At 44.5% G+C, this 285752-nt stretch overlaps 4 protein-coding genes and 3 long non-coding RNA genes across 22 annotated transcripts; 4 read left to right on the plus strand and 3 right to left on the minus strand.

The window, feature by feature from the left end:
• The first annotated feature begins 1288 nt into the window (after positions 1-1288).
• Positions 1289-2834, plus strand: LOC140652417 (uncharacterized). The gene is made up of 3 exons (XR_012042774.1): positions 1289-1371; positions 2392-2421; positions 2555-2834. It is a non-coding gene; the product is annotated as an uncharacterized lncRNA (long non-coding RNA).
• Positions 2835-5144: 2310 nt separating this feature from the next.
• USO1 (USO1 vesicle transport factor) lies at positions 5145-43706 on the minus strand. 9 transcript variants are annotated; one of them, XM_072862018.1, is made up of 26 exons: positions 43530-43706; positions 42237-42323; positions 42052-42116; positions 35534-35613; positions 33277-33288; positions 29675-29775; positions 27555-27657; positions 27343-27398; positions 26582-26702; positions 24623-24801; positions 23663-23803; positions 22736-22824; positions 21823-21977; positions 21359-21564; positions 20475-20495; positions 16325-16435; positions 15547-15665; positions 14971-15152; positions 13872-13993; positions 12730-12868; positions 11297-11460; positions 10595-10684; positions 9720-9806; positions 8018-8116; positions 7326-7541; positions 5145-6145 (listed from the first exon to the last, which is right to left on the minus strand). In XM_072862018.1, exons 1-26 carry the CDS (start codon positions 43689-43691, stop codon positions 6068-6070), a joined length of 2985 nt encoding a protein of 994 aa, XP_072718119.1. In that variant the 5' UTR covers positions 43692-43706; the 3' UTR covers positions 5145-6067. The 9 variants fall into 9 exon arrangements, with proteins under 9 accessions (XP_072718119.1, XP_072718118.1, XP_072718122.1 ...); XM_072862017.1 differs by having other exon boundaries at positions 5146-6145; positions 21359-21570; XM_072862021.1 differs by lacking the exon at positions 43530-43706 and adding an exon at positions 42977-43143 and having other exon boundaries at positions 5146-6145; positions 21359-21570.
• Positions 43707-46590: 2884 nt separating this feature from the next.
• On the plus strand, positions 46591-76347 carry G3BP2 (G3BP stress granule assembly factor 2). Of its 2 annotated transcripts, XM_072862027.1 has the most exons (12): positions 46591-46820; positions 55954-56072; positions 61057-61138; positions 62178-62351; positions 63278-63368; positions 64336-64438; positions 65942-66122; positions 67102-67200; positions 71650-71752; positions 73796-73924; positions 74120-74238; positions 75013-76347. In XM_072862027.1, the coding sequence occupies exons 2-12, from the start codon at positions 55978-55980 to the stop codon at positions 75283-75285; spliced, it is 1449 nt and encodes a 482-aa protein (XP_072718128.1). In that variant the 5' UTR covers positions 46591-46820; positions 55954-55977; the 3' UTR covers positions 75286-76347. The 2 variants fall into 2 exon arrangements, with proteins under 2 accessions (XP_072718128.1, XP_072718129.1); XM_072862028.1 differs by lacking the exon at positions 67102-67200 and having other exon boundaries at positions 46594-46820.
• Positions 76348-80746: 4399 nt separating this feature from the next.
• Positions 80747-85326, plus strand: LOC140651912 (uncharacterized). The gene is made up of 4 exons (XR_012042591.1): positions 80747-82551; positions 83171-83255; positions 84481-84803; positions 85014-85326. It is a non-coding gene; the product is annotated as an uncharacterized lncRNA (long non-coding RNA).
• Positions 85327-87071: 1745 nt separating this feature from the next.
• On the minus strand, positions 87072-154465 carry LOC140651653 (uncharacterized). Its single transcript, XR_012042467.1, has 6 exons — positions 153512-154465; positions 123771-123892; positions 90517-90678; positions 89247-89398; positions 88868-89003; positions 87072-88581 (listed from the first exon to the last, which is right to left on the minus strand). It is a non-coding gene; the product is annotated as an uncharacterized lncRNA (long non-coding RNA).
• A 110-nt stretch (positions 154466-154575) lies between these two features.
• Positions 154576-222377, plus strand: BMP2K (BMP2 inducible kinase). Of its 3 annotated transcripts, none has more exons than XM_072861360.1 (16): positions 154576-155008; positions 181263-181381; positions 182711-182816; positions 184535-184677; positions 184976-185097; positions 186152-186233; positions 186892-187024; positions 189583-189686; positions 191893-191972; positions 193627-193769; positions 195149-195327; positions 196333-196428; positions 197183-197370; positions 199440-199597; positions 205764-205877; positions 216795-222377. In XM_072861360.1, exons 1-16 carry the CDS (start codon positions 154846-154848, stop codon positions 218231-218233), a joined length of 3369 nt encoding a protein of 1122 aa, XP_072717461.1. In that variant the 5' UTR covers positions 154576-154845; the 3' UTR covers positions 218234-222377. The 3 variants fall into 3 exon arrangements, with proteins under 3 accessions (XP_072717461.1, XP_072717460.1, XP_072717462.1); XM_072861359.1 differs by having other exon boundaries at positions 154577-155008; positions 193627-193787; XM_072861361.1 differs by lacking the exon at positions 205764-205877 and having other exon boundaries at positions 154577-155008; positions 193627-193787.
• Positions 222378-223935: 1558 nt separating this feature from the next.
• On the minus strand, positions 223936-231666 carry PAQR3 (progestin and adipoQ receptor family member 3). Of its 5 annotated transcripts, none has more exons than XR_012042656.1 (8): positions 231363-231666; positions 231113-231275; positions 229705-229860; positions 228751-228948; positions 227173-227263; positions 226703-226851; positions 226346-226402; positions 223936-225011 (listed from the first exon to the last, which is right to left on the minus strand). XR_012042656.1 is itself a non-coding variant. In XM_072862430.1 (7 exons), exons 1-6 carry the CDS (start codon positions 231545-231547, stop codon positions 226709-226711), a joined length of 873 nt encoding a protein of 290 aa, XP_072718531.1. In that variant the 5' UTR covers positions 231548-231666; the 3' UTR covers positions 223936-226402; positions 226703-226708. The 5 variants fall into 5 exon arrangements, 2 of the variants coding, with proteins under 2 accessions (XP_072718531.1, XP_072718530.1); XR_012042655.1 differs by having other exon boundaries at positions 226167-226402; positions 231363-231664; XR_012042654.1 differs by having other exon boundaries at positions 225895-226402; positions 231363-231664.
• Between the last annotated feature and the right edge of the window lie 54086 nt (positions 231667-285752).

A 285752-nucleotide genomic window follows, 5' to 3' on the forward strand; every position in this document is an offset into this window, starting at 1 on the left:
TCTCCCAGTAGGATGTCCTTTATCAAGAACAGTGTCATAAGGTTACTGGTTTCTTATATAAGCGGTAGGAAGTGATCACAGGCTTGTCCAGACCCATTTGTTGTTTCTGAAATATAATTTCAAATAAATGTCATGTTCTGCACCTGCTTCATGGAGCAAAGGAGTCGGATATGCACTGGAAAACCTACAGCCTTCACAACAGGACTATAAAGTTAGCAGAGAGCAGTTTTTAAGTGCCGCAACTACCTATCCAGTGACATAGATTCACCACTTGCCTCCACAGAGAGGGCCTGTGGTTTTTCAAAAATCAATTTAGTTGGATCAGCATGCCAGGTGAGCTACAACATCTTGCCTGGTGGGGACTCAAGCTGTAGGTGTCACTTCCCGACACCCCTTTCTGCAAAGGATCACTGTCGAGGCCGTTTCATACAGACTGCACATGCATGCGCACAACAGTGCCATGCAGGCAGGAGGTCTGATTTAGAAACGTGCCAAATGGTGTAGCGGTGAGAAATAAGTGACGGAGTCCCACCTTAAATAGCAATTGAGAGGGATAATGAGGAAATAAAAAATGTGTTTCACTTCTCTTTTCACAACGGAGTTGTACTACAGAAGAAAAGCGCACAACTCGGCCAACCACAGGGACTTTGCTGTCATTTGATGGCAATTGTCCTTTTGCCACTGCTGTCCTTTTGCTCACGAATGCACGAGGCTGGGGTAACCCAGTCAGCTATTTATTTAAAGTGGAGATGCTGTTTGGCGAACACTTGGGCACTCAGGAGGAACAGGAGAAAAGGTCCTGGTTCTCCTCCAGCTTCTCTTAGGGGCTGAGGGAGGAACCACCCTGTGAGACAACAGCAAACCTTGCTCATGGGACGGACTGGTTCAGAGAGCAAGGTGGCCGGGGGAGTGCAGAATGGTTAAAAATCCTCTTGACGGAAGGGAGAACGACACTGCAGGTGGTACAGGGCACCCGACCCATCCCGAGAGGTGTCAGGTTTGCCAGCATTAAGTCCCACTCACACCACCAAACACTGACCGCGCTGACAGCTGGCCAAAGGGCTTTAGTGAGCAGCTGTGTTTCATGGACACCCACACCTGCCAGCGATTAGCTCTGCAACCAGTTTCACCCCTCAATCAGTCTCCCATCTCTCCCCATTCCAACTTTCCCTTATTCCTAAAGTTTAAAGAAAGGGAGACATTGTTTCTAGTGAAGTATTTGGAAAAAAAAAAGATCTCTTAAGACTGTATGCACTGCTGAACACTTTGTTTTGATTTTATTTTCTAGGAAGAACTTCACACAACTGAAGAGGTTTTGGCAATTTTTGAGCTTGCAGAAGACCTGCGGCAGGCAGAGGCTGAGTAACACAGGTAAGGCTGCTTTTACTTCCCTGAAGTCTGTACTTTGCAAATAACTGGTCCAAAAAATGGTGTAGCAGCCATCTTAAAGAAATTACAAAGACTTCCCATGTTCAGACCAGGCAGCACTGGACCTTTCCTGAAAACCCTTGCACTGAAAGGGTGTATTATGAAGGGACCCACACTGCCTGGTCTGGACATGGCACAAAAGCACCAGCTCTGGACTCTAAATGGGTTACGGTGTTCTCCTGTTAGCATACAATAATCAGAATTACTTGCTTCTGCTCTTCACTCCTGGGACTCTCTGCAGCTCAGCACCTCTTGGCCTGTTTATCTGTATCGATGTCAGTATATGCATCAAGCAAGCTAGAAATCTGTGATGTGTTTACCTCCTCACTATCATCAGTTGCTTGCTTTGACAAAGAGACTACGTGGAAACGATCCAAACGCTGTGCAGAGTGAGGAAAACCACCCTGCATTCATAATGTCCCAATCGCAATGGGACTATAAAAGATTCCAAAGAATTAAGAACAAATCTAATTTTCATGACACAGCCAAGAATGCACAGTCAAGTGAATACCTTCTGGGCAAAGGCCTCCCTTTTGACAATAATACAGTTATTATCCAGACACGTCTACTACGAGCAGGAAGATATACCACTAGGATGGTGCAATAAAATAATCAACAAAACAGGTTTTCTAATTGGGAAAAGCACTTTGAACAGGCTTCTTTAAAACCTGTTTGTAACCAGTTTGTCTGTCTCCTGAACTTCCTACCCCACCTAGTTATCTCTTCCTTCATTTTTTGCAATTTCAAACATTTTGAAGTTGCATCCAAAAGGAAGAACTTCCCCAGCATAACACAGCAGAGAATAGCAACAAAAAAATGTTGCGGCATACCATCTTTCGGGAGTGGCACTGATGTCCAGGTAAGGTTGCCAGATTAATGGCTCCTGATCAAGATCTGGCCAGACCATCAATCACGTGCTTTGTGCTTTCACATACTGACTCTGTGTTTATGCTTATTTTTCAGGTGATTCAGTCTCATCAGTGTAAGGAAAAGGTTAGTTTATTTTCCCCTGTCTTCTTTTCTCTATTCCCCTTCTCTCTACTCTAGAGAGGCACGCTTGCCTCCTAGGGCACGATCGCACACTGAAGAACAACTTACAGAAGTATCCATTTATTTCTGCCTGCAGCATTTTGAGAGACCTCGCAGAAAGGCACCCAGAAGACAATGAAGCAGAAACATCTGGGGCAATGTAAAAGGTGCGTAGACTAGACAAAGAGCCTGCAAGGTCACAGATCACCTAGCAGGACACGGGGAGGGCAGAGCAGATTTCCCTGCTGATCCAGCTCTACAGGCCACATAACCTTTCCAGGCTCTCCAGACATGACAAAGCCATGAGGCTTCCTGACACCACTCCTTCTCTGTTGCCACCTTTTCTTTCTACTGAAGGATCCAACACTTGCAAAGAAAAGCACTGCTCCACAGGACAGCTGACGGTGATGGGGGAAGAGGTTCAAGCAGATACAAATAAGTAGGTCTGTCCTGTCTAAGTAGGGTAGGACAAACTGTCACCAGCTCCCTCGGGGTGGTACTGCTGGCAGCAGCAAACAGCAATGCCAGCACTCACAGGACACCTGGGTACGGAACCTGTCACCTCTACCAGGGTTCATAAAAAAAGGCATTTTTAAAACCGAGTTCCTAAGACATGCAGAAGGAGCTCCCCTTTCTTCAGGCGATAACACTGGTGACTGCATCACTCTGTGCAAACTTAAATTCCTTAAAAAGGGAGCATGCCCTTCCTTTCCACTCTTCTATTAAAGTACCATTCCTAACGGCACATGGGTACCATTACATGCCTAGCATGCCCAATTGTAGCCCTCGTTACATGAAAGCACCTCTCGCTGACCTCTAGGAACCCCCAAGTAAAAATCTCACTGCAATTCTTGTCAACACCATTTCTGTAAGAGACATTGAAACTAGCAGGACAGCTCCACCCCCTGATTATCAGCTACTCTAATTGTATGTTTGAACCACAGGAGAATAAAGGCTAGTGGGGTAGTAGTTAATAGGCCTTGCATCTGGTCAGGAGAGTCAGCACGTGGTGGCAAGCAAATACAGCAATAAACAAGACCAGAACTATCTAATGCTTAAATACACTGACAGGAGAAATTGAAAGGTACACATGGCTTCCAAGACTCAGAAATAGTTTAGTTCAAAGCTTGCAGAAGACACCGTGATGACAAAATTAAATTTAGGCAAGTCTAACATAATGTGAATGTTAGAGCACCTGACAACTAAAATGATCTAGATCATTATATAAGACCCATACTGTAAAGTCCAGATTTAAACTTATTTTTTTCTTAAACAGATTACAGGCACCATGCCTAAAGACTCCCATTGCATTGTGTCTGAAGGAGAACCCTAGTCACAAACAGAATTTTCAAGGGCTAAGAAATATCAGCCTATATCCATGCACACAGCAAGAGCCAGGTACTTAAACTCTTCAGCTATTTGTAATAATCCCATCTTGTGACCGTAGTATCTGTGAGCAAGGATGGTAGCATACCATTTCACCTACTTTGCACTAAGTCCCAACACACAAAGCTTGGGCATTAAGTTACACTACTTTTTATTATTATTCTCCCTGCTAGCTTTAAAAGCCATATATCACTCAATCCAGTTTGAGACACAAGCTCCAGAACACCCTTGGCAAGGCAAATACCCTTCACTTCTCCCCCTTTGCCCCGGGGGCGGGGGGAGCATCAAGACCTGCTAGCTGTCAGTGCCACTGTCCTACCACCTTCCGCCTAAACCGTGGCCATGAGGTATCTTCCTTCTTCTCTCACGTCAAGAAGAGCGTATAGTCGTACCAGGAAGAGAGACTTGTCTAAGTCACTACATTGGGCTGAACTCATGCAATGTGTTTGTGATGAGGGTTTGCAAGCAGCAAAGCTGTCAATTCTTTTAGAACTTGTTCATATCATTGAACAAGCAGCCAGAGCATTTCCGGCCTTCCGCACTGGGTTTGTGCATCTCCTGCTTTAAAAAAAAAAAAAAAAAAAAAAAAAGTACTGCCTCAGAATCAAGGTACTCTTATCAATAAATACCTGCGACTCTTGCTGCGTAAGTAAACATGGCAAAACCGTCTACAATAGCTTTCTGGGGCCTGCATGCTTCTGCCCTCATTCTTGGATTTTGCATAGAAAAAGAGAAGGTGGACAGGCACCCCCTGGAAGCTGCTTGCTCCCAGCTCCTGTTGATATGCAGTGTTCAGCAGAAAGCAAGTCAGACTGAAGACAAGAACCAGGCCTTGTTCTACGGAAGTGAGCTCCCCCCCCAGTCACGTAGTCTTTGTGCTCCTATTCTAGCACTGCTTCCCATCCTTGCTCTTTTCCCCCCAGTTTCTTAAAAATCTGCCCAAGGATGGAGTACAAGAGTGGAGATCATTGATACTACTCCTTCCAACGCTTTCACGTTAAACACACACTGAGTGTATGAGGTAACTTTGAAAAAGTCTTTCTTTCCTGGTCTTCCTCAAATTATCATTTGATTAAGCAATGATTTCATTTTAAAAAAAAAAAGTCTAAGGAAGTTATGCAGCTACTGAAGTCTACATTGTTGAAAAATGCAAAAGCTGAACCAGCCCCCCTATATACTCATGTTACAAGAGCCCCCGTACTTGGTATATTATTACTTTCATCTGCCACAGTAGCCTGGTTTTAGACCATTTTACATGTGTATTGAAATACATTTTATTAAAACAGGACAAGAGAATTAAGTAAGTATTAAGTGGACATACCTATTTTTATTACCAAAAAATGAAATCGATGCATTTACTGTATTCAGTTTTTTCTTTTAAAATTTTATCTTTTATTCACTCGTCAAGAGCCAATAAGTTATATAAATCATAGTAGTTTTCCTTTCCTTACTGAAGTAGTCAACAAGATTTTTTACTTATTTTTACTTGACTCGGTAGCATACTAGATATTTAGAAAGAGTGTATTGGTCTTTGTTTTTCCGTAGAGATTCTTCTTAAAAACGCTACCTTTCTCGCGCAGGTTTCCACGAAACCTCTTCCACGTTATTAGCGTAGCTTTGCGGTTCCCCCCGGGAGGTTCCGAATGCAGCCGTATCAGGTGTCAAGGCACTCGACGCCGTGCAGGTCCTTTCGCACCTAGAGAACCAGCCCACAAGGCCGGCAGAGCGGCCACCGCACACCGCAGCCGCCCCAACCCTTCCACCTCGCCACTGCTCTTTCAAGGAGGCCACGACTTACACTGAAGCTCCATGCTGAAGGCAGGGGCAATGATTCCATTTGACAGATGTTAAACCAAATACTTTTGCATTTAATTATGTTAAGAGTTCCAGAAAGTTAAAACCGTAGACAAATGCACAGAACTTCTGTCAATGACAATGAACTGAGGCAGCAACATTGTCATCGCCATGCTTTAAACAGTGTCTAAAGCAACTTCTAAACAAGTACAATTTGGGATACTCATGTAGAACTTAAACAGTGATTTTTGTTTGCTTTACCTAGTATGAAGGAGTTTTCAAACACTTCAGTAACTTGTAACTAGTCCCACGGTTGCCATTTTCCCATCTGCTTCTCATAAGCAGATGTTTTGCTTTGTATACCAATAACAGATTTTTTTTTTCCCAATAACAACCCAATCTAGTTTTCATGGTAACACACAAAAGCATTCTAGTCTTGCTCCTCTTCATCCCCATCCTCATCTTCATCCCCTTGATCTCCGGATTCAATATCATCTTCATCTTCAACCTGAAATTAAGAAAGATCTGTTGTAAGCAGTAACATCCCTTACTCCGATCCAACCTTTTGAAGGCAAGACAAATGCTGAGGGAGTGAAAGTAAGCTCAAAGATAACCTAAAATTATCATGCTGTATCAATCAGCGCTTAATAAAGGCAGCTGTCATCTTGTAACATCACACTTGGCCGCTAAGGATGGCTGACTACTGGGAACAACAGCCTCTGGTCAGCACCATCACTTCTGCCCCGTACATTCGAGCAAGCATCTTGATACGCGCTTCAGTGTCCCTGCGGTTGCGTGAACTAAAACCCGCATTCTCCACCAAATAGGCTGAGGAGGAAAACATGTCTGTCCAGTGCTTTGCAATGCCACAAGTGAAGCTGCTAATGTCTTCTAGGGTACTCTCTCACTATTTAAGTCATTCAAAAGTCAACAGGCTCAAAGATTCCTTGGCTCCACTTAGAGGATCTATGCTTGCTACAAATCCTTTTCAATGCAAGTAACACCTCCGCCCACCACAGACTCTTTGAAACCCTTTTCTTGCAGCTGAAGCTAAACCAGATGACTGTTAACGGCCAAAATGTAATCCGTCCTTTCAGAAGGACTGCATAAATGACAGAATGATTGTCTCCCAATAGGAAACCCAGGCTCTAGCCTGGTGCTCAGCCACAACAGGTGGAGCACAACAGCCAGTTATGTCTACCTTACAGTCACACGTCCAGCTGTGAGTCACAAGGATTCTTGAAAGAAACTGCCCTGACAGTTTGCAGCGCTGCTTATGCAGCAGACTAAAGCTTTCTAGTTATCACTTGTGTTATCCGTGGAACCATCCCTTAGGATGGCAACACGGCCATCGCCTGGTTTCTAGTTGGCAGCCAGGAAAAGCTGCAGCAAGGCCAGGCACATGGTCAGGTATCATTCCAGACACATACATGACAAGTAGTTTTCCTCACAATAGTTTGGCAGGTACCTCTCAACATCCCGAAGCTGAACACTTCTTTCAAGAGGCAGTTGTCATCTTTTATTGGTGGCTGCCAATAAAAGTTCAGAAAGCAACTCTGGTAGATTCAACAGCCCTCTATTTATTGAAAAGATACCTCACCAGACTTACTGGATCAAGTATTGCCGTACCCAGACTGATCAGACCTGCCTTTGACCCAAGAACTCACTTGACCCATTGTTTTGCTTACCGGTACACCAAGATCCTTCAATTTGATCTTCAGTGCAGATAGTTTCTGATCCTGGTCAGCCAAAAGCACCAGAAGATCATCCTGTTCTTTCTTTGATTCTGCAACTTCTTGCTGAAGTTTACTTTTCTCATCTTGCAAGATGGCCACTGTACTACTGGATGAATCCAGGTGCTGTTTTAGTGATTCTTTTTCCTCGGAAAGGGCTTTGACTTCACTCTGGCAACAGGAGAAATCCCACACCAAGTTACACCCTAAGCACAGGAACAGCTGAAGCCTTGTTTCCTACAAGCACATTCCATGCACTACCTGTACCAGCTCCAACCCTACTCAAGTGCCCTGTGGCCTTGCTCCCACACACTTCTTTACCCACACTCCCCTTATTACCAACCAGGAGTAAGGTAGGTCTAAGTCTTAACAGCGGCTACCTTCCTCCCAGCCAAACTGGATTGTCCATGCCAGAGTAAAGCTACTTCCTAGACTGTCCTTACCAACTCTTGCAAGGCAGACGTGGCCTACATTTCCCAAGTGAAAAATGAAGGAGGAGATGCATCCTGCTTCCCCTACGTAGCCTGAAACAGTTCAGATGCTGAGGAAACAAACCACTTCCACCCAAAGCCTTTCCTATTGTCTAAGTCCTCCTAACTGAACGCTGCGTACTAAGTGACTCGGTTTGGTGGTCACCCGCTACCAACCTTCAGTTGTTTTATTTCTTGCTCAAGTCGTCCCTCCAATTCAGAGTTGTTTGCTGCTGTTGCACCGCTGTCTCCTAACAGAGGATCTGCAGTTGTATTCTGTGGACGAGAAATTCAGTATCAGAGGGCTGAATGACTCGCATACAAAGACGGCAAGCTAAGACGTTATACAGTCAATTGTAGAATTTAAAAGCGTATTTTCTTCTTACAGCATAGCCAAGGTGTGGTAGTTACATACAGGCTGTGCTGCAAGGCACCAGGAAACAGACTTGTGCTTCCTGGGGTCTCAATAAACACGTATGCACGTGCACACTAAGAGGATAACACAAGGTGCAGCCCTTATTTCATAGAACTTGCACTCTTAAGAGACTGTTAGTTTTTTCTAGGCAGACCCTGTCTATTACAGGCCAGCAGCCTTCACTCAGATGCTTAAGTGCCAAAGATTTTTTTTTATTCAGCTAAATATCTAAATGTTTGTATGCAACTGCTAATAATAGCAATAGTTTAGTCTCAGCCAGCCCCACCCAAAGTTATTATTTCCCAAATGTGGCAGTTGTCTTTCAGCTAAAGCTGCACCATGGCATGAATTCAAAATAATTGCTTCTCCAGTTATACCGCGGTGAAGCCAAAGCTGTAGGAAAGGCAGGCTGTCTGTAGGACGGCACCGAGGTGGCCTGACAACTGCTGGCAGCACGGAGCACTTGAACGTGCCTCTGCCTCACGAGCACGCATGGCCAACACACGTGCATCTTCGAGCGGCTGAGACTTTTGACAGTGGAAGTATTAAAAGCCTTCCTCTCTCAGATGATCTGTACATTAAATTAAACACTTGATATTTTCCCGACACAGGTCCTCTTTCTTGCAATACCGAAATTAGAATTTGGTGCACAAGTCAGAACAAACCAGCCAGAAGCAAGAGTTTAAGTGAGTCCAGCTACCACAGACCAGCTACCCTGTTTTCATTATAGCAGAGTTGTCAAGCAGGGCACACCGGAGCTGCCCTCGTTCTGCTTGAGCACTGAACACCACATATTATCATCGTTTCAACTGTTCGTGTGGCCCATGCTCCTGCAGCTTTATCTGTTAGCTCTACTGTGATAATGTAACATTTTCATGCAATTCTTTTAAGTTCTCTAGCTCAACATTCACTTTCTAATGCCATTACCTAGTTTTGAGGACACAATCGCATTTATTTAGCTATGCTATAAGGCTTTATTGGCTAATCTTTTCAATACAGAGCTAAAAATAGCTCTGAAGCATTTGGAGGTCTGCACAAACAGATGCACCTACCATTTGCCATTCAACTGTACATCAACTTTCAAATTAGTATCCTCAAGTGTTTTTAAGAATAACGATCCCTCTAATGTACATGGATACCATGCATCTGTGTGTCACAAGAGACTCTTTCCTTTGATTAGGGTATAAGCTTAAAACACTGAATAGTTGGTATTCCTTTATTTAAAAATACCAAGGACCAGTGGCCTCACAGAGCACTAACTTGACCGCAAGTCCCCTCTTTCCTCATGAAGGATTTGTCTAGGTAACACATTACTTCATTTAAAACACTGCTGGAACCACTTGCTTATGTGTATTCTTAAACCAAGCTTGGTTTAGGACAGTAGCTACAGACAGGATAAGCAGGAAAGCGAAGTCTTCAAGATTTAGTGCCCAAAGAGAAAATAAGGAACTTTTTCACTGGTACCATTACTTGTAGCTTTTGATTCTCAATCTGAAGCTTAGAGATTTCTCCAGACTGTAGTTGTATCTGACTCCTGAGCATTTCTAATTCCTTTTGGAAACAAAGGCAAAAAATATACTGTTAAGTTAATTTGATAAAGCAAGGTAGTTATTCACATTAATTTTTTCTTAAGTTAAATGCTACCAGACTAACTGCTCCATACTAGAGTACGTGAGAGGAAAGCTGCATCTCTCCTCTCTATGAGAGCACAGCAACCGTTTCTCTAGAAGACAAAACTAGTCAGCAATACGCATCATTTTCCGCCCTGCTCTTACGAACTGTTTTCTGTGGAACGCCCAGCCAAGGCACCTGTCCGAGCCTCAGTCGTGTTCATAGAGGTGTTTCACACCACTAGCACTCCCATTAGCATCCTCTGCACATTACCATTCTTGGTGCAGAAACCCCTTATGACTTATCCAGGCATTCTGAGTTCTCTAATCGGAGACACTCTGCTCGGTATTTCTGAGCAACAGCTACCTTAAAGTACTGAATCTGCAGATATTTAAACTCTTCCTCTATGCTGTACATCTAATGCCTGGAAGCTTTCATATCAACATTTAAAAATATGTTTAGCAATGGGTGAACAGATAGATTTTGCAAGTCTGAAGAGTCAGTTGAAGTGTCTTCTGCTGGCTCAAACCTGCTTAGCAAAAACTGATTCATTTTTGGATGCATAATCTTGATGCTCCAAGATCAGTACCATCATCACATAAAGGTGCACCATTAAAAACATCAACGTGCTCAGGAACTGATGCTCCTCCCTGAATTTTGACAAAGCTCCCCTCCCATCCCGAGCTACCACTGTTCACTGCAGCTTTGCTGAAATACCACAAGTTCACCTTCTGTAGTTCATTATTGTGCTCCAAGCCACCAGATCTGCTGGTCTGTGAAGACTGCTCTGTTGTTCCCATTTCCAACTGTGAAGACTTCTGTAATAGCAACAGGAAAATCAGCCATAGAACTAGGCAGACTAAATATAGTCATGTTGTCAGAACACAAAGCAAAACTGTGTGCTTGCATGATCAAAGCTCCCAGCAGAGAAGGTGCAAACAGGCTAAGAAATGCACGTCATAAAGCGCTCTGATTACCCGAGAGCAGCTGGATGGTCTCCTCTAAGGTGGATGCAGAAGCATCTTTCACCAATTTGAATGCAGAAGACATGCACAAAACAGAAGCAGCATGTGTCGCCCTGCATTTTGACAAGCAGGCCACCAAACGCAGGCACCATAAATGTGTCTTAGGCGTTAGCCCCACTAAGCTCCTAGCAGACGCCTACCATTTTTTTCCCCACCCAAAACACACTAAAACCCACTGATTCTACAGTACAACAGGTCAGCTGCACAAATTACTCTTGGGAACAGCGTGAAGCAGAAAAGGCTCTGCTCAAGCCACCTCCCACCACATCTCCTGTTATCAGCACACAATCAGTCACGATAGCTTGACTGCCATCATAATGAGGACTTACACAGCTTAAGGCAAATTACATTTGAAAACAGGAATTGGAAGCTGCATCAAGTTCTGCTGAGACACTTGGCGCTTACCAGTTTTTCAATCACACAATCCTTTTCCCTTAACTGCCCTTGCAGCAGTTCATGCTTGTTTTTCCATTCTTCCAATTCCTCTTTCAATTTGCTGACTTCTTCCATCTGAATGCCATTCATCTGAAACGTATCACTGTGGGAATTATGATGTTGAGTGTCCTTTCCTAAAAGACAGAGTTTACAGCAAAGGTCACAAACACCAACATTATTTTGAAGTTAGCTTCAAACACACCAATTAAAGTATTGCCCCCTCAGGGCAGTACAAGCCATTCTAAGTCAAGAACCAAAGCAGAGGAGTTAAGAACTCTCTATCAACAGCTGAATAAAGAGCTCCAATTTCAAGTATGTATTTGTGGCTGCACCTGCATGCGCTGCAGTCATTCAGTCATCCAAAGTAAGTTCATCGACAAATCATTCTATAGAGGAAGGACAATTGTTTCCTTATGTGTTTTTAATCGTAAATAATCCTGAAGGCAGAATTACTTTTTGAAATCATGTCGTACCCAGCTTATCAGGCATCTTGACCTTGGAATAACTTGAATATAGTGTCCCGATTTAAGCATTCAGTTAGCGATCTCTCTAGCGACAGTAACAGGCCTCATCTTGCACATCTGCTATACCACAGTTCTTCCCTAATTCATGCTTTCGTTCACAGACCCAAACTTCAGCACACACCGTGGCCCATCTGTTCACCTTCTAAGTCTGAACAGGCAACGACCGTTTTGGACTAACTTAAGAAACGAAGGTGTAGAAAGCCTCTACCAGCAGCTCCCTAGTAGGCAACAGTTCCTACAGCAAGCTTCAGCTCTTATCCCTCACCAGGCACACCTGCAGGAAAGTAGCTAGGAGGGCAAGGAAGGGCTTTGCTTTTCATCGTGGGCAACCAAAGTGATACTGGGATCAGGTCAGAAGCTATTGCTAACCCCAGTATTTCCATGTGTCCATCTAAGTGAGCTGTCTGGTTTACAGCGGTCTTCTTCAGGTGCTCGTTTTCCCCATGAGCAGGCCTACGTGGCAGATAGGCCCTAGCTCCAGTGCTCAAACCGACCTTACAGAAAACAGTACTATTATTTCAAGAGACCCAAGACTTAAGCACAAAGCAAGAACAACTTATACCTCATTCACCTTCTCAGGCTGTCCTCCCACTTCTCACTGTGCTTTATTCTCTAAGTTTAAAAGCACTTAAAGCTAAACCTAGTATTTTTAGATAATGAAGCAAATCTGATGCTTAAACAAAATTGTTTGCAATGCTCAACATCAACTTGAAAAAAAGCGTATTTTATCTCTACGGCAAGTTTTCATATGCTGGAGAACATACAACAGCATGCCTGAAGTGATAGAAGGTTGTCTGCTGGAGCTGTTCTGTAGCTTGCCATAAATCACATAAGATCTTTGCACTAGCAAGACTATTTATTATTCTTTCTGAAGCCTACCTAGCTGTACTTTAAGGAGATTATATTGGTCCTTATGCTGTTGGATCTGCGACACTTGCTGTGTAACTGTTGCTTGGAGCTGTTCGTTTTGAGACGTTAAAGTGTTAATTCGTTGTTTTAATTCTTCCAGCTCCTGGTCCTGTGAAAGGAAAAAAAAAAAAAAAGGCTCTTAGAGTAATAACACTTTTGAATACAATACTATCAGGAAGACAAATAAAGACATAAAAACCTTAACTCCACCATTACACACTACTGGTTAGTGACACTGTCAGTGCTACCTGTGACAGATGAGCATAAAAGCCTCACGCAAACCTAGATAGCTATACCTAGGAAAAAAGCCTGTCACACCAGACCAATGCCTTCCAAATCTTTTGGAGGAGACGTCCAGCATCCCCACACCAGGGACAGCAGGAGAAAGAGAAAGGAAATGTACGACATCTGATGATTGTAATTCTTCCTCCGTCACACTAAAGGCTGCACACATTTGGCCCACTTCAAGCGTCTTTAAAGAGATCATGGTAATTACAGTCATCACATGTTCAATAAAGCCTTGCTGGCAGTTCAAAAGCGCCCCTTAATTCCACATGTACCACTGCGTTCTGTGTCTATTCCAGATCCCTGAACTAAAACCACCTGCTTCAGTTCCCCATTAGCTAGTTAAGTTAATTAGCTTAGCTCCTCTACTTCTCAATCTAAGCTGCAGCAACAAGCGAACTACCATTGGAAAAATAAATTTTGAGAGTCCAGCCACAGCAGGTATACTCAAACTTCACTGACAAACTTCATTTCTTCACTCAGCCACATTTCATCTGTCATCTCTTCAAAGGGAAGAGCACAGAACTAAGAATTACATCTCTTTGCGAAGGGCTGCAAGTTGTTCAGTTACTCATTTGAAAAGAAACACTTAAGCACAGGAAAGAGCAGACGTACCCCAGGAAAAGAATTAAACTTAACCAGTATTTTAAAACAGTGACATTTCAGTTGAACCAGAACTTGGCTTAAGTGTTTCTAGAAGTGCTTCTGCATTGCTAGATTCCTTGTTACTTGTTTTGGAACATCGGGTATCAAACTGCAGTGCGGTGCCTCCGAAAGCCAGAACAAACAACTTCTGGAAGCACATGTACAGTGTAACTCCCTCTTACCTGCTCTCTGATGACTTTTTTGTAGTGAGTCACTATGTTATCATGCTGTTCCAATGTCTTCTTGACCTCCTCCTCCTTTTTATCTTCCTCACTGGACTTGTAAATAGCTTTACTTATGACACCTATCAAAAACAGTTGCTGTCACCTAAAGCCCAGTTGACATATGTTTTTTTGTCCTCAAAACGGTCTCACAGCCTCACCCAGTTTAACTGAATTCATGGCATTAGAAACTCAACCTGCGCCTTAAAAAAAGCAATTGTCACAAACAGGTTTAAGAAAATAGGAAATGGCAATTTCTTTATAGCGGGGTTTGCACACTTACTGCTTTACACGGTTTCAGCTCAGCAAATGGGTGTTTTGAGTCCTTCCTATCAGAAAAAGTGTTTTACTGGCATTATGGCCCCGCTACAACTGTTGCCAAAGTGGTCGTGCAACTAAGTGATAGACTTGGGACTACAAGGGCAACACGCAGATGAAATGTGATGGGGGAAAACCATCTTTACTGTGGCTGCTTCAAGGTTTTTACCTTCTCTAGACTAATTTAATTTGGGCAATATTAACAAAGAGGACATGAGTTAGACGTTAAGGATGATGACAACCTGTCTCTTTTGTGAAGGACAGAAAACACTAAAAGTCCCTATCATTTTCTAACAAGCCAGGAAATTCAGCATTCGTAATTTTTCTTAATGAATCAGTTAGAAACAGCAAATATCTAGATTGCGTGCTTCCACGAGTCAAGCTTCCATGACCATCGTTATGTGCTCTATACTTCATAGTCTTTATGTGAGCACAGGTAAATACACCTCTCGGCCACAGTGTGGTAACTCGCCGCACGCATTAAGTAGTGTTCCACCTAAGAACACAAAGTTATCCAGTTAATACAAGCCCTAAGTATGGGCTTGTACTGGGAGTATTTTCACTAAACAGTTGAACTGCGAGCATGGGTATATGATTACTTACAGCTATTACTGTAACGTGCTTTTCAGAATACTCCATTTTGGTATCATCACACTACTTTTAAGAGGGTTACATTCATCACATTTGGCAGTTCAGTCATCAGTTCCTGACAAAAACTACAAAAATGAGCATAGCATCTCACCTTCCAATTCCTTTACAAGCTTGGTAAACTCATGATCAAACATCATGTGGTCTGGGCTAGAAAAACTAGGCTGTGGTTTCTGAGCAGCTCTGGAATAAAGTTCATGTTTGCTAATGAAGCCAAGCTTCTCAATGAAGTTCTCCCTGCCAATCCTTTTCTCAATCAGCTGTTTCAGCTTCTCTCTAAAAGGAAGAGACAAATCCGTCACAGTGCAACACTTCAAAGAAATTAACCCATCCTTCCTTCAAGGTGGTTTTTGCAGTTACAACTCTGATGATCTGTCTCAAGCGGTAACTGCACCAGATGCTTCGCATTCAAGGTGCAATTTTTCAGTTGCCACTGGAATCTGTTCTCAGCCCAGGAATACACAGGGTAGGAGAACCAATGCAAAACAGCTACATCTGCTTTGCCTAGCTAGAGGTGGGTCAGTTACTTTGCATCCCGTAAGGAACATGCATAGAAAACATTCAACCAAATATTCTCGACCGCACCGCCTCAGTTAAAAGCCTCTTGAACCACCATCTGCCATTCACAGAACCTTTCCCTACAGTCCTCTTATTTCTACATCATACTTACTTCCTGTAATTTTCAAGGGAATTGTCATTGTAGTAGATGGAAATGCCAAGCAAAAGCGCACACAGGCCTTGGACGAGCTGCTCCTCTTCTCCAAGGTTTTCAGCTATCTGCCCTGTGAGCTAGAGCTCTTGTTAAGGATATTTGAGATATTTCGTAAGCACAATACATGTAACATACTTCTCCCTGTATAAATTCCCAGTTAAAATTCTTCTCACATGTAAAACCAAGCTTTAGGAAGTGGGCAAAGTAGCTGATGAAATCCTCGCAAAACTAGCTCCTATTTTGGAGGACTTGGGTCATCAGTGGTTTCCCAGAAATTTTTTTTCTCAGTAACTGTCTGCTTAACCAAAGAGATTTAGTTGTTCCAAAACAGACTTTCAGTTTGGATAAGGTGACAGTTCAGCCTTATGTCCTTCAGTCAGATTTTTTCCTGAAAAGCAAGCACAGAAATAAGCTCCAACAGAAGTAGGAAGCATTCTCCCTACCTCTTGGGTATAAGCATAAGTCAGACTAAAAATGTCAATGGGCTTGTCCCAATAAAAAAATACACTTTGCGGACTTCCCGCTGTACTTCAGTTTACATGCGCATCTTACAGACAGGTCAGCATACACAGAGCACTGTCAACAAAAGGCTGGTTGTATCTCTTGCCCCAGTGCATTTTCTTTCATGTCATGCAGTGTCCCTGCAAACTGATCTAGATGAACATTTAACTTGAATGTGAATAATCCAAGTGATTTCTAGGCAAGCGATTCTCCTCTGCAAGCAGGTCAAGGATACAAAAGGTATATTGGCTGGATTGTGAAGGAAGTGGGTGACAGCAATCGAGCAGTTGCTTAGCCAAGTGCAAAGCAACATCAGTAGTCCAACCCTCGTCTGTACTTTGCTTCCCTGAAAAGAATAAAACCCCCCATCGTTATCCTTCCACAGTGGAGGACTAAAATACCAAAAAAAGCTGTACTGATTCCGAACTCACCCACTTTCACCTCATCATTTTAAAAATGACAAGTCACGTATTTCAAAATACCCATTCGTTAGTTATACTGAACACAGCTTTAGTGTTTTGATGAAACAAGTTTTAAACCATTCATATTTAACTGTTTTCAGAGCAAAACAACAAGCAACACAGATGTGAAATATGACTCAAAGCAAATTAGCACCAATATAAAATCATAACAAATTAGTTCTGCATTTATAATTAATACTAGGGTAACGTGAAGGAACACACACACAACCCCTGTAAAGAAGGAACAAGGTGTAAATGCAGTCAGGTAACGATTGCCTATAAGACGAGATGCATCACTAAGACTTCCCCTGCTGACTAAAGATTGCCATGTGTTGCTAACGTTATTTTCTAAGAAAAGCAAGATAATACTGGAGTGGCTTTTGGTTCGGACAATATCCACGTTAAGCCAGCAAGAGGAATGCTAACTGCAGTATTTGTTTTTGTTAACTAGGGAAAATTGGTTTTCACGTGCAGATTGACTGTCTTCTCAATTCTGTCCCCCTTGTCTTTGCTGCAGATACTGTGGGCACAGCAGCGTTAAGACAGGCATACGTCTCTTCCAACAGTCAACATTCAGAAGGCAATCAAGAAAAACGTTCCCTGCACAGAAGACTAAACTTCACACAAGCACCTAATAAATTGGGTAAAGTAACTGGAAGCTTAAGTCAAGTCTCGAAGGCAAGATGAAGCATATAGATCTGTTGGGATATCTTCCAAAGGGGGCAAGAAAATACACCGGAACAAGTGGTCACAGGGATCAAGGCAGCGGCAAAAGAGAGAAGTATTCATCAACAGCAAAGAAAGAGTCTGTGCTTGAGTTATATTCACTTGAGACACTGAACTGACATCCTTGCTTCTAATAACCCCTATGCTTTAGAGCTGAAGGCAGTGTTGTTTTTAACTTCAGCGAAGCTTTTTTTAAAAAAAAAAAAAAAAGGGAGCTCCAAGCTCTGAAGAGACCACCTTCAAGGACTTCCTTCTGAGGTGCTGTGATTTGCTGCAGTATATCACCATCACTAAGACGAAAAGATCTCCTTAAAGGAGAACACAGATTACAGATACCGAAACTGCGGCAGCCATCCCTAATACTGCACACGTAGGAAAGGGAGCATCTGGCCCTCTTTCATGGTCATCATCCTCATTACTTCCAGAGACCCAAGCGAACGATGTCGGAACAGCAGAGAACACAGCCATCACCACCGACTGCACAGCACCTGCCTGTTGTGTTTCACGGTGAGTACTACATGCCCTACGAGCAATCGTTATTTAGTCTTTGCTATAGGTTTGTTTGCAGCTTTGTTGTGACCCTGTCGTACTGTTGTATTAACACACAGTTGCTCTTCCTTGCTGCTACCCTTCTAGCTCAACGCCGCAACTGGTTTCCACTGACCTAGGCCTCACTGCAAGTTGCCTAGTCCCCGCCAAGCTCTATTCTCCTCTTGCCCTCTCCTTACCTCTGGACTGTCTCATTTAGCTTTCCTCATCACCACTGTGCATTTCCCTTACCCACCTTGCACTCAGTAATTAGTTCATGACTTGCATGCAACACAACGCTTCCAGATCGCTGCTCATGAGGTGACGTTTATTTCCAAGGCAGCCTAATAACAAGACATGTTTAAGAGATATTCACTAGCATATAGCGGGTTTACCCACAAAGGCAAGACAGGATGCCCAAAGAGCTGTCTCACCACTTTTTATTACCCACTAGGTAAGGCCAAGAACTGTGTTCACGCTCCAGTCTTCAGATGAAGCATGAATTAAGGCACGAGGTGACAAATCATAGGTCTTACAAGCTCACACAGAAAATCACCTGCCACACCACATTGGTGTAGCCAAGTACACTAGTATTGTCTTGTCAGGCAGCTTAGCCAAAGAACCTGCTGACCACACAGGCCCTTCTTGCTATACTGAAGCCTCTACACAGGCGATTTTTGCTTCCTCATTGCCATCTCGCACAACTACAGGGTCACTTAGGTTGAAAGGGACCCTGGAAATCCACATAGGCTGTACACTGCTTTAGCACAAGACTGCTGTAAAAGCACCAATTCTGCCCAAATTACTTCCAGATTAGGTGCACTAACAGCCTCATAACATTACCAGCTGTGTAACTTAACCTGCCCCAGAAACCCTCTTGGGGAAACACAACCCTAACGCAGCAGCGCTGAAGGAGGGAGTGTCCTTGCATCCGCTGGATGGATGGAGCGTCCACCCTCGACATCTGCAGCGTGCCCCCACCTGCAAGTACCATTATGCAACAGCCAGGGAAACTGCCCTTTTTTCCCCCACTCATTGCTCCTCACACCTCAGACTGCTTCAAAACTGCTGGGAATACCTTTCCCCAGTCTTTCCACTCTAGAGGGAGAGCTATGCCCCTCCCTATATTCGCCCTTAAAGTCTCTAGCAAACCTGAGAACAGGCCACTTGGCTTGACCAGCTCCACCAAGCTCCTATTTCTACAAATGCCAGACTTAGCTACACTGAGGCAGTTTAACTGCTGACAGTTCGCATTTAATCCCCAGTAACCACCATGCAACACTGCTTTCACCCTTCTGGGATAGACAAAAGCTACTTGGAGCAACCAGAATCAGTCCAAGGAAGTTAAAAGTTCAAACCGAATAATTACTGACAAAATGGCTATGACACCCATCATCTGCACAAAGACATCAGTCATGCCAACTTACTATTTGTCAGAAGATGAGTCACTTCTCCCCTAACTGAACAGAAAAATGGTTGCTTCAAACAGAACGAACAAGCAACACTAGAAACGCTTTTCCCCTCACTTACATTTACAAACGCTGGCTCTTACTGTCCCAACACTGTAAGCCAGTTCATACGCGCTGGGAATAACCACTGTAACCTACAGCACACTGGCACACCTCGTGCTTCTCAAGAGAACACTGGTGGAAGTGTCGCTTATCTTGTCAGAAATGCAAAGTTACTTTTGCTTGTGTGACCCGGCCTTTACAGCACCAGTTATCTGCTGGAAGCAGTCACAAACCACATTTATTCTGAAGCACTGCATGGTATTCTGAGGTCAAATTAACACGTTCTGCCTAAGGATTTCCACGCAGTCCGAAACACCTGCTCAAAAAAAAAAAAAAAGGAAAACAAAAAAACCCGAAACAAAACAGAACCCCAACAAAACACACAGCTATTTTCTAGACATACCATGGTAACACCTACTGTGATAGGTGACAGCTCTTCATGGCTGCTGTTCTACAATTCAGGGCTGGTAACAACACAACCCCACCCCTCGGGACAACTGTGATAAATGTGGCAAATAAAGCAGACAATTCCACAGCAGCAACATGTGAGAATTGTTTTTTCTGCCGCTGATAACCAACTTGGCAGTGCTTTAAGTAACACAGCTTGAAAGTCAGACAACTCACTTCAGGGGTCATTTGCTAGTGATGAGATGCCTGCTATTCACAACCAGTAGCTCCAAGGTTAAAACTTCTGCTAGTAAGTAGAAGGTACAAAGTGGCCAGAAGGCAGGTTACACACAGTTTTTCTTTTAGCAGTCAGGAAATCAGCAGCATGTTCCCACTTCAGATGGTACCAGCTGTTTGCTACAGGCCAGTGTGAGAAAAGAGCATTTCTAACAGTTTTAGTTTTTCTTACAAGAAAGCACAGCATCTGTTAGGTGAACAGATGGTGAACGACTCCGCCCCACTGGAAAGAAAGCACCCGTGCTACCCAAGATCTTTATCCCATAGTTTTGTGGAGCACCCCCAGAGGATCCCCTGGAGACACAGGAAGAGCTTGTTATGCTAGGAAAAAACCCAAACCCAACTGCAACACAAAGCTGTAAGTGGAAACACATCAAAAAGCAGTTAAAGAAAACCTCCCCAGCAAAACCCAAGACAAGAGGAAAAGGCCTGCTTTTGGCAAGAAAATGCCGAAGCTGTGCCAAAAAATACATACCCGTCTGTCGATCTTATCACCCTGCAAGTTACACACATATTACTTGAGAACCTTGAAGTGGAACACATTTCAGAAACAACCCCCCAAAGTTTGACTCCCTTGTATCATTTAAAGCTCAAGAGCCACGGGCAGTTTTACTGACTCAAGTTTACCTTAGACAAAAATACTGGGAAAAGGATAAAAAGGAGTACTGTCTATTTTCAGGTAAAGCAGATAAAACAAGTCACATGAACGAACTCAAAATTCCAGCATTCTGCCATTATTCTCAACTGCAGGAAAGTCTACTTGCTGCCAGTTAACTAGCTTCTCATTACTAACTAGCTTCTCATTACTACAACCGTTCGGGGGAAAAAGCATGCGTAACAGAAGTGAATGTCGCAAGGAAGCACGGGCTAGGAGGTGAAGTTCACTCCCTTGTCATTTGCAAAGCCAGGTGTTAACGTGTTGAACAAGTTCAAAAAAGCTTTTAGCTCTGAACAGCAAAACCAACAACAATCAATACGTAAGAGCCTGGCATTTGCAGATGTTTCAAGTTAGCAGTTGCAGGTTAAATAGTAACCAGGCACTTCTTGAGCAACAAAACACGACTGGGGATCCTGCCAGTTTGCCTTGTCTTTTAAACCAAGTTTAAGGTCTAGATGCTTTCGGAGCCTCTGCCTACTGAGAGTAGACAACATCAAGCAGCAATCACTGATAGAAAAGCAAGATTTGCTGCTTTTCTCCTCCCCCTGAAGCATAGAGTGCTTTAAGCAAAGCTTAAAAACATTCTGCAAAAGAGAGATAATCCTCCTTCTCATTAATGCTAGCACTCATGCTGCACAAGAGCAGCATTCTTCCTGGATACCAGAGTTTTAAGCCAAAGCGGGGGGCAGTCGGTGCCGTACCTGCGAGAGGATGTTGGTGCACTGCTGCAGCAGCGACACTGGCGGGTTGCCGATGCTCGTCGCTAGCTGAACTCTCAGGAGCTGTTCTTTCAGAGTGGCATTTTCCTGTAACGCGTGGGCCAGGGCCACAGCAGCACACCAGTTTGAGAGAGAGTCCGTGGAAAAGAGGCCCCCGCAGAGCAGCTGACCAGCTGAGACAGAGTTACCTGTAGCTACCAGAACGGCCAAGAGGTACAAGTGAGATTAAAACAAGCCACAAAACCGGCAAAATATTTAAGATATTAACACACAGTTAAAACCCAGAAAAATGAAACAAGTGAAGTTTTAGAGAAATTGTAAGCCAAATCATCTGGCTTGGATCAGACACTTAATGGCAGGTAAATAATTCTGCAAAAGACATCAGTTGATATATCAAACATTTGTGCTCGTTCACAACTCACTGCAGAGACATTAGCTTTGCGTACCGTCAATAGTAGATGGCAGAAGCGTTGAAACAATTTCTCCTTGTCCTTTTTGGTTTTTGTATAAAAAGCACTGGAAACAATAGAGAACAGCACAACGTAGCACAAAAGGCTGCCTTTCGTTTACCATGGACATCAGAAGTACTACAATTGCAGGCCTGTGTGGAAAGGAAAGAGAAAAATCGTTAGGACAAAGTTGTGAATCAAAGACAACCACAGATACACAATTTGGAGTGTATCCTCCAGGTAAGGAAAGAGATTTTTTCCTACTCCATCTATTACCATTTCACACATTTGAGTAAAACCTTTGATTTTAATACCAAAGCTTGTCAGTTAGTTAAAACACAAAACAGTAGATTCATTACACGACTGCAATGAGCTAGCGTTCCTCCGCAATATTTCCATTTCCCATTGAGTCCCCTGCTGCTCCCTGCTAGCTTCAACAATACTGTAGAAGAGGCCTCATAAGGTCACTAGCAGCTTGTAATACCGAATGCTCTTTTTCTACCCTCACCCTCATATTCAAATGTTGAGATTAAGATCTCATTAAGCTAACTCTTGCTGTTCCCCAGTCTGAGTAAATATCAATTACCTGCCTATTTTCCTAGCCTCTAAATCCTTTTGTAGGCTGTCCTCTGGCTGACAGTGGCAGCTTGTCCCGATCTAGGAATTTCTCAGCTATTGCTCGTTCACTTTTCAGGTACCACATAACAAATAAAATCCGTTCTAGGCCTCACCTCTGTGGAAACACACCTGACGCCTTCATGCTATATCTAATACACCCAACGTGAACTTGAAGCTGTTGCTCTGTATCATAATGCCAAACTGTGAATTTAAACAATCCTTTGGATTAGACTGCCATTGCCCATACCAATACATCATTACCTAACACAGTTAAACACTTTTCTTCCTCTACCTTGGTGGATTAGAAGGTGCGTTTACAGAGGCAAAGTAGTCTTGATTCATCTGGCATCCTCGAATGACCTCTGAGACAGTATTTATGGTCTACAGAAAGGGCAGAGATAAAAAATTACATGGTTAGCTAAATGCAAGCCATAATCTACTACCTAGATCACTCAAAACTATTCAAGATTACCCTGACAACTCGGTAGAGAAAAACACATACCAAGTTGCAGCATAGAGATTTATTCAATAAAACCATTTCAAATGCAATGCAACAACTAATAGCTGTGAAGCATGCCGAGCAAAGGTTAAGGGAGAGAAAGCTCAGACAGCTCTGTCGTGCCCAGTTACCTCCAACTTCATTTTCTGTGTCAGATCAGTCTTGCTATGACAGCCAGTTAAACTGGACATTTTAAAGAAATCGAAAGGTGAAACCTTTTAAGAGATAAAAAAATTGGAATGGAGGCCGCCTCAAAGGAACCAGTCAAAGGAACTCAATCTAAGCACATGATTTTATCAAGGGAAAAAAACACCTCATCCTACACTGCTGACAGGGCTTTCTAGAAGCTAGAAATCCCTCATCACTGGAAGCCTGCCGAGTCAGAACACTCCTAGACTCTCTCAAAAGAGAAAAACAACAACAAAACCACCCACCCCTAAAACAGGGAATAACATGAATCAGTTCAGACACTCTGGGATATGCTGAAATCCAACAGAAAAAATAAGCAAATCCAAATACTTTCTGGTTGCAGAATGTAATTTAAAGACTACCTTACATTTATGTTGCCCACAGAGGAAGCTGACATCTCTGGCATCTGAAATACTTTCTTAGCAAATACTACAAGTTCAGTTTGTCTCTGCAGCAACCAGTTATCCCTGTAGACTCCTGCTTTTACCCATTTAGTTGCCCCCATCCCTACACCTATTGGCTCCGTCTTACTTCTGTCAGGATATCAGCAGGGACTCCAGTTGCCATCAGGATTGTGCAGAGCTGCTGTAACAACCCACAGTGAAACATTGCCTTCTGACAACTGCTGGTAGCACCAGGAGGATTTGTGGGAGACACCAGTACCCGCACAAGCTAGAAAAAAAGAAACATTTCCATGGGAAGAGAACCCGAGACCTTCTGAAATGCAAAACAAAAATTTACCCATTTGAAGTTTAGCCACAAAAGAGAATTGCTCCTAAAAATGGAGATAGAACTGAGAACAACTAAACAGCACACTACTCATTACTATCGTAATGAGTAACTCATTATGCTATCTCGTTACTACATACGGCCATTTGATTTTGAGCTCGGTGAAACCCTCTAAAATCTTCAAATATCTGACTCCATCGCAACGTTGCAACAAAGCGATGAGAAGTCAAGCTGTAGCTATTCTGTTATTTGGCTCGCCATTTCTCAGAAGGGCATTACAGGAAGTGAGAAACTACCTTCATCATTAACATTCAGCTTCCACACAAAGTGCCACAGAACAGGAAAACCTTATTTCATTTTTCTGGAGGGGCGAGCAGAAGGGAAGATGCCCAACAAACAACTATTACGAACCCATAGTGAAGGCAGCTCCTGGAACTCGGTTAATGCACCATAGTGATACATTAATTCATATAGGATGATTCTTTATATAGAACACCCCTAATTATGTATTTAACTCAAATCACTGTTACATCATAAGTTATGTGAAACTAAGTGATGCAATATGCCAGCCATTACAAATTCACAATTTGGCGATAGTATTGTGCTGACAGCAGTACATCTCATGAATGTTGGTAGCTAATTCTGACCTAAAGACAACACGTGGATTTCGCAGTTAACTGTTACATTACACTTCTCCTTCATTGCAAGAGAGCTGAAAAAGTCTTGACATCGGTACTTAGGAGTTAGACAAAGTGTTTTTACCTGCAGCATTAGGTGAAGATTAGTTACTTTCTGTGCAGACCACCCACAGTTGTCATCTCCAACTTCAAACCAAGGCTTCATACGCTGAATGTATGAACCTTCTTTGAAGAAATTCTGATTGGAATTATTATTCTTCAACAAGTTTTGTAATAGGAGGAGACAGTCTTCCACTACTATTCCTGGTGAGACAAAAAACCAAAAGATTAATCAGAAGATGACACATGGAAAACTAACTAGCTTCTCCATGCACTAAGTATGTTCTCAATGGAACAGAGCACACACTTCTGAACTCTTCATTCTTAACAAACATGAGATCTGGATCAAGAACTGTGAACCTCATGCATGAAAAAACAATCAAAGGTCACTCTAAATTAAATACACCGACTTTGATCCAGCATATTTCCAACGAAATCATAATGGTGTTTATTCCACAAGTCTGAAGCAAAAGTGTTATTTCCAGAGAATATATGGTTTGTATGGGTCAGTTGGGTAGGAATGGGAAGAACTTCAAACAAAGGCTCTTTCAAACAACCACTCTGTGTCTTGAAGTATACCTACTTCAGGGTCAGGCTACACTACTGTCTCTCTATATTGTAAGCGCTAAAATTAAGTTTTTCTTGACCTGCATCATGATTCAAATGCAGCAGTTCTTCCTGGATTGCACATTCGTTCTCTTTAATCACTGGCTACACCTTCAACTCATTTCAAAGCTACTTTTTGGGTTATTTTGGCAGGGAAGCAATTCTTAGAAGTAGCCCTTACAGTAAGCCAGTTCAAACTCAACTCCTTGGAGTTGCAACACCTTTTGGTTTTTTTATGCTCAGGTTTTATCTGTATTGAAAAAGCACTATAGATGCTCATCAACTATGCACTCTGTGAAGAGAAAATACTCAGACGACTGTCCAGAAGACAACACGAATAAAGGCAGCCTGCTTCTGGTACTGCTGGGATGCCTCCAAATCTGGACTCGACAGAAAGGATAAAAACTTACTCCTTGCACTTCTGAAAACACACAGGCAGTGCCAGACGTGGGAGTGGGAGAATAAAGAGCAACCAGCTGTCACATTCCCCCCTTCCCACTGCAGAGCCACAGCTGGTAATCCCGCCCTCGGCAGGGCTGCAGACAGGAGAAATGGACATGTAGGAGAGGGCAAGCAGAGAACTCTTAGCACTTAGGAATTTACATACCAAGTCTCCTAAAATTATTAGCTGTCTAAAAATAGAAGCTTTGAATCAAAGGTTTGCTTAATCCTTCCATGCCATCATACCTGGAATAATTCAGCTGGGAGAGAAGCATTAACTGCTCCTGCAGCCCACAGAAAGGTCATGGAACAGAAACCTGTCTTGTTACTGAAATAGATCCTGTAGCAAACTACAATTGGTGATAAACTCATAATGTGTTGCTAATTAAAACTTAAAAAAAAGATCACCTAAGTGCTGCATCATTTTTGCTCATTTTTTTAATCCTTTTTCCCCCCCAACAGGTAAGTGATTTGGCAAGGGGCTGGCCAGAAAACTGCAGTTGTTAGCCAGGCTGAAGAAACTCAGCACGCTGTGACTTCCAGCCACTCCAAGCATCCAAGGATCTCGCAGGAGGAATGCAGATGCTTAACTCTGTAAGTGACAAATGCAGCATACACATATCTGACACCGCCATTCAAAGTATATATGTTCACAGACCTAAGCCAAACAGGAATACACAAACTCATGCGCACACACTCAGAGAAAGTAACTGATGTTTTAACTAAATATCTCAAGACTAGTTTTCAAAAGATGCTGAAACCCGGCCTACTTGCTCAATCTGGTTTTGCTCGTTTTGTTACGACCAGGCTGTATGTTGTGATCCTTCTACCCACTGACCCAGCTCCAATTACACACCACCGTCAGCCTGTAAACATTGTCACCTAATAGGTTGTGCAGAAGCATAAGACTATGAGTAAGTCCTAGACTTGTCTGTACCTCCATCACTGTTTCCTTCTTCTGTTATGATATCCAGAAGTCTCTCAAAGGCATTTTCAAAGGCAACAATCTTCTGTATGGCTGCATTACTTTTTGTCAATTGCTGTAACAACAAGACTCCCTTGACAGGTGGGGGAGAGAAAAAAATTAAACTTCGTTTTACTGGAACTACACTGGTTTTCACAAGTCACAGCTCTTAGAAGGATGCTACATCAGCAGCATAATCCTTGGCCAGAATCACCGGACAGAACCGCACGCCCTGCAGCTCGGCACATCTAACGAAACACACCAGGGACACCACGCAATAGTTCCCTCATGCCTCACCGCACTTCAAAATAGAAGCACAGTCCTGTTAAGAAGGATGCTAAGTGGCTATAAAGAAGAAAGAGGGAACTTGTAAAGCACCTCACCTCTTCTAAGTAATTAGAGCGTTTTGGCATCTGATGAGTAAAGAGGAAGAATTGAAGTGAGCCTGACGGAAGGCCAAGACAAAGATCAACTAACGTATTACGGAAACCCTGCACGAGGGTCAATGTTTGCATTCAATACACAGTAACAGTTTGCCTAGGTTATGTGAATTGTGGCAAGACATCCAGAAGCCACCCAGCTCAACTGAGGAATTAAATATTCCCAATTAGGAACCGCAATGATTTCTTCACATGCATTCGTTCAACTTAATCCAAATTCTGCACAAGTACTAAGCAATTCAACTGACAGTTACTATTTATTAAGAGGATAAACTGCCTTTGTTCTGTACTTACATCATTTCGTATAACCTCCCTAGAGTCTGCTAGTAAGTCCATGAGTCTGGAAACACCTGCAAGAAACACATTAAAAAAAGAGCATAGAAAACGTGCAGCTTTGTCATGCTGGAGGTCTGTAAAACACCTTGCTTGAGACTCCTCTGGCCCTCTGCTGTGATGTTTGCTAGGCTTCCAGCTTCAAGTTTACAGCAATAAACTTGCCCACTTACCCATAGGGCTGACAAGAATTATCTGCTGCACTTGAGGTCCTTGCTGCTTTAAGAGAGATGTAAGTAGTTTCACTCCAGGCCAACGAACATGGAAATCAAATTCCTGAAAAGATGGAGAGGAATACATTAAGTAATAAATTCCTCAGTATTCAACTTTCCCTTCTAGACACTAGTTATGAACAGACACCAAACAGATAAGGAATTTCATCTCCTGTCCATTTCTTGTTTCGTCCATTCTATTACAGCACATAGCCAGCAAGTCAAAACACTGTCCTGTCCCGTGGTTCTTTCTCTTTTATTATCAGCAACATGAACTCCCAGCAGTTCCTTTTCTCCCTCTCCTCTGGGGTAGCTTCCCTAGCTATTTCTTCTTTCTAGAAACCAGTCAGTCCGATCCTCCAGGGATCGGCCCATATTACCCAGAAATCCAAGAGGGAAAGAAAAGAAAGCCCTTTTGTATCTTCTTCCTATTCCCAAACAGTAACAGCAGCTTCTCTGTTAAAATAAAGTCTTGTCAGCAAGAGCGAGGTCAAGAACTAATGAGTCCACGGACAGACTTGACCAACCACAACAAACCTCTGGGCTTCCCAGGTCAGCTCAAACTCATTCGACAGCTGGTGACTGGACCCATATCTCAACTGAGTCACCTCACAGAGCTTTCTGTACTTCTAATCCTGCTGGGTTTCAAGCCTCAGCTTGAACAAAGCCAGTAGATCACCAATTTGGACAAGCAGTCTTATTTTAACCCTGTTCCTAGTTACAAGTGAAAAGTGAGCGTGTGTCGTCCTTTCCTCAGCACCCTACCTACCTCAGGCAGAGCCAAGATCGCATCTCCACTCACTGCAGAAGAGAGGCAGCAGCTAAACAGTTTTCTAACCGTCTCGCCAAACAGGCTAGACAGTTTATAAAGCTTTTTCTAAAACTGACTCTTGTACAGGACAAACCCCGAATGGCATGATATCGCTAGGAAAGCGGACACTGAACTAAGGCATCTGCAGAGAAAAAGAACGGATAACTTACAAAACACGTTGCAAGCTCCCAGCTCTGCACAACGCTATAGACATTTTTATTATATGACACTTCGGTGTGCAATTGCACACCAAGCTAGTTTCTGCAGTCACAGAGCTCCACCTATAGGTTTCACCTATCTTTAGGACAGATGCTTGCTGTTTTGAACTTGCAGGTCTCCGATTTGGATCGATAAAATCAACAGAACCCTGCTGCAGAGTAAGGCCCTAGTCTAACTTGTAACAGATACATCAATCAAGTATAGCCTGGATTTTCCTAAAATACGTATTGCATTTACGCATCTCAGGAGTTTATTTATAAGCCAGCCTTTCACACTCACGAAGCAGTTTTATAGGACTGTCAGCCACAAACAGAAGTTTCAGAAAGACAATTTTACTAACTTACTAACTGTAGTCTACAGAACTGTGCTACTGATTTGCATTTCCATCTACTGAGGCCGAAATTTGCCACTCTGGGATTAAGCCTCAGATATAATGACAAATGTTTAATAATGCTGAAAACATGACGTAAGTTCCCTATGGGAAGAGTAGAACACCATCTTTTTACTGAAGATGGACTACAAAGAAAATGGAGGGAAGAGAAGAGGTTTCCTGTTGCTCTTTCTCTCAAGCACAATTATATTCTTAATTTGGAAACAAAATTTTTAACAGTTGAGAATAAAGAGGCAGTCCTTGAGGATAAAACCATTGGAAAATGAGTTGAAAGCATCATGCTGATGGAAAGCAGTCACCCTTTCTACTTGAACTGCATCTCAACAGGCATTACTATCCCATTACCATTGATGGTCATCTGAAAAGCTATCCTTGCTTGAGTGACAACAGCTGCTGTTTGTGGAGCAATAATTTTTCCTGTTTCTAATCAAATATCTAAAACCCTCTCAATGTTACCCTGCTTTAAAAGCTGCACTAATGGCGTTCATCCAGATCATAGTCTTCACTCACCTCCAACCCCACGTTCACTATGTCTAAGAACACCTCACATCTGACATAGGCTTCACTAGAAAGACAAAAACATAGCTTTATCCATTACAATAACCTCCCTCTACAGCACTACATCTCTCTCGGTATTCCAAATATGATACTTTTACTCACCTCCACAAGAGTCAACAAGAGTGTGACATTTTCTTGCTGTTTAATGAAAATCTCTGTGAACTGACTTCCCAAATCATCAACTTGTTTTGGTAAGTTTTCTTCTGTAATAGTAAAAAACAATGTATTACAACACACGACTGGAAGAACTTCAGGTAGTTGTGATTTTTATTCTTACTAAAATAGGGCCGTGGGTGGCAAAAAGGTTTAGGGTCACTGCTATGATGTTAATTGAATTATTTTCCAAACAAACAATGACACAAGCTTTGCACAAAAGAGAAAAACTACATTATTCTAAACATAGCTTTTATTGAGAGGTATTTGGTTTTAAAAACAGGGGGGAACTAAGAATCTACTAAACAAACTCATTTCAGCATTAAAAAAATACTATTTCCATTGATCATACCCAACCAGATTCACTGTTCTCACCCCCGCAGTTGCCTGTTAGACATAACCAAGCACACTCTTAAGTGAGCAGACAATTCAGAGAGAAAGAGAGAACCCTCCCAGCAGAGGAGGGGCAGAAAGCCTCAAAGTGGCTGCGTTCACATGCAGCTGGACTGATCCAGCAGAGAAGTTCCTCATAAGGACCATTCACTAATCCGTAAAAGCAAAGTACATTTCATACCAAGAGACTCGAAGCGAGCAGTGGGGAATATAAACCATCTAAAGCTAAATGGCTCAAACACCTCACGTATTGATTTTGGTTTAGCAATGTAAAAGACCTAAAAATCAGGAAAGGAGAGTAAGTTTGAAACAGATGAGCATCAAAACCTCTATCTTGGAATCTGAATTAATTTCACAAGGGAAATGAAGTGCCATTCTGTTATTTACTCTTCTGTTGTGTGGCATTACAGTAGCACATCAATTTCGTCTTACACAATTATTTCATGCATCATTGTTGCACAAACAAAAAACAAATGCAAAAGTATCCCACAACAAATGCAAAAGCAATCATGCAAACGGCATCTGCACCGCTGCTGTTTTTCTAGGCTGAGTGACAATTTACAAAGCTATTTCACAAAGCAATCGTACATAGGTACTACTGGTTGGCATAGTTACGGAATTTCAGTTGAAAATTTGAGGAAGGGCAATTCTAATTTGAAGGGAGTTTTTTATTCTACTTTCATTTTGGACAGGAAGAGAAGACATTTCATTCAAGTCCCGTACAGTTTCTGAGCCTCCAGCTTTCCAACTGCTTAGCGCTAGTTCAAATCCAGTCCCACTCAACAGGAGCAGGAATTCAGTTGTTCATGACACCAAGGGCCACCCCATATGAAATGAGTCTCTCACTGAGTTTAAAAAATAGGTTGGTTCTTTGCTTGGATGTGTGTACGCAAGGCTCCTCACAACAGCACAGAAAGCCAGTGAACACTGATTAACTGCCAGGGGAGCACCCAGGGGACATCCGCTCCTCTCCACCTCCAGCCAAGCACCCTTCTCCCTGCAAAGCTTCCTCTCCCCACACATCCCCTAAACAACTTCCAGCTTTGCTGCCTTCTCTTTCCATAACCTCCAGACCCCTCCTGTCCCACAGAGCATGCTGCCATGCTCATGCTGCTGCTCATCTTCCAAATCAGGTCGCCCTACAAATCACACAGATGTACATTTAGCACTGCGGCACCGCCCCATGCCAGCTGATGAAACCACAGGCACAGGAACAGCTTGAAGCATAAAGCACAGAAAATATGTGGTAAAGCCACTGCATTTCTGACCAAATCCGAAGGTCTGATTTGGTTAAGTGAAGGCAAAACAAGGATTTTTCCTCCTTGTTTTCCTGCTGCAGGACTTACAGCCTTATCAAGGACTTACTAACCAACCATTAACAACTGAGCAGCTATAAAAAGGGTCAAAGACCACACATAATCTTCAAACTGCATACCTTGTTAGGGGTATAACAAAACAGAGAAATCCAAGGACTCCACCATAAAAATTTGGTGCCAAGAAACAATTTTAATTCAACCAACCCGACTCAAACTGTTGGCGAAGGTGATTCACTGCAAGGTATCAGTTTATAAGATCTACTTTTTAAGGATTTCCAATAGACGGAAGAGGTTTTTCTTTGGCCTTTCCAACATCGAGAGCAGCTGATCATTTCTCTAATGTAGTATAGCTATATTTCTCCTTTGAAGCAGACTTATCGGTAGGTAGCTTACAAGAGGGAGAGAGAAGCAGCACCAGTCTGCTGTAAATTTTTAGCTGCAGAAACTATGTAATACTAACAAAAAATGCCAAAAGGGAGGACAGACTGCATACAAAAATAACTCTAGCCCAGGCGTGTAGCATCTAGCAGAATACAAGTCCGATAGTGACCTCTCTGAAGCTGAGGGGCTTATCAAGTCTGGCTCACTCCTGGTTTACGTGAATAAACAACAGAAAAAAAACAGGTAAGCCAACTCCACAAAAGTTCAGTTGCTGGACTTGCTACTGTAGAATAAGAGGCAACTCAGCTGAGAGTCATACACAGATTGCACACGCTGTAGCTTGCTGCAAACCAAGGCAGGCCCATAGACCTAAACTTTTTTTCTTTTAAATAGACCCTTAATCAAAATATTTCACTCTGAATTTTCCATGAGCTGTGACCGAAAATCTTGTCCTCTACCCAAACTCAGCTACAAATAGCAAGTGTTTCAACTATGGATTCCTCCTAATCCCAGCTCTTGTCCTTGCACAAGTTTTGGGTGCTAAGGCAAAACCTGAGCAGTATACACAACTTAGCCTCTTACAAGTTTGCTGTAGTTGTTATTTATTCCAAAAGCTTGACTCTAGTTCAGGATGCTTAGGATTCTTCTATGAAAGGGCCAAATTAAAGTTGTCTCCCCGCCCACCCCAACGCTTGCTTTTTCCTATCAGTATTTCTTCTACTAAATTTAAAGAGAGAGAGGAGCCAGACCGAAAGAAACAGGCCAAGTGAAACTGCATCTTCTACTTATGTGGATACACCACAGATCTTGCAACCAGACTTCTACCCATAATCGCTCTTTAAATCTACACATTCACAGGGCTCAAATAAAGAGAACGACTTCCATCTATTAAGGTGAGCTCTCAGTGATTCACTAACAAGCAGCACTGCAAACTAGAATTTAATCTTAAAATAAACAGATGAAGTGCATTTTGATAAAACTAGTTTAAAAAAGGAGAGCATACAAAGTGTTAGCGGTAGCTTACGGTAGAAGTGAACACTGTATTTTAACATGCATTGCTTAAAAAGAGACACTGTGAAGGATGCTTACGTGCAGCGCATGCATTTGCGTCCAACTTCAGAGCTTCTTGAAAACAGAAGCTCTGTTCACAAACTTTTGTCCATTAAAATCCTACCAGTTCTGAAGCTGCACACTTTCATGACATCCTAAACAAGAATTTATCATTATTACAATCTCTGGAGATCTGCTGGCATTCAACATGCCCAACTCACATGAGAAATAAAATTGGGAAGACACTTCAGCTCCAAAGAAAATACGAGGAGCAGAACGCAAAAAGCTTGCACTAAGCTCCAGTGCAAGTCTTTACAGTGTCCTTTTTAAACGGCAGCGAGTGTTATGGGTGTGAGTAGCAACTAGGCCTAAAACAAAGTGCCATATTTATATAAGTAAAGGTTCTTTTACCTTCGGAATCATCTGTCAATGCAGATAAAAGAAAAAGAAACAAGAGAAAGGTTTACAAGTTGAATAGCTTTCCAAACAGCACAACCAATAGCAGCATAAGCTCAGATTTTCAAAGCAGCCATCCTAGCTTTCTACAGCAGCAACAACTCCTTCAGGTAGTTCTCGTGGAAGTGGCCAAACTCAGCAACCCCGTACTCTTACAGGACTGGTGATCGCATATACATAACTCAAGTTTGTCAATTCTTTGCTCCTCATAAGAGACTGATAATAACATTCCTGTCAAAAGTCCATAGTCAAGGCCACTACCATGAATATTGATTCACCAGCGCTGTAGAACTCTGATCTCATTCAAAACCTCTTTCATCAAGATCAGGCAACTGGATGAACAAGGAAAAGGACAAGTAAGCAAAGTGACAATTTGAGAGATGGATAAGAATAACGTATCACAGAAGGATTTCAGCTTGCAAGTCTCTTGCAGCTATGTAAGACAAGACAGTTCATTGTAGAAGGCACTATGAAAGGACACTTGATAACTTAATGCCAACATACTGGCAGAAATTCATTCATACTGGAGAACCCTCACCTACTTCCCATAAGGTTATTTATCAGTTAAGGAGCCTTCGAAGAAATATCTTGGGGTAAATACTGCAGACAAGAGACTTCAACTCGAACAGCAGTATCACCTCACATTCTGCCCATTCACAGGAACATTCGCACTCCACTACATGTAATGGAAACTGAAAAATGAGATTCAAGCGCTGTCAAGGACTAGAAAGACTCTTGAGGTCCATGGCAAACGTGGGATGTTATGAACCCACAGATATTCAGTCATCTTAAAGGTAGCCTTCTGCTCACACTGTATTCATGCTTGCCAAAGAAGTCTGATTTTTGTTTTGGACACGCTGGTATGATGGATTTTCACGTTCATTCACCCAAAAGCAGAATGGACATCCTATAGTCCTTTTTATTGGTTGTTGATGTTTTCCTCTTAAAACCTTGGAAAGCAAGTCTGCGGCCGTTTGGCTTAGGTTACTAGTTTAAACAGTGCTCAAGCCAAGACCTGATTTGCAAATACGAACAGAAGTGGTTTTCCAAATAACACCTGCAACAAGGCACAAGTGAAATGTCAGAAAGACCAACTGAATCCTGCAGTCGGCTCTACTACACAACCTGCTTCAGTTTAACAGCTAGCGACCTTTCTGGCAGTCACCGCTTGGCAGTTGCCTGCGTGACTGCAAGGAGCACCTGGTCTCCATTCTCCCCAGCCGCGGTAAGGAGAGCAAGGGACACAGGCTCAGCATCTGACAAGCATGGCGCTCTGACTGAGCCTCCTCCCAGGCTAGCACCTGCACAGCCCTCAGCCGGATCCCACCCCCGTTCTCTAAATACATCCTTGATGCTAAAAACAGGGAAACTTGGACTGTCCTGCCCTCCGCACCATTCACCCTTCCAGAGCCCGAAATGGTTATAAGCCACAGCTGGTTTACTTGTCAGAAGCATCTGGCTCTTCTTCAGCCTGGGCACTCACAGCTCCTATTCATGCATTTAGTTTTAAGAACATTCTTCCTCCCCAAGCCTAATTTGGGTTACTGCTGTCATTTTCTTCAGCATACTGATGTTTCTGTGAAATATGGGGTTATTTTTAAGAGCTGCAACCATTTCACTGGCCTCTGAGACCAGTGTCGATGGCCTATCAAGAAAGGCCTTCGAAAATAAAGGCAGGAGGAGCAGGGAGTTGGACAGCCTAGCTGTAGAGTGTCTACTTCTACATCCAACCATCTGGGGAAGGACAGGCAGAGTCTCTTTCTAAAATGCCACAGCAGGGCTGGAAAAGAAGGTTTTCACACTTACATATAGCCACCTTATCATAGGTACCTGTGACTTCATTTCTCGATATCCTTGTTAAATCATCAGATAGTAGTGTGCCATTTGACAGTAACAGCCAGAACTGTCCTCTCCCAATAGCAAAGAATGACTTGATTCTTTATTCACAAACTAGAAAAAACAATGAATTATCCCATTCCAACCTGGCTGCTGTTCACAGAACATAGTTTTTAAAACTAATAAGCAAGAGATCCAGTGTTACTTTAATGCAAACTGCATACAACAAGGTTTTTAGCATTGTCGTAACAGCTACACAATAACAAAGCAAGTCTCAGCGTTAGTAAATCACAGAGCATTAGGGTTTATAATTTGAACAAAACCACCAAGGAAAGCACCCCCACAGTTAATACAACTATTACTACCAAGCGCTTACCTTGCTCCTCCTCTTCTAGGTCATTCGATATTACATTGTAGAGAGTGTCCAAGGCATAGCCAATTATTTCAGAATCTGAACTGCAAATGAAAGAACCACTTTTCTTTAATGACTTATTTCCAACTACTCTTACAACATTGTTTTTCTGCACAGGCAGTTCCCTTTGCAGCATTAGATCAAGTGAGAAGGGCTGATGTTGACAGACATTTTGTAATACCGTGTAACCACGAGCTATCCCATCGCTGAATGGAGCCAAACTCCTTTTCCCAGTTCCATTCCCTCAGGTGGCCCCATCCAGAAAGTCTGGTGACACAAGATGACCACAGGAAGTTTCACTGTAAGCACGTCTTCCATTTCCTGAGTCACTCCTTCCAACCTGCTCCTCAAGTATACCAGGAGAAATCTCCAGGAGGGATTTGGACCCCTTCCCAGAAAGTCACTCCAAGGAAGCTGCAGACAAGCTTCAGCACCATCTCAGGAAAGACCCTCCCCGCTACCCCGTCAGCCAGAACCAGGGACCAAAAGCTTGCGCTCCACGTGAATGCAATGACAACAGCTGTGGATTTTCCCAAACAGGCCTGCCTCTGTGTCACCAACTCGGACTACACCCAGTTATTAAGGGTTTTTGAACTCCAAGCATCTCCAGGAAGCTGCTGGGCAGCCAATCTAACCTCAAAGCATTAGTTCACCTGCTTACACCAAGACTCTTCTCTTAATAAGCCCTGCTTTAAGAGGGACCTGTTCCTTCTGTGTTACAGACACCGAACAATCCGTAAACCCTACGCAACAACAAAGACACAGTGCAAGAGTTTGGAGGGGGAATGTAACCATTTTTGCTGCTTGCTTTGTTGCTCATAAACCAGAAAAGTATGAAAGCACAGCTGGTCAAAAAGCAAAGGAAAAAGAAAACCTAACATCACAAAGGAAGGCACCTCAGAGTGCAGAAGGACACACCTCACAGCTATTTTCATGTCTTGCCCAAGCATCAGAAGAGCACACTGTCAAAACAAGACCTCTCATTCAAACTTTTAAGCATTTGCTTTCACTGATCTCTAGGGCATACAAAGTAAGGCCTCCACACCAAAGATAAATTAGCATTTTAAGAAGCTACTAGGCCGGTTCAGAGCAGAGGCTTAAAAAACAACCTAACCAGCAATCTTAAAAGCCAAGCCTTAATGGAGGCCAGCTCTCTCTGTCAGACCGCTAATTAAAGATGACAGACCTATAGCAGTTGTTGCAACCAAGAAAACTAGAGATGCCTCAAGGTGATCCACCAGCTTTGAGAAGACAGAATAGAGCAATCCATACCTACATTTCTTGTATCGCTACAGCAAGGGCTTTAGCAAGCTCTCAACACGACACCTCACCTCCCTTTCTACAACACTCACACTAAATCAAAAGCTAGAAATAATGGGCTATCAGTGTAGTTTGTTTTTCACACTGGGTTTTCAATTGAATCCTTGTCCTGCTGATGTCCTCCCAGGACACATACGTTTTTGTTCAGTGTGTCACTCAGCTCCTACGACCTGCTTTAAGCTGGGCTGTAATGGAAACAAAAGGGGAAAAAATTATCTCGTCCCCTGCCAAACTGGTAGTCAACGCAAGTAAAGGAAGCTTTTAGTCCATGTAAACAGTCTGATCCAGCAGGTTCGCTCCGATTTCCAGCCTGCTTACATTTTCCCTTTATTGTAATTTTAGTTCTTCAACACAACACTACAAAGCCCATGGTTTCCTTTTCATGTAACTGAAACAATTCCATGTCTGAAAAACACATAGAAATTATTTCCTGGAGACTTAAAAAAAAAAAAACAAAAAAAAACCACCAACAAGCTGCAGCCTTGCTTTTCCTTTCCCTTGTTAGGGAAATCACAGCAGTTACAAAAGAATAAGCAAATTTTATGTAGGTGTGGTAAAAGCAGGCCTTGTTTCTCTTATCGAAAGAGGAAGACATCAGAAAATGAGGACAGCAGCATCCTATCTTGGCTGTTCACTGCCTTGCTACCATCTGCTATTCACCACATACAACATCTTACTGATTATTCTGTGCAGCTTTTGCTCTGTAGTGAAAATCAGTCAAGAAATAGACTTCCAGTCTCTCATGCATTCATAAAAGATGCAGCCTTTATGCAATGCAACAGTCCAGCACAAGCCACCTCAGGCATCTTCCCTCTGCTAGTTGTGCTTTTATGTGGCGCTCGACCAAGATGTCAGTGCAGCGCTTCCTGAGTTCACAAAGAATAGCAGAGAAGAATCGTATGGAAGTGAAGGCACCCATATATTGTCCTGTCCAGGCAGGGTGCCTCAAAAATGCTTTTACCTATCCTTCTAAAATGACGGCATTTCACTGTCAGAATAGAGACAAGCATCATCTATACTGTCAAGAAAAGCATGGAAAAGCAGAGTGTTTCTATCACGTCATCAATCACAGCATGCCCGGGAAGGAGGGCATTTGGTTACCCCTAAAAACGCAAGTCGTGGAAAAGCTATCAAAGGGGTAATGACATTTATATTACCTCTTACAGAAGTTTTAATGAGAAGCATAGTACAATTCAAAAATATGAAACTAATGGCACATAAGTAACTGAGGTTTGTGCCTTAAGAAGAAAAAAGCAGTCTTTCTCTTAGGTTCACGTTAGGTTTCAAACTATTAGAATTGCCACACTGACATTTAAAAACCTTGTTATGTAAGTAGAACCAAAGCAGTTAAAGATCTCGTTGACTTCTCGTTCTGGTGCCTTCTCCCACACAAACAGTTAAGTGGTACTGGCCTGTTCGACAGTCAACGCCAATTTTTTTTCAAAATAATCCCTGGTGGGACGTGGCAACATCTAGACAGCGAGTCAGAAAAAGTCCTCTAGCAGATCACAGTTCCTACTTCATACTACAAAATAAACGTATGGCATAAGAACGCTGGTGTGTATAAGAGTCTGGAGCACTTAAAGCCTGACTCAGGAGTGTTATCAGGCTCCAGGATGGCTGATGTGCACAGCTGAAAAACTAGTGAAAGAAGTCAGTTTTCTATAGAACAAGTTTTAAATACTCAGGCAGGAGATAGAGCTTAAGGCTGTCTACAAGTAAAACGTATAACAAGTGGAATGACATGTTCATTTAAGAGACAGAAGTGGTCTATTTCTGTTCCAAGATAAAGGCTGTAAATAATTTGAAGCAACAGTTTAAGATCCGAGGACAGAAATGAGGACAGGACACAAGAAGCACTCACCATGTCAGCACAGCCATGCAAACCATACTGAAGTTAGGAGATGAAGCTATAAATGCCTCTCACCTCGTACTGACAACTTCAGAATTAAGAAAGCATCGGCATGCCTTGTAACGCAAAGAGCTAAAGAAAAGTGCGATTCATTACAAGGGAAGTAAACGATCAGCACAGCAACGAGGTTGCAAATGGAAGGAAAGAACTACTACCATACTTGTGCTTATCACTTCAAATTCCAAGAGAAGGAACAATCGATTCACCAAAATCAGGAGATACTCCGGAGATGAAAGACAGCTACTTTTTTTTACTCAAGGGCTCAACGAATAATAGTTAACATCATTCTCAGAAAAGGTAAGAGCTGTGCTATCATACTTGGCTGAGAAGGTCTTAAAACCAAATGACGTTTCAATTAGATACTGGTCTCACAATGAGCTTATTTGCATTACGAAATAATCATCTCTTACCAGCAAAGTTGCTTCAATTTTTCATATTGCTATTACATATTCCAGCAAGACAAATGCTGCTGAAGATCAAACACTTGTGCATCTTGAACTATTCCATTAATTTTTGGTAAATACGTAATAGGAAAGCATGTTTGCACTTGTCACTGTTCTCACGTTACAGTACCCTGTACACCAGCTATCCATTCCACACACGCACTCATGCTCTGTGAATTCAGAGACCCATGCTTGCTGCTGGCTCCTCGCCCATAATTCTTTCCACCCGAACACCCCAGCCCTGCAAAAAAGGCTGGAGAGGAGATTAAACCTCACCTGATACATCCCAGCCAAGCCCTGCTTCTACTCCACTGGGAACTAAGAGGGGAATCCCATGGATTATGTTCGCATTCTGATGCACACAAAACACAGCAACTACAGGCGTACGTCCAAGACAACAAGCAGACAGGTGCGTAACTTGTCCAGTCAGTAAGATAACAACCATCAGCAGCTTCACGGCCAAAATGCTTCATCTCAGGAGCTCAGTCACCTGTCTTCAGGCCAACCTGATAATCACTGAAAAATCATACTTCCCTAAAGCTAAGCTACAGAGGAAAACAGAAGTCACTATTTTGACTTCAGCATGCTGTTTTCCTGGTCCTTTCATACTTCTAATCAAATTAGACCTTCTGTAATCTTAAACTTCACAGCACAGTCAATGTACAGGACCAGCGCATGTGAGTCACTCACATGAATACAGTGAGACATGTGAGAAGACAACTTGAGTCAATCATTGACTTCCTTTTTCTCTGCAGTTGCATTGCTGCTTAATTGCAGTTGCATTGCTTCTTAAAAATAATCTTAAGCAGCTGCAACTCAAAAAAATAGCAGAGGACAGGAGGAAGAAACGAGCCTTTTCCCCTTCTGCAGAAAGCTTCAGGGCACCTCAGGTAGACACTGGAAAGGTCCAAAGATCACACCTACGGGCACACTCTGAAACAGCAGTGACAGCACAACAGCACCTCGCCAGACCACCATCCTCTCCGTTCAGTATGCAGCCACACTGGGATCAGGGACAGCTGAGGCAGCCACTCATTTACCAACCACTTATTCAGATGAGCTGGCTTCGATTTGTATTCCTACAACTGCAGGAGTCCCCAAAACCTCACCCCTACCATCGCTGACACCCCATGGTGCACTCACACCACCTATAACACACACCTGAACTTACCAGACATGGGGGCCTACACCTAGACCTCTCTCAAATGTACGACAGCATACAACATTTAGGCCAGCTGATGTGCTGGTCCACCACACAACAAGCAATAGGAAATCAGTCTGTCAACACTTTGTGGAAAACAGCATTTTTTCAGCTGAAAACCCAAAAAACAGAAAGATGCACTTACTGTATTTTGAACTGCAGCCTGAGTCACACAAGACATCCGCACAGAGCCCCAGCAGACACAAATTACGAAGGGACAACCGTAGCCCAAAAAGCACAGAAAAGCTCTCAAGTTCCTGCCCTGAAGGGTTCAGGTCAGCATCTCAAAGGAAAGGCGATCAGTAGAGCCCCGCCTTCCTTCTCAAAGTTCAAATCTGGCCTGAAGAGCAGTTAAGTGGATGAAAGCAGGCTCCTTGACCTAATTTTTTGAAGGGCTTCCCCTTCACGTCAGTGACAGTTACTCCTATAAACCTGCCCTTTCACTGTTTGCAGCATACAAGTTGCATGCAGGCCAGACGTTCATTTTTAACTACCTGGCCAATGGAACGGAAGTAACATGGACTCATCTAGACACCAGTACCATACCTTCTTCCCAGCCGGCATAACTGGCCAGGCAAGGAACGCCACCAGCAGCCTTCGGCTGAGCACTGAAGGGTTTCTTGGCCTATATACGCAAGCGGAGCAAGATGCCTCCTCCTAGACACTGAACTGCTGCTTTCTGCATTCTCCTTTGTCTTGACATTAGAACACACACTCCTGCTTCCCATGCACACACATGCCAGTATTCCACATACACCCCTATGACTGTTTTTTTAATACATATTTACCAGCTTTATGTTCAAATCCAGACTGAAAGACTGGCACAATACACTCGCCTACCTAAGCACCAAGAACGTGCAGTATTTGAAGCTTACATCAGAGCACTGCAAACAGGTTCCAACTTACAACGTGAGGGTACTATCACGTACAGCAATGCAATCAATTGCAGGAGGAGATGGATAGCAAAGATACTTTAAATGCTGGATTGCGTAAGAATTACATTCTAGTCCACATCAACTATTTAGACTGGTGTCATCTGTCTTAACAGCAGCCATGGAGTCCAGCTCTCCTATTGACTTGAGCCCTTCCGTATACATGCCTGCACTACTCCCCACGACAGAATTACTCTACCAACTCATTTGATGACACACATGGGAGAAAACACGCATTTGCTGACTTCATTCATTTCCTCTTAATTCTGTCTAGTTCACCTTTTGCCCAATAACAGGTTGATTTGGGTTATTCCAAATCCTGGATTTAATGTGACCTTGTAATTTGGGATAGACCTTTCCCCAGCAGTGGAAACTAGCCACTGAGCAGCATTAAGACACGCTTTGGTACCACCTTTACTCTAGAACTGGTCTTTCTGTCCCTCTCATCCAGGTTCCTGGAACTCTCTTCTTTTCACCTGTGAATGTGCCCTGATTAAGTTTGTCCTCATAAAAAGCCACTGTGACAAAAGAGCTGTTAGAAACCCAGCTCCCCTCCAGCTCCCCTCCTAGCTCTATTAGTGCAGAGAACAAAGTCTGTATCTGTTGGTTTCGACAGCACAGAAAGGTCAGGTTATCCGCTGGAGGTGGCTGCCAGAAGGCAGCAACGTGCTTACCGGTCTGTCTGAAGAACATGGATGAGATGTTCCATGGCCTGTATGCCTACCTCCAATCGGTACTTCTGTTTGGAGAAAAATTGAATAGTTAAAGGTCCAGCCCAAAGTCCAGACAAAGCTTTTTAAGTAATAACCCACGAAACTATTAAAAACCCATGTGGCTCTTCAGGAAGTTCAGTACTTACCTTTGACAGTGATTTGAGAGCACGTACAGCATCCCTCCGGTCGTCCAGTAAAGTGGAAGAAGCTACTCGGTCACACAGCTTCTGAATCTGGAAACGCACAAGACCCGTGTGATACGAGACAACGTGCCACGACTACCGAACAGATCCCGAAGCGCTCCGCAAAGCGCAGCCTCCTTTCAGGACCGGCATGGGACAACGGTTAATTCCCCACCTTCCAACGATAACCTCGCTCCTCTGCGCAGCGCAGGAGGGGCCACGGTGCGTTCGGACTACCCGAACGGACCCCAGGCTGCCAGAGCAACCCGGCCACGCTCGGCAGAGCCGCGAGAAACCTACGGAGGCTTCCGGGCCCGCCGAGCAAGGAGCCGGCCGCGGGTTCAGCCCCGCACCGAGAGGAAAGGCCGCTCCCCGCCCCCGCGCAGGCACCAGGCCGGCCCGCCGCGGCTCCCGACCCCGCGGGACGAGCTGTCACCGCCCGCCGCGAGGGCCCGGCCGCCCGCCGCCGGGGCAGCGGCAGGACGCTCGCAGCCGCCGCTCGAGAGACGCCCCAGCGCAGCCCCCCACCCGCTGCCCGGCGCGGAGCGGGCCCCGGCCTGCCGAAGACAAGCCGCCGGCAGGGGCAGGGGCAGGGGCAGGGGCAGGGGCACGGGCGGCGCCCCGCCGCGCCCCGCTCCGCCCGCGCCCCAACGGCCACCCGGCAGCGGCTAGGCCCCGCCGAGCTCCGGCCCGGCCCCGCTCACCGTCTCGGCGCCGGAGGGCTGCGGCCCGGCGCTGGGGCCGCCCATGACGCCCCGCAAGAAGTTCATGGCGGCGCGGCTCGGCGCGGCCAGCGGAGCTCGCCCCGCGCCCCCCCACTCGCCGCCGCTCGCGGACCCGGACCCGGACCCGCCGCCGCCGCCCCCCCCCGCGGCGGAAGCGAGCGCCGCGCCTGCGCCGCGACGTGGCGCCGACGTGGCCGCCGGCGGGGGGGGGGGCGGTCAGGGGGCGGGGCCTGGCGGGAGTCCCGCCCCCCGCGGCGCCCGGGGCCGGTGCGGCGGGCGGAGGGGGTGCACGGGGTGCGCGGTCCCGGCCCGCCGCCGGTCCGTCCGCTGCTGCCCTCGTCGCCCCGGGAGCCTGCGGCGCCGGCAGGGCGCGCCCCGGCAGGGGACGCTGCTGCCGACTGCTCTGGCGGTTCGGTTCGCCCCGCGTCCCGCCGCAGCAGCGGCGTGCGCCCCGGCCAGCCCGTCCGGGCACTGCCGCACTTCATCCCACCCAGCATTAACGGAGCCAACCACCCCCCCTTGCCATGGTTACCGGCCTCATTAAGCTTTTCAAATACGGTACAACAGCAGGAGGAAGCTCAGCCTTGGCTCCCAGGTTAAGCCCGAGCTGGTAATGCCTTCTGCCGTTCTTGGTTGCTATCCCCGTCCCGCCGGCATTTTTCACTGGGGGGGGAAGAAAGAAACAGCTCATCATACCGTGTCAGTTAGCAGAAAGTCTTGTTACGCGTTTGCTCAGCGCGAACAAGAGATCTGCAGGGGCTGGGGGCATTAACCTGCCCGGCAACTAAACCCAGCACAGCCCCGGTAATCCAGTTCCCCCAGAGATCTCAGGGGTCTGCCTGTCCGGACCAGCCCCAGGACAAACCCTAAGGCTCGGAATTCAAAAATTGTGTTTGCTTGTAATGGAAGAGGAAAACGTGACACAAACGCCTAACCAGAAGAAGAAAATTACTGTATTACATTTTTGTGACAGAATCAACTCAGTGAGAAAGAGAAGCTTAGCCAGAGACCAATGATGGTTCAGGCTAAGAGCACTAAATAGTTAAATTTCTTTCAGGTGCTGAATTTCCCTCCTTGGATGCTGCTGCAGCACTTTCCTTATCCCTGCTGAAGAACAACAGCCAAGAACCAGTGCCCCAGAGGCTTCAGGCACTGCATCTGCACCTTAGCTCCCAGCCTGACGCAGCCCTCCTGATGATTACCAACGGGATTTTTGGTTTGGTAGTATTTTGGGGTTTCTGCGTATCAAATGACAGCAAATGTTACAGCAACAGTAGCAAATTAACACAGAAACGAACTGATCATCTTACTCGGGACTAAAACTAGTTCATTTCATTCCAGGGAGAAAACCCCTCTAACATCGCAATTTAAATTAAGACCTTTGGGGATTTTATTTTCCTCATCAACTAAAGAATGAAATCAACATTGTAAATTAAAACATGTAATTGAAACCAAACACTTACTCTTCCCATATTCTAAAGCTAACAGCTTCCTCCCCTATCTGAAGACACCAACAATTAATGCATTTGTCTAAAAAGATGAGATATCGCAGCAGTCATTACAACATAGGCTTTTGTCAAGCAGTTCTGTTCATTTCTAACTGCATTTCTTGTAACATCAAAAATGAAGCTCTGAGCACCTCCAGTCCTGAAGAAGCTACATAGGTTTTGGGATGCAGCAAACCCCCCAACCTAATGAAAAGGAGATGCAGAGCAAGCCCATCTCATCCCTGCAGTACTTCACACACACTCCTGCAATTCATCTCTCACCTGCCCTGCCTTCTCACTCTTGCAGGGAAACACCTTTGCTAAGCAACTGCCTTTTCCCCAGCATGATCTTTCATAACAGCCAAGAAAATCCAAACTCCCTCCGAAACGCAACTTGCCGAGCACTCTGCCGTGCCACTAGGAACCTACCGAAACCGCGTGGCTGGCCAGCATTTTCCTTTTTCCACCCACCCTGGTTTTTCCCTGCACAAACACCACCCGGCATGGGGAGCAGAGGATTTCTACCTTGCTGGGCAGCAAGGAAACCTTCAGTGACGTTTACTCGCCAAATATCCAGGTGCTTTACAGCAAACACGGTCATGTCAGCAGTGTCGTGAGCCACGGCAGGACAAAGCCAGCCTGCGGTCGCAGCGCACACCCACCGCTGGCTTCGCTCCATCCTCCCCCCGCGGCAGTACAGCAGGTTGTATCCGGGCGCGAGAGGCTGACCTGGAGGGGCTTGGCATCGCTGGCGCCCCACTTCTGCTTCCCAGCAGCAAGCTAGCTCAACAAAACGGAGCTGGAGCCAGCTCACTCACAACTGTCCTAGTCTGTACGTTCCTGGGATGCTCTCTTACACTTCATTGCCCAATAGCGGAGAAACAACGGGACGTTTTACGAAAAAAGAAGAAAGTCCTTCTCTTAAGTAAAAGGGCTTTGAATACCATAAAGGTTAAGAAAGGATCCCCCCCTTCCCCATGGGGATGGGTCAAGGTACTTACGTGCCAGGGCCAGTGGCAGACACGCACCAGAACTCAGCAGAAATGGGCATGAGGAGATACTGGCCCTCACCAAAAAAACCCCCCACAACTGAAAGCAGGGTCTCCTGCCAAACAGAGCTCTTTATTCCATAGTTTTCCATCCTTACATATGCAGCCTCAGGGAAAGAGAGTGATCTGGTTCCGAGAAAGATGTTCGATGTGCCCCGACTGCTCACGGCATCCACACCTCAACAGTCTGATTTTTGTAGAAGTCAATGGGACAAGCCAGAGCCCTCTCAAACAGGGAGTGCGGAGACATAACACACCCCAAGGACCAGCTTTTGTCACAGTGGGAAAGAATTATTTGGTATTTGACCCACAGTCATTGATTATTTTAGTTCTCGGCATAACTGAAAATACTTCTCCGCTTCAGCGAGGAGCCCTGAACTTTTAATTAATTTTGAACGGGGAGAAGCTCTGCACGGAGATACCCGTTTCGAACCGACGCTGACGACACCCCTTACGTTTCAGGTTGCCGCAGACCTCCCTCAGGAGCAGAGCCTTGATCCCGGTCAGACGCAGCCACCGAGAGGAGCCCGGAGGGAAGCCCCCCCGGCGGGGCCCAGGGTAACCCGCTCCCGGCGGGGCCAGCGCGGCAAGAACCGCGCACACAAGGGCACCTTTTGCCGTACTGAGAGCGGAACGGGGCCAGTTAAACAAGGAGCGCGGAGCGTCCGCGCTCCCCGTGTAAGCGGTGGGGCCGCGGGGAGCGGAAGGAGCGGCAGCGGGCACTCACGGGCACCGCCAGCCTCCCAGCCCCCGCCCGGCGCGGGGCACCCGTGGCTCCCTTCCGCGGCCACCTTCCCCGAGGCCCGGTGGGCAGGGGGATGGGGATGGGGACGGGGACCGGGACCGGGACCGGCCCGGCCTCACCCCGCCGCACGACGGCCGGGCGGGAAGCGGCGGGGCCGGCAGCGGGCACCGCGGCGGGGATTGGCGGAGAGCGCCCGGAGGAAGCCCCGCCCCTCCTCGCGCGGGGGAAGTGCGGACAATGCGGGCGGCGCAGGCGCGCCCGCCCGCCCCCTCGCCTTCCCGCCCCGCCCCGCCCCTCGCGGCCCCGCCCGCGCCCTCCCTCCGCGCAGGCGCGCACGCACGCACAGGCACGCGCGCACGGGCGCCCCGGCCGCCCCTCCCCCGCCCGGCCGTGACATCGCTGTCGCCGCCGCCGCCGCGCCCCGGTCGCCCCGTCCTGCCCCCGCTGCGGGACACGCCGAGGGACACGCTCGCCGCGCCCGACACCGAGCAGGCCCTGGGGGGGACGTGCCCCGGCCCCGCGCATCCAGACTTTTTCCCCAGGTGAGCGACGGGGGATCGGGGGTAGGCCCCGCCGCGGGGCGGGGGGTGGCCGTTTAACGGCCGCGGCGCGCGCGGGGCTGAGGGGAGCGGCGCGCGCCGGGCGGCAGCGCCCCGGGGCCCGGCTTTGCCCTTCGCCGCCCGCCCCGCCTCGGCGCGGCCGGGCCCGGCTGCTGGCTCCCGGCCCGGCTCCGCGCCCGGTGTTGCGCGGGGGCGGCGGGCTGGGGCGGGCTTTTGTTCGCCGTCACCTTGGCGGCGTGTCGCCTGCCGGCGATCGCTCTGCCGCCTCGCCCCGGGCGGCGGGGGGAGGCCGGGGAAAAGCGCCCCCTGGCCCGCCGCTTCCCGGCGTAACGCCCCGAGCCCCGCGTTGCTCGGTGCTTGCTGCGGCGTTCGGCCCTGCGCTCGCCTTTCCCCCGGCCCGCCTCATGCGTTGCCTTCCAGGGGCCTCTAGAGGTGTCTGGACTTGGGCATGTGCAGGATGCCGCTGCCTCAGCCGCGTTTGTCCTGCAGGAGCACCCTCAGCTTCCCATCCTCGGCTCAGCGGGGCCTCCTTTTCCCTCACGAATTGGTACTGCGATGGCATCACTGGCTGTACGCTCTCTCCCAGCTCTGCGGACCTCGCCTTTCTCCGCTTCCTCTTTCCCCAGTCGCAACCTGAGCTGCTCTGTTTTCACACGTAATATGGCTGAAGTTGTTGCGAGCACCTTTTATTCTGCAGATCTGGATGCCTTGAGTAGATCTTCTCTCAGCCTCTCTCATTTGTCTGCTGAGCGGAGCTCGGTGTGTTCTCCGGCTTTTGCTCCCCTTAACCTCGGAGGGCTAAAGTAGAGGACATTGCAGTGCCAGCGTGGGTGCACAGGAGCATCCCCACGACAAAGCTTTTAAATCCCTTGGTTAGTTGGGTGACCCTGGATCTTGAGCTTCGTGCCAGGGACCACTACATGAAAGAAGTAACGCAGTTCAGAATGAGAGAATATGAGATTATTGATTGATTTCAACCAGAAACACTTAGTCAGCCATGTAGGTTTTGTTATTCTGGCCTTCCGTGTGGGTTTGGCAATCCCCGAACCCTCTATGTGTTCTAGGCATTTAAAGTTCAGTGTGCAAGTGTTCTGCTTCGCTACAGAAAGAACCGTAAAGATACCCAAGGTATTTTTGAACTGTTGAGAAATAGGGTAAGTTATTTTGTGCCTTGCTCAGTTCTCGTGCAGGTAGACTACTTATAAGCAACCCATATGTTTAAAGCCAGCACAGTATTCTTTGGTCTGGAATGGGATGGAGGAGTACGAAGGGAAAGGTAGCCTCTCTTAGTAAGCATTTATTTTTTGTATAAAGCACTCTCTGCTGCCTCAGATATCTCAGGGGTTTTTTTCATTTCCCTTACGGACACTTTCAATCAGGGAGTAGTAGCAGAACGAAGACTGGTGACCAACCTGCAAGGAATGGTTACTCTGCAGCGTAGGCCCTGCTGTCCTACTCAGTGCTGTGTGGCAGACTTCACGTGAAGGAATATGGAGCAAGCACTGCTACGTATACCCAAGTTTCCTGAAGGTCGTATAGCTGTATTGTCATAGCTCTGGGAGTGGGCATAGGGTTTGTCAACTGGCATTCTGAGCCGAGAAGGTGTTGTTACTGACAAACCAGTATTGCTTTAGCTTCGGGAGTTAATTTATCATTAACGAGGCGTTCTGTGTTCATTGTGATTGTAAGTATGCCTCCAGGGCCATACCTGCCCTAGGAAAGCCTTTTCATTCTTAAGGATTCCTTCTCCTTGTGGACTGTAGTAGCTTGGGTGTGAGAGACGTAATCTTGGTTTACCATTTGAAATGTTCTTGTCATGTTCTAATTGGCAGATGTGGGCTCGCCGCATGGAATTATGATCTGTATCATGTGATTTTTTCGTTAGCAGAATAAAATCTTTTCTGTGATAGCTAGCTGAAACTGAAGAGAAAACAGAATGAGCTGACCATCCAGTCTGCTTATCCGCCGGTGTCCTTATGAATACAATGTTTTCCTGCATGGAACTGAGGTTTCAAATTATACATCTACTATCACACTTAAAGAATATTTTACAGTGCTGAAAAAAAGCTGAGGAAACACAGCATCTTAACGCATCGGTTCGAATTTGAGTCTTCCTTCTTACTGTAGCAGTTGTGACACTGGATGTCATATCTTTTGAGAGTATTTGACAAATGAAGAACTGCGTTGCAACTCAAGGAACATGTGAAAAGATTAATATGTCAGACTAATAGGTATATCTGATGAGGTACCAGAAGAAAGGCACTGAACCTGGCATTGGATGATGACAGACAGCAGTGGCTTCCCCAGAACGGGTGGTGCCGTTTGCTACAGTTGCTATTGTTATTGCTGTTCAGGTGGGCGTTAGCTCTTCTGGATGGTGCAGCTTAACTGCCCAGAAGATGGTCCCCTATAGTAGTCATGCGCCTAAAATACAGGGTGCTATTAAGCTCCTCTCAAAAGAAAAAAAAAAAACAACCCAACCCGGAAAAACCAACCCCGCAGGACACCTTGATTTGAAAGAACTGCGTGCTGTGCCTTGGGGCTCTGCCAGCTCAGATTGTAGCGGATTAGGTAAAGGAGATCATAAAGTAAAGGGATTCTGGTAGATTATACAGGTTTGCAGGCCCTTCCTGCAGATGGAGGATGATCTGAGTGCTTACCTCACAGGGCATGAAAGAGGGAAGGTGGTTTCAGTACCGAACTGGGTTGTTTGGGACTTCCGATTGCTCTTTCAGTGTTTTTTCATTTCGGTTGATGCTTATGTTGCTGTACTGTGGAGTACCCACAGGCCTTTGCAGGGCTGTGTTACAGATGCCCTGGCTTGTGCCAGCTGGGCTGTCAGTAGCCGTTTGGTTTCTCAGCTTTATTCAAGGTGTGGCTGCTCACACAGTGTGTTGCAGTAGTGGGATCTCAGTCACGCTTATGGATTGCGGTAGCAGGCACGCTCTTTAAGGCATGATTTGCTTCTCTACAGTAGGAAACGCAGTTCAAAAGCGATAATCTGGATTTAGGAGAAACCTGTCCAAGACTGTGAAAGCTGCTCTCCCCTTCCCTTCTGTTTTCCCTTGGCTCCTGTGGTGTGGGAAGCGGCACGGTGTCCCTCGTGGCTTTGCTTTGTGTGCTCGCTGTGTGGGGAGCATCTTTCTGATGTGCAAGAGCATTTTGCCCGATTTTTTTTTCCGTTTAAGTAGTATATTCGAATCTGATCAGCGACTTGGACGCGAGTTGCAGGCTTGTGGATTGAAGAACAAGCCACACTGTTGCAGATTTATGTAAAACTATAGCCCGATGTCTGTGTGCCTTTAGTCATGCGCGAATTGTTCTATGGAAGAAGCATTCAGAGGATGAAATTTGCTTGTCAATAAAAAACCAAAATATTTTACTTGCTCATAGTTTTTTAGCAAAACAAATGGTGAGGCCTGCATCTCCCTCCCAAAGCTTAAAAGTTTGTCTTGACGGAGGTTACCTTCGAGTTCAGATGACGCTTTCTTGAGCTCCTGTCAGAACTCGGTTCAGCTTTTTTATTATTTAAAGAAGAATTGGTGGAGTATCCAGGCAGCGTCACTGTTGTTAGTCTGTCTTGAAGCAGGATGGAGGTGGCTTTGAACTACCTCTTCTGGCACAATCGAAGACTTTGTGCAAAGTTTTTTCTCTGGATACCTACGTTTGAGCATGTACACCACTATTCAGTCATCCCCTCAGGTAACTTAATGCCTTGCCATGGATGACTAGTCACACTTATGTTTTCTGCAGGATAAGGGAAATATTAATGAGAAAGCTTACATATATTTTAGGAAAAAAAGGCTTCTCTAATGTGAGAGCTGCTTATCGAGCAAGATGCATGCCAGTGAACATTTTGACTGCTCGATGCATAGTGGCCTTCAGTACTTCTTCAGAAACGAATTGCTCCCTCCTGTGCAAACTGATGGGTGATAGTTTGGTTGGGTTGGTTTTTTTTTTATTTAGTTGAAGAAGTGACAAACACAGTTTAATGAATAAAGTTTTATGTGTAAAGATGATTACAGGCTGAATGAATTTGCATGCTATTAATTGAGCGTGGACTTGAGAAATTATTGTCGCAGTTGGTTCCCACGTACTTGACCACAATTCTCCTAACGTGAGCTATATCTCATCCTTTTAGCCCTTAACAGTTTTCATCGTGTTGCAAAGGCTAACTTCTTGCTTTATTTGTCATGGCTGGCATTTGTTCTCCCGGGCCATCAAAAGATGTTTTTTGCAGAGCTGAGGAAAGTCTGTGATAATCTTGTACCAGAACCGAACAGCATGTAGCTGGGATGTTGTCACAAAGTTAAGTGAATGTTACCATTTATTTCAGCGCTACCCTGCAGTTGCACTTGGTGTTGCTCTTTGGAGGAAAATATCCTTTCTGCTTTTGTTAATTTGCTTATCTTTGCATGCAAATAACAAGTAATTCCTTTCTGTGCTAACTCTCCCATTGTTTTTGTTTTCTTGAAAGACGTGACCATGGAAATAACTCAAGATAGGAACTTGGTTGTTTGAGGTAATGGTGACAAGCTTATGCAGTCCTGCCTGTAGGCTTAAGTTGTTGTTGTTGTTATGAACTTGAGTCATGCCAATTGAAGTTGCAAGAAGTATTGCACTGGTGCATGTTCCTTCAGTTTTGGACTCCGGTGCCTTGGGCGGGTGCCTCTGGGTCCCTTACCTCTGAGCCTTGTCTGGAGGAAAAAGAGGTTCCATCTTTCCATTTTGTCCTCCAGCTTGCAAGTCTATTACAAAATATATCGCGTGGCTGCTGGTTCTCCTTGGTTCAAGAATGCACTGCAAATCCAGTGTGCCTTCCTGGTAGCACAGGAATCGAAAGTACTGAAAAGGGTAGAAATTAAATCTTGTCGATTAATCGTTATGTCAGCTTGATGTAGGCAGGATTACCTGTGGACGAGCAGCAATTGCATGGGTGTTTGTGTTACCCTGTCTGTGTAACTTATGGCTTTTATCAGCATGCATGATGCAGGGGGGGTTCTTTAACAATACAGTTGCACCATAAAGAAACTAGCAGACAAATTTATTTGATTTCTGGTGTTTGCCATCTCAGTTTCGGTATTTTGTTTCTGGCTAGTATGTACGCGAGTGCCTCAAGCAAAAAGTTCTCATTAAGAGACTTTCCCAATGGCTGCTCAGGCTGAACTAAGAATGTGGCTGATTTTATTCAAGGAAGAAGAGCGCTCAGATCCTTCTTTCTTAGCTGTTATTCCTTGACTCTTGAGTATGTACCGATGAAAACTGGAAAAATAGCTTTTATAGAGTATGTGTATCTGCGGGGCTTCCATTAGCGCCTGGTAAAACACGGAGATACTGTTCTTTGTAAGTTTGTACTGTTTAAATTATTGATGCCAATGCCTTGGGTTGTGGCTTAAGTTTCACTGGTGCCTTTACCTCCGAACCCCTTGGGCCTGCTAAGACTCGGGTCCTTGACTTAAAGGAGGTGCTATGCTAATTGGGACACGTGGAGATTTTAATCTTTTTAAAACCTGGTTTAATGGCACCCATGTTGATAGCAAGGAGTACCTGCGTTTTTATTTTACTGCCTTCTAATGACTTGGAGACCTGAACAGGTCATTAAGCCTCTGCTACCCCTATTGAGATCTCTGAAGAGATGGTGAAAGGAAATAATACTGAGACAGGTGAAGAATTGTACTGAGGCGTCCTGTAAAATACTGTGATTCTCTGATGTGAATCAATAGTGCTGTCACTTGAAACATGGACAGCGGTGGACAGTACTCATCTCGTTCAGCACGTAAACCGACTTCTGTTTCAAGTCATTAGGGAAGAATTGGCTGTGTGTGATCATTGCGTACTTGCCTTTCTCAGATTTTCTGAAAGGTTTCGGCGGCCTTTCCTGAAATAGCACAGCTTCCAATGAAGAAAAGATCTAGTGTGATACAGATCTGATGTAGTGTAATGACTTGTCACAGATTATTATGTTTTGTACCCAGAGGCATTTTCAGTGTTCCTTGTGGTATGCCAGCAATTTGTTAACATATGTACTTTGCTTATTGCTATATTCATAAGAATGTGTGCTGGCTATGATCTGCTTTTTTATAGGTTCTTTAAAAAAAAAAATTGTGATGTATCTCTGTCCTTCACCACAAGCACTTGTATTCTCACAAGTGCTTGTGGTGAAGATCATACCACCAATTTTGTGTTCATCATCTGCTTGTGGGGCAGGGGAGCAAAAAGAAGAATAGTCTCGCCTGTAGAAACTGAGGTCCTTGTTCTTTTAAGGTTGGTGTCTAAGTAAAATTCCCACGTGTGTGCCGTTGCTGTAGTATGAGTCATGTTAGGAAGATCCCCAAATTGCTCAGATTTTGTTTCTTTGGAGGTTCCCACTTTGAACATGCACAGGGCTCAAGCTGTTGATGTCCCTTACTCTTCTTGACATTTGGTTTTGGGTCTGATTATCAAAATGACTTACCCTGGGGCTTCCCATGAGTCACAACTAATGCCGTGTTTCAGAGTCTTGGAAGGGTATAATAAAAAATTTTGGATAATCCTAAAATAAGTTTTCTGATTTCTTACTTGCAAGTTCAAAACTTGTATTTTGGGCTTTGCCTGCTGCCTTGCCTACAAGTTTTTGAGACCGTTTCTTCAAGTGTGATTCCTGGCTAACTGTATTCGGGAACAGTTCTTGGTGTTGTCTTATGGCTTGGATTGCTGGGTTGAGATTATTTTGACAGTCCGTTAAGTGTAAACTATTTGAGCTAAGTACTTGGGCTTTTTTCTTCAGGGTTCCTTTTTGATGCACGATCTGACACATTTGTGGCACCGTTCCTGTGTACGTTTTACCTTTATTACAGGCCCTTCTTGAGCTGAGGTTAATCTCTCAGTTTCACCTCACGTGCTTTACATCCTTGTCCAGCTGCAATTACGAACGGTCCTTTGTATTGGCCCTTGGCTTGGATTGACGGGTCGAGGTTATTTTGGTAAGGGAAAAAAAAAATCTTACTCTAGGATTATCTCCCAGGTTGGAAACTTGGGCTTTTGACTTGGTCTTCTTTGCCTGCTGACTTGCGTACACATTTGTTTTTTGACAGAGAAAGTAGATTAAGCTTTCTGTAGAGGACTAGAGGGAATCTCATGATTGCAGACGCTGGTATTCATGAGTGAGTTCAGCCTTCCTGACATGAGCTGGAAAAAGCAACATGTCGGGTGCTGGCAAGCCATCAAAAAGACTTCCAGAGTGCTGAAGATAATTTTATGACACGGACGATCTGCAAGACAGTATGGATGGGTAGGAGCATAGCAAGTAAAACTAAGAACCATTTGAGGCAAGGGGAATTGAGGGAATTATAGATTGGCCGGCTTCTCCTTGATTCCTGGGAAGGCTTGTAAAGCAAGCCCTCCTGGGCGTTGTGTTCGGATCCGTGAAGGACAAGAAGCTGTTTGAACAGCCAGCGTGGATTTAGGGCAAGTTATAACTGACCAACTGGCTTGCCTTCTGCGATGACACGAATGGCTCAGTGGATTACGAAAGTGCAGTAGATGTGGTTTACCTTGATTTCAGTAAGGCCTTGGTTTTCTGTACTATCCTGGGAGCCAAATTGGACAGATAGCCTATGAGGTGGGTGGGAAACTGTCCAGACAGCCAGCATCAAAAGGAGCGATACAAAGTCCAACTGGTAGCTGGCAGCTTGCGAAGTTTCTGTGGGATCAGTACTGGGGCTGATGCAGTTTAACACCTTTCTCCTGACCTGGATGATGGGCTGAAGTGGTCCACAGCAAGTTTCTGGAGGGATAGGCTGGAGAAATGGGCTGACAGGAACATCACAAAGTTCAACAAAGGCAAATTACGAAGTTCTGCGTGTGCACGGAAAAACTGCATGCAGAAGTAAAGGCCGGGAAACGGTCTGGATACGAAGCAGCTTTCTACAAATGGACCTTGGTGTCCTGGCAGAGAAGTTGAACTTGAGTCAGCGGTGTACCTTTGCAGTGATGACGGGCGGTTGCGTTCTGGGCTGCGTAAGCAGGAGTATAGTGAGCAGAAGTGATTCTTCCTTTCCATTTGGACTCTTGTGACACCCGGACCCAGAGTATTGCTCCTAGTTTTAACTCCTCAGTACAGGAAAGAAACCAACATGCTGGAATGGGTCTGGTGTAGGATCACCAGGATTCTTCGAGGATTGGAGCCATGCAGAGAGAGACTTTCAGAGGGCTGGGCTTGTTCAGCCTGAAGAGCAGAGGACCGGAGCGGGGTGATGATATGTTACTGCTTCCTTCAACTACCTGGTGGGAGGGTGTGGATCCATACTTCTCCAAGGTGCACCATGTTAAAATGACAGCTGACAGGCATAAATTGCAGATCGAAGTTCTGTTTACATGTTAGCAAATAACCTTATGCAGAACTTGTTTTAATGAGCAACATGTTAGAAACTGGTCATGCTTTGCAGCCGGGGTTGAACCAGGTGACCCCAGAAAGTCCTTTCCAACCTAAATTATTCTATGGCAAATGTGAAATGCAGTTAGCTTGGACAAGTAGTACCTAAGGCTTTGGTCATCTCTGAGGCGTAAAGGTTTCCCTTCCCAGTCTTCAGGGAATGCGAATCCAGCCCACATAATTACTTCAGAATATTGGTGCTACCATCTTCGTGTTACAGATGCGACAGTAGCCTTTTGAAGCAGATGTGCTTTGAGATAAAGGAATATTACCGGCTGACTTAAAGTGTATTCCTGTTTGTTTTGCAGTGCTGTTGAACTTGGATTTTGAATTGTTCATCAGTTTATTGCCAAAGGGTTAAATAAGTGGTGCTAGATGTTTTTAACAGGGTTTTTGCTTGTTGGTTTGGGGTGGTGTTGTGTTTTGTTTTGTTTTGTTTTGTTTTGTTTTTTTAAAGCACCTGTTCTGTAAGGGATTTTGTTTCCATTGTTCCCTCTTTGTCAAAGTAACACATGAATTGACTGAAATATTTTTATTTAATCAAAGGAGGTGGGGGAGGGTGTCCTGAATTGGTGGAGTTCCTGAATTGAGTTCCTGTTCACATAACTGTTTCAATTCTAATATCAGTATGCCCATCCTTTTATGGGGAAGTTGTGATACATAGGGCTGCCTTCAAACTAACATGAGTATTTTTAATTACAGCTTTTGACACTGTGTACCAAAGAAATGGTGATGGAGAAGCCAAGTCCCCTGCTCGTAGGGCGGGAGTTCGTGAGACAGTACTACACTCTGCTAAATAAAGCTCCTGACTTCTTGCACAGGTAACACTTTCACACACAAAGTGACTCATGTTTTTGAACAAAAGTGTGTACTGTTCGTTCTAAATCAGATAAACATTCATTTCTGAGTATGGGAAGAAATGGACCTGGCTAACTTTTGGGCTCTTGGAAAACTGTGTCGTCTTACTGAAAACTCCTTATGCTCTAGAACCAAGTCTGATCATATGGATGTATGGCATGCTATCAAGGTATTTCCTGTGTGGAAAAGTGAGCTGCTTCTCAGCTTATAAAATGGTAATGTGGACGTATTCCAGAAATACTTTGCTCAAAAGACAGAAAAGAAGAGGAAAGAAAATGGCAGAGGAAGCACTTGCATTTAGTACCTAAGACAAACACGCTAATTATTTCAGGATCCCATATTTTGCATTGCCTCTGAGAAGTTTTTATCCAGATTATGATTAGAGATTTAAGTATAACTGTCATGGCCTGGACAAGGTAGGTGGAAAATACAGTAGTTTTTTTTTTTTTACCTGTGTCCACTATTTAAATGGTACTCTGAAAGCGTTTCTTCCTTCTTTCCCCCCCCCCCCTCCCCCCCCCTTTTTTTTTTCTTCCTTCTTTTTCTGGTTTTGATTGGCTACATATAGCTTGTCACTTAAGATTTTGCATTTCCACGTTTGGACTTAGAGCAGCGTGGACTTGTAATAAATAAAGGTGAACGTAGCTTTGCCAGTGTATAAAAAGAAAAAAAGCAGTTACTGCTTGAGTTGATATCGTCTCAGAACTTGACATAAGGTTGATGGTGAAAAATTGGGCTTTTGATTGAGCACAAGTTAGAGCTCTCAGATGGCTTACTTAAGAATTCAGTCTTTTGAATAATGGCCCTTTTCATCTATAGCTTTGAGGTGGGGAAAATGAATGGTATCATTTTTACTTAAATCACTGAACTGCTGTGGAACCATGTTGTTTTCTGTGTTTAAAACTGTTTTTAAGGTGTCTGAGCAGTGTATTCCAGACTTTCCTAATATATGTTTAGTAATCTAACAGGAGTTAAAAGCAGGATTTTTAGCAATTGCAGAATTTTTCCTCGCCCTCAAAACTTCAACAAATGAGTCAGATCAGATCAACAACTGGACAAGCGCGTCCATGTAACTCATCGATACCTGATATACAAACTGACAGCTCGCTCTGACCCAAGAACTGCGTTCCTTAGGTCCGTATCGTGCCTGCATGTTTTCCCCAGGTGGCCTGGGAAAGGATGCCTTGGCTGGACTTGGCTTCGGCAGTAGCTGTTAGGCAGGTCTGTCAGCAGTTAGCATCTTGTTGATATCCATAACTATCCATTGCCTGCAAAGGTCAGGCATTTGAAATTCTTTTTAAGAGACTTAGGAAGGGCGTGACTATACCGGTTTTTCAAGGCAACAATTATGTTGCGAGCAAACGACGCAATGGAAATCCCAATATCAGAACAGCAGGGTCGTTTTTGAATGGTAGAAAAGCCCAAGTTAGTAAGACCAGCTTCTTGTGAAGTGTGCTGTCGTGTTGGTCTGAAACCCAGAAATTGTTTGCATAAAGAAAGAGACAGAGAAGAGTTTATAAGGGATGATTAGGCCATGCTTCACAGCTTAATACCAAAGGCAGAGGGAGAATTGTATCGGTTCTACAGGGAGATTGCCTTTTCCTTTTGTAATGTTTATTTTCAATGGCAATTAAACTGTATATGGGGTAAATCACCCATGCCTCAAACCCGGTGGTGAAAGTAGTCTTTGATTTTGCTTGTAAGAGCATTTACCTGTAATGATAGTGACTGTAACCTTGGCAGGATTTGGAGGGGGGGTGTGTGTCTTTTGATTTAAGAAGCGAAATACTGTCGGTATGTTTTTTTCTCCCTAACTGCTTCAGTCAAAGAAGAGCAGCCAGCTGTTCCAGATTTGCCTTCCCTCCTGCTTTCCCTTAGTATGACAGTATTACTTCCGTTGCATCAATATTAACACATGCTATGGGAGCATTATGGAGCTGGTGTTCCTGGTACATTTGCGATGTAGACTGATGTTTCCAGATTGGGGTGATATGAAATTGGCAGAAGTGTACATGTGAGGAAAAATGATGTCTGCAGAGACATTGAGCCTGTTGAAGACAACTTTGGTGCTTTATAGGAGGTACTAGATATTACTCCCACCCCTCTAAATCTCAAGCTTTACTTGAACATCTCTGAAATGCAGCTTTCCAAATTATGCTGTATGCATGGTACGCTGAGTGGGAACGGGGAATTGTCCGTAGAGTTTACCTTCTTGCAGGTATTGTGTTTTCATCAAGGGCTCTAGTCCAAAAACATTACTGAATTCTTCTTCTTTTATAAAGTGGAGGGGCTGTTGATGACCAGTCTGTTAACTGTCTCCTGGAATGGCCCTGCTGAGGTCGGGGGAGCTGGATAGACGCTCACAAGGCAAGCTCCCTGGTGCAGGTGATACACTGTGCTCACAAATATTCTCTGGCCACTTGAAGGGTGGCACAGGTGTCACTAACAGTAGCATCTGTGAAATTTCTCTTAAATACCTCTGCACAGAAGTGTCCTAGAGGTTTTGATCTGGTTTGGCTGAATCATAGCTGATTCTTGAGCTGCTTGTGTGAAATGTCTTCTAGCCAGTTTTAGTCTCTGCCACTGCTGTCCCTTTTTTTGGGCTGTGGAGGTGGCTACTTTTTTCTAGTCAGTCTGAGATACAGAGGACATTTACCTTTCTGTTCTTTGGCCCCACCTTGTTTATGAGTGATGTTCTTCTGAGAGGGCATCTTCCCTCTTTCTCTTGCTGTTAGCCTGAACAACAACTTGCTGACTGCCACAGAAAGATTTGGGTTTTCATGGCTGCCAGATGCTTGATGTGTTCCTTCTTGCAGCGGTAAGGGAGTTTGGACAGCAAGTGTTAAAGTTATGGTTTCTCCTACTAAAAGCTTGAGAAGAGCACCGAGTATCCTGTCGCTAGTCATTATCCAAAGCTTATCCACGGGTTACGAGTAAGCAGAGATCAGTTTGCCCTGTAAATGGCTGTTACTCGGTGTAGTTTGCATGCCTGTTGCACTTCAGGTGAATTTATATGGCTTTGCTGGCCCCTTAACTTAAAATTTAGAATTCCATATAACTGGGGACTTAATGTTTACTCCTTTCTTGATCTGCAGTCCCCACTTGTTAGGTTTTCTGCCTACCAAAGAGCTTGAACAGTTCCTTAAAAGCAGGTTAAAACTCTTGGTCCCACCATGAAAGCACTTAGTAAGATATACTGACTGTTAGAGGGCTTACTTTGGCATTTAGAGAGTGAAAAGATGTTTTCCTATCTGCTTGCGCGCTGCTTCAGCTCAGCTTCTGTTTTTCCTTGCTGTTAGGAAGTGCTGGACCATGCTCAAAAACATGGTTATGCAGTTGGTACCAAAGAAAACAATCTAATATTTCCCGGACTTTTTTTTTGGACATAGTCACGGGAGTTAAAATCTTGGGTTGGTATTTTCAGGAAAGTAGAACTGGGAAGGTTTAGTAGGATAAACCAAGAAATGGCAAATGTGGAAGTTCTAGTGTTTAATTCTGTATCTTGACACTGACCCTCTGCATTGGCTTGTTTAACTAGAGAGAAATGTTCTATATCCTTGCTAATATGTGTGACAGTAAGTTTAAAGAAGTACTTAATGAAAATTTTATTTCATATATACAGCACAAGGGTGGCTATTAATGGTATCTTGTAGAAGCAGGGCAAGTGTTAGCATTCAGACCTCGTGGCAATCACTCCCAAGGCAAAGCCTGCTTCTAAATAAAAAAAGGTGTGATGCAATGGTTTTGTCTGATCTGTTGATTTCAATGTACAGAAAATATTAAGCATTTGTCACATTCTTTATAAGCTGGCAGTAAAAATCCAAAACAAAACTTAGACTATTCTGGGCTCAAAATTTGGAAGTGGAATGAAAGTGCAAAATGATCTCTGAAATGTAGGAAAAATATTGGAAGCAAGCGTACATATATTGCATATACAAAATAGGAGCTGTTGAAATCCAATCCAGAAGCTGGGTCAAGAAAGGGTCTGAGGGTTTGTTTTTCTTGGAGAGGTCCAGAGGTTTGTGCTATTTACAAGACCAAAAGCACAACTGCTACTTGTTGGGCTGCGTAAATATGGAATATTAGTTTTGTGTCAAAAGTTATACGGTGGAGGCTGCTATAAGTGGTGATGCAATTTTTGTACACAATGATGCAGTTAATGCAAATGACATACTGGTCACGGCTTAACTGTAAGAAGCCTAGAGAGAACGCTGCTTTTGGGCTACATCTAGTCCTGAGTTTATCCCTTGGTGCAGCAGCAGTAAGATGCAGTTCTGTTTGGTCTTCTTTCGTTTGCTGTTTTTTTACGCTTGATTTCAGACAGAATTTCTTCTTGGGGGCTTTGTGTTCAGCTGTGGTGCCTAAGAGGAATCTGGTCTTTTCTAATACTTTGGAGGTTTTAAAAGTGCTCTTTGGCCATTGCTTCTGAGAAAGCTGAAGAGTGAAATAACAGCCATGTATAGCAGAGAGACGGGACAGATGGGGAGGTGGGTTGGTCAGACAGGTCGTCCGTACGGTCTGAATCCAAGGCAGAGTCCCGCACTGCTGCCCGAAGCTTTGAAGGGAACAGGGGTTCAGAGGAGAGGCAGGCGGGTTGTTCCGCCCTAGGCTAACACCTCAGCTGGGTAGCACAGCTTTAACAGGGGCAGATGATTTTGACGTTGGGGAACCTTCAAGCCATAACGGCCACCTTGTTTAAAGGAAGCAAGTGGAACACTGAGGTTGTTTTAGGAGCTTGCTACGTATCTTAGGCAAACTGGAATACTGAATATTAAGCTTGTTTGTTGTTCCTGTATTCTTGGAGCCTCGGAAGCAGAAAATATATCTTGAATTGCGCTTTGTGCTGAAATTCCTGATGCATTGAGCTGTACAACTTTCGGCTAAAATACTTGTTGGATTTGGTTCTATTTTTTCATTGCTATGACATTTACATCTCTTTACTTGCAGGTTTTATGGCAGGAATTCTTCTTACGTCCATGGAGGACTGGATGCCAGTGGGAAACCGCAAGAAGCAGTGTACGGTCAAGCTGTGCGTATCAAAACCAGTCCTGTAGTCCTCATTAATGTGCAGAACTTACTTGTATAAATCAGTCTTTTTCTTTACTAATTACTTTGACTTTCTTATCTGGTAAATAACGTATTGTGATACTGCCGCCTGTTCAGAGGGAGATAGGAAGTTGTTGGCTTGAATTTTTTTTTTGACTGTTGCTGCTTTTGCTGTGAGTTATGTTTGATTCATCAGCTTTGCATCTGGACTGCAGAAAATATGTTTAGGATGGAAAACAAAATTAAGAGGACCTGTTAGACTTGTGCTGTTGATGTGTCTTATTTCAGTTAGAAGTGGTTCCTTGGGAAGGGGACTTTGATCTTTGTGAGTTACGTGAAATTCTGTATGTTACCAAATTCTTCTATGAGTGGAATTTTCTTAAAGTGGAAGATAACTTTTGAAGACGTGAAGTAAGTCCAAGAAACACAACTTTTCGCTTTGGTTGTAGCTCTTCATAAGAATAATGTCTGTCGCCTAGGGGCGTCTGTTCATGTGGTAGCCACATCTTTGAGCAATGTGGCTTTTACCCCAGGGCAGGTTTGGTTTCTTCTTTCACTAGCAGAACCTGATTTGGCAGCACGAAAATCTTGGTAGTGCAGGTGTTACCCCCTCCTGTGATGTTTGGGTACTTTGTGGATACGTAGTGGGTTGAGGTTTTCTGTTTGGGGGGCGGTGGTTTCTTTTTTTAAACACAAGGTAAATCCTGTCCCTCTCACAGACCCTTTAAAAAATGAAAGCCTTAAAAGAGGTCATATGTTGTAATACAGCTGGAAAAACTGAATAGCAAGTTGTACGCTATTTGATTGCTCTGTGAAGTACTTGAATCCTGGTGGAAAACTTCAGAATAAAAGTCAGATGAGCTCAGGTAGACTGTTCTCAGTGAAAGACACTTCTTGGTTCCTGTATTTACCTTTTGAGTTTCAGTGGGGTGCTTTTTTGTGTCAGTTCAGACTCTGGTATTTAAAATGTGTAAAGCTCTGTACAAAACTCAATGTAGCTAAATGGAACTCTTTATTTCTAGGAGATACACAAGAAAGTGATGTCATTACAGTTCAGTGAATGCCACACCAAGATTCGTCATGTGGATGCTCATGCTACTCTGAGTGATGGGGTGGTTGTGCAAGTAATGGGAGAGCTGTCGAACAACGGGCAGCCGATGAGGAAGTTCATGCAGACTTTTGTGCTTGCTCCAGAAGTAAGTACATGTAAGATTGTGTTTAACCTAAAATAATGATGATGGAAACCTGACCTGTAGCTACCATTTGTCATATTGGGGCAAAAAGTATGATCTGGCTTTTAGAGCTTGGCCCAGAGGCTATCATTAAATATGTCACAGTATGTGAGTGCAGAGAAACAGGTGTGTTGGACCCATCCTGAGCTGTTTTATTTTCTTAGACTTGAAGTATTGGAGCAGTAATACAAAGCAAATTGGAGCTTGCATTTGGGAGCTGCCATTGGCACAAATAAATAAAAAAAAGTAATGTTCAGCTCTGCAGATCAGGTCTCTAGTGTAGTTCTGCACTTTCTTCAAGTCCTCTGGCAAATGTGAGTACGGGTTGATGCTGCGCAAGTTACTGCTCAAATTTAGCTCTTAGCGAGAGCAGAGCTGTGTAAGGGTAAAGGGTGTCTTGTGTTCCTTCTAATTCTTTCCCCCCACTTCATCACAAACTATTGTGTGGTTGGCGATTAACGTTTTAGAGTCTCGTTGATTTTCTTTGTTGTTTCCCTATGCACTGCTATAAGCATATAGTCACCCTGTGAAAGTTCCTTCTGTTTTTTTACTGTAAAGTGTTTGCAATAGGGAAAATTCAAATTCCTTGATGAAACTGAGGGACTTTATATTTAGTTAGAACCTATGATTGCCTTGACTTAACAAAATAGGGTTTTTTCTGCGTGAAACTTCCTTTTTCAGTTGGGTGGAAGTTACCGTTCACTTGTTTGCTTAGAGAAGAGGTACCACGTGGAAAATGGCTTTAGTGAAATAGTCCTCTTCCAAAATATTGGTGTGTACCCCAAAGCTTACATTTCTAATCCATCCTTGTTGTTGATATACCATATCAACATACCATATATATATCAATATACCATATATGTAAAAAAATGCATGTTGCTCTTTTACAGGGTTCTGTTCCAAACAAGTTCTATGTCCATAATGATATCTTCAGATATGAAGATGAAGTATTTGGGGATTCAGAAGGAGAACTTGATGAAGGTGAGAAGAACTGTACATGTAGAGTTTGTCTTGTGCTTGTTCCTCTAGCGTGTATGCAGAGCATTCAGAAGCATCTAGCAGAGATGGAAAGACGCAAACTGTATTGCATTCTCATGGAGCATAGTAATTTGGCAGGGGGCTGGGGCGCGGAGTATAGGTTATGTTGCTGGAACTATCTGCTGGTCCAGAACATTCTGTAAAATGAAGGGCGTATAGTAGTACCTTATTCCTTGAAGGGCTGAACTGGCTCAGGGTGGGTGAGGCTTGGTAGAGAATGGAAATAATGAGCAATAGTACTTTTGCTGCCACTAGTTTCATCAGGTAGACTTCATTTCTCTGACCAGACGAATTTTTAGGTGAAGTGATTTGAAGAAAAAATCTAATTGGCTTTTCAAATATGACATGTAGTTCACTTTCATATTGTCATCATGTTTGGTAATTCATTTCTATTCAGGGGCTGAACTTGACCTGGGTGGTTTTTTTCCCCTCTGTTCACTGAGGCAAAGCAAATCAGAGTACAGCCAGAATGTATGTACATGTGTTCACTGGATAATTTCTGGAACGTTTTCATCTCGGTTCTGTAGAACAAAGCATCTTAGGCAATCATCCTTGTACGTGAGGTTAATCTTCTTAGTTTCAGGTACTGAGATTTATGACCTAATAGTGCAATCTCTCTCTTTTACTGCCACCATATGAAAAGCATCTGCTGCTTTAAAAGACCCTCGAACCCTCCTCACAGAACTTCCTAGCAGCAATATGTCTCTAGTTTCTCCTTTTTGCGAAAATAGTAAGAAAGAAAGCCTCTTGAACGAGTGGAAGGGTCTTCTATCTTTTCTTGCAGCTAATATTGCCTTATTTTGTTGATGAAGCTTTATTTTGATTACTACTAGTTTAATACGCTTTTATTTTAAATGCGGCTTGTGTACGCTTGCAGAGGTGTTTAAGGAAGTTTTTCTTTTTGTGTCAGAGTCTGAGGAAGAGGTGGAAGAGGAACAGGAGGAAAGACAACCATCACCTGAACCCGTGCAAGAGAATGCAAGCAGTACTTACTATGAAAACCATCCTGTAACGTAAGAAGTCCATTTTACTATATGAAGTTGCTTTTTTAATAAAACGACAGTATTGCTTTGGCTTTGGATTCTGGATGTGATTTAACAGGCAGTTTAGGAACCTACACTTAACTCGATCAGTGTTATGTTAACATCATATTATTTTGAAACATTGCTTCTTGAATGGAGAGAGGAAGTGGGGGATGTTCTTATGTTTGTTAGGTATTTTCACTTCTGGTTTCAAATGTGAGGTGAAAAGGTAGCAACCGTGTTTATGTACACACTTAATGGAGTCTTTGTTATGTAAACTTGTAACAGTGAGTTGTTATGATGTAATTTATGTGAAGAGATGGGTTAACAAAGGAGTGGTTAATGATATGTTACTCCTCAAATTTGGGTAGCACTTGAACCTCAGAGGAAGGTCTGCTTTTTGAGAAGCTGCTGTACAGCTGTATTGGAAGAATAGATCTCTGTCCTGAGTGTCTTAAAAACTAAACAAGATTAAAGAAAAAAGTTTCATGATGTTATTATAAGAAAAATACATTTTATTAAAAAAACCAACGAACCAAACAAAAAAAACCCCACAAACCCAAACCAACAACACCGAAACCCTGTGCTTTTTTTGAAACATAGGAATGCCTTTTAAAGGGCCGGAACTGACTTCCTGGTTTCCTTGTTAAAAAAATAAAAAATTGCGACATCGCTAGATGATGTCAGTTAAGTGCATCAGTGATAATGCTAAATGCTGCTCACGTAATGCTTTTCATGAGAAATCTTATGGAAGAGGGGAGTCTGCTGGAATTCTGGCAGTGACTTGCTCAAGATAATGCAGGAAGTTTTTCATGCCTAAAAGCTTTAAGTCAGGTCTTGGTTTTGGGTTACTGTGCCAGTTGGAAAGAAGCTGTAAAGGCAGCATTCATCAGATAGTCACATAGGCATATGCTAACCTGTGGCAGGAGCTGCACAGGCAGAAGTAATTGGAATTTGGTCAGCTTTTGGGGTGACTGAAGACAGAAGTGAAGAACCTCAGATATCTTACATTTTGAACACACAGTAGAGAAGAAGTTGCATGTGATTTTCAGTAAACAAGACTCACAACTTCTTGGTAGGGAACCTGTATGGCATTTTTGTAAATAAGCTGCGGGTTTCATTCCAAAATGGCTTCATTTATGTGTATAGCTTAATCTTCCATTGGTCTCTCACTGTGCTTCTGCTCTTTTAGGAGCAGCGGTTCTTGAGTTTAGCACCTATTCCTTAAAGGGTTTATATGTCTGTGTGATTTTCAGATTCTCTGCAAAGAATTGTAAAACATGTCTTTGCTTGAGCAGGAGTAAAATCTGGCTTTGTATGCAACTGTGGGGGTACAGCTTAACTTCTCAGTATTGTATATGTAGGTACCATATGGTAGCAACTGGAAGCAGAATGATATTTTTAATACCGGCCGTTAACCATAGCAGGGCTTACAAAAAGTCTTAAAATACAAAGCAATTGATAAGCTGCATAAAATGCCTTTGATTATTGTAGCAATGGGATAGAGGAGGCGCTAGAAGAATCGTCTCATGAACCTGAGCCGGAATTGGAATCTGAAACAAAAACCGAGGAGCTGAAAGCTGAAGTAGAAGAAAAGACCCTTGAGGAGCTCGAAGAGAAGTCTCCGTCTCCACCTCCTGTAGAACCTGTTTCACTACCACAAGAACCACCAAAGGTTAGTTAAAAGTCATATCTGTGCTTCTAGGTGCAGATGGTAAACCAGAAGATGCGGTTTTGAACTTAGCCTTTTTGAGTGGGCAAACTGGTACCTCTTTTCAGTGTCATGCTGTATGAACGGCTAGACTTGAACCTTGAACTTGTGAAAATGCGAAGTTTCGCTAAAAAAGGAAAGAATGTTATTTTTAAGCGCTGCTCAAGTCACCTATCGTAAATTTAATGCCCTGCTTGTAAAGTGTGTGTGTGTGTGGTTCTATGCATGTGTAAACCTTTTTAAATGTGGAGTTAACGTATGTTAAGAAAACACCTCAAGCTACCACCAACAGAAATCCCATACAATGAGAACCACTGCTCTTCCTTGGAAAACAACATAATGCATTGACACTTGCAAAATTGCTGGCAGTACAGGTTCAAAATCAACATGGGGGCATTGACTGTCTCCCTTAGAAGCAGGATGCCTAATCTTCAAAACCACCGTGCACACCGTGCGTCATCTGGTATGGTTACACTTAGGTAGTTTGAAAGAGATGGGAGGAGCCGGTGAAAGCTGGAGAGAGGTCATTTTCTAGCTCCAGCGTGTCTCCCGTATTTTTTTTTTTCCAATCCTTTTTCTCTTTTCTGTTTTTACTTCTAACTTCTGGCATCCACTTTCTTTCTTTGTGCAGAAGACACTTAACATTACAGGGTTTTCAGTCCTAGGTTAGGTTACATCATGGAAAGCAGTGATCTGGGGATGCTGAGGGAACTGGGCTCACTCAAGTAGCGATAGCGGGCATGATACACACTTGCTCCACGCCGTTGGAGTCCACAGACGGCTAGAACTGCAAATCCTTCTGTATCTTCGTTGTAATGCTTGCACAACAATTAATTAATAGTCAGATATGAACCGAAAGTGTATTTTCAGCGGACGAGTTTCCCTGTAGGAATGTCAGTGGTTTGCCATGATTAGTAGCCTAGGTTTGTTGCATTTCCTGCAGGCTTTCTCTTGGGCTTCAGTGACCAGTAAAAACCTGCCTCCTAGTGGTACTGTTTCTTCCTCTGGAATTCCACCCCATGTTAAAGCACCAGTCTCACAGGTAACCCATCTGTGAACACCTTGGATTGTCTCATTACTTCTGCAAACTGCTTCAGTTTTTTAAATTGAAAGATCAATTTGTTTGACTTAAATTGCACAAATTAATTGTGTCTTAAATGTTAATGCACTCACCTTGTCGCAAGCGAAGGCACGTACACGTAACAGGTGTAACTTTGGGTGATGGTGATGTTAAAATCTGTTCATGTGGAAACAGGAAATCACTACTGAAATTTTTTTGACCTGTCTTAATGGGATATGGTTTGGTTTGCAAGGGAAAAAAACCAGAACAAAAAAACAACTCCCCGCAAAATGGTAGTTTTCTAAAGTGTATTTGAAAGGGGTATTTCATTGGCGGAAGTGCCCCAGCCATAAAAAGGGATAGCACCGTTTCTGAGAAGGTGCAAGATTGCATTGGAAGGCTAACATTTACAGAATTACGCTGGATTTCATTATCCATTTATAATTAACTTGTCGCAGAACCCTGTACCAACTTATGACTGTGTGAGGAATGGAAGGATTCACATTTCCTTGCCAGGACAATGCTATCTTCCCATTCCTAGGTTGACTGGGTGAGGAGGGGAAAGAGGAAAGAAAGTTTGACCGGGTGATAGCTCATGCCCTGCCCATGCCAAGCTGGTGCGAGACGGTCTGAGACTCTCAATGTGTATAAAAATCCTCAAAATAGAAAATGTGTGCTTTAACCTCTTCTGCTGACGCTTGTACCAAAGCACTGTATGTCATGGTAGCTCATGTTTAACCTTTTTAAAAGGCTGCAATTTTCAGTGGAGCGGCTGGGTTATTGCAGCTGTTGTTTTAGCACTGGTTTCTTCTCTGTTTTTTACTTACAGAGAGAAACCTGTCCAGGATGGCCCTTCAGCCAAATGCATGTTAAAAGAGAAAACAGAAAAAAAACAACAAAAAACCAACACCTTGTATGGTGTTGCTTCTGGTCTGACAGGACTGTCATGGAAATCAGATAATGGCTATGTAATGAGTTGGGGAGCCTGTCTGTCTTCATCAGCTTCAACAGGGCTTTGAGCATTTAGGTGGTATTTGAGCCATAAAAACTGTGTTTTTTCTAGTGCAGAATAGATTTTCCTTATGCAGAAGCAAAATTGATTTTTATTAATTTGCAGTAGAGAGGGTGGGTTTTTGTAATATGACTGCAAAAATAATTTAAAATTATCTGTATGAGAGAGCGCAATATAGCTTATAGATGTCCCCTTAAACTGCATTGTATTGTCTCTGCAGCTTATCATGCTTTCTGCCTTTTAGATTACTTTAGCTGTGACTTCATGTTTAAGTAATTCTGTGTGGAAGTTTCTGAAAAATACCAAAGTGGCAAGAATTTCAACTCTTGGCTCTTCTGGAGACAGAATTAGTCAGTTCTCAGCTCCTTTTCTTGCACGCTTTTCAGACATGGTATACAGAAAGCTGGTAGAAAAGGCACCTGAACAATTTCTGCAAGGGGTTACAGATCAGTAGCAGCTTTTCCCTGTTCTCTCGGATCCATTAATGCCAGATACTATCCATGTAAACGAGGACAGTAGATTGCACTAGTGGGTGGGTGGCTCCTTTGGGATGCTGTTCTAGCCAGGATCAGTGATGTTACAAAGCAGCTGTTAACTGTCCTTCTGGTTCCTTTCTCTGCATCACTCCAGTTTTTCCCACATCCTTTATCAAGTTAAAAATACAGCCTCTGTAGTATTAACTCAGAACTCTCAAAGCACTAGACATGTACTGTTTTGGATATATGCCAGTTCAGTTCCTGTTTATTTACAGCTATGGAGTTAAACAGGTCAGCATTTCTTGCTCTTTTTCTTCTTGTGGGCGATTCAAAATCAACCTGCCTACACTGATATATCGGGCCTTCTCTTGATAGCATTTTCAGATATTCTGACCTCCCATTTGCATTAACACATCAGCTGTCAGAGGGGTGCCGGAGGGGCGGAGGCAGGCAGGGTGCTCCCTGACTCTCGTCTCCTGGCTTGGAAGTGGTGAGTTCAGGGAAAGATCTGTTTATAGACGCTGCGTTCTTGCACCACCTTAAATCTGTTCGGGCTCTGGATAGACTCTTCTATAATCTATAGCGCCTTTGTGGAAGTGATTGATGAGTGCCTTTAGTAAGTTGTGTGGTCCACGTCTACCTCGGAGACAGTGTGGTAGCTATCTGAGGTATGCATGTAACCTAGCTACTGGAATTCAGGTGAGATGATGTGGGTTTTTTCTTTTGTTTCACGTGAAGCGTGGTTTCTTGTTTGCTTAGCTAGTTGGTTCTTTGCATGCGTGTGTTTTGATTGTGGCAGGCATCCCGCTCTGGGGAAACTTTTAAGCCTTGTAAGATTTCAAAAATAGAATTGTACCAGCCTTTGGAGCCACCTCTTCCCTTGCTCTTTCTGTCCCATCCTCCTCCATTTCAGGGGGGTATTCAGTTCCAAAGTTGGTGGGTACAGGCTGACTTGCGGCTGGATTTGGTGTCACTGCCAGTAGCATTGCCGTAGCAGGAGGAGGTCCCTTTCCCTCCCCATGTGAGCTTCTGAGGAGAAGAGACAATGTCACCTTTTCCTTAATTGTTCTCAAAGCTCCGTTAGGCTGGGGTTTGTGGCATACTTGGCTCCTGGGCTTGAGCGCTCCTTTAGTTGCTGCTGTTGAAATCCTTATTCTGTGCCTTTCAGTCCACTTTGTGTGCTCTCTGTGAAATGAGAGTTGCAATTAGCTGCTGCTGGGGCTGTAAATGGCAGCCTTTAATAGGCATCTTGTGATGCTGCTAACAATTGCCATGTTTTGGGGGAGCACAGTTTTGCAGAAGTGCTTTCCTCTTCATGCAGCGCCAGAGAGCGCTGAGGCAGTCGTCCTCTGTAAAAAGGGATGGTACTGATTAGAAAGCAACTAATGAGGTTAGCTGTTTGTTGTTTGGGTAGACAGAGAGTATTTGTGCGATAGATGAGAAGTTCGGTGAAATGCTAAGCAAGGGGGTAGAAGTTACTTGTTATTTGGGATTTAATAGAAGGACATCAGTGACTTAGCAAATCTTTGCTAAGGTTGACGGAAGGACTGAGTGTTTAAGCCTGATAGCCATAAGTATCTAAGAAATGGGCGTCTGAATGTATTGAGTTTCGCTTTTGAGGTATAATTTACAATGCAGTAAACGTGTGAGCAAAGATGGCAGGGGAGCTCCAGTGCCCCATGAGGAGGTATAATGAAAAGAGATTTAAGAGGAAGGCTGATTTTCTAGCTTATTCCTGGAATTGAAAAAATGATCCTAGAAATGGTGGAAGGACAAACCTATTCCTAGCTGGGTAGAGAACGAGCGATGTGAAGGCTGAAACATTTATTTGGTGCATAATACCTGCATGTTTCATGTTAAATACAGTCTTTTTACCCCTGTGGGGTACTGTTTGGCTGGAACCGTCAGTTGTCTTGAGTTCTCAAAGGAAAATAAGGGAGATGTTTAATATAAACTACTTCTCCGCAGCAGTCTGGGCCTGTAGCCGTTGTCCTTGTATTTAATCTTCCTCAGAAGCTAGCGTTCTTCTTTATGCTCCTAAGGACAATTTTATTTTTCTAAGATAAGAAGCCAGCACAGCAGCAGCTGCTGGACTGTTGTACAGAAAATGGAATTTAAAAAATGTTGGGAATTGCTTCAGTAACCAACAGGCTGCATAGAAATATTTTTTATTTTTCTGTCTCTTTTTCTCAAATTAAAAGCATTTTTTGCTTCCAAAAAATGAAACAGGTGTTCTAGTTCCTAGAGAATATGAGAATATGAAGGGTGTACTTTGAGCATCATGGTCTTGCCATCAGGAAGGTTGAAGAATATCCTCAGCAGGTAGTCTGTAGAAATTGTCATTTCAGGTGGCTTTATTGTATCAGAAATACTTATTACACTTCTGAGAGCTTTTGTTTTGCTCTCCTCTTTCTTTTTGGTAGCTTCCTTACAGTCGTTCTGCACTCGAGGAAAAGAATCCCTCAGGGACTCAGACAGAAAATGTGATTTGCCCATCTCTTTGTGTTCATCTCGGACTACCTCTTAATCTGTGAAGTCTGAGCTTGGCATGAGGAAGCTTTATTTGATCTATGTGGGGTTTTTAGGCAGGTCAAGGGATTCTTGAATAATGGAGCGTTGGGGTCTCAATGCCTGGTCAAACATGGAAAATTCACCTTAGCCATGTTTTGGGGAGACGCTCTGATTGAGAGATGTTTGCTTTGCACCTTTTAGCAGAGATAACTGAACACTGCAGTCCTGGATTGGTACAGAGGAATTTATAGAGGTGAAAAAAATGTATTTCCAAACACATTGTCATGGGTGTATATCTTCTGGAGTTTGTTTTGTGCATGCCACTTATCTATGTCTTGTGTTGTGGGGGTTTTTTGGTTTTGGTGAGTTTTGGGGTTTGGGGTTTTTTTACTGGCCCGGTGTTTAATAATGCATGTTCTCCTCCTGTTTTAGCCAAGAGTTGAAACTAAACCTGAAGCTCAGTCTCAACCTCCTCGTGTACGTGAACAGCGTCCCAGGGAAAGACCGGGTTTTCCAGCCCGAGGACCTCGACCAGGTAATGTGGATCAGCTTGTGTGTCTCCTTGATGGGTCTTGTCTGTTACCTGTATTGTATTTGGCTGATAATGAACTGTCTGTTCCTACTGCCTTCAACTGGAAATGGGGGAATACGATTTGGAGTCCAAGCTGGTAATGAGCTGTTGCAAAGATCAGGCATTACTTCCAAGCTTCTGTTTTGTTGAAAAGTTTTTTAATCATCAGGCCACTCGCTTATATGCTTGAGTACTTTTCATGTGGCTTGATGCAGTTCTGAAAAGGTGGTATGGAAATCTGATGGTTTTTTTCCCTGTCCTCTAATTTTGCTGAACCTTGGAAGTGACAGCTCTTAAATAACCTGTTGTTGCTCTTTGTTTTGGAAGAAAACCTTCTCACCCTGTCAGCTTCAGTCAGTTAATAATTTTATACATATTTTTCCATCTTGTGTAATTGTCTAAAATACCATTCTCAGTTTGGCTGCCTCATGTTTGTCTTAGTTTATGAGCAGCCAGCTCTCTGCATTTTCTTACTCCTACAGAGTATCTAAATCTGTAGGATGGTCTGGCTAGAAACTGTGCACGTTACTTGACGGTCGTCAGGAGCGGTGTTGAGAGGTTAAAGCCTTCTGAAGTGCATTCATCAGTCCAGCCTTGTCGACGGCAAACCTCTGCCCGGCGCTGGGCAAAAGCTATCTGGTCAAAGGCCCAGAGTTACAGGGTGTTGAGCAGTTCATCGTCTTCCCTAAGTCACGAGTTCTAAGGGTGGGGGGAGTCGGTATTTGCGATTATCCTGAAGTGGTAGTGTAAAGCTGGCAGAGTGCTGCCTGCAGCGGTGGTTAAGTTTCAGCGACTGTTATCGTCTCCACCAACTCTAGCTAAAATTGGTTGTAGCGAAGGTTTTCAGTAAGTGCATACCAAACTGTGGTGCGGATTGGGCTTAAAAGTGCTTTAGGCCTTGATCAACTTAAGTATATCTTCACTCAGGGACAACACTGAAACTGAAAGGATTTAAGGCACTGAGAAAGAACCATGACATCTGTTGCAGGTTAACAATGCTCGGTTTTTTTAACACGTCATCTGCAGCAGGGAGCAAAAGCTGCGACTTGTGGCTAAATCAAGTTGCAAATCTGCATTTCTACGTCTCTTGGATGTAACACAAGTCATACAGAAAAGTGTAAGAGCCCGAGTCTTTTAATTCTGATCTTACACTGGGGGGCAGCGGAGGCAGGGAAGAAAAAGCTGAAACGTCAGTTGACCAAATGGTAGAGCTTCAGCCCTACGGTGTTATTTTCAAAGGAAGTCAGCGAGCCGTTTTATCTGCTTAAGGAAACCTTTCAAATGAGCTAGCAAGCTTGCTGTAAACGGGCTTGTAGGGGAAGCTGAGGAGAGAAAGGGGTACATACCTACACTGTAATACTTCAGGTACAAAAGGGATAACAGTGTGCTGCTGTCACACTGCAAGGCAGGTAATGATTTAGCAGGGAGACACCGGGAAAGATTTTGTCCTGCATGCTGGTAAGCATACTAATATTTTGGGTGAGCTGGAGAGAACATGAGGAACTCTCACTTGTACTTGGGACAAAATGGTGGAAGATGAAAGCCAGAAGAGGTGACTGGCAAACGCTGTTTTTAATATGAGTGCCAAAGTAAGTATACTGTTGTTGTGCTAAGGAATAGATGAAGAGGTGAATTAAATCCAAATCTTTTTAAAAGTACATTTTAACTGGTGGTGAGCTCCTCTTCAGTGTCATGATTTAAGATATAACAAGAACCTCTTAAACAAACTTGCCCAGTATGACAGCTGTTTTAGTTACCAGGGATTTATTTAACCGAACCAGGGAAACCAGACAAAAAGAAAACAAATACTTTGTGGTATTACCACTAAATTGTCAGGACTGCATAGAGGGGAAGATAGTATCCTCCCCCTGTGTCACTCACTCAAGAGCTGAAGGTATAGAATTGTTTGAGTGAACGTGCTTGGTGCTGTTCATAGATGTGTTCATCCGAATCTACGCACATCTTCTAACCTCAGTGGCTCTACCTTCTTCTTTCTGTTGACGACAGGGAGAGGGGACATGGAACAGAATGAGTCGGATAATCGTCGAATAATTCGCTATCCAGACAGCCACCAGCTCTTTGTTGGGAACTTGCCGCATGATATCGATGAGAGTGAACTGAAAGAGTTCTTCATGAGTAAGTAGCCATTTCAGCTGCAGAGACTAAAAAGAAGAACTGTGTTGAAAAGTCAGGAACGTTCACTTAGGGCCACACAGGGGAACTTTTGCATGCTGTAACACTACAGGTGTTGTCTGGAACAAGTGGAGGGAGGGGTGGTAGAGCTGGCACCGTGGTTTTTGATAACATGGCTTTTCCCTTGTGTTTTCCCAGCCTTCGGAAACGTGGTAGAACTTCGCATAAATACTAAAGGAGTGGGAGGAAAACTGCCTAATTTTGGTTTTGTGGTATTTGATGATTCTGAGCCGGTCCAGCGGATTTTAGTTGCAAAAGTAAGTATTGGCATTGAGTAGCCTTCAAAGGATGGAGTGAATGCCTTCAACCCCAAGTAGTGTGGGCCGTCCCAGTTTGCGTTGCTGTTGTTTCTAGCATTCATTCATAAACAGCAGCTGTAAGAAAAACATAGCTTTGGCACACTCATTCTGTCAGGAGCATTCTGTAGCTTACGAAAGCTTTGCCAGCGTTCCTCAAACCGCGTCATACCAAAATCAGGTTTTTTACCTCTGCGCAGAGACACCACAGGGAGCTCAGTGCTTACTTTGAGAGATCCTTTTAAGCTGAAAGTCAAGAACGTAACCTTTTGAAGGGCATTGCATAGATCTCTGGATTCTGCACCCTGGGGCTGAGAAAACGGAGCAAGGTTATTTGCAGTTATGACTTGAGGAATTTGAGAGGAGAAAGCAGCATTTTTCATTTCTAGTACGTGGGAGTGAGACCTGGTAGAGCAATTCTTCAGGAACTTTAGCCCTGAAGTGAAAAGGCTAAAGCCAGCAGCAAAGAGGCTAAAGACAACCCTGCCCTTACTTGAGAAAGACATTTTAATTCCTTGCATGCCAAATGAATTTAAAAATGCTGTTCCATTTACCATAGACCTCTAGGGCTGAGGTTGTGTGCTGCAGGGAACCGTTAACAGTTAGTTTTTGTCTTTCGCATGTTAGTGAAGATAGGCTGAGGCATGCAGCGAATGCAGTGTTTTCATGTGCCTTGTGTAAACGGAGTTTGTGAAATGGTGACTAACGTGTGCCTTGAAAACTTTTCCCTATAAGCCTATTATGTTCCGGGGTGAGGTGCGCTTGAACGTAGAAGAGAAAAAAACAAGAGCCGCTCGTGAAAGAGAGACCCGAGGTGGAGGCGATGATCGTAGGGATATTCGTCGCAATGATAGAGGCCCTGGGGGTCCCCGTGGAATAGTGGGTGGTGGCATGATGCGAGACCGTGACGGAAGAGGACCCCCTCCGAGAGGTGGCATGGCACAGAAACTTGGCTCTGGACGAGGAACCGGGCAAATGGAGGGCCGTTTCACTGGACAGCGTCGCTGAAGTCTCCACTGTGGGCAGACAGTCTTGGCAGTGGTACATTATCCATCGTGTTTGCATTCTTGTTAATTTTTTTTGGCTTTGGAATGTGACACAGCCCTTCTGATCATTTCTTTGATGTGAAAGCATCCTTTGGTTTCCAGTTTAAATTGAGGTGGATGTTCTTTCCCCAGTTTCACAACAGGAGTCACACTGTTAATTTATAAATGTAGACTTGGAGAATTGAGGACTGAAAAAAAAGAAAAAAAAAGACCGGTTAACTATCTGCAACAAAAGTGAACTAAAGGACATGCCCAATAGAATTCAGGTCCTTTCAGTCAAAAACCCTCTGCTGCACATTTTGTGTAAGTGTTACTGTTTCTGCCTATTACTGTTGGAAACACAAATAGTGCAATTTGTGCAATTGGAGAAGCTTGCCTTTTTTTTTTTGTCCTTCTTAGAACACTCGGCTCCAAACAAACTCGTGTTTATGCACTCATCAAAATGCACTAATGGGTACTCTGAACTCATGTATATTGACATCTGCAGGAGGCATCGGAGGAAAAAAAACCTTCATCCTCTTATTCAGACAGAATAGCTTGTGAAACGATGCGGGCATCTGATCTGCTTGCTGTGACCAACATATGTACACACACAAACCTTAATAAGACTACAAGTTTGTTCCAGAAGGAATCCATTTAGCTGTAAACTAAACAGAACCCAGAGTTTCAAAGTCGTAGCCCTGAGTACGCAACAAGTGTGATAGTTCACGTCAGATTTTTCTATCTGCCCCTCTTCAGTACAGGGATGGCTGCTCAACACACTCCTCCTTCCCCTTTCCCCTTCGATAAGCATTGTACAGTGAAACTTGTCTTGACTGTATTTGAGTTCTCTGGTAATGTAATAAGCATGATGGTGCCTTCTATGAATACATCATTCCAGTCTTGCTGGTGATTTTGTACAGTATAGTGTATGAATTACTGTGCTGCAAAGCCAATCGGCTGCAAAGCATTTAAAGGAAATCATTGAAAAATTGTATTAAAAAAAATTGCAGTATCTTTCAATCAGTAAACGTTGCTAAAACGATCATCCACCTTGCTCTTCAATTAACAAGTTCGCCTGTTTTTTTGCAGAGGGGGGGAAGGGAGGAAGAAGGCATCCAAGTAGTCTCCAGGTTGTCTCTTCTCTTTAGTCAATGTCAAGGTTAAAGAAAACGGAGTTGAAATCTCTCTTGGGTGTGAATTTCCGAAGTCAGTCAAGAACGGTGAACGCTTTTGGCCAGCTCGTAATCGGTAGAACTGAGCATCCTTTGTGAGGGTGAGCTTATCAAACGAGGATACTGCAATTTTCAGAGAACAAAACAGCAGCTCTTAAGTATTTGCATTTTCCAGTTGCGCTTTTTAAAAAACTCTTACTCATTTTGCACATAACTCTCAGCTGAAGTTGACACTTACGTGGCTCCAGACTGAAGGATGGAAGGGAGACATCCTCTTCTTCAGTTTGACTGGTGGGTTTTCCCAGTGGAGAGGTCTGGTTCTGGAGTGCATTCCCGAAAACCGCAGCTGCAGCAGACAGTACAGTTCAGCTCGATGCCGGGCCGTGCAGCAAGCGCCTGGCTCTGAGGCGTCAGGGAGGAAAAGAGGGGGGGGTGTTTGTGCGTGCGTCTGTGTGAAAGCGTGACCACTTAAAGCTGCTTCTAAGCATGGAAGACCTCAAGTAAAATAATTGCAATTTTGAGCAAAAGCAGATAGGGCATCATAGCAATCTGTCTCTGGATTATGCAATCATTTCCTGGTTTTGAGTAAGTTGGAAGATTTTGCACATATTTTTCTGATAGGTTAGGCAAAGCGAAGTGAACATCTTTCTGTTTTCTCCCAAACTCGAGGTCTTCTGTGTTCCATGGTAAGTCTTGCACTATTTTCATAGACTTCTTTTCCGGGGCACGTTTCTTCCAGCTTCCATTTTCATGTTTCAGTTTTTCGTTGAAGGTCTTGCATTTTCAGCTGTTACCTGGAAATCTGTAGTACTTGAACTGCTCGCCACACACCACCGCTACTTAGGTTTGAAGCCTTCGGACAAATTGCTGTCATCGGTTAGCAGTTTGCCACCAGTGTGTTTTGTGTAGCGTCTGGGTTTTTCCCTTTCGTAGTGCTGTGGTGTTTTGCTGCCACCTAATTCATTTGAATGGCAAATGGCACTGGGAATAATTTCAACAAGAAAAAACGGAGTATTAAAAAGAGCTACTGAGCCATTCTGCTTTCTGCCTTGCTTCTTGTTTAAGTGACATGAACAACCATTGGAACGTCATCCAGAGAAGTTTACATGGTGATAGCTCACCTGCTGTACTGTGGACTCTTACGTGTTCTCAACCCTCTCGATAGTAAATGTACCTCTTAGAGCAAAGGAAGGGATTCACTGACCATTACTGTTAGTTGCTGATTTGTGGATGGTGGGAGTATTTTGTCATTACGGTTCTATTTCAACAAACTTGGCTGACCATCTTGGCTTTAGTACATATACAAGACAGTGGATTACCATCTTTATTGCTGTAACGTGTCAAGCATTATATGCTAGTAGATTCTAGTTTAATTGTTGCAGGTGGAAAGTATTTTTACTTTTAAGTTTCCATTCTGAATGTGTTTTGACTAAACATATCAATAAACTACTGATGTCTGCAGCATTTATCCATGTCCCTAATTCTCTTGAATGCAGGTCGCTGTAGGGCGCTGTTTCATCCTTTGCTGTACAGAAAATGCTCTTTTAAGAACATTGTTGCTGGCTTGTCAGATGGCGGTGGGAAGCCGTAGTAGTGCACTGTCACATACTTCGGTTGAAGCGTTGGACCTGAGTGGAGTCGATAAGCTCTGGTTTGCCGTGGCTGTATAAACTCCTTTCCTGGGACGCTGGCTTAAGAAGACGCAAGGGTTGGAAACCCTGCCAGTGCCACTGAGAAACCGTGCCCGCTCCCCTGCTGGCTCCTGAGGGGCCCTGGCATGGGTCGCTCCGGCTCCAGGGCTGAAAGGCAAGGAAATTGGACGTGGTTTGTTGTGTCACAGGTGGCCGGCAAGGCGTCGCCCTCGGTGCGGGTCGGTCCCCTCGATCTGGCGGCTCCTCTCTCCTCGGGGTGTGCGTGGTCCTGGGAGGACGCGAGCTCCTCTCAGACGTGTCCCAGGTGGGATTCCTCCGCCCCTCGCCGGGCTGGCTCCAGGGATGCAGCTTAAGCGGATGCTGTGATGGTGCTGGGAGGAACGTGAGCTGAGCTGTCTGAAAAAGACAAACCTGGAGTTGCTTGCTGTCAACTTTAGTGTTGCTTACTCTTGATACTGTGGAACTGCTTGTCGTACTGCAAGATAATCCCTGGTTTTTCCCTTCTTGTGTTCGGTGGCGTTGCCAGTGCCAGCATTTACCCAGAAAGGTTGGTAAAAAGGTTCTTCTTACATTGCTTGTAGATAAATTGTGTCTGAGTCATGGAATGTATGCGGAGCTGTTCTGCTCTGGATGAAGTTCCTGGTAGCTGCTGTCTGCTGTGTCTTGAAGTCCTGCCGAGTGCGTGTCTTGGCTGAATTTATCTGCTGAATGGCAGTTGGGAAGTGTCTGAAAAGTTGCACGGTTGTGCGAGTTGAAATACTGGAATGAAAAACCAAGATCCTGTAGAAGACCCCTCAGCCCAAGTCACCAGAAACTCTTCTGAGGAGCAGCCTCAACAGCTATGAGATCTGCTGGTGCCAGAGATCCCCGAAGAAACGCGATCCCCTCGTCTCTGAGGGTCTGCAGCATTCAGACCTTCATATTGCTTTACGAGGTAAATTGTGGAGGCCTGCCAACTCGTGTTTATTTGGGGCTGGGGAGGAGAGGAGGAGATGGCAGAAATAATGCTATCTGAAACCAAACAAGGTCAGCCAGGACCTAGTTTTACTGGTGCTTTGAAGTCTTAGGTATTTAAAATTGTTCAAGAGCACATTTTATCAGCACCTGAGCTGATGTTTAGGCTTTGTGAATGATTGTGCATAATGGTCAGCCTGTACTTTTTTTTTTTTTTTCTTTTTATGTGGTTGAAATGGAGCAACGTACAAGTCAATCCATGTGCATACCACAGTGATAGCTGGGGGGCTTGTAGTGGAGATAAAAAAGTGAGGAAATGCCAGAGGGCAGCTGAAGGGTGCCAGAAAGCAACTACCTGTTCAGTGCTGCAGGGGCCTCGCCTGTTCCCTTGGCGTAACCGCATGCAGACACAGCACGCACTAAGGGACCGTTCTGAATTTTGGTGGACGTGATTTTAGGAAGGCCTTTGCAGTCACAGCGATTGCTGGGGGTTTGCATTTCATGTGGAGAGAGGGAGCTTGGAAAAGTGCATTTATCGGACATGAGGGAAGAAGATAGCAGGCTGCCTGATAGTCCTTGGGAAAGCCCTTCTTGGTATCCGTGGTTCCAGTTTGCCTTCTCGCAAGGGGAAGAAAAAACAGCTTGGGACGTCGGCGTACCTTTCGCTCGTGTTCTGACTGGTGTCTCCTGGGCTTGAGCTGAAATGAGACATCTCAGTAATGGTGCTTCTGACGCTGTCTCTGCAGCACTTGCTGTTCCCTCCGACAGGTGCGAACAGTGTGAAGTACTGGGTGTGTCTGTGTGTGTAATTTTGCACGTGTGTGAGTTAAAGTTGAGAACAGCTTTTGCAGATACTGACACGATGCTCTTCTAGGCTGCCTTACTTGAATGCAGCTTTAATTGCAGACCTTCCCGCAACCTTGAAATCCTTCAGTCCCCGGAGAGGTAAGGTACAGGAATTAAACCCAGAGCTGGTAAAACAAGGCACCAGGTACTGGTGGGTTTCGCGCCGCCGGTGAGACCTTAATAGCCCTGTTGGGCCCTGCAGCATTCACAGCGAGCAAGTCCTGAAGTGCAGGTACTGAAACGCTGCTCTGGGCAACGTGTTGTCGCCGTGTTTGTCCCGATGGACCACGTACACAAAGTTGTAGGAGCTGTTGCACCAGCAGCAGGTACAGAGCGGGTGTGCTCTGCCAGGGGTGCACATCAGGGAGGTGAGGGGTGGCTGAGCGTCTGTTTGGGGTATGGAGTAGGTGATTATTTGGATGATCAGGACCAAGTCCCCACTCTGGCTCGGCTCCCCTCCTGAGCAAAGAGAAGAAACAGACGGGGAAGCCCCCGTGCAGAGCGGGACAGCTCTGCCGTGGCCTCTCGGGGAGCATCACAGTGCTGGGAGCGGTACCGCTGCACTGGACTGAAGCGTGCGGCTCTTCCCGCTTGGCAGGGGCAGTGGGAGCTGCTGGCATTTCCCCACGAAGCAAGGAGCGACTGGTTTTTCCCTGACGTGTCGGCCTCTGCCGCTTTGCTCCCTGCAGTCTGCACGCAGGCAGCGCTGTGCTGGGGGGGAGGGGTAAAGCTGTGGGTTCCCAGCCCTGATGTGAAGATCTCCAGGCTCCGGAGCATGGCCCAAGAGGTGGAGTAAAAAACAGTTTTCTGTGTTGTGGGAAGAAAAATAGCTCAGTGGGAAGCAGGTCTGAGGAAGGATGTGGCATGCACAGCAGCCTCGGGCGCTCGATGGGGCAGCAGTGCTGTGAATCCCTCCAGTTGCTCAAGTGAAAGAAGAAGCAGAGATTGTGAATGTAGCACGTGTCTAGGGTAAGGTGCAGGTTAACGTTCCTCCGTGCCAAAATGGGATGCAGAAGTTGGCACCTTCAGCCAAGGGCCGCGGCCGTGTGTGAAAGCCGGTGTCTGGCTGCTGGACGCCGGCCGGTGGATGGGGGATCTGCACGGCAGCCGTGGGCTCAGGTGCAATGCACCTCGGCCGTCCCTCTCCCGGTCGGTCCCCTGCGGCAGGGGTGGCCGTTACCGCGCCAGGGGAGGGACGGGGTCGTTTCTCACCCGGCTTGACCAAGTCCCAAACCCGGGTACTGCTGGGGGGACGGGTGCGCGCCGGTGGCAGCGGGCGGGGCCCTGCAGCGCTCAGGGCTGCGGCCCCGGAGGCAGGGGGCTGCCGCCTTGGGGGAAGGGCACTGGCGCCCCGCTGCCGCCGGGGTTCGGCCTTGTGCCGGGGAGGTGCGGCACGCGCGGCGTGTAGCGGGGGGCCGGGGGCGCGGCAGCTCCGCCACCGGCGGGCACGGGCGGGCGGGCACGGAACACTGCAGCGCCGCCCGGAGCCAGCAGGGGGCGTCGGAGAGGCGCGGGCGCGCCGCACCAGCCCGGGCCACGCTCTGACCGCCAGGGGGCGCCGTCCCGCCTGCTCCTGCAGTGCCGCTCCGTGACCGCCAGGGGGCGCCGCCAGGGGGAAGAAGAGGCGGAGCTGCTGCCTGCAGTACCGCACGCAGCCCGCCAGGGGGCGCCGCCGGGCAAGGCGCGCGTCACGCCGCGGTGCCTCCGCCAGGGGGCGCCGTCGCGGCGGGAGGCGCGCACGCTGCTCCCAATTGCAAGATCATCCGCCAGGGGGCGCTGCCGCCGAAGCGGCGCCGGAGGGGGCGGCTGGGCATGCGCCGCCGGGCCGCGTCCCCGGGCGGCGGAGGGGGAGTGAGAGCGGCGCGGCGGGACCCGGCCCGGCGGTCGTTTCTGGAGGGGCGGCGGCCCTCGGGGCGGCGCTGGCCGGGACTGCCCGGCTGGGGCAGGGGGATCGCCGCCGCCGCGCCCGGAGCCGGGTTCGTGCCCGAGCACAGCGAGTCCTTTTTTTTCCCTCTGCCGGGCAAGACCGTGCGTGCGGAGAGGCCTTCGGGCGCCTGCGGGACATGGACGAGGCCGTCCGGCAGCCGGGGCCCAGCGGAGCGTGTGAGCGCTCCCCGCGCACGGGGGTGTCTCAGCCTGCGGCTCCTGGCCTGGGCCCTGAGCAAGGCGGGGAAGCCGACTGCCATCCCTGGGCCGTGCCAGGAGCCCGGCCGGCCCCTCAGGGCTGGGGCCTCTCCAGGGGATGAACACGCGTCACCCGACAGAGAAAGGACCAGACGGTGACCCGCAGCTGTGTCTGCGTACACGAGTGTTTTTTCCAAACCTGTTTCTGTTGGCTCGTGCCCCGCTTGTGAGAAACCGCGCAGAGGGCTGCCAGGCAGGGCTGCGGTGAGGATGGGGCTGCCCCAATTGCAGCCACCCGGCCGCACCTGCAAAATCGGGGAAACCTGGGGCAAGGCTTCCTGATTGTCTCCAAACGAGCATCGCGGAGGGCTGAGCCTTCTTACCGGGAGACTCCTCCTGCCCGGGCACCGCCGCCCAGCACAGCCCAGCGCCTGCCCCCGGCTCGCTAGCGGGAGGCAGAGCCGCTGCGGGAGGACCAGGAGAGCAACTGAACTGCAGGTCAGGCTGGGAAGGGGCTGGTGGGGACTGGGGGGAGCAGGCAGGGGCCTGCAGCCAGGGAAGGGGGAAGGAAAGGAGGCGAAGCCTCTACTCTAGCCCTGGGCCCAGCCTGCCCAGGAGGAGCCTCCTGAGGAGGCACTGGGGTTTCTTGTTTGCCCAGAAAGCTGCAGCCACCAGGTGCTTAGGAGGGCAGAGCCGGCCCCTGTTGCATGTGCAGAGAAAAGGAGGGGAGCACTTGGCGGGCAGTGACCGACAGGGTCCAGCTTCGTAAATGTCTGAAAAGCAGGGTCTGCATTCACTAAAGGGTTTTGCTGCCTGCAGGGAGCTAATGTGGGAGGAGCGCGGAAGTCCTGGCTGCCGGCAGCAGCCTCTGTGCAGCCGAGGTCGGGGATGGCCAGGGGAGCAGAGCGGGGACGTCCTGGCTGGGCTCCTCGCTTCTCTGACACCTGCAGTGACTTGGGGAGAGGCATTCACACCAGGCTCCCCTGGGCATCGGGGCAAACCAAGAGGCATGTCGCCTCTTGGTTGGCTGTGGTGTGATTTGAGCTCCTGCTCAAATGAGAGCTTCGTCCTCCCGGCTGCGACGCTGCAGCCACTTCCTCACGCGGGGTTTTTTCAGTGCAGGCAACGGCGCAGAGGAGCAGCCGAGCGGCTCAGCCTGGCCAGGGCGAGGAGCACGGCCACGACACAGGAGGAAATGTCCGGTAAGTGCTCTGAAGCGGGTGGGTGGCCGTGCAGTGCTCCGGGGGCATTGGGCAAGCTCAGGCACATGGGAACACCCCACACGCACGTGAGCTGAGGAAGCTGTGCCCGGCTGCGGTCGAGGAGGAAAACATGCCCTGCCTGTGGCTTCCGGTGCTGGTGCCGGTCCTGTTGTGATGCGGTTTGGGGACGGCACCACTCCCAGGCTGCAGTGAGGTCAGGGTCATGGCTGCACCTCGCATGTCCGTTGGGCCTGGCTGTTGCTTTGGACAAAAACAACGTTGTGCCTGGCTGTTGCTTGGGCTGTTTTTGCTTGTGGCTTCTGGTTGTGTTGCGTGTCCTGCTGCGAAGCAGCTGGGGCTGTGCCGGCAGCGCTCCCGGGCAAGGGCCCCGGCTGTGGCAGGGCCAGGCCGGGGACTGGGGCTGTGTCCCACAGTTCTGGGACTGGTTGCTGCAGGGGGAGCTAAGGGAAGCTCTGGTGCCAGAGCTGCCCCAGGGTGGCTTCTCCCCATGTCATCAGCAACTGCCCAGCCTGCATGCAGCAAGTGCTGGAGCTGGTGTGGCTCATGGCCGGGCTGGGGACAGCCCTGTCCTGCTCCCCTGTGGCACTCCTGGTTGTTCTGGGCTCCTCCTGAAACCCACTTGGCTTGCTTCAGCTTTACTTGATGTTTAGCACTGGGCTTGGCTCACCTGTATTTGATGTTCAGCGCTTCAGTTGATTCAGCTTTAGTTGATGTTTGGCACCGGGCTTGGCAAGGACACGTAGCAGGATGCGAAGCGCAGGATGCGAAGCGCAGCCTGCGGCTCCCCCGGTCCCGCTCCTGAGCAGGGTCAGGGTGAGGGTGGCAGCGTGGGGGGGCGAGTGCTGTGCCAGGCCGGCCGCTGGATGGAACAGCCCATCCTCTGCCCCAGTATGGCTCGGTGTCGTTTTGTGCCTGAAATGCTCCTCACTGAGCAGAGGGGTTTCAGCAAAGGTGTGCATTCTCGCCTGCTCTTCTGGGGAGGAATGTGGTTTTTTGGGCTGAGCCCCGAGCTCTCCCGTTGTTTCTCCCTCCTCTCCCTGTCGCTTGTGTGCGGCCCTGGGCAGCCTCTGCCGAAAGCGAGGGGCAGGTGGGAGGGAAGAGTTGCCCTTGCCCGCGAGGGGGATAGGCATCTCCCGCAGGTTATGTGGGGCCGTGCTGTGCACCCCGGGAGCTCTGACTGACCAGTTTTGCTCCCCTTTTGCAGGTACAGAGGAGATGCCGACACTGCCTTGCCCACGCCCCCCCACCCCAGGAGATCTAGGGGGACCCCCACCTCACTTCTGCCCTTGGGAATGGGACTGGGAGAGACCCCCCACGCAGAGAGGCACTTGGCGTGGATTTAATCCCCGAGGGAAGAGGCCAGGCTCCCTGCTACTCAGAGCTCCCTGCTGGGGACCGTCCTGCCTGCGCCTGCCTCGGAGTGCAGATCCACCTGATGGACACTCCGGCTTGTTACAGCTCCAGGTCATTTGAGCTCCAGCCACAAGATGTTCCTGTAATAGTCACTCCTTCCTGTTACGGCTGCAGGTAAGCTCGGCTCTGCCTAATAGATGCTATGGAGAGCAGACACTCTCCTGTTCAACTGTGTTGGGAGCACAGCCCCGGCTGACGGACGCCACAGCTTGTTACAACTCCAGCTGTACGGCAGCTCCGGTGCCTGGATGCTCTGGATAAGAGATGTTCCTGCTCGGGGTATTAGAAGACCCAGATAATTTCAATTCCTGCTCCTTGTTTCAGTTTCAGGTAATTCAGTTCTAGCTACTGGACGCTCCAGCTTTGGCTATGAGATACTCCGGCTGATGGATGCTCCAGTTGGTTTCGGCTCTGGCAAGAAGATGCTCCCACTGAGGAAGTGATGCTGCTTCTTGTTACAAGCCAATTAAAGCTCCAGCTAATTGCAGCAATCTGGGCTTTTGGCAAAGTCGTAAATCAATCACTGTCGTAACTTGTATATGAACTGTCATACTTGTATGTTGTCTAAATATTGAGTAACTACTCCGGTGGTTGGACACACCTTGAATAAAGAGTTGGACATGCAAAGACGGTCTGAAAAGCACCTTTCGCCCCAGAGACTATCTCAAGCGTTTAATTCGGCCTGGTGCATGCCAGCCTCCCTAACTTAGGGGACCAACGCGACTGGACCCCCACCTCCGGCAGGGGTCCACGCACCCTGCCCACCCCCCTCCCTTCCCACCCAGGCTCCAGTGCCCTCCCCCACCCCCCTCTGGGTCCTGCCCACCCAAAGTTCTGTCACCCCCCACCCCAAGCCTCTGTACTGGGGGATGAAAATGGCCAACTGAGCCTCTGTTTCGAAGTCCCAAAAACGCAGCACTTAGGATTTTTTTTCTGAGTCCCAGAAACGCAAGACCTAGCCACAATTTTCAAGTGCTGAAAACACAGGACTTAGTGTTGGGTTTTTTTCTGAGCTTCAGAAAGGCAGGGCTCACCCTCTGCTTTTGAGGCCGGAAAACGCAGCACTTAGTCTCCATCCCCCAGCCTGAAAAAACTAAGGGCTGTGATTTTTTTCTTCTTTGCCTGAGCTGTGAAAAATGCAGGACTTGCTTAGCCTACATTTTCAGGTGCTGAAAATGCAAGACTTTAGTCTTTCTGGGAGTTTCAGGGACATACAGCTCTGCCTCTGCTTTTGAGACCAAAACCCAGCCCCACCGCTTGTTTTTGAGGCCCAAAAACACAGTACATAGTCTCTGTTTTTCAGAAGATGAAAACACAAGACTTAGTCCCCGTTTTTGTCCCAAAACCACAGGACTTGAAAATGGAGACTAACTGCTGAAAATGCATGACTTATTCCCTTTCTGTGCTTCAAACCCAACTCCCTCCGCAGGTTTCCACAGCCCCCCAACAGAGCACACATTTAGTCTCCCTTCTAGGGGTTGAAGCCCAGCACTGAAATTCTGTTTTCTGGTCCCACATGTGATGTGACAGTGACAGGGGAGTGGAGCCCACCCCCAGCCCCGGAGCCCCCGACAGTTTCAGGGAGTGCTTGTGAACTGGGCTGGAGGCACCCCCCTGCAGGGAGGGTGCACCCCGTGTCTCCGGGGGGCAGCACCAGCACCTGTAGAGAATCGCTTTATTCAGCTTTATTTCACCAGCACCACCGGCCCGCACGCCAACCCCCCGGGAGCCTTGCCCGGGCACCCCCCGAGCACAGCCCCGCCGGGCAGGGAAGGCCGCCCCCCTTCCAGGGGAACATCGCGCCCAACCTCATCCCGGGGGGCCCCCGCGGCAGCAGCCGGGGCCCTTCCCGCCCCTGCGGGCACCGGGAACCGCCCGGCGCCGCAGGAACCCCTGGTGCCGCCGCTGCCCGACCCCCGCCGGGAGCGGCAGAGGCCGCCCGGCCCCAGCGGCGAGCAGCCGGGGGTGGGATGGGGCTGCCCCTGCTCCCCCCCAGCCCCGGAACTCCCCGGCCGCCCCGGGGCAGCGCTCGGCCCGGGGAGGGCAGAGCCCGGCCCCGCCCGCGGAGGCTCGGCCGTGGGACGAGGATTCCCACGGCCCCGTCCCGGTAACGCGCCCGGCCCCGCAGCCCCTCACCTGCTCCGGCTGCCTCCCAGCGCGGCCCGGCGCGGAACGGAGCGGAGCGGAGCGGAGCACAGCACAGACACACGGGCGGCCGCGGCCGCCGCTGCCGCTCTTGTGGCCCCGCGCAGGCGCCCCGCCCCGCCCCGGAACCGGCCCCGCCCCGCCCCGGAACCGGCCCCGCCCCGGAACCGGCCCCGCCCCGCTCCGCCCCGCCCCAGAACCGGCCCCGCTCCGCCCCGCCCCGGTACCGGCCCCGCCGCCGTGCCGCCCCCGCCCGCTGCGGCAGGCGCAGCCCCCGAGGAGGCCTCGCCAGGCACAGCCGCCGCCCACCAAGGCATGTGCACAGCACCAGCTCCAGTGCCTCGGTGGAACCCCCGGGGGACAAACCCAAGCGCAGTAACGCCTTAGTTAACTATGCAGAGGAAGATGCATCTCGGGCAGAGCCGAGAAAGCCCGGCTGCTCGGGGGATGTTCACTCACTTGTGCTTCATCTCACCCAGGGAGAAGCCAGGCCCCTCTGAAATGACACGTCCCAGCCCTGATGTCTGCAGAGCTACGAGAAAACTGCCCTTCCCACCCGTTTTCAATCCCCACGCTCACTGGCCACTCCGGCAAACCCAGCCTCAGCACCAGCAGCTCAAGGGCTGCGGAGCTACGGGCTCTTCCCGGCAGCACTGGGATAAGAGCAGTGAGAGGCATCATCGGTCTTGTCTCCTCCCCAGGGAACGGAGCGTCGGCAGGGCACCAGCCTAGGTGAAAGCCACACCAGGAGGTGTCCCCCGGGGCTGAGCAGAGGCTGCCAGGGCAGGAACCACCGCAGAGTGGTCAGACCACTGCTGCAGGTGTCCTGCACCTGGCCCACGCGTGAGCAAGACTGGCACTCACACCTTGTGAGGCCACGAGTTACCCGGGCAAGGTCTCTCCATCGCAGCCCGGGGCTGAGGGAGCTTGAGCACAGCACGTATGAGGACACAGGGATGGTCCTCAGCCCCTGAAGTCCTGAAATGGGGATCCCCTAGAGACCTGCACTGTAGAAACTGCAACAGAAACGAAAGCAATCATCAAGCTAATACTAACAAAACAAGAAATACAACCAAACAGACGAACCCAAACCAAAATAAACAAAGGCTAGAGGAAAAAACAAATCTCCCTGGCCAGGCACAGACCAAACAAACAAGTCAGGTTTTGGCCCCATGGAAATGCCCCCTTCCCAGCACCCCGGCCTGCACCAGTTACCCCAGTCTCACAGGCAGCCCACGGCTGCCTCCCCGCTGAGGGCAGTGTGGCAGGGCCACCTGCAAGGCGCCTTCTGCAGCGGGCACCGGGAGGGAGGGGAAAGCAGGGCACCTGGCAGTGAGGAGACATGGCAGGCAAGGGCCCAGCAGGCAACAGTTATGAGCTGGGCAATGCCTTCCTCCCAGAGGATCAAAGTTTCTCCACGAAAAAAAATGGAAGTAAAACCACCCAGAGCAATCTGTCCCTCCAGGAGATGAGGAGGCTGAAGTGCTGCCTCAGTGCCACGAGCAAACGTTAGCTGGTCCTGGGCAGTGAAGCCCAGCCCAGGTGCCTGTCCTGTTTGCTCCACCCGCAGGGATGTCCGTCACTCGTGTGTCCCTGGAGGAACAGCCTTCCCTGGGGCTGAGTGGGGATAAAGGCATCTCCCTCCTAGGGTGGCACTGACGGGCTGCAGGAGGACGGGGGCCACTTGAAGAGTGACAGCCTCCAGGCTCCGCCGCATGGACACCACCTCCAAAGTGGCATGGGTGATCTGCAGAGACATTCAACAGAAACTGCCGGTGAAACCAAGGCCTTTTCCCACCAGCCCACGCCTGCCTGTGGGGCTTTTGCTGCCTGCCATTCGGCCTTCTGCAACAGCTCCGCAGGCCGGGAGCTGCAAACTGCCTCGGCTTCCCCACCGCCAGCACTGTGCAGGGCCAACACAGCACCCTGGGGACTTCATGGGCATTCACAACATGCCCAAGACTCCCTCAGGATGAAGAGTTCGTCAGAACGGCATACAAGGAGCTGCAGAAATGCGTATGCCAAAAACGAACCGAGCAGCTGTAGAGCGGCCTCAGATCAGCTGAGTTGGTCCCAGGTCTGTCCTTGCCTGAGTTCTTTAAGTTTTCCATTAAAACCTTTAGGATGAAGCGTTTCCGCCCCAGAATCCTGCACAGCTCCACCGGGTCACTGCAAGGGAGCAGAAGTTCACCCGTCACCCTGAGGGCTCGGGTACCTGCGATGCTCTCGGCACAGCCAAGCGCTCTCTCTGCCCCAAAGGGGCTCTCGGGCGCTGGGCTCTGGCGCTGGATCTGGCCACGCTCAGACTTTCCCTGCTCAGAGAAGGTCTTTGCCAGCATCTTTGCCAACTCCTCCTCAGCCATCAGGTGGCCAGTCCCTGCCTGCCTGCAGGGGCTGGGGCAGGACACTTACCTGTCCAGGGGCAGCCGCGTCTGCAGGAGGCTATTGATGGTGGACACAGGGTGAGAGAGGATGAACACAGATACCTCGATGAGGAAGTGTCAGAGGGTGTCATGCTGCATGATCAGCATCTGGACGTAAATAATGCTGAGGATTTCTGGCACCTGATTGAACAAAACAAAAAAAGCTGTTCTGTTCATTCTTTCCCCATCCCCCTACAGAGCCCAGACATGACCATCCAGACAATGAGCAATGTCAGTTCCCCTGACGCTTTGTCAAGATGCAGCCCTAACCGTCCCCCCCAGCAGTTTGCAGTGAATCCCTTGTGCACACCGAGAGCACACCTACCTTTCCCACTGACTCAGCTGCATCAGTCTGATCCCCTGCACGAGATACTTGCCCTCCCTTCCAGAAGAACCCAGCTCTCTGGGGACACTTCTCTTTCCTCCAGCCTCCTCTTTTCCCCCACGCCCACCCCCTTCCTCACAGGAGAGGACCCTCCCCTGAGCCTTCGAAGCTCGAAACTGTCTGAGATTGGGACAGCCAAACGATGGGGTCGCTGTCCCATGGGAGCACTCAGCTTCTCCTGATGGGGCTGGCCCCCAGACAGTGACACAGGCACCGGCTGGTCTCTCTCTTCACTGTGGGCGATGGCCATGCAGCCTGGGGGACACAGGATCACTGGGAACAGCCAGGCTCAGGGAAGACAAGGAGACCCAAGAGCAGGTATACTATGTGGTAACACGCACCAAATACAGAGTAAAACTCGGGAAGTTCGTGGAACTAGGGACCAACAAAGAAAGAGCAAATAAGGGGATTGTGTTAGAAAAATGTGTAAAAAACCTCAGCAGTGCCAGGAGTGAGAAGTCAACTCAGTTGACACCCCAGTGTCAACATCATATTCCTCCTTGGGAAGGACTCAGGGTGCCAACAACTCACTGCAGCTCCTCCACCTTCTTCTTGCAGCAGACGGTGCTGTCACCCTTAGGGCCCAGGGGCAAGGAGGGCTGAGAGCCCATCTGGGAAATGGGGAGCAACTGGGAAGTTTGGGTGTCTCAGCTGTAACTGCCTCGGTCATGGGAACAAGCCGGGTTTAGCCTGGGAGTGTTAGTGTCACCAGACTGAGAAGAAGTCCGGAATGTGGCTGCCTGCACACGGATTGGACAAAGCCCTTGGCCGTCCACACCACGTGTGCTTCTTTAGCCCATACCAACTGCCCCCGGTGCACTGCCACAGCTGAGATGGGAAGCTCAGAGCCAAAGGGAAAAAGTGTCTATTTTACCTCTGTGAATAATTGTCCCCCCTGCATTTCCCCAGGATGGTCACCAGCCACTCGCCAGCTGCCTGAGCACACGTGGGTCTGACAGACAGCATCTCATCCAGCACAGCAGAAATGAAGTCAGCGTGGCCTCTGCTGGGGGGGATGTATTTGCATCGCCACAGTCTGGAGAGAAATCAGAAACAGGAGAGACCATATCACAATTCTGGCTCTTCAAAAAAGAGAGGAAACTCAGGTATGTGATTAGCGGGGCAGCCAGTTAATCCTGCAGGGTGCAACTGCTTTAATGTCCAGCTGTGCATACAAGGCTTTTGGTATTCTGTGTAGCTGAGAGATCTGGATGTGTCTCCCTGGCTGAGCCCCAGACCCCAGCTGGAAACAGGGCCATGGTAGCAAGGACCTGCCACATCCCTGCCCATCCCGGGCCCAGTCAGGCTAATGAGGGCTGTGCCTTGGCATGGGCTGACACATCAGCCTCCTCACCGCTCACCACTGGGCAATACAAAGTTAAAATCTGCCCTTTTGCAGACAGCTGCGGCTGTGGAGAAGCTTGGGCTGATGGATGTGGTGCTTAGGGACATTATGAGCTTGTTGACAAGAAGCTGCTGTTGATGTGAAAAAAGGTGGATTATGAAATTTGACACGGTGACTTGAAACCAGGGTGATTTTATTGTCTTGCCAAGGTGGCACCAGTCACAGGAAACCTCTGTTTCTCTGACCATCCTCTGAGACAGCAGGTCCCTAAAATCTCTGACTCTGCTACTGTCAAGCCTGAAGCTTTCCCTGTCAGCCATTTACCACAAGCCGCCATCTAACTCATCTGCAATGTTGTGTGACGGCTCAAAGCAGAGGAACAGCTCTAAATTTTTCTCTCAATTTCCTCTCTCTCTCATGGATCTCAGTGGACAGGCTTCCACTGTGGAAAGTTCACAAAACAAGGGTCTGTAGGAAACCACCAGGGAAAGAAAAAAAAGCTAGCAGAAAGCTAGCACAGTCTCAGAGGCTGAGGACAGCTCCCTGAGCATCAGAAACCGCGGGCTGGGAAGGAGCTGCCAGGGCCCAGCAGCTGTGCACCGTGTCTGACGCCCATCTCTCGCAGCCCCATGGAGCTGCGTAGCAGGGACAGGCCCCGGCAGGGTTTCAGTGCCAAGGCAAACGCTGGAGATCAGGGACATCTGGGGCACATGGCAGCTTTGGGGATCTCTGATGCTGATGCATGGTCATTCAGGGACTGCCTGCTGCCCAAAGAAGATTTTCTGCAGACCACGTAACAAACAGGTCTCAGGTACCGTAAGAAGCCTGAATTGCCACAGGATCATCGGATAATTCAGGTCGGAAGAGACAGTGGGAAGTCTCTAGTCCAACCTCCTGCTCAGAGCAGGGTCAGCTATGGGATCAGACTGGGCTGCTCAGGAACATATCCAGTTGGGTTTTGAAAACCTCCAAGGATGGGGATGCCACAACCTCCCCAGGCATCCCGCTCCAGTGACTGGTTGTCCTCCTGATAAAACACTTTCCCCTTATATGCAGTCAGATGCAAGAGCTTGGCTGGCAGGAGCAGAAACTCGCTGTTGTGTAATTCACGAGCAGCCCAAAGACATCCTGCAGCAGGGGTCGGTAGGGATGCCTGGGGAGCTCACTTATCGGGCTCCTGGACTTTATGAGCTGCCCCTTTACTGCCAAATACTTTTGTAAATGGTGCAGCTGATCAGCTGTGAGCGTCTCTGAGGTACCCATGGCCACGCCTTCAAGCTGGAAAGCAGGTGAAGAAAGGGAGGGTCAAGCACCCCAAGCTGGGCTGCCTTTCTCTCGCTGCCCTTTCCCCACAGCCTCACTGAGTGATTCTCCACCGTGAGGTTGGGAACACACTGGTACCGGTTTGTGAGCAAGGAATCTTCAGCTGCTGTGCAGCAAAGGCTGTTAAGCCAGCACTCGCCGAGACAGCCAAGCCTGCTTTCTCTTTCTCCCTGCCTCCTCACTCGTTCGAACCCAGCACGAGCAACAAAAGCATTTGCGTGTCCTCGTAGAGAACTGGATCAGGGAGCTGACTTGTCTTACAAAGGACCCAGCTCGCTCCCCTTAGCTGATCTAGCTCTGTGCACACTCTGTTTCCCCAGGGGCGTCACCACACAGCTGCACCGACACCAGTGCTGGGGCAAGACAAGGAACAGAGGGCTGGGGAGGGGATACCTGGCTGGCTGAAGGAACTCAAACGCTGCATGGTTAGTACTAGCGGACCTGGGCTAACTGGGTTTGTGGTAGACATGCTTTGATCTCCTTGAGACTTCTCTTTGCCATTCGAGTATGTCTGAAAACTTGCTCTCTCAGCTTCACAGCCCTGGGAAGCATTTGGAGCCGAAGCAGGAATGATCTCAAGTACTTCTGCATCACGTTTCATTGTCCTGCAGAGCAGAGGGGACAAGAAAAAGAAGCAATGCTGACGTCCTCATTTGGCACACAGACCAAGGTATCGTTGGGGCCAAAGTTACGCTTGCCTGAAGGCCAAGTTCAAGTTCTCGCCGTTTGCTCTGCTTTCTACCTGCCCCTGCTGCACTTCTGCGGGACCAGCAAAGGGTAGTTTGAATGAAGCGGCTGTGCGCCAAAGCTAGAAACGGGCAGGTACTCTGCCGATGGCAGTACAGTGCCCCAGCAGGGCAGCCGCGGTGGGAAAAACTCCTGGGAACGTGCTTTCCAGGAGTGTCTTTCATTGCTTCTTCCAGTTCCCCTGGATCAAACCCACGCAGAGGAGCAGAGTAACAGGAGCACAGAAATGGGAGAACGCATATTTGCTGGGTTGTTAAATTAAGCAACCAAGTCAACATTCCTGACAGGCTGAGCTCATGCCCTGTCTGGGATTTGCTTCCCCACCCCTGGGCATCTCTCTGGTTTTCTGTTTCAATTGTCTGAATGCCAGCAAGAGAAAATGAAATAAGATGATACATATGGATTTCTCTGTCTTTTTTCCCCCAAGTATAGCTGTCAGTAAGTGTCTGGTTTTCCTCCTGATTGTTCACTAACACTGCTTTACAGCAAAGCCCCAGTGAGAAGACCAGCAGTCCTTTCCCAGTGTATGGGACAGAGAGATGGGTGAGAGGAGGAGGAAGGAAACCCCTTCTTTCTTGCAGGCCAATGATTAATTGCAAGTGAATGAAAAGTAACTGTGGTACCAAGTCCACCTCCTGCTTTGTGTCACGGGTTCATCCGAGACACTTGTCAGGTAAATATCTGCTATTTTTATGAGCATCAAAGTTGTGTTCAGTATCCTCATTCTAGCCCATTAATCCCTGTGTGTCTTCCCCCTCCCAGTGTGCTGAAGAGCTGAAAAGCATCGTCTGTCAGGGCACGATGTAACTTGGCAGCCAGATCTGCGACAGCTCCTCCAAGCTTTGAAAATACGGTGCCTGTAACTGAGAGCTCCTTGACTGACATGTTCCAGGCCTTTATTTTAGTACGTGTAGTACAGCAGGACTTAGCTGCTGCTGGCTGGCAGCGTGACTCAGTCATGCGAAGCACTGCGCACACCGCAGCTAGGCAGTCCCTCTCCCAAGCAAACTGGTGCGCGCGTGGACAAGAGAGCGGTGCCGTTTCCACGGGCCTTGCTTTGCTGCTGAAGGACACGGGTTCGTCACCTTGCCAGCGCTTGCGTCTTGCTCCCTTCCTTCTGCCTACACGTGCCGGGTTACTTCTCAGGTCCCTTGTGCAAACACCTGAGCTGTGCCAGGAAGGGCTGCAGGAACAGAAGACACAGGTGGCCCAGGGCAGGAGGGACAGAGGGGCTGCTTGTTTGCTGGGGCTGCAGCTCCCAGACAGACGGACAGACAGACAGACTGACTGGGCACCCCCTCTAACATCCGCCTGCCCAACTGCCTTCGCTGCCGACCCGCAGCGGAGACCGCACCTTCCTGAAATCCTCGGGGAATCTCACAAGCAAGCACCGCGCCGGAGAAACTGCCCTGCTTCTTTTAAAGGCTCGGCCCTGGGTGAAGTAACAGACAGGGAAAACCGGCCCTTTGTGCCACAAGTCATAGTTTCTGGGCGCTCTTATCTCCTTTTCCCCCGAACTGTGCAAATTCGCCCTTTCTTGGTTGGGTTTTCCTGTTATTAAAATAAGTTTTGTTGCCCCTTCATCTTTCTGATGTTAAGTTTTGTTGATTGAGGTCACGTTGTCACTTATTAGATAGCAACAGCCCCCCTCCTCCAAAGTCTTTGCCACCTTTGCAACGTCTGCCAGGAACATTGACTTAGTTGCTCAGTTTAACAGCCCAGCAAATAGGCGTTCTCCCATTTCTGTGCTCCTGTCCGCTCCACTCCTCTGCAATGTCTGCAGAGAGAGACCCCAAATAAAACAGGCATGAAGATTAAATGTCTGCGCCTTTACACAAAGAAATGGTCTCTGCATCAGGACCACAGTTTAGACAAAGGAGGGAAAAGCTGTGCTGCTGTCTGCACCTCCTCTGTGACTAAGCAGAGCATTTAGATATCCAAAGCTGTCAAACAGTAATAAAAGTCTCACTGCATGTGCTAGAAATCTTTCAGTGCTAAATGCATATTAAACCAGCCTACTTGTCATGCTTCTTTTAATGAAGAATTAGCATCAGTGTCAAAGCTGCTTAATGCGATATAAAAATTATTCTGTGAATATATATGTTACAACCTCAATTTCAGTATGTTGCTATACTGAATAACGTAGGAGGGAACAGTGACTTCCAGTTATCCTTACACTACTATTAAACACAATCATTGCAGTGTTCTTGGTTGGCCTACATACCTAGGAGAACTCTGGAGGGAAAGACAGAGAATATTTAAAATAATGACATCTTGGCATCACAATTATTATTTCTAAGTGTGTATTTCTTACTGATACCTTTTGTTGCGGTAATTACTCTGGATAGTATTTTTGACCTCAGGCAGTAACTTACATGTATCAGCTTCCTCATGAGCACGTATCAGCATGTTCCTAAAAGGAGTGTGTTAGCTTGTTAAACAGAAGCGAGCAGAAGAGGTGCTTATGCAGTAATATTATAGCATGACACTCTGCCAAGCCGTGCTTGTGACATGCCCAATACAGGCACGGAAACTTGCAGCTTTAGCTTTCAAGCACCTTCGGCGCTGACTCCAAATTAATGCTGGCTTTTCTTGTCTTTAAATCTATAATCTATTTGTACCTATACCCAGCATTAACAGCGGCATTTGACCCTCCAGAAAAGCAGCCAGAAGGACAGACCTTTCAGAAAGAGCAAACGGCTCGGTGCCCCACGCTCCAACAGACCCAGGGTGCCAGCGTCCCCACAGCCCTGCCGGGGACCGGGGTGCTGCAGGGGCATTCGCAGCATGGGCAGGACATGCAGATGCACCTTTCTACACATGCCACCCCTCCGCCAGCCCTTCTCCCTGGGGCCCCAGTCAGGCACAAATGGATACTGGCAGGATTGGGTGCTCCGAGAGCAAAGAGCAGCTGCGGTTCCCACTGAGGCTGTCTGGACCTATAGCTGCTCACTGTTACTTTAAAACATCCAGCCTGTGACAAGCTTTGCAGGCTGCCCAAAACTCAGCTACAGCCAAAAGAAAATGTCACACTTACTTCTGTAGTTGATCCTGGTGCTACCTGTATTGGCTCACACTCTTGTGCCACAAATCTTCCCATTGATAATCACCCGTATGATTTTTGCCTAGCAAGGCAAGTCACTCTACTTCCCTCTCTAAATAAGAAGTGTTTGAACTTGACTCCAGTGGTGTAGAAACTTTTTTCTTATAGCCTTGATATTCAGTGTTAGATGCACATGGCCCCAAACTGTGTTCACTAACCACTGCTATATCAAATCGCTTTTCCTTTTTATCCCCCGTGCCCAATTGTGCTTGCTTTCAGGTAAGCATTCACCCTCCCCTGCAGATCACTGACCTATGGGGAGATGAGTTAAGTTACAGCTAGGATGAAACTATTCTCCATTACCATCAATTGATCTCTTTTAGTTTTTTGAAGTTTTGTATGCCAGCTACACGCAGAGTCTTCATTTAGGCTAAATCAGACTCAAGAATCATAGAATCATATGGGTTGGAAAGGACCCTTAAGGTCATCGAGTCCAACCGTTAACCTAGCGCACTGCCAAGTCCACCGCTAAACCGTGTCCCGAAGCACCACATCTACACGTCTCTTAAACACCTCCAGGGGTGGTGACTCCACCACTTCCCTGGGCAGCCTGTTCCAGGGAAAAACCTGAAGGTGTATTTCAGTTTTCACAGCACCAACCTTCTACAGTGATCTTTTCCCTCTCTGTCAGGACCAAACCACAAGAGTTTTCCTTCAGTCTAAACCAGAAAATAGTAGTCCGAGACAAAAAAGAGAAGTGAATGCCATTTTCCCGTATTCAGAACATGATGAGGATTAAAAAAAAATCCAAAGCCTGTAAAAACCAAATACCTCCTTGCCCCCAGGGGGATAGTTTGGTACCACCCCTGCTGATGCATGTGATAATACAAATATCTTCTTACAAAAGCGCATTATAAGAACCACTGTGTGATCATACTTCAGTCAGAAAGGCCCAAGGGTGGGTAAAGTGGTTTGGGAAATTATTAACTTTGCTTTGTTCATTGAGGTTGTTTTGCTAATTCATTTTTGCCTCAGTTTCCACAAAAATAAAAAAGCCTTTCCTATAGCCAGGCAGAAATTTGAAGTCAGGGGAACTGGGGACATACAGCCTTATATGCTTGTACCCAGCCTTCCACGCTCATTAATCTGCTTCGTGTTTGTGCGTGTGTGCGAAATGCTGGCTAAAGGTACTGCTTGTACCTGTAAAAAAACCCACCTCTTTTTTTAGTGGCTATTTTAGTCATTTTAAGCACTTCCGTTATCCACACTGCATGGCAGAACAGGTGAAAGTCTAAAAGGGTATGAACATCTCGCAAAGGAAGGTGCACAAGTACAGTTCAATGAAACAGTGCCTGAGCAGGAAGAACTTTTGCCATGAGATACAAAGACTTATCTTTGGAAACAGGCCTTATGTGATAAAATTTTACATTTGTGCAGCTTCAAAATATAGCAAGAGTATAGAACCAGAGGATTTTTTTTTTCTTATTGCTAGAAGATAGTAAAATAAACGCTAGAAAAAATAAACTATAAGCTCACATTATTGCTTTCTGAAAATAAATGCCGCAGTACTTTTACTCCACAGGTTCCACTACCTATTAAGACTCACATACTTTTGCAAGTCTAAAAGCCGAGTAGCGCAAATTAACATTTTTAAATGCCTGAAAGGAAAGCTGTCGTTACACTGCACCTTCCCTTAGCAAAACAATGCAGTGATGCTATTCACATATGAAAATTCAAGTTTGGATTTGTGGACTTGGAGCTAACATGGACCGTCAGTGTGACGTATCTTAGGACCTTCTCAACATCTACTTGTGAGGCCGCTTCTTCAATAGTGTTGCCAGTTCCCACAAGATGCTGCCATCAGCTTCCCTTTGTTGGCAGGAGGACTTTGCTGAAGTCCATATCTGGAGAGGCAAGAGGGACCCTGAAGGCTTTCCCACAGAAATGAGTGGGGTGGGGCATTGGTAGCCATTCTCTTTCCTAAACAAGTGATGTTTTAGTACCAAACCCACAGTTCCTAGTTGTTCTACTGGAATTAATTCAAACATTTGCCTCATATGTAAAAATGTATCTTTTGTAATACCAATATTTACACTATGTTCATAGTCATGGAAGGGGAAAATTCTCCTCATGATACCAAAAAATATAAATCCTTTAATCTTGTTCTTCACAATAGTTCAGATCTCATTGAACCCCAAAATGAAGATGAATTCTGCATTTTATAGTGATTCATACCAGGATGAAAAAAAATGCAAAGCTTGAAATTCAACCACTAAAGAAGCAGTAACAATGCACAGCTATGGAAATACCCATATAGGGGATTCTTCTGCTAGCCTTCGGAAGAGAGAGCATTTGGAGGCTGATGTGTGACAGACAAGATCTAACTTTGGAGTGGGGGAACAGAAGGTACAATGCAGCAACCATGTTGCTCTTGCTTATTTTCACTTTGAAAGATCCTCTACAACACTGACGAGAAGTGGGTTATGGATGAGAATACAGTCACCGCAGTTCAGTGCTTTAGGAGCAAACCTCAACTGAAATGAAGTGTGCAATTTGATTGAGACTGTTTTGTGAGATGTTTATTGAGATGATTATTTCTGCAAACCATCTTGTTGAATGTAGAGATGAACTGATAAAGGCAGTAACACGGTTCTGTCATCACTGTCTTAGCTTTTGAGGATTACAAACCCCTTAATACTAAGTCTAGTTGACTAGTGGAGCTGTTGGAGTAGGTCCAGAGGAGGGCCACGAAAATGATGTGAGGGCTGGAGCACCTCTCCTACAAGGACAGGCTGAGAGAGTTGGGCTTGTTCAGCCTGGAGAAGAGACCTTATAGCAGCCTTCCAGTACTTAAAGGGGACCTAGAAGAAAGACAGGGACAGACTTTTTAGCAAGGCCTGTTGCGACAGGACAAGGAACAATGGTTTTAAACTAAGGGAGGGCAGATTTAGACAGGATTAAAGAAATAAATCTTTAACAATGAGGGTAGTGAGGCACTAGCACAGCTTGCCCAGAGCAGTAGTGCAGGCCCCATCCCTGGAAACATTCAAGGTCAGGTTGGATGGGGCTCTGACCAACCTGATCTAGTGGAAGATGTCCCTGCTCTTGCAGGGGGGTTGGACTAGATAACCTGTAAAGGTGCCTTCCAATCCACAGCATTCTGTGAGTCTATGATTCTAAATCCTTAAAATTTCTAACATTACTCATGAAGATGGACCACACCACATCAATTTGTTTAAGGAAGCCTTTAATCAGACTGCAAATTGAAACAATCGCTCTAGACTACTGTTTGCTCTACCTGAGTCTTCCTGAATTCAGAACCAATATGCCCCCACAGAACTGAGTAAGTCTCTTCTCCACCTTCACTGAGAAAAGACAGGATGCCTGGTCTTAAATCCTGCAGCAGATCATGTTTTCCCTGTTCTCTCAAAGACAGCCTGGATTATGGCACAGTTCTAACACAACACTGTCTACATATATAGAGCATATAGACCAGATACCAACCGCACCTCTGGCTAGATGACTCCATTTGTGCTGGGCACCACCACAGCTCATGGAACATACTGCTCAAAACATGCTCTGTCCAAAATATGCCTGTAATGACAAAACCTTCACTGGATAAACCTCCCCTTCAGAAGAAGTCAAGTGCTATCGCTGGCTGCCATGGTTACAGCTAACTCACTACCTGCCTTCTCTCAAGTGGTGCTAACCTGAAGCATTCAAGGAACAGCAAGATCAGGGAGGTCTCATGGTCTATAACTCCAAAACAACTTTTCACAGGTGTCCTATGGCAATTCTTTGCTGTGTCCTACACCTCCCTCCTTTTTCCTGTTCACATTAGATGTTAACTGTGCAGGATGGTGCAGCTTTCTAGTCTTGGCTCACTGACTGGTGTAATCCGTGACTGCGTGACTCCGCTCTTGAGGAACATCGAGCACGCAGAGATGCTGCAGACCCACTTCAGAGACTGGTAAAGTACCCTTTGGGATCTGCCAAGTCCACTTCCTCCTTCAGGAGTTTGCATCATTGCATTTAATGCATCTGCTGTACTGTCACACCAGGATTTATTTGGAAATTCTGCATATATGTGTATCTATACCTACACACAGCTTTTATGTTGCCTACATATATTCTCCAAAGGATCTCTCTATCATAACCTCAGGTTTTCTTTAGGAAGTTGGTTCTGCTAAAATAATGAATCTCAAATCAGGTGACCTAGGGCAAACCCTTCTGCACATAATAGTTTTCATTACTGTAGTTTATATGAGAATCTCTTCAAGGTAATCTAAAACATCCTTGGACCTGAATTCCTTCAGAAAGAAATTACAGTTGGTTATCTTCATGAACTTAGGAAACAAAGCCTTCATTTAAACTTGAAGGCATCCACTACAACTGAAGGACTGCTTCATTTCGATAGGATCTGTTTAAACCACTGCCAGTCAAATCATAACCAACAGGGGCCACCAACATTACATTTCTAACAAGCAATTAACTGTAGCAAGCTTTCTAAAAAAAGCAGTCCTTTAGTAAATTAGGGGAAAAAAGAAAACTTCCAGTAGGTGAGTCTGACCCATTTTATTTCTTTAGAGCACCATTTTTCATTGTTGAGTTGCAAAATCCATTGAAATAATTACAATCATCTTCTACAGAACCCATGTCCCCCCAAACCAAGAAGTTAGCAGTTGATTTTTAAATGAGAATCAAATATCTATACCTCCACACATCAGCACTTAGGTCAAAAATCCAAGAAGCAGGTGAACACAGGCTAACAATAGCAGAGTGATTTTTATAAAAACAGCTTTCCACTACCGGACAGAAGTTCCCCACAAGCGTTACTATCTTCTGGTGCAGCTTTTTTTTTCTGACAGTCTCACACTTCTGAGGTCTACACAGCCCCACTGCTGACAACCTGTAGAGGAGGTAACTGAAAGCAAACTCTAAATGAACACAATACTATTACATTTCTCCTGTTTACTGTGTCATTTACTTCACAAAGCTCTTAAATGTTTAAGTGTAAAATTGCAACACACTAATGGCTTTCTCATTAAGCATCAGAATAAACAGATGCTTATTTTAACACATTTCTTCAGGCACTTGCTGATAGTTATCTTGCCACATGCTGCGGTCTGGGTAAACTGTGCTTAAAAATTCTGAGGCTGATTCTGCCAAATGCCAAGAGTCTGTCTGCCTGGAAGGTAAAAGCATGTTTGAAAGTACTAACAGCCCTTCAGCAGCTGTACAGCATTAAGAAAATGTGATGTAACTTTGGAGCAGTGGTAAAACTCCATCCAATCCCAATTTTCTAGGTGTGTTTTGTCAGCTAACTGCCTAAACCCTGGATTCTTTTCCAATAACTCCACTAACATTTGCATATGTCTTCGTGTTTGAGACCACCTTCACACTAGTAAGTGCCAGTCACAGATTTCACTAATCCTGGAGGAAGCAGACAGATGATTTAAAGACAAGTTTGAGGATTGTCCCAATATCTATTATCATAGCAAAAGGAGATGGCAATCCTTAAAGATATTTTGGCTGCAATTTTGAAACTGAAGGTAGAAGGGACAACAAATTGGCAAGTACATGGCAATATATTACTCTGGCCAGCATAAAGCAAAGAATATGGAGATTAAGCAAAAACAGACTGCAATTCTGCCCCTTCAACAGAGCAGCTTCTCAGCAGTTAGTTGATGATGCAGGTGGTTTTTTGTGTCTCATGTGGGCCAAGTTGCAAGACCAGTCTTCTCCTGGATGCAGTTTCTGCACCATCACTTGCACTTCAGCTTGGGTATTTCTGCTCACAGAAATTCTCCAGAAATAATCCTTTCTGGGAGCTGCTTTGTTGCCTGTTTTTATTGCATGAGTGACTGTTTCTGATCTTATGCCTCTCATTTCAGTTGCTGCTGATCTGATTAATACCTTGGGCAGTTAAGCATGTAGGCTGTAAAGGAGCTGTTTTCAACAGTCCATTCTAGAAACTTCTAGAAACCCCCTAAATCTAACAGGCTATCACAGAAGGGAAATACCTCCTACTGTGGTGGGAGAAGTCATGCTGGTCTTGGTTTTTTTACTATCACAGCTGTAATAAAAAGTCAGAGGCTTCTACACCTTCACACTTTCTCCCTGGGTTGGCATTAGTTTACATCTCTGCAGGAGGGTTTGGAGACAGAGTCATCTCCTATTTGCCGGTGATCTTATGACCTTCTACAAAATACTAGAGCAGGAGCAGAAACCTAGTACTTGCTTTTTCATCTCCCAGTTGCCAAATCCAGTCAGGATTTCATGAAGGCCTTCAGCACATCTATTTAAGACTACACCCTGTGTGCAACCTTGCCACCAAGATGTGTGAATACATTTTAAAAAAACTAAGTCCATGATGCCTTGCCTGAATTTCCCTGCCTGGGCTTTACAGCACTACCAGCACCGACTCTTGGCAGGTGGCTGTAGTGGCCAGGGAGCAGAAGAGGCAGCTTTGCAGGCTGGCAGCAGGTGGTGTCACCTCACTAGAAGAAACATGCTGGAAATGGAACATAAGGCAATGCATCAAACTGGGAGAAAGAGCCATCTGGCAAGCTCCACAATACTCCTATATCCAGGCTCCAGTTTGTCTCCTAGGAGAGCTGCTACCAAGAGCACATGCCCATCCTTGATCATAGCAAGCCAGTTAGAGAGCTCATGCATGTCACACTTCAGGTAAGTAAAGGGATCAGCACTGTTGTGATTCCTAAACTGTAATGAAAACAAAGCAATTACTTAGAAACCAGAGCAGAAAAAGCTTATCTTGCCATTACCTCAACAGAAGACTGCCAAAGGAACTTCTGTCATCAAGCAAAACTTAATTTTAAAACGAGAACTAGTTCAACTATTAAACTTACTTCTAGAACAGGAGGAACCAAACCCACAGTAGTCCATCTCACCTCTGCCCTCGCTACTTCCTTGACCTTCATGTGCAAGAACAGCTTGTTGCCCCAAGAAACTTCATCAGGAAGCCAGGGAGTGATTTTCTACCTGTCCAGCTAGTCCACTGTGACCTTCAGAAGGCATTGCATTGCTCTGCACAAGTTTGTACCCCGTAACATGCTTTGCTAGCACTGACTATGCTGCTGAGTTGCCAGAGTGCAGTAAGTCACTGTGGGCTTTTCTGTGCCCTCACTCAGCAGCTATACCAGTGGCACAGCCCTCGTGAAGCCTGCCTGACCCCCCGAGGGCAGCCAGGCATCTCCCCAGCTCTACTTCAGCAATCCTGTTTTTCCTGGTTCCCATGGTTTGGCAGCAGGGGCGGGTTACTCAGTCCAGCATTGCACACAGCCTGCTGCAAAGCACGCTCCTGACGTGTCCACGGGGTACTGCTGTCCACTCCTGTAAGCACCTCTTCAACACAGTAGGAGAGTACAGCAAGGCACTATCCAGCCATACGTCTCATCTAGTTTCGGACACATCGGAGAACCAGGCAGTGCTTACGTGGGCAGGCCTGCCTGCGGGCACACAGCCTGGAAGCCCCTCACAGCATGCAAGAGAATACTCTCAGCAGGAGCACAGAACGACTTGCTGGTGCAGGTAGCCATTTTGAAATACTTAACTGCTTTGATGCCAGAAAGTTGCATTAGAGGGAAGACATGTTCATGGTCATACTTGAAGGTGCAAGGCTTAATCCACACCCTCCTCTTTTACATGTGCCTTGCTCAGTATGGTGGCCTTTGAATTAGATCATGGAATTGTTGCAGGTGCTTTTTAATAAAAGCCATCTCCACTAAGTTCCCTATAGACCAGCTTTTTAAAACAATTACCTTCCCTTGTACCAAGGGCTCCTGTATTTAACTCAGCACAAGATGAAATAAAATAAACCACTTGAAAAATCAGTGACAGGTTTCTCTTAATGGGTCTGGCTTCCACTGTAACAGAAATCCTTCCATGCAGGGAATAGATTCTAAGAAACAAGCGACTACAAATCAGCTGAAGTCTCTAGACAGCAGCTGGGGAAGGTAAGTTAACACTCTCCACCTGCATTTTCCTGCTGCAACTTAAGGGTTGTACTCCAAAAGAAATATCCTCCCTATTACTTGAGGGCAATTTGTATTTCTCCCTACATACACTCCCTGTTGAGGCAACAGCTTTGGCTATCAGTATTAGCAATTAAATTCACCTTGCAGAATCAAAGAAGAGATAACTATGGTCAGAGAAGAGCCAGGAAGGAGAGCTCTGCACTAAGCTGCACAGAAGACAAGAGGTCATTTAAAGACTCTCCAGCAAGTTCCAGACTTAGAGACTTAAAAATCTTCCACACCTGCTTCTTTATCTCCTATCCCCCCACATGTTCATTAACAGGTTTAGCAGTGCTTTTCCAACAACACAGGTAGCTATACTTGCATTTTTTCTACAGCAAACTCCACTTTCAGCCAGCTGCAAAGCAACATCAAGGAAGCAGTTACCTGAATTATCAGGGCAAGAGGATACAGCTCCCAGCTTCACTCCTGGTTGGACTCAGTGTTACAGCATTTGACAACTGTGTCAACACCACCAGAGCACACCCAGGGAATGACCTAGAGCAAAAGCAAATTTTTATAGGGAGCTTACAGGTGCAAAATCCTGCTAGCTAGCAAACTTCTGGGAGAAAGGAATTTTCCCTAACTGTTAGATTTGACACTCTTTAAGTACATAAATCCCAAAGCTTCCCCCCAGCCCCTTAAGCACTTGACTGCTGACAGACAGCACGACCTTTCATGGTAAATCACCCCAACTCGCATCCTGCTTAGTGAATACACTGGATTGCAGGAAACTTAAGTCTGTAAGGTAAAACGAGTCCCAATTCCCCTTTTCCCACACCATGAATACTTGGCAAAAACAAAGCTTGATGTCATTATTGGGTGGGTGTCAGCAACTTGTTTAAACCAGCCATGTGATAAGATGTAGAGCTTCCTGCAATGTTGCCACTGTTTGGAGTAGTGCATTCTTTTCTCACAAGACAGGGATCTGGTGAATTTATCACTGAGAAAACCAGGGATTTATCCTGCCTAGTAAATACTTTTGCTCCTTATAGGCAAACATCTGGATCAATTTATCACTTAAGCCAAACCACTTCACCGATTCTGCCTAGAAAAACATCAAAGAGTTACTAGACTGACATACTAGACTGGTTTGCAATCCTCAGCTATTGTGTGAGCTTCAGAGTTTGTGCAAACTGTTTTATCTAAGTATCGTAGACAACCTTTACATAGATAGCATCAGTGATCTTTCACAGATTTTCTTTCAGTAAGTCATCTGTCGTTTATACCTCCTGCTAAGGAAAATATAGCCTATCAATAAACAGAAAAACCGATCAGCACATCTCATTTCTCTGATTCTCACCATGTTTCTCAACCAGATGACTCACCAAGCTCATGTACACAGCTCAAAAAAGAAATAAACCAAGGGACTAACTGAAAAAATTTATTGCACCAAACAAAACTGTAAATTAAAAAGCTTTCAACATATAAACAGTAATGGGATAGCAAAGCTCTCTAAAGTGATTGTAGACTCCTCTTGGGATACACCAGCCAAAGTGTGATGACAATTTAAAGAGCAATCAAATCCTCACTTACACTTAAAGTATGTTTGTAAGTATAGCAGTACCTTCCGCTCCTTAGCAAGCAGGGATCTGGTACTCAGGCTTTTAATGGAAGCCCTTTTGTTACCCACTGCCAGTGATAGGCGATGAGTTGAAGCTTAGCATGCCTATACAAAGGAGCAGCAAAAGCAGGCTACTAGAAAGAAGGCAAGCCAGGATCTCTGGCTAACTGTCAGAAGCAAGGGCTGTGCCCTCAGCAACATGGGACACAGTCCCACACTACTTCAATAAAGCAGGCACAACAGGTCTAACAAAGGCAACCACAGCAAGCCACAAGCTCAACTGTGAGAAACCACCCCACAGCAACAAGACAACCCTGAAACACATTCAAAGCAGCAGGATAGCAAGACACAGACTAAAAAAGAAAACAAAGAAACAGCATAGCACCAAAAAAGAAGCAAGGGCCTGAGCCCGAGCTTAAATAAGGCTCCTGGGCCAATGGGCGGAGGGTGTGCGATGGAGGCAGCAGGTGTAGTTGGTCAGGGCAACTAGGGCCAGCTGGTGCCCTCAGTGCTCTGACAGCTTTCATGTCAGCGGTCTAGTGCAAATTCTTCTTATACTTATGCATAGGAATGGAAATACGGAGGTGTCAGCTTGAACCAAGACACCTGACCTGTATGAATACCTCTTGTATCTGCAGTCGCCGTGATCCAAACAGTATGTTGCAGACTGCTGATGTGCCATTCTCTATGTTGCCTGTGGAAAGGCAGCCCCAAAATGCAGCAGATATGCTGCCCTAGCCATATAATTTAGCCGTACTTCAGGAAAGAAACAATAGGGCTACTAACTGGATTGTAGTCCAGAAGAATGGAATAAGATTTGCCTCTGTGGGAATTAGTGATATTCTTTAATGCCTGTCATGTTTCCACTGTATGGAAGTAACCTTTGATTTTTCACAAGAAAAGATGAAAATGTCTTTATGTGTCTTTAGATCTTCATTAAGCTGCGACATTTAGCGAGGGATTTTTCCAAAGCACCTCGGAGGATTGGGACATTCAATTTCTCTTGGTTTAATTGAGTAGTCAAATCCCCAGCCACCTTTGAAAATTGCGTCTTTAAAGCTTTGCTCATGCATAGGTGACTCTCAGCTACAAAAATGGTAACACTTTCTCAATTTATGAAAAGAAGAGACTTTATTCAAAACTCACAGGCAATCCCCTGGGGTGGGAGAGGAAGCACAACTTGTGTAAGTATGAAAAGAGAAAAGGTCTATGTAAAGACTAGCAAAAGCTAAAGTGTCAGAGCACAGCGACTATGGATTTCTGTTTAAAGTCCGCAAGTGTAATGCATTTCCATAAAACTCAGATCTCATTCACGAACCTCCTCTTCTGGCGCACGGATCGTGTCACAAAAACAGAGCAAAACCATTTATGGAGCTTCTCTTTTATCTTCTTTCTTTAGGTATGCGGAGGGTGTTTTTGCTCTTTCATCAGAGAAAAATATTTGCCTAATATCCCAAAGCAAGAATGGGATAATAACATCAACAATTAAATAAAACAGACAGACAGCTTTCTGTTCCAAGATCTACAGGTGCTTTGAAAGGAACATGCGTCCTTTCCTCTGCTGCCTTAAAAGCAGAGCAAAAAGTGATGGGGGGCAAGCTTCCTCTGTAGATGAGACAAAGTGCCAGAAAGTTTGTCTAGCTGAGAGGCGAATGAATGGCGATTTGAACCATTTGACTTTTCACGCTATGAGACCTCTCCCCTCAGAAGCAGCTGGCATAGCATGGATGGGTGTCCTTTTAACTCCTAGGTTTATCTGCCTATAAAACGTTATGACCTGAAGCTTAACACATTCTGACTTATTAGTAGGGAACATGAATGCCTCCTTGAGCATGGAAAAACCTTCCACGGAGCTCAAGAAACTGCCCGCAGGGCCCCCCCGAGGCGCAGTGGCGTGCTGTGCACCGGGGCACTGAGCTGGCTGGGGGCACCTCTCTTTTTGGTTCAGCAGTTTATAGCATGTTGACAAGCAGCAGCCGAACCAAGGTCACTCTTGCTGTGGAAAGTCCTCTCTTTTAAACACAAGCTGGGTGCACTCAGGTAATTCTGTTCCTTGGTGAAAATTAGTACTTACAGACTTCCTCAAGGCCTTGTTGAGATGCAGTCCCTCTACAGAAGCTAATAGCTATCCGAAGGTTAAGTGCCCATGGATGGATCAACATGCCAGTTCTGTACTTTCTGGTCTCACTGGCTCCCAGAAATCCCCCTTCAGCTCTGTTTTTACATGGGGGAAGTTTTCCGTGACTCATATAATGTTCTTTCGTTTCCTTTTTTTAAAAGGAAAATTCTTACTGTCAGCATTTAAGCAGTTTGATAGTGCCCTGCTTTGCTCAGGCGGGCTGACAACTTTGCAACAGAGCATTTTATTCATTAGAAAATGCAGCTAAATGGAATGAAAACTTTCTGTGGGAGGGTTTCTGCGATGGGAGGAAGAAGAATTTGCTCTTCACTGAAAGAAAATGTTTCAGTCTCGTATTTGGGAACTCTTCTGCACTTTGTTTCATCACAAATGACAGGGTATTAACAAAGTAGAACCTGGACAGGGTATTTCAGTGTTAGCAAAACACGGTGTTTTAGTGGTCCCCACAGTGCTTTTTACGTCCTGCCCTAAGCCAGCCTCTAAAGAAGCCAGTGGTGTACTAACTGGCCTGCTAACTTGACCGCCTATCCTTGCACGGTGTGAATACCCTTTCCTCATTATCTCTGTGCTCTCTTCCAAGTGATAGACAAAAGTAAAGACGCGCATGCAGTCACTTGGCTGCACGCTTAATTGCTCTAAACAAGGAGACAAGTCCCTGGATCTGTATGTATCACTTCCTCTTTTCCAAAACTGGTTTTTACGTGGGAACAAGCAAACAAAAAAATGCAGGGAGCACAAATGCAATACAGCCTCATCCACCAGTGTACTGTGTCTTGCTTGGCTCTGCGGAGTCTGCCTAGGTCTCTTCTGCTTGCATTTTGTGCCTTTTTGTGGCTAATTTCTCCTGGACCGTGTTTCTTTCTTCCGATGCCAAATCACTGCCCCTGAGTTTTGTAAAATAGCTCTGTTTTCTAGGGGATGTGCATTTCCCAGCATTGGCAGATATTTTGAGCCTTCCTAAAAGCTGAGAAGATGCTAGCAATGTAGCACATGGGAAGAATTTTTTTGCAGTGGATCCTGTTCTGCCGGTGCAGAGTCACTTGTCAAGGACAATAGCTGTTGGCAGAGCATTAATATGACAGAATTGGGCGTGCTGCCAAGGAAAGCAAACTCTTTTGTAGTTTATGCAATGTTTCACTGGCCTGTCAGTTTGAGATCACCATTGATGGCGAACTGAAAACTGCCTTTCACCATCAGTAGAAAGAAAAAAAAAAGAGTACTCAGCAAAATGGATAACGGACTTTGCTGAACCCCCACAGCAACAAAAGCAGGTTGGGTAGATCATGCATGCGTGCGTATGTGTGTGTGTGTGTGTTTCGGTTTGTGTGTGTCTTACAACAACTACCCTCTGTGTTGGAGGAGCCCTGCGAATTAGGCGAAAAAGGTTTACCCTCTACAAAATGGAGGTTGGAGTGAGGTCCTCTTTACATTGGCTTCTGAGAAAATTTGGAGACGATGCTGACTTTTTGAAAACAAAAAGTCTTTCAGCTTCAGAGATGTTGACTACAGGGCCATCTTTGTACTTGGAAATTCTGCCTGTTTGTTGTTCCAGGGATCATGGGATTATCTAAATTGGCTTTAAGAAGCTGACTTGCTTTTGCACAAGAGATCTCCTGGCATTTAACAAACTAAATGGACAGTTGCAACTGAAGTCCAAGAAGTTTCAATTATTTTTTGAGATGTCTGCATTAGGAAGAACAGTGCTTATTGATTCTCATCCTGTCATTCATTCACGGGAAGTACCCATGAATGCTTGGAGAAAGGCTGTGTCTGAAAGGCTAAGTGGCTGTAATGATTTTAATTCACAGAAGGAAGGAGCTGTGTGGCTGTGACCATGCCAAGGCGTTAGTGATACCTGTGACTTATCTCATCTGACATCACAACCTGATAAACAAGGATTGCTCTTATCTCTAGACACTTGCCACTTCTAACCTTTCCTTATTGCTCACACTTTTGGTTTCTTAACCCTTAAAAAGGAGTCTGCTTCCTCTCTACTTACACATGCACTAAAATAAGCTAAGACAAATGAATGGCACTTTATTTCTAAATGGGAATGTCCACCCTGGTTCATTGTGATCCAATTACTCCATTTTGTCTTAACACCTTTACGTCAGAAGACGCTTTCTGAGCATCTCGGGGAAACCAATCTGCTAGTGAAGTGAAGTGCCAGCTGAGGCTTTCGAGGCTGCCGCTGTACAGCATTCCCCTGTATAGTACCCTGGCAGCCAGGGACTGGAAATGATGCTGCGTAATGTAGCAAATCTCATCATTGGACAGGGTGCTTCCAAATATGTGGAAGAGGATATGCCACCAAAGGATTATGACTGTGCCCCATCTAATTCTACAAACAAACGTCTACAAACCTGAAATGACACATGCAGACTGCGCACGTGAAATGAAAGTGTGTGTGTGCCCAGGGCTTGTTGTCAGGAAGCTGGCTCCTCGCTCCAGCTGCTTGTACAGTGGTAGCACAAGCTGCTGAAAGCTGCGGCGCTCTCTTTGGGGAAAGGCGCAACAGTCCATATGCTGCAGAACATGAGCTTTAGATCGCTGAATCAGCAGAAAGCTGTTTTTCTTCCACCTCTCTCTAGCTGCCTGCAGTTTCATAGAAAAATGTTTTTAAGACAGCACTGAAGCATTTCCTCCTTGGCTGGAGCTTCCTGTTTTGCCTACGTGGTCCCTCTCCATGCTTCGCGCTGCCCTCTCCTTTCCCTTCCCTGTCTGGAATGGCTCTTGCTTTTTGCACCTCTAGTGTCAATGTGCTCAGCGTGTGAAGAGAATTGCAACTCCCCCTCCGTCACCCAAAAAACCTCCCTCTCAAACACTGAATTCTCTGCACAGTTGAATAGCAAGGTGGTTTCAAAGGATGAAATTAAAAATTTTCTGTAGCTTCCAGTAGATTTTATAATTTCATTGCCAAGCCATTTTTTCCAGATATTTGATTCAATAAGGGAAATGTATCGTTATGAAGAGGACTTGCTGGGACTAGCAGGTGTTTGTGTCTCTTGGGTGCAGGTGCACAGAGAGACTTTGAGTTCAGAAAGCATGAAACAGTCTTCAGCCTTGCTTAAGGCATTGTTCTTAATGGGGTGACTTTGCTTTTAGAATAATAAAGTTTACACACCACTGGATGACACGTAACATGCTAACCTGTGTGACCCGGAGACTGCCACCACCTCTGCCATCTGAGGTTGTGCAGGTCATTTTGTTTAGCCATGTCCTGTCCAGAAAGCATATAAACACCTTAGAAGGGAAGATTATGTTATAATTACAAAGTGACTCCACTGCTCTTACTGACTCTATGGCTCAAGAGCTGTGGCTACCAACTCTGGGGAGGAATCGCTTAACTTTGGCTACAGCTGCCTGTGCTTTAGCCCAAGCACTCTGCCAAAGACTTTGTAACCTGTATAACATAGCACATGGGACATCCGACAAGCTGGTATGAAGGGATGAAAGAAAGTGATTTTGTGCTAAGAGCCAAGAGCTTCAGGAATGAGAGAAGCTGGGAATTCCAGTTATAGGTGTGCTGCGCTAGGGTGCTCAGCAATGTGATTCAGTTCAGATCTATTTTACATTGTCAAAAAAAATGCGTTTCACCAGAGATGGAATCTGTGAGGAACAGATTATGGAAATGGCACTATTTGGTTTTAGCATCGAAATAGGACGTGTAAAGGTTTCTGCTCCTCTTCACCTGCCATGCCAAACAAGCAGCCAATATTACTGTAACTCCCAGTATAATTGTGTGAGTGCCTCCTTAAATGCCTGTCGTCCTCCAGACCAAGGATCAGTCAGGACCCTGGATCTGACCCATGACCAATATAAAGGGGCAAACGAAAGTGAACAGCTTTCTTGCTCTTTACTTTGTGGTGAGTCTGCTCATGGGAGATGTCCAAAGAAGGGCAACGAAGCTGTTGAAGGGTCTAGAGCACAAGTGTGATGAGGAGCGGCTGAGGGAACTGGGGCTGGAGAAAAGGAGGCTCAGGACAGACCTCATCGCTCTCTACAGCTACCTGAAAGGAGGTTGTAGCGAGGTGGTGTCGGTCTCTTCTCCCAAGTAACAAGTGATAGGACAAGAGGAAATGGCCTCAAGTTGCCCAGGGGAGGTTTAGATTGGACAATAGGAAAAACTTCTTAACTGAAAGGGTTGTCAAGCGCTGGAACAGGCTGCCCAGGGAAGTGGTGGAGTCCCCATCCCTGGCGGTGTTTAAAAGCCGTGTAGATGTGGTGCGTCGGGACATGGTTTAGTGGTGGACTTGGCAGCGCTAGGTTAACGGTTGGACTCGATGATCTTAAAGGTCTTTTCCAACCTAAATGATTCTATGATTCTCTAATGTCTATTTGTGACTTTATTCTTTTCTCCTGTAAGGTATCTTTGTAACTTCTTGTTGTATGTAGATGTAAGCTTGTGCAATGCCTTCAGACTGTGCATAGTAGCACTGCTGCTTACTGCAGTTGGTTCTGAACCAGTATGTTCGCTGGCCTGTATTTTGGTTACATTTGTAACTGAAAATTGCTCCATTGAAACCTTAAATTGCATAACCAAGAGTACCTCAGTACCATAACCCTAAGGATCCTGTGTTCATTTTAAGGGCAAATCCAATTAGGCCTACTAGTTTCATTACTGCTGGTAGCTGGTGCCTGCTATCCCTTCAGCAGAGCCTGCAGGAGGCATCTGTGTTTATTCCCGAATTGGAGAGTTTTTGCTTAACTGACCTGTACTAAGTGCTTGGGAACTGCTGGACTTGGCACTGAAGCAGCTGACGGTTGTTTGTGTATAGTGTTCTGTTTTTCATGAAGGGATGAGGAGGTGGCCTTCGGCAGAGGTACTAAAATAAACGAATGAATAGAAAACCCTAGAGAACACGTATACTAACACAGATGTTGGCTCGGGCTTTACTATAGCCCTGAATTAGACAGTCACTTTGTTGGGGGGAGCATTGCACCAAGAGATTAGAGAGGTGACACCCAAGCCATGGGGTGACTTGTGCCTCAGAGCAGGGTGGCTGTTAATGCTGATAAGCAATTGTGGCACGCTGTTCCCTCCAGTGCTGCAGGTAGGGCTTGTGCCGTAACTTATCTCTGGCAGAGGGACAGCTAGATTGCACTTCATACAAAGTAGAGATTTCCCTGAAGGATTTATGTAAGTAGGGAGTAAATGACTTGTACTTCAAAGTAATAATGCTGCAGGGACAAAGCTAAAGCAGCTGAGAGAGGCAATCGGGAGTTAGTCACACCTTTGATGTATCCTTATCTTATCAGGATATGCAGATATAAGGCCTCTGTAGAGGCTGGCCAAGTGGCAAGTTGTTGGTTGTGTAAAGACTGTGTCGATGGGCCTTGGTTCCTTAGGGTGAGCAAGTCCTGGAGGACTTTAATCCTAGAGCATTAAAAAAATAAAATGACCTTGCAAACTACGAACTGCAGCTCTCCCCCGTAAAGCAGCAGACTTAAGTAGATGAGGCAAAGGCCTGGGCTGGGATACATGCAGCATGTTGCACCCCTGGGGATATTTCGAGTCCTCCCGGCTTCTGAAGTTCGAGGTCACCATCTCCAAACTCAGGTGGCTGCTCTTGGTAAACAAGATCCTGATCCACTTGTTTCAGTTATTACAGAAGAGCCAGCTCTGCCAGCCAAGAGCCTGGATTGTACTATGCTGGAATAGAGCAAACCACTCCTTAATTTTCAGTACAGGGACGCTTGTCTTTAGGCTTCGTGAGGCACTTGCCCTTGAATCCGTTTGCTTGTTTTAACCCTCCAGAGGAGAAGTGGTTAATGGGGGGATAACCACTGGAAGGCTTGAAGGCTTTACTCTTTTTTTTCTTTTTTTTCCCCCTACGTTATCTGCTTAGCAGCTGAACCAAGGAGCTTCTGTCGACCTTTGCGGCTTTGTGATGTTGCCACCCTTAATCTGTTACAGGCTATATCCATGCCACCTCTGGGGATGGTTGTTTTTCTGGGAGACAAAATGGGCCTTGGAGCAGTATCACTTGTAGACATGTGTTACAGTGCTCTTCTTTAAGTATCCTAAGATTGCGGTGGTTTCTTTCCGTGATGTCAGGGAGAGAACATTTCCTCTGAGAAAACAGGTCTCCTGTTCTTTGGCTTGTTAAATCCTCCGCAGCGCTTCTGATACGCAAGTGCCACGAGGCATGCTGTGCACCAATGGATGCACTGGGCATGTGCAAAGAAGGTCTCTTGCAAGGCTGAGCCTGTGTGTGTGTACAGCAGTTTGCAGAGGTCAAGCAGTCTGCCCACCGCTAACGCTCTGACCAGAGAGTCTGCAAATCCTGTGCGAAGGGTGGTGGGAAGTGACAGGGACCACTGGCTCTCACCCTCCTCGGCGCTAGGGTCTCCTTACGGCAGCAATTTTTTGTCTGTCTTTTCATTTTACTTGTTACAGGCTCTGGATGAGCAGAATCTTCAGTAGCTAAGCTCAGTAGGCACTGCTTTCTACCAGAAAGGAAATTACAGTTTTTCAGAGATTGTTGTCTCATTATGTTTGTTACAGGTCTGTTGTTTCTTCATCTGTAGATGATCAGTATTCTAATGTTAAACTTGTACTATAATATCAACAGCAACTTTGGGAGTGACAGTCAACCAAGAAAGGGAGATATCTTACTAGTTCTCTACTGAAATTATTTTTTGAAGGAATAGTAGTGGGATCTTTTCTTTACGATCAAGAAAAAGTAATGTATTGTTGAAATTAATTTTACTCAGCTTACATGCTCAAGTGAAATTCTCGAATAGAGGAATACATAAAGTTGTCCTTTTTTTCCTTCAAAAAGGGAAAAGCCCACAAAAAGATGCCTCATCTAGGTTAAGACATTTCCCAGGAAGACACATGGCATACATCTGAAGCTACTTTCTGAGCAGGTGACTCTGAGCATAGGGATGGGCATTGTGTGCTTTATTGCCACGGAAGCATAGCCATCTGTCAGAAGTATAATTTTGACAAATATCATTCAGGGCTTGGCAGCCTGATATGGGAGGTGCTATCACTTGCCCTCAGACCTCCTACTTGAGCAACAAAGGATGATTGAGCAGAGCACTTTTGAAAAGAGAACGTCCTGGTTATCTATGTTCTTTCATATCAGCTTAATTTTTCAAGTGCCCTCCAAAGATAGCCCAAGTGACTCTTGAAACAATTGGGCGATCGACTCCTGAGCATACAGTGCTTTCCCTAGCTGCCTTGACCTTTGACAGCTGAACCAGACCGGCAGCTATCAGTTCTCCTGGGCGTTGTGTTCTTGGCTAATCACTAAGCCCAAGCAGCCAAGGTTATATGGGGAGTCGAGAGCAGAGGAAAAGGCTTGATACCTGCTGCAGTGCAAGGTACAGAATCCCCGCCTCAGAGCCTCTGATTTTAAGGCTTCTAATTTCTATCAGCTCAGGCTATGAAAGAGCTTCAATAGTTTACTCTTCTCCCTTTCAATTGTAAGGGAAAAGGCCTTCAGTTTGCTGAAGCAGTGAGCCCAGTACAGGCTGAATTAGTGGCATGGCACTCAAGTGGTTAACAGTCTTGTTTTGCCATCTGCATGGGAAAATGGCTGTTCCTCTAAAGCTATTGCTCTGTGCAATAGGTTGCTGTCCTTCCTGACTCTCTGCATCCGGCAGTAACATCCTCGCTTCAGATAAAGTGAAGTTTATCTGTAGAATTCTTCGTAAGTGGAGGAACAAGTGAGAGGGGCCGTCGTGAGGTCTGCTGGTATGAGCTAGCCTCACAAAACTGAAGCTGAGCATGCCTTCCCTCACCAGTGCCCACAAGAACAATTTCCCGTTCTAAAGGGGAAATTGATGTCTGGGTCACCCAGCTCTGAGTTCTCGCACACGAGGTTGTCATGCAAAAAAGTTTAAAGAAGCATGTTAAATGCAATGCAGTAGAAATGTTAACGCTGCTGTCTCAGACTTGGTTTCTATACTCATGGTGGGGTTAATAAATGAAGAACTTTGGGGCTCACGCTCTGCTTGTTTCCTTTGCATTTTGTGACATGTTTTATAGTCCTTAAAATGCACTCCTTTAACCACATATATAAGCACAAATTATAGGTACATGAACTGTGCACTTACCTTCTAGTCCTACTGTTTGGTCAGGAGTCAAAGGCCAGGGTTCTGGATGATGGTACAAGTTCAGGTTTAAACTATGCTCTGAAAGACTTCCTGTGTGTTTGTGGCTGTTTGGAGGCATTTCAGCACTAGGTAAAGAACACTGGCTTTTAATTACAGAAGGGGAAAAAACTGAAGAGGAAAACAGTTTCAAATGCTACATAATGTAAGTAAGATTATTTGGAAAATGGGATTTTAGAGTTGCTTTGCTCTGGTAGCGGCTTGGGCTGTCTGAACGCTCAGGACTCTGCCTTTGGTGATCCAGATAGCTGGAACCAATTGCCAATCCTGTGCGCTTAGGTCTCCACCTCCCATACAGAAAGAAATTCTTGTCTCTAGTGATGTTCCACGTCCTCATGTTTTTCCCAATACTTTTGTTTGCGCTGCAATTACAGGGCCCAAGCCCCGTGGTGGGCAACGGGAAGAGGTGTGTTGCTTAGTCTGCTTCGGATCACAGTTGTGGTTTACTTGGATTAACTCTGTCCTCGCTGCAGTCCCATTCTCTACAAACGCTAATGGGAAGTGGTGGTTGAATTCAGAGTCCTCAAAGGAGAAAACCGTGTGGTTCATAGGAAAGGTGCCCAAGATGGGGAAGAGGTTCTGAAACCACCTTCTTGACAGAACAGTGAAGCTAACAAGCATCTGTTTGGACCGACTTCATATGATACTGATGCCTTTAGGAACAAGACTTTAGGCCTCAGTGAGCCAGGAATTTCAATTTGGTTCCGTATTCCTAGGACCACTGGGTTCTCTTTGCAGATCTATAACAGATCTTACATCACTTAACACCAATCTGATTCTGCCACCTCTTCTCTGTGAAGACTATCAGCTCCTTCACCAACAGGTGTTTCTTCTGCTGTGACTGAACCTTAACGTCCTTCTAAAGTAGTAAGTTGTCTTAAAAAAGGTAATGTAATTTACTTGATGGAAAGAGGGTGTAAATCAAACACTTAGTAGCATTCTGGTACTACTTTTCTATGTCTGTCTTAACAGAAAATGAATGGCTTTGTTTTGACAATAGAGCGCTCTCATACCCATTTTCTGAGACTGGTATTAAGGGTTGTACATGGCAGTTGGTGTTGTACAGTGGATGATTAGTACCTGCTGCACCAGGTGGTATACAAGGCAAAAAAGTAATTAGGTAGTAAATAGCTCTGAGGTTCCTGTGGCTGTGCTCCAACACTATCAAATGTCCATTGTTCTCTAGTGTCTGAGAAGCTGAGAGCTCTTTAGTGGGGACCATGAAAGGGCCTCTCTCTTGGCTGCTCCTCATAGTAACAAAAGTGCAGGACCTTAATGTCTTTGAGACACCTGTCAAGTGTGAGTTCACCTTTCAAGCCATGCTTCAATAAGGATCTTACCTCTGCTGGCAGTTGAGGTAGGGACTTTGGTTAGGTCAGTGTCAATTCAAAGTGGGAAGGAAGCCAACGAGCAGCTTGTACTTTTTCTTTTTGTCCCTGGGTAAGCTGGATTCGTAAGTTATTGAAGAGGCAGGGGGAGGAGGTAAGAAATGAAAACAGCTCTAACCAGCTGCAGCTAGATCTCTCCTAGCTGGACAGTTACAATTTGTCAGACAAACAATGCCTAACTGTTTGCCTTGCAAGTAAACATGACCAGAACAAAGCCTCAGCTGTATGTGTCTGTGCTTGTGAACCTCCTTGCACTTACTTTACTGGCTGTCCACGTGCTGGTCAGTGTGTGGCTTGTATCTTTAATCAAAGACAAAAGGAGAGGGATGGGCAGGCAGCGACTGGCAAACATAACCCTTCCACACACTGGGAGACCTGCAGTTTGTCTGTGCTGGGCCTATGGTGTGCCTCTGGTGTGTCTGAAAGATTTCTGTATGTAGTTCCACGTATTAGTAAACGCAGAGTTGGCAAGTAAGTTCAAATGAATTAGGACCAGCTACAGTTACCTCATGGAGCTCTACAAACAACACAGCTATCCTAGTGAGGCTTATAAGCATAGCTAATTTGGTTACTAACATGGTCATTAGGATTGCATGGGGAGAGAAGGTGCAATGAGCAGCTTGGTGCTACCCATGCACCTTTATTCTACACGTGCTGCAGCACTGTTCAGCTGCCCGCTGTATCACCTAGCATGCTGAGCACTTGCTTTGCTGCCTGAGTAGTCTGAAATTCCCCTTCGATTTTGTACAAGGGAACATCTCAACCATTTACCTTCAGCTAGTAAGGCATAGAGCCGGGGTTGCTGATAGAGAATCCGCTCCTCTGCTTCATCACTCTTAGCTCACAACACAGCTACTCTGTTCTGATTGTGAAAGCTGGAAACAGTGAGGTTCATGCTTTGTTTTCCGATGTCGTTGTCAACTGTGGAGTCTCAAAACAGTAACAATATGTAACTCGTTTGTCACTGCTCCTAGTGATGGGAGGGAAGAATGAGGGGAATGTGTCCCATGGTGCTAGAGTGAATTGGAAACAGAACAGTGAAGTTGTAGTGGAATGAAAGAAATTAGTCTAATTAGCCTGTCCACTCATTAAAATGATTTTCTTTGTGTCAGTTTGTCCAGGTTAAATGACATGAGGGGGAAAGAGCTGATGTGTGTCTAGAGGCATGTGGAAAACTATGACATTAGGGAGGGAAAAGAGGTGGTCAGGGAGGGGTGAAGTGTAGGACAGGGAACAGGAATGCTGGAATGAGAAAAAGAAGTATTGGCAGTGATGGAGATTGGACACAGTTTAGTTTACTTGCAGACAGTGAAGGATTTCTCATCCAGGGAAAGACAAGATGACTTAATGCTTCAATCTGGATACAGCACTGGGAATAACATGTAAAGGAATTGCTTTCCCTGTAGGTGCAGGGACAGGCTGTGTGATTAAGTCCCTGCAAATGGAGCATTAAAATCCTCACTCATTTTCTGTCTGCTTTCCAAGATCCTTGAGGAAGCTGAAGCACTATGTTCTCTAGTTATGCCTTAGCTACGCTACTCTCTTACGGCCTTTCAGTGCTGAGGCCTCCGCTACAACAGTGGTCTCCTCCTCAGCTGCCACCTTTCGGTTTGTTCTGACCATGGAAGACGATGCCAAATGGCAGCGTAAACTGATCCTTGGCTCACAGTACTTGGCAAACCAACCCTGGAACCGATTAGCCTTTAACTTCACTTATCTGCTTAACAGCCCAGCTCTCTGAAGAGATTGGCACTGGTGCCAGCAGACTCGGGACGGTGACACTGTATTGACTCGTACCGAGTCTATATCCAAAAGGTTTCCTTTAGGGGTATAAGGAACGCACTTCACGAAGGCTGAAGAATGAATGGCTTATTTTCTGATGTGCATGGGACTAAGCTTGCCAATATCCAAAGGCAAGTGAGGTTTCTGAAGCCCTATAGGATGGAACAAAAGCCTGGGAGCTTTTAAATAGCCAAGGGTATGCTTTAATGGGTTATAAAAAGTTCCCAACACAAATGAGGCTATCATCTTGTGTGCACTAACCAGGCACCCAGGCTAAATATCTTCGTCTTCAGGAGATGCAGCCACAGTGCTCATGCAGCGAACGAGTAGTCTTTGATCCATCTGACACAGGTCCTTCACAGTGTACTTCACTAATTTCCCCTTAGGTCAGCCCTAGTCTTTAAGGCACTTGCGTCCCTTTTCCAGCCTGCGTGTTGCAAGTCTGGAGTTGTGTGAGTTGGGGATTTTGCTCGGTTGATCATTGTAGAAAAAGCAAAAAGCTTTTGAAAACTTCCAAATTAAAAGAGGTAATTGTGTCAGAACTGAGAAACAGGGCATTGCCAAGGCTCCTGTCATTGAGGGGAGCAAGGGACAGGGGAGGAGGGGGACATGGAGAGAGAGCACAATGGCAGTTAGCGGTGAGTCCTCGTGTGGAGCAAGACTGTCTCCTGGCAACGGGTGGCAACGGGTGGACGGAGCGAAAGGAGCCTGAATGAGGCGCCAGGGTCCATTTCAAGTGTTTTGGAGAGATTTGCAATTCACTTATTGCAGACCTGCCTAGTTTATTAATAACGCTTCCTTCTGATGTAATCCTTGCTGCTACAGAAGCGCTGACAAGAAGCGTATGTAGGGCACTGATCTGCCCGCAGAAGAGTTGGGCAGCGCTTTTGCTTGGCCCTCTTCTGGACCTGTTCCTTGGCCGTGACATTTTGTTGCCAAGCGTTTGGTTGCCATGCCAACTTTTCAGCATTAAATCATAATCTAAGCACAGCAGGAGGCCAAAAGCCTTTTCAGGTCTAGCTCCTGTTCTCTCCCCGTTGATCATATAACTGGTTGTGTGAGCAGGACCGGCTGGACGCTTCGATGGCTTGTCAGCAACAGTCCAGATGAAAACTTACCAGCAGGGAAATGACAGTTCCCGCTGGAAATGGGTACAACAGTTAATGGGAGTTATGACTGGAAGACTTCTGGCTTCCCAGCTCTGCCACCTGTCTGAAATCAAGCCCTCTCTGTCATTCAGCTCGCCGTGCTCCACTGACACGAGCTGCTGTAGAGTGCCAGGGGAGCACTGTTGCTCAAAGCCTGCTCGGGTGCTGGTGAGCTAGGAAAGGCTTCCATTTTCCAGGTTCGCTGCGTTCATTAATGCGTGCTTAGCGTTAAGCTACTGCATAGATCCCCTCACAGTAAGACTGTTTCTGGACTATTAAAGACATGCTTCAGGTTGTCAGGATCAAGGTCTTAAAACAAGAAATAGTCCGTTGATAAAGATGTGTATTAGATCATTAAAATGTTGAAATATGTTGAGTGCACAGTTCATGTGTATTTTCCTTCCATAATGGGTCAATGAAGAGGCACATAGCTAGTAATGCTGAAATGGCTCAAAATGAAGAATCTGCTCTGGGAATGAAAGAAGCGAAAGGATGCTTAGAAAACCTGTGAGGTCTGTTTTAGCCAGACAGCATTTCATGTTATTCCTATCGTATGAAGGTAGCTGAACATATATCTTAATATAACTCTGAGCTTGTAAGAGCAGGCTGCTTAATAAATGAGGGGTAAATCAGTGAGTGGAATCAGAGCAATTCTGATGAAAAAGCACTTGGTTAAAAGTAAGGCTGTGTTTTGCAGAGAAGAGATGGGACCCGAGTTCTCCCTCCCAACTACTTTTTTAAACTGTTTTGCAGCAGAAAGCTTTTTGTTTGTTCCTTTAATGAAACTGAATACCCACAGCTTGAAATTACCAGGTGCATCAAAACACAGGTCATAACATAGAAAAGGACTTTTAGATTAACTTCGTCAGGAGAAACGATTTGACTGGCCCAGTCTAAGGCTTAGGACTTCCATCTAGGTTGTCAGGCGTCACTGGGGAGCACTGCATAAAAAGTCTGTTATTTTTTAAATGCTTCAAATCTCATCCTTAATTTTGGTGGGGGTTTTTTGGCATTTCAAAAATGAATGGAAGATTTCTCTTTGCCTCCCTCTGGTATCACAACATTGGTGTGAAGAGCATGCCAACAATACAATTACATTAGGTTTTTCACTTTGCTGCAGAGATTCCTGTTAGTCAAATACGACTCGGGCTGTTCTTTACCTGCAGTGTGGGGTAAAAGCAGAGCAGCTCTGCTTGCTATTTTCCTGTTTACTGTAATGTTGTTCAATAATGATTAACATGATCTCCACGTCAATCTGCCCTAGATTTTACCCGATTTTCCACTTAAATTACTTTGCTAAAACTGTATTTGGAGCTAAAGACAGTGTTGGGTAATGCCTGTGCAAGAAAGAGCAACAGCTCTCCTGGCATTCAAGAAACACTCTTCTCGGTTGCAAAGGAGATGAGCTCTTGGGTAGCTGAGGGAGCCTGCTAATGCTGTTGAACCAAACAGAAGAAGCTGATGCTGTGTCCAAGTCTGTGAATGACTGAGGGAAAACTGTATCCTATAGGTCAAGGCTCCTGAGGAAGTTTTTGTGTGCTTACTGAGTTTTTCTCATTTGACATTCAGAGAGCACATGTACATGTTGCAGTCGGGTTGATGGTATTTGTTTCCACCTTACAGACTATGTGCCATATGCCTGACCTTCCATTACACCTTATGCTGCCATGTCAACCTGCTCAAAGAGGGGACACAAAGCACTCGGGCTGCTTTGTGCTCTTCTTGTGCTACAGTAAAGCCAAATGACTTTCACTGGCATGATCTGGCATGGTGGAAAGCAATGGAGAATCTGGCCCTTGTGCTGCAGAGAATAATGATCTTTTATTTTGCTGTCTTGTCTGAAATGTCATCTTAGATGTAAACAGAGAATGAGAGAAAGAAAAGGACTGATGAATATGTAGGACAGAAGGGTTAAGTGAGTGCGTGTCAGATGTTACCACTCTGATCCAGATAAATTTTCATGTCTCTCTGTGCTGGTACAAATGACTATACAAAGAATAAGATACGTGAGTGGGGGACAAACCTGTTAAATACAGATACTCATGGAAGCCTAATATTTAAGGTCAAATGCAAACTGATAACTTTTGGACCTGGCCTGCTGCCTTGGGTCAATGAATTCGTGCCATGTTTACAATGAATACCGTACTTGCTCTCACTCTCCAGTTCTGTTCAAGAATATGCTAGCAACTGCTGCATTGAAATACTGAACTGTACTGCAGGCATCAAGTGAAAGGGAGCCAAACACTGCATCTTTTCTAAATGGCACCTTTTATTTAAAGCATTGGTAAATGAAAGGGCTCTGTTTGTCCCTAAAAAGGAAATAAACAGGAGTCACGCAAAATGCAAGATCCTCTGAAGGACATAATTCTCACACTAGTAGATGACACTGGGAGAGTTTTTTTAAAAACAAATACTGTGGCAGTTTACAGGAGCTCTGGTTGTGAACCAAGACCCGTTGTACTGGCTGCTATACCAACGCAGAATAAAGACAGTGCTTTGAGTGTCCAAATTCTGTTTGTTTTTGAAGCTAAAAATACCTATTCAAAGGTTCCAAAGATGCTCCCACTTAAAAACACATGTTCTTAAAGAAAGTACTAATTATGTGGTGGATGTTAACTGTAAAGGCACATGTTGGGAAGCTCTGATTTCATGCTCTCTGGATAAGTATAGTTCAGTAGCTTGGACATGGTTTGTTCCTTTCGAAAAGGAACAAACAGACAGAAACAGTCTAGTGAAGCATAAGTAGTGAAAGGATTTGGTAGTTTGATCATAATTGCAAGTGAAAGCTTGCATGCTAGTTGTACATATATTTTTATCTCCCTCAGCTTTCATCTACGATGCACAAAGGGTCTCAAGCAAAATCGTCATTTCTGTTTGATGCTGTATTCTACCTGTACTTTTATACTGTTAATCTTTACATATTTCAATGAATATTGAATTATTAATATATTGGGTGTACTTTAATGAAGTACATAGAGGTTTTTATTACATGAATTAAGGGGGACTTGGACTTGAAATGCTTTAAGTCATAATTGCCAGCCCTTGCACATCATTGTGCAGTCCTCCACGCTTGGTTCTTTTTTTTATAGACTAACCTTCTGTGTTAATACACTGATAGGAAAATCATAGTTACTGTATAAAAAAGAACAATGCAAAAAGGTTCAGAAATGTGGCTGATGCTTACCTTCAGGGCTCAGAAATCAGAACAGGACTAGAGGGGAAAAAACCCTGCATTTTTATTTATGTTGTTTGACTGATGTCTTCAATGACTGCATTCTGAAAGCTTGATACTGGCACTACATGAATGCGAGCCCCTGGAAGAGACTGCTTGGAGTTTTGCCACAGCTTTTGGCATAGCAGAGTCAGGTCTTGGCGATGGCTGACTCTTCAGGACAAGGTTTCCTACTTGACTTCATTAAATACTCTTCAGCTGTTGTGCAACATAATATGGTACTGAAAATACAGTGAGAAATCAGAGGAAATACCTGTAACACGGCATGGAGTAACCACTGTCTGGACTGATGCGTGTACATTGGAGATCGCATATCACAGTTTATCTGCACTCTTCTTCATTTTCATGGCGTCCAGGAGGCAGTTTGTGCAGCCCCTAAAGCCAGAGAGCAGTCTGGGTTACTCAACCCTGATTTGCTTCAGGGGATGCTTATAGGCAAATGTGCTAGGCAAATACGCAGTAAACAGTTATGATTCTGTAGGGCTCCCAGTCTAAAGCAGCACAAGGGAAATGCTCAGTTACTCAGTTTCATTACTGGTCAGAGGCACGGCTGGCAGTGTGAGGGTCTCCTCACTCGCAGACCAGTGTCCTCTCTCGTAGTCAGCGCTACTTCTTTGAGTCAGGGTTCCCATGAGCTTAAACAGAAATGCTGCAATAAAGAGGCAGAGACTGTGGAGAGGGAGGCGCAGGAGTTTTCTTACTGTATAAAAAGAAATGTCACCAAGCAAAAATTCCATCAGAGGGAAAAAGGAAGTGAGCAGGAGATTGCATTTACGCAGCAGCTCTGTTGTTCTGTTTTGCAGAGCTGTTGGCATGATTACAGAAGTGTAAGGAGGATCAAAGAGGCAGTCTTGCAGATGACAGCAGCTCTTGCCAAATCCTACTTCTTTATAGCCTTTGCTTCAGGGAGCTCTGACAGCAGTGCTAAAGCTCTCTACTTATCAGGTGGTAGGTTAAAGGAAAACTTGTCTTGCAGGCTTCTCACTGTAAATGCAAGGGCTTTCTTTGCCTGCAGAGTGTGGTGTCTGCCTTAAAGGTTATACACTTTTATACACCGGATTACAGAGACAACTTAGATGAATTTTCCTGGAGGATTAGGGCTCCTGGACATGGGACCTTCAGGAGAAACAGGATGACAAGCAAGAGGCTACAGGAGGCAGAACTATCCTGTGGCACTGGAATATTTGAATGGTTGGTCATTGGTAATCCACCACTAAAGCTAGCTGCAAGACAAATTCCCAAATCTTGTGGGGGCAGAGCCAGGCAGAACTGTCACAAGCTTTAGCCAGAAGAAGTTATCGTAATCCTCAGTGTGTAAATCGAAGCATGAACAGAAATGCTGTGTCAGTAAGGAATCATGGCTAACCTGGATGTCAGGTAGTATCTTGCTGGGTGGAGGAGATGACTGCAACTGGTTAGCCACCCATCCTGAAATGGGTGGGAAGGCCTTGATCAAACAGGCCCTAGGAGTTAGCAGCAGTGCTATACCTTGCATCACTAAGAGGTGGTCCATTACCAGTTGGAGGGAGGGGGGGTTTGCTGCAGCATCATCTGTTATGAAACAGTTGAGCTATGTGGAGATGGGACGATTTTTGTTTTGTCAGGCAACATGGTGGAAAAAGGACTGTCTCTAGCTGGGTACAAAGTGCTCGCTGTACGTTAAGCTTCAGAAGGCTTTTTTGGAAAGCAGCTGTTGGAAATGTGCACCCATTTTGTTCATATGTGCTTCCCACTGTCTTTGTAGCAGCTGTCCGTAAGGCTGTTAGCAGGCACCAGACACAGCCTGACCACAGAATGCTAAAGAAAGGCAACTTCCAGAGCAGGAACAGAAACAGTGAAAACCACCAACGGATTCTCAGTGATACTCACTTAGCGAAGAGGAAGCTATCCCTGGGCAAGGCTCTGTACTCTGGCTCTGTCAGCCAAGCCAGGAACCAAGTCTGTTTTTCAGCCCTTGCAAAATGCTGTGTGGCACTTGACCTGATCGATTCAGGTGGAAGTGGGAGGACAGCAAGTAGGCCTGGCAGTGTTGCCGATGTAGGTTCTAGCTGAGCCACGTGACGTGGAGTAGGTTGCATCTTTATTGTGTAAACTAGTATCAGTGGACAGATAACACTTCAACAGTAAGGCACGCAAGGCTTTATTCCAGTCTGACACAGAAGCAGTAAACTGCAACACCAAGCAAGTTGCCAAGGATTGTATGGGGTATGTAACCTGTCAGACCCCCAGCAGTTAGCTCATGCTTGTGGGATAGGTGGGGTGGTGATGAAGTAGTTAGATCCTCAGGGAAGGAGCGAGGGAGCACTGGGAAAAGGGACTGCCTGGAGAATGCAAAATAACCTAAAACTAATATGCTTGTTCTTGGGCTAGGGGAAAGGAGAAGGAAGGGAGAGGTTGGATTAGCTAGGTAAAGGGGGACTATGGGACTGGTCAAGAACTGTATTCTAAAAACATACTTGCACCCTTGTTCTCACTTGTAGGAGAAAGGAGGAATTGAAGCTGCTCTCCAGTGTCAGTGTTTCCTCTAGACTACAAGTCTCAAAGGGATCTCACAAGCTCATCCCGTTTCTTCTCCTACCCCAGAGCAGGATTAACTACACCTGTTTGTCTAACCTGTTATGAAAACCTCCCTGTGCCAGAAACATCACCATCTCCCCAGGCAACTCATTCAATACTTAATTATCCTTGCAGCTACAAAATTTGTCCATGATGTTTAACCTAAATTTAGTTTGGTATCATTTAGGTACACCTTTATCTGTCCTGATTAAAGGGAACATGGCTGCACAGACTGTCCCCTTCCCATTTGCTATTTTTGTAAATAATAGGCTATGTACTGACTCTGTCTTCTCTCTTCTGGGCTAAACCAGTCCTTCCACTTAATATTTACTCACAAGCCATGTGGTTTCCAGACTTCTGACAGTTCCCACTGACATCCTCGGGAGCTGACCCCGTTTGTCTACACCTCGCTTTGAAGCGCAGTATGCTACTTGGACACAGCACTCCTGTGGATATGGAATAGAAGGGAAGGGTTACTTCACACCTCTTGCATCCTCTGTTCTTGTTTAACACAGCCCTTAGTGCCTGCCCCTTGTCAAAACCATACGATACAGCTGACTTGGGTCTGGCCTGTGATCTGCTGTAACCCCTTGAGCCCTTCCTGCAGAGCAGCGGAGTGACTGGTCGCCTCCCTTCCCCTGCTCCAGCGCAGTGAGCACTTTACCTTGGTCTGTACCTAGCTGCACTCTTGTTTTTCAAGTAACACTTAAATCTAGTTCTGTTCTTCTGTGGTACATGCAAGCCTCCTGGCTCAGTGTCAGGTTTTAGAGGCATGATCTCTATTTTTTTTTTTTTCATTAAAAGTATCACCCAGATTTTCTGTGGAAATATTTAACAGCACTGGGGAAGGAAAATACCCCTCTGGAAACTTGCAAAACACATTTTTCCATCTGGACAGTGGATTGTTAATACCTAGAGTTTTCTAGCAGTTTCTGCACTTCCATTCAAATACTTTCCCATATACTGTTTCTTTTGCTGGTTTAGAACATGAGACAGCCAGGTCCCGGGCCAGAAAGGGAATGCTGCCCTGTCCTCACTTATCTGTACCCTCTCTATGGAGTTCCCAGGATATGATTCATAGCAGCTGCTGCTTTCCAGGCAGCGCTGTGCTGACTGACCCTCACGTGCCTACAGACTTTGACCCGTCAGGATTTTCCTGAGGTGCAAAAGCAGGAAAACAGTTGTCTGGGGAGTTGTGGCTCTCTTAGCCACATATTCATATCCCGACTAAACCTCATGGCAATTTTTGGGGGCTAGGAAAAGGTATTTCTTGGGCCACAGGGTACATACCCTCACAAATAATTGGAAATGCTGCTGTGCAATAGAAGTGTGAGGTCTTCTTTAAAGGTGGATTTGTTATAATGCAGTGTACTAGGCCAGCCTGCTCTTCCTTCTCTAGAGATGTGAGTCAGTACAGATGTTGTAGCACTTCTTGCTGGACTGTGATACTAGTAGTATTATTTCTCCTAAGCTTAAAAGAAAAACACTGTGTGACTGCCCAAACTAAATGAGAAGATGTCACTTTGCAGCATTTCTCAGCAGCTGGATCTGAGACCAGTTTCTTTTTGTGGTTGCTGAGTAATGGGTTCAGCATTTCACAGAATCCTTGGAGTTCGTCTTAGCCAGTGTCTCAGGCTTCTCTAGAAACAAGTTTCTCTCTCCTAGCAGTCTGTCAATGAGGAAGGAGACCTTATGGGACTGGTGAAGTGGAGCCCCATGCCAGTCCCCTTTGTCACTGGAGTGGCTCTAGGGAAGAAAAGGGAACATGTGGCTTCCATAAGAAATCCACTGCCTTGTACAGATCATTTATCACAGAAAGCTGTATTACCAAGGCCAGAGCCTGTCTATCTAGTGTGGCTATGTGGGGAAGGAGTTAGGTTTTTAACCCTCTATCCAGACCCATGGAGCAGTAAGGAGGGATTTTGTGTTTGTTTTATCTTGCGTAGTAGGAGTGATATTCACACACCAACCGGTACTAGGCTCATGGCTGGGAGGCACCCTTCCTCTGGAGCTTCCCAAGGCTTCGATCGTGGATGCTTAGGGTTGGGTGGGGGGAAGTGCGTAACGAAACTAATCTGTAGTCATGGGCATGTTCCTCAGCTCCATGTTCATCTGTTGCTTCTGGCTCAAGAGCTGTGTGTTGTCCTGGGCTTCCCTTCTCTCCCTTCCCTTAACACTGATGCAGAGATGTGGTATAGGACTCGATTGCGGTCACTTGCCAGGTCTTGCCATATGTTGTTAGTGTGACAGGCAGCTCTAGCCTGTGTGGGACCCTAGGACTCTCTCCAGGTCCAGGAGAGGTAAAAGGTGGTTATGGGCTTGACTGACTAGTTTTCTTAGAGGGAAGTATTTAAAAAAAATCCTCTGGTAGGCATCACATATATGTCCTTCAGCTTTATTTCAGGAACACCTTTTCTATGCTTTTTCAGAGCAGCAATGCTAGGCTTTCCAGAAGACTTTGCCCTAGCTGTGTTTATTAAGCTTAGGTAATATAACACCAGAACTTTCCCTTTGCATGCTCCTACGAACCCTTGTTCAGCCCAACACCGAATGCACAGTAGGCTGGCCCTTGTGTTACTAAAGGAGAGGTGTCTGATGCAAGCAGCGCTAAATCTGAATGTGCATTAAAAAAGCAGCACAACTGAGACCTGACTCTGCTGAGGAGGATGCTCTTGACCTCCCTCTGGAACACACTGGGGAGGAAACCACCGCTCAGGAGCTCTGGAGCTGAGGGGGCAGGGTGTATCCTCCCTCCTGCTCCTGCCTTCCCTCCTCCATCTAAAGTGTGTGCTTGTCCAGTCAAATTAATTCTGAGATGAGCCATAAAGAAGGGCAGATAGCTATAAGTTCCTGGCCTTTCGCACCCCACCCAATTCTCGCTCTGTTTGCTTTTGTTCATTTCCAACTCCAGTGAGTAAGGCTATGGTTGACCTTAAACCTCCCCAGAATTAGGGCTGTGGTTTGGAAATTGCTTTAGCATCTTCTAAAGTACAGGACCCGAAACCCAAAGAAAATAGATATTTCTACAGCAACACATGTTACTTTCAGTCCCATAAGAAAGTGATGATTTGTTATGCCTCTGTTTTGTCTTTTCTTTATGTGACACTCTTGGAACTTTCTGCCTGTAAGGCTCATAATAATCTTGATGGTTGTCTGCACACAGCCGAGGTAATGCAGGAGGGAGGCTACGGGATGATTTCCACGTCCGAGATAAAAGGTATCTGCCTCCCAGGGAATGGTCCTTTAATTGGAAGGCAGTCAACTATGTTACCTAGAGTGACTGATACTGCCTTCTCTTTCTGGCAGTAGGTGATCTCATGCAGCTTTCACTTCAACTTCTGGAGGATTTTGTGCTTTACAGAGGAAAAAATATCCTTTGTTATGTCAGTTAAAGAATGTGAAGCTACTGAGAGGTGTGGCAGGTCGGTATTATTGACTCTATCATTGCATACCACAAATCTCATGTGAGCTTTTCCTTGCTTGAAATAGAAGCTCTGGAAATCTTATAATTAAGGGGAAATTTAATTAATTGTTTTCTGGGAAATTTTAAATAGGCCTCTTTCATGACGGTGAAGAGAAGCTGAAAAAGTGAATCCTAGAAGCACAAAATCCGGTAAGCTAAGAAATATTCCTGCTTGAAAAAAGAAAAAACACTATGATTTTGGTGGGAGTTGGGACTCCCTGGCTTAACAATTACTTGAATACATGGTCTGCCTTCTTAAAGCACATTTGAGCCATTGATGTGAGGATGTGGGCATCTAGGAATGAGAGGAATAGGCTAATGGTGCAATGCTAACTAAGTCCTCTCAGACAATCTGCCATTTGCCCTCGGATCAGTCCATCAATGTGCAGTCCGTGAGAGCCCACCAATGAGAGCCCACCTTACTCTTTATATTCAAGGGTTATAGCCTTGAGAATATTCAGAGACCTGAAAGAAACCTTCTTGCCAAGAGTCACTTATAGTAGGTAGCAGTGAGGATGTAGAAATCTGCGCTTTAAAGCAGAGAGATAACAAACTAGTTAAGATAGTCAGTAGCATCAAGGCTTTTGATGTAGGGTAAAAGATTTCTTGATTATTTTTTTTTTAATGATAAGAGGTAGCTCCTGAAGTATTTACATGACCCTTGCTTAAGAAGTCACCAGAGCATAGTGAATTTAACCATCTGTTGGTTGTAACATTTCTGCTCTGCTCCAGCCATCAATGCAGAAAATGTTGTCCATCCCCTAGGAACCCTTGAGCATCCTAAATTAATTGGCTGAGGCTGGGCTCAGAGCTGAGTTATTGCTCTGTTACAGGGCTCCTCTCTCTCCCACAGTTGCTTCCAGCTGTCCTTTGAAGAGAAAGATTTCAATGCCATTTCCAAGCTGACGGGCAGCTGGGGTGGCCAAAGAATGTCTTTGTCAAAACAAGCCTAAGACCCTATCATGTTCATTTCCTTATTCACAGTGGGAGTTTCGCACTGTGCTTTATTGAACGGTTTCTCTAAAAGCCTATTTTTAGTCAGGCACTTACGTTAGAAGATTTTGAAATGCAGTCCTAGTCCTAAAAGAGACTGTTTAAAAAAAAAGGGGGGGGACACCCCATGTGGAATCAAAGTGTCGAGCACTTCCCTGTGTGTCTCCCTCAAGCAAACCCCAGCAGCTGACAAGCAGAAAGTTTTCTTTTGTTTTTTTTAACTGTCAATGTTGAAATGTGGAAGCTGACATTTCAGCTAGGTTTTCTCGCACGCATCCTGAAGTGAAAAAAAAAAATAATTCTGAATTAATTAGCATCTCTCACAGGTGAGATGACAGTGGAATAAAAATCTGCATGCTGTGAATAACAGTACCGCAACCCATTCCTTGACAATGTGAGATGAAAAAAGTCTCACTCCTGTTACTATGTTTGCTCTTCAGCTCCAAGACGAGTAGAGAAGTAGGAGACTCTCCTTTTGATTAGTCAGCGGGTCTGGATGCTCACAGAAAAGAAACAAAAATAAACAGATAATTTCATATACGGACTCTGCAGAGTGAAGCTTCCACTCAAAATTGCATAGAGAACTTATGAAATGATTTTGTACGGAAGCAGGTGTTAGACTAAAGCTCAAGTCCGTGGCCTAAATAGTTTTTTAACGAGTTATGCACATTACAACATGACATGAACAGCTGACGTGTTTCTGACTGGGACTGAACACTTTTGCTGCCCACATGGAGTTATTTCTGATAAAGTAGTTGCTCTAACTTAAAACTTGCTTCCAAAACAGTACACCATGTGCAAACTGCTTTAAGATGTGAATCTGATTGTCCACTCGGGAGTTGATGTAAAATAAAATTTCCACACAGAAATTATGTCTGTTTCATTTTAATGCTTTTATTTTCACCAATGTGGACTTGATTACTGATGGAGGTGAAATGTATTAAGTGCTTATGGAGATGTTTCTTTCTGATAGAGCACTAGACAAAGCCTCAAAGGAAATTAATCTGTCCCTACTTCTTTCAGTGTCTTTAAGCTAAGGCAGGAAGCAAATATTTTTTTCTTGTGAAAAGTTATAAAACAATTGTGAATCCTTGCAGGGGATCAAACACTGGAGCTAGACCATTCTTTACAAAAGAGACTTGAATTGCGTGTCATCAGTTTGTCGTTGCAGCACTGCTCTAGCTGACCTTCAGTTTATCTTCTGTCCAAATGTGACACATTGATCTGCCCTGCTTGGATGCACATTTACATTTGCACGTGTTCTACGGCAATTAGCTGTTTCTCTCTTTCCTCTCTCCCTTCCCCCTTTCTTTCCTTTCAATGTTTAAGCTTCTTAAGTCATCTGCCTCCTGCCCAAAACTCACGGAGTAAACTTTTGCAAAGCACTCTAATAGAAACAGGTATCTAAAAACGCTGTGGGTCTGCTACCTTCCCAACTGTTACAGCTCTGAGCGCACAAAACTTCCAAATTAGCCGATCAGATGGAGCGTTGCTATTTTTCGACTGTTTTTGCTGTGTGTCGAGTCTTGACACTGAGCCAGTCTGAACTGGCAGCAGATCTCTGGAATAAGCCATGGGGAAAGCAGCAAAACACAGTCATTTATCTTTGAAAAAAAAAGCACTGAAGATGGAATGTCTGATTCTTTTCTTGTTTAGACTGGTGTAAAGCAGGCACAACTCCTCTGAAATCGAGAACAGAACTGCAGGAGGAAAGAACGGAGCTCTTGCACTGTATGCTTCCACAAAAGTGAAACAGCAATTTTGTATGATAGAGAAAGATCTACTGCTTCACCAGGAGGGAGGGGGGAATTGTGGAAAACAAAAACTTAACTTCCCTTAGAAAGCTTTTCTAGATTGATTTGGGTTTTTTAAGGTATATGCTCCCTGCACTGTTGGTGTAATTCCATGAACAGTGAGAGCTTCCCTAGATTTCTGATGGTGACACTGACAGAATTTGGTTAATGCTATTCAATTCTCTCGATAGCAGGATTTCGTGTCTTAAAAAGTGACAGCCTTCAATAATTTGCAGAATGTTGTTTATACATTTTGCGAATGAGTTTGAATCGGCTTTTCACCCCTTCTACCCTAATAGCAGTCCAGAGTAACTATTGACTTAGCAATGTTTTGCTGGCTCGGTGCTGGTGTGAGATCAGACCCGGTGCTTAAAAATTTCCTGTGTTCAGAAGGGCCCTATTTTGAAACAATCTGATCATGACTGCCCGTTCGTACAATGCGGAAGTGAGAAAATGCTGAGGAAGTAAAATGAGCTGCTGAATGACACAGATCTCATCAGATCTTAAAGGGAAACTCCAAGGTTTCAAAAGAGCTGTTTTGAGCAGCTGATGACTCACAATAACACCTGTGAGACGCAATTCCTCTAATGCAGGCTAATACAGGGATGGATCCTATACTTATTCAACTCGTTATCGAGCGCAACTCCTACTGAAGTCAGTAAATGGGACTTGACAGATATTTATCACTCTCATTTTACAAAGAGGCAGCCAGTGCCTTTGTGCAAGAAACGGATTTTTTCCAGCACCGTCCAGTGAATTAGCAGCGGAGACCAGGTAAACTTAGTCCTGTGTCTCAGTAACCTGAGTACAGCATACGCTGCTTGCAGACTTATAGTCTGAGTCTGAGCACATGATGCGTGTATTAGTTTGTTTCAGCTTCTGTGGTCACCTCGTTATGTAAGAAATGTAGCTTTTCTCTGTGTGTTTACATACGTTGTGTGCATTTTATATACACACACAAGTAAACTCAGTACCAGAGGAAAGGAAAAACCCCAAAGGCAATTCAAGACAAATTAAAGCATAACCAAATTTATAGTTCAAATATGCCATGTATGTTGGATTAAATATATCAAATATTAATGAACAGTCTTAAAGAAACTCTTGACTTTTGGAGGGCTTCAATGTAATTTTTCTGGCTAGAGTTAAGTGATACGGGTGATAGAACTCTGGTGACAATGCTGTATGTCATATTTGAGAAGGACATAAAAATATTTTTTCTTTTTTTTGCGTCTTGTAGGGAACCGAGCCATGTTTATAGTTTGTTCCTAGGTGCCGTGAACTGTGCTAAAGCCTGGGCTGTATAACCATATCATCCTTTTCAGCATGGTTGCTTTGTCAAGTAGATGGGAACCGATATGACACAAAGACCAACCACTAACAGGCAAACTATGCTTTCCAGTGGATAATCGATTTGCTCATCTCCAGCATGAAGAAACTGGGAGTTTTTTCCTCCTCTTAATTGCCTATTTTACAAAAATGCGGCTATACCAGCTATGAAATGTGCCCTGTGCTAAGTGCTGTACAAAGAAATGCAGAGCTTTTGCCTGGAAAAAAAACCCACTGCAAGGTGGGCACAGGGAAAAACAGGGTTTTTAACACACAAATTAAGCCAGGAAGGTAGTGGCAACACCATTTTTGTTATGTCCTAGTTAAGTTTTCTTTAACTCCACAATCGGCTGGGAGACGGCTTGATTGAGAAGAGGCTCTGCTACAGGGGAAGAAAAGTGACGTTAGCTGAAGGGAAGCAAGTAGGACGAAAAAGGCAGAGGAGAAAACAGATGTGGATTATGCTGTGCATCACTATTAGGTTATTTACGTTAGGGGATAAGAGAAATGGGTTATTTAAAAAAAAAAAATTTCAAATATGAATTTTTTCTTTCACAGCATTTCCAGTATAATTTTAAAGAAAATGTGGCTTGTCTACCAAATGAGGAGCTGTGTGGTTCTCTGGGAGAAAAACCTGGTCCTACCAAAGAAAAGAGGAGTTTTGCTTTGTCTTGTCTATGTGGCAGGCATGTGCATAAGCCTATTCTGGAGGCAGTTAAGCCGCTGCAGCTTCTCACGTGGAGGTTCTTGGGTTAGGAATGGCTGTCAGCTATGTTCAGCAGCTCAGTTCACAGTGCAATTACCCGGATAGTTGGAACTAGCCTGGGTAAAGGATGGTATTCCACAATGTGAGAATTAAATCCAGGATGGGAAAGACAGAGGCAGCTATCCCTTAAAATGATATTGCCTTTGGCAATTTTTCTACTGTTAAGCTTAAGTCTTAGTTTGGAAGTGCCTGCTTGACCCTGTAGTTTTAAGCACAGACTGAGCTGGGAAATCAGAGCTTGGTACTCCCTATTTATAGTCTGTCCCTTGCAGTTCTGAGATCAGGCAATACACATGGTGAGAATTAAAAAAGAAATAAGAAGAAAGATCACATGCTGTAGACCTTACATTTCAGACTAAGCAGATGTATATGAGTTGATGTATATTTACTTAAGTGAGTACATTTCTACTGGTTTTGGCTTTTGGGGAGGGGAGGAGGGGACGCTCTTTCCCTGAGGAACTGTCTGTGGTTTTTTGCATTTTTCACTCTAGAACAAATTTCTTATTTACAATATAAAAATAATAACTAAGCTGCACATTTTTCATTTTGACATGTGAAGGCAAAAATAATTGTGCTTTGCATTAGTAGGCCAAGATGGTAATACGCTTCTGTTGTCTGGGTTCAATTTTAGTTCAGGTTAAAGAAATTCCTTTGCACTGTGTTGGGTGGCTTGAAAAGCTATATTACGGACTTATCTCTGTTCCCATAGCAGTGTCAGTAAAGGCTGAGAGTAATTTTGGCCATGTCTAGACGGTGGTGTAAGACATAATGTTGGCATGTGCCATGACAACCTTCCATTTGAAAACAAGGTCAGTAAGTGCTTCTGGCATTGCCACAGATAATTATCTATCTGAAAGTTGATAGCAATATCAACAGACAAAAATTTTTATATGAAGTGCGTTCAATATGAAGATGTAATTTAACCACCTATTTATTTGCTTTACTTGGTACACCTTCCAGGGAAAAAAGCAAAAATTGTGTTCTCTTACTCTGCAATGTGACTAGAACATAATTTCCATGCCAGTAGGGCAAATGAGTGATATCACAGACAAGAGAAAACAGAGTATGTTTTCTTTAAGAAATATTTGGCATGCAAAACAGAAAAACCTCTGTTTGAAAATCTGGCAGCTCACCTTAAGGCATCTTAAAACACGCGAGCAAGCACATCAGCAACTTCCTGTTGCTGGCAGTGCTGTTTAAGTGTACCCTAACAGTATGGAGAGATAATGCAAAGCCCATCTGGAAAGCATGCAACAGCCTCTTCAGAAAGCACTTTGCCTTGGAACAAATCACATCCTATTGCTCTCAAAAAGCAGGGGATTATGAGAGCAAATTGTCTTCAGAGATTCTGTTCCCGTGGCAAGAGATGGGAGACAATCTCTTCCTACTAAAAACACATGACTCTTCTTGATATTTGCCGATTTCATGGTGGTGAAGTAAATCGATGCATAAAATATTTTTTTTTGGTGGAGGCTGCCAGATCACAGACTTTTTAGTCTCATGTCACTGCAGGTTGTCTGCAGAAGCCGGAAGAGCACCTGGGTCTCCTCACCGTGAGTCCCATGCACGGTTCACTACACTATGCACTTCTCTACCTTAAATTTCCTGTATACTGCAAAGTGGGGTGAATATATAAGTCTTGTCTCTGCAGCCTGTATTTTTCACAGAATAGAAGTCTAGCGATCGTGAGCGCGAAAAGAGTATAGCCTGAAAAGAGCTTGCAAATAACAATTTTTTTCCAATGCAGTCCTGTCAGAGAACTTGTGATCAAGGGAGGAACTGAAAGCAGCCCTCCCTGAAGGGACAGAAGTGCTGTGACATCTGAAAGATCTTTTCAGGAACAGTTACTGCATTGTAGACGTGCAGAGCAGCATTCCCTACATTTGACAGCTACTCTGCATTTATAGCCCTACCAAAAGAATAACTTTTTTTTGTAACTTCATTATCAGAATAAAATGTTTGTTTTAGGCATGACTGCTGCTGCTTCTTTGCTTCCTTCTTGTCGAGACCAAATTCTGAGTTACTTTCAGGGAAGCAAGAAGTGAACATGACGAAGTGCTGAGCCTCAGTCAAGCTTCCTTCCTGAGGTCTGTAGTGCTGCTGCAGTTCTGCAAGACAGTGTTCATGCTGATTTGAACCTTGTGGGATAATTTTAATTGGCCTGGGGAGTCACTAACCGATGGTGAATAAAAAAGGCACCATGCTTGACTGACCCCCATTAACAGATGAAGTCTTCGTAGGACCCCTCTTAGCACTGCTGTGGGATCTGATACTGTGTCGAATGATTGTCCCAAGTCCTGTGGCTCGGGCTTCTAAGGTGCACCTCAATCTGCTTTTGCTGCTGCCATCTGCAACGTGAATCCCTCGGGAAAGAGGAGTTAGGAGGAGTTAAAGGGGAACTGCAGCTTAAGGCCAGAGAAGCAAAAGGGAGAGTCAAGATGAAGGGTTGGAAGCGGAAGGCAAAGTGCAAAATCTATGACAGCGCTAAGGAAGAAGAGTAACGTGCAGACAACTGAAGAGAAGGATGACATAGAAAAGGGTTGGATCAAGTGTTACAACATTCAGGAAGGTACAGCTGAGAAAGAACAATGGAGGAGGAGGGAGTGATAATTGATGGGGTTTTCTCCTTGGAACGCTTCCGTGATGAGTTATCCTAAATATTCTCTTCAGGGAGACAGGAAGGGAACAAGAGGAAGTGGTTTCCTTAGGAAGATGGGAGGTTCACTTTGGTGTCCCCTTTATGCACTTCTGACCTCCCATCTCTTCCCCACTCCCCATTCTAAGGGTCCCAATTATTATCAAACGGATTGCCCTACTCATTGAGAGATTTCACCCCTCCTCCTTAATGCTACAAGGCATTTTCCCTTCTAGGCAAAACCATCCTGTCTGTGCTTGTAATTGTGTCTGTGTTGTTATGGACAAGGGTCTTTTCATTCCAAGACTCAGTGAGCTATTTTGGCCAAGCACACTGAATGAAGCATTTATTGCTTTCCCTCTAACGCAGTTTCCTTTTACAGGACACTCCGTTTTTAAAAAGCTGAGATTAAATAGCCCAGGAAATGTTGGACCAAAATATTACCGAAGAGATTGCTTGTCATAGCATATAAAATATTCCGTGATGCTATCCCATAAGAGACACTGATACTCTTGCTGAGTCTGAGGTAGATGAGGTTCAAGAGACACCCTCATTAAAACACACCACTTAAAATAAAACAAATGTGTTTAGATGAAAAGGCGGCATGGAAGGAATCCAGTTCTGGAAAGGACTTTAGAGTGCAGAGAACGGCTTGGTTCATCTCTTTGGGAATAAACAACTTCTATATGTGCATTTTTTTAAAGCCTTTGAAATCAGGTTATTTGGGGAAGGATCTATTTAGAGAGATCTGTGTAGGCTCAGTAAACTCACTTCTTAATAATTTTGTAATAGCTTCACTGGGACTTGATCTCGTGGTGCAAAATACATGCCTTCTTCATGGTAAGTTTCTAAAGAAACAGAGGCACCAGAAATTAGTGGGGCAACATAACTCGCTGGAAGTTACAGATTAAACTAGAGAGATTTGGTCTTCTGCCTCCTCCTGGCTTGCATTATGTCCAGTTGGAGTACCTCATCTGTACAGGGAGTGAGCCAGTTATCAGCTCTGTCCCTTTTTATGTGCCCTGCTGAAAGCTTGCTGCATTTCAGTGCTGTGGGGTCTTCCAGAGGCAACTGTACCAGCATGCTTTTGGGCACAGGGGGTGTACACAGGCTCGAGAGGAGTTAGTTTGAAACCTGCTATTGCTGTACTGTCAACTTGTTTTAAGAAAACTGTGTTACATGAAAATCAACATACCTCAAGAATTTATCTGCGGGTGTGTTTTGTAACGTGGTTGCTCCCTCTCCGCCCAACCTGAGTCTAGGGAATCGTGTTCAGGCTTGCATCAGCACACAGAGTGTCTCAGAAGTACAACTGCGGTATTGCTTTCCCAGATGGAGTTCACTGACAAGTCGGGCGGAAAGATGTGCCTCAAGAGTCAGAACTGGAAGCAGGATTTGTATGTTATTATCAAATTTGGAAATAACTAGACAGATGCACTGCTGGTGCAAACATAGCTGTATTCTACAGCCTCATGCTGGTCTATAGCACTGTATGGATTTAAGTAGCTTCATTAGAGACAGGTGAGAAATGCCTGTAAAATCCATGCCAGTGGTGTTTTGAGGTCTGCAGTAACAGCGTGCCATCATTGGGATGGAAGAGACCTGCCGCAGGGAAGGTACTCAGGTTTTATCTCTGGCTATCTTAATACTCTTCTCCCAGGAGGAAGTCAACTGGAGTTGTTGCTTGTGCCAAAAAGCAGAATCAACCCTAAAGTAGGATCTAGGCCTCAGGCTCACATGGCAGCATGCTTTGGCTTGGAGGTGACTCCTCTGTCTGCCTCGGTCACTTCCAGCGCCCTCAAATGCGTAGGGACTGCTCTTCCCTATCTTCCCCCGAGCGCTGGCTTCCTCCAAGTACTGCAAAGCCAGACAGCAGCCGTTATCGTCCCTCTGAGACAGTGCAGCATGAGCACCCTTCCCCCCTTGTTTCCTTGTTTTATCCCTCATTTTTAGTGCAAGTAACTTGAACTGAATTCCTAGAAGAGCAGAGATTAAGTTGTGGAATTATTAGTTCTCATAGCCCCATGATCTTCTTCACTTTCAACTGCAGGGCTACTGTCTTCATACATTCGTTTACAGAATGACTCAAGGAGCTATGTGCTTTCCCAATACGAGAAATTATGCTCCTTCCTCAAAAGAGTTCACCAAACAAGGGCAAATGTTGCAAGAAGGAAGTTGGTGGAGAGGGAAAACTAAACAGAGGATGTTCGACAAGTTAACAGCAAACTGGACTCTGCCTCTAAGACTGACTTGAATATGGAAAGGGTAGGGCTCTTACATGCACATATAGCGTATTTCATTCCCCTTTATTTGTTAAAGGAACTCCTCCTATTTGAATGACTTAGAGCTAATGTAATATTTGTGGAAACCTGAGCATTTTGTATTTCCCGTATTTGGGGAATGAGGAGAGAAAGGGCATCTCATTTTTTCAACCTCAATGTTTCTGTTATGGAGTCTGATATTTTCTTTGACACTTATGTTGTGGGAAAAAATTGTTTTTGAAGATACTAAGATTCCTTAAGTCTGCAAATAGTAGCGAGTCTCCATATATATATAGTGTCTGTACAAAATTAATTTCTGCAAATTGAAAGCATGAACTTAAATAAATACAAACCTCACAGTAGCGTAAAAGGCAAATAAAGCCTTATATTTTAAAAGGGAAACACATGACAAAAATCTTTGCCAACTTTATCCTGCTCTTCCCAATTGGTAGGCACTAACAAAGGTTTACTTTTCTTTTTGGAAGAGATGCTTGCTGGAGAATGAAGAAAACACTGTGCTGGGGGAAGGATAAACCAAGACAGCTGTTTAAATTGCTTACTGTAGTATTAAGCTGTTCTTTGTACTTTTGTTTTATTGTTTGTGCATTTTTTTTCTGTAGTTGCCTAACATTGAGTGGTGTATGAGGATACGAAACAAATGGCTGGAATTATATTTGTGCACATGGCTTAATTTTCCACTTGAGGAGGCAGTGGAAGAAGAGAAGTTTGAGATGCGCTGCCTGGTTTAATCACTGGAAGCTTGGCTGGGCAAAGGGAGCTTTGCTTGTTACTAGGATAGCAATCACGGAAACAAAAAACAGTATAACAGAAGCTAGCTTGTGCGTTGATACTAGCCAAGAGAGACACCAGAGACATCAGTCTTCATTGTTCAAAGTATAAATGGTTCACAAGAGGTCAAGTAGTAATTTCTGTTTTAAAATAATGCTGCACATTTGCCTGCCTTATGCAGACTTGAAACCTTCTTTTAACTTTCTATCAACTAAAAGCAGACACTTAGACAAGCTATTGTTGAGCTAAATGATAGAATAAAGGTCATTGAGTTTGAGGGTAAGGATGGAGCAAGCTCAACCTCTCCTGAAAAAAACAAAAAACAAAAAATTGATTCATTACAGATACTTACTCCGGGAATGATGATAGTCAACAGTGAAATTCCCACTGGGTCCCACAGCAATAATATAATTATATATGCCACCCGGGGAGGGAAAGCCTAACAAATGATAATGCCAAGTTGAGTCTGCCACCTTAAGCCTGTTCTTTCGTGCATTAGTGTGTCTTTAATAATGTGACATATTGTTTCTCATCTAGAATATATTGGGCAATTTATTCTACACTCTTAGCTATGCTGTGTGTTCTGTACTTCAAAGAACATCAAGCCATTCTTTATCTACTTCCATCAATGACAGGCAAGCTTGCATCCTGCTTTTAATGATGCCGCACATGCATTTTTCCAGAGACAAAGCACGTTCGGGGAAGAACTGTAGAGCACAGCTCAGCAGCAGATTCATGCTCCCATCAGATTAGGGTATTGTGGTGGTTGTTTATCAGGCTGGTACTCTTTGTAGCATGATTTTTACCTACTCATAGGCTTTAGCTGTAGGATGCTAATATAAAGACCATTTGCTGCTAACTCTATGTCAGATGCTGAGTTCTCCCTCTTCTGTCCCAGGGACTCAGGCAGGGCCAGATGACCATGCGCCATCTGCCTTGCTGGGATGGATGGGTGTAGTATGCGCTCCAGCCCTCGGGCTGGGGAGGGCCCCCACCGTTGCATTTGTTTCTCAGTCATCACTGTGGTTCTATCTCCTTTGGTGCCTTTCAGAATGCCCAGGCTTAGCATTTGCGTATTGGAATATTTCACTCGGAATGTATGCGACCATCAGAGCTGACGGGACACGCCAAAGGACAAGCTGCATCCCAGAAAGGGTATAAGCCGATGCTGAAGGATACGGTCGCTCTCCTTTCTGTGCCTAAATGATGCTGATGAATACAAACACCAGTTTGGTGCTGTGGCAAGAGCCTACAATGAAACTTGTGGGCAAACGCTTCTTTCTGTGCTTTTGCAGAAAAAAGCACAACCCCTCTCAGTCCTCTGTCATTGGTTAGCAGCATTAGTGTTTCTGAATAGCAAAACTGCATTTGTGGGTTCGTTTGTCTCCAAGTTATGCAACTTACCTCATTTCCTATGAGCAACGATTTCATCTGATAACAGAATGTGGCTTTGAACCTCATACATAGTTGCAGAGAAAAAGAAGAAAACCTGTGCTGCAGTTAACTGTCCTCAATTGTTTTCTGTCATGCAGGTTTTTAGTGTATGCTGGTATTGACTTCTGTCCTAAACATGTACACATGTTCACCATGGATATGGAAATGTTTAAGTTGATGGCTTGTATTATGTTCTCCCCTTTCTCAAAAAGAGCTGAGTTCGTATCATTGCACCAATGGCGAGTTAGCTCCTCACACCTAATTTTCTATTATACAAGAGTTACATAGCACTAAAAGAAAGAATTTATTGCTGCTTCTCTGGAAAAAGAGGCAACTTGCAAATGTCTGTATCAATATCCAAAATGTATAAAACATCCCACTTTATTCATTTAGCCTTCATGAAAGGGTTCTGCAGGAATAAAGGGGCCTGGATCCTATTTTTGTAGACTACTCAGAAGTCATATTATGAAGCTGTGACTTTTGCCACACAGCTGTTAAAAAAAGCGCATCATCATGTGCTTTTCTGGTAGACATAGGTGCCTTCAGTAGCAAGCCTATGCTAAGACAATCTAGGCTGTGTATTCTTCCATGTCCTAAAGCATTTTATGTATGAAAGCATAGTGTTCACAAATGGAAGCAGAAATCATCTTCTCATCAGCAGCTAAGGCTGACAGAAGCCCAACTAGAGATTTCCGTACCTTATCTAAGGAATAATATATTCCCAGCTTAATATATGTTAGAAGAAGGGAACTTTCGCAATGCAATGTACCAAATGCTACATTTGAGTGTCTAGTGTTACTCCTGGTCCAAACAAGTAATTGAAGAAGTGAAGATGATCGTAGCAATAGTGATTCCCTATACTGATGCCTGCACTTAGAAGCCACGTGACTGCATGTGTTCCATGCAAAAAGACCATTACAGCTGAACCACATTAGCAGACTCAAAGAGAACCATAATTAAGGCTGAAAAGCTGTTCATATCTTAGCTCTGGACAGCTGTCTATTTTAATAAAGAAGGTGTCAAAGGCACAAGAGGGAAAATGCGCTCAACTGCCCTTTGCGCTTTAGCAGCATCTCCCTTACGATCTTTAACTACTAAACTTTTCCCAGCTTCTGATCGCTTAGAGACCAGTGCAGTTTCTCGAGCTGTTTGGTGGATCTCGACCATAACAGGCAGCATGAACAGGCACTGTAACCATAACCTTCTCGCAGTCCACGTTGTAAATAAGTCCAGATTTGGTCACGCGCGAGGCTGCTGTTGCCTTCTTTTGTAATGTTACTTCACCACAGACATTTAAGCATAGATGCAACTGTCAGTAAGCACCTCTTGGTGACGGAGGAAAGCAGGAGGATATGTAGGAAGGTTCTGCTTTCCTAACTCACAGTCCGTGTTTTTCATTTCCAGATAACTCAGAGTTATCAACTGAAAAGTAATGTGTCTGGCTTCATAAGGACAGTGGGGCTTGAAAATGCTTTTGGAAATGACACGTACTGAATCAATGAATCCAAACTAAATGAAGCACAACTGTGACATTTTTTCTCATTTCTCAAACTGTATCTAACATAAGAAAGCTGAGAAAACAATAACACTGTTTCCCTCAATAGAAGACAAATCCCCCCAACAGGTTTTGCTTTTAAATAAATGGACCATTTTTTGGAAAAATGTTTACATCTTATTACTGCTTAAAAATTCTAGCGCACACACAGATATGTGTTCTGCAGATAGATGAGCTGTTCAGGTAAATTAGAATATTTATACAACAATATCAGAATATATTGTTGTATGAAGTACAATTTGGCAACTGACACTGATTCATCTCGACTTTGAAAGTGAACCACACCAGATGCTAAAAAGGAGAAAGTAAACGATATACATGGCAGTAACGAAGACACTTTTCCCATTACCTGGAATGAAGCACTAAAGTTAATAGTGCTCATTAATGACTGAATAATTTATCAAGCTGCTTGAGGTAATTGTGACTCTTCTCATTATCAAAATAGATGTCTCCTTTGCATATACCTCAGCTCTTAATCTCCCTAACCTTAGTGGCAAAGAGTTCCACAGGTTAGTCTGGTATTATATACATACATAATATTATTTCTATGTATATTTATGTGTATCTGCTGTTGTATGTTTATATTTTTTTCCAGAAGCAGTTTAAACCGTCTGCTTTTGGGTTTAATTAGCTACCTTATTTTTGGAATACAAATACACAGCGTGCTAAGTAAAAATTCTTATATTATTCGTTGTTTTATATACCAATACCAGGATCATAGCCTTATCAACATTGCCCAGTCCAATCGTTACTAACTTTCCTCACATAGTCTTCTCCTGGGGTTTCTTACAGCAATGCTAACAGATATTAGCTATGGACATAGTTGCCTTAGATTTGGATGTGGCACTTTGCTGACCTATTTTCTAGACATTTGAGTTTGATATAGGGCAGGATAGCAACAAATAAACATGAATGCCATGCTACACTCCGGGTATACCCACTGCTCACAGGGAAAAGGGGGAAATGATCTCTTTGATCACAGAGGAAGTACTTGAGCAAGAGTTTGAATAAAGACTTTGCCTTGATTGATTTAATTAAATCTGTTTAGAAACTGCTTGAGCAGTGAGCACACTGCAGTGATTTAATTAAGCTCACATCTTAACCAGTGCTGCTAACACTGGAGTGAGTGTGAGTCCCCAGAATTCAATCACTATAGGCAGTGGCAAATGTTTGAAATATCAGCTAATGATGTGTAACGTGTTTTTATCATTGCTGGATGTTTCTGTCAAACTGGGACTTGGCACAGCACATAGTTGGGCTGTCCCTAAAATCAAAATGAAAGACCAAGCAGAAGTCAAGAGTTTCCCCTTTCTTCCACAGGATAAGCAGCTGTGGCGAGCCTTGATCCTTTCTCTCCTGATCGCGTCTCCGTGCCGATGCTTCTCTGATGGTGCATGTGTGTAGGAGCACAGTCGACACTGAATCAGCTCCATTTTCCCATGCACCAGCTCCCCATTCGTTTTGATGAGAAGAAGACTTGTAGCCCAAGGGAAGCTACTTTTGCCATTTGGATTACTAAACTCAGTGTGGAGGACACAGCATTCCCTTTATGTCCTAGCTGGAGCATAAAATTACAGATGATAATTGTGACTAACATCCTGGGCTAGTTGGCGTCTTCTTGTCTGGATCCCATGTTTTCATGAATGGTCAGAAGTTCACAGCCTTTTAACTGTGGACAAAATGAACTAGAGATGATGCAGCATCTTCATGAGGCAGGAGGTCAGGAATAGCGATATCACAGAAACGGTCATAATGCTAAGCAGCTTTTGACAATTCTGCATGTAAGATTTGGGGGACAAAAAAAATATGTCGAATTTAAATGCTGAAAACCTGTGCCTGGTCTGTTTGAAGGTCTAGAGGTGAGTAGGAATCGCTCATGAATGATGAATCATTTGCTGCTGGAGAGCCAGGCTCTGGTGGTTGCGCTCTAAAGTGCTCATGCCTTTTTGTTTCTTTCTGCTCTTGTCAGCAATAACCGTGTTTACATGGGCAGTGCCCAGGTTTTGTTCACGGCTTGTCGCGTTGCTTTTACTCATCTCCTCTCAAGGACGCTGCAAGTCTTAATTCATCAACCTTTGTAAAGATTAAAAGCGTTACTATTATCTGGTGACACTCCAATTAAACAATAATGACTAGGTGTAGGCATTTCCTAGAGACTAATAAAAGGCTGGAAGGAAGTGATGGGCCAAGATCCTGCAGAGAAATTATTATTGCAGTTGTGAGCCGAGAAAAAACAAGGGAAAAACTGCAGAAAGGATTTTTTTAACAGATTACACAATTTTATTGGCATTGGAAAGCTAATGCATGCTCTGAAAAGAATGTATGTCCTGAAAGCTTGTCAGATTGTTTCAATCATATGTCAACCTCCTAGCCAGCTTAGAAAGTGAACTTGAAAAACATTTTATGCTTTTGCTGGGTTTAGCTCACAGTCCCTCCTTCCAAACATATCCTGTCACAAATCTTTATTTATGGGCCTATGTGGGTATTTCTGCCACACGAGTTGTTTTTCCTTCTACTGTTAAAGCTAGTTTTCATGTGTTTCGAAAGCTCACCTATACTACTTTACTGACTTTTCAATAAGAATTTTAATAATTTCCTCAGTAAAGTCAACATTACAGCAGTTTCAAGGCCCATTCCAACCAAGCATAGAGGAACACGAGAGTAAATGAAAGCAGCCAGCACATTGCAGGCTGGAACCATTGATTCTTAAGTTCTGTGACATCTTTGTTACATTTCACATTAAATTGGATTGAGTTTGTGTTTCCTTGTCCTGAATGCGTACATAGAAATACAGAGTTGAGAAGAACCTACTCAACTCATCTATCACCATGCACTAAGGAATATCATGTGTATCTACAACTGAACTATAATCTTTTCTGAACTGATACTTGTCTATTTACCCTTTAAAAAAAAAACCACACTAATGAAATGTTGAAAAGTTTAAAGCTTCCACAACCTTTTTGATAGGGGTACTGCGTTTAATGAGTTTTCCTCTATTGCTTCCTTACCCTCATTGTAGCAAAGGCTTTCCCACTGTCTAGTTTAAATTTTCTCTCCTGTAAATTAAGTCAAATTGTTGTTGTCTTCCTAGTAGTAAATACTGAGAAACAGCGATCAACTTCTTGTAATTAACAACCTTTCCATCTCAGAAAGTTAACTCACTCTTCTCCTCTTCTCTTCTTCAGAGGAATATGACTTGTTTAACCTTTCTTCAGAGGACTTCTTTTCTAAACTTCTTGTATTTGCTGCATTTGTCTGAAGTAATGGATGTAAAATAACTTGTCTTAATGTGGGACACCCAAAAGGGGATGTGGTACTTCAGAGGAAGCCTCAGCAGATTAATTACCTTCATGTCCTACAGATGTCATTTATTTCAGTATGTGCTGGACTGAATTTTGCCTTTGTTTCTCTATTGCAGATTTCTGTTCAGACTGTGAGCCGCTGCAGCCCTCAGACCCTCTTTGACAGACCTGCTGCTTTGTCAGATACTTCTAATTTTGTACTCAATAATTTTTTTTGCTCTTGCCCTTAGCTATTGCATTTGTATTTGTTGAATCTTATCGGGTTATTTTCAGACCATTTCTCCGTTTCTAAAGGTCCCTCTGATTCTGGATTCTCCCCTCCAAATTACTTTCAGCTCCTCTCAGGTACTGAGTCATCAAAACAGTTTGGAAGTGTACATTCTTCTGCCATCCAGGGTATCCAGTCATCTCAAATAAAATCCATTCCAGCAAAGACTACTGCAGTGCCCCAGTTCAGAGTCAAACGGCCAATGGTAGCCCTTGTCATGAGTCCTTCCATATATTTATGTAATCCTTTAAAATGTTTCCATCTCAGATTTGTATATTGGTTCCTTACTAAGCTGCCCATCTTTCCACTGCATCAGAAGATTTTGCTGCTAAGTCTGTCATGCACCTTTCAGAAGTCATCAGCACTTCTTTATTCCTTTATTCCTTCCTGCACTCCTTTATTCCTTGACTTACTATCCCAAGGTCCCATCCATAAGTATTGTGATACTAATGAAGTTTTCTGAAGTCCCTAACCTGTGCTTTGCCGTTACTACTCCTTTCTTTAGATGGTGAACTTAATTGTTTTGTGATCACTTTCCTTCAATACACTCCACTCTTCTAGATTTACAACTGCTTTCAACATATTATTCAAAACCAGATCCAACATAGTTCTTCCCCTAATAATCTTCTCCGCTTTCCAGAACTGAAAGTTATTCCCATCCTGTGCCAAAGATTTCTCTATCCTATTTAATATGCACTTGGGCTGCAGAGCATGAAATGACAGTCATTAGGATATGCAATATCCTATGCATATCCTAATGCTCTGTCTCCGTCTTTTTGCATAGTGGAACAATGGACAGCCTATTCCAGGAAAGGCTATTGCAAAATTATGAACAATTATGACAGTATTTCTATACCTATGTAGATCTGGCATAAACTTGCAGCAATTCTCTCTTCTCCGTCTTTCCCACTACTTCTGTATCTGTGGCATGTAACTTCAAATACGCTAAGCAGATAAAATTCTTCCCTTCCCTTAGCCTGGATGCAAATGCTATTGGCTAAACAACTCGCAAAAGTCTTAATGATTTTTCTAACCAAACAACTAAAACTAGAGTTCATACCTCCATAGTATTTGAAATGCACTTTCAGCTAACAGCTTGTGAGTGGAAATAACCTGTTTGCGAAATTAAACAATTTATAAGCAACATAACTGTATTTATAAGTGGGCTTTTAAAGGTACGAGTCAGCCAGCAATGACATCTGTAGTCATTGTAGTTATACCATTTCAATGTTTCAATGTGCATCGGCATAAAGACTGTTCAGTTGTGACCCAAAACACATTCTTTCTTCCCAGGCTCTCAGTTCCAAGGATTTTTCCCCCCTCCCTTCAAGTTTATAAGACTATATAAAGAAGTAAGTATTTTTAGCATAAGGACTGATGACCAGGGATATTTTTGCAGTTCTCTAAGACTCAAAAAATACACAGGGGAAAAAACATCCCTTGGTCATTTTATAGAACAATGATAACAGTAAAACCTATCTCTGCAAATAGAGTAAAAAGAAAAAGATTTGAAATAAAATTATTTCTTGAACCTCCATGGCTGTAGCTTTTCCATGACTTTTTACTGCTACAAGTAATTTTGGGGCATACCAAAGCCTCTGGAGGTTTTCCGTGACGCTTGGAATTTTTTTTGCACTATAAAATAATGTATTTACATCTCAAAGGTACTTAAATGAAGCATGCTGTATTCTAATTTGTATGCTGCTGAAATTAAGATATCATTCAGACTTGCCATTTGTGCTTGACCTTCACCTTTTGTCCTTCTTTTTATCTCAACAGCAGTTGTAGAAGCATGAGAGTAGTATCAGTGTTGGAATTCGGGCATTTTAGTTTTTTCGTAACGAAGTTTAGCTTTCAGGAAGGGGAACGTTGTGCCACCAGCCAGATCTCTGTGGACTATCAGCAGGCCCTTTATAAACTGTGTATCACAGTTTAAGAATTGCTAAGAAAGGCCATGTGTTTTAGTCACCTGTATAACTTTTTCAAGGAAGAAAGTCACTTTCTAAGACTTCACTCATTAAATAAGTTAGGATGGTAGCCTTCCTTCACAAGGCTGCACTGAGCACACTTCATTCCTGTAAGAGGAACTTCTTAGATATCCTTAGGACTGCAAAAGTGAGTTGCTAAAGCAAGGCTGAAATCAGGTTTTGTTTATAAGACAGAATTAAATCAACTAGACTGCTGGTGAGCTGGGAATAACCAGAAACCTGGACAATAGAAGGCAGGGAGAGTTCAACTTCAGGAGGTCAAATATGGATCTAAGAACACTCTTACAAAGTGAGCAGGAATATGTTACTCTGTCAAACGAAGCAAGAGTCCTGGTCATCAGGACAAACATAGGAGACTATTCTTCTCCAGAAAGGAAACAGATTATTATTAATGTGAAGCAATTTACCAGGTCAAGATGCAAACAATTCTGAGCCCGTTATAACCTCTCTCCTATTCCTTCCTTGAGGATTCCTACCCAGGACTCTTCCAAACACATCTGCCTTTATGTTTTCCCCACTTTCCGTTGCTGTTTTGAACCGGCCGAGGGTTGTCATATCAACAAGCAATTTATATTTTGTTTGGTCCCAACATCAGCTGTAGTACAAATGACCGACTCTCGCATTGCAATAAAAGACTCTTGACCTCAGTGTCAATGAGAGTTGCGCTGGGTGTCACCAAGGCTGATGTCAGCTATTTGTACCTTAAATATTTTCACCAGCTCGCTTCTCAGTTTCTTTCCATTTTAATGTCAGAAATCAGTGACTTAGTTGTTTTCCACAGCTCCTTTTGTTTCTCTCCTAATTAGAATAGCTCACAGAAATGGAAACGAATGAAAATTTGTCTCTGTTCACAAGGTCAATGCCAAGCCTCTACCACTGCTCAGTTCTTCAAAACCGGAGGTGATGTCAGAGAACGCACTTGCTTTCTAGCTGATTTGTGCCATCCCTCTGCACCAAGTGACTTCAGTCTTTGGTTTTTTTCCCCACGTCAACATATCTTCCATGCCAACATGTTTTACAACATACCAAAATCTTTCTGCTATTCTGTATACATAATTAAGCAAATAAAAAAAGCCTTTCTTTACTACGACTGCTTCTGAGATGCGGAGTTGGGATATGACCTGATCCTAGAAAAAAGCAAAAGCAAACCCAAATGTGGTCCCCTGGGGTTTTCTTAGCTTTTAGCTCATAAACATTTTGTCTGGTTTTAGTAACTGTGTCTAAAACAGACTCCATCAAGGTCAGCAGCATGAAACTTAAGACACAGTATTTACTAAGATAGGAAGATTGTATAGCTACTTCTCTGTGTAAAATGATGTTTCTCACGGCTCCCAGGGGACCAGAAAGAAAACAAACATGCAACAATGAGGCGGTAAGAGGGGAAAAAGAACTAAAAGTGCTTATTGGGAAAACCTTCTCTCTGGCAGTGCTTTGTTCACACTGACTGAATTATTACAAAATAGAAAATAACCCTCACATACCCGAATAAGGACAAAAAAATGTTATTGCGGTAACTGCTGAACACTCGAGAGTCTGTATTACAAAGACACAGATCCGTGTGTTTTAAATGGAGGTGAAGAATAATGAAGTGACACTTAAAAAAAAAAAAAGTTTTACTACGTAAAGAACATTTTTATAGAAAAACAGAATTTTTTTTCTTTCATTTCTAACACTCAGCTTGGGTAACTAGAATGAAAAGAGTTTGTCCAGAAGCAGCAAGAGACATTTCCAAAACAACACTCACACAAAGAAAGTTTTCCGCTTCTATTTTGCCTTAATAACTACTTTCTGTAAGGGATATTTAACATTTTTGCAGGAAGCTGTTTTATTCTCACGGGATTGATTTAAAACCAAATTATGTATTGTACAGAGGAAAGAGTTATGAGCAGGGAGAGATGTAAGGAGAGAAATGCTTAAGAAACAGTAATCAAGGTAAAGGCATTTGACCTATTCAGCAGTTTAAAGAGGATTAAATCATCACGTTTCAAACTCCAAGCACATGTGAAATATCTGATGTTTCATTTTCAGGTAGTGTTCTCACCTAGAGCTTTCCTCCATAAATCTTCAAAGTATTTTACAATGGAGTAAATAACCTCTTACACTAATTTTATAGATGGGAAAATTCTTCATACATGGAGGTGAAGCAGCATATTTAAAGCTGCCTTAGCCTGATTTCATAGACAGGAAACTTTTTTGGATACTGAGGTGAAGCAGCATGCTTAAGGCTGTCTAGCAGCCAAGAGTCAGGAGGGGGACCCAGACTTCAAGCACTCTTAAATAAAGTCACAGATACATTATCTGACACGAGCTATGACTCTTGCTATCCTGACACTGAGAATACAGTTACTGTTGTATTAAAAAACTGCGGAGGTTTGCTTTTGTGAAACTAACTGTGAGAGAAGTTTCAAGATGTGTATTATGTGCAGAATAAAGACAATAAGTGGAATAGTTTATATGCCATCATAGATCTGCCATTACACAGTTATTAAAAAAGGAAGAACGTATCAGCATTTTAGAGCCCAGGCAATAAAAGAAGCAAGACGTACCAATATTGTGATGGAGACATACACAGCATGTGACTAGGACTTTTTTGTTTCCTCTCCTGTTTTCATGCAGTGGAAGTTCACTGTTGACTCCACAGTCATAAAAAGCAAAAGCTGACCTTTAGTGCTCTTTTTTTTTGATAATGAAAGCTGAATATCTCCCATGATTTCATGATTCATCGAGATGAAGGTTTAAGAAAAAAACATTATATAGCGCACCCCCCCCCCCCCAATAATGATAACTGATATCCCGGCTTCAGTGCAGCCTCTGCATTAAGACTTCCCACCTTCCCCATCTTTGTAGCTGATCTCTCCTCTCTTTAGGATTAATACTTCTGATTTTCTGTTGTCACTGGATTTTTCTTCAGGCCATCTACTGTTTCCTGTCAACCGGAAACTAACTCTGCTTGTGGGTACTTTCAAGGTTTTAAAATTTGTTTTCTCTTTCTTTTTTTTTAAGTAGCGCAAAGACCTTTCTGATCTGTTCGTCACACTGTCAAGCATGCATTGCATTAAATAGGTTGGTTTTACTGCACACATTCCAGATGCAGAAAACCAAAGCATCCCTGCTCTGCCTGAACCAAATCAGAGGTTTCACTTTAGTAAGGTAGAGCAGTTTACTTTGGGTTTCATACTCTGAGTGAAAGAAGTCTCACAACTCTTCCTCTCTGGAAATTAATATATCTTCTAGAAATGTCAAAATGTCGTTCTGCTCAGGTGAGGAATTAAATCAAAGTCAGTGGGCCTATTCACATATTCAAAATGATCACTCATTTACGTGCTTGGAGGATCAGGCCCATATTTAAGTGATCTGTCAAAATCGTCTCTATTATTCAACTTCATTGACCTATACTTAATAAAAGGGAATCATTAGCACGAAACCTCCTCACAACATGCTGGCGTCTTACAAAAACCAACCATTTGGGTGCCAAATTTGCGACTACGTGGGCTGTGGAACATCGTAAGGTAGCTGCAGCATGGCTCTTTGAGATTATTCGTGAGAGACTACCCAGTTCTGCAGACATCTACGTGTTCACAACCACAACTTGGTGTGCAATACCGATACAGTTATTTGCCAGCAATGCCTAGTAGTTGACCTCTGCATTCTCTCGTATGTCAAGACAGAGATTAGTGACGTTAATCCCAGTATAACAAGAGACCTCATTTTGTCCGGCCTATACATAACTCAAGCAATAATTCAATCTCCTACTTTAAAAAGAACAAAAATACACGGGTGGGGATAGGGATCCCCAAACCAAATAAAAACTAACCAGCTAACCTAAAAGCCAATCCTACGCTCTCGCAGTGACTTTTAGAAAATACATTATTTTTACTGAGGATGAGCAAAATTGTATTACTCACTGGCACAAAACTTATGTGCTTTTAACCTAGCTGCTTTTTTTTCTCAAAGACATAATTAAAAGCATGTATCTAAGGAGCGCAGGCATATATCACTGTAAGAATGCCCTCATTAACGAAATGCTGCTGATCATGCCATTCCTCTCACAGTATTCTGTTCCTTTCATCTGCAGTCAAAATACCTTTCTCTTCTAAGGAAAACTGTGAATTAGAGTCTCTATATGCTGCTGAGAAATTGATCTCTTGTTACTGAAAGGATGGCAATGACTACAGAAAGGGGACTCCTAATGCAAATAGCTGTATCACTGCTTTCAATGTATGACAAGTTGTCACTTCAATAGAGAAATAGTCATTTTGTTGCCGACTAAGAGTACGGCAATATGATTAAGTCAAAACTAATTTGATTATTGAAATGTTATCCCAAAGATTTAAGCTTCTGGCTTCTCCAGAGGTATTACTGAACCGATGGCTGCAACTGATATCCATCCAAAACCCAGATGTTTGGTGTGAAAGGCTGTGCTGTTCAATTCCCACTAGAGATGCCAAAAATGCAGCTTTGTTCATTCATATGAGAGATCGACAGGAGATCACATATCAATTTTGTTTTTATTGTATGATTTCGTTTGGTAAGGGGAAAAAAAAATGCACGACTACCTCATTTGTATTGGCACACCGCGACTATCCAAGGAGAACAGGCTTGGAATTACGTTACTTTTTCAATGACTCTAATCTCTCACCATTTTTGGATGACTAGAATCACTTTAAGTAGAAAAACTGGATGTCATTGGCATTTCGGGCAGTTTGAAATTCGGTTTCAGTCTGAATGTGAATTTCAATCGGAAATCTGAGATAAACGATTTGGAAGTGTAGGGTGTTTCCCAAGTGTTGTTTCTAGGGAACTGTGACAAATATTGCCTTAAATAGCCACGCTTGCCATCTAGCAGCATGGTGATGACAACGTACCTTACAGTCAGTGGCTCCCTGGCTGCTGCGGCGCTATGCCTTTCCAATCAAGCTGACAAACTTAACGGAGGGACTGTGGGACACAGGGCTTCTTGTGGTTCAGAAAGCGTTTTTCAAATGCAATTCTTTTTTTCCTGAAAATTTCACAGGTGAAACGAAGCTTGTGTTGGAAGATTCCCAGGGTTGCTTTGTCGATGTCTATAGGGAAGATGTCCACGGACGGTACATTTCACAGTGGGAAATTTACAGCTGACGTTTTCCTGTCCAGATCCATCTTTTTACCACTTCTTTTCAGTCAGTTAACTCCTAACCTCTGCTTAGTGCACGTGCGGAGACCCACCACTGGGAATCTACACTTTTCGTCAACGCTTTTTACAGTTATTTCCCCTACGGGAAGCACTCTACAGACCCCAGAGGGTCTACAGGCAACCGCTGGCCTGAGCAGGGTGTGCAGAGCCGTTTCGACCGCCGCGGTGCTTCACCCCGCCATCCCCGCGCCGTGCCCGGCTGCGCCTCTCCGCGGGCCGCCTTCCCGAGGCTACGTCCCGCACCCGGCTGGGCGACTGAACCGCGATCAGCGCCGCGACGGCGGCCGGGGCCCAGGCTGAGGGGCCCCGTCTGCTCCACGCCCGCTTCCCTCGGCCGGCCCCGTCGCCCCGCGCCCCGCGGCACCTCAGGGGGGCGCGAGGCCGGCGCGGCCGTTGGAGCCCCTAACGGTCGCCACGCGCGCAGGGGCGGGAGGGAGGGCGCGCGGGTGGGGGGCGGGCTGCGCGGTGCGCCTCGCTCCCCCCTCTCCCGCTCCACGTGCTCGCCCAAGGCTGACAACCTCACTTCCGGCCGGGCGACGGGGGGGGGGTGTGTAGCGCGCGCCTGTGTGTGGGGCTGGGGCCGCGCATGCGCCGCGGCGCCGCACACTGGCGAGGCGGCTTCTGCCGGCAGCGCGCTGCTTCCCCTCCCTCCCCTCCCTGCCCGCCTCCCCCGTCCCGGTCGCCGCGGGGCTGTGGCCGGGCTGTGCCCGCCCCCTTCCTCCTCCTCCTCCTCCTCCTCCTCCTCCTCCTCGTCCTCCTCCTCCTCCTCCTTCTCCTCCCGGAGCGGGCGTCGCTGCGGGCGCGGGGAGCCGGCAGCGGCGGGCGGGCGAGCGGGTGAGGAGAAGCGGGGCGGGGGCCGCGGCCGGCATGTGAACCGGGACAGCCCCCTCCCCGCTCCGGCAGCCCTTGGGCAACGGCCGCCGCCCGCCCGGCGGACTTCTTCCTCGGCCGCCTTGCGCCGCGCGGGGCCGGGCAGCTGCCTGCGCCCGGCGCCCGTCCCGCGGGCCCGGCGGGGCCCCGCTCGCCATGAAGAAGTTTTCTCGGATGCCCAAGTCCGAGGGGAGCGGCGGCGGCGGGACGGCGTGCGGCGGCTCCGGCGGCGGGGGCGGCGGCGGGAGCGGCGTCGCCTTGGGCAAGGTGTTTGCCGTCGGACGCTACCAGGTGACCCCCGAGGAGCTGCTGGCGGAAGGTGAGGCGGCGGGGACGACCGGGCCGTGCGAGGTGCCCGCGGGACGGGGAGGGAGCGGTAGAGGCCGATCGCGGCCGTGGGGCGAGGCGGGGGCCCGCTGCCCCGCTCCGCGCCGGGACGGGCTCCCCCGCCCCTGCCAGCCGCTGGCTCGCTCTCCCCGTCCCTGCATAGCTGCTTACCCGCCGTAAGCCGGTTAAGGGGGTTTTGAGGTTTTTTTTTTTTCGTTTCGGCTGCTGGCTGGTGCCTGGGGCTCGTTGGAGTTTCCTGGCATATTGTCGTGAGGAAAGCGATACGATACGAGACGTGCGAGCGAGCGGCACGCTGCTGGTGGGGCTGGTGATCCACTGGGTCACATCCCGTTGGGGTTGCCGACGGTGTGGCCGGTAACAGGGTGCCTCAGAAGAGGGCGGGGTAGTCCTCTAGTAGGTTTTTGGCAGCTAATCTGAAAAACCGAAAAACGAAACCCCATCATCTTCCTTGCTGGAATGCAGTAGATTTCTGGCAGGGTCACGAGTGAAGTTGCGGTGCTAGCAACTTCTGCTGTAGAGAATCGCTGTCCTCCCCTTCTTACAGGGTGCCTTACTGCTAATTCTTGTCGTTAGGTTGCACTTTATGTCGTTGGACGTTCACTGGGTCTCGAGGAGTTGCGTGAATTCAGACAGTCATGGAATTGGCTGGACTTTGTTGGTAGTATGACTTCAATAGACGCTGGCATGGGCCATCATCAGAACAGCCATATTTGAGTTTTAATCTGCATGTGTGTGTGTGAAACAGCGCAGTATTGATCTCTCGTAGTTGGTGGCAGCCGATGTTGTAATGCATGAAGTATAATTCACTTCCTAGGTCACTGAGCACAGGGCTAGTCCGGTATACTTTGTAGTTACTGAATGTCGCAGCATTACCACACACAGCTTTGGATGTTGCGGGTAAAATAATTTAACTTTGTCATTGTTATGTCTGTGTATTGCTTAGACTAGTTTCTGCATAAATGTACTAGTAGACTTTCATTGCTTAGGTGCATTTCTTGATGAAGTTTTAAAATGCGGTTTTAACAAGTACATGCATATACTATTACTATTTAAAATAGAAACGTATAGCTGGTACTTAAATTTTCATTGCTATCTGGAAAAAGTTTTAGTAGAAGAGTGGAATTGGTACTTAATATTTAGAACACAGTATTTTGTCTTGGGCTTATGAAAATGAGGTCAGGGTTTAGCCAACTGCATACCTGGTTGCCTAAAATATGAGTGGTCCTTGCTGAGAGCTCCTGAGAAGTCATTGTGGTCTGACAGAAGGTCATTTCTCTGCAGAGCTAGTTGCATGATAGAGACTTGATAAAAAAATTATGGAAATAGGCTCCTGAGCAAATTGAAGAGGTAACACAAAAACCATATACGTACTGGAAAGGAGAAAAATGGCATGGTGCTTGGTTCAGTTTAGCATATTATTAAAAGTTTTCTCATAATGTGCTGTTTTAAGAGTCACAATAGATCACCTCTTTTTTTTTTCTTCTTCTGTAGCTTGCAGAAACAAATTCATAGACCTTAAGGGCTTGGGGGCAGGGGGAGTAAGAATTTTAACAGTTGAGTGTTGTGCAAATTGGCTTCCTTACTTTTGAGACTGAAATAGAAAGTTTTCTACAGCTTTAATGTGGTGTCTTAAATATGGATGCCTGGGACTAGAACTGATAAGGGTCAGGGCAGTGTAAATCTGCTGCGTCTTGGGAAAAGTCTTCAAAGCGAACACCAGAAGTATTCAGTAGGGAGGACCCAAAAACGCTCAGAGGAGAAGAAAATAGCAGGTGGCATAACTGCACGGTTGAGGTAGCAGGGAAATGAGGGAGCCGGGGGAAGGATACTCTTACAACTCCCCGGGCTGTCGGGGAGCAGCTGGGTTAACAGCGTGCCCCGTGGGGAGCAGAGGTGTGCCCTGTGGTGACTGGCGAGAAGGTCCCTGTGCCTGTGTTCTAGTGGCACTCCGGTACTCCTAACTGACCACAACAGTTCATGCAAGAAAAAGTTGCTTTTTGTCTAGGAATTGCTTTTTGACAGTCAGGTTTTGCCTTGACTTAGTAACAATTAATAGTAATTGTGTGTTATTTATGTTATATTAGCCATATTGCAATCTATTATTAATACTTAACGCTTGATAAATCCCCTGCGTAATAATCCTCTTCTTTGGCGGGCAGGGGGGAACAAACTTTTTTCTTTCTCCCTAGTCCCTTTGCGTAAGGCATTTTTTTCTTCTTTCATTTTCTGAAACCCAGTTTTACTGAGGCTCTTAGGCTTGTCAGGTAGTTCCTGTTACTCAGTGCTGATGAAGTACCATTTACGAGTTACTTTGAGGCTCATATCAGAGTTATAGGTTGTGTCACGAACCTTTGTTAATAAGGTAATGAATATAATGAACATAACAAGCCTATTTCAGAATGGATGTGCAATGTTCTGTTAGCAGTGGTGTGGTATGGATAGGCTTTTTTAGTAGCTATTAGAATTAATAGTGTTATATGTCTGTCAGCTTCAAGCTGTTTAAACACACCACCCCCCCACCCCTTCCAAATTTGGCATCCAAGATGTCTTAGGAAGCTAGCTCTTGGTTTTGCAAAGGCCTTAAACTCATGGTAACTAGAGCAAGTAGCAGTAGTGGTGCCAGAAGGCTCAAGTTGTAACTACCTCGTTAGGCTGCAGTAATAAATCTTTGGTAGATTTCCCGTGGTGATACAGATGTTGTCCTCAAAAGGCTTTTCTGTAGTCTTTGACAATATTGTTTTATTGCAGTGTTTGAAAGGCAAAAGTACGCAGCATTATAATCTAGTTCTTTTGTGTAAGTATGTATAACGCTATCTAAAGCGACTACATCCTTTTGTGGTAAAGTAGGTATAAAGGTTAAAGTGCTGTAGTTAGTAGGCTGTTAGAAGGTTTCTTTTGTTTTAAGCACACCTCTCTCCTGGTGACTTCTTAGCCTTCATAACCGAATGGTCAGTATGTTGTTGGATGGAAATATTTGGGTTTAAGGTTTATTTTTCAGAGATGCTGAAAAAAGAATCAATTTGGGTTAAGGTTTGATGTAGAAAATGAGTTCCTACCCATTTCGAAGGGATGGTAGAAGTATCAGTCATTTATTCCGCGTACAGGCAGAGTGAAGGCCTTCTCCTTATATGTTTTTGTTGAACAAGAGTATGTGCAATGCAGCTGAAGTTGGGAAAATTTGATCTGACAAAAAAATGGAGAGTTCTCTGTTCAAGGTTACAGATGGTGCGCAGGGAACTCTAGTTACGGTGACTCCATACTGAAAAAGACTTTCCATTTCAGAAATGGCAGCAAACTGGACATGACAATGTATGAAACATCCTTTCAAATTAATCTCAAACGTCAATGCAAAACAGTTAAGGTCATGAAGAGTTAAAAGTTAAGTAAAAATTACCAACTCCCCAAAACTGTTGCTTTATAAGGAGGAGGTAGAAAGCTGTGGCTTGACATGGGGACAATACTACCTCATTGTTTGCATTGACTTTAAACAGAAGGGAGTTATGGAAGTATAAGAACTGCAGTAAAACTAATTTTTCTGGAGACTATAAGGGTAGGCATTGGAACACGCTCAGTTGTCTTACCTTGATTGCTTGGCAGGACTTAGGGGTGTTTAGTGTGTTTAAACTGAGTAAATAAAGATTTTTCCAGGTTTGAAGTTGTCTTTGTACCATGAGCAGACCAAGTGGGCATGCTAAGTGTTGTGAAATTTAGTCTGTGGGTATGTTTTTAACGAGTGCAGATAAAGCAAGAGGAGACAGTTATGGATGTTAAAAAACCAACCAAACAAAACAAAAACCAAATCAAACCAAACAAAAAAGGAGACTGTACATGAAATGTGCAGTGGACTCTCAAGTTGCACTCTCAAACATGACTGGCTTGGTTTGGAAGCTTATTTGTGGGCATGGAAAGATGATCATCATACACTTTCATTGTTTTGTGTTCAGAATTGACTAATGTAATCATGGGGCATATGCTGTTGCATTGTATTAAAAAAAAAAAGGTAGTACTAGGTACTGTTTTTCCCCCTGTGATACAGCTTATAAACTGTCATTCAGTGTCCTGCATGTCTTGATCTGGTGTTTAAAGTACCGCAGTTTCAAGGGCTTCTTCAGGCTGCTTGTTTACTCGTTGTCCAGGACAATTAGTACCATATCTGGATGCTTCCTGATTTCTTAATTAGACTATTTTTAGTCTAACAGAGACATGGGGTAACTCCATGTCAGGCAGTATTCCCCTGTTGTTTGTCCTCATCCTGCCCCCCGCCCCCCCCCCCCCCCCACTTTAAAGGAACAGCCTATAGAGGGACTAAACATTTTTTCCCATTCGAAGTACTCCACCAAAGAGTCAGAAATTCATACCTCTCCTTGTTAATTAAGCTAGAAATGCTTCAAAAAAAATGAGCTGGCACTTGGTCCCCTACTAAAAGAAGAAGGGAGATGATTGAATGTAAAGCTTAGACCATCTGGGGTTTATACTTTTTGGAGAAGGTTAAGAGGGTTGGAGCTTGCATGTTCTGATGCGGTACTCTATTATTTTGTGATACAAGTACTGCGTGGCTAGCAGGTAGTTGTAAACTGATACTGGGCCAGTGCTACTGGACTTGGAGTCATCTTCAGCCAAGAACCTTGAAGTAAAAGAAATAGTGTCCTAGGAACAGGCATGAGGGGGTTTTTTGTTGGTGGTTTTTCTTTTTTTTTTTTGTCACATACTGGGAATGCTAATTTGGCTGTGGGTGAGCTTTACTGAACTGGATTTCACAGGGTTATCCGATACTTACTGTTTGCCTATGATACAGATGTTAACTCTAGTTACGGGTGAGGACTGGCCTGGTGTGCTGTGAATATAGCACAAGAGGGTGGTGATGAGAAGCGGAGGCTGAGGGGAGACCTTACCGCTCTCTAGAACTACCTGAAAGGAGGTTATAGTGAGGTGGGTGTCGGTCCAAGTAACTAGTGATAGGACGAGAGGAAATAGCCTCAAGTTGCATCAGGAGAGGTTTAGATTGGATATTAGGAAAAATTTCTTTATCGAAAGGGTGGTCTAGCATTGGAACTGGCTGCCCAGAGAGGTGGTGGAGTCACCATCCCTGGAGGAGTTCCAAAAAACATGTAGATGTGGCACTTAGGAACATGGTTTAGTAGGCATAGAGGTGTTGGGTTGACGGTTGGACTAGATGATCTTAGAGGTCTTTCCCAACCTTAATGATTGTATGATTTCTATGATCTTGCCCCTGAAAGCCTTGTTTTTTGGGAAGGACTAGGCTAACTGTATTTGGAGGAAGCAAAACTCTCTTGTTATTAATTCAGTTCAGTTTTTTCCATTTTAACCCTCCCACCAGCAAGTGCATTGCTTATGAAAGTGGAGGTGAGATGCTAGAGACTTACACAGAATAAACTGGGTGATACCCTGTGCAACTTGTGCCCAGAAGTACCCAGAGGGTATGTAAAGTAGCGGTAGGTAGTGTCACTGTGTTTAGAAAAGGCAATAGGCTACTCTTCAGCTTTTCTGTGTCTTGAAACTTTGGGTAGGAGGGGTTTAACATGACACATCACTGCTCTTGTGCTGTAACTTCCTCTGTTTCCTTTGCCCTAGTATATGTGGAAAGAAGTTGTGTGATAGCGGTTATACTGTTTTTTGGGTTTTTTTTTAAATCGTTCTAGCTGATAAAATGGTGAGTTTGGAGCTGTGTGGTGTTGAGCCTTCCGGTGCTATATCTTAGGAAGTTGTTGTTTTTTGAAGTGACCTTAGGTCTAGGACTAGAGAGGCAGGGAAAAAGCCACTCAAGTGGTGATTGCTTTTAAGTTAATTAATTAATGTTTCTGTAGCACAGAAAGTTTGCTTCATTTATTTAATATGATGGTTAAAGCATAGTTTTCTGTGAAGGGGGACCTCTCGGTAGGGAGGACAAGAGAAAACCTCGAATATTCCCTTTATAAAATTGGAAATGCATTCTCCTTCTTTTTGTAATCCATCCTACGCTGCAGCCTCTTGGAGTCATTACTGGCAAACTACTGAAGGAATAAGCTTCTTGCAAGCTCCACTGTCGCACCTAAATTGAGCGTGCAGTCTTTGCGAGTACCTGATGACATGTATTATTCAGTTGGTCTTTTATTTTCATACTGTTCCAGTCGAGGCGTGAGAAAACTAGCACTTTAATGGAGAGGAATCCAAGTCCTGTTCTGTGACATCTTGTGCTGTTCGTTTGTAGATGGTCATGCTGTTTAGTTTTGAGCACAATTGTCTTTTCCTGGAGGTGGTTCTTCAATTGATTGTCTAAGGGAAGAGGGGAGTCTTAGAATTTGATCAACATCACAGCTGAGGTGAAGGTTGAATTGCTTATTGTCCAGAAAGGAAGTGTAGTAAGTTTTTCCAAATCAGTCCTAAAATTGGGATAGTCTTCAAAGTTTTGTTGTGGGTGGTTTTTTTCTACCTTATGTGTCTTTGCAATAGCAGTTCAATTAGTAATCCAAATAGACAAACTTTCTGGTGTGCATAAGGTTGTTCTTGCCCTTCTAGGATGCTTTGTTAAGCCCCATTTCAATTAACATTTCATACCCTGATTTTCAGGTCTTTAGAGTAAGTTACCTTGGGGATTTGGAACTCCGGCAGGTTCTGTAAATTCTGAAGCATGCTGCTGTACAGCATGCACTGCTTTCTCTCGTGTGAAGATGTGGCTCACCTGTTGTGCTTTGTTCTGAAGAGGCAAATGGAGAGAACTGCCATTGTAACGGATCTGTTAACTTCAGTACTTCAAAGCGTTTAAAGGTGGTGTGGACCAACTTCTTAACTCTGAGGTCCTGATTGTACAGGGGGAGACCTGATTTTTGTGGTAGGTGTTAGGAATGCAGCTGGTGCAGGGTCACTTCTGTCATGACTATGTGGCATGGCAGTCTCCTCATATGTGGCAAGCTGACACGTTCATTATTGGTTTTTTTATTAGTTTAGTGGTTATGTAGCATGTGACCTGCTGCTCTTTGCATTAGCTATTGTTTTATTTTCGGTTGGAATGTAGTTCAGTTGTTCAGGTGGATTATGAGCTGGAAGGTTGTCTGGAAAGATAACTTAGGGAATTTGAGTTGGGATTGGTCATGTCGATTTTTATTCGGGGCGTAACGTTAGTGCATATACGGTCACGCATGACTGCAAAGGTCAAGCCTGTTACTCTGTCGCAAACAGTTTTGCTTTGCTAATATTTGAGTAGCAGAAATGGTTTGTTGGAGTTCAAAAGATAAAGGGACAAAAAAAGCAGCACGAGTACTTGAAATTTTCTGGTTTTCATTTTGGCAAAGAGTATAATATAATACACGTGAAGCTGTTGCGCTGTCCCAGTAATAGGCATGGCTGCCTTACTTGAAGCGTAGCTTCAGAATGTCAGGTGGGGAAATGCTGAACCAAGTTCTGATCTCGGGGTAATGACAGATAGGGAGCCTGTGCTGTAGTGCTTGGGTTTTATCTTTGGGCTTTTCAAGCCTAATGAAGGCAGCTATCAACTTGGAACAAGAGCATTGTTTTGCCTGTTACAGGATGTAGCTGTATTCTGTGTATTGAAAAAGAAAACAAACCAGGAAGCAGTTTGGGCATTTGCATGTGATCCTAGACTTACATTAATGTGCGGGTAAAAATATATTTTCATGTAACGTAGCGCACAAAATGACTGCTTTAACTTCAGTTTTGTTAGTCAGATAACTAGTGTACCGACTGGACTTTGGTGGTACTTTGGGAGAACAGTCATTCTCACTGTACTCTCCAGGGCTGTCGTGTGCCTCTTGCGTAGATGGAGAAATCAACAGCTTAGGAAACATCTGTAGGCTGACAAAGGTATCTCTTGTACAGCTAAGACCAAGTTCAGCTCTTACGGACACGTGTTCTAATGCTTTTTGATTGACAAGTTATTAGTCTTTGCATCTCCTAAGGACACTCCTTTCTGCATTGCAGCGTACATGAACATGTCATATTACGCCTCTGTTAACTGCACATAATCGTTCCGTTCTTTTTCCAGAATGTTATCAATTTAACTTCTGTATGCCCAGAAGTAGTTAAATACTGAGCAAGTACTTCGGAATCTATTAATTCTGAGCTGAGTTTTGGGGATAGTGGCCAAGAGTCAGATGGTTATATAGGAGAAGCAACTTGATTGGTAGCAGTATCATGTTAATAGGTTGCACAAACTCAAGCCATCTTGCCTTTGCCAAATTTTGATGGAAGACAGATGTAACAAATGGATGTGCCATCTACTTGCTTTTTTTCTTGCGCATGTGTTTTGATGAAGTAGACTGATGTTACAGGAGTCATGAAAGAGGGTGTGCACATGCAGGTGTTTTTACTATGGAACTCCTGGACACCCTCAAAGGGTAAGGCAGCACATAATAATAGAGGATGTATTAGCTTTGTCTGTGGAAGACTTGGCCTGGCTTTAAAAGAAGCTGCGCAGGATCTTATTTTGGGTGTGTGTGTTTTGCTGGTTCAACTGAAAGTTTTGTGTTTTGTTTTGGTTTTTTTTTTTTTGATTGGATCTCAGTATTTTGCATGTCAACCTAGAAGAGAAAAACTTCATCAGCTAATAAAAGTAGAATTTATTTTCAGACAGGTGTTAACTAGAAATCAGTGATTCTGGGAAGAGTGTGTTTATTTCCCTGAGCTTTTGTTAGCGTAATATCAGAGCTGTCAGTGAATAACTAGTATGTTACCCGTATATAACTATTTGTACGGTCCTTCCCTGCATGGAGAACTGAAGTTAATGCCAGAGATGGGACTGGGTCTCTACAGAGCAGCCTAATTACAGGCTTACTTGGCTTTCGCATCTGGGAAGATTGAGTGTGCTTTAATATATACACGTTAACTGTGTGAACTTAGACATCTTTCTAGCTGTAGATGTTTGTTTGTTTTAGCTGTAAATGGGTGCACACATGCTGTCTAATGAATGTCTTGAGTCTTGCTATATAGATTTCACCTCAGGTTCAGAGGGTAAGTGTTTGAGGTAATCGGTTAGGTTGTGCTTCTTGTCTCTGGCATTGTTTTGGTTTACAAGGTTCTTTTTAAGTCTTCATTCTCGAAACTGTTTAATTTCTTAACCTTGGGCTATATTTTACTTTTTGTGGCTATTTTTTTCCTCCATAATAGTCTATATAGGTAGGTTACCACAGTCGAATGAGTTGCTGTTTGTAAGCAGCGCTGTGTTAACTGACACTATGAATGCTCTATGCCTGCTAAAATGTGGACTGTCAGTGTATCACGTAACAGGTGGTTCTAGTAAACAAACTTTGTTCTGCATTTGGGACTAACCAGGAGCACAGACCTAGTCAGTCACCTAATTGTAACTTGATTGCTTGAGAAGCTGTCCTTTTTCTAAGAAACGGTTAGATTTGCAGGCGTCTGTTTTGGAATGGAAGTTTTTCCTCATGTGTTTTTATAGGTTTAGCTTAAAAGCTGTTAATATACTGGATGAACAGCTGCTTCCTGACAAGTTGGGAATATTTGCCTTTTTCTAATACCTTAAGCTTGAAAGTCTGAGGCTAGTTTGCTGATCCCAGTGATGCTAAGCAGCAGTCCACTGACGCAGGTCATGTCATCTCTGGTGTGTCGTTCTGCTGCAAGCCATCTGCTGCGAGATGGCTTGTCCTGCGTTTTCCTCTCCAGCATAAGAAGTTAGGCAGTGAACATGAAACCCTTGTTCTCTTGAAGGGCTTGGTTCTGTTTTTTCTCTTCATCATTGTCTAGCTGCTGACAAGGAAGGAAGATGAATTCCTCTTCTCCTGCTTTCCTGGTTGTCTTGGGAATGGATTTCAGGCTCTTGGGTGTTTGTCTACTGGTTAAGCAGGTAGGAACCTTTCCCTTCTCCTCCGATTCATGTGTTCCTTGCTGACGTTTGTCTAGGTTAGTTACTTGTTACTAGTAGCAGTGTCTTGGATATGGGTAGTATCAGCTGTGAAACTGGGTCTCTGAGCAGAAGCAGGGTGGAGGCAAATGCACAGAAAAGTACAGGTTAACAACTGGAAATAAAAAAAATGCTTGATCCTAGGGGTCTGCTTTAATTAAGTGGGGAATATCTCTTTTGGTTTGAGTAGCAAAAGATATGCTGCTTTGTTCTTGAGCAACAAGAACACAGGTGTTACAAAACATTAAGTCTGTGTTGCAGAACTGAAAACTAGCTAACTTGGAGCATTCTCCCCGTAAAGGTATGATAGTCTTTTCTTAGCCTTGATTCTCGTTACATCTGCCTTGCGACTTGTGATGCAAATAGTGAAAATACTGAAGAAATGATTATGTAGACTCATGTGAGAGTGAACACCTCTTAGCATTTTTTTATCTTGCTCTTCAAGAGGTGTCAAAGCTGGTATGGATCTGAAGAACATCGCATCCCCTTAGGGAGAGTCGTTGTTACGCAGTTGGAGAAACAAAGGAAGATGAAGGGATTTGCCCCAGGTCATACAACAGGTCTGTACAAGAGATACGGGTAGACTTCGGAATGTCCTGGCCCTGTGATGGTTTCTTCCGCATCACTTCTGTAATACGCTATGCCTTGATTGCCATATACAGAACTATGAAAGGAATTCTGATATTCCAGGACTTGAGGAGACTTTATTTGGAATAATGTGTATGTTATGCAAGCTGGGAAGGAAGCCCATTATTTTAATGTGTGAATTGGTTCCTGTGGTGCCTTGAAACTTTAATGTGCATGTCTCTAAGAGTTATGTGCTAATATATAGGAATGGTCCAATTCTTGGTTTAATTCCTGTTCTGTTGTACTGACTCATTTTACTTGCTATTTTTTTAATTTGTTACTTGGACTGTGATTTCTATCTGTGCATTTTGTCTTTCAGTAGCAGTTCTAATGAGTTGTTATTGCAGCATTTTGCCACTTTTCTTATAAAACAAAGAATAGTTTTAATAGTCAGTGATTAATATGACATGTTCTTATGTTCTTTTGCAATGCCTGTAGGTTGAAAAGCTGAATGTGCTTTTATTTAGATAAATTGTTGCTAAACAATTTATTTCTTCTTTTTGTTTCGGAGAATTACTAAATTACTTGGATGAAACTATATGAAAGCAGTGTTTCTTCGGAGAGACAAGCTATGGCGGAACAAAACTTGGAGCTAGTCTTCACCTAACTGCTAAATGTGCATGGGCTTGGTCTGTGCTCTTTAAGAACTCTGACAGAGCCAAGTGCTCTTTTGGATTGCAGCGGTGTAAACACCGGAGAAGGTGATTCTTCTTAGTACTTCAGTTTTGCACTCGATGTCTGATATAGATCAAATAGATCCTTAAAGACTATAAGGCACTTAATTACTCTGCTGACACAGATGTATAAGGACCTGACTTGGATATAGCATCTGTTCCATGAGACAATAATAGGAAGCATGAATGAAATTTGTCATGTCAGCGTTAGACATGGGATCAGTTCTGGTTTGTGCATGATGTGCAGGAAAAGAAACTTTTGGAAAAAAAAAGGAAATTAAGTAATTGCATCCTTTGGAGCCCTGCTGTCTCTCCATAGAGCTCAGTAGCATGGTCTGTGTCTGTAGAGTTGAGACCTTCACCTTGAGTTCAGTTTAGATGAGTTACCGCTTTATGTAGTATCACTTGGCTTTTACTTAATGAGAACTCATGAAAGCAGTAGGAGGATTATTTATTCTCAGAATGAGCTATCCAGAGACTCCTTAGGCACTCTGAAGATAGAAAAGAAAGCTTATATTGTTATGGTAGTTCTAAAAGCAGTGTAACCATAGAGGAACTCATCAAAAGAAAACATCCTGTGCTGCATCTAATTCGGTTTAGTCATGTAGATGTCTTCAAGTTCCTCCAATCTTGGTTTGAATTTACAGTATTACCCTCCTAGCTTTGTGCTTTCTTGAAATGTTTGATTGTCCCCATCAAACGGACTATGTTACGTCTTACTTTTGACTTGCTGTTCTGTTAAGCTGACATTGAATTATATAGCTGTGTTTGTAAGAGGAATTTTTTGTTGAAGGACATCTTTGGGTTTAGGTGGTAGATGGGTCCTAATGTTTTCCTTTTTTGAGACTAATCCAAAACCACGTGGGCTTCCAGACTGGTCCATTTAATGAATAACTGCCTTGTTCAGAGTTATCGCTGTTGACTGACTCTGCCTTGAAACACAGTAGACGTATGAGAGGTATTAAATTATTTTGATTATCTTGACTCCGATACTCGGAATCCTGTTGCCATTGCAGCATAGCTTCTTAATTTAAAATGATCAAGCTGCTTATACTGTTTAGAAGTTTGAATATCTCTCTTTAAATTGTCAAATGTCACAGTATGAAGTTTGAAAGTATTATTACCGAATGAATCCCAAGCATAAAAGTAATGTAAAATAATTTGGATAGCAGTCTTAATAAAGAGATGTTTTTTATGGAAATTGAAGTTCTGAAATGCATTCAACATGCACCAGATAGAGCTTTAAGAACTGCCTGCCCCCATGCAGGTGCCAAGGAAATAGTATTACCTAAAATATTTTAAAATTATATTTATTGGTATAAGCAGGTCGTATCTCAGATATTTCGCCCTTATGAGAGTTTATTGGTCCTCTGTTGTTCATATGCCAGATAGGTCTATATCTGCTCCTTTGGTACACTCAGAGTTTAAACATATACAAGTATTTGCAGACCGCTAAGGAAGATGAGGTGAGATAATGACAATTGTTATTGTAATATCCTTATATATTCGTATCGGATATTCTGAACAACTAATTCCAGCCAGTTAATCCAGTTTTGATCATGCTCATGTATGAAAAATGGTCAATGAGTCCACTGGTGATTACACGTGGATGTGAAGATGTGAGTGAGACTCTGTAGACTCTTTCTAGCAGTGAAGAGATAATGTGTTTCATCTCGCTAATTTAGTATGTGTATGATGCCTTAGGAAGATTCTCTGGTTTACTATTTCTCTATGACATCTGCCTCAGTCTGAAATGCCTCTAGCATTGTGAATTGCTTGGTTTATCTTTGCATGGCCTGGTGACTCTTTTGTTTCTATTGCAATGAAAGGTGGCACTTCTCCAAGACGCTGTAGAACTAGCCATTTTGCTGGAGCTGGGAACCTTATGCGTTGCCTTGTTTCTGTGCCATGGTAGCTTTGTGGTATTCAGTGGGTGAGTTATTAATGTGTGAGGTTATACATCCATTCTCTGACTTGATCTGCTTTGGGTTCTTACGCTCACGTATTTAAGTCACAATTACAGTAGTGATTTCAAGGGAAATGAAAGACAAACTACAGAGCAAATAAGAGTTAGGTAAAGAAAAGGTCTGTGTGTGTTTTTTGTTTTTTTTTTTAATTGGGTGGTAACCATTCAGTATGAAAATGGAGTTGACTTCCAAAAAAGTTGTGGTGCTTATTAGGTTGCAAAAAGTTGTTGCTTATTAGGTACGTAGTCTATCTGTACCCACTGATTTAGGCATTCTGTAACTGTATTTTATTTTGACACTCGTTTATTATATTGGAGTTAAAATCAAGTTTTTTTAAAAAATAAACAGTTGTGTGCATTACAAATGCTTAGCAAACAACATAGGAAATCAATCTGTAAAATGAATTGAATTAATGGGTTCTATTGATCATAGCCTCAGTGCTGTAGAATGAGTAACTTCATTTTCCTGTCTAGTCTATATTCACAGAAAATACCGTAGTCCTGCTTTTCGAACTCCCTCTGTTTTCAGTTCAGAGTAAACTACGGATGGAGCTGAATTCAGCGAACACAGTCATGAGGGATGGGGAAAAAAATCTTTCCACGTGTTGAAGATAAAACTACTGTTCAAGCTTTTTAGGTGTGTAGGTTTTTTTAAACTGTGCTAGCGGATGCTCCTTGTAGGTGTCTTATCAATGTCTTGGACAAGTTGAGAAGCTTTCTTGTGAAAAGTTGGTCAGGAAGCACATCCTGCCTAAAGGCATCACCTTGGTTACATCTTGAGTAACATGATATGTCTAGCGTACTGAAGTTTGAGAGACTAGAGGTTTAATGGTACAGTGAAATGGAATTAACTGTTGTGGCCTAGATTACACAGGATAATCCCTTATATAAATTATATCCTCTATATATTTAGTCAACAGTCTTGACCTTGACCAAAACAATACAGTATTCGTGTTGGTTGGTAGGGTTCTGCTGTGTGGGTTTCTATTTATTCTTGAAGCTTACTGTTTGGAAAGGGAAGTGTCAGTGATGTGAAGCTCTGTCTCTTGGAGAAAAATCTTGCTTGCTCCTGCAAACAGCTGTCTCTCTTGACAAGTGTTTCTTGGCTTCGGAATTGTGGACTGTGTTTCTTGAACTTCTGTCTTTTTTTTTTTAATTCCAGAACTGGTTTGTGCCAGCTGGGGAGATATTAAAAATGCCAAGTTAGTAAGGGATGCAATTATGAGTATTGTAATCCACTGTGGATGAGAAACTCAACAGAATTTTGTAGGCCTGTACAAAGGGAACTTGCTTCAAGAATGCTGACCTGCTCTATCAAGAGAAAGAATGTTTGCTTAAGTATACTGGGATGTGGAAGAAATGCATTTGTAAAGGAAGAAAGAGTTTGAAGAAAATGTAGGGATTGGTTGCATTACTGAACATCTCAAAAGTAAAAATCACTTGAAGATCCTTGCATTGTTGGAAGATAGTGTTTTTCCCAGACTGGAAGATGGTTCCGTGAGCGCTGAGCTAGAAGATGCTGAACTGAAAGCTGTTTTGCTTTTGTTACTGTTGTGCCTGTCAACAAATTGTTGTACTGTCTTTGTACAGTAAACTGCATAAGATCACTCTGATAACTCTGCGTTGTGCTGAAGTGTTTCCTGGTCCCCACCGATGCTGGGAGCAGACTGGATGAGTCTCTTCACACATAAATACTTGTACTGCTTCTGTGAGAAGAAAGCTCTCGTTCTTTTTGTTAGAAAAAACTACAGTACCCTTGCTTCTGTGTTAACTTTGGTTTTTTTATAACTCAAGTAGCAAGTGTCTGCAGGACAGTGTAGCCCTAGAGCTTTAAGAACTGACTTTGTGGATGAAGCCCAGTGGATTGTGACTTGTTGCCAAATTTTACCATAATTTTCTACTTTCAGTTTCTGTTAGTGTAGATAATGGACCTGTTAAATATTTTCAAGTTATTTGTGTTAGAATGTGATTTTGGAATCTGTAGGTGAAAAGATGTTAACGTTTTGATCTTCACAATAAATGAACTGTTGGTGATCTACTAGTCATGTTCCATGCTCTCTTTGTTATTGAGAGTGCGTAAGTATTAGTTGACTTAAATACAAGAATCCGTGAAATACAGTTGTAGAGGTAAACGCGTTAATATTTTTTTTTCGGTGAATAGCAAGAGGAGGTGATACTATAATATATGAAAGCAGTACACTGGTTGTGACTAATTCTCAGGCTGCTTGATTCAAAATTGAAAGGTAGAGGTTTTACTTATTCTAATAAGAGCACGGGATAAAGAAGAGATCAGTTTTACTCTAAGAAATAACGTGTTTTGTCTTAGGTGCATAAGATGTATTACTTACAGGGCTTATCAAATGCTTGCCATTTTTTTTAGAGCATGCATTAAATCAGCTATTCAGTTAATCTGGTTTCATCTTCCTTAAACTGGACAGAATATTGCAGGACTTGCAAGTGTGACTATTTCAGTAGCTGTGTTCAATTCAAATAGTTTGCCAATTTATCTGCATTAGGAAATTGGGGGTTTTATTTTTGTTTCTCTAGAAGCAAAATAGCTGAGGCAGGCAGGCGGAAGATGGCACAGAGACCATGTTGTCGTTGTAGCAGTCAGCTATGGGTAGCAAGTCACCTGGATACTCAGAAACGTGTACGGTGTGTAGCACGATTGTCTTGAATGCAGGATGCTGAGCTTTGTTCCTTTTGCTGTTGGCTAGATCAAAGCTTGAGCATCTCAATCGGCCAGCTGTCAGACAAAATTTGCTTAAATCTAGAGCTATAATGTTAGCACTTAAATTCGGAAGTTGACTCTAGTCGATTTAGCTGATGATCCAGCATAGCGCTGTAGGACTCTAGCTGACTAGAACAGCTTTGCTCCATATAGAAAAAGAATGTTCTGAGGTCTGTATTACCGCATTAAATTAAAATTTTTTAAAATGCACTTAATACTGGATTGACAGAATAGATGTCTGTAGAAAGTCGTCTTGTGCATGGGAGGGCTTGATCCAAGCTTCTCCCTGGGGCGTTCTCACAAAGAAGTCACACTGCCAACTGCAGCAAGAAAAATGACATTTTCTGGACTCTGTGAAGGCTTGCCTATTCCAAGGCTAATCAAAAGGCCAAGATAAGTTTGTTGTTCTCACACAAACACACACACGCTTGCCTTAGGCTCATTCATAGCATTATTTAGGTTGGAAAAGACGTTTAAGATCATGAAGTCCAACCATTAACCTAGCACTGCAAGCTGACCACTAAACCAGGTCCCTAAGCACCACATCTACATGCCTTTTAAACACCTCCAGGGAGGGTGACTCAACCACTTCCCTGGGCAGCCTGTTCCAACACTTGACAAACCTTTTGGTGAAGAAATTTTTCCTAATATCCAATCTAAACCTCCCCTGGTGCAACTTGAGGCTGTTGCCTTTTGTACTGTTGTTTGTTACTTGGGAGAAGAGACCAACACCACCTCTCTGCAACCTCAGAATCACAGAATTGTATAGGTTGGAAAAGACCTTTAAGATCGAGTCAAACCGTAAACCTAACGCTGCCAAGATCACCACTAAACCATGTCCCTAAGCACCTCATCCAAATGTCTTTTCAATATCTCCAGGGATGGCGACTCAACCACTTCCCTGGGTAGCCTGTTCCAATGCTTGACAACCCTTTCAGTGAAGTAAAACTTCCTAATATCCAGTCTAAACCTCCCCCGGCGCAACTTGAGGCCATCCACTGGTCCTATCACTTGTTACCTGGGAGAAGCGACTGACCCCACCTCGCTACAGCCTCCTTTCAGGTAGTTGTAGGGAGCGATGAGGTCTCTCCTCAGCCTCCTTTTCTCCAGGCTCAACAACCCCAGTTCCCTCAGCCGCTCCCCATCAGCCTTGTGCTCCAGACCCTTCCCCAGCTCCGTTGCCCTTCTCTGGCCACGCTCCAGCCCCTCCATGTCTCTCTTGTAGTGAGGGGCCCAAAACTGAACACAGCATTCGAGGTGCGGCCTCACCAGTGCCGAGTACAGGGGCACGATCACTGCCCTGCTCCTGCTGGCCACGCTATTGCTGATACAAGCCAGGATGCCATTGGCCTTCTTGGCCACCTGGGCACACTGCTGGCTCATATTCAGGCAGCTGTCAGCCAACACCCCCAGGTCCTTTTCCGCCGGGCAGCTTTCCAGACACTCTTCCCCAAGCCTGTAGCGATGCCTGGGGTTGCTGTGGCCCAAGTGCAGGACCCGGCCCTGAGCCTTGTTGAACCTCACACAGTTGGCCTCGGCCCATCGATCCAGCCTGTGCAGGTCCCTCTGCAGAGCCTTCCTGCCCTCCCGCAGATCAACACTCCCGCACGACCTGGCGTCATCTGCAAACTGACCGAGGGTGCGCTCCATCCCCTTGTCCAGGTCATCGATGAAGACATTAAACAGACCTGGCCCCAGTACTGAGCCCTGGGGAACACCACGTGTGACCGGCCGCCAACTGGGTTTAACTCCGTCCACCGCCGCTCTTTGGGCCCGGCCATCCAGCCAGTTCTGTACCCAGCGAAGCGTACACCCGTCCAAGCCACGAGCAGCCAGTTTCTCCAGGAGAATGCTGTGGGAAATGGCGTCAAAGGCTTTGCTACAGTCCAGGTAGACAACTCCGCAGCCTCTCCCTCATCCACTAAGCGGGTCACCTTGTCGTAGAAGGAGATCAGGTTGGTCAAGCAGGACCTGCCTTTCCTAAACCCCTGCTGACTGGGCCTGATCACCTGGTTGTCCCGTACGTGCCGCGTGATGGCACTCAAGATGATCCGCTCCGTCAGCTTCCCTGGCACCGAGGTCAGGCTGACGGGCCTGTAGTTCCCCGGGTCCTCCTTCTGGCCCTTCTCGTAGATGGGCGTCACATTTTCTAACCCCCAGTCAACTGGGACCTCCCCGGTTAGCCAGGACTGCTGATAAAGGATGGAAAGCGGCTTGGTGAGCGCTTCCGCCAGCTCCCTCGGTACCCTTGGGTGGATCCCGTCCGGCCCCGTAGACTTGTGAGTGTCTAAGTGGCGTAGCAGGTCACTGACCATTTCCCCTTGGATGATGGGGGCTTCGTTCTGCTCCCCGTCCCTGTCTTCCAGCTCAGGGGGCTGGGTACCCGGAGAACAACTGGTCTTACTATGAAAGCCTGAGGCAAAGAAGGCATTAAGTACCTCAGCCTTGTCCTCATCCTTTGCCGCTGTGTTTCCCCCTGCATCCAATAAAGGATGGAGATTCTCCTTAGCCCTCCTTTTGTTGCCAGTGTATTTATAGCATTTATTTTATTGTCTTTTACGGCAGTGGCCGGATTGAGTTCTAGTTGGGCTTTGGCCCTTCTAATTTTCTCCCTGCGTAACCTCGTGACATCTTTGTAGTCCTCCTGAGTGCCTGCCCCTTCTTCCAAAGGTCATAAACGCTCCTTTTTTTCCTGAGTTCCAGCCAAAGCTGGAATCAGCCAGGCCGGTGGTCTTCCCTGCCGGCTCGTCTTTCGGCACACGGGGACGGCCTGCTCCTGGGCCTCTCAATTTCCTTCTTGAAGAACGTCCAGCCTTCCTGGCCTCCTTTGCCCCTCGGGACTGCCTCCCGGGGGACTCTGTCAGCCAGGCTCCTAGGCAGGCCAAAGTCTGCCCTCCGGAAGTCCGAGGTGGCAGTTCTGCTGACCTCCCTCCTTACTTCTCCAAGAATTGAAAACTCTCTCCTTTCGTGATCGCTGTGCCCAAGACGGCCTCCAACCGTCACGTCGCCCACGAGTCCTTCTCTGCTCACGAACAAGAGGTCCAGCGGGCGCCTTCCCTCGTTGGCTCCCTCGCCAGCTGTGTCAGGAAGGCCTCTGCCACACGCTCCAGCAAGCTCCGAGCCCGTTTCCCCTCTGCCGTATTGTATTTCCAGCAGGCATCTGGTAAGTTGAAGTCCCCCGTGAGAACAAGGGCTAGCGCTTGTGAGGCTTCTCCCAGCTGCTTATAGAATATTTCGTCTGCCTCTTTGTCCCGGTTGGGTGGTCTGTAACAGACTCCCACCACGATACCTGCCTTGATGGCCTTCCCCCTGCTTCTTACCCATCAACACTCAACCCTATCGTCACCATCGTCAAGCTCCAGACACTCAAAACACTCCCTAACGTACAGGGCTACCCCGCCGCCTCTCCCTCCTTGCCTATCCCTTCTGAAGAGTTTATAGCCATCCATTGCAGCGCTCCAGTTGTGCGAGTCACCCCACCGTGCTTCTGCGATGGCAACTATATCATAGTTTTCCCGCTGCGCAAGGGCTTCCAGCTCCTCCTGTCTGTGGCCCGTGCTGCGGGCATTCGTGTAGATGCACTTCAGTTGGGCTATTGATCCCGCTGCCTTTTTGGGGGGAGAAGCCCCGATTCCTACATGACCGTTCTCAGGCGCTTTCATGTTTTGTAACACATCCACAACCCTCGTGTCTTTGCTGCCTTGTGGATCTCCGTCCCCTACCTCCACCGAGACGGCAGACCCAAGGACCTCGCTAGCAGGCCATCCCTCAAACATCGGCGTGCTGCCCTCAGGCTTATCTCAAACGAATGGTCTTAGATATTTTTCCTTGAGAGAGAGGGATGTTGCCTGATGGAAGGGAGGACAGCAGAGGCTTTACAGAGCATAGGATTATCAGAATTTAGAGAACTTCACCCAAACATCTGAAATGTTTATCCATTGACTATTTTGGGCTTCCTTGCTGGTCCTTACAGGCCAGGAGGGAATGACAGAGTTGTCAGAGGTGATGGCTAAAAATTCCTCTTAAGGCTTCCTGATGAATAGTAACTTGACAACTGTGAGGAAAAGTTGTCGAGGTCAATGCCATAGGAATAGTTCTTGGATTTAATAGAAGAATAAGATGCCAATTTGGGACTGGTAGTTTTAATGTTCCTCTGTATTCCACCCCCTTGTCTGTCTTACCTGTTGCCTGTCCTGATGTGAGGGGATTTCCTGTGATTTCTGGGCAGTTTCCTGTAGCATGTTGTGTAGCACTTAAATTGGCATAGAGTTAATTTTCTGCACTGTAGCAAGCTTTTGGGATCTTTGGTGTTAAGAGAAAGTATAGTTGATTTGTTGAAGTCTCTAAGTATGTGAACTTTGCTGGGGTTAAAGCTTTACCCAGTGCTTCATGATAAAAATACTGGTACCCGTTTGCATCACTGCAGTCTGTGGGTTTCGGCTATGACTGCACACTGTATCAATTGATCTAATTATTTTTAAATGGCTAAAACATGAAGTGATTTGTGCATTTGGCATTTGTATGCTCTCCTTTGCAACATAACTGCTTCTCTCTTTCCCAGTAAGAACACCAGATTAATTTTTTTTTTTCCCCAGTTTGGCACCTGGGCACGTCTGGTGCTTAGGTGTTAGTGAACGAGTAAACTTCTCACAAAAATCTGTAGCAGACCTTAATTCATCGTTCCCAGAGCACACAAGTAACTTGAAGTGTCTTGCATCCCCCAAGTAGCCTCAGGTGCTTATGTCAAAGTTTTTTGCTAAGTTGGAGTGCAGTTGGTGCTAGGAGAAATAAAATGTGAGAGTGCCTGCTCATTGGCAGGGCCAACAGTCCAATTAGCAGGTGGAGGTATGCAGAGCAGACCTGCTTTTTATAGAGTGTACTGTTGGTATGCGATTCACGGCTGCTATTTTCACAGCGCTGCCTTAAGAGCAGATGCTGGTTTGAAGGAAGTAGTGCTTTTTGTCTAAACTAGCCATGACACTCAGATTGTTACATAGTGGGAATCTGTGTGGGCAGTGGGAAAAGGAACTATGGTATGTCCCTTGGAATGCATTGTCTGCAAGCTTAAAATGAAGTGGAGGAATACTGAACTCCAAAATGCATGTGTATAGAAATGGATTATTTTAAAAGTAGGGAGCTATTTGTGCTCTTGGTTTTGGGAATGCTGAGCTCTTGAGCTTGCAGGCAACATCTGCCAACTGCTCTTCTGGATGGAGCTGTGTCTCAGAGCCTTGTGTTCATGACTGAGACTTGTGGAATATGCTTTACTAAAAATATATGCACACATGTGTACACACACAAGAGCATATATATAAATACATAAAAATGTAAATGTGTGTGTATATGATTAGTGTCATTTAATACTGCCTTTATTCATCAGGAAGGCCACTTTACAGTGCTTTCCGGCCAACGGGCACACACAGATGTTACGGCTTCGGTTGGCAGCCGTGCAGCTGGGGTGGTGGGACAGTTGATGTACGGCACCTTCCCGGTAGCTGGAATGCTCTTGCTGAGCTCGGGGCTAGCAGCAGCTGGTGCAATGAGGCAGCAGTGTAGGAGCGAATAAAGTGGTGGCAGTGTACTGGGATGATGGAAACATGAAAACTTCAACCCATGCTCTGGAAGCCTAGCGTACAAAGTGAGGAATGTACCAGCTGTTGTAGGAATTTTTGTTGCATTGGTGGGAAACTGATACCTTTATTAATGGGATGTCCCATCATCTTCTCACGCAGAGATGCTTCAGGAGTGGAAAGGCTGAATCGTGGTCAGTGGCTTCCTTGCCCTGTGGAGGTTTTGACAAAAACTGAGTGCTTGAGCAAAAATTCTTCATAAGGCTTGAAAACTGCATTATAAGTTTCTGTTAATATGTAGCTTCTCAACAATCACAGGGTGTTTGCAGTCTGATTACAAATTTTCAAATGTTTGAGTTCTGTGTGTTTTTAAAGGTTTTGCTGTTACAAGTAGATATGAATTATGTTAGCTTGAAGAACTAAATAGTGTTCTCTATGCAAAAGTGAGGTATTTCTTGTGTATGCTTTTAGTCTATCGCTCCCATGAACGTGCCTGCAATACAACATCTGTACTGACTACCAGAAGACAGTGCCTCTGGAGGAAGGACTTGATCTGTTGTGGGAAGGAGGGAGTTTCTGGTAATTTGAAGAAGTGCCCTGTAACTACAATGAACATGACAATGAACATGACAATGTTCAATGACAGTGAACGTATGGAGTTATGGGCATCGTAGTGGTACACCACGAGAGAAGAAATGGAGCAGCAGGATGGAAGAGGGGCCTGTGCCACATGACGGCAGTGTATCAGGATCACAGAAGTACTCTCTGAGCTCCGAGAATGCGCTGTGTTTATTATATACTATATGAAGATGTGATCAAAACTGAGCTGCAAGAAATAGGCAAATGCCACCACTCTGAATGTCCCCCCCTTCTTCCTTCCTTCTTCCCCCAGCTTCACACGCTGAGCATGACGCCATACGGTGTGGGATATCCCTTTGGTCACTTGGGGTCAGCTGTCCCGGCTGTGTCCCAGCTTCCTGTGCATCTCCAGCCTACCTGCTGGCAGGACAGCAAGAGGAGCAGAAAAGGCCTTGACTCTGTCAAGTAAGCACTGCTCAGCAGTAACGAAAACATCTTTGTGTTACCAACACTATTTCCAGCACAAATCCAAAACACAGCCCCATGCAAAGTACTGTGAAGAAATTCATCTCTATCCCAGCCAAAACAAGTACAAAGTCTTAAATCTGGGAAAGGGGGTAGAGATAATTTGATTCTAACGGTACAGCACACAATGACAAGGATGTGTGTATTTTGAGGGGAAATTAGCATCTTGTTAGCTCTTTGTGGCCAGGTCTGAGAGTAACGGAGATGAGTCTTGGCTGTGAGGCCCACGGATGCGGTGCCTCATTGGTTCACACTTAGCAGCAAGGCTGTGGGATGTTCTTGCAAAGTTCATGTGGGCCAATACAGGTTGGCTAAATGCCGTGCTGCTGCCATCGTGCAAAGGGATACTTGTTTTGCTTTTGCTTTGCGTACGAGTCTCTTCAGAACTGCAGTCAGTGCCATATTTCAGGTCTTGAGTGCTGACTGTGTTACCAGCCTTTTTGTTTCCTTAGTTGCTTTTTCTGTGGCTTTTCAACTGACTTTTGAGTTGGTTCTTGAGGTTGTGGAACAAAGGAGGAAAAAATGGGATTGCGGCGTTATGTGCTCTGCCTATGCCTGGTAGCCTTACGTACTGTTGTCTTGAATACGTTAGTGGCAATTTTTAGATAGTATCTAAAATGATTTACTGACAAGTAAGCTAAAGGGCTTGCTACACTGAAATACTGAAATGGCTAAGGGTGGTGGGGTTCATATAACTGTATTGCCAAACCCGTTGACAGCCTGAGCACATATGCCATTTGCTAGGTTATTAGACTTGGTCACTGTGCCCTTTCTGACAATTTTTAAACAAAGGTACTGTAAATTTTGGTGCTCTCATAAATAAGACCACCCAAAGTTATGCTGCTTTTTGATGGAAGGGCTCTGAAGCTGGCAAAGCTGTTGCTTGTTGCCCAGTGGCTGAAGAATAAGTGCCAGTCAGTTAGTGCTGTCTTGGGCCCAGCTGCAGCGTGTCGTGGTATTTCTTGTTGGTGGGAAGATGGGGAGGTACTTGCGCGATGCCGTGGGGGAGTTGTGATTTGACTATATTAGGAATTTAAGAAGGCAACCAGAATTGTCACGACAGGTGGAAAAGAATGAAAGTGTGTAGAGAAGATAGTGGCTTAACATCTGGCACTTCCTTGTCATTTTTTTATGTGGCATAGCTTATGACTGTTTTGTTTTAAGCTTTTTTGGATGCATTGTGGTATGGAAAACTGAGTGTATTTTCTGTCTGCACTGATATGAGATAATAGAAAACTTTTTCAGCTTCTGAAATACTGGTGAAATGCCAGCTCCTATGCTGACGGACATTGGCAGTGTAGTTCTGTTCAGTCTGCAATCTTGAGTCTTGGGGCAAAGCAGCTACTCATAATTTCTGGTTGCATTCCTGTGTAGGACGAGGCCACGTAGGTACCCACCTCCTTCCCCCCCAGACAGCGATGTTTAATAAGAGTTTTCATGAATGTTTACAGCACCGATTATTGCTTGCTTTGATGCATTCAGTAACAAGTTTACCATCAGAAATTACTTAAAAGGATTAAAGTGTAATGTAAAGTGTAATCCAGGGTTTTGCTGGATAAAGATTCCCAGAACATGGGTGGCTATTAATTTTCCTGTAAATATTAATATACTTATGCAAGTTTTGTTAAGAGTTATGCCGCTTGGCTCTTTGAGGAAAGCGCTTTTATAGCGGTGATATTTACTAATGGAAAACCATTCAAGGTCACATATCTACTCCTTGGCAAAATGGGGAATAGGTAGGTCTGCTTTTATGGCTCTTTCAGGGTTCAATATTAGTTAATATTGCCACCTAATGGCAAGAAGAGCAGTTGTCTGAGTATTTAGATTTTGTCACTAATACCTACTGATAGTTTTTACCCAGTCATGTCTGCTCTGGTTACATAAAAACAATTGTCCGGGAAACTTGAAATCTGGCATTTTGTTCTTGTCCTCCTGCTAGTCATAGAGAATTTTAAGGCTCTAAAACTGCTTAAAAAGACAAGGAGTGATTTTTGTCATATAATCATTAGACTTTTGTGCTTTACCTGAGTATTGCTTTATATTTCTGGTCAAGTATTGGTGCTGAAGAAAGAAGTCTCTTTTTATTGGGAGGATAGTAAAAAAAAAATCTTCCGCTAACAAAGGTCTGCACATCACTCAACATAATTCCCCTGGCTGGTATTAGGGGGGCCCTGTAGGATCGTTGCACCCCTAGCTGGAGTTTGGCAATAGAACTTGAATAATGTAAGAGCAGGTGTCCTCTTAATGTTTTGGGAAGGCCCTGTGTAAACTAGGTTAAGGATGATAATTTTGCAGAACTTGGACTGTTGTATTAAAATTGGCAGTAGCTCTGTTTGGACAGAGTACCATCTCATTTGGCTAAATGAGCAATTGAGTTAAATAATAGATATTTAATCTTCAAGAAAATTTCCTAATAAAACTTAACTTCTTCAATTGTGAATTATTACGTGCACATTTGTTGAAGCACATGAGGCTTATATCAAATGAGGTGCATTATACTTAAAAAAGGCTGCTTGCAGATTGTATCAGGAAATGTGAAACGCGTGCATTTCAGTTGGCCGCCTGATTATCAGAGCGGTTAATCGTTTTAATTTACGTATTTTTGTCCAGATTATATACCTGAGTTTTTGCACTAGTTGAAAGTTCCCATGGTAATAGTTGGCTTACCATCAGACAGCAGTTAATTAAGGAAAGCATGGATTGACATGAGCTCTTCTGTGGGGCAGATTTCCGAAAACTGTGGGAAAGCTATGCGTGTGAACCTTGAGGTGATGCTAATGTAATCTGCTTGAGGCCTTGAGCAGGAGTTAAGACTAACAGAAGACAGATAAAACAGGAGAGTGTTGTTTTTCCCTTTGGTTTACCTGAGCATTTGGAAGTACTTTCTGGGTAGGCTGTTACACTTTGCTTCTGTGTTTAATTGATGTCTGCATGATTCTTCTCTACTGGTGAAGAGAAAAAGAAAAACCTCGTACTGGGAGACTGGGAGGTGGGCTTGAGTATATGGCTCGCAGTTCATGCTGATGTTGCGCTAAGAATGCTCCTGATGGGAGTAGTTGTGGGAAAATGTGTAATTCTTAACTGCGTATTTAGTATGGATTTAAATAAAAATACTGCTTTAGAGTTGATGGCTTGCACCGTCTGTGATTGCAGGGAGGTTCTACCTGTCTTTAGGCTATGCTGAAAAGTTGTCTGACTTCTTCAGTGTCTCTCAAGACTTTTTCTTTTCTTAGTATTTTAATGTTTTAAAATGTAGGTTTAGGGAGTTACTTTCCTAACCTTTATCAAGTATTGGGGATTTTGGAAACTGTGAAGATCTGGAGAATCCCTTCACTTTGTTCAGGTTTCTGGATGACTCTGGAAGTACTTCAGGGTTGATAGCTGGATACACAGAGTTGGCACTAGGCTTTATAAATGTATTTGAATGTAAAAATGCTTTTCAAATATTTTTGCTTAATGTTGTAACAAAATATTAAGATCCTTATGTTTTTGTGAAGAATACTTTCACCTATGTGAAATGGGTTGAGGTAGCAAATCTTTATAACTTTTTAAGTGTTGGTTACTCCTCACTCAATGACTGGCATAGACTTTCTTGTTCATTTCTTAGTGTATAGTGACGTTGGCTAGAGGAAAAACAAAAACTCAAGTAGCTTCATTTGCTTGTAATTGTTTTTTCCAGGTGGCTTCTCAACTGTGTTTCTGGTACGTACCCATGGTGGGATACGTTGTGCACTGAAACGAATGTATGTTAATAATGTGCTGGATCTCAACATATGCAAGAGAGAAATTACAATTATGGTAAGAAGCCCATTATTTGTAACTGGAGAATGTATTAATTTGTAATATACGTACACCAAATGCCTCTTCAATGACAGCCGCTTCTAGATCACCTTTTCTTTTGACCTTGCAGTCCTGATTTTGCACTGTTAGTTTCAGAAACTAATGTTGAGTTTTAGGGTTGGTGCGTGATTAACTTCTAAAGCAATTATTAAAAATGTATTTGATACCTTGGTCAATTTGGTCAGTACATCTAGTTCCCAATCAAAAGTAATTTCTTTCAGTTCTGCAGTGGTAACTTAAATTCTCAAGGCCTCTGCGTGCCACAGCTCTGCTAGCTGAATGATGCTGCTGGTGGCTTCCACAAGTGGTGTGGTCTTGAGCAGGTATAAGCATGTTCTTGAAGTTGCAGTCCAGTGTTGAGGTAACTGATACGAGCGTAGCTGGACTCCCCTACATCATAAGAGTTTCTATTGTTTTTCAGCACACGACGGATAAGGAGAAACTAGAAGGTTTAGTCAGGCACACTTGGGTTTATGATAACCTGACAGGAAAAGAAAAAAATAATTAAGGAAAAAAAAAAGAAAAGAGTTGCTGACTGGGCAAGAGAAAATCTGTTATTGCTTTCCAGCAGATACTATGAAGACTATTTATCTCCATCTCCATGCACTTCTAGCTTACACGTGTTCTAATCATAGAAGCACCCATGATAATTATCTGATATGAGAGGTATTTTTATGTTAACCTTAAGTGATCTTACAGGCAGCAACTCTGTAGTACAGATGACAACACTTGTCTAGTCAGATGTGAAATAAGCATTGCTTAATTCTGCATGTAAAATGGCTCTTTAAAGTTGCTTTTTTTCCTTGGGGACACCTTCAGTTGCTTGTGTGTAATAACTTTGTAAAACTTGGTAATAGTTCAGACTACAACAATTGTGGCTTTTTTCCAGCTACAATAACTGTGAGAGTCTGTTTTTCAATTTAGCTTAGGATGGGCATTAGTAGCTTGATTCTTCCATCTCTCTTATATATTGAGGCTCCAGCTATTACTACTTCACAACATTGTTTGAGAATGCAACAGTTTGGATGTGTTTGCACTGTCCCACAAGTAGCACGTAAATGTCCCGTTCAGAGTAGCCATTGCATTGTGTTTGGTATGTAGCAGTCACTCCGACCTTGCTGGCAGCAAGGAGCTCGTGTGCTGTGTTTGTGGTACTTTCTCAAGAGTACTGGATGGGGGACGGGCTAGCTTAACTTGAATTTGTAAATTGTTGTCTGAAAACTTGTACTATGTTTTATTTGTTTAAATTTTTCTGTGCTGAAGTGTAATGTGCATTTTCTTTTTCAGAAGGAGTTATCTGGGCACAAAAATATTGTGAGCTATTTGGATTGCGCTGTGAACTCGATAAGCGATAATGTTTGGGAGGTACTCATTCTCATGGAGTACTGTCGAGGTAAGAGACAACTCCTGGGTTTTCGGAGTAAATGCAGGGAAAATGTTTGTACTGATCGCCTGGGGTTTTTACTTACAATTGTTCCCTTAATATAAAAGGTTAACATATACATCTCACAGCTGGAATCCAATTAGTTCTTTTTGCTTTTCTGTTTGCGTTGTTGTTGGTGAGGCACTGAGCTGTTGAACACTGAGAAAATGTCTAAGTTAGTTTCACACAGCTTTGTAATTAAGTATGATTAGAAACAGGGATATTATTTGTGTAAGTATAAACTGAAATTGTTCTGTTCTGCTGTTTGTCCTAATCAACTTGTAGCTAGAACATAATTAGATAGGGGAGATTGGCAAGCTTTTTGCTGCTGTTGTCCCTCCGCTATTTTTATTTTAGGTTACAGTATTAAGGATGCTTTACTCTTATGACAGGTGACTTGTTATAAATGAGCATAGCATAGTTGGTGTTGATAATGCTGGCCAAAAAAAATAATAGTCCTGTGGTCCTGCTTTATAATGTAACTTTGTTTCAAATAATATGTAAAACCGGGTAGTTCCTAGATAATTTTTTTTCCCCACCTCATACATGCATTGGAATAAATTTGCCACTGAGTTTGACTTCTGAAGTTTAAATAAAATTTAGGGTAACCAGACACTGAATACGAGATGGTGATTAACCCGAATAGGTGATGATATTAGAACAGGTGCTACAAGTACAAAGTAAATTTCTTTCCAGACTAGAAAGAAAACCTACCCCATTGTCTGTAATGCTCAGAGTACTTTCAGTTGAGATTTACATTTGGTTTTATTTGCAGCAGAAGCAGCAAACTTTACAGCCTGTGCAATCTGTACCATAAGGAGCTAAAGACAGTCTTGATGTATGTTTTGGGGAAGGGAGTAAGGAGGTAACTTGAAAACTAATGGCCGCATTTTTGGCCCTCTACCCTGCTTGTATGGGTGAAGTTCTGTACCCTTGTGGGTACAGTTCTGACTCCCTGTTGGTAGCACTCTTACCTTAATTATAAAGGTAAATAGCCATATGGACGTCAATTGTCAGATGACTTGACAGTATATAGGCTTTCCTTTTTCAAAGCGTCCTTCTTCCGATGGAATGCTCACCAAGGCCCTGCAGATATTGAGTCTTGCTTCATCTGTTAGTAAGCATTGCGGTCAGAAGAGCCTAGTATTATCTGGGAAAATTACTTCAAGAAACAGGGAAATGATGATTCCCAATCTTAGAAAGAAACCTATGAAGAGGTTAAGTGAGGTCTTGCTCTAAGGGTGGATTCAGGGCTCGGCTTCCCCCCCCGCCCCCCCTCCTTTTTTTTTTTAATTTTGTCTCACAGAAAGACCAAGAGAGAGTGTGTCTAGAATATGAATTAAATTTAACTTGGTTGGCTGACAGGGTTTTGGCTATGGATCTAAACGCAAGAGACACTTTTGAGGTAACATCTTTGTGTGATGGATGCTTCTTTGTGTCTGCGACAATTTGTCCCAAACAGGTTTCAGTCATAGGGGCGTTTTTTTCCATTTGCAACAGTAATTTTTCTGTGTAGGATGATACAAGAGTGCGCATTTGGAAAACCAGGTTTGTTTTATTTAAATATAGTGACTGTGGAAATCTTTCTTGCATCTTATTTGTGGACTTTTTGCTTATAAATAAGTCTTTACTTCTGTACGTGATAGTAATGTCTAAAAAAAACCCCAAACACCTTGTTGTTTCTTTAGCTGGGCAAGTTGTGAATCAGATGAATCAGCGTCTGCAGACAGGCTTTACTGAGTCAGAAGTAATGAGAATATTTTGTGACACCTGTGAAGCTGTTGCCCGGTTGCATCAGTGCAAAACACCTATAGTTCACCGGGATCTAAAGGTATGAACCTAATAAAAAGGAACATCTAGGTTAAGATCAATGATCTACTTGAAAAGGATTGAGAGTATAGGAATTATTTCACTAAGACTGACTTCTAGGTAGGGAAGCACTTGCTGTTGGTGATGCTGTGAACAGAGAGACTAAATCGTAAGACATCGCTTAGTGCTAATGCCAAGTCTATCTATTGATTTTTCCGAAAACTTTCCTGTTGGGGTGTGAGAACGCATAGTAGCAGCTAGCTTGGAAATCAATGCCATTATTTTCATCTAATGTTTCTGTGTGTTGATTTCCTTTCAAGGTGGAGAATATATTGTTAAACGATAGCGGGAACTATGTTCTCTGTGATTTCGGCAGTGCCACTAACAAATATCTTAATCCTCAAAAAGATGGTGTTAATGTGGTTGAAGAAGAAATTAAAAAGTAAGTTCACTTTTAAGTGGCCTATCATAACCAATGATTGTGCTGCTAGGAAGCTCTGTGTATTATTGTGCAGTGTGCACCTATTTTATTAACATGAATTGAACTTAATGGTCGAATTAGAAGTAGTGTTGAACATAAATATACTAAAACAGTGGAACTATTTGGTAATACAGATTTCTTCCATTTATTCAGAGATTGTATTTGCAAAACTGAGACTCTTAAGAATAAAACTGTTGGAACAAAGCATGCTCTTTGGAAACGAAATTGTTCAAAAATATATGTCTGGCTACTGGCCATTTTAGGAGACTGATATTTCAAATTTGTGCTATTTTAATACAGCTAACAGTATGAGAGAAAACAAACTGATGTAAATAAGCATTGGAATGGTTTTACGTAGAGTATTATTTATACAGTAATGTCCATGTTTATTCTCCTAAGACTGATCAAAAAAATACTTTAGCTGTTATTACAGGCGCACTCTTGAAAACATGTATTAGTTTGGTTTTGCCCCTCCAGGCTAACTACTGCAGAAGAACAAACACAGGCTACTTGTTCTTAAGTTATTAAGTGATACAGGGCTTTTTGTTTGTGTGTGGGTGTGTCCCCCGTCCCCCCAGGTCTGAAAAGTACTTTGACTACCAGTTTAGTAATTACTTTGAGACGCTAGTTTTTTGAAGTCCACATTCTGTATGTTTCAATATGTGATAGGAAATACTCTTGTAGGACTCCTACATTGTCTTTCAAATGACTGGTTATTGCAGTATTTAAGCAAAAGGACTCCTGCAAAAGTACATCTGCTGGGGAAATAACATTAAAAGCAAATTTTAGCTGACTTTAAATATTTATTTTTGTGTATGATAATTTTATGTTGCTACTCCAAATAGTCTCTGTGATGCTGCAAATGCAATAAGTGACTTGGGCTGCTTAAGACAATTCCAGGCGCATATGTCAAACTTGGGTGCGGGTGGTGTGTGCACAGCAGATGCAGGAAAACGCACTTTCAGTTCCAAGGCACGCTTTTAATCTATGTCCTCTTTTAATTATATACTGCTAGGTATACAACACTGTCATACAGAGCTCCTGAAATGATCAATCTTTATGGAGGAAAAGCAATTACTACCAAGGCAGATATCTGGGTAAGCAAAAAATGAGGTACTAGGAAATATGGAACTAATTAAGAGGTGTGTCTGGGAAGTTAAAACCAGCATTGACTAACTGAAGAACAAATTTTTTTAAGTGAAATATATCATGCAGCTATACAATGCAGAATATAGTAGAGCTATCTTTGGTAGTTATGTCTGCTGTAAATAAAATTAATGCCATGTGTGATGATCAGTTTGAGTTACGGGGGACATGATTTAGAACTGTTTTCCTTTTTGTCAGCTGAGGTTGCTGCTTGATTGTCACCAGTAATTTCTCGTGGAAACCTGTTGGCAGCATGATAAGGAAAGGCGTTTTTATTAGGTGATGTGCAGTGAAGTAAATAAAGACTAAATTCAGTGGAAATGCTAGTGGTATCTCTGGGTGACAGGACAAAGTGACTGCAGCTCTTGGGGTATGCTCTAATTTTAGAAGTTCGTTGTCTAACATAGGAGTCAGTGGGAAAGAAAGCCTTTGTAGATCTACTTTATATATCAGCTTGTCACATCAACAGAGTGTTTCATAATGCAGCTTCTACATAACGGTGTAAGCATCAGCTGTAGCTAGGATGCAATTTGTTTCTTGTTGGTGCTGTTTTATTGTATAAAAGGCTTATTCTCATCCCTTTACAGTGCCTGTATTTGTTTTTTACAGGCACTTGGCTGCTTGCTGTATAAACTTTGTTTCTTTTCACTTCCCTTTGGAGAAAGTCAAGTTGCTATTTGTGATGGAAGCTTTACCATTCCGGACAATTCCCGATACTCTCATAGTATGCACTGTTTGATAAGTAAGTATCTGGGCACCACAGCAATTCTTTTGCCTCGTAAATCAAATACAACACGCAAGATCCTGCTAATGTAGGCGAGTGACTTGGATGGGCCGTGCAGACTGGCTGGGTTCTTGAGTGAACAGTGGGAGTTGCTCCTGGCTACCAGCTGTCTTGCAACTCCTGCGCTTGCCCTTGAAAGGAGGCTTGCTTATCCCCTTGCTCAATGGAGGACTATGCCGCAGGGTACAGAACTGAGGTGCTAGCCTAGAGAGCAACTTCAAAAACCGAGAGGAATCTTATTTGAAATGGCGCTGAAAGTGAGCCAAGTGAATGAAGTACAAACAAGTCTTTTTCGTGGGCAGTTGACATGTTAAAATCAGCTACTGTGTTGTGGGCGTTTAATGGATGAGTTGATGATAACTTCAGAATTGAAACAGAAAAAAACAGTGCAAAGACCTGCCAGATGAAATTGTACCTCACAACTCAGAAGAACTTTGTTGGAGTTAAAAGAACTTTTTGGGTTTTTTGGGAGACGTGGATGACTTTTTTTTTCCTTAGGTGGCCATAAACCACAAAGGGATAAGGGAATGAAAAGAGTAACTTTTAATTTATTTCAAGTTCCGTTGTTCTTATGGAATGTCAGACCGTTAATAGTATTTTTCTGTCCAAGTTGGGCAGTTGTGCTTAGATGAATTTGAAGTGCAAGTGTAGTTTAGAAGCATAAATGTACTGAAGATGAATTGCACTGGAGGGAATTTTGTAGTAGTTTCGAGGTTTATAACAGAACAAAAATGTGATAAAGTTTGTGCAACCTGAAGCGTCGGACGTGAAGTCTGGTAAAAGTTTGAAAGCACAGAGACTATGAAGGAAAATTTTGGACAAAAACAATCTCTGAGGCTAGCGATTAGTCGTTAGCCAAGTACAGAGATATGGGATCTAATATTGACAGTAATAATGAGTATGTTCAGTTGTCTTTAGTTTTCAGCTTGGAGCAGGTCAACTTGAAAGTGCAACTGACAGAATGGGAAAAGTTCAGAAAGTTTGAATAGGGGCTCTTATAGTTTATTGCAAAGTTAAGAATGTGTTGACCACATAGTATATGCTTTTGTGAAATAGGAAATCCAAACCACTCCTTTGAGCACACATTCATAATGGAGAAATAGCAGTAAGCATTTACCTTCTGCCAATGCGTAGTAACTGACAAAATGAGATTAATTTTTAAGTGATTAAGTACTTCTCTCTGTATCACAGTGCTCCTTCTAGAAGAGTACAGATTTTAATCCTGTCTCCTTATGAGTGCTGATTTATTAAGATTCAATGAACTGCTGTGCCAAGATGAGCATTCCTGGTATGAAATATATGTGGGAGGGGAAGAATCTCATAATGTAAACTTCCCTTCTTTCCATTTGGAATGGAAGCCAAAAAAAGCTGCAGTTGGTCATAAAAGGTATTTCAGGGACTTCTGGCTTCATCTCTGCTCTTTTGCAAGGCGGAGCAACAAGCTGAACGTTCTCCACCTCATAAATCTAATATTTCAGAATCAAGTGGCTAGAGTCACTTCATGGTGAGTGTTCTATTTCCACTTAATGATGCTGTCACTGTTAGTTTAAATCTGCTTTATTTTGTAAAACCCATTAAAAATAAAACTTGCTGTGAACTATATTGGCTATGAAATGATGGCTTTGAGTAAAATTGTAAGATCTGTCTACAATTATATTAATTTGTTAAAAAAAATTACTTCAAGGTTTTTTATAAAATCTTGTTTAAGGTTGGCTGTACTACTGAGCAGTTTTGGAAATGTAGCTCAATTTTCTTATCTAAACTGAGAAGTTAAATTTTCATAGGTTGTTCATTTTCTTTGTAGCTGAAGATATTTTTAGAGGCTTAGCTTGTTTCGAAAATATCTTTTGCTGTTTATTTAGGTTCTTCAGTCATTTAAGCAAGATTTCCTGATTATGTATTCTGTATAATATTATAAACAATATAAAGGAACTTTTATTTACTTGAAAAAGACCAAACGTTATGTTTGAGAGGGACATGTTCAAGCTCATGTTTGAGAGGGACGTGGGAAATTCTGTGTCTTGTCAGGGAAAAGTCCTTTTACCCATGGAACTATATATATTTTTTTAATATACAAAAGTGTGCATAGCCAACTAAACCTGCAAGACAAAAGATGATGTAGAACCTTTGCCCGATGTAGTTAGATATATCTGTGAATTGTGTGTTAGCTATATTGAATTTTGTATTAACCCTAGAAAATTCTAGTACTGCGAGTTGGTTTTATGTTGTTTCTCTCTGAAGTTGTTAATTACTACTTCACTTTAGCTGCCCTTTTCACAACTAAGTGTCAAAATATCAAACAGCACGTATCTTCTCCAATTATATTTGACCCTAGGAACTATTAGACTTGACAAAAAGTATTAAAAAAACCAGAAAACCTACATAACAATAAAAATGACTCTTTCTGGGGTAAGCTCATTTGGCTGAGCTGCTGAATTTCTTCTTGTGGTAGCACGCTGTCTCAACAAGCTTTTTGATATCCAACAGTGATAACTTGGTCTTATCAATTTTTGCAGGATATATGCTTGAACCTGATCAAGAACAGAGACCTGATATCTTTCAAGTATCTTACTTTGCCTTTAAACTTGCCAAAAAGGATTGTCCAGTGTCTAATATTAATGTAAGTAGTCTTTATTTTTTTCCCGTATTTTTAGTGTATTTTGTAGGTAGCATTGAGAAAAGTCTATCAGATCAGCTGAGAAGGATGTTTTCAATTTCTTCATAAACCTCATTGCTAAGTTTACAACATAGAGCAGAGTACACTTCAAGGTGCTATTGTGTACATGCAATATTAGCTCTCTAAAGAAAATATTTTGTAATTTTGAGGGCATAGCTTCATGAATTATATTTATACTGCACCAATACCTGACTTGCGCTTTTAACCATTACTACTCTTGTGTGTAATAGAATTAATACAAAATATACTGCAGAACTTAAACTTGTTGACAACGGAAGATTTAATGTTGTAACGGTAGTGTCAAGAGGATTTGTTTGTTTTAGATAAACCCTTTTTCTTAATCATCCTTAGCAATTACATTAGTCCATTGGAAGGACTATAGTGAACTGAAAGGCAAACAGAATGGTGTCTTGGTTTGCCTGCACTCCTACCCTTACCTTCCATGTGAGTTTGAACTTTGTCTGGAAGTGTGAACGGTCTCTCAAAGATCACCTCATTCACAGATGTAAGTGCTGTGCCATGGAATTTGAGGGCACATCAATAATGTTCAGTATGATAAAGTGATTCTCAAGATAGGCATTAGGAAAAATCTGTCTCAAAATTCATTTTGGAACAAATGTCAATTGTAGTAAACTGCCTTCAGAGGTAGACGAGTGAACTGTCTGAGATCCCCTTGAATTCCTTGATCACTGATCCTTGTAGAAGAAGGTGCTCAGTACACCTAAGTGTTGCTTTTGGGAAACTTAGGTTAAAAAAAAAAAAAAGAGAAAACCGTGGAGTACTTAGCGTTTGTAGGTAAAGGCTAAATTTGAAGTGGTTTGAGTGGTTTTGCATTATGCTGTTGCAGTGTGTGATTAGGAGGTGCAGTAACTATGTTTTCCCTCAAATACTTTATCCTGAAATATCAGCAAGTATATAACTTTACCTTGACATAACATAATTTGGGAATTGACTGTGTTACTCATTGGAGGAGTAGTATCACCTTAGTCTGGTGCTTTGAGAATATGTTTGTTTCTTGGATTTCCCCACCCCCCACCCCTGCAGATAGGAATTGCCTGCTTACTTGGCCTTTTGTGCTGTGACAGCCATAGAAAAGTAAAAGTGCCTGGGGTATTCTTACGAAGCGAAGCTGTTCTGTGTGTGTGTGTTTTTTCCACTGGAGTGTTAAACCAGCAGTAAGAGCAGCAGTCAGTGCCCTGGTTTCTGTTGCTGTTGATATTCTCTGGTAGTGCTTGCCCCTCCAGCACACGTCTGCCTTAAAAGAGAAGCAGCACAAAGATGCGCACGTGGGCACCCCTGCCCCTGCCCCTCGAAGTTGCATGAGAATATAGGAAGGACCATTATAGGTTAGAAGGGAGGCTGGCTGAGTGCAGTATACTGTCTTGGATAGCAGCTTATTTTTTCAAGGGAAAGTTGGAAGTAAGCCTGTCTGTCTCTTTCCTAGACTCTTGACTAATTCCAGTACTGATGGTAGTCTGCAGGAGCAGTATTTAATAATTGATAACTCTGTCTCTACTGTTTGTGATCAGATTTAGATTTGTGTTCTTAACTGTACATGAGGATGTAGTGCATGCATAATTAGAGATACTCTTCCTCCTCCCTCCCCCAAAATTGCCATTTTCCTTAGTTCAATGCAGTTTAGGTGAAATGTGATGCGTTCAGGAATTTGTCTGAGATGGGGATAAGTTAGAGGGCCATAGAAGCTTAGATGCTGCATGTCTTTCTGGAACTTGTGTTGTGGTGGAAGAGCTGAGTGAACTAAAAAACTACTGTTGTTTCATCCAAAGGTTAGGCTTTGTTTTAGTTCTTAAACTTGAGGCTAAAATAAGTCTCTGTCCTGTGCAGTTACAAGAAAACATTTGGAGAAAATGTTTTACTTCATTGTTGATAGTTGGTAGTGTGTAAATGAAGTGAAGTAGTTGACAAAACAGTCAGACCAGTAATGTTTTTGTTTAACTTTTGCAACAGATAAGAGAACATAGAGACACTGTTAAATCAAAACACTTTTAATCTACAGCCATGTGAGTGAGTTCTGCGTGAAGCCTTATAACACAAAAAACTTGAACCCAAGTATTCCCCTTCAATATGTAATGATTTTTTTCTTTCAGGATTTCGTTTTTTTAATTTATTCAAATTTATTTTTCCCAAGAATTCTCCTGTCCCTTCAACTCTTCCTGAGCCCATGACAGCTAGCGAGGCAGCTGCTAGAAAAAGCCAAATAAAAGCAAGGTGAGCAGCGGATGTGGCTTTACTTTTTTTTTTTGCTAATATTGGTAGGCTACATGTTTGTCTGAAACCTCTTTTCATATGCTTGTTAATAAATTAAAAATTATCTAGTAGCAGAGGTCATTGGAATAGATCAGCTGCAGTTCTAAGAGCTTCAAGTCTGGATTCCACTCCATTGCTTTTTTCATTGTACTGAGAATCCACAGAGAGAAACTGAGAGCCTGTTTTGTGGTGGAATAAGTAAGTGCTAGCAGTCTGTTTGTGATCTGCTTTATTTTCTTCTAGTGTGATGAGTGCATTTTGAAATAAAATATTTTAGTGGCAGGTGAGGATAATATGTTACAGGTATACTGTTCTTAGTTTTGTTTAAATATGCAAGGCAAATCTGATTGATGAAGGTAAGTGGATTCTGTTTTTTGGAAAATTGCGATTTTTATACCAAAATGTTCTTTTTCTTGTGCTTTTTAATAAAAATAAACCCAAAACTTTGGTAATTCCTAGTCGTGCTTTTTACTTCTGCTGTGGTATGTGGCCTATGCTTAGTGCTAATGCTGGAAGAATCCTTTACACTTTTATTCCTTGTTAATGGAAGTTGTTTGAGTTTTGAATGTACCAACATGTGTGAATTAGGTACTTTTATATTCAGCTATAATGATCAGCTGTATTTCAACTCTGACTTCATTAGCCTATTGTGAATGAGAAGCAAATGAATGGGCTCATCTAAGCTGTGTTTCAGCTACGTAGATATGTCTGTGCCATTTTAAGGTAATGTCATGGTCTGGACATGGTTGGTTTTGCTGGCTCTGCTGTCAGTTGGTAATGTGCAGCAGAGTGCAGGTGTAGAGTATCTATGGAAAGAAGTTTTAAACTCCAACTAAATCTGCTAGATGATAGTAGGAAGAGTTATAGTTCTTCCTAAAAAATGTTTTCCTGACAGCCCTAAGTTACAGCAGGCTAAGGCAGATGGTGTGTTGATATAATATGGTAGGAAATAATGTGAGGTGTTAGGTGCTGGGGCTCAGATGGTGAATTAGTGTTTTTAAGCAGCTGGACAGTTTTTTAAAATGCATATACTATAACCTGGTAACAGGATTAAAGCTCAAAAGCACTTGGGTTTTGAACATCTTTGTGACCCTGGAGGACTATTATACACCTCTGAAGTACTGCAGGGAAGGCGCAAATATTTTGAGCTGTTTATGGGCATTATAACTGCCAGAGGCTAAATCTCTAACAAAAAGTAGAAATGAGTTGACTTAACAGATAAGACTTTTCTTAAGCTTATTTCCTCTATGTATGAACAGTAATCATATCTCTAGTCATAGGATTGCTGACTCAAGTACTGCACGTAACTTTCGCTCGCTACTGTGAACTGAGGAAAGCTTATGCAGAGAGATCTCATCTAGTGCCGTGGGCTCCTTGGCAATAAGGCTGTTGCATAGCTCCTTTTTGATGGTGTTCTGCAGCAGTCATACAGCCTATGGCTGCAGTGGGTGGTGAGTGGAATTTTAGGAAGTAAATTTTAAGGTATTAAAATCCAGTTCAGAGCAGCACATGGTTAAGACTTAATTGAGCTATTCAGATAAATGTTGTGTCTAATTTGAAGAAGAAACGGTCTTTTTTTTATCAAGTCTCTTCTGCGGAAAACTTGCCATTTCAGAATAACAGATACCGTTGGACCAACAGAAACCTCAATTGCACCGCGACAAAGACCAAAGGCCAATTCAAGCACTGCCACTTCTAGTGTGCTGACGATCCAGAGCTCAGCAACTCCAGTCAAAGTACAAGTTCCTGGTGAATTAGGTAATCGTGGGCAAAAAGGTAACTAAACCACGTCTAAGGATGGATCCAAATAAATGAAGAATGAGTTTTGTATTTCTTTTCCTTCTTGCTCTAGTAGGGATAACATGTAAAATTCAAATTAATCTGCTTTTTTTTACATCCTGAAACACAATTCTTCATCCTTTTTGAAAGACTCTAAATGTGCAAGTAATATGTTTGACCAGGTGCCACAAAAACTAAATGCGAGTTGTTGAGAAGTGAATGTATTTTTTTCATTGTGCTTAACACTGAGTTTGAACTACGTTTCCCACTGTGGACTGTGAGAGAAGGTCATGCTCAGTTTTGACTTTCAGATAGTTCACTAAAAGTACTGACCTCTTCTGTAACAAACTGCTTTCACGGTAGCAGCGAAGATATTTTCCCTGTGCCTCAATAAGTCATGAGATAGCAATAATATGTTGGTATTATTTGTAGCGTGGAACCATGTAAAAACTTCACTTCTCTAAGGATTGATTGATGCATTTCACATCGCACTCTGGGTGCAATAGAGGGGCAACAGAGGAGTAATTGAGGGAGACTGAATCGAGTGAAAGGGGTTTTTAATAAATCCTTTGAGTTAGTCTTTATCTCATTCAAAAAGATTTATGGCTCTGATAAATATTCACTTACATAGATTTCCTTTATATCTTGAATACTTTCCTAGTTGCACTTTGTGATGTTATGTGTCTATTACGGTACAGGAAGAGTAGCTTCAGGGATGGTGTTGGGAAAGCCTCCCATCAAAAGGCCACTGAGAGCGTTTGTGTCCCAGGTGTAAACAACTTTTACTAGTCAGGGACCAGGTGACATCCAAGTTGGGAAGCTTTTCCTGTTACGAGAAGGAACAGATAGTTCCTGGGCACTTCAGAATATAAATACAGCACGCAAGAGAGATTGATTTATGTTAGTAACTGCTTACTTACAAGGCTGCAAAAACAATTGAATGGCAAAATTAATCAGATGTTCTGTTTAAGGGAATTTGACAAGTGAGCCAATAGTTCCCTTAAAAAAAAAATAGTGTTGTATGCATACAAAATTTTATGCTTTGAGGTTAGGGTTTGAGATGCTAGAAGGTACAACTTAAGTATTAGTAAAGCAGAAGTCTTGAACCCAGCTTGCTTTGTCGTGAGACCAAAGGAAGCTTCCTGCATCTTGTAAGTAGAAACCGTGCGTTGACAGGCCTGAAAGTATTTTCAGAGAAGTGAACTTAGTATCTACCAGCTATACTACTTGTCAGACTGGGAAGGGAAGTTTATCAACTGTTTCACCTTGAAGTGTTAAATAAAGAGGTTAACTGCCAGGGAGCTCTGTACCTAAACTTCAGAGAACAGTATGTCAATAGTGTTGTCTGAACATCACAGGAACTGCCCGACCAGGGAATGGACAAGAAATCTTACAGTCCCAGGGGACCAACCAGCACCCTCCGCAGCAGAACAGAGTTCTCCAGCAGCTGCAGCAGGGGGACTGGAGGCTGCAGCAGCTCCACCATTTACATCACCAGCAGCAGCAACCTATGATTCAGGATGCTTATATTCAGCAGGTACAAGTCAAATCTATGACACAAGTTTCTAAGAGACACGTTATGCTTGTTAATAACACTTGGAATCATGTGCTAATTAAGCATTGCTGCTGTTGCTGCCTGTTTTTCTTCCTGCTAGGAGAGAGATAAAGGGATCATGGCTCCTGCCCCTCCATTTTACCTTTGATTTGTCTCCTCGTAGGCACTGTAATGCTTATCCTAGAAAGTTGCGTTCTTTGTGCTGTCTTGTTTTTGCAGTTTGACCCTGAATCTCAGCTTGCTTTGAATCGCCACTGTGTGGCCCAAGTAAAGGCATTGCGTATGTGTAAATGCGCTTGAGATAAGTTAGGAATTATCTAGGTGACGATGCTATGCTTGCAGTAGATGGTTGTATGTACATGATCTGAGTAGGATTTTTGCAGTTTTTGCTTTATTCAGTTTGTCTTTGGTCAGTGAAGAGCTTCCTTTTCGTAGTTGTTCTGTCTGCCCAGACTTTTCATGGATACCATGTATTATAACACTGTCCAGCTTGCATACCATCAAGTATAATTGCTTCAGTTGGGTAGCATAAATACCTGTAAACATAACAGAAGAGCAGCTAGGTCACACAAGAACTTTCAGATCCTGTGCAAGACACCTATTGCTATTCCTCTTTTTTTCCCCCTGTTGTTTAAAGCACAGCTGATAAATTTTCCAAAGGGGCTCAGAACTGGTGACAATTGCAAAAGTTGGGATGTTTCTTGGCCTGCCTTAGAGAAGGCAGTGCTGAAGATGTAGTCTAATTTTGCGTTAAGCAGGCTGGTATTAATTGGGAGTGAAAAAAAATGGAAGGGCTTCCAAACACAGAGTCAATAAAATGCAGTGACTGAATTGCAAGCTGATTCTTGGTTACGTGATGTCTTAACTGAAACATGCTGTTGAGTCACAGAAGTGATAATTTAATTGATGCTTCTTTGAAATATCTGTATATTTCTAAAGGGGGGATCATGACTTCTTAAAGCTATTTTTTTTTCTTTTCAACTATAGTATCAACAAGCAGTGCACCAGCAGATGGTCCAACAGCAGCTGTTGATGCAGTCTGTGTACCAGCAGCAACCTTCCCAATCTCAGTATCCCGCTATGGTATGTCAAGAGTGGAACATAGATGGTACAATCTTAAAATACGTGCTGTGTTTGTAAGTCTATTGTGAAGACTCTGTAAGAGGAGTTTGTGAGTAGTTGTAATGAGCTGTGGACCTGGTAAATAGCGTGAAGTCCAGCATGTAAAATGATACTCAGCTGGGGGAAAAAAAAGTTAACCCAAACTTGGTTGCAAAAGCTTATCTGGAGTTGCACTTCTGTATTAATCGGATGGGATGTATCCTAAACTTCATTAAGTAGGTATATACTAATTTGAAACATACTTGGTACTTAAGGTTTCCCGTAGTGACTACTGCAACAAATGTGTGTACAAAGTGACAAAAGACATGGTGGCATCAAACTCCTGCTTGAAAAGCAAGAGAGTTAACTGGCATAATCTGTTTTTCAAAAGTCAGGAGAAGTTGTCCTGAAACTTTGATTATTAATATTTAAGAACAGGGTACGATGAAAACTAACTTCTTAGTGCTTCAGTAGCATATACTTAGGTTGCAGTAATTACAATAAGCTAAGTGGTAATATGTTGGAAGAGAAGAAGGGTATCACTGACCCGTTAGGGCAGTTTCTTTTTACCCGTATAACGGACAGGTCTGGCTTCTTGCTTCTGCCGAAGCTAGCAAGCTTTTCTGGAGTGTAGTGGTGTTAGTGCATTTGGCTGCAAGGCCAGTATTGTTACTTAGCAGAAGTGCTTCACACGAGCCCACATGAATTTTAGTAACGTGATTATTGTCTTACTTAGGTGCAGCAATATCAGCAGGCTTTCGTACAGCAGCAGATGCTTGCTCAGCAGCAACAGCGGTCGCAACAGGCGCAGTCTCCTGAATATATCACTTCTCCGCAAGACTTCTCACCAGCCTTCATCTCCTACCCTGGGTCACTTCCAGTGCATGCTGGAACAGTGGCAGATTGTCCCTACCCTGCAAGCAGGTAAGTATTCTGACACAGATATACCCAAGGGCCACTACCTGCTTACATTACTAATTTGTGATGAGCACGGCTGAATCCTTTTGTCAGAAATTACTTGCTTCAATAGGAAGGTATTACTTAAAGCAGTTGGATAGTTGCTGTTTAGTGGTAAAGGATATTTTGGGAGCTAAGTGAGACACTTAAGTTGTTAACAGATGAGCCTGATAGAACTTCTTAAAGAAGCTGTCTTCCACTTTTTCTTGTTCATGGACTTACTGCAGGAAGTGACTGATAACCACTTTGCTTAGCATGGTCAGTAGCCTATGTTGAATGAGGTTATGGGTGTGTGAAAGTTATCTCAAACATTCTTTTAAGAGAGGCTTTTTATTTGACATATATTTGCTAGGGCTTCTAACTTTTTTTGCCTGTTGATCAGAGCTCTGAGTTAATTACGTTATATGGTGGAGTACACCTCATCAGTGCTATGGTCCCTTTGCAGGGGCCTGTGGACTTACCCTTGCTTAATAAAGTATAATAAATAATGACTTCAACATGAATGCTTACAAAAAACAGTGTGTGGAATAAAAACCCCTTCCTCTTCTGATTTAAAAATTAAAAAATCACAGATTTGTCATGTTTCATTAATGTTATGAACTAGGTTATAAACTTATATAGGTTCCTACTGTACTATGTTGAAAGAAGTCCTTTGCAATTGTGGGAAGCCTGCAATCTTTGATGCAGTCAGTCTTGACACAGGAGTTCAGTTAATAGTGTGGCTTACGTGTGTCAGGCGCTGCTGTCATTCTTAGTCTCTTCTAGGTTACAGTGTGTTGAAAGAGTAAAAGGCAAAATATCTTCCTGCTGTAGGCTGGATTGATGTAATACCACATATATCACACTTTGGCTTCGTCTCACCAATTAGGCGGTCTAATGCCTAGCAGAGAGTGTTGTCCTGCACTTCTGTGCCCATATCTGAGATTTAGCAGCTGTACTTTGGTCAGGTCTACTGCCAGAGTACTTTTGTCACACATAGTTTCTGAAAGGTATTATTCCAGTCTGGAAGTAAAGATGTGTATTTCCAGTTTCTCTTCTGTGTATTTGGCTGAAGGTTTTGATCCTGCTGTTTAGCTTAAAGTCAATGACTGTGAGTTAGTAACAGTTTGCAAGGCGTAAGATGGATCTTGTAAACAAAAATTATGACTTCTTGTATTAAAGGAAGGGGCGATGAGTTTCTTTTCTCTTGACATGCTAAAGGCATTGCGTTGTATCGCATGTTGTCCTTCTCTCAGTAGAAAGAGCCAGTAGTCTTGTGGGATGGTGGCACCCAAGCTGACAGGAAGGAGTCCCTGCCCCGGTCTCTTGCCTTGAAGAGATGGTTCCACGTGGAGCTGGGCTGCAGGTGTGGCCTGCAGAGCCTGGCTAGGCACAGAGAGAGAACCAGTTAGCATGCAGTAACTGGCTGATTGCTGCTTTTCTAGTCCACTTCAGACAAACAGGGAAGTGGTAGGCGTGATTAGCTCAAATGTGCATGAAAGGAAAAATGCATTTGGTCAAAGGTTTCCTTATCTGTGTAGATAAGTAATACAAGCAGAAGTTGTGATGTCAACTGGTTAAGTTAAAGTTAATTGTATCAGTTGGATGGATGTAGGATTCAAAGACACTTCATGTGTCTGCCAAGAAAAAAATTGAAAATAAAGAGAACCAACAAAAATGTCAAACATATTTAGTAGGCTTTTTTTTTTGAGGAAAACAAGGCAGTCTCCTATGGCAATACAGAAGTGACCACAGGTGAAATATAGTTTTTGCCCTTGCATCTCACCTTGATGAAGGATTCTGTGCTTTGGTTACAATTAATACACTGAAAAATAAAAGTCCAAGGGCTGCATACAGACATGATGTGATTGAACCACGTATTTCAAGTGATCTGTTTCCCTTAAACTAACTTTCAGGTGCTTTGGGGATAAGCTGTTAATGCATGTGTGTTGCTTGTATGTAGTATTTTGGCATAATGAAGCATGTCATGGATTTTCGCCCTGATAAACAATCAAGTAATGTTTCTCTTCATTTGCTTCCATGAATTGACTTTACAGGTCAGGTATTCCTGATGCTGAAGCAATGGCCAGTTACCCAAAGCAGAGCATCAATAACCCCCCTGATATGTCAGGCTGGAACCCATTTGGAGAGGACAATTTTTCCAAGTTGACAGAGGAGGAGCTGCTGGACAGAGAATTTGACCTGCTAAGATCAAGTAAGGGACGCTTGAAGGCTTATTTTGCTTCACAGTAAATAAGGGCTCTGTAGTTGCTCAGCAGTTCCAACACCTGTCTTGTGGAAGGGCCATGCAGTCTGTGTACAGAAAATTCTTTCTGAGCATTTGAGGGCAGAGTTGGGCCTGTCTTCTTTCTTTCCTTTCCCTTTTTGAAAACGTGTGCAACAGGATCTCACTGTCTAAAATGGGTGGTTACTGCCTCAAATACTGCAGAAATGGTAATATCTTAGCTCTTAAATACTGCTTGTGTCACCTTGATTGTCAAGAAGCTCTGAACAGCAGAGGTATGTTGTCAGATAGGAAGATAAGTTCGGCTGCTTGCTTTATTCCTTTCCAGCTTCTTTCTTGCACACCAGAGCAGAAGATTCTGTGGGTCTGATACGTCCTTTGAAAATGCCTGAAAGAAAATTGATCTATTACATTATGTTAATGTTTTGTAATGTCCTTTTTGATGAGTGGCTACATGTAAGGGCTGCTTTATTGTTCTGATATGGCAATAGTTGAATAAACTTTTTCCTCTTGAAGTCAGTTATCTCAATGGTTTTTACTTGGAATGACTTCCTTTTCTTAATTGCTTAACCACATGCTCATTAGATGCTCTTCTGAAAACTGGTTTTGTCAAGCTCAGATTTATTAGTGAGACTTGTAAGATGGGACAGTGTCAAAAAACAGATTGTATATACTTGGCTGATTATCAGCAAGTTCCTTGCAATTAAAAATGCAGTAAAGTTGAATTTCGAGTAATTGAAAAAAAAAAAACCCTATGCCTTCAGCTGAGTCTCTTTTTCTTGATTTCTGTGTCCTTAAATGTAGCTCAACAAGATGTGTGCATTACCTGCTAATACTTAAGGAAAGTGACTTTTTTTGGTTAAACTCTAGTTTATTGTTTTCACTTGTATCCTGTGTTGATCAAATAAGACCCCTATGTTTGAGATATGGATGTAGCCTGCGCACATTTTACAGTAAAATGACTTATAGCTAGCTGGGGAATATGGATAATGTACCAGCTGAAAAATAAGCATTCTTTCTGAATCCAAGGTTAGAATTTGAAATTACTTAGTAGTAAATTGAATATTGTTAGGCATGCTGCTTCCAAATGAAGCCTTAGAATCTTCTGAAATAATACAGTCTTGAATCTCGAGAAGGTTAGCTTGAAGTACAAAGTCAGCACGTTACCCATTTCCAGAATCTTTAACTGGCTGTTGGACTGCTGACTGTAGTTATGGTAAGTTTTCTGTGATGTATTTGGTTAAGCCACATTTTTTGAACAAATGTAAGTACAGAAGAGGATACTAACCAAGGACCTATTTAAGTGGCTTACAAAAAGCTGGAAAATGCTATACAAGAAATGCACTTGCCTGCAGTAGCTCAAGAGGCTGGTTATAGTAAGCTGGGGAAATAAAAAATCATAGAATCATTCCAGTTGGAAAAGGCCCTTAAGATCATCGAGTCCAACTGTTAAGCCTAGCACTGCCAAGTCCACTGTTAAACCGTGTCCCGAAGCACCACATCTACACGTCTCTTAAACACCTCCAGGGGTGGTGACTCCACCACTTCCCTGGGCAGCCTGTTCCAGCGCTTGACCACCCTTTCAGTGAAAATGCTGAATTGCATGCAGTTAGACTTAGTGAAGGCTAGAATAACTTGGAGCTAAGTGCCGCTAACTGCTGTCACTAAATCTCCAGCAGAAAGAACACTTAACTACTACTATAATTCCATTACCCAGGTTTTGTACTACATGTGTGAAAATAGTCTGAAGTTTTTAAAGACTAAATCTACTTAGACGCGTTTTTGGCTCACCTCAGTAAAGATAATTCAATGCACAGAAGAGCTGGATGCGATAATCAACTTCACATGCCGTATCAGAAAAGTAAACATAACAGCATAGTTTTGCTTAGTAAATAACCAGCATTAGGGTTTTTTAGTCAATGGAATACAGAAAATGTAAAAATAAAAATAATTAAAAAAACTCAGTTTGCTTGACCGATAGAACACTAGATGGCAGGCTTGTTTATAGATGACAGGACATGCAATTACAGCTCTCCTTAGCCCTTTTGGCTTGACTTAGGTTAGAGGTCGAGTGGAGGGGAGCATTGCTGGCTTTAATCTCTGTGTGTGTGTGTACCCATAGATAAATAGATCAAAGACTTCAAAGACCTTTTAACTTTGTTTTTTGATATTAAGGAGGGTGTGCCAAAAGTCGTATGAACTTAACTTGCAGTGTTAATGCTTTTATGGCAGTCAAAGCAGAAATATTTATACTTAATTTTGTCTGCTGGTACTCTCTCAAACTTAGGTGGATTAATAAGAAATTGGGAGAGTTATTGTACAATTAAGGCTTGTACCTGTAAGATTGTCTTGAACTGTATAACACGTCCTGGAATTTCCTCAGACATATCTTAAGGATCAAGGCTTAATTCCCTTTAGATGTAGGTTATCTCTTAGGAGAGAAAACTGCTGTTTACTACTAAGTGATTTTTTTTTTTTTGCTCAGTTTTTGAGTTTACTGTGAATCATGTTGCCATCTAGAGGAAGGAGTTGAAGATACAGGTTTAATAAATTGTTATATTCTCTGTTACTAAACCCGGTTGCTATCCCGTACTTTATAACTCATGTACAGTGTTTTGTAAGTTTGTCTTTTTGTGATGTTATGTGGTGCTGAGTAGGATTCAAAACATCTTGTCTTTCCACTTCCAAAAGCCTGATTTGTATTGTTGAGCTGATGCTTTATACCTAAATGAAAAATACTTTAAAATCTGTCAAATATTTTTAAAGCTGTTGTGTTCGTGACAGTACTACATGAGTAATTAAATATACACAGCCTTTGTTAGAGGATACACGAGTAATTAAATATATGCAGCCTTTGTTAGAGGATCAAGATGTCATAATTTCAGGCTAATATTAGCGTTCAGTTTTGTGCATTTAGTAGCTTAATGTCATTGTGCGCGTAGTGATGGATATTGTGGTGATGATGAATCACTTTTCCTTTAAAAAAGGAGCTAACTCATAGAACAGAATACCTTGCTTACACTTTGCGAAAGTTTTCATACTAAAAAGATGACAATTGCAGTAAAATGTCATGTGCAACTGAATGAAGATTTCTGAACTGAGCACCTTTGTGGAGAGCTTTGGTATGGAGTTACAGGGTGGAGTTCCTGGTTCTTGAGGACACTGTTGTTCCGCTGGTGTTGTGCTTATCATCATGGATATTCATGACGGTCCAGAAGCAACACATGATGCTGAGAGTCTGACAAAGTTGTGAAGAAATGGATTTCTTAGAGTTCCTGTAACGACTTCATAATCTGTGCAGAATTGGGAGCTGAGAAAATGAGGTGTCTTTCTCACCGGGAAAAAATACTTGCGCAGCCTTCACACTGAATTGCACAAAGATTTTTGTTAGGCCCAGAATCATCTTGGTGCTTCAACAGAGACACCTGCGGATGCAAAGCCTACAAAGCTCTGTGCCCATCTCCTTGGCAGTACGTCCAGTACGAAGGAACTACCTGGGCCACCTGTGCAGGGAAGAGCTGTGGTTCTGACCAGGCTTTCCTTGTGCACAAGTGCTTCTCGTACTTCAGAAAGTCCCGAGAGAGCTGTCTCCTGAGAAATCTTGGGCCTGTTACTTGAATGGAAACAGCTGGATTCCTTGTTTGTGGCCTTAAATAACTGCACTTTGCTACGGAAGGGTCCGCTGTGCCATGTGGCACATGATGGTGTCTCTGGCAGCAGTCTGAGCTGCGTTGGTGTGATTATTCACTGAGGGGAAAAAACTTGGATCTTTGTTTTAAGGAAGTTGCATCTGAAGCACAATCAAGTCTAACACCGACAGTCCCGCTGAATCTACTTCTGCTTGTGTGAAGCTGGAGAAACCATCGCTGTCTCTTTTCTCTCAAACAGTCTCTGATAAAGAGAAGTGGATCTTGTTATGAGGTGGACAAATGACACTTGTGCTGAAGAAGACTGGAAAAATGCCTCGTCCTTTTCCAATAGCCTTAATCTGATGAACTGACAAAATTTAAACTTGATTTTCCAGGGAAATGTATCCCAGTACGTATATGCCTAGGTGCCATAGAGGAGTTGAAACCTTGTCTTTACTCACTTCACTGAATTTTTCTTGCATGGTTAGCATTTCAATGCATTGAGTCTTCCACTGTCCCTAGCCCTGCTGCTGAAGTTGGGAGAGCTGATCATCAGCTGCGGGCTTGAACTTGCATGCCAGCATTTGCAGGGACTGTCCAAAAGGTAGTTGGAGTTGTTGCACCGTTAAAAGTTACTCTAGAGTTTGGTTGCCTGCAAACTGTGCAGCAGTCAACTGGTTTTCCTCTGGAGGCAAGACACTAGGGATAATAGAACAAAAGCATACCTCAGTCTGCATTTGTAAAGATGCAAGTTGAAGGCCACATATATTTCTTCTAAGACAAAACTCAAAAAAACCCCAATCAAAAAAAATACCCCCCCCCAAAAAAAAAAAACCAACACAAAAAACAAACAAAAAAACCCCCCAAAACCAACCCACAACACAACAAACACACACAAAAACAAAACCCAAACCACAAAAGCAACCCAAACCCTTCATCCCTGAGGAGAGAAAGCAATGTGGGTATGACTGTTCAGAATCAGGACTAAGTACTGCTGTTGGGTGTGATGCTCGGCAATTGTTTGACTTCAAGGCACAAAGCTGATTGTGTAAAACACAGAGCTGCTAGTCTTCTGTGCATCTCAGCTGGTATTCTCTTCTGCATGGCGTGTTACTGTAGGGTAATTTTGTTCGGGTTGTTTGGCTTCGTTGGGGTAACTTTGTGCATGTTGAAATAGTCTCTGCCTATTTCAATATGTACATGACGAGGTGAGAGCAACTACTTAATCTCCTGCACTAGGAGCCCCCATTGGGATTATATTTTAAGGAGGGGTTGCCTGTAATGGAACAACTCCCAGTTGTATTTCTTTGGAGAGTCTAATGGAAGGTAAGAATAAGACAATTCACATTATGGACACTTGAATACGAACAGAACACTTGTCTGTGAAAACTGGCATGTAATTTCAAAACGCTTGGGCTTTGTCCGCAGGGTTAATATGCATCTGTCTGAAGTAGATGAGCTTGCTGTCTAGTCCCTGGTGGTTGTCTTAGTAAAGGCTCCTGGTTGCTGTATTGAAGGACTGAATAGAAAATGCGCAGGTAGCTTGATACGTGTTTAGGGCACAGTTCAGCTGCATCTCTACAGTGGCAAATTGTCCAGAAGGTTGTGCTGCGAATTGTTTGGAAGAGCAGCTGCTTGCTGTGGAAAGGGGGGAAAGCAAAATGCTATGTCTTCTGCATAGCGGATGTAGGATGTCAGCTGAAGGTGCAAGACCTTGGCACTTGCTATTGTTAAGTGGCTGATGGGCCTTGCTGGACCCTCTGGAGTTGCAGTGTGGTGGTTGGGCTGGATGGTCTGCACCTTCAGTTGGCAGCAATGTTAGAATAACAACTTGGACAGAAAAACTTGTATTTTCCATTCTTAGTGCTTTGATTTTTTTGACTGTGTTAAAAAACTTTTGTTTGTCTTTATTTAAAAGGAAAAAAAAAATAAAAAGAAAAAACAACAGTCTCCTAAGGGTTGAAGACCATACAAAACAGACACTACATTTCTCTATATTATATGATACTCCAATTGTTTTTAATTACTAACAGATGTTACATGTTTAATAAAAAGTACCCACAGCTGTTTTGCTGTGATTGTCAGCTTTTCTCTGTTTGTGGCAAAGGCTGGCGGAAACTTGGATAAAATGAATGATTTTGTGTTTTAGATAAGCATAGTGATTCTTACTTGAAAACCTCAAGAGCACAGGGGACTAGTAGTTTCTACTACAGAGCGCATAGGCTGCATATAACATGTAAGAGTTCCTCATTTAAACCATTCCATCACCAAATACATGCTGCTCTCAGAGGGACAGGGGGATTAATAGTAGGTTTGTGCAGGTGAATTTGCCTGAATGATCAAGAAGTATGGATTCAAGATGTAGGATACCTTTAAAACACCAAAAAACCCGTAATTGAGAGTATATTCCTCCCTCACCCCATACAGTAGATATCTTTGTGTAGGCATAAGACCTGCCATTTTTATTTTATTTTATTTTTTGTTCTGTTTCATTTTGTTTTTTACAGACAGGCTGGTGGACAGGAGAGCATCTTCAGATAAGAATGTGGAGCCACTTTCTGCTCCACAGAAAAATCCTCCTGAAGATCCCTTTGGTTCTGTTCCTTTCATTTCTCACCCAGGCAAGTTACATCTGTAACATCACTGCCTCATATATATATATGTATACATATGTGTATATATATATGTATCTGTTCAAGTATGTACATCCAGTTAAATGACCAAAAAATGATAAAGGTGTCGGCTGCCTCATGACAGTAGATGGGTTGAAGAGATTTTTTTAATATGTTGATTATCTCCAATTAAAAGAAACTTTTGCATCCAGTTCCTGGTACTTGTACAGTGTACAGACGATATAGTCTTTGCAGTGCAATTACATTGGACCAGTGCAGTGCGAGTCACTTGAGCAGAACTAGAAGTGCTTTTGCTAAAGGCAGATCAGTTGCTAAGACCAAATTTTGCTACTTCCCTGTAGTCTACTTCCAACTCATGCTGTTTCGTTAGTGCAGTTCTCCAGCCGAGTTAAGACTGCAAGCTTCTGCTGCATTTAATGCACAGTTTAGGTACAAATTGAGTCAAAATGAACAAAATACCTTATGGTATGTGTACGTTTGGGGGGCGGGGGGGAATTCATTATTGTGTTTCAGTTCGGCTTTGGCTATTTTTACCTTGGATGGAAGTAAAAATAATGTTGTATATGTGAACATTGGCTGTCAATGTGAAACGGCATAATCCTGCAACTTAATTGCCAGTTTTAACATTTGTTTGATCAGCACTTTAATAGTTCTTTTCATATCTGTGGCAAAGTAAAGCCTACATGACAGTAAAATGGTTAAAAGAGCTTCAATTACTGATGGAGCCACTTAGAGGCCTACCTAAGTTTTATTGAGAGTGCTTGTGTGATAAAGGTGCCTTAATATGACTTTAAAAAATGATTCTTGCAGAAGTTCAAAAGCTCAGATAATGTGCCTTAAAATAAATCACTTGGGGTCAACCTAAGTTGGCATCCGTGTTTCCTTTCACTTTCATCTTGCATTCCTGAAGATGGTTTACTAGAGCTGCTTAATGCTCACAAGTGCTCTTGTACCACACACTGGGTCTATTCCAGTGTACTTAGTTTCTCTTTTTGTTCAGGTCGTTCAGAAAGGACAAGTTTACCTTCTGTCATCCTGTTAATGTGCAGGAGTTCAATACAATGTGAAAGCACTTCTTAAGTCAAGAAGTGTTTGCTCTATAGGTGCAGTCTGTAGGTGGCAGTCTGGGAGGATTTACCCTAGAGCCTTCATTAAAGAGGTTGCTTTGCTTTCTAGGTGAGCCTAAATACACATGCAAAAGGAACAGTAATAGTTATGCTTAATCTGAGATGGTGACTATCAGGTGCTTAGTCTCCTGTCTTGAGTATTCATAGCCATGTCTCTAGGGATTATTCTTTTTCTTTCCTCACCTTAGGTCTTAAAAATGTATTTGCTCATTGCTGTTTTTCAGAAAGTTATAATATAGCTTAGATTGTAATAAGTGGCCCCGCTGTATTATGTTATATGTAATCTTTTTGTTACTTTGAATCCAAGCTTTAATTCTTGACATACTAAAAAACAAGGGGAGATGCCTTCTCTTAAGAAAAAAAGAAAAAAAAATCAAGTTCACTCATGGCTGAAAAACCAGACTGCTTGAGAAATGTTGAGCTGGTTGTGAATGTTTCATTGGAAAAAAAAAATCGTACAGTTTTCAATAGCCTTTTTTCTACTGACTCATAACTGGAATTTAAACAAGTGTACATACTGGCTTGATTTCAAGGAAGGTGTTTTTAATTCCGTGTTAACAGGGAATTACACTTAGCAAACGAATCTGATACAATAAATCTTCAAATCTGAAGACACATCTTTTAAAAGCTGGTTTGTTTTCCCCACGGAGTTGTTCCTGGAAATGTCTTGAAATGAGGTGTTGGAAGACAACTAACAAAAGGAGAATGGTGTTGACTTGAAACATATTTTATTTCCAGTTGAGGGCTTTCTAGGACAAACTGGACAAATGTCCCTAATAATTTCATTTCCTCTTGTACTTAACATTTCGATGTAATACGTTCTTTCTGGTTTGTTCCTTGTGATTGTAAAAGATTTAACCAAGAAGTAAACCGCGTGCGTACCTTACTCAGGGCATCAAAGGGAAGACGACTGAATAGAAAGTGGAACAGAGGTTTAATACCTTGAGCGCAATTCAAGCGTTTGGGTGAGAGACTGTCTATCTAGTTAGAGCAGAAGTTTCACTTCTTCCTCATTGTAATAGGTCTACAGTGCAAATATAGTGATAACACACTCCATTGACCCAGGTTTCTGACTACTGAATTTTGACTTGTTGAATTATGATGAGATGAAATTTTGATGTTAATACAGACGATTTAAAATAAATGAAAAAAGAAAATTTTACTTTCTTACAAAGTGACAGTTCCTATTGAAGACGCATTCTACTGTATTCACAACCTTCTTCTGCTTCACTGTTTTTGCTGTGTGACAGAGGTCTCAGGTTCGTAAATGCTGTTGTATATGGACTGTAGCTGAGCAGAGTCACCCAGAGTATTTCTTCTGTTTTAGAGGCTTAAGGGTTCTCCGCTTAAAGCAGCACTTGACTCAATACTTAATTAATTTCTATTATCTGATGTGAGATAGCAGCAAGAAGCTGAAGATCATGTATCATCTTTTGTCTTAACAACTTCAGATAAGGTGCTGGTAGTCCAGCAAAATAAGTGCCATCAGGTACGTTTACATGTGTCTGGGAAGGTATTGCAAGGCAGATGCAGAGGTTGAAGTTGGAAACCTTTTATCATCGCTGGAAAGGACCATGGGTTGCTGAGAGTTGTGAGACCTTGGGATTTTCCCTGCGGAGCTGAGTGCGTGTCAGGCGGCTGCTGCTGCAAGGATCACCGGGAAGGAGAGCCTGGAACTGGATGGACTAAGGCTGCTTATCCATCAGAGCTTCTGAGCGTGTTCTTTTCAGGTGGGAATGGAGAGCCAGCAACAACATGTATGTCACTTGACATGCTATGCAGAGGGCAAATACCTGTGTGAAGTGAACTAACGTCTTGTTGTGTTCCTCTCACTATAGTTGATAGGAAAATGGTGTAGAAGCACTTAGCGTAATTCACATTTGGTGGATATCCTGTTAAAAGTGTTTTCACAAGTACTATATGTAAACTTGCTATACACACTATTGTATGCCTAAATCTTTGTGGAAAACAGTAATGGCTTAGAATTTGAGATGGCTGGAAAAGAAAATGGGCTTGAGAGAGAATTCCAGTGCTCTTTTATGAAAATGAGAGAAGAAAGCACAGTTGAACAGCCAGTAATGAGGCGCTCAGGACAGGCACCTAACGTGTGGAAAACAGATTCTGGTTCTTGAATGCCTGAAACACTGGATGGTGACAGGGGAAAAATTGCCTCCTGCAGTCAACATTTTGGAATGGAAGCTTTTGATTCAAGTGTATGTTAACCAGCTTGTGTTGTAACATCCTTTGTTAACATCAAGTTGAGTGTTTCAGAAACTCAGAAGAGACACAGGTTTTCTGCTATCTGCGAATTTTAAGAAGGAAATGTTATGAATATAGTACAGTTTGCTGTTGAGTTGTACTCAGTGGTCTTTTGCCATCATATGTTTGTTTACACTAATTCTTTCTGGGATTAAACTGGTCTATATTGCCTTGTGCTGCCCTCAGCTTAATACTGGAATTCGGGGAAGCAAGAGAAGATTTGAGGTAACTCTCAAAATGATACAGATGGACTGTGCAAGAAGTGGAGATGTTGGCAAACCTTGACTGGAATTTTTCGCAAGTGCTGACCTGAAGCTGTCTGCTAGGTGTTTTGCTCCTGTGGATAATGTCAGTGAGCTGTCTTCTGGCTTGTCTTCCTGGGATAAGGCTCTAGTTCAGGTCATCTATTTAGCTATTCTACTGAGTGTTTGTACAGCACCTCTTCTGTGCTGTAGACATGGTGCTTCTCGATCAAGTCACTGTAGTTTCTTCTAAAATACATAGGTAACCCCTTCCCAGTCACTGCATGCATGGTCACTGGGCAGAGACTGGGGATAAAAGCAAGTTTAGTACTCTAGCAGCTTCCTTTTTACTTCCAGACTTCCTGCACTCGAAGACTTGGTAGTGTCTTTAAATGATCAGTATAGATGTCTGTCTTGGAATAAGAGCTATTTTGTGGTGTGGTATGTAACTGGCTAGTCACAGCTGTGTGGATTTGGCAGAAGACCAGCCAGCTGCGTGCCAGATAGCAGTACAATGGAAATTGTCGGGAGACTTGGACGCAGTATATCCCTGAAAGGATGGTGCTGCAGGAGCTGATTACTAGCATTTGCTGTGTTACAGCAGCGAAGCGTGTTCTTCTGGCATGAAGAGATGTGCGTGATGACTATTCGTTTGGTTACTTTTTGGTATGCTGCTTCTAACAAGGGTTCAAACCACTGCAAGTTTGTGTATCACGGTTTTGGAGCCTGTGGGCTATGGTGCGGTCTGGAGCTTTCAGTGATGCACAGCCCACTGTAATTTAGCAAGAAATTACAAACATGAGAGCAGGAGTAACAAAAAGACATGAGCCAACTTCCTCTACAACACTAAACCAGCTCCTGCCATCAGTTCATGCTTCTGTGGCAATTGATGTTCTTGCACTGTTTGCTAAAAGATGTCCAGACCTGCAACTTGATATGCCTGTTGTACAGTGTTCCAGATTTAACTAACTTGACAATTAAATTAAGTTCATATCAATATGTGTACTCACTGAAAATACTGCTGATGTTGCTTCATAACCTCTCCTTGGCTATGGTTTTAGGTATTCATACTACTTGCTGAATGCAGGTTCAAGATCTTTCCCTGTATCAAGATAATCTTTAGACTTTAGCTTTTCTAGATAACACTTTCAAAGTAACTTGAACTTACTCACACGTCACAACAATAAATGATTTGTGGGCTGTGCCACTGGTGTGGTTTTTTCTGTCCAAAATGATGCAGTGATTTTTTTTTTTCCCCCCAAATCTTAGAGCCATCACGGTTGCTTTTCACCTGTTCTTTTTTTATAACACCCTTCAACCTGTGGACTAATTATTTGAAAGAACATTTAAGCAATAGATGCCCAGCAGAAGCGTTTTGTCCTCCCGTTTTTGTTCTTGAAAATGAAGGTGCTAAGCAGTGTAAAGCCATTACAATATTCAGCAGCTGCTGCTCTGGCTATTGTCAAAGAAGTCGCGCAGATTGAGTTGCAGCACGCCAGTAATCCTTGGGCCTGACATGTGGCAAATTGTTCTGAAATGATGGTGGCAGTATGCTTCCAATTCAAAGGAAGCTTAAAGCCCTTATGCCCCACTCTTCGCCACCCCCGCAATACCCTAAAATGATGAACCAGCAGAAGGCATGCAATTACTGTGGTTGTTAGAGGGAATTCATCCTCTTATAATCGGATGTCTCGAAAAAGAACATCAGAACAGAAAATTTCCTTGAAGATTGGGATCTTCTTATATGATTAAAGATGTTCCACCTGGCTTGCATTTAAGCGAAGAACAATTGTCTCCTACAAGATGCAAACCTGATTAGAAGTGTAGTAATCTGAACAGTACATTACAAACAGATGTTACTCAACATTTTGCAGCATTTTCTTATAAATATATATCTGAAGAGTCTCTGCAGCAGTTTAGGTTGAGAAGATTGCATGAAATCAACATGACAGAATATTTCATTTTGGAAATCTGTGTGGCCAGAGCATTAGGTTGTCACTAACCACAGTATTTTCCCTTTTGGGGCGTTGTTTCTCGTTGTAGTGCTCTTAGTATTTACTGAGTTTGCTCGTTTCTTTAGGAGTGAAAGAGGGGCAACTGTAGCGTAGAAAAACAAAACAGGAGATTCCTCTTGGGGGTTTAAAACTGATAGCATTCTAGAGGATACTTTTGGTTTTTTGGTTTGGTTTTGACACCAGTCCACTGCAATTTTCTCCCTGTTACTGGGACTAAACCGAAGACACTGCAGATGAGAAGGTGCAGCCGGAGATGGTTTCTTCCATGCGGTTTGGCTACATTAGACTATGGAGTGTTTCAGACTCATATCTTAGTCTGCTGCCTGCTGGGAGAAGATGGCTCTGTTTGTTTACAACACCTCAACCCAAACTGAAGAATAAACCAAGATACTTGCTCTTTCTGGAGAGATAAAAGCGTGGGAGCAGTGAGGTCACCACTCTTGAAATACTTCAGCAATAAAAGTGTTTTCTTAAAATCCATGTAGCACGAGCAGTTGCTGCTCCCAGTGTCATCTGCCATGTCCCAGTTGCTCTCCTGTTGAAGTTGTGCATGTAGGGCCATACGGGTTTGTGGGAAATTTTAGTAAGTGAGCTGTTACGGTGGCTTTTGAGTTTCTAACCTCTGCAAAATTCATTGTCTTTTTGATTATTCTGAGTCTGTACACAATACAGTAACATAAATTTCCTGCTGCGATAAAGAAGTATTGTTCATAACTCTGACAAGGAGATGGTGGACAAGGAGGAATGTCAGGGCTAAAGAGCTAGAAATTCAGAAACCCTGTGCAGAAATCACTTGTAGTGAAAGGAGGGGTTTGAAGCTGATGAGCTAAAAGGCAGTTAATTGCCTGGTGCTGTAATGATGCACAGCTGGAAAAATAAATATGCTTGCTATCTCTTTGAGTGGCCTCAGAGTGGAGATATTCCAGAAAATGTTTTCCCACGTGCAGGGACAGACATTTACAAATACACAGGCTCAGGCTTCCTTTTCCGGCGTGCTGCTTCATTCTTGCCATCAAAAAGGGAGTTGTATGCTAAATTCAGTGTGCGATGGCTTAGCCCCGTTACCTGTAGTAGAACAAGAGGCCACAAAACTGACTAGTGCCAAGACAGATTGCTGTGTAGAAAATATTGTAAAAATGAACAGGTACTTCAAATTTTCAGTAATCTTGCTAGTTATTGAAGCACCTTCCACGTCCCTGCCTCTGTCAATGAGCAATGTGCTCAGCATTTCCGGGACGAGTGGTTTGGAGTTCAAACTATGTGAACGAAACACGTAGCTTCATACCTAGCGAGCACGCAGTCTCTGTATTTACTGTAGAACACCAATCTCCAGCAGGTGGGATTGCTCCATGAATTGTTCCTGACTTCATCCCAGTTTTTCGAGAGATGGTAGTTCTTGGACTCGAGAAAGGAAATCTAGAATACTAATGCAGCTCCCTTAAAAACTAGGTTGTCTGGATGACTGATTCCCAAAATTGTTTGCGGTGTGTTGTCAGCCAGAATAACAGTTACAGGTGGGTCTGTTAGGAGATGTTGGAATGGCTCACGTGCCAGTATGAATGCATGGAGTATGGCTTGGGAAATGGCTCCAAGTGCTTTGCCATGCATTGTCGAGTCCTGCTTGCTGTACGTTCTGTCCAGGGAGGTCTGCTACTGAGAGCTAAACATCGTGTGGCTTAAATGACGTAAATGAGTAAGTCGGCAGTTGTTGGTAGAGGTTGGCTTTTTTTGTCTTGTTGGTGTCCTTTGCAGTTTGTTTTCCAGTGAGTGTGACTGTGGCAGCAATCAACAAACAAGAGTTAAACCTTTTGGGAAGTCGGGTATATTAGATATACTGCGGTTCAGTTCTTGTCTTCAAAAAAAATTACTTTATAAATTGCTTTCTGCATATGGAAATTATGTACAAAGGTATAATCGTTCCTTGGCAGTGTAAACTCATGTGGCTATTGACATACATAAAAGGTTGGGGATTTTTGTTGTGTAAGCGGTGTTAACGTCTAACCTAGAAATATTTCCTTGTTTTTCTCCTTTTAAATCTAATTGCATTTATGTTACCGTTAGTGTTTCAGTAAATATTGGAAACAGCAGGATTCGGCAGATAGGGGGTTATATAGTGCAATGTGAAGGCGGTACCTTTGGGAAATCTAAAGTAAGAAGTCAAATAATCCAGATTGTAATTTAGTGGGTAAAGCAAATATGTAGTATTTAAAATTACAGTAGATAAGAAGCAATCTGACACCAGAAGCAAAGAAGAAACAGCTCAAAGCCCTAATCACCTGATGTTTTTAGTCATTCTGATCGTCTTGTTTTTAAATCCATACATAAAATATATTGCTGCAGAATTTTTATTGTTATTTTAAGTGTAATTGCAAAAGAGCAAAATGGCTACTGGATGAAGAAATCGGCTATTAATTCCTTTTAAAAAAGGGGGAAACTGTTCTTGTAAAATTTAACATTCTGGTCTAAACTGGAGCATAGAAAGAAAAAATCTGCCTTGGCCTGGAAGTGGCTAATTTCCTTGTGACAGAAGAAATTACCTGAGAAATTATTTTGTATATTACAAGAACAAGAGAGTCACGAGCTGGATTCTGGCTGAAGATTTTTTTCAGAGAAATAACTGGTGCGCGCATCCATCCCCAGCTTTTTCAATCCTGTGAACACATTGAGTTGATGAAATTTCAGCGATGGTTTACCGGAAGGTGTTCGTTTTGGTTAGGTGAGAGGGTCAGCAGTCTAGCACACTGCTGCGAAGAGAGCGCGTTAACGACTGCTCTAACGAGGACCAGTCCCCGTCCCCAGGTTTGTGACAGAAACTGAAGAGAGGAAGAAATTTGCATCCAGTACTCAGGCTGTACTGGGTTCGGGGCACGGTATCTCGCTGGCGAAGGCTGTGAAGTGGGGTACTGGATGTTCCTAGCCGGGTAAAAGTGAACTCCGTGTGGCCATTAGGCAAGTGTAAACTGGCTGTCAGCCCAAGTCCTCGCTGGCGCAAGCAGAAACGCAGTCGGTTTTGCCGTTGTTCTGGCCCCCATCTGAAGGTTGGTACCCCCATGATGTTCAGCCTGGAGCGACTGTAATATAGCCTCACTTTCAAGTGTTGCACACAAATTTGCCGTAGTTGCTCTGTGTCTGCAAAGAGGTGAATTACCATTGCTGTTAGCAGCGTTACATGTTCAATTATACGTTCTTAAAGCAGCGTGGCTGCCGTGTGGTCTGTGTCCCAGAGAAAAGAATATGTCAAGAGCAAATATGCTTTCCCCAGCTGAGACCAAGTGTTTCGCTTTTCCTCCTACTCATTCTCTTCAGATGGAAATCCGACAGTCAGTTATGCCCCAGAAAACGTCTCGCTGCAGCAGCGGGGCTCCAGCATAGGGAGAAACTTGTTTTGTGTAACTCTGAGTGCCATAGCAATGGCACTACACAGGCTTACCTGGTCTGCGTGCTCTTGCCATCTGTTTCGTTGACTGATGCAGTTTTTACTGCTCCCAGTATTTCTAAGTCAAGCACCCCACGAGAGAGTCATCAGTGAATTACTCTCTTAGCTCTAGTTGTCAGAGAGTAAATAGCGGGGATGGAGGCGTTGGTGTCAAATGAATAGATAAATTTCCTTCCCACAGAGAAGCTGAGCTGACAGATCCTTTTTAGAAACAAACAAGAAAACACTTCTTTCAAACTTAAGTTAAAGTAGTAGCTTTTTTTTTTTTTGCCTGGATTGCTACACTAGAAGTTAGAAGGAGCTTCAGTGTCACTAGAGGAAAAGACGTTCCCTAAGCATAGGTTTGACATGCCAAGGCAAATACTGCTTTCAAAAAAAAACCAACCAAAAACCACCAGCCCAAAAAAGGTAAAAGCTCTCCTGTGTTGCTGTCACCGTGTGTGCTTTGTTGGCATTAGCGGTGGGGAAGGCCCTGATGGAGAGGGGCTGTTTCTGCTGAAACCGAGGGGAGCACCTGGGGAGACCTTTTCAAATGCCCAAATGATGGCAGTGACCATCAAGCTTAACTCTCAGTGGGATTTATGAGTCAAATTGTAGCTTTGGACCTGACTGGGGGGAGGGAGGGAGGATTTCAAACCAAGACACTTGTTGGAAAACATCCTTGTTCCTGCATCTCCATTTCCATGGTGTTACGTTAACCCCTTACCTTGCGATCTCCCCATAGGGATTGCTGTCTTGCCCGTTTCCCTTTGTATGCCTCAAAACACACTAGGGAGGCAAAAACCCCCAAGCCCCGTAGCTCTGTGGTGGCTGTTGGCAGGCTCCAAGTCCCGCTTGGTTGGCTGACGTAAGGGGTTGGCACCCTCGAGGGCAGGACAGAGAGATCGTGACCTCACGTAATCTTCCCTGCAGCTTGGACATGAACGAACAGCTTCTCTCTCAACCAGTCCCTAATTTCCATTGACCTTAGAGGAACCCAGTTATCTTGGAGATGTTGTGTAGGATTGTCCCGTGCTGTGAAAGCTTGGGAGAGGAAGGACTGGGGGGACTAACAGCGTGTCATGCACTCGTTTCCTATTTGAAACTACACTGAATATGTCAGTGTTGCCACGCATACCTGACTGCGTGGTAAAAACCTTAGTACAGTGGGTTAGGCTTGGAGAACCTCTTCAAAAGGCGGCCTTAAGGGATGTGTTTGTCAACAAGGTGCATTTGTTCTGGTATACAGACAAGGCACAGCAGACTGGTTGGTAGGCCGGCAGAGCAGAGCCCTCTGATGTCTGTTGTTGTTTAAAATGGTATCCAAGATCTGAAGTCAATTATCTGAAATTGCTAAATAGTTTTCTTTTGCCTATGCTGACTGTTTTAGTGACTAGAGCAATAAGTTTGTCAGAGCAGACTATCAAAGCGCAGATGCACTTCCAGAAAGAGGTAGGCTGCTTTAAAAACAAAAAACCAACCAAAACTTAACATCTTTCAGGCACGCTGGCTCCAGTTCCCCGAGGGAGCAGCCGCGTAACGCCTGTGTTTACAGCGCTGGCTCTAGAGATCACCCGTGCCCATTGGTCCCTCCTCCACACCCCAAAAATACTAGTATTGTATTTCTAGACATCTTGTGCTTGCAGAGTAAAGCCAGAAGGTCTGACTATAGATCAATTTTATGAGTGGTGGTTGAAATATTAGGTCTCGTTTTACCTTATTTCCCTCAGTACAGAATATATGTTTGCATCATCTCTTGGTATGTGTGGCTAAGGTGTGTGTGGAATAAGTGTTGACTTCAAGAGTGTATTTCAAGTTTTGTTTTGCGTTTTTCTTCGGACCTGCAGGTTCCCCTGGAAAACAAGCGGATAACTCAGCCAGCAATCAAGGAAATAACTTAGGGACTCCACCCAAGGCTGGAAAACTGAGCCATGCTTTTAGAGATCCCCGGCCAGGGAGGAAAGCTGCAGAGGGACAAGTGACAAAAGGTGGTGATGAGTCGGAGAGTGATTTTGAATCTGATCCTCCTTCTCCCAAGAGCAGCGAGGAAGAAGAAGAACAGGAGGATGAAGAAGTCTTGCAAGGAGAGAATGGAGACTTTAATGATGACAATGATACGGAACCAGAGAATTTAGGCCACCGACCTCTCCTCATGGACTCTGAGGAAGAGGTGGAGGAAGAGGAGGAAGAGAAGCAAAGTTCTGACTCCGATTCTGACCGTACCAAGCGAAAATCTGTGGAAGGGCTCCTGAGCAGTAGGTTCAGAGATGGCGTGGGCAGCGGTGAAATCAAAGAACCCAGTTCAATGCATACGTCCTTGTCTGAGGTGCCAAGTACTGTCATCAAGGAGAACCCTGGCCAAGAATTTGATGTGTTTGGGGCAGTGCCCTTTTTTACTCTGCAGCCTCAGACAAGAGAGAAGATGGACAAAGATGCCTCTTCTCAGATAGCTTTTCCCAGCCTGAACCAAGAGCAGGATGACTTCGATGTTTTCACAAAAGCCCCCTTCAGCAAAAAGGTGTCTCAGCAAGATGGCCAGGTGGCGGGAACTGAGCCTCTGCTCTCCCCCAGCTCTCCACGGAGCGTCGATATTTTTGGCTGCACCCCATTTCAGCCTTCCCTTCTCCCCAAGACCAGTGGGAGCAAAGAGGACCTGTTTGGGCTGGTTCCCTTTGAAGAGATCACAGGGAGTCAGCAGCAGCAGCAGAAGGTGAAGCAGCAGCGTAACCTGCAGAAACTCTCTTCCCGCCAAAGGCGCATGAAGCAGGAGGTCTCAAAGAACAATGGAAAGCGCCACCACGGCACCCCAACCACCACGAAGAAGGCGTTGAAACCGAGCTACCGCACGCCTGAGAGAGCCCGCAGGCACAAGAAAGCAGGCCGCAGGGACTCGCAGAGCAGCAACGAGTTCCTGACTATTTCAGACTCCAAAGAGAACATAAGCATTGCGTTGACTGACAGCAAAGATCGAACCAACCCTCTGCAGACAGACGAGAGTCTGCTGGATCCTTTCGGAGCCAAACCCTTCCACCCACCGGACTTGATGCGGCATCCCCAGCATCAAGGGTTTGGTGACAACCGCGGGGATCATGGCACGGTAGTAGTGGCTGGTAGACCTAGGCAGAGCTCCTTGCACGGAGCCATTCACGGCAGCGATGGGCTGAAAACAGATGACTTTGGTGCAGTACCCTTCACAGAACTGGTTGTGCAGAGCGTGCAGAGCCAGCAGCAACAGGCGCTAGAGTTAGATCCCTTTGGAGCAGCTCCGTTTCCTCCCAAACAGTGAATGCTTCCAAGGGGTTCCCCCTTCCACCTCTCCGAGTTACTTAATAGAGGTTTTAGTAGAGTAATTTATGTGGTTGAATTGAACAGGGGCATGGGTTGTACAGTTTGTTCAAGTTCAAGAAGGCATGGCCAACTTGCACGATGAAATTTAGAATGATGGCAGATTTTTTTTTTTTGAGAAAAATAGAAAAAACAAACCAGGAGCATCATTTTGTTCTGACAGATGGCTCCCAGAATGAAAAGAGAAATCAGATACGAATCGTTGTCTGTCACTGACTTTGGGCCCTGGAACATATTGTCATTCCGCACTTTTGCGTTGCCTTTTCAGTCCTCTCTGATGTGCTGAGATGGAGGGAGGGGGACGGGCAGAGATCACATGAGAAACGTTTTCCATACGTACAGGTAGGCTAATGGAGCTGTGGTGGTTCTTTGTGTCTCAGTCACAGTAGACCTAAGAACCAAAATGTACTAATATCCAGATTGATCTGCTGGAAATAGCTGAGTCTTTGCTTCCTAGGTGAAAACTACCTTTATTAATCATAAAAATAAAGAAGCCAAGTCCTCAAGGGGCTGTGGCCCAGAATTCCAGAGCACGGCTATGGCTTGGGACCTGGTAGACATCTATGCAGCTGCAGAGATGAAAGGCAGATTATTTTTTTGTGTGCCTAAACGTTCAAAGAATTTTTTTTTTTTTTTTTACAGTAAGTGCCATTAATGTAAAATAGCAAACTGGAAGTTTAGAGATAAAACTAAAGATACAGAGAATATAATGGTTTGTGAAACGAAAAGCCTGAATGTAGGGGAGTAAACCAGCAGGGATGCAGCCAGTGTTTGCAGCACTTTGAAGACGACTCAGTACGCTGGGAAGAGAGGCTGGTTTACACGAGGAAACCATTTGGCACATACGGAGTTTTTCAGATGACTTGTACAGTTGACTGCGAGATGCAACCATCAGATTTATTTGATTATAAATTGGGATTTGTGTCTGAAAATACCTTTTCTTTTCCTCTTGGATTTTTATTGCAAAGAAAACGTGTATTCTTTCAAACCTGTTGTTTTTTAAAATAATAATAATTTTATGAAATGACTGTAACCTAATGTTCTCTTAAGTCGTTATGAATCTACTATTGTACTTAAGTGTATTTTATAAGAAAGTTTTGCTAAATGCACTGAGCTTTGAAGAAACTTCTCTGAACCCGGATTTCTTTCGGAACAGAAGCAGTAAGCAGCAGGTAGCTTGCAGAAGCTGATGGCTACCGTACCAGTAACTGCATTTCACACCACGAAGCCTTACAGGCAGGACTCCTGTCCTGCGGCACAGTACCTCTGAGACATTAGGTGCACGAGACGTGGCTAAAAGCTTGGGAGCGCGTGGTGCCAGTAGGTGATGGGAAGGTGATGGGAACAGACTCATCGAGGACAAGATTTTGTTACCTGTTGTAGAAGCACGTGCTGTGGGTAGGCGGGACGGCTTCTCCGCTGCCTCGCAACTTGTGCCAAGCCACGTACGCGGTCTGCAGAGCGAGTACGACTCGGGACGGTCCAATTTCTCTGCCTTCTTTGCACGGCAGTCCTAAAGAGGAAGGCGGTGGTTCCTCGGCTTGTCTCAACTTTATATCCTGCTCTACCGAATGGTGATGAGTAGACAATTGGATGTTTATATATGGAGGACGTAAGCACTCGTGGTTGTGTGTCCCTGTGTCCCCCCGTCACAGGAGGTCAAGTGAAATATTTAGGGTTGTGCATTTTTGTTCCAAGTCTCCTGCTGGTTATACAGTCGTCCTGAGGTCTGTGAGGGTGGGGGGTGGACCCCTTACAATATTTGTTGAAAACAACGCATTAAAAACAAGTCGCTTGACTCCTTTGGGGGTTGGTTTGATAAAACGCTCCCTCGGATATATGTGAGATTGCTTCCCCTAGTCCTGGAATTTGGAAGAAGCTTATACGTATCTGTACACCTTCATTACCTTTATCTTCCTCGTTTCCATTTTTCTCACGGGGTGAAAGTGAAATATGACAGCTGTGCTTGGTTACGTATGCCTTTTTCAGGCTTAGAAATTAAGCTCTTAGGGGGTTATGAGTAGAAATGTTTCAACTCTATTTGCACAGGAGTTTCTTAGGCTTTATTACTACTGTTCTCACCTGGGTTTTTTGTACCAAAGGCTGTAAGAAGCGCACGCCAAGTTTTGTAGCATTTTCTGATACTCAGGTTAAGTGTCTTTTTTTTTTTTCCTTTTTTTTCTCTGTGCGTGCTTGTGAGCTGCCTTCCTACGGTTTCTTTCTGAAATGTTCCTTACGTGCCTAAAGAGCTGTTGGAACAGAATGCTATGACAAATGGGGCAGGTGGGTGGAAACAAAACGAGAATAAAACAACAGGCACCTGACCCATGGTCTTAAATGAGGCTAGTCCTGGCCAAAGCCATGCAGCCGCTGCTTTCCCTCGTGGAAAAGCAACTTCAGGGCTTGCTTGGCTGTTCGGTGCCAGAGGAAAGGGTTAACAACACGCGTAGGACTGGGGCTTAGCTCCACTGCCTGAAAGGAGGGGTGGTTCACTGCTGGACACGGAGGGAGAAGGCTGTGCATCGGCAGACTCAGTGTGGGCCTAAATGTTCAGGTAAATTAAGAGTAGAAGGAAGCGTGTTTGGTTTTTGTCTCTCTACCCTGAGACTTCAGGCTGAGGAGCGCTACAGGTTTTCCTTCTGTGGCGGGTTGGCTTGGTTTTTGGCAGAGGGTCCGTAAGTGGTTATACTGCAGTACAGGAAAGCTGAAGTGGGATTGTAGACAGAAACCAAGAGACGAGATATAAGCAAACTGTAAACCCAAGTTACTCTAAAACTGGCACAATGCCTCTGCCTGCATACGAGTCATGGCCAATGACATTTGCTTTCTAATGGCCTTAATAAACCTGGTTCTTTGTATTCTAGTTACGAAACAGGTTTTTGCTTAAATGTAACTTTTTTGTTTCTAGAGCTAAAATTATTTTATGCTTTCTTGTGACTGAAAAGAGATTAGTTTGCCTCGCTAAGGTGACTTGGCGTGGTGTATATTGTTTATACACAACTAAGCCCAAGTTTGGGTTTAATTTCAGCTAAGATTCGCTATTCAACAGAGACAAAATGTGGTACTGTCGGGGAAAGTGATATCCTTTCGCCTTTATTTGGTGTGTGTGCGTGCTCATGTGTGTGCTTGCCATGGAGTGCATCATGACCTTACCCGAAATACGGGAAAGACCTTGCTGTGCTAGACGTGTACCATACTGTCTGTGAAGACAATAATGGCAAGGTAAGGAACTGACGCTTCCCTTCCAAGAGAAAATACCGATTGATTTTTACAGCTTTTCTTTCAGCGTGTTGAATGACTGAACCACGGGCCTTTTAGCATCAGCTGCTCGAGAGAGAGATTCTGTCAAAAGGTACTAAGAAGCCCTTAATGGTTGTGGTCATAGAAAGAGGAGATAGTCGTGTTTGTCTGCAGACTCTCAAACGGCCTTGAGATGTGCGCGGTTGCTTTGGCTGACCTGCGTAATGTGGGGCCCGTCCATACCAGCCTTGGAGGAAACAACTTCTAATCATTCTGGGGGTCCCAGTTAGTAAACCCTTCAAGTACTGTGAAAATAAGTTGATATATTTGCTACTGTGAGAATAAGAGTTTATCTGGAGTTTTTTATACTACATTGTGTATTTTTATATATGAAAAGTATATATAAAATATACACATGCTCGCACACATCATGTGTCTCTCGGAGTTGCTGTGTTTTTAGTGACGCAGCAGCCACAATCACTTTAATGTGACTTGAGGGAGTGAATATGAGTCAAAGCTGCAAAAGAAAAAGAAGTGCGAAGGGTGGCTGCTGCATTACTTCCCTATAGTGCTTATTTTGAAAGGAGAATCAAGGAAATTGTGTGTATAGTTAAATTTGTGACTAAGGCATCACCTAATATTAAAGAGCATAAAAACTATTTTGAAATTGCTGGCATTCAGCTTTTAAGTGCACTTTCCTGAACTACACTTCCATTTCTTGTTAGACTTCAAGTTTCTAAAGCTTTTTTGTGTACCACTAAACAGAGAACTTTAACTTTTTTGTGAAACTGATGTACGTCATAAAATACTTGCAGTTGTTAAATAAACAAACATGGTAACAGTGACTTTGCAGGTCTCCTTAAACATCGCATTATTAAGTATTCCCATTTAGGCTTTAGTTTACTCACTATAAGCAATGATGCTTCTGCTGATTGCTTTTTGTGGCTGTAGGCTCCTGTCACACTTTAAAAAATGTTTTAAAATACTTGTAGTTGCTGCCCAATCGTCTTTCCTTGTCCAACTTGTTAAAAACCTCTTGATAATGCATTATTTTTAATTCCTTAGGTTCAGTATTACTCTTTAAAGCCTTCCTGCGGAACCGTGCCGAAAGGATGCGTTCCGATTCCTAGGCGGTAACCGAAACTCGGTCCCTTTTCTGTAGCCAACATGTTAGGAACAGTTCCCAATGCTATCCCCATGGACTTAGTTCTGCACCTGATCTTCGGGACATAATTTTAATGTGATTTGTCCCCCTTCCCCCAGTTGTTCACCAGAGCAGGTTTTTGGATGCTGCTTGTACTGATTTTACTCTTAGATAAGCTGCAGTAAGAAGGAAAACGGTCAAGAACAGAGGGAGCGGCAGTGGGACTCGGTTATAAATAGTAGCTTATGTCCTGGCTGTTCGGTCTTCTGACTATTGCCCGTTTCAGTCCAGTTTTGTTACAAGCAAATCCACGAGGAAATACAGTTTAACCGGAGGCTTCAGCTTAAACAAAAATGAACAACCATGGCTGTTAAATTCTTGCTTTAAACTGCTTTTCACAGATAACGAGGTCGTCTTCCATCCTCGTGCTGCCCACGGTTTAAAGGCTTGGCAGAGGGCGAGAGGCAGAAGATGTGGGGCAATCCCGAGGGTTACTGGTAATCAATGTTCTGTGAGCGCTACCCGTGTGCTGCAGGACAGGATGAGAATGGGTGCTGGTAACCGAGGGTGCAGAGTCATCCCTGCTGGCTGGCACAGCTGCCTGCTGTATGCACAGCCAGGGTACGCGTATGGTCGGAGCTTTTCTGCCCGTGCCGTCTCTGATAGAGGGCTTGTTTGTTTTCAGTCCCTGCCGTTACAAAAGCAGTTAAAAAACGCTCTGGCTACGGTTTTTGGTTTTGCAGCATAACTGCTAGTACTTGATTTCTCATCACTGCTTTTTGCATGCAGTTGAAGTACTTCTGTTAGGGCAAAAGCACATTTGCAAAGTTGAGGTGGGGAAGAGTCCTGTTGTTTCAGCTGAAGCAGAGTCAGGATGAACTGTTCCTTCTTCTGATTAGAACACAGCACCAGAAATGGCTGGAGCTCCTCAGATACGAACGAGGCCCTGCTGGGAAACTATCTGGATCTAAAGGCGGTAGGTTGCAAAGCTGAGTTAATCAGCAGATTCAGCTAGAGACGTTCCTCCAAAAACGCCTATAGCACACCGAGTACTGCTAGTAGAAGATACTACACGCAATACGGGAATAGTGCAGTTAGAACACCTGCCCTGCCCCTCCGTGCTGTGCCTTGCTAATTCAAGAGGCAGCCTCCCTGTATATTTACAATCCAGGGCAGGTGCGAGAAGTTGGGTGGCTGAGCAATTCACATCTGTCTCTTGGCTATGTCAGATGCAAGAATGGTGTTACTCCAAGAAAACATCCAATGAACTGAAATTTATTTACGCGTTCAGTATGTACATAAAAGACCATCATGCAGCTTGATAAGTTTTGTCAGGGTCATAAAAATGTACAGCTTTGCAGTCAGTTTCTTTATCCAGTGAAAACTGCTACAGTAGTTAGTTTACACACAAAAAAAAATACATTGGCAAACTATAAAGTCAGTATGCTTTCAATACACAAAGACACTTTCTGCAAATACTATTGTTCACGTAACACTGGAAACAAGGTTTTATACTTGCAGATTCCTTGTCAGGCTTCAGTAGTAGTAATCAGTGCACTTGAAACTTGCTTGGCTGTCCAGTTTAAAAAAGAAAAAAAATAATCAGTGTTTACACTGAAAGGCTCAAAGATCTGGGAGTTGAATCTTAAATGCAAAGTCAGTTCTTGCCACTGCTTGTTTCTGGAGTTGGAAAAAACCAAAAACCACCCACTGAACTTGACAGACAGTTAGCATTACTCTCCAGCACACCAGCAGAAAAGTCAGTATCCTGCCTTCTCCATCCCCGATGAGCGTTCAGGTGCCTGACAGCACATTTCCATCGCTATTCCGCGTCTCCTTGGCACACTCCTGACGAGAGAGGCTGAGGGAGCTGGGCTTGTTTAGCCCGGGGAGGAGGCAGCTTTGGGGGGACCTGACAGCAGCCTGCCCGCCCCAAGGAGGGCACTGCAAAAAGCCAGCCTCCCCCCTCTGACTAAGCTAAAGCCCGCCAAGGGAAAACCCTCCCCGAGAGGGAAGAGGCAATAGCATAGCATTGACAAGGCCGACAGTTGGTTAAGGGCTTCTCGTGTGTTACACGGCTTTTAGCGTGGTTGCCTAAGGCTTTCCTAGCCCGCTGCTAGGCAGTGCTGTCTCTTCCTTGGCCGCAGGTGTGAGACAACTGGTTTGCAATCTTACAAGGCCCCTATCAGTGGGCATCAAGCTGGCTGTTGTCACATGATCACAAAATACAACAGAAGATGCTGGGTCACTATCGAAGGCCACGCTGCAGGTAAGATGGGGAGTTGTGGCGAGGTCAGCTAGGACAGTTTATAATCCCAGAACAGAACGTTTCTGCCTGCAGCCAAAGGAGAAACAGTTAGGGTATCTCCCACTTTCTAACGCTAGCCATTCCGATGCAATCGCATGCTTTGACAGCTCTGAATCCCAAGCACTTAAAGTTTGGGACAAGTCATAACAGCATCTTGAGGCAAGCAGAGGAATCTCCAAATGGCTAATGCTAATACTCGATCGTGCAAAGCAGCAGCATTTGCTACCGCTGCTCAACTGAACTGCAAACACAAGCACAGCTGCTATACCGCAGCCACTTAAAATGTTGATTCTAACCCCAAAATCCAAGTAATTCCAATCCTGTTTCAAAAACTGGCACCCATTGAGCTTAATCAAGCTGAGCTACAGCTATCGAATAACCTGCGTATTTCATGTCTCCCCAGGGTTGAGTTTATAAGACATGGTTTCACGACAGATTCTAAAACTCGAGGCAACCTTTTTACTGTGGAAAGCTTATGGCGGTAAGTCATTGTCAGTAACAAAGTCTGCAAGTACAGTATAACACAACACACGTTAAAAGGCCAAAGTTCAGTGATTTGAATCCGCAGCAGGTTCACTACTTGGGGTGTGTTACCGCATCCTGTTAAACCAATGTAACTTAAAAAAATTCTTAGCAGCTCTACTGATTGCAAGATAGTAACAAACATGAACACGCAGACTTAGTGCTACTCCTGAAATATTTCAGAATACTAATTCCAAATTACCAAGGGGATCCAGAGAAATTTCTTGAAGTAATGGCACTACCCATATTGGGGGAGGCAATTTTTAAGATCTGAAATGAAGATATAGCTATGGTGGATGACATGTGATCTTATCCTCCAGAAAAAGGAAGAGAGCTTGTCCAGAAAAGTACAAGAGTCCCCTGAATTCAATTTTATACGTTACCATACCGATGCTGAAGCATAAGCATGTCGCTCAGACCACGACTCTGCAGGATGCAACGCACCGTACCACTGTGATTCAGATCCAAGACCAGGGCCCACAGTTACCAGGGTTTTACAAGCACACCGTCAGGAGCCAGTTCTTAATTATGCACTTGAACAAAATCTGAAAATCTGGTATATGAGCCTGTTAGCTCAGCAAGGGTAATTACTTCTGTTGTTCGTGTTTACCAAGCAAAAGAAACACTGCTGTGATCCGAATGCTGAGTTTTGCAGCCCACCTTTCCATTGTCCCGCTCCAGGAAGACCTGTCTTGTACTTGATTGCAGAACAGGAAATGACTGTCAGATCCTGGGCAATGCTCCTGGTTTTTTCAAAACTGCTAATAATATACTGTCCCAGCAAGCAGGTAACAGTCCAGAAGTCAGAAAAGGAACTGCCTCAGTGCTTAACTTCGTACCTCAGCTCCTTAGGTAAGGTCCAGACCCTCAAAGTCAGAAATTTCATTGCAGTGCCTCTGAAATGCAGTGGGGAAACAAGTTTAGTCATTACTATGCATATGAAATGACCAGCTCTTACCCGGTTTCCAGAAAATTCAGATCAATGCTTAGTACGCTGAAAACCTGACAAAAGCCTGAGGAAAAGGCTACTTAGGAACAAATACTAATGACTGCTCGAATAAAATCACCAATCAGCGTTTTCTTTGGGAAAGCTAATTAGGGAAGTTGACTGAAACTTGTGACAAGTTAAAACCAGGATTATTTAACCCTGTACTTGTTAGAATGTCCTATTCCCACAAGTATGAAAACTGCTATACCTTCGCTCACAAGTCTGCGCTATACTCGGGACAGGGCTTGCTGTGTCGATATTGCATGATGTACACTGTGGATTGATGCCACCAGTACAGCATCACCACCGCAAGGATATGCCATACTTGGTGACTCGAGCCGAGGTAGTTCAACTGTCCTGTGGGGAAGAAAAAGGGCAAGTGGTTAAGCTGTTAAATTCAGCAACAACTCATGCATTGCAATTAGCAATCAGTCTCCTCCAAAGCTCAACTATACGCTCCACTTGCTGGGAGGCAGTGGAAGTTCTTTAACGAACTTGATCAGAAGTTGTCTGCCTTCTTTTGATGCAAATACACGCAGTGTTTTACTCTATATGAGAATACTTCACGTAGAACATGGTCAACCTGTTCTCTCACAGGAAGTTCAGGACTTGCAGCAAGGACTGTGACACTGCAGGAAGCTTAACTGCAGAGAAAACACCCAGAAGAGAATTTCCTACCTGGGAAGTATCTTTCTGGAACTTTGGAAATATAGAAGAGAAAAGCTACAGCAGCGATGAAGTACATGACAACTACACGCGGAGCAAACTCCTGCAAAAGAAAAGGAAGCTCTCCTATTCTGTTAGAAGGTAAAAATAGAAAAAAAAAAAAAAGGCCCTAAAGATCAGAAAGAAAAAGGCATGACAAAACTGAATCTTACTTCACTGCCTATGTTATCTATGGACAAAATCCAACAGGGAAGCAAATGCCAAAGTTTGGGAAAATCTGAATGGGAAGAAACTTGTTTTATCACGACCTCTCTGCTTCAATACGCAAGCTACTGAGTGTTTCTGTGCAGCCCACAGCAGACATGGTATCTGTCAGTAAAAGGACGTCTTCCCATACACCCATCTTACGCAGAACGGCCAGGATAAGTGAGAAGGATGACTTCAGTGCAAAATCTCATTTACCGGTTGGGACTGCAGTCGCTAGAACCCAAGGCCACAGCAGTACTACGTACTGGATGGTAAATAATCAAGCAACCAGTTCATGAGTTGCTTTTTGTTTTCCTTAACAGAAAGTTTTGTTACCAGAAGCAGAGCATTTTTCTGAAGTCTAGAAACAAAATGCGTACCGTACGTACCATTCCGCTATACCAGGAGAAACTAAATGGGAGGAAGATGTGGGCGGACAACTACTTTTTATATGATTTCTAGAAGGCCAGTGTTAAATGCCCTGTTTAAAGGCTATGTATCTTCATAAATGTTGCTCTTCCACATTCAACAGCAGCTCTGGAGTGGGCTAAACCATCACCCCAGGTGACAGTCCTCCAGCAGAGCCTGTCTAAGAACGTGCACAGTTACTGCTTACTATGAACAGAAAACGTTTTCTTCAGCACAATTAGGTCCCTGGGTTATTGCAATGAGTTCTGGGGTTTTCATATTGGGGCATACCTTCCTGTCTTTAGCTGTACTGTGCTGCTTGTTTTTCAGAGCATAATTCTAAGTGGTAAAACAAGAACAGGAAAATAGTTCAGTAACTTCACAGTGATGTTAAATGAGGGTTGCCTAAGAGACAGAGGGCTGAGTAGGCAAATACTGATTTTTGCTGCCAAGCCAGGGAACAGAAGAGGAAGCAAATAATCATCCCATCAGTGTCTTCTGGTTCCCCTCTCTCCTCTCAGTCTGTGGAGGCGGACAGCCCAGAGCACTTGTGCAGCCGGACAGACTGCTTCCCACTCTGCAGCCGACTCAGCTCTTCGCTCCTGTCCCTCGCCCTGGGGCGAGCGAGGGCGCAGTCCACCTACACAGGCTGCTCTGTCCCTCAGGCAGATAGGCTCAGTCACATTTGTATCCGGTCTTCCTTCTCACGGTGCAGTTTTAAATCAGTAAAGCAGATTTAATCTACTCAACCTGTTTGCTGCTTCTCAATAAATTTCTAAGTGTTTGCATTGGGATTGTATCGTCCAAAAGAATTCTGTACTTCAGGGAATTTTAATTAGTGCTGCTTCCTCCGCATTTCCCAAAGTGTAAGAGGACTGAAGGAAGATGGCAAGTGAAAAGCAAAAGGGAATCTTATTTCCTTTTTTTTTCTTTTACCTGAACAATAGATGCACCGATGCCGCCGTTGAGCCAAACCCAGTGGATGGTGGGAATAATTCCATATCCAGACACTGAGCAAAAGATGATGGAGCGCAGTCTGTGCCACTGTTGCGTGAGGTAACTGGGATGAATCTGAGCAAAAAATACTGCCAAGATCATTGCCAGCACAGTGATTAAATATACCTGACGCCAGTACTGAGAAAAAAAGAAATAAAAGCAAGTTTGTGGGTGTTCTCATTGTGCGTACAAGTAACCTCTGGGTAGAAAGTTTACATTGCTAAATGTACCGATATATCAATTCTCCTGTCACTGCTGCGAGCACCAATGATGAGATTTGAATGAACAGACTTGTATTCATCAACTGACAGTGAGGGGAAGGGACTCCAGTGCTCGAGTACACCTGGCGGAATATCATTTATTCCAAGCAGTGCCTTCACCAAAACATTTTAAATACACCTCTGCCTACACAGACTTGTTCAACTACCCGATCGCTGCATCCACTGCAGACGTGGATGTAATCTAGGCCTTTGAAGGGAACTAATTTTACTTGTCCTCTATTAGATGAGGAGAAAATAAGCTTGTTTCTACCTCATGTAAGCTACCTAGTGGGAAATGATGTTTGAATTACTTGTGATGGGGACACATCCCACAATCACCCTCAAGCATTTGACAAAGGTAGGACCTGTGAAGTTTACCCTGCCGTCATATAAATGTAAATATTTTCTTGAGGCCTGTGTGATCGACAGCTTGAAAGGAAAACCTCAATTTGCCTATCACTTCAGCAAGCAGAGTTCTGCTGGTGTCAGAAGGAACTTGCTTCAGTTCCCATCTCTGTCTCCTGGCTCATGTTCTATTTGGACACCCTGCAATGAACCCCCTTCCTACGGCGTGGAAACTACAACAACGAGACCGCAGGAACTAAACGTACGTGAACAAGTGCTTCAAACTTACGTTATTACAATAAAATGCATAAAACACGCCTGACACATAGCAGCCCAGGATACCAATGGAAATTCCCGCATAATCTAATGCCATCCATCGTCGGCTGGTCTTCTCCGAGCGGTGACAACAGAAAAGATGATATCCCACTGAGCAAAGCATACAGACCTATACAAATGTTCAAACAAGGATGTATTAATCTCCTAAAAATCAACAGGGAGTATAGCAAGCTTAAACTCTGAAGCTTAAAGCATGCGACTGACCCGTTACGAGTTTTGCAGTGCAACTTGGTGTAGGCCATTATGATCCCTGCCAGTAATCAACAGCAACTAATGATGTAAGCTTCTCTGGCAGACTGAAGAAGGAACAGCAAACTTTGCAAGACTTGATAACCCCCAGTCGCACAGCTCAGAAAATTGGGCTTTTGCGGCGAAGACCGTGAGGCGAAGCGAAAAGCCAGTAGCCAAGGGAACAGGGCCACGTCTGCACGAGCGCAGTGGGATGATGCGTTCTGCTTGCCCAAACCACCACAAGCAGAAAGCAAAGCCCAAATCTGTCCTGACTGCCCAGCACCCAAGTTACTTTAGAGAGGCAACACAGAAGAAATTAAACTCCTACGCACAGGCTGCTTATTTGCTTCTAGGCTGGCATCATTTTTTTTCCCTGAGAAATGGTTTCTATGTTTCTCAGCAACCCTCAACAGGAGTAGCGAAGAGCACAACAGCAGTGCTTTCAAGCCGGCAAGGGAGTTTTCCCTGCTTCTAGCTATGCAAAGGCTAGGGAATATATACAGGGAATATCTTCAGGGAATATATACAGCGCTCTTTGGCTCTTCACGCTTCTTTAGGGACAGCATACTTTACAGGAGCTTCAGCGGTCTAATGGTGACACATTGAAGTCTGCTGCTGAGAACAGATTTCATCTGACACAGAAGGTGAAAAGTTAGAATCCAAGCCCTACTGCCATTCCAGAGCGCATCAGGCCACGGCCGATTTCCATGTTCTGGTGGCTGACCCCTTCCAGCAGCAAGTGCTGCTGTCTGGGGGCCACATCAGACACTACTGAACCCCCACGCCCTGCTGAAGCTGTGAAACATGGCCTCGGAGAATTTAGTTGTTTTCCACAGCCTCTCTCCTACGCCAGCTATGCTCAGTCCTCCCTGGTTTATTTCATATATTGAAGAGGTCAAAATCAACTCAACCGCCAAGCTTGCCAGTTACCTTTAAAAGCAATGCAATTTAAAACGTGCCTTCCCAGGTCTGACCCGAGCCTGTCTTGCTCTGCAGTCCTACGCGCACAGCGCGTGTGTAAGCACCGTCAGCGGGCTCTATCGCTCTCCTCCTCACCGAAGGCGCTCCCCTGAGGAAGCTCCCCGGCCCACGCCCGGGCAGCCGCGCCTCGGCGCGTACCCGGCCCCTACCTGGAAGCAGAAGAGGCAGACGGAGCAGATGACGAAGTCCTCTCGGGAGGCGCCGGCGGCCGGCAGGACGGCTGTCAGGTCGTAGATGCCCAGCGTGAAGAAGAGGACGAAGCCGAGCAGGTGGCTCCAGATGTTGACCGTCTCGTTGGAGAGGATGAAGAGGCTGCGAGGAGACACAACGGGGCGGGGGGGGTGTGAGGCGGGGCTCGGCCCGCCGGGCCCGGGGCGGTGCGGCGGGGGCTGCCCTCACCTCTTGAGGCAGAGGCGGGAAGGCAGGTAGGCCCGGTAGCCGTCGGTGATGTAGGGGTTGTCCTTCAGGAAGACGGGGATCTGCTCGTAGGTGTAGAGGCGGATGCCGCGGGGCACCAGCACGGGCCAGTACTGGTAGCTCCCCAGCTCGATGTAGTGGGCGCTCCGCAGCAGCTTCTGGTGCATCCTGCCCGCCGCGCCGCCTCAGCGCCCCGCCGCCCCGCCGCCGCATCGGACCGCCCGCCGCCGCCCCCCTCACGGGCCGCCGCCCGCCGAGACCGCCCGCATCGCCCCGCACCGCGCCTCACCACACGGCGCCGCGCCCGGCCCGCCCCGCCCCGTCCCGTCCCGTCCCGTCCCGCCCCGCCGCCTCCCGGGGACCGGCCGTGAGGGCGCTGGGCGCTGCGGGGGAGGGGAGGGAGCGGGCGCGTCGCGAGGCGATGGCGTCGCGAGGCGATGGCGTCACAGCGCGGCGGCTCCTCCTGCGGCGCCTGCGCGTTGTCGGCAGCACGTGGCGCGGGCGGCGGGCGCCTGGGGGCGCTCTTCCCCCCGCGCGTGGAGAGGCGCGCGGGCGGTCGCGTCACGTCCGGTGGGGTGCGTGTGAGGGCCCCGGTGCGCCGGGGCCGGGGCCGGGGCCGGGGCCTGGGCCTGGGCCTGGGCCTGGGCCTGGGCCTGGTCTGCCCGCCACGGGCAGGGAGCACCGCCGGCGAGGCCCTGCCGCCGTCCCCGGCCGCGGTGGCCCGGGTCGAAGGGCTGGGTGCCTGCGGGCGGGGCGGGGCTGCGCTGCGCTGCGCTGCCGGGGGTGGGTGAGGTGCGGGCGGGTTTTTTCTCGACGCCTTTCGAAGGGAACCAGTCTCCAGAAGCGGAGGCTTCAGCTTGGGGTGAGAGGGTACTGCGTGGTGTGGGGGTGTGTGCTGCCGGTAAGGGCCCCAAGCGGGGTGGAAGTGGCGCAGAACATAGCGCTGCTTGGCAGTCATCAGAGTGGGTATGACTAATTCTCCCGTTATAGCTCTTCTAACGTAAGGTACACAGTAAAATGTTGCAGTACTGTCACGGCAGAGAATTCTGTCTAAAAGGAAATGGTGCGCATCTCTGAGAGACTTTTAGAGAAAGATATTTCTTTGTGAAAATCAGCCACTTCTTTCAGGTAGGCCTCAACAAGGCAAACCTTTCTAAAATAGAGGCCACAAATTTGAAGGTAAAAAGTGCTGAGGATTACCATTGCTTGTGGGAAGTGTACTTGCACCTTGCAAGAGCAATCTCTGGTTAATTGAGACAATGATTGTTAGCATTTTCTTTTTTTTTTTTTCCTGTGTACTCTATGAAGTACCAAAAAAAAAAGGTAGAGTGAAGAAGACACTTCCAAAGGATTTGCTTTGCCTAAATAAGAAAAGTTGTGGGTTGTTTGCCAATTACTTTTAATTTTTTTCCCCCCTAATTATAAAAAAAGGGAGAGAGAAGTCATTCACTAGGTATCATCTGGTCCTTGTTTTCAGAGTTGAAAACAAGTGTGCTGAATGGTAATCCTCATTCACCTGCCCCTCCCTGCCAGTAATGTGCTGTGCAAAATTCTTCGAAGGTTTTTTTGTCTCATTACACAAAATGTGAGAGCATTTCTCCAAGATGGTGTGACAAGTATGAGAGATTTACCCGTGGCAGAGTTACTTGTACTGTGAAATAAAAGAGGCAGGGTGATGGGCATTTGAAATCAAGAATGACAGTGAAGACCAGGTGTTCAAATCCTAGACATTGCAGTATAACCAGCTGTGCTACATCACCCCCAAATTTCCATGTTACACCATTTGGTTACTCAAATTAAGTTGGTTTTGGTCAACAGCAGCTCTTGAATATTTCTACTAATTAATCATTCACTGAGATTTCTTAATGTCAGTGCTCTGAAAAGTGTATTTCTCCTGCCTCTGCAGACCTGCTGACAGTTCCTCATGCCTTCTCCCACCTTCTCAGCTGTTCTGCATGCTGGGCATGTTTTTCTCCTGTATGTATCGCAGGACTTTGGAGAGTTACCCAGAGGAGTCTTGTTCATAGTAATAATTCAGCAGGCTTAGCTTTGAGAAACTTCCTTCTGTTCTCACCTTTCGGGATGTGTCCGAAGCGTGTCTCTGATTGGTTCATTCCTGTTTGTCGTGGTTTCACCCCAGGTGGTGACTAAGCCCCATCCAGCCGCTCGCTCGCTCCCCCCCGGTGGGACGGGGGAGAGAATCGGGAGAGGAAAAGTGGGAAAACTCGTGGGTGGAGATAAAGGCAGTTTATCAGGGAAAGCAAAAGCCGCGCACGCAAGCAAAGCAACACAAGGCATTCCTGCACGGCTTCCCGTGGGCGGGCAGGCGTTCAGCCGTCTCCAGGAAAGCAGGGCTCCGTCGCGCGTCGCGGTGACTTGGGAAGACAAACGCCATCGCTCCGCACGTGGCCCCCTTCCTCCTTCTTCCCCGGCTTCACACGCTGAGCGTGACGCCGTGCGGTGTGGGATGTCCCTTTGGGCGGCTGGGGTCAGCTGTCCCGGCCGCGTCCCCTCCCGGCTCCTTGTGCCCCCCAGCCCCCTCGCTGGTGGGGTGGGGTGAGGAGCGGCAAAGGCCTTGACTGTGTGTCAGCCCTGCTGGGCCACAGCTAGGACACCCCTGCGTGACCAGCACTGTTTTCAGCACAAAGCCAAAACACAGCCCCATGCTGGCTCCTACGGAGAAAATTAACTCTATCCCAGCCAAAACCAGCGCACTATTTTACTTAGTTTCTGTCTTCCTTTCCATTTGGCTTCTCTGTTTCTGTTTTTTCCCTTCACCCAAGGTTCCTATTAATGACATTAGTAAGAATAATTTAGGAAAGATACACAGAGAAAATGCATTCTGAATGAAGATCTGTAGACATAGTTCTTTTGACAGGATGGGAGACACCCAGATGGTACTGCTGGCTATGTTTAGGATGGAGCAGAGGATATCGCTTCTACAGACGGCAGAGTTGCATTAGGCACACAGGGCAGCACGGTGACATAAAACACCTTGCGGAGTGGTGCAGTGCTGAGAAGGGCTAAGTTGGCTGATACTCGGGAGATGGCTCGGCAAGTCTCACACGTAACAGAGTCACAGGAGGACTGAGAATTCAGGTAGCAGAGTTTCCGGGAAACAATATCTTAAAAGGCCACAAAGGTGTTATCTGGTAGCTTGCTCAAAAGGGAAATAATTAAGAGGCTGTCAGTGTTTCTGCTCTGTGGTGAAAGAACAGTTCAGTTTCCAGCTGACCTGTATCAACTGCGCTACAAATAGGAAACTATCCTGTTTTGGTCAACCTAGTGCACTTGGAAGCTAAAATCTCTGAACTAGGCTCGTGGGACCAAGCTAACAAGAATGGTATCTACATGGTGGCAATCTTTTTTCCTAACAAGTGTCCCCCTGGCTTTTCTCTTTGCAATGCTCACTTGGAGAATGAGGGAGATAATATATGTTTATGCAGACACATGCATGTAAAGGAATAAGAATATAGCTGCCACCTTAATTCTGGTGAGCGAACTCTGACTGTCCCAAGGAGCCTCTCGCTGCTGCAGTGAAACTGAGCTGGGGAAGTCGTGTTCCTGCAGCTCCCACTGATAAATGAGGAGATTCATTGTTCGCTCGAGTGGTGACTCACTTTCGTCAAGCCGAATACTGCTTAGAAAGTTGCTACCAAGTTAAAACCTTAATTAGTCTTAATTGTCCATTGAATCATTAGCTCACAGAGAACATTATACCTGGAAAAAACACTTTGTTTCTAAGCCCTGCGCAATTTAAATGAAATCCCGAGTGCTTCAAAGAGTTCAGTCAGAAGGAATGGGAGCTGACAGCACTTTTTTTTTATAATAAAAGAAGCTTTAATTGGCTGTTAAGTTAAAGCTTTGAAGCTTTGATAGGAGAAGTGTTATAGGTTAAATTAATAGGGAAAATTGAGAAACAATTAGGGCAGCTTTAAATTAATTACTCAAACTATTTATTTTGAGCTTATTGAACAATTGTGTTGTATGTGTAAGTGATTGAAATTAGCCATCTGTGCACGATAGCTTTGACCTAAATTGACCTTCCTGGGTAAGTAAGTAGCTTGCCCTAATTCCTATACTGTGTCCCTAATTTTACTGGCAGATAAGCTTCATTGGGAGGAAAGAGGACTGTGCCTGAGAGGTTCCGTACTTTTCTGTTGCAACTCAAATCACCTGTGCAGACAGAGGTAGGGACGGCTTTCAAAGAGGTGGCCGAGGAGATCACAACTGAGCGGATCTCTTCCTTCCTCACCCTAACTGTGCCCTGCTGAGTTCCGTTCTCCTGCTGTCGGCAGTGTACCTGTACGATGTCCTATTTAGGCGCATGAAATACAACCCCGTAACCGCTGTTTAGCCTGCTATTTGAGGAAAACCTAGGAAAGAAGAGCAGGTTTATGTGTACTGTGTGGTATCAGCTCTGTAGTACCCACAGGATCTTTTTATGCCCTGCTCCATTCCGCTGTGTTTTTTCAGGGAGCAACGGGGCAAATGACTTGGAAGACGAATTACACAAACAAAATATCTCAAATGCTTATGACAAAATGGGAGCAAAAAAAAAAGTTGTTCCGTTTGAAACGGAAAGGGCGAGAATACTCTTGGTGCTGATTTTTTGAGGCACTGAAACATTTTCCCCCCTAGTTTCCCTCTTTCCAGCAGGCCCGTCCCAGAGGGGCTGCAGCTGGCCCGGAGGAGGCTCGTTACAGCAGGTGGGTGAGGAGAGGATCCGAGGCAGTTCCTGGGTACGTGACCTCCCCAAGGGCAGGGACGTGTCTCCCGTGCGAGCTTCTGTCCCCGAGCTCATGCTTGGCTCTCCCTCCAGGTGTCAGTCTGGCACTGTGCTAGCCGCCCAGCCTCCTGCCGCCCAGCCTTGGGTATCTCGCCAGCTCCCGCCTTCATCGACCTTCTCATTAACAAAGAACCGGTGCCGTGACTTGGGTTCTCATCCCCCCGTGCCGTTTTGTGCGGGCCTGTAGCAGCGCACATCAGGTCAGTGCCAGTATTCCTGAAGCGGCTGTGGCTCGGTGTTTGGTCCTCTTCTGAAGGGCCCAGCAAAACACCTCCTGATTTTTGTTCGTGGGGCTCTGGCTTTTCATAGGTTTGTTGCAAGCAAAGAAATGGGAGGTGCCCGGGACTCCTTTTCCCGCTGGTGGAATCTGCTGCCATGGGAGAATTCGGCTTGCTCCAGGTTTTCCAGAAAAGGCAGTTTAGTGCCCAGGAATGAAATCTGTCATCAGTCTGACCTTAGCTGAGAAAATGTATTTGGGAATGTTGGTCAAAGGTGTGGCGTGTCTTCCTTTGCATCGTGCTTACAGCTGTGTCAGTGTACAGCTCTGTTTTTCTTTGCCTGTGTACAAAAATGGTTGTGTTTTCCCTGGGGATGGGAAGAAGGAGGTGTATTTCAGAATACTGTGTCAGGAGTATGTTTCAATGCAAAGCCTGTGAAAAAAATACAGGCACTGGTTTATGACCACAGAGACCATGTATTTATTCATGTGTGTAAAGCACTTTTGGTTCTGTACCAGTGTGCAAAGAAAGGTTGCAGAAGGCCATGTATAGAATACATGTTTACCGACAGTTACATCAGGAGATAGAGACTTAAAGCCCCTTGTCATGTAAAACAGGTAGATCCTGTCTCATCCTTTCTTGGAAAGAGCCAAAGCATCTGTGAAATTAACTACTGGATGTTGAGATGTGTTGGACTCGCATATAAGAAAATAAGGTTCATAGCTCTGTGGACGTCAAAGAGTCTTTGGAAGAGTGTGTGTGGAGCATGGAATAGAAATCCCGGGACACCCCCAATCCACAAACTGCCTTCATGAGAGAGCATTAGGAACGCGAGTACCTTGTGTTAGATAATTAGAGTGACCTTAATACTAAGAAAGCTTGACTTTGAGGCCCTCTTCCCTGAAGATACATTTTTCTTCCTCGCACTCTCCCCGCTAGGATTTTTGTGGTGAAGTTCTCTGTGGTTTCCTGTAGCATGCTCCTTAGTACAGAGCCTGAGTGGCTTCCAGGAGTGCCTGAAACAGAACGCCTGACATCTGCCGTGGGGGGTTCAGGCTCTCTTTCCTCTCCCCGTGGAGATATGCATGTGCGATGCGCGCAGTGAAGTGACTTGTTTTGGTAGGGCTCTTCCTTCTTTTTTTTTTTTTTTGGCGTTTTTGTTTTCTGATTCAATCCCTTTGGCTTTCAGCTCCAGCTTCTGAATCTCAGCATCTGTCAGTGGTGCGATAAATTCTCTTTGGTGATAAGAGAACAGCTGCCAACAGCAAGAGCAAGGATGGCATTTGGGCTTTTTCCTGCCATACGAGAGCTTACAGTCAGCAAAAATGCACTGTGCACACAATGGGAGAAGGCACCTCTTCTGCCCAGCCTACTGGGTTTTTTTTCTCCATTTTAGCAGCATCTTTTCCCTCCGTATTAAGCAGACGCACATGAACAATTGTGCAGCATAATAGAGTCCTGAACCTAAAGAACTGGAATTAATTGACAAATGGCTTTTTTCTGGATAGGTTCTGAAGGTGAAAGTGGTGAGGGAACAATAGAGGAATTTTTTCGAGAAATTAGGGGATTGTCAGGGAAAGAAAGAAGCTGTTTGGAAAGCTGCTTAATCATGTGGGATAGTGTTTCCTAGCACAACAACCTGCTCCCAGTGAAAACTGGTAGGGGAAAAAATTAACTCCTTTCTGTGGAGTCCTGAATTTTAGGAGCATAGGGTTTGGGGTTTTTTTCCATGTTTAAAGGTCTCTCTAACTCCAGCTTGCCTATAAAATTTTATCACAGCTGGAATTCATGCCATGACAGAAGGCATTTTGAGACAAACTATTTTGAACACAGAGGTTTTGTTTCTCTAGTTGTGGTGAGTGTAGTCGATTTATTCATAATGAGGGTGAAACTCCAGGAATTGTGGACAGCTTTGGTCGATACCATAATTTCACTCTTGGACAACCGTGTGTGTTTCTGACTTTGCTAAAATAAGAACCAGACCGTTCCTGTGGCAGTCTGACTCTCCCCTCGCCTGGTCAAAGTCTGGCAGCAAATTTCCCATAAGGGGATCATGTTTCTAAGACACTGTTAAAAGTCAAAATAGCCTTTCTGTAAAGTAGTCCTACAGTTGTGGTTTACACGATTGTAATTTCTTGAGTAGCTTCTCAGTAGAGCATGAGAGAGAAGAGAGGCTGGATTTTCAGTGATGCATAAGGATGTTTTGAGCTGTGCGGACACTCAGAATGTTTTCTCGGTGTCAGGGGGATTAGGTGCCCTTTCCAACACTTTTGTTGTAAATCCATACTGTTGCTGACTGACCCCTGTAGGTATTTGAATATCGTTGTAAATGTGACGGGAGACACGCGTTCTCATTTGGTTCTGATGAGGATTTGTATGCCTAAATCGATTTGACCTTTTTCAAAATCCCTTCCAAACTTTTAATGTGTTCTTAAATTTGATCTGTGAAGTGCCGCTTTAATCCCAAACAAGGCCTGGGTACCTGGCATTTGGGATCATCTCACTGCGCTTAGTTTTCTTTTGTTTTTTCTTCATCTGCCAAGATGAGCGCATGCAAATCATGATTTTTTGCCTGACTGTGTTGCTAAATGCCAGAATCTCCGCTAAGTAGCAGTGGTATAGTTTGAGAATTGGAGATGTCAAAATAAAGGTTTGCCTTGCCTCTGACAAAGCTTTGGAACTAAAAGATCTGGGAAACGGGGAGGAAACGATTGTCTCGTTTTGCTGACTGCACTGTGGATGTTGTTGCCTATTGCCGGGATTGGGTTTTTCCCCCTTGTTAGGTAGGGTTTTTTTACAAGATTTTAGGTTTTCCTCAGTTATCTTGATTACTGAAATTGGCATCCCATGATCTTCTTAAGATACACAGTTTATCTTCTCTCTCTCATCTTTGTTGGCTGTCTAGCTTCTTTAAGTCATCAGGACCTTTAACTGCCAAGATGTATGGAGGAGATAATGTATTTGGAAGCACTGGGAAGTCAGTAAAGAATGAGCACAGTATAACTAGCAAAATCCTGCAATTGTTTTTAATATATTATTTTGTAATGTCTTTTGCTTGTCTACTTTTTGTGCCAGTAGATGCCCCAGTCCCATCTCGATGTGAGGCTAGGAGCCCTAGAATGCTTCTTTTCAGCAATTACTTGGACTAAAAATCCTCTATGGAGGAGAGAGGGAAGGGGGTCGGTAGCTTGCTTTCCTGCCTAATTTTCACCTTTTTTCATCAAATTATTTGACCGTTTCATCAGTCAATTCCACATATTTAAGCTAATGTGTTGATTTTTTTTTTTAAGTTAGCAAACATTAAGGAAGGTCCATACAAGATCATTTCACAATCTTAGAAGCTTTTTTTTTTTCTTGCCATTTCCTTTGGTTCACAAACCATGCTTTGTACCGTATCTTGTCGGTCATACAAGACTCATCAGTATATCCCAAAAGTGGCTGCAGAGCACTTGAATATGACCAACCCTGAGAATTCTGTTATGCTCCTGCACCTTTTTCTGTAACCTTGGAATAAAGATGATACCGTCTCTTCTTGCGACGCCGTACTTGGGTAAAACGAGGCAGTGATTTAACTCCCTGTTCGTGCTGTACGCATTAAGCCATAAGGAGTTAGAGTTCTCTTACTCTTGCCCAAAGCCCAGTTTTATTATGTTTCATGTTTCCCCACAGTCTGCAAAACTGATGGATGCCTTCTGACGGTATTCCTGCCTTCTGAGTGACTGGAGGATTGAAAGCTTTTTACTCCGCAACAGACATATCGCTAGAGCTACTATTTTGTCAGCTTCTGCTGTGTCACTAGGAAGTGATCTTACAAACATGTGAAGTGTGCCTCTTCCCCTTCTAACATCTTTTGATTCTCATGGACATGCTGAATGATACGAGTGAGTTACAAAAGCTTACAGCTAACCTGCTGATCTGTGCTGCTAGGGAGGGATTTTGAGTGGTAATTGGAGTGCAGCATGGATGTTGTGGAGCGATAGGAAGTGAGCAGAGCTCAACAGCTCCCTTGCTTGTCCTACGGCCATGTGTCATGGAGAACAATCGGGCTCGGCTTTTATGGGTATTTCTGGCAAGCTAGGATTTTTTTCAGCAGCCTTGCAAGGAGTTGAACAGCCACAGATGCTTTCTCCTGACTGGAGCTGGAAGTTTGAAGGGCAGCTGAATTTGCTAATGTTCGTGCTTTGATACAGAGTGTGAGAAATGTTGATGAGGCATGAGGCAGAACAGCTTGCTCTATTGCTGCTGTATTGACTCTGCAGTGCTGACAGTAGTTAAAAAAATGGCTTTTGTACATAAGCTTAGTTAATATATAGAACTTGGAAGACAGCTAGGAACAGCTATGGGCAATGGCCACGGTCTCTCTCTGTCTCTCTCTTTTTAATAGAGTTGCTTCCCTGCCCAGAACTGCACTTTAATTTTCAATCATTTCAGTATCATTAGGAAAGGCTGACATTTTGGGAACATTTGTACAGTGTAACTATGAATAACAGTATCTATGCTTTCTTATACAAGGGGATGTGCAATGAGGTCGGGGTTATTTTCCTGGTTGTTAGCAATGGTGACATTTTTGTTTCGAGTATAAAACATGGTCGTCTTTTTGCTGAAGAGTTAGTCCAACTCAAAGGCTCACATGGGGTCTCTTAAAACCAAAGACCTATTAGATGGGCTGTGCTTTCTTGGGTCCTCTGGACATGTTTGTGTGCATCCCCCCTTGAACTTCCCTGAGGAAACCTCTGTGGCGGGAGAAGAGGCATTTTAACAGCTGTTGAGTGAGTTCTGTCAATTCTGTGCTTGGCCCTCTCTTCTGCGTATCAAGTAGGAAGCACAGATAACTCTACCAATGGTGAGAAGTCTGGCTGGGCATGACAAGACAAAGACCAGGCAGAACACGGTTGCCACCTCTGATTTGGGGACCTGCCATCCTCCTGGTATTCAGGTAGTCCAGTCTGCACGCATTTTCACAGCCCCGAGCTGCCCTTTGGTATCCAGAAGCCATGTCAGCGGTTCAGGGAGGGAGACCTTTTAGTTCCTGCCTGGCCTCGTAGGCTGTGCTGCTGCAGTAGAGGAAAGCCCGACTGAAGCGTTGCCTGCCCGCAACTGTGAATGGCTGTGGTGTTTCTCAGCTCATGGAGAGTCCTGCCGCTTCCAGCCGGAGTGAGAGGGAGTTGCAGGATGAGCAGCAAATAACCTGGGAGAATAGATGACTTGGACTGCACGTCCATCTCTCTGTATCCAAGTTGTCTCAACTTTACGTCAGAGTTTATCAGATAGTTTTCGCAAATAATGATTGCAGACACACTAGCTGTTTCTAAGGTGGGATCAGATGGTGAACTCCATCACTCACATTAGTGATCAGTCATTCCCTTGGTAATCCCGCTGACTTCAGTGGGAGTACTTGTTTGAGAGACAGAGTTTCACCCATGAAAACTGGGATCCTTCCTGTGGAGTACCAAAGGCTGTCCTTACACAATGCAGATGGGTGAGTGGTAGAAGAGACAGCGATTTTGGTCTTTTTGTTGTTGTTGTTTAGCCTCACAGTATTCATCTTTGTGTTCTCCAGGTTAAGACACGCATCAGCTCACGGAAGCAGATGCCAAATACCCATGGAATTGCTGAAAGAATATTTATCAGCATTTCTCTCTCCACCATGTTTCAAAAAAAAAAACCAAAACAAAACCAGATACCTACAGCCTCATTATTTTTTCAGTGTAACTTCTGACATGAGGAGATCAAGCAATTATCTCCTTTTTGAATGTCAGTCTCTGACTGTCAGCATGAAGAGACCAACTGTGGCTGTATGTGAGAGCACGTTCCTGGGCACGCTACTGTGAGGGGCACTGGTGAGTTTCTTTCAGGCTGCTGGAATGCCTTTTTTTTTTTTTTTTTTTTTTTTGATGGACTAGTAAATTATTAGGATGTGGACTTGTCAAACAGGCTTGCCAGGTTTTCAGCAGTCATCCCAAGTGGACTGCCTGAAAAAGGGCTGGCAGTGCATCACATGGAATGACCGATGATATGTCATATATTTTTAATGGGCAAAATGTTTTAATAAACATTCTCCCTCCTAAACCACTGGATTTTAAAATAGGTTTTAGCCTTGAGCCATGTAGCTACCCAGCTGTGAATTTTATAAGGCAACAATCTCCACATCATTAGATGTTATGACTGATACGCCAGTGATTGTAAGAGTAAGTATTTGCACACATTAAAAAAGTTTCCGATAACAGTTAAAGGAAGTATGGCTCTACTTGGAAGACTTTCTCAGCTCAAAATTAAAGCAATCTTCTAAAATTATGAAGACAGGCGTATACTGTCTTCTAATGAACTGCAAGTATCTGTTTATTCAAGCCATGCTCATTTTTGTGCCTGACAGCTTTAATCGCATCGCCTGACACTTTTGAAAATCAAAATTATTTTTCTTTTTGTGTGATTTCTACATCTTTGGCCAATTGAAATTCAGCTGAAATGTTGCACCATGAGGCAGATTAGACCCCAGCTTGATCTACCATAGTTGTATTGGTTCATAGGAAAAGCCTGCTTGTTTTGTTTTTGTTTTTTTTTCCAGGGTTACAACAGTTATCTTGCTTTATTTAGAAGCATGTGGGACCAAATCTAGAGTTGAAAGATGATGCAGTGACCCCTCTTCGGGCAACCCAAGTCCCTCCTCTGCAATGACTTCTGTGCAGTGGTCAGTAAATCATGTAGCCTTTTTGAGATCTGTTCTCCTCAGCCTAAACCTACTACCAAGTCAAACACACCGTCCCTCTCAAAAATGGCGTACCTCTCATCACGTCTTACATGTCGCTAAACCGCAGAGAGTGAAATCAGAGTGTCTATACGTCTGAAAGACAGAGTTGGTAGAGGTGAGGTTCTGCTTTATCTTGCACTTTCTTGCATCCTCTTTGAACTGTAATGATCCTTTACACATGGGGTAAGAGAGTTTGAAAAGTTGAAAAGAAGTGTTGTTGTTTCTGAGCTTTTTGCTATTTGTGGTGGGATAGAACAGATGTGTTTTCTGTGATTATTTTTAAGTAATTATTTAGGTTCACTGCTGGGGCATTTATTTACTGTACAGAAAATTACCTTTTTTCAAACAGAAGGTGTTCTGTTACAATTCCAATAGTCATTCAGAAATGCTGCACAAAGTGATTCTTTTAATAGTTTACAATTAGTTTCAAGTTGTCAAAGCTGGCAGCAGGGTTTCCATCCAGTTTCTGTAGGACAGAAAGAGAAGCACAAACGTTACTTGAAAAAATCTGACCAGATTTACTTTCAGAGCAGTGTTATCTTTTACAGTGTGCATAGTTTCATTTAGCCTCAGTGCTGTCAGCTAGCTAATGAACTAGATATATGGCTCTATTGAACGGTGTAATTGTTTAGTTGCATGATGTCAGGTTTTTCTTATGGTGTCCGTACTTGCATTTCTAGCAATGCAGGAATAAACTTTTCATTACTGGTCACGTGGTGATTTGTTTTACCAGCGATTAGGTATTTGAGATAGTTAGATTCTTCTTTTCAGATTTGCCATGTGTCCATTTTTGTTGGCTAGACTGAATAAAGAGTCTTATTTTCACAAGTACAAATGTTTGCTCTGCAAGTATCAGTTCTTACAGAACAAGCTAGCCGTCATGAAGGCTCACACTGCTCCATCTTTCTCCCTATGAATAGGGTAATTTCTTCCGATGCATTGCTTTCTATCTGAGGTGTTCAAATATACAAGCACTGTATAACAGCTTTGGGGAATGGGGTCCTAGAGGGAACACTGTGACCAGTCTCTCTTAGCAGCTGCTTGATACGATCATGCTCATGTGAAGACACTGACCTTTAGATCAATGTCTCAAAAAAATTCTGAAAGAAGCTAAACCAGAAGAGCCTTGAAGAGAATTTTGAAAATTTCTTGTGCAGATTCACATCTTTCTTGCATTTAGATGTATGGTGGCCTCCCTTGCAGAGGTGAATGAGTTGCTGTTACTCCATAGTTTTGGCATTTTGGTGATGACCAGACAGAAGAGAAGCCAGAGATCCTGAGTGCTAGCTGCTGTAAAGGCAAATGGCAACCAGCAGCCTCTGTTCTGCTGGGCTTTCACTCCAAAAGACGTGTCACAACAAGAGCATTAAAAGAATCCCATTAAAAGACGTGAGAGACAAAGTCACTGAATCGGGTCCCCGCTCAGGAGAAGACTGTTCAGTTCACCCGATGCTCTTGTGCTGCCCTTAACGAATGAGTGAAAAAAACTTTGCCTTACACTGTGGGACAGCGGAAGACTTTGGAAAAGCGTGTCCAGATGTGCCTGTTGCTTTCCATTTCTTTTTCAGGTAATTCCTGTTTCTTGTATTTCAGAGCTAGTGACAGCACATCCACAGACCTAAAGCACTGTGGTCTCTAAAGCTCTCCCAGGGATTCATGCAGCCTTATGACCTTAAATCATAAGAAGGCTTAGCTCTCTATAGAATAATAGAATTGTTTAGGTTGGAAAAGACCTTTAAGATCATCAAGTCCACCACTAAACCATGGCCCGAAGCACCACATCTACACGTCTTTTAAACACCTCCAGGCACGGTGACTCCACTGCTTCCCTGGGCAGCCTGTTCCAGCGGTTGACAACCCTTCTGGTAAAGAAGTTTTTTCCTAATATCCAATCTGAACTTCCCCTGGCGCAACTTGAGGCTGTTTCCTCTTGTGCTATGGGTTGTTACTTGGGAGAAGAGACTTACACCACCTCGCTACAGCCTCCTTTCAGGTAGTTGTAGAGAGCGATGAGGTCTCTCCTGAGCCTTCTGTTCTCCAGGCTAAACAACCCCAGTTCCCTCAGCCGCTCCCCATCAGCCTTGTGCTCCAGACCCTTCCCCAGCTCCGTTGCCCTTCTCTGGCCACGCTCCAGCCCCTCCATGTCTCTCTTGGAGTGAGGGGCCCAAAACTGAACACAGCATTCGAGGTGCGGCCTCACCAGTGCCGAGTACAGGGGCACGATCACTGCCCTGCTCCTGCTGGCCACACTATTGCTGATACAAGCCAGGATGCCGTTGGCCTCCTTGGCCACCTGGGCACACTGCTGGCTCATATTCAGCCGGCTGTCGACCAACACCTCCAGGTCCTTTTCCGCCGGGCAGCTTTCCAGACACTCTTCCCCAAGCCTGTAGCGATGCCTGGGGTTGCTGTGGCCCAAGTGCAGGACCCGGCCCTGAGCCTTGTTGAACCTCACACAGTTGGCCTCGGCCCATCGATCCAGCCTGTGCAGGTCCCTCTGCAGAGCCTTCCTGCCCTCCCCAGATCAACACTGCCGCCCAGCTTGGTGTCATCTGCAAACTGACCGAGGGTGCGCTCCATCCCCTTGTCCAGGTCATCGATGAAGATATTAAACAGACCTGGCCCCAACACAGAGCCCTGGGGAACACCACGTGTGACCGGCCGCCAACTGGGTTTAATTCCGTCCACCACCGCTCTTTGAGCCTGTCCATCCAGCCAGTTTTTTAGGACTGGATTTGGCAGTGACCAGTATAAAGCCTTCCTGCAGGTCATGTCTTATGATGGGATCTTATTTCTTGCCGCTAGCCAGGTCTCACTCAGTCCCATGTCGTTGCTCTCCCCGTTCCTCACGTGTTGTCTGTAAGGAGCAGTTAGTTAAATGGCAAATAAATCTGATTCCTTTTAGATGAAAAAATGAGTCAGGTAAGTTGCTGCTTGTTTTTGCTTTGATGACTGTGTCTATTAGGCAGTGATTTCTAGCATTTTCTCCTTGCTGCTCTCACCCCTCATAAACTCCATTCCCAGGGGCCTGACAAACTTGTGTGGCACTCGAGAGCCGTGTGGCCTCTCTGCTGCAGGAGGGTTTTTCTGCTCCGGCTGCCTTGCCTCTCTGTGTTCCCCCTCTGGAGCTTTGGGCCGGGGGAAGAGCTGAAGCGCTGGTTGCTCTGCTCTGGCACTGCATCGAGGGCTACAGCGGCTGCTGGGGCAGCACGGGATCCCGGCAGCGATGGGGAGGAGAGGCTGTGCTTTTGCTTCTGCTGCGCTAATGTCCAAAGCAGCTTGGGGGTGGAGGTAGAGAGGGAAGGGGCAATGCGCCGGGCGAGATGGACAGTGACCTCCCCCCATGTTTCCTTCTGTGGTCCAACATCCCTGTGGGTTGAGGAGAGCCATTTGATCTTGAAAACAAGGGCAGAGGGACCCCATGGTTTGGTAAGTGTTCATAAGCGACCGTCTCTTCCTCTCTAGCACACCAAGTAGGGATGGGTGGATTCACCTCCTCCCCGGAGGAAGAAGAGCTGTGCAAGCACCGTCTTTACCTTCCGTTTTATGGCACGCGAATACCCGATTTCCAGGGTGGAACCGGGGTGGCATACGCTTCCTAGCGCACTGTTTAGATACCAGGAGGGGAGCACTGCAAGCTGTAGCACAATATTAGCACAGCCTGCGCATGGATTCAGTTAAGTCTTGAAAGACTTTGTGGGTTATGACATTCCCCTAAATGTGCTGAGCTTTCTTTAACCTTTCATAAAACATTGTGATCTTTATGGACTGTATCATATTGTGCAGTAATGTGCTTTATTGTCCACAGAATAAGCTTTTCTTAAAGATAATTGGAAAGCTGGAAATGGCTGCTATCGGCTGATTTTTTTTTTTAATACATTATTTCTGAAATGGGCCTGGTGTAATAATGACCCTATCTGTTCAAGATTTAAGATTTGTCTTGGCAGAGAAAATTGATCCATTTCACCTTTGTCTAATGGAAATTTTTATCTGGGATTATCTGTTTATGTAAATGAATGTTCCTCTGAAAAGAGAACTTGAGGGGGCTGTAAATCTCAGTGACACTTTAGTTTCATGGGGGGAAAATTGGAAAGGATTCTAGTATTTATCTGACTGAAATTGGTTATAAAAACAAAATTATCTTCATGTACCTGCTGCATCTGATGTTTCCTGGAATTTCATTACCTTTTTGAATAATGCAACGTTACACTATATACAGGATTCTCTGTGATTAGCCCTGAAATTGTTGGGGGGTTGCTTCCTAGCGTTATAATTATCAGGGAAAGGCAGTCTGTTTGGGGCAGTGGGATTCTGATTCACTGCCCTAATGGGTACCAATTAGCACAGCCACATTATTCATAGCACTCTGTGTAGACCAGTGAAAATAAACCACATGACTTCTTTTTTCCTTACGAGGTGTTGGGGTTTTTTTTGTTTTGTTTTATTTTTTTTTAACTGAGGAGTGAATCTAATTACAGGGGAAAATGTCTTTGGCTAATCAGCTTTTGTTTACAGTTTGCAGAGCAGGACTGTGAATGTAGCATTTAAACTACTATTTTAAACATCTTTAAAAGTGATTTCACTGTTAAAGAGACAGACTAGATTTTTTGCCAAGTTTCCTCTTGAGATCTAGATGACGCAGAACCGACCAGGCTAGATCCTTGCTGGAGTAGCCATGCCGAAACACAAAATTTGGCTTGTGTGTGCTAGCAGTGAACACGGTTGCCTAACATAGCTGCTGTAAATACTCACTTTGATCCGGCACTCGGTGGGACTGACAAAGAATAGAGGGCTGAGTTGATTTTGTACCTATTATTGTATTACAAAAGGCGCTATACAAGAAGATGCAACTTTTTTGATTATTTTGAAATTAAACAAGATGAAAACCCCATGTATTTTCACTTGAAGCAAAGCTACTTTGTAGATGCCTAATCCTTGCCATCTTTGGCAAACCAGAAAGGATTTCGATGGTATAATGACACGATAGTGTCAACTGTACATGCCCAGAGGGAGCAGAAGAACACACACTAGACCTAAACACGTATTTAACATGTGAAACCTCTGGTTGCTATCACTTACGATCAAATTGCTGCTTTCCTGGAGAAGAGGAAAAGCAGTTTGTATCTGCAAGCCATGAAAGAAATGACACGTAATTCAGAGTACACTTCAAGGTATAAAGTAGTGCCCCATATTTTTACATCTAATTAAGTGGCCTCTTTCAGAGCTGCTAGTTGCTCAGAGCCTTCAGAAATCAACCCCCTCGCCCAGCTGCCCAAGTGAAAGGTGGGAGCCTAACTTGGGAGACTCATCATCTGAGTCTTCCCGGGCTGATTTCAGTGGGAGTTGGGCCAGAGGCTTTAATGAAGAGGGGATTTCCCCTCTGCTATTAGAATTCGTAGCTGTAATTGATGGTGTACAGAGGTGCGTCTCAAGACTTCCGCAACGGTCCAGCCTAGCATAGCAATTGGTACTAAATATAAAAAAGTATTAAAAAAGGAAAATCAGCACTTAACCATGGCTTTCACTCTGATATCTGGCAGATTTTGCTTGAATCTTCCACATCTTAGCGTTGCTTAATTTTATTTCCATAAAACTTGAGGCAGCAATGTTCCCTCCCCGAGTTCTTTACTTTTGTGACTTTCTGCTCCACATTTCAGGCAGTCATTTCAGCTGGAAATATACATTATTACCAGCTCATTAAATCCAAAATAAATGAAGTGGAAAATTACAGAACTCCATGGATTACAGTGCACCCAACTCAAAATAGAAGTGTGTGATTAAAAACAAAGTGGTCTGCATTTTAAAAATGGATTAATAGTTTTGGGCCCAGCTGGTGAAATATCATATGAAATGTGTTTTTGGAGTTGGACTAATGTAAATTAAATCTCGCTAAGGGTGCTCAAGGTGGGCCTCTACAAGTGCAAGACTGCCCAGTATTCACGCTCAAAAAAATAGAAGGAAAAAAGGATGAGGGAAAAGATACGTTTGTAGTATAAAGGAATGCAATACGCGAGAGCCACTTGAAAAATGGAGCTCGGTAATGACGGTGGCACCCCGCAGTAAGAAGTACGCACAGAGATCGTTGCAAATTCAGCCCGTTCCGGAGTGAAAGAGGAGCAAGCATGTAGCAAGGCAGGACCGGTCCTGGAAAATGCATTGCCAAAATCAAACTGCTGGGAAACAAAATGTGTGGCATAGCCTTACCTGCTAAGCTGGAAAGTGATCGGGTAGTCTGTGTAACTCAGAAGGTCTTACAAAAGCTGTTGTGGACCCCCTTGGCTAGATGGGGCCAGGACTGCAGGAGGTACTTCTCTCCTGCAGTGTGACTCTCCACAGGGCTTGGTGCCTCTGAGCAGAGACACGGGATGTGGAGTGAGTTTTAAAGGAAACAAAAGTCTCTTATGCCATGCCTGGTGCTACTTCCCTGACACTGAAGCATTCAGGTACTGCAGTCCCAGGCATTGTAGAAAAATCTTAACAAGTCCAGAGGTTGTGACCTTCTGTATATCTGCTGACATGCTTGGCTTTACGCAGGGGAAGCATTTAAAGCTAAGACAGGAGCCCAGCTCAAAGTTGAGGGAGGACAAGACTTTGCCTCCGTTCAAATGTAAACGCACGTCCAGTTCTTTGCAGAACTGGGGTACGGTTAGGCTCTGAATCCTTGTTTGCTTTCTTTGAAGTTAACAATAATAATTACAATGAAAAATAACAACAAATAAATTCCTAGGCAAAAGCCGTGGGTCTTGAGAATAGTTTGTTTGACAGCGGTAACAGCCCAGCAGTAAATACTAACATACAGGTAAACTAACTCCTCCTTTTAGAGGAAGCAATTTTAAAGAAGCAGTGCATGTGTGAGTATATGCGTATGCAGAAAAGGTTTCTTTCATCTTCTCTATTTAACTTGTTTCCCCTGGTTTTGGTTCAGTTTCACTAGATCTTAAGCAAAATGCAATGGGATGAGTGGTGAAACAGGTCTCTTCCATCTTCTGTGTGTCACTATTCAATAGTGCAGAAGAAAATAGAGAGTTAGCAATGGGGAACTGTGAAAAGACAGTTTGATATTTTGCAGCACAGATAAAACTGGAGCTTGATTTCCTTGTGGCATTTCACCAGATCTTCCAGGCCTTGTAAAGTATTCCCAGGTTTAGGTAAATCTTATCATTACTTATAAGGTGCAGAAAAAGAGAGTATTTTACAAAGTCGGGAGTAAAGTCTGTTCAACGCTAAACTAAAAATAAAGATCATACAGTTAAAAACTCCGCAGGATTTTTCTTCTGGTTTGTCCTACAACAAATGTATGTCAGTGTTTAAATGCTGCTGTGAGGTTGCGCTTTGTGTGCAAGCTTGAACCGGAGAAACAGCTTTTTGACAGCACAGGGCGGACAGTGTGGCAGATCCAGAGTTTGGGTTTGCCTTGCTTGCTTCTGTTGAATCGAATGTCTACCTGGCTTCTGTAGCAGAACGTAGTAAACCCGCATCTCTGTCTCTCTTTTCTGCAACCTCGAAGAGCAGTTACATGCAACGCAGAAAGGAAGGAAAAAAAAAAAGTGCACCATCTGTAGATGCAGATGGGGATTTGTGGATGGTGTACAAGTCGCAGTCACTGAGTAAGTAGAGATGCCCAAAATATGTCATCCAAATTGACCAATCAGGCCGGTAAGGGGCACATTAGCCTGTTTGGCTGTGTGGTCTTACAGGCCCACCCCAGCAACTGTGCAGCTCGCGCAGGCAGTCAGGCACTCCATCAGCTTTTCTTTCCCGCTGCTGCTCAGCAGCCGGAAATCGGAGCTGCTTTACCTGTCAGCTTAGCTCAAACCTCCTAAAGACTAGCAAGCTTCATTTTGTTTTTTCAGAACGTGTTGCAAGAAATCTCTTCTTTTCCTTTTTATTTGTGTTGGTTCTTTTAAGGGATGATGCAAGATCTTTTACGGTATTTGTATGCTCTGAGATGTAGTTTGATTACCAGGTGTTGTGATGCTGCTGTTAGTGAATGGACTGTGTTTTGTTTGGCCAAATGACAGCTAGATTTGCTTCAACTACTTATATTTCCTTTCCGTTCTGAAAGATGACAAAAACCCCACAACCCTGCATTTTTCGGGGAAATTAATTCTGAGGGGAAAACATACTCTCTTTCTGTCCTGTTCTTGGGGAAAGACTGTCTTAAGTTGGAAGATGCAAGCGTTCCTGTACACCAAATCAGCTGAATATTCTGACCTTACTGGATGCCAGTTAACCTTTTTTTGCTTTCACTTCAAAAAGAGCTCATCAAACCCAATCTGTTTTCCGTAGAAAGTTTTTATTTCTCTTGAGTGTTCCAGGTACATGTTGCCCTGCTTCAGGAGAGGGAAGAGCCTTACACAGCTCTGCAGTGCTGGGTGGTGGTGGTGTGGCAATGCTTTCTCTCAAAACAGGTTTGACCAGTGCTGAAGGGGCAGGTCGCTTTCCTGCGCACTGATGGGCTAGTATGGGTAGATAGAAATTGGGTTAGAGGAAGAGTTAACTGCTGGAGTATGAGTTCCCTATATGAGGAGAACCTCAGTGAGGGCAATGAGCTCATGGAGTGGTCTCTCGGGTGGAAATTTTGCTACCGGGATCTTTTAAAACCTGGGCAGTACTCCAGGGAACTCCCCATGAGGATCAGACCCAGATGGGCAAGAGGATGGACGTTCATCCCTTAGCACGTCTTTCACGCTGGTACGCTTGCGATGGCTTATGCTCATGTAAAAGAAGATAACCTGCGTTCACTCGTAGGATGTTCTGTGGAAGCCATTGAGTGTTAAATGCACGGGACAGAAGGTGGGACAAGGCTTGTAACATGTGAAGAGCACTGTCCAGGGTTGTTAGTCAGTTCCTGTATCAAAGTATGTGTCAGTTTGTCAACTACAGGCAAACCCGGTCGCAGACCCGTCAGTTCTGCAGTGGGGTATCTAAATCTACTTGAATGGATTAGCTCTAGACTTACGTCAGCATAAATGAGATCACAGTTTTTCTAAGCAGGCCATAAAACGCAATGAGTTGTACAGCTAGTCCAATACATTGTTCGTTGCCAAGTCCCCGAGAGGTTTTTAGGGTGTCTGAGTATGTGATATCTTTCCTAGTGAACTCCCGAGATCAATAAAAGAAATGGTGTGGAGAGGAGAGTGGAAGGGCAGGAGAGGGGAGAGCAGTGCAACTGCTTTTGCTGGTTTTCCTCAGAAACGGTGGGCAGACGCTTGCCCAGTGCAGCTGTAAAGAAGCAGCAAGGGGAGGTTTGGCCACAGGCTCGGGTTCCCTCAGAACAACTTGTCATCAGATGGGGGTTGAGATTCAAACATCCGTGACTGCTGTTGAAGGTCCATTTGGATTTTTAGATCTCGACGAACAGAAATCACAGCTCAGGTGCTTACATGGCATGCCGAGGCTGTACTTAGGCATACTGCATTTGTTTGCCCAAGTATCCAAAGCCAGTTTTTATTTCAGAGAGGGCAGTTGTGACTGTGGCAGTTCAGCCTTGCAAGCATTTTCTCCGTTTGTATTTCATGCCACTTTTTCTTTTTAAATGGGCCTGGTGTTTTGTGAGCTGTAAAGAGTCTCCAAGCCTACTTATGCAGGACTGCAGAGCAACAAGCCTCCTTGTAATGCCTTTCAGGATGGCTCCATTTATATTAATTGTGTCACTAAAAATATTCCCTTTTACTTAGGGGAGCGTAGTCTGCCTCACAAATCATCCAGATAAGAACTGTATCTACAGCAGGTAGCATTTTTTTAAAGGTATGGAATTCTACTCTGGCAGCTTTAAAATAACACCCACTCTTCACTCTTGCAGAAGCTGGTACAGAAAACTGGTGCATGTTACTGGCTGGCTCCCGTGTCTGACAGCTGAAGTGGCTGCATTTCCGTGGTTAGAAACAAAACTGTGAGTGTGGCCCAGAGTCATTCAAAGCTTTATCCTTAAGTAACATAATAGCGGCGAAAAGAGAAATTCGGGTACCACTGTGCTCGGCGAAATATGTCACCACAGCAGTGCATTTGGTTATGTTTGTGTTACTTAGAACTAAGAACACTGAAAATGCAAGGGCCATGACGAAATGTGTATCAGGGTCGTCAGGCAGCTTTCGCCTCAGCTTAGCGAGTGTTTTCTGTGTCAGACCGCAGTGGCTGGTAGCCATGGCGAGGTGCTGTCTGGATCGGTGTCACTCCTGATTGCCCAGCCTCCTAGCAGGGAAACGGGGGCAGTGAGGTGAGGGGACTGACGCAGGGTGCACAGTGAGAGCTGGTGGCAGAGCTGTACTCGACCCCTGGGGCTGCCGGTTCACGGCAGCAGCTTTTTGTTTTCCTGGAGATTTTTCTGCCTTCATGGGACCTGCGATTCCCGAGACAGCCGGCGCACAGCCACCACGCTGTCTGCCTGGCCCCCCCGGATGGTGCTTCTGACCGTCCAGCTGTGGTTTGGCCCTGCTGTCCGTTCTTCACCCACTGATGCGAAGTGGAGGTTCTTCCTCCCAGCCTTGCTCTGATTCAAGCTCCTCGCAGTCAGTATGCGTCTTCACCGCTCCCTCCAGCCCTTGGCTTTGGGCCCTGTTCTGCGTTCGGCGAAAGCCAGTAGAGCAGTACCAGCGCCAACAGGCTGCATCAGCTTCTGGGTGTTGCTCTCCCCTCCCACTCTTTCCTTCTTCTTTGCTACTCACTCCACCTTCCCCGACTCTGCGCTTTCCCCCTACCTCCTCCGAATCCCTCCTCCTCTTCCTCCCCCCGCCCCTCCCTCACCCAATGAAGTCTTAGGTTCTTCCCGCTTGTAATTTGTCGCTAATCAGCTGTCAGTGTTGGAGCAATGATGAGAGGTTCATCTCTTGCTGAGGGTAATGGCCTTAAAAGTCACAGAGTCAATGTCAATGGGATCGCTCCAATTCAATCAGAGACCTGAATGAGAAATGGCCCCCGCTGACATTAGCACTCATTTTGAGCCCAAGCATCTGGGCCCTAGTAAATAACCATCAGTGGGTGGGTCCGGGGGACAGGTCATTAGCCCCACGAAAAATAAATATCGTTTCCCTTGATGGCTGCGAGTAATTTAGCTCAGACGAGGAAATTTCACCCTAGATTAAGTATGATGAGCCAATATCAGTCAGAGGAGGCCAAACAGTGAGAGCTTGATGAGATAGAGGGAAATTTATATGCAGCTGGCTGAATGCAAGATGAGTTTAAAGAAATGATGTTCTCTTCCACTATTTAGCTGTGTGCAATGCCAGGCACTGCGTTTCCTGCAGCTGACACCCCCTCCCCAGACTCTCGGGGGCTCCCCCAGCCCGTGGGCACGCATTTGTGCGCCGCACGGCCCATCCACTGCCCTCCCCACCCCCTCCACCAGCACCAGTCTCTGCGTTCAAACAACCGGCTCTCGCGCTGACCGCTTTCGCACGCGATGCCTCAGAGTCAGAGCAGCGGCGGCAGCAGCAAGCAGCTTCAGGAGAGGAGCTTGCCATGTCCGCGGGCTTGCACACAAGTCACAGCCGCGGCCAGCCCTGCCCATCCGAAAACAGCGAGGGGGCTTAATTGCTCTGGAGGCCCTCAAGGCCCATCGCCTGCTCCCTTTCTCTTACGCAAGTAATGTAATAAGCCTCCCCCTGTATGTTTGCTCTGCATGCTTTTTTTTTTTTGGTTACTTATTTAACCCATCAATCAAGTGCACGATATGCTCGATGGCTATTAATTCCACCCCCCCAGCCCCTCTTTATTGGGAATCATGTTTTATGTCTGCTGGAACAGTAAGCAGGCAGCTTCTCTCTCCCTCATTGGCCCAGCTTTATATCCTAAAGCTGTGGCTGGAGGCTGGGGTCTGTCCCCCAGTTGCGCTCTGAATACCAATCAGGCACGCTGTAGTAACCAGTTCGGCACTCTCTCTTTGTCAGGTCTTGCAGACGGACCCCATGGGTGACTGGGACAGGAGCATGGGATGAACCTGATGAGCTGCGATGCCAGAGGAAAACTGAAGCAGGCCAAGAGCAGACAGACATCAACAGAAACCACGTGGAGAAGCAGGTTATTTTAGCGTAGGCGTGAAGGAGGGAACTGCGAACGGATGGAAGCAAGAGGCCTTGCTACAGCTAGTGCATGCTTTCGCTGTCTCTTAGGAGGCCAGTTTCTTGGTGTTAGAGCTCATTACTTGTGCTAAGAACAGAAGTTGGCCTAGTTATGTGGGAAAGCTGGGTGGCTTTGTCCTTTACTTCTGCCTACCTGGTGCATTTCCTTGCACCTGAATATTTGTCTCACTTTGCTTACGTTCTCTGTTGCCCCAGTAAAATATGTCAGCCACGAAAGACCAAGCCGTTAGCAGGTCTGACAGAGATAAAATACAAAGGTGGAAATCTGCTGGGAACGCAGTTGTTCTCTTACAGGATGTTCCTATTAGAAGCTAGCGATTTCTTTCTACCAGCTCACCCATTTGCACACTGTACTCCCAAGTAATGACCAAGCACGATTATCCCATATCTCTGTGAACCTCTTCTGTCATTGTGCTTGAGTTCACCGCAGGCAGCTTCTAGCGGGTCACTTGGTGATCATCAGCAGATGTGTTTCACTTACGGCAATTATTTTTTTTTAAGAAACAGTGCTAACGGTTCATATATGTCAGCCTCTTTTTTTATGCCCAACTGAGCAGAAGCAAAAATATCTTTGTAAATATTCTGCCCTCCCTTGCAAAATCTCTGTTGAAGGCTGGGTCTTGCCATTGTGCTGAAGGGCTGTGCAAACTCTGCAGAGCAAGAGATTGAAGTGCCAGAATAACTACATTAGGCATTTAACGTTTCCCCTGGCCTGATAATGTCTGATCAGCATCTCAGAAGTATTCCTTCTCCGAAGTAAATCCTGTGCAGGTATGGTCAGTGGAATTATGACAGTTTCTTCAAAACGGAGGTCTGGCCAGAACAGAGGGTCTGAACCCAAGAAAAGAGTGAAAGGCAAAGCTTGCACACAGATGCACCCCGTTTCCAGCCACCCTGGTTTTGAATGGTCTTTGGATTACATCCCCGTTGCCCAGGAGCTGTGGCAAGCATAGCCAAATTACGGGGCTGCTGAGTCCCTCGGGACCAGCTGCTTACTCAGCTTTCCTGTGAAACAGCAGTGTTCAGCAGGAGCTGACAATATCTCCCGCTTTGGAGTGTGTTCCCTGCTTGAGCTCACCTCTCCCCTTGACTTCCAGTGTCACAGGTTAGGCTTTTCTTGGCACCTGAAGGTTTCCTTGCAATTTGCAGGGGGACGGGAGGCTGGTTCCCCTCCTCCAGGATAAAGGTGAGAGAGTGCTTACTCGCTCTTTCTGATCTCTGAGTTAGAGGTGGAATTGCTGAGGCTGTACCAGCACGCTGTGTAAAAGGAAGGAGGATGTATTTGACCTTTGGCTGGTTTTACAAGCAGGAATGTTTTGGCTGGTGTACGGTTTAAAATGTCCTAGCCCCTTGGAGGATGCTCAACAGAAACAGGAGCTGGATGGGGAATGCTGCAGGACTTCTGTCATGTCATTTACCTGTCTCAGGGTTTCAGCGCTCGATGTCTGAGGCTGAACAGCCCCATATATGACTGTCAGACATTTATATAATTCACTTTATGCAGAGGAGTATCAAAACGAGTTCTAGCGCAGCTGACTCTATCTCCCGTTCTTCTCTCTTCTGCTTCCCCAGGTCGCTCTTGTGGAGGAATGTCCCAGCTCACACAGCAGAGCTGTTGTGGATTTTTAGGTTGTTTAGATGTGCGGACGGTCTTGTTAGGGCTGGCATAAGGTCACATTCTTGAGAATGGAAGGAGTGTCTGTCTGACTCATGGCAACTTCTGTGGGGAGCGACTGAAACGTGTTTGGTTTGTTAGTTTCTTCCATGGTTTACGACATGTTACTTATTGGTAAAAAATGGAATCGTGTATTTCGTTCTGGAAAACGTTTTGAGATCTCAGCTTTTTATCCCAAATCAAGGTAAAAAAACCTATCAATCTCTCTGTCTCTCTATTTATCAATCTATCTGGCTATTTATATATATATAAAATATATATATATATTAAAAAAAAAAAATATATATATATATATAAAATTGGAAATTCCTGAGGCATGAAGATTCTGAATTTTCACTTCCTGCTTCTTTCCTGGTGATATGATATTGTTAGCTGAAGAGAGAGGCTGCTTATAGTGGAGGGAGCGGAGCTGACTTTTTCATCAAGGTGAAGCAGTATAGCCAACAGAAATAAAGGCGGTGACTGACCTGGGACCTGTTTTTAAAGTTGTGGAAATCTTTGTATCCTTCTACCAGCAAATGGAGCTGACAAGTCAGCCCCAGAACACAGGGGATGTGATTTTTAACGTACAGAGATTCTTGGGGATGAAGTGAACACGAGCCTCTCGTCTCTCTAATGCTTGTTTTGCACATTTTTTGCCCCGTCTCTTGAACTTGTTCCGGTCTTAATGTAGCAGAGTTGCAGGTTTTGCTGCTATCGCAGTAAAAAAACCCCAAACAAACCACAATAATAATTTTACGTGTAGTTTATACACAATAGCTTTTCCCCTCTCTCATCCCTGTTTTGAAAAAATCAGTTGGCAGGACTTCTTGGGCCTGAGCATAGATCCCTTTGGACGGTGATGGTCTGTATTTGGAACTACTGACAACAACTGTATTTGTCTCTGAGAATCAGTGCCTGGGATGGGTTGTAGGTTATGTGGCCTGTCCAGCAGTCAGGAGCAGTGCAGCAGAGGTACAGGGGTGTATCTATCGGCTCTTAACCAAGCCAAAATTGTACTTGCTGCGCAGAAGGGTACATATAGCAGAAATTGGAGTTCTTTGCTGCATTTTCCTACAACAAATGGGCTTTTCCTTATTATTGGCTTTTGCTGGGCTGTTTCGTCTTAAATATTTTTTTTTCTTGTGCATTAAGCTACAGCATACCCTGTTGGGTAGTATGGGCTAAATTCTGGCCTAACATAAGCAGGTGTAAAGTTAGCAGAGTTATAGCCACTTAGGCTAAACCTCACTTTGGCCCTGTGCCTGCCCTGCTCCCTTGCCAAAGCAGAAATTGCCATTCCTGTTTTGTTTTTTTTTTCTCCCCCCGCCCCCCCCCTTTTTTTTTTCCTGGTCCGTGATCATTGTCTGTGATGCAGTATCTGTCTCCTGATCTCTTGTGTTGGTACACAAGCAAATTGACGAGCAAACCATTGACAAAGTCCTGATGGTAGAAGGGGTGATGATGAATTGGGGGCCATTATAGCAGGTATTGTGTGCGTTCTACCAGCTGACACCGAACTTCCCTTCTAATGCCAGTTGCCTTCTATCATCTGGTAAACGGATTGGATGCAGGCTTCTCCCAATTAAAGCCAGTGAGGTCATATATTTCCTAATTACAGGCTAGCCCATTGTGTCTAAATGTGACAGACATGTGCTTGGAAAATTGCTTTTAATGCCTAAATAAACATGATGAACTAAATGGCAGATTTGAATCGTAATTGAAAGCGCTCAGCCTCTTGAATTTTGCTCTGACTTTCTGATAGCCACTTGTACTGCCGACCACCCCCATTTGGGGATGCTTTTTTCTTGGCATAGCAATGCTATTATCTCCCGTGCGGGCCCTCACCCTTTCCCTTTCTCTGGGACATTAGGGTTTTACAAACATATGCAGCAGGATGGCACAATGGAGAGCAATACAGCCCTCCTAGAAGAGGAGGAAAAGATTGCGGAAAGAGACAAATTGAGTTTACACCAACAGCAAGAGCAGGTGAGCGAGCAGGTCTAGGACAACGCAAGTGCAACAGTACAACACAGGATGGTTAAATAGAGAAACTCTTGAGTATTCCTAAGGAATCATAGGTGACTGCTGTCACCAACCGGGCTGGGAGATGTCTCCACGTGGGCAAATTCTGCTTCCAGGTACTTTGGCAGAAATCTGGACTGTTTCCAGACAAGCAAAACCAGTCGCTCTTAATTCAGACCACAAGCATAACGTTGCCCTCCTGTGCTAAAACTTTGAAAAAGAGAGGATAAGATCTGTGTAGATATTCAGGAACAATCTTTTGGGGATATATGTATGTTAAATAATAAAATTAATGCTGGGCCAAAGGCAATTTAATCTGTTGCATTTTATCTGACACCAAAGGCAAAATGCTCAGTTTCCCAGGCAGCTTGCTATTGCTTGCATATGTATTAGTTTCTATTGGTAGTATTCCCTGCAGGATTATCTAAACTGGCTAAAGCCTCGATTGTTATTTTCCTGTGTTTTATAATGGTTGGCAATATTCAGTGCTCACTAACAGTCACAAATGCCTGCTGTGCCTGGCTCTGCTCTGCTTCTGCTCCATTCATTCCCTAGGGCTAAGTCTGCGTCTGAAGGTTTGAATCTGAGTAAGGCAACTGGGATTATCTGTGAAAATCAATAACCCTCCTAATGCTGTCCAGCCTCTCAGCAATGGTGCCATTGCAGAATGAATATGGAGAAGTTGTGACCATAGTCACAACTTGTTCTCCAGCTTTTGTGATCTCGGGTCATGATTCAGCCAGCTGCTTAGATGCGTGCCAGGCTTTAGTGTGATGGCTAACGTGCTTGAGGCTGGGCCTGTGATGTGCTCTGCTAACGTACAACCTGAATTCTTTGAACCAGTTTAGACTGACATCCCACAAAGCCCTGAAGCTTTAACTTGAAGAAGGCATGCAGTCTTGTTGGGTCCCTTGGAACCCAGGGATCCCGAAGTCCTTTCCTGGTCCCCAGATGTGGGCAAGCGCTCTGCCCAGGTACTTGTTGGAAGGGGAGCTGAATGTCCATTTGTCTCCTGCCCTGTTTTTCCAGCAACATCTCCCGCTCAGCGTGCAAGTGCCACCAATGACCTCAAGAGAATCACACCGGTACCTTGGGTTAAACCTGAGACGAAGGATTTTGTCACAGTAGGATGGGGGAAAAGTTTTGGGGTTTTAAAGTGAGGAATGGCTGAAAGCCAAGGGTTTCTGTCAGGTCAAAGCCCCATTAAAAAATCAGGACTTTATATAAGGCGTGACTTATTGTTATCATCCCTTCCAAGCAATGCTAAGTTCAGAAAAGGCTTGGATCAGGAGAGTGGGTATTGACTATGGCTTGTCTTGCTCATTTTCAGTGTCCGATTGTCACGTGAGCCTTCAGTATTGTACCCTATTTAATGGGTGCACATATTTACTGGCTTTAAAATAATATATAATCTAATCAAGCCTTCTGTTGTTCAGAAGGAAGCAGCCTTCCCATCAGGAGTGGGGAGGTGATGTTTTTAAATCAGTGGAGTTGGTAATGGGCACGGTGAAGTTTGTGGTCAAGTGAAGACTGGGTCCCAAGTTGGCTCAGGCAAGGAATATCAGTTTGAAATGCCGTGGCGAGGTAGCGTCTGGTAGATCCGGTTTTAGCATGCCCTAGTATATGGATACAGCCTAAGTATGTGCATAACTTCAAGATTGCAAGCAGCTCTCTTCAAATCGGTGCTTGAGGTTATGTGCCAGCATAAGCACCCAGCTGGACTGAGACTTATCTTGACAGATATTTTCCTGTAGAACAGATCAGCATATTTGCCTCGTGCTTCATTGCCCGAGTCCTTTAATGCTGCCTGAACAGAGAGTACTGTCTTCCTGCCCCGTTGTAGGGATGAGCTCTCTGATGCAGGGCCAAAACGATTCCCTTTGCAAGCTGTATTTTATCTTTTGAACTGATGGGTGTCAAACTTACAGTGGTGTCAAGACAGATGTGAAGTGCTTGGGGCTCGCGGTAATATATTGTGCCCTGTTGTTTTATGTTGATAGCACGCTGGTACAATTTACGTCAGCTATTCTGTCTTACCTTGAACTGTAAGGTACAGCAGCTGTTTATTTTATATTTACAGCACTGTAACTATTTAGGCTATGCTTTTGACAAGCACACACATATTTCATGGTGCTCTGCATCCTTTTGGATTCTGATAGAGCAATCGCATGGACTGATGATGAGACACTCGGCAAGAAACAGCTAGCTTGAGAGAGTCAGAGAAGGGGTCAGCTCTGAAGATGTGGTATAAATTGCTGTTGAAGTAAAACGTTTGTTCTCTCCAACCAGCCACCTATTTTCATGACACTTGCAGGAGCTTAACTGTCTTAAAGAGTGTCAGTGCTCTTTCAGATTTGGTTACAGTAGACTAGTATGCGCAAAAGTTACTGGAGGAGTGGAAGGTACAGAGTCCACATGTTTTTCGTTTTATTTTTCCCATGGGAAACTGGGTTAAAAGTTAAAAATGTGAATAAAATACGGAGGCATTCATAGCAAAGCTAGGTGGGAGCTGTTGTTGAGTCTGAGCTGTTGTTGAATACATTGCTGAATCCGAGCCTTAGATCAGGTGTGCTGAAGCATGAAATGAAGGGTTTATTACCCCAAGATGTGTGCTACGTACTGGCATGGGAGAAGGGCTGTTTGTTGCAGCTCTGCAGAGGATTTCTGTCCTTTGCAAATGATGTGACATGAACACTGTTTATCTGGCACAAGATAAGGACATTAGAGACAAAACCAGGTCTTGCCAGTAAGGGCTTCATTCCTACGGTGTAGGTTTAATCGCATCAACCAGTCCATTTTAAATGACCTGGCTGCTGCAGGCACGGGGGTTTTCTGGGAGATGAGGAATGCTCAGGCAGCCAAAATAACAGCTTTGATCTCTCTCTAACTTTTTGTAAGGCTAGGTGAATGCCATACAAATGCAGGATGCTCCTGTCCATGGTGGCTGTATTTGTCTTAGCACGAATGAAAGTAAGATTTCCCCGAGAACATTGGAGGTAGGTCTCGTGCTCTGCTGCAGACTCCTTGTGCGAGCTTGGGTTAGTCACTTAGGTCAAAATCCTCAGACGTATTGGCACATTGACTTCCAAGTGATTTTCTGTGGGATATAGAGGCTGAAGTGTCTTTGACAGTCTGGGCCCTCCTCTCTTTGGCTTCACCGATGCTATTTTCCCTGCCATACTCGAAATGTACCCAGGCGAACCTGCTTCCGTCTGTGAGAAGTGTGTTTTCCTCCCTTATCAGGGTGTTGTGACGATAAACACAGCAAAGATTGCAAAGTGCGTACTTGATAAGAGGAGTCAGATAACTACCTGACGTGGATAAGCTGCTCTTTTGTGCATGTGTCTGGTAAGGAAAAGTGTTATTTGTCCTTGCAGCATCCTCTGAGAATCAAGAGCTCCCTCTGGGCTTCACCTGATGCCTTTAGGCTGATTACTGCCAGCCCTGAAGTCATCCTCTACCTTATTCCCACACACTATAAACCCACCCGTTAGCTCTTTTCCTCACTAGAATTTATTTAGAGTGGCCACCACCTCCACTGCTGCATGGTGTGTAGGACCCTTCTTTCTATCTCTGCAGAGCCCCGTTGTACAAAAGTAAGTTTATGGCTGGAATTTGCTGTTTCTTTTCTGTCCAGATGGTCATTCTGAGCCCCACTTAACCTCTCAAGTACAGGCTCTGGATTCAAAAGCAGGAATTAGCAGGCTTCATCTTCTCCTTCGCAACAAACTGTGAAGAGCTTCAGCAGGAGGTTGGCTTCAGGGAGAGGCAATGTATCGGAACACATTGCAAAAGACACTTCATGCAAGAAAACATGGCTAAGTAAATGAATTATAATTTTTCTGCCTGTAGCTGGAACTTGCTTTCCAGCAGGGCTGGAGGGCCTGAAGACCCTGCTGAAAAAGAGAGCTTCCTTGGGTGTCTCGTGCAAATGTGAAAACTTTCACAGGGGTCCCTTTCTTCTTGAGTGGGCGAGGTGGCACTCTTCAGTCCTTTTCATTCTGCCCAGTCTGTCCCTGAGAGCCCCTTACCTGGGGTAGGTGGAACAGTGGATACCACTTGTCGCGAGTCTTCTGTTCACGCCAACGGTGAATGTTGGTGATGGACACGGTGGTGATGAAATGCTGATGGAAAAGGGTAGCGCTTGCACCTCTGGACTAAACGATGAAAGCAAGCGGCTACGGTTTTAGCCATAAAGGCAAAACTTGGCCTGTGTGTAACAGCAGACTCTTGTGCAGGGAGTTGAGATGAATTGTCTGTAAATTCTTCCAGCACTGTATGAGTTTGAGACTGGACTCAATGGCTTGGAGCATCCCTACACAGTGGCAGACAAAAGTCATTATTGATACCACCATCAGTGTGTGGATCCTGGAAGAGGGTCGATCTGATATTAATTCTACCTAATTAGTGTAAGGTTACATTATGGTCTGGTACTCATCTGGTTTGTTTCTGTATTTTCTCCTGTCATGGAGCTTTTTTTTCTAAATGCTTTCACGTACTGGAGTAAATAAATTTGTCTTAGATTTATTACCCTGTGCACATGTGCATGTGTGTTGTTTGTTCTGTTACCTGTTTCGGGCTCCCTACAGAACATGGTAAGTTTACTCTCCCCTTCCAGAGAAGTGATTTCAAACAGCCAGTGCAAAATTAAAGTACATGCTCTTGGGTATCAGAGACACTTTTGGCATCTGCAAAACTAGGACAAAGTCGACAAGTGTAAAAAGTCCTCCAGTAGCCTAAGAATGCCTAGCCACTTGATATTCCTTGTTGCTTCTTGTTCTCTGTGACTCCTTTCAAGTCCCAACTTTATTGGGGGGGGGGGGTTAGTTTTTTGGGTGTTTTTGTTTTGCTTTGGTTTGGTTTGGTTTGGTTTTGGTTTGGTTTGGTTTTTTTTTTGGTGCAGAAGGTAGCCTTTAAAAAATATGATCTCCTGGGCATTTTTATAAAAATAGTCTTTATGGTCACCATTAAATACTTCAGCCCCGGTTCTGTGCTGGTGGAAGCAGTTGGGAGTCAATTTCTGTTTGCTTCATTTGTTTGTTTATCTTCTATCATCGTAGCATGGTTTTGGATCCTGCAATATCTGCTTTTCCTTCTCTTGCTTGATGGTAGTGTAAAAGCAGCGGTTCACCTCGGCAAATCTTAATCAGGTCAAAGTTTTGAAAATTATGGATCAGAGCCGGCTGACAGTTTTAGGGCATACAGTTCCAGTGACAACTTTATGGCTTGTCACTGGAAACAGGAAGGTTTCCAATACGTGTGGGTGCAAACCCCAAATTTGACCAGTTTCCCTTTAAATCTCTAGGCTGGATTCTGGAATCAGATACAAACTTTTTACTAAAACTGCACCTGCCATTCGCCCCCGGTTCTACCTAAGCAGGTGCTGTGTAAAATCGGAGGATTTCAGCGCTTGGCCCTACAGCGAGCAGCTTTCTCAAAATGCAGGTTATCAAACATAGAAGCCAGCAGCCAGTAGCGAGAAAAGCATACTACGAACGTCAAAAGGTTTCAGATAAGACATTCTTAAATTTACAGTGTCGCTATCGGCAAGGTAGTATGGTGGTGCTGTCTGTGTGTGTCAGCTTTAGGAAGAGAATGCCTGTCTCCTGAATCGCCGTCCAATGTAACAGCAAGATCATCCTGTTTTTGAAATGATGGCATTTCAATCAATTGGAAAAAGCAGCTTGAGCTGGCAAAGTTCCTCTTCTTTCTCCCCCTTTTCTTCTCCCCTCTCCAGCACTCATTCAATGCAGCTAAACTGTGGCCAGAAAGATTTTGCGGAGAGCAGTTCCAACAATATTCTCTCCAGAACCGAGACACCCTCGGCTCCTTATTTCTGCCAGCAGCAAATTTTTAGGAGTGATTTATGAAGTCCCAGGCCTGGGGGCTTTGTAATGGAAATGCTGACAGACCCTTAACTGTAGCATTGTGAAATGCAGTGCTGTAATACAATGAATAATATTCATGAATCTGCCATAATGCTGGATATTATCACTCATTACCATTGTAAGAAAGGGGTGATTAAACTAATAGTTACTGAGAGACATTTCTGGTGACAGGAGGCAATGATTAGAATGAACTGACTTCAATATACATTTAGAACTGGGAATAATGGGATGTGGCAGGAAGCCAATAAGTGAACATGGCCCACAGCTCTGATCAATGAATTACTTTTTTTCTGCTTTACAGCAGTACATGGTGTTTAATGAAAAATCAATAGCCCCCTGTAATTCAAAACCGTAATCAATCGTTTGACCTGAAGCTTTCCCTTTTTTTCTTTTTTCCTTTCCCTGCCTCCCCTGCCAGGGAAGATGTCTTTGGCTGAGGACACAGTTCAATTGCAAGGCGCAGTACTTCACGAGGCTCGCAGAAGGAACTCGACACAGGTCTGCTGCAATTTGTACCAGCTGCAACATACATATTTATATGGAAAATCTGGGGATTGACTTGGTCAGATGTTGCTGCAGCCTCGCCATCCTTCTGCCACAGCCAAGATCGGAAGGTGAAACGTGAACTCTTCGCTCCTGCTTTACCCTCTCATCACTAGCTACAAGGAGTTTTATGGCAATGGGTCCCATTCAGGTCCAGCATGAAGGCACTGGTGGCCCGAGGCAAGTTGAGAATGGTTGGCCCCTTTCTTCAGGCTGCAGCCACTCGTGTAACCCAGACTCAAGAAACAACTTTTGCTGCCCAGGCCGCTACCTTCCCTGCCTGTATGAGAGACAGCCTGTGTCTGCCCCTGCCTTTCACCACAGCTAGAACTCTCTAGTTAGTCAAGCAGCCCTCTGGAGAGCTCTGTTGGGATGTCCCCTAAGTCCTTTCAGAGCTGCGGATGATCGCTCGTAGTCGTTCAGTGATGCTGCAAGCGTTGTACTGTTTCTCAAAGGGAAGGTCTTCCCACCAGGAACTACTTGAGCCAAGCAGGTCCTTTGCATTCAGCAGAGCTCTGTCCGTTGACACCGTTGGATCTGACCTGTTAAACCTCTCCTTTACGTAGGCGTGAATTAATTCAGCTTTGTTTTGCGCACAGTGACAGAGGCACAAGTGAGAGAAAAATAATGCAATTGAGTGTCTTTCTCTCTGAAAAGTCAGAGCCATGCTTTTGGCATCTAGGTAGGTCATGTTATCAGTGCCTTAGGCCTCCTGTGCCTGTCAAGGCTGTCAGAGGGGTTTATTTTAAACAACGGAGGAAGGGAGGAACTCAGTGTTGGAAATAGGTGGGAAATCCACCCGGGCCATTAGTGCCTGTTGACTTAGGAAGAAAGATACATAACTCTGGGTGTTGGGGCAGGTTCTGTTGTGTATTACAAGAAAAAGTTTTCTATCTGACTTTTGCTGTGAAATTGAAGAGATGTTGCTGGTAATGCTATCTATCCAGGGTCTTACTGGGCTGAACTCATAGCAGGCGTGATGTTGGGTTTATGTGCAATTGCTCCTGATATGCATCAGTGAGAACAGGAAGAAAAATAAGTCTGGCGTGTCTCAGCAGCACCTTGTTAAAGAGGTTAGTGAAGCTGATGGGCAGCGTTTCCACCCCAAGGATAACCCGTTTCTGTGAACCGATAATAAACCCCTACTCTCAGCAAGTTCCCAGAAAGGACAGATTTTGGAAAGCTAAGGTTTTACTCAAGAGCTACTTGAGTGGCTTTTTTCCTTCTCTTTTTTTTGTGTGTCTTTCCTCTCCCTTGCTGGCTTCTTGCTCTAGTCTTGTCACCAGCTACCAGAATCTAACATCGTCTCCAAGGGAAGAAAATGAAGCATCGACAATGGCAAAGACCTGCCTACTGCAGGATTGTTCCTAACAGCCTGTTCCTGACTGGTTTACTCAGCCTACTTCTAAATGATTCAGTGACAAAATTACACCCTTTTCCATTCCAAGACAGCTCATAAATGGGAAGGTTTTTGCTCATAACCTAAGCTCTAAGATAATGTCTCTCTATGTTGGGTTTGGTCCCTCTTTAACCACTGAGTAAGCAGTTTTCTTCCTTGTTGCATGAGGAAGATAAATGGGTTGAGCTAAAAGTTACAGCAGCTCTCCGGTTCCTCACTCCCCACACCCACCCCTACCCCCCTGCTATTTGTTGTAGCGCATGAGGAGAAGAGAGCAAGCATGTCTCTTGGGTTTGACGGCTCCCTTCTGCTTCTCTGTCTTCTGTGGCCGCTGCTTTGCCTGTTAGCTGAATGGCTGATTCCCTGGCACAGAGACAACAGCGGTCCCTTGGCAGGAAGCTGAGCACACGCAGTATTGCCAAGCAACACTTTCCCATGGATTGTGTGTGCCACAACTCTTGCTTGGTGTCGTGTGCTGCAGTCTTCGGATTTTTCTTGCCATGCGGTGAAAATGCGTATGCCTTGGGATGGGGGGGTGAGTGCGTAGAAATGGGATCTTAGTGGGCTGGGGGAAATGCTAGGGTGGAGGGACCAGGTTTCCCTAGGGGCACAGATTTAGTCAGAAACGCATGTGTGTTTTGGTCTGTTGCAGAGCTTTGGGTGGAAGCTGGACTGTAAAAGAATATTCCACGTCATAGCTGCACACATGCCTGTATGCTTCTCTCATGAGAGCGTCGATTGCTTCCCTGTCCACTGACACGCTGGGCCGGCGTCTGTCATTGCACTCTACAGACCTCGGCTGGACGCGGTAAGTATGGCCCGGGGGCAGGCTAACCTCAGGTGAAAATGAAGTGCTTTAAGCAGGTCTTCAGCACCGCTGATTTAGCTTCCCGCTCTTTCTCCTTCATTTTCTCAACAGTGCTTTACCTTAAACCAGTGGTATTCCCTGCGTAACATCTTACTGATCTCTTTGCTTTGAAAACACAAGCCTTGGTTTGAGGAAAAGCTCCTTGTATTTATAGACTGCTCTTGAGAGGTCTTGGTGGGGGAAAAAGGAGTTTGTTGGAAGGTGGGGAAAATTGAGGCGGTCTTTGCAGGACTGCACAGCAAACAAGCTGCATGAGGAAAACCGGAAGATCCCCTTTGTTGAGTATTTACCAGTGGCCTATATATTTGTTAATTGTTCTGTTCTCATGTGGAAAATATGTCTCATCCCGTAATAGCTTGTTTGGTGTCAGACCTTGCTCTCTACTTGGAACACAGGAGTTACATTGCAGGTGTGCGTGCCGATATAACCAAGGACTTACTTTACTGTGTAGGAGTGAGTTTGGGTTCTGGACTTCCCTAGTCCGGAAGGGCTAAAAAGATGATCCCTTGCCCTGTCCTAAAGCTATTGAGCCTTCGAACAAGGGGGGTGGATTTCACCCAGAAAGAACATGTTCTGGGGTGGCTGAGCACCAGTAATTTTGGGGTTGCTCCTGAAACTGTTCCCAAATTGGGAGAGAGAACTGAAGGCAGCACTTAAAACATTCACGCTAGTTTTATATGTCCCGTTTGGCTCTGAAGATGCGCTTATGGCTTTTATTCCTCTTCGATTCCAGTAGCCTGAGTAGTGACACTGTTGTGCGGCTATGGGCACGAGCCAAGTGGTCTCTGCTGTGGCTCCTTTTGTCTCCCATAGTTCCCAGAACTTTACTGCTGTTTAGTCTGAAAGAGGGCTGGACAAGGGCTTTGGAATTTGGCTTCAGCAGAGCTGAGGCCTTAAACCCAAGGAAAATGGAAAGAGTGAAACCGTCTTTCCTCGAGAGCTCGCTCCCCACTGCCACAGCCGAGCCTGCCACCAGAGCCACATCCATGGCTCTGAACTGTCCACCTGGTCACTGGAACAGTGGGTACCAGGTACCACCTCCGATAAAGCAGGGAGGCAATAACGCTACTGATAACAATGTTGTGAGTCAGAGAGGCAATGAAACTCTCAATCTGGATGTTGCAAACCTCATCCGGCCAGTGGAGTGAGTGAATTTGCAATAACACTGCAATTGCTGCAATGGCAGCTTGTCAGGCGGCTATTGGAGCAATGAGAAGCTCTCAAGCTGTGGTAAATACACTCTGCATCACAATTATGTAACAGACCGTGTCCCATCCCGAGCTCGTTTGCGAAACAAAAAGGGCCAGCTCCTCCACTGGTGTAAATTGGGGTAGCACCGCTGACTTGGGTGGACGAGGGCTTAGCCCTGGGATGACTCTCTGAAGTCTCGCCATCAATCTCTTCATCTTATCTCGTGCCGTTGAGAGATGAACCTGTGTTTTTACCTTCTGCTGCATGACTTAATTGATTTCCATTTTTTTTCTAAATACTATTTGTTAATTCACATTGTGTATTTGGCCGAGCAATTATATGCATGGCCATATTGTGTGACTGCAGCAGTCTGGTGCGGTGCAAGGAATGCCACATCATGTGAGACGTTTCATCTCCATGAGTAACCTAGTCACTGTGGTAAATGAATACATGAATACAGTACATCCAGGAGAGATTAAACGTATTGACCGGTGCCTCTAGTCACCATACAAATGTCATTGTTTTTTAATTCCCCCCCCACCCCCCCTTCTTGTTTTCCCGACACATTTTGGTCCCCTTTTCGCTTCTCCCCTTTTCCCTTAAGTAGAGATGACACAGATCAATACCTTTGATGGAAAGTAATAATCAGGCCTATTAAGTGACAAAGGTTTACTCTGTAACAGCTGTGCTGGCGGGAGAGGAGAGCTTGTCTGACTAATGAATCATGAAACAATCAGGCAGTAGCCATTTGTGTTTAGATCTGTAAATATGGTGTGGTTCAAGTGCCAGACCATCTCCAGCACTCCAGCTGGGGGCACAGATGGTCCACATTCAGAACAGCACAAGTGTAAAGAAAAGCTTCCCCCCCTTCCCCCTCTCCTTCTCCATCCCATACTGCCCCTCTCAAAGGAACAGAGCAGCTAGCTTGAGGATAAACTTGTGTTGCGGGCAGGAGTCGTAACATTGGCCTTTCAGACTGAGCAGCTCCCAGCAAAATGCGTGCTTGTCCAAGGGGGGGGAAAGCCAGGGAAAACCTCAAATTCTGTACGCTGTATAAGGGACTCCTATGTTTTGGACAAAAAATTGGGATTTCTTCCTTGCTTTCTACCCCTTAGATTTTCTTCCTCATGCTCTACTGACAGATTTCGTTCTGAAAGGCACGATGATGTCAACTTGTCAGCTCCCAAAGGGCAAGTGAGTGGCTCATCAGGAATTCCAAGCTAAAGCGCAGGAGCACGGGCCCAGCGAGAGAGGGAGAGAAATAAAGTTGTCAGGGAGTTCAAGCTGTTTCCTCTCTCTTGACTTCAGCTGAGAGTGCTGCCTCCAGTACTGGTGGCTGATGCAGCTTTTCCCTTCGCCTCCTATGGAAGGCAGGGGATACCAGCTACCAGCGAAGATGCTTCTGATTCTTTTTTTATTTTTTTTGTCCCCAGGAGCCGGTACCATGATAATATGTGTGGAGTGCTTTCTCACCTGCAAGGAAAATGGCAAATCAAGTAGCCCTGTTTATGCAGAATGTAAGAAGTTCAATTTTGACAAGTTTCACTGTTTTAAATATGGACTTTAAGGCAGTGAATTAGAGACCTGCTTTTCTGCTGTCTTTTACACTGATGGAACTCCAGAGAATCCAAACAAGGGGAGAAAGTATAATATAGAAATAATAACAATTTCAGGCCACAAAGATCTCCCTTTAATCGGTGTGTGCCGTTGGATGCTCAGTTGCCCATTGCGAAGTAAGCTTACTACTCTGGAACATTTATTTCTTTCACAGCATGTACACGTGTTTGTACGTATGTGTATGCGTGTTTATAAATGTATGCGATACATTTGCTTTCTGCAGGCTCCTTAATCCAAGCACTTGGGAGCTGTACCTCAGTTTGGCTTAGTGAAAGAGGCTATCGCTGCAGTGGGGCAGTTGCTATTGCAAATAAGTATTCTTTGGACATGCTTCTGATTTCTTTTGCTGCAAATGGGTAATTTAGCACAAGATGAAACAAAGAAATAGCTTTATGTATGGCACGCCAAAATTCACTTGCTGGCCGAAGTACGGACGTGACAAAGGCAGAAACGGGTGAGTGTGCGGCTAACGGATTGCCTGGGATTAGTGCTTTTTGGAGTAGCGAGGCTGTATTGCTGAGACAACATTTGCATAAATACATGTCTGTCTCTACCCTCCTGGAATTATGGGGTGTATTTGAAAACATTTTACAAATGCTTTCATTGTCATTTTGTTGTCTTCTAACAGCGGAGAGATGGTGGTGGGATACCACCCATTGCCTGGATCGGTCAGTGGGAGGAAATGATGAATTATTAGCACTGTGATCTGCTCTTCAAACCTCTCTGAAGAAGGCAGTACTGGCAGAAGTGAGGGTGTGACTTGCCATTCTTATTTTAGTATTTATTTATCTTCCGAGTATCGAGTGAGCTAACGTCTCTGCTCATTGTTGTTGATTTCTTTTACAGGTTGCCACTACCTCAGCAGCTTCCTGGCTGTTGTGGGGAACCGCTGCCTTCGCGGAAATGTCTTTCCAATGGGTCTGCCCTGAGGCTCCAGCTCTGCCTAGGCAATCCTGTATGCTTTTGCTCTTGTTCTGCGCTGCATCTTCTGTGATTATTCCTGCTCAGACAGCAACGCATTGCAAAAGTGAGTCAGTGAAGGCATTTCACCTGTTGGTAATTTACGCTCATTTCACTCTTGCTGTATAAATAACTCTACAGGGCACAAGCCAGTGAAAAGACACATCCCCGTTTTCATGTGAAAAACAGATAGCTTTCCGTGCATGCAGTCTAGCTGCTTCTGACTCTCTGGCAGCCTACAAGGGCCAGAAACGTATAAAGCCATGTGGTGTCCAAAACCTCCCGGGTAAGTCATCCCATCAGCTGCTTGAAGATTGAAACATGTGCAAAGAATGGAGCAGACTACGGATGCTCGTCCTGTAAAGTCTGCTTTCTGCTATAGAGTAGGAAAAAAATCTGAGGGGCCTCAGTGAATGGATCTCTGCTGGCAGGCCCAAGAGTTGAAGCTGGTGTTTTCCTCTCCCCTACAAAGGAGGGGGGTCATGATCTCGTCACGAGCACTCCCTGCTCAGTACAAATGACCTAAACTGTCGTGGGATTCCATCACCTGCGTTTTGGCCTGTATGAAGTGCGCTCTGTGAATTTAGTTACGCTAAAGAACTATACAGACCTGTTTGAATTGCAGAAATGTCAACAAGAGAGGGTGATGGTTGGCTTGGCTTGAGATGGCTTTTCATCGCTCAGGGTCCTAGCGGAAGGCTAGTTTTGACTCTGATCCGCTCTCTTCCTCTATCGGGTGAACAGGGCCTCAGGGCTGAGGTTATTACAGGTGAGCGCATCTCAGTGCAATCCATTCACAGAAAGAAAGTTCCTGAACCCAGAAGCAAATATCTAATTTCTGTGTCTCACCTGAATTGGAGAGGACTGTACGGCACCAGGAAAAATACTTTAATTCAGATGACTTTAAAGAGAAAGCTATTTAAAGTGTAAAACAAGACCAAAGTGAGCAGAAAGCACTGAAGAGATGCACGAAGCCTGCCTAACGCTAGCCACAGCACAGTCCTTCAGGTGCTGTAGGATGCTGGGTAGCCCTCCTGACGTACAGGAAAGAGATCTGACTTCTTGTCCAGCGAGGGCTTGGCCCACAACATTTACCCTTGCAGGGCTTTTTCACGAGTGTTTAGAAGTCCCTCAGCGTTGATAACTCAGGATGACATAGTCTGAAACAGGGATAAAGGGCAAAAGGAGAGAGGGAGCAGACTTTTTTCTTTTTCCTTTCTTTTTTTAAGCCTTTATTTTGTGTGGACAAAGGAGCAAGTTTGCCAAAACCCTAAGAAATACAGATTTTTTTGGACTTCAACAATAGTACCATTCTTTCCAAAAATCACATTATGTCCCACCTCATTTGAGCTGTTGAATGGTTATGTCATGCAAAAAGGTGGATGAGAGAGAAAAGCCCCCAAACTCTTTCAGCTAGATCAGTGCAATCAATAAAGCTCACAAAGGTAATTATTCTCTGATTTAAGACCTGCTCTTCTGTTTGCAGTATTAGTTGCTTGCACTGACGAAAATGCTTTTGGGAACAAAAAGAAGTTTAAACTCATGTAAAAATAATTTCTCCAGAAAGCGGTTTTCATCCTTCTGTTGTCCAATAACCCTTCTTTCATTTCTTCTTCTTCTTTTGGGGAGGGGAATAATTTCTTTTTTTCTCATGAGCAAGGCTTAATTTTGCTTTTTGAAGGCATCTTCTTAGAAAAAGCGACTGGGGCCGTGCACAGCTGGCTTTTGAAAATTGAGTTTCTACTGAAACTTCCCTGCTATTATCTTGACAATCTTATTATTATCAAAGCATGCAAATATTAGGTATGACAATGAATGCTCACGGCAGGGAGGAACGTAGCTTGGCCATCAGAGGGAGGGGGCCACTAACAATTGTGCCCCCTGTTGCAAAAGCCATAATATTTTAATATTCTCATACGGGGATTCTCCATTTTCTTTGGCCTGCATAGAGCCGCTGAGTGTGTTGTTTCCTTTTGGCCAAATCACAAGGGCCGTTCCTTGAACATTTTGCAAGACTTCAAATAGAGGATCATGCTGATAATGACTTCAGGGCAGGATTTTTTTTTTTTTTTTTTAGCCTAGGAATAAATGATTTCACTATTAAACTGAGTCAGGCTTCTAGCTTTTGAATGTAATTTATTTCAAGGTTGTGTTAAACTTGTTAGTAGATCAACCGTTTTTCTTCTTTTGCTAACCTGCTTAGCAAAAAATAGGGAGGACAAATCAGCTAAATGTCATCGACTCAGTATATCTGAAGTGTCACATATTGTAATCATTAACTACTAGCTGCATTATCTGGATATGGATTTTCTTTTTTAGAACTGTGTTTATTCTCCGCTACTAAAATTCATCAGCGTATAGCAGGACATGTTAAATGTCTCCTTCTAAAGACAGATAACTTGGCAAATTGGTCAATTAGGTGATTTTAATGGATGTTCTCGGTTCTTTGCACAAATCTGCTAGCTCATATAGAAGTTAGACATCAGGACTTCCATCTTCCTGGAAGACTGGCCCTTCAAAACCGATTTGTCCCATATCCACTTTGAGTCCTGTTCGGATGTGTAGAGGAAGAACTGTACAGAGAGTGAGCTAAGCCTGGCAAAGCTGGCTACTTAAGATGAATTCTCTGTAGCATGTGAATCAACAATTCAGTCGCTCCCAGCCATCAGAAACCACTTTGCTGTATTTAAGCAGAATACCTAGGAACGAGAGCCCTGGGCCAAAACTGTGGTCTTCAATAGGGCATAGATGTACCTGTTTGTAGTATGAGAAGGCTCAGTAGCAAATTTTTATTTATCAACCGATCTAAAGGAGCAGGGGTGATGTGTGAAAAATGGCAGGCGGTAGCTGCTGCTAACTGGTCATTTAAAAGCTGTTACGAGGAGTTACCTCTTTCTCTTCCTCACCTTATGCTTGTGTGTATGTCTGCGCATATACAGAGTGCATAAAATTTTGCAAGGAGATATGCACCTGAAAAATGTTAAAGATAGCTTAGGCAAAGTTCACCAATAAATATAGTGTTACAGTTTTAAACACATGCTGGAGATTCCCATGACCACAGGGGTCCTGCCTCTTGTTTAACAGCCTGGTGGTCTGAAACGTCAAGGTCAGAGTGCATCTATTGGTCTGTGTGTCTATTGTCTGCACTTCTAACTTAGGCTGGTGAAAAGGATAATCATGTCTGAGCCAACCTCCACTTCCAAGCCTGCACCCTTGGAAGCCTGTTCATGAATTATTATGGGGAGATACTTATGCTGGGTGGCCACTTAGAGACAATGAAGAGAGGCCTCTTTATCCAAACGTGGGTACCAGGAACAAGGTTTGGGTTAAGTTAGCTGGGGCATTGGGGTTAACACCCTTGATCTTCCTTTGTTGAAAGTTGTGGCATTTTTGGCACGCAGAAATCCAGGGTAGGGAACTCCTGCGTTTCCCTGGGGCTTACCAGTGTCCTGGCAGCAGAGACGCAAGCCTCTGTGTATACAAGTTTGCCATTCCTTTTTATCGAGGAGGTAGGACCTCTTCTCCTGCTGCAGGTATATATCACACGGATCGTGGTGAACACAGAACTGCAGCACACAGGGAGATGAAGAGCATATGGAGAAGCACTCGGAGAGATTTGTCTTTTTGATATGCCTGTTGTCGTGGAGACTAGGAAAACATTTTCCTTGTTGTGCTTGTGAGTTGCTGCATTTGTCCATCCCCGTTTACCTCTGGAAGTCAGTGAAGCTACAGCTGGGTACAACTGGAGAGAAGAGGAGAAGAGCGTGGGTTGTTGCTGCCAAATAAGAGGACGCTTGAGGAAATTGAAAAGCAATATATTGCTTACAGGAAGAGATATTATGCCCTTGATTACTGCTGGCCTCAAGCCCCTTGTTACAGTCTGTAACAGAAAATGGGGCTTCAGGCAGAAAGCAGGTTTTCAGCTATGAATATTTAACGTAGCTCCAGTGAAGTCACCGTGACTGTCTGCGGTATCCCCATATTGCCCACTTCTGCAGCAGTCAGTAGAGTGCTCTCTTTTTTTTTTCTTTTCTTTTTTTTTTTTCTTTTCTTTTTTTTTTTTCTTTTCTTTTTTTTTTTTCTTTCTGCGTGTAAGCTGTTCACAACTCAATGAGGATAAGGAAGGCATTCCTTCTAGGGACAGGTTTCCGTTGCAAACCATCGCAAGGGATACCTGTACTTTCTGAACCTGTTGTTTCTGGCTACTGTGCTTGGCAGGCCAGCAGGCCAAAAGGACCTCTGCTTAGCGCCAGCTCACCAATTCCCGAATCCTCACAGCATGGAACAGCAGGTTAAACTTAGATGAAGCTTCCCATGGAGGCTGTCAGAGTTGCATTGAAAATGAGACTTGCGCAGGTATGTTGGACGCCCAGTTGCGTTCCCGTAACTGCCTTTGCAGATCCTAGTTCTGTGAAGGCTCAGCAGCTGTGAACAGGGCACGCTCTTTGATATTCCCTGTGGCTTTATGCTTAGCCAGTGCTTTCTCTGGGCCCGTGTTGGAAGTCACCCATGAGAACAGGAAGACCTCGTGTTCAGTGAATACCCATTGCAAGAGACACCTAAATACTATTGGCAAAAAGGTCTCTATAAGAGGGTGTAGGTCCTTATAGGATCTCTTATTTGAATACCCACAGAGCTGCTAGTGCCTTTCTTCTTTTGAACCTTAAGGATATAGGTGTCTCCAAGAGCACCAGTATCTTGGGATAACTTTAAGGTGCCAACTTCTGCAAATGGCTGCTGAGTTGTCTTAATTAAAACTGATATCATATGTATGTTTCTCCACTCCCAAGGGAGTTATACTGGCTCCTCGCTCTGGTTTTGACTCATTTTCATAACTTGTCTGAGGATCCATGGCCCAAGATCTGTGGATCGCTTGGAAGGATAACGCTGGGCCCAAGCGCTGTCTTTAATTCAGCGTGTACTGGCGCTGCCAGTAACAAAGTTGGCTAGGATGAACCACAGAGTGCAGAAATACTACTTTTACCTTGAAAAGATAAAGCATTAAGAGAGGGCTGTAGAGCTCCTGAGGAGCCCAGGGAATCGGCGGGAAGCACTGACAGAGCAGCCCATCTGCAGGGACATGAACGCGTTTTTGTTTGTTTGTTACAGAAGTGTTACTTCCCAGCTCGGAATCAAAGCAGCCTCAGCAGCGCAGACTGAGAGGGTCATTGTTGCTCTCTTCCCTGACAGCAACATGCCACCAGCCTCCCCTCAGCTAGAGGAAGTAGTTTAATTACTTGCCCTGTAGCATGTCCATCAGATCCACCGCAGGGAGCTGGTTTGCTGCTGAAGGCACATTGTCTCTGCTCGCTCCGTGGAGCTCATTGAGAATGGGTTGGGGAAAGTGCTCCTGCATTTGCTGGGTGAGCAGCCTTTCCTGACTTCTGAGGGGAAAACTTGCCGGATGGACAGAGGGTGGATTAGCCCCGTGGCTGGCCTAGGGGGTAACGGGCCTCTGGTTCAAGGCGCGGCTGATATCTATGTATTGCTGCACAGGAAGGAGAGCATGAGTCCACTCCAGATAAGCAGCACAGTGTCATGGCATGACGGTACACGACCGACTGGACCTCTGAGCTGCAATGACCGTATACGGACTGACACAGGGCACGAGACCATGTTAAATCGGTACTTTGTACCAATCGCAGGAGGCAAATCGGGGAAGAGTTTGGTCTGTTGGGTCAGGGGACCAATGGTTTGATCCCATAGCAGTGAAAATTACAGTGGTTGATCTCACTGCAGAGTCGTGGCCCTACGGTGCATGGCAAGAGGAGCCCAAGAAGGCGTACAAAGGGCTCACTGTTTGATTTATCCCCCCCTCCCCTGAAGTAACTCTGGACAACAGCGAGTTTGAAAAATATTTCGTGTGCTCGGACCCTATAGTGATGAATTTGGTGTAAGCATCAACGGAGAACAATGGGCAGGGGATGAAGAAAGGCACGCTGGGCTTAGATGCAGCTGACCCGTGTTAAGCTGAAAGAAAGTCTGTCCTAGTGTTTGAAATGTAGGCCTGGTTGGAGGGAGATGAGAACTGCAGCAAGTCCGACATAGGTGCCTAACTGTGAATATCTTCCGGTATTGCTCTGATGAGTACTGCTGGGGTTTGGAATACATGCCGCTCTGCCATGAGCATGTGAGAGTGCATGAAAATGCTTTAAATGCTTCTCAATCTGCAGATGGAGTCTGCTTCGTAAATCATGGGAATTGTTTAAAAATCCTGAGCAGATGCCTAATGCACTGCTGGTGTGGTAGGGGTTAACTGGGACATCACCTCCTGGTCCCACTAATTGGGCTCATTTGCCATGGTGGCTTCCAACACCTTTTCAGAAACTCAAGGATGTGAAAAAGATGGAGCAAAACCAATGCAAAGTGGGCTTAAAGTGACTGCTGTACTAAATGTCAACTGCACAACTAAATATAACCCCGAAAGTAGAATTTATGCTTTGCACTCCTTCGCTTTTTATTGTGGTGAGAAAAAAGCCAGGAACTCAACGGGCTGTAACTTTAATAGGTCATTCCAGCCAGTGCTTACCTTTACAAAATCTTGATAATACTGAGAAGACAATACAGTGATCAAAAGCAGTGATGAGATTTTTTAGCAGCATTAACCGTTGTGACCTAGCAAAATGAAAGAAAATGGTTTAACAGAACTGTCAGATCCAATATAGCTAATAAAGGCATGGATAAATGTTTATTACATACCGGAGACAGATCATTTCTGTACAGAAATTGAGGATGACCTTTACTGATAACTCTTATCTGCCTGATATCCTGAATAAGAAAAAGAGAGGGGGAGAGAGGGCTGCACTATTGCTGATGTTTATGAAAGGTGGAGAAAAATTACAATTTGCAGATGATCGTTTTTAGACAAGGGCTCTCAGGAAAATAAAGATATGGACCCGTTCATTCTGTGTAAGAGATTCCAGGCTGTGACTTGGCTGCGTCAGACGTAATGAGCGTGTCCAACCAGGGGACTCTTGGGAGACTTGATTTTCACACTTTTTGTATATATATACATATATATTTTTGTGTTTGTGTATGTGTCTGTGTTTGCCGGACTAACGGTTGAATTCACACTGATTTTTCTCTCTGTTTAAGAAGTTCCAAAGTTACTCGAGTAATTGCTGCCGTGAGTCATCTTCCCGCCAGCCAGGTTTCTAAGCTGAGCACCCACAGTTGAAAGCAGACTTGCAAGAGAAGCCAGCTCCCAAAAGCTCCCGTCAAGACTCAGTGGTCCGACCTACGGAAGAAAATTGGAAATTCAAGCCATTTATTTTGGACTGAAAATGCGATGTAAGCTTTTTGAGGAAATCTCGTCTGCTCTGTTCCAGTTCCATACAAAGCAGCACATGAGGATTTGAAACACAGGTAGTGCCAGTGCTGAACTTGTCAAATGAGGCTGCAGTAGTCCCACCCTACCGGACAGCCACGTAAATATGGGAGTCCAGAGACAGACAAGTCACCAGGCTGCCTAAAGCACCACAGGCGGGCAGTGACCCGGCGGGTGGGCTAGTAGAGTTCTGTCGACAGGGAAATCAAAGAACAAGTTAAAAGCAGACTTTTTTCCACTCAGCCTAGAGTTCAAGCACCGAAGACCTGACTTGCCTGATGTTCTCAGTATGATGTAGAACTTTGTATGTTGAAAATGCAGCTGTAGCCATGAGGGCTGGCCCCTTCCAGAAGCTGGGCACACAGGAAACATCACAAGCTACCTGTCAAAAAACTGTCTGGAATGAGATGTGAGTGAAATCAGAATCAGGCCTACTACATGCAGTTAATCATAAATAATGCTGTCTCGGTAATGGTTGCAATTAGTTATGAACTTCAATCATTTCTAACATTTCCACGTTGGCCAATTATGCCGCAGAAATTATCAAGTAACCCATAGCACATCAGCTTCCTGTAATGCCATTGTCTGGACGTGCTCAGGTCACCAGATCCTCGCCAGGACGAATTAGCATTGCTCTCCAAAGTACAGTGGTGCTGTGCTGATTTACATTGGCTGAAAAGCTGTCCTTTTGTCTGCTGCAGTTGTAGCAGGAGCAAGTTTAAATCACAGCTTTGCAGCAGGGACTCTTACGACCAGCCTTGTAGAAACAGTGGTATGTGTGTTTTCTCTCTCAGCTGTGCAGATGACTTATTAGATGCCAATGGTAATTCCTAGGTCTGGTGGTAGTTCAACAATAAGCTGAAATCGTACTTTAATGGTGCAATTTGAAGCTGGGAAAAGGAACACATAATTAATGCGCTCATCTGGCCTCTTAAAAAGAGAAGCCTATCAGATAAGGAAATTTCTTAGACCGCTGCTGATGAGCGGCTGAAAACTTCCTTAAGCGCTTGCCCTACAGCCTATTAAAATGCCTTTTGTTTCACTTTTACAGGACTGCAGAGGTGTGTTAGGACCGCTGTGTTCTGATGGCAGGTATGCTTACTTTACTATGGAAGGCTCACTTTGTTATAAGCCTCAGCAAAATGAAGCAGTACAATTTGTTACAGTTGTTACAGTCCCAGCCTTGAATGCTCCATGTCTGTTGCTTGATTTTTTTCAGAGAACAACTAACTTTTCCATTCCTGTGAACTTTGGTTTGTCGACTTAAATGGAAATAATATCCTTGAATCCTAAAAGGTCCTGTTGCTAACCTTAAAATCCGTGGTAGCTGAAGTGCTTGAATACTTTGAAGCTTCTAGACCAGGCCCACAGACACACCGCATTATTTTGAGTGAGAAGAGCGCTCTTAACGCTCGTTTTGATGAGATCTCGAGCTCTCTATTTGTTAATCGTCGAAAGGTAGTCTGACTTCCTATTTCCCTGACGATAAAACACGTCGGCAGTCTCGGTGCTTTTGCCTTGCGCGTGGATCCCGAGACGGTAGTTTGAAGATCTCGTAGCTGATTCTGGGCTGTGTGGTTTCAGAGAGAATTATTTTAAAGCAAAAAATCTTGGGGAAATTAGTTGCATTTTTGAAACAGAATATTTTGTCAAAATCAAATTTATTTCAATGAGGAACAATCACTCTAATGGCTGAGAAGAATGCAAAGATTAAATGAGGTATGAATAGCTGTAAGATGGCACAATTACCACCTCAGAAACAATATATTTGTAAAGTTAATTCCTCTTGAACATGAACAATCTCCTTACACTTGACCCCTCTCTATTGCCTCTTCCATGCTTGAACTCTCCTTGAACTTTGAAGATCCATCTTGAGAGTATGATATGGCCATCTCTTTTGCATCTGGTTATTTTAGCTCCAATTTGCAGCCCTAAAATGGCAATTATGGTGATATATTGCTCAAGTCACCCGACATGGATTAGTATCGGGATCAGCGCGTTTATGCACAGGAGTAGTGAATGGAGACTACAGCTATGATTTTAAATGACTTGATTAATTCTGAAACAACACTTCAGAGTCCATTACATCCAGCAGGTGTTGGGGTTCAGGCTGCACTTCCGTTGCATATTCAGGCTGCCTTCCCTTAAACAGCACAAGCATGTCATATTGATTGCCTTTTTTCTTATCTTTTTTTTTTTTTTTGTGTCCAGCATTCCCTTCCTCCCCCTCGCCCCTTCTTTCCGTAAAAGTTCAGTGGCCTTGGGGCCAACTTGGACAATACTCCCTTTTCATAAATCACACGGTGGGATTCAGATTGCCAAACTGTAGTATGTTCCTTCATAAAAATCTCTGGGGACACAGCCTGACCGGTATCGGAGTGAGAACCGTGACTTGTTGGACAGCAGGGCTGTTTTTTGGCTCAGGGTCAGTTAAATAATGCCGAGCCTGCATAAAATATCTGAGCACGTTAGTATAAATATCGCTGTCCTTTGAGAACTAACCTTGTTTGCTGGATATGGATCTTACCTCAGTGGTAGAGATGCTAGAGCCCCTCTCTCACCTTTGCTCTCTGTGCTACCTGCCGTTGCTCCGTTGGGGGCAGCCCGATAGCTCTTAGGAAACTGGGAACTTGTCTGGGATACGGTTATATGGGGGGGGTTAGAGTCTCACCTGCTGTGCAATGCCGTGGTTCCCACCCGAGACGAGCGTTATCCTTAAAAGAGAGAGGATAAAATGAATGGCCTAATCAAGGGGTTTAATGTGCTTTTGCTCTTTGAGCTGTTACCACACTGTTTGATACTGCGAATGTCGGTGCCTACTTGTGATCTTCACTGACTTTAAAGCAGGACGAGGAGAGGCAGATTTAGTATAGAAGTGTTCCTGCTGAGGCTGCTGGGCACCCCAACTGGAGTCTTCATCAGTCTGCTCCTTGTCCTGTTGTCAGTACTGCAGAGAGGGTGAAAATGACAGCAAAACACAGAAATTGTCTGAACTCGAGCGATGAGTGGATTTGGATAAAGCAGGGAGAAGGGCGATGAAAACTCTTGCCATACATCACTCTCTGATTGTAGGGGACTGCCTTTTGTAATGATCAATTGTCAAGTGTCTTCATTATGTGCTTGTTGCCTTTATTTAAGTCTTTGTGGCCTGATCCTGATGCTCTCTGTGTCTTGTTTCAGCTGGAATAATTCTTCCAGTTTGCCCGAGTTCAGCCAAACAGAGCCGCAGGCCAGGCAGGCACCGCACATATAAATAAGGCGCTATTCAGTGAGGTGCCACTGAAATGATTGCTTGATGGGCGAGGTACTCCTTCCCATGAATAAGGGGACAAAAGTTTGGGGCTAATGAGAAGCACAGCGTTTGAGTGTTTGTTTTAAAGACAGTGGCTTATTCTGCAGGCTGTGGTACGGAGGCAAGGGAAATTCGGTCTGGGGTCAGGAGTCTCCCAAAGGAAGCGTCTTCTGTTTGCCCTGAATATGTAACTCCTCTTAGCAGAGGTGACAGTACATGAGCCTGCTCTGAAGTCCATTGAAATCAGTGGGAGCCTGTCCGTGTACATGGAATATGCATTAATCGGACAAGCACAACACTGGGCTGAAGTGCGTAGAAGGATCTACTCGGAGAAATTTACAGGGGAGGAAAAGGATGCAGAACTTGTCCTAAGGCTCTGCTGGAAAGCATTGCCCAGCTCAGACGTGCCGAGTGAGCGGAGGGATGATTTGTACAGTGCTTTGTCGGAAGTGTGTTTCTTGGGGATAGATGGGAAGGGGTCATATACAGTTATGAGGGTTCAAACCTCTGTGAACAAGTTATCAGGGAAATAACTGGCATGGCTTGGAAATGCAAAGGATTGTTTTTGGGTTGTTCTGGGTTTGGGGTTTCATTCCTATGGGAAAATATCTAGTGAAAGGCTTGTTTCTACCCTTGATGCTTCATCAGACTTTTATTTCATTTTTAGGGTAGATGGGAAATATCATAGGCTGTTCATCTGTGAAAACAGTGCATTTCCTATGGACAGTTTAACTGCAATGAGAAAAAAACCAACTTTTATAAAAAGTGGCGCCCTAGATCTTTGCAAGTGTTTGAACCTTTTCTCTGGGTGAAGACAATGGTCTTTCTTCTAGAGCAATGGTGGTATTTCTTTAAAGCTGAACATGGTGTTTGAGTGAAAACTGAAATCCAAATGTGCCTAAACGCTTGGATAGGTTGAAATCTAACCCTAGAAAGCTGTGAAGAGCTAGGAGCAAACCTGGGATGGATCTCAGGAGCACAGAGCTCAATGCTTGTCTAGTCTCACATCGCTCTGTTGATAGCATCTTTCCTGTGTAATAACTTTACTTAGCTGAAGTGTTAGGTCAGACAGCAAGTTCCCGGAACAGCTGCCTGCGGCTGTGTGCACTGTAATGACATTGGTCCTTATCTTAGCAGATCTTTCTGTTTCCAGCAAGTGTTTATGTAACCTGTTCTCTGACCAAGAACCCATTGGACAGCAGTCGATCTGTGCAAGGCAATCTTTTACCTCAGGGCTTCACGGTAAAGGTCCTGGTGTTTGTTGGGCTCACAGTCTGGGAGTTTACCTATGTTTTGAAAAGGGACCCTAAGGTCCATCTTCTTCAGATCGAGGGAAAATCTTGAAGACTGGGGGGTCATCCCCTTGTTTACCTCCACTTGAATTAGAAGAGGGAGAAACTTCTGTGCTTTATTATAAATGGCACAGGTGGGGCTAGAGGGAGGGAGGCCTGTGCTAGCCCACAAAAGGCTTGGATGACCCTTTAGCTATGCAATCTTCTATTCACGCATTTCAGACTACTCATTATCTTCAGTCATTCCTCTTCCTGGTGGGCTCAACCCGCTACAGACACTTTTAGTCTGTTAAAATACTCTCCTTCATCCATGGGCTAGCAGTGCTATAACTGTGGGGAAAGCCCTGGGCTGAAATCCAGGAGGCTCGAGTTTAATTTCTGTCCCTGCAGTTGCCACTGGTTCACTTAACCTCTCTTTGATTGCATCTTCTGGCTTTGGACATCAGAACGGGGAGAGAAAATAAACAGGTTTTGCCCTGTAGCCAGTACTGCAGTACTGTGTACTTCTCCAGATTTCTTTTTCCCTTTTTAAAGTCACATTTTCCCGTGTGTGTGTTTCCCCTCCTGCTTTAAAACACACTGACTCAAACCCACCAGCTGCTTCAGCATTGTTCTGATTGTTCTCCGAACTCATGCTGATGTTTTCTGGTGACAAGGGGCCCAGAGGTGAATCCTGATTGAGAGGTTTTCTTGCAGGGGCCCTTGACAGCCCACAGCAGAAGCTCAGCAAACCAGGGCTTTGGTGTTTCCACCGGGGAGATTGCTGAAGGGCTTGAAGACATGCCAGTGGGCGATACATGCAGATGGAGGGCAGGGAACGGCCTGCAGGATAAGTGTCTATGATGAGAACAGAGTCCTAAATGCGTGGCTGCTCTCAGCAGTAGCCAGCTGGGGTGCAGGGCTCAGTCTGCTCCTGTGCTTTCACCTCCCTGGTGACTGCCCCGGGAGCTTCTGTTCAGCCACCACCTGGATTGCCAGTTTTAGCAAGTAACAATTTCTGCCTGTAAAGCAGTAGATAAAGTCTCTCAGAAGACCCACATCCTTCAGAGCAGGGATTTTTTCTGAGCGAAGATGACTGCGCTGTGCAATGTGCAGCATGGCTTGCAAGCAGACACGGTAATGTACCCGGAAAACAAACCTCTGGTACAGAAGTGTGACAGCCAGCAGCAGAGGTGGTGATTGACAGGGCTCTCTGTCTAACGCCTGCTCCATTCGGGGGAAACTATTCCTTTTGAAGCTGTTCCTGACCTCAGGCGTGTTTCTGTGCAAACTCCCTGCCAGGCGATGCTCGGCCCAGCCTGCCTCTCCTCCCACCCTTGCTGAATGAGGAGACTTCGGCACACAGGCACAGGCCAACTGCAGGCATTCAGTGCAATACCCAAATCAGGATTTTATTTATATCCCAAATCCCATTTCCCAGCACTGTCAGTTTTTTTCCCTTGCAGAGAAGCGAAAAGACAGTTAAAGGGACTTTCGGTGACATCCCCCCTGTTTAATGAAGCTTGGAGTTATGGGCAAGTGACTCGAACTGCCGTTATTATCTGCATGAGTGACTGAAGGCCGAGGGTCTAGCAGTGTGCAAAGAGCTCCACCGCAAATGTGCACATTGATCATTCCTAATCAGACCAACCAGGTCAGGGGTGCTGGAGAGATGGAGAGCTCTGAAAAAGCTGACAAATGAAGCAGTGGAGCTTGGGGGTTAATGTAATATTCAAACAGAATGAGATATTCATTTTCTTATAAGCTTGTCACTTTTTCCTTCCTCTGACATTTTGCTGGAGACGACAATGAAGAGGCAGAGAGAGTGTGAGAGTATATGAGAGAGAAATGTCCTAACCCGGGGGGGGGGGGGGGGGGGGGAGGAGGAGAAAATCCTACAAGTGTATCTAAAGAGGAGAAGGGAAAAGGCGTGGGGAACTGCAATCCTTCTGTGTCCTTCTCATTTTTCCAGTGCTTTGCACTCTTTTATAGTAGAACACTTGTTTTGGTTTTGTTTTGTTAAGGTGATTCTGCTTTGGGACCTTTTATGTTTCTGCAGCCAACACTGTTCTGCTGTTCTGCACAAAAACTGCTCAGGCTGGATTGTCTCTAAAATGGGTAAGTTTGGGGTGCTTCTCGGGCCAGAACTGTATTCCCCTCAAGGAAAACAGACTATGTGTAGCATTGTAAGAGGTGAGGAGCTGGGCGGTGTGCTGATATGGTGGTTGTCTTCTTTTCAGAACCACTGTATTGAAGGTTGTGGGCAAAACATAGGCCACGTGTCAGAAGCATCCTTATGGCCTTACTTGGGCTTCTCATGACTTTCTGGCTCCTTAATAATAAATGTCTCGCCTGAGGAATTTTACGTATCCGCTAAAAATTCACTGTACTTTCCAGTGCTTTGCATGCTGGAAGCCAGGCCCAGTAACGCACAACAATTGTAATTTAAGTGGCATAAATGGTATCTACCCAGCTCTTGTTGTGTAAGTGGACAAACCAGAG

Source organism: Ciconia boyciana, chromosome 5, assembly GCF_034638445.1.
Source record: "Ciconia boyciana chromosome 5, ASM3463844v1, whole genome shotgun sequence".
Classification (NCBI taxonomy): Eukaryota; Metazoa; Chordata; class Aves; order Ciconiiformes; family Ciconiidae; genus Ciconia; species Ciconia boyciana.

What these genes read in the sequence shown, in the direction of transcription:
- USO1 (XM_072862017.1), bottom strand. Translation starts at nt 43,691, where the DNA reads ATGATGAGCTGTTTCTTTCTTCCCCCCCCAGTGAAAAATGCCGGCGGG. An exon ending in AATTCTTGTCAGCCCTATGG is followed by an intron (nt 27,399 to 27,554) that starts GTAAGTGGGCAA and finishes TGTTTCTTGCAG; the next exon opens with GTGTTTCCAGACTCATGGAC. An exon ending in AGAAGGAAACAGTGATGGAG is followed by an intron (nt 24,802 to 26,581) that starts GTACAGACAAGT and finishes TTGTCTCACCAG; the next exon opens with GAATAGTAGTGGAAGACTGT.
- G3BP2 (XM_072862027.1), top strand. Translation starts at nt 55,978, where the DNA reads ATGGTGATGGAGAAGCCAAGTCCCCTGCTCGTAGGGCGGGAGTTCGTG. An exon ending in TATGAAAACCATCCTGTAAC is followed by an intron (nt 64,439 to 65,941) that starts GTAAGAAGTCCA and finishes TGATTATTGTAG; the next exon opens with CAATGGGATAGAGGAGGCGC. An exon ending in TTAAAGCACCAGTCTCACAG is followed by an intron (nt 67,201 to 71,649) that starts GTAACCCATCTG and finishes CTCCTGTTTTAG; the next exon opens with CCAAGAGTTGAAACTAAACC.
- BMP2K (XM_072861359.1), top strand. Translation starts at nt 154,846, where the DNA reads ATGAAGAAGTTTTCTCGGATGCCCAAGTCCGAGGGGAGCGGCGGCGGC. An exon ending in AATCTCAGTATCCCGCTATG is followed by an intron (nt 196,429 to 197,182) that starts GTATGTCAAGAG and finishes TGTCTTACTTAG; the next exon opens with GTGCAGCAATATCAGCAGGC. An exon ending in TCCTTTCATTTCTCACCCAG is followed by an intron (nt 205,878 to 216,794) that starts GCAAGTTACATC and finishes TCGGACCTGCAG; the next exon opens with GTTCCCCTGGAAAACAAGCG.
- PAQR3 (XM_072862429.1), bottom strand. Translation starts at nt 231,547, where the DNA reads ATGCACCAGAAGCTGCTGCGGAGCGCCCACTACATCGAGCTGGGGAGC. An exon ending in TCCCGCCTCTGCCTCAAGAG is followed by an intron (nt 231,276 to 231,362) that starts GTGAGGGCAGCC and finishes GTCTCCTCGCAG; the next exon opens with CCTCTTCATCCTCTCCAACG. An exon ending in TCTGCCTCTTCTGCTTCCAG is followed by an intron (nt 229,861 to 231,112) that starts GTAGGGGCCGGG and finishes ACATTTGTATAG; the next exon opens with GTCTGTATGCTTTGCTCAGT.